Source organism: Polypterus senegalus, chromosome 9 (assembly GCF_016835505.1).
Source record: "Polypterus senegalus isolate Bchr_013 chromosome 9, ASM1683550v1, whole genome shotgun sequence".
NCBI classification, from domain to species: Eukaryota; Metazoa; Chordata; class Cladistia; order Polypteriformes; family Polypteridae; genus Polypterus; species Polypterus senegalus.
This window is the reverse complement of record NC_053162.1, coordinates 133,772,986-134,061,343: the sequence shown is the minus strand read 5'-3', so window position 1 is coordinate 134,061,343 and position 288,358 is coordinate 133,772,986. Positions and strand designations below refer to the sequence as shown.

The 288,358-nt window shown below is 37.8% G+C and overlaps 1 protein-coding gene across 1 annotated transcript; it reads right to left on the bottom strand.

The window, feature by feature from the left end:
• Positions 1 to 48,708: 48,708 nt before the first annotated feature.
• Positions 48,709 to 267,081, bottom strand: LOC120535830 (ubiquitin-associated and SH3 domain-containing protein B-like). Its single transcript, XM_039763934.1, has 14 exons — positions 266,547 to 267,081; positions 120,029 to 120,082; positions 117,105 to 117,291; positions 95,531 to 95,729; positions 93,526 to 93,695; positions 90,781 to 90,989; positions 86,172 to 86,304; positions 81,979 to 82,099; positions 80,717 to 80,839; positions 76,117 to 76,209; positions 70,152 to 70,296; positions 59,007 to 59,113; positions 54,743 to 54,852; positions 48,709 to 51,529 (listed from the first exon to the last, which is right to left on the bottom strand). Exons 1-14 carry the CDS (start codon positions 266,672 to 266,674, stop codon positions 51,392 to 51,394), a joined length of 1,917 nt encoding a protein of 638 aa, XP_039619868.1. The 5' UTR covers positions 266,675 to 267,081; the 3' UTR covers positions 48,709 to 51,391.
• Between the last annotated feature and the right edge of the window lie 21,277 nt (positions 267,082 to 288,358).

Genomic DNA, 288,358 nt, shown 5'->3' with positions numbered 1-288,358 from the left:
TCTAATCTGAAATTCCAAAACTAGACACTTTTTGAGCACCAACATGATGTCATCTATGTTGCCTCTAATTTTTATTTATTTAATTAATTAATTCATTCATTCATTCATTTTTTACAGCTGAGTGTAACAGGGTTAATCTGATTTTCTATGTTAAATTTGTACTTTGGGGTTTATTTGGTTTTTTTTTTATTTCCCCAAAATTGTTATAATATGTTTATATACTGTAGTATGTACATAATGTTAAGTTGGAATCAATCATTGGGAGAGCATGTGTTGCAGGCTCTCAATTGCGGTGTGTTTATGGGAACTCATGTCCTTATTTCAGGAGGTGCATATATGGCTTGCTAGAGGGTGTGCTTGGCTTGCGGGAGTAAATAAATTGGTCAAGGATTCTCAAAAACTATGGGCGTATGGTCTATTACTGTCTGCCACGGAAAGAAGAAAGGAGGAAGTAAAAAGGTTACATGAGCATATGTGAACAAGATATGTGCAGATTCAAAATGTATTTATTCATTATGAGTGGGAGGAGGGGTGTACTGTGAAACACAGAAAGCTACAAAACTACTGCACAGAAACAACAACTAAAGGCTGTTTCAGGGGTATGATTGACCCCTGTAAAGCACCATCAAGATAGGATACAGGACCAATGACCTGGTTCCCCGTAATGCAGCGAGTGCCACAATGCACCACCAGTCCTTTGACTACCAGAGATAGAGAAAGTGACACAATGTATTACAAATGCTGTATTGGGGAGCAAAACAATAACACAGTCCAAAAATGAAAATAGTATGATGCAAGTGGAAAATTCCACACTAGTGATCTCATTTATAAAACTTGGATTCACGTGAAAATATGCAAATGCCAAAAAAAAAATGAGAAATGCGTAAGAGAAAAAAAATCTGATTTATAAAATCTGGTATACACACATTTCTATGCAATTTACCTTTATAAATCACAATCATGTTGTAAATTTGCAAACGTGAAAACACCTCAAAACTCATCTTGGCATCACAGATGACTTGAGTGTTAATATCATATATCACTGACAAGAAATGAAAAAGTTCTTCAGTGCAACTACACTGCATTGGCCCTCTTAAAAGGGGGCTACAGTAGAGTCTGTACATCATATTCACCATATTTGTGGTTTAATGTGTTTGTGATATGAATTATTATATGCACAATTCGTTATTTAGCTGGTTTGGCTGCAGTATTATGTATATGCAAATATTCCCAAATCTGAAATATCCAAAATACTTCTGGTCCCAGGAATGATCGTGATCTTTTGAAGAGAGACAGAGAAACATTTTCACGTCCCGCGAGATGGTCAAGTTGGTCAACTTTTGGAAGCAAGTCACGGCCTGGACCAGGGGCCTCATGTATAAACAGTGCGTATGTACAGAAATGTTGCGTAAGAACTTTTCCACGTTCAAATCGCGATGTATAAAACCTACACTTGGTGTAAAGCCACGCACTTTTCCATGGTACCTTATACCTTGCCGTATGCAAGTTCTCCACTCAGTTTTGCAGATTGGCGGCCACCCAGTTACTCCTTATTTTCCTGACGTGGCTTTATAAATACACTGAAACTAACCGCATATTGTTTATTAGTGTAATGCATCTGATTGTAATTAACTTGTAACAATATAATGGTCCAGGGTATAGCCATAGTATTCCAAATACCATAACTGCTTTAGTGTTGTAACTCTCACTGCACCTTCTTCTTCTTTCAGCTGCTCCCATTAGGAGTTGCCACAGCAGATCATCTTTTTCGATATTACTCTCACTGCACCACTCGGAGTATTTATATCACTGTATCTGAGTGTGAATCACAGCAGCAGCTGATCGGAAAGAGAATTATCGGTATACAGCTTCAAGAACATGCTGTCTCAGCCATGGCAAAACGTTTCAAAGCCTTTCCTGTACGGACTCGCGGTTCAGAAACAGTTTCATCCCAAGAACTTTAAACGCACTCAATCAAGTGCTCCTTCTAGAACTGTTTGTAGTTATAAGTACAATTGCCTCACTGTAAACTTGCACTACAGTTATAATATTACACAACCTGAGCCACTTTATAAAGCACGTATTTACATATGATGACGATATAATTTTTAAGATGAAATACAGCAAAATATGTTTATTATATTATACAGCTAAAATTTTAACTTCATTTAAATAATCTATATTCTTCACTAGAACTGGCGTGAAGGATGGAATAATTAAACATGTACTACGAAGATATTTCAATGTTCCTTAAACATTTTGAAGAATCTGCGTTCTAAGCTTACAGATGGCTTAACAACCATAACAGAGCTGATTGTGTGGCGATCGGTTACTTGGAGAAAGAAAAGCAAGGACTGCAGGGGCGGCCACGCCAATATATATTGAATATAAAACAGAAAGAGAAAATAACAACACAGTTAAAAACGCAGTGGCAAATTTCGACAAAATTTAAATGCTTGTGTCATGAGCACGAGGCGGCTATGTAGTGTCCGCAACGGACGTGGCCATCCACCATGCATAAGATAATATATTGACATTGGACTTTCTCTATTGGACATAGAGCCGCCCATGAGTACTGCTGCAATAAATAATTTCATCAAAGGTGGCACACAATCACTGTGCCGTGAAACCCATGTTTCATAATAATGCTTTAACTATCATCATGAAAATAATATCATGTATACATCTCAGTATTTTAGTTATTCAGAGAGCTGTAATATCATGAATGTAATGGATTCTGTGTCTGGAAGAGAGCCAGTTTAAGAAGCACGTAGTGATTCACACACATAGAGCACATAGAAGATCACATACAAAACAAAGCATTTAACGTGCTATACTTTAATTACGATGTGATTTGAGAAACTGGTTAATTAAACGATTTTAAGCTGAAGTTTATGATGTTCTACTTTAATGACAAAATAAACTACGTGATTAAAGTGGGAATTTCAAGATTGAAGTTGACATTTTGTGCTTTTTCCCCACTGTGTGCCTTTTTTTTCCCTTTACCCTAATAAGTTTTCATATGACACTCAGACAGTGGGCTAAAACTCGCCTTTTCACGGCGACTTTGATATGTGACTTCATTTTTATTTCCGGCACTGTGTGACTTTGTAAACATGAGCTTTCAAGTTTCGCCAACACGCTATGTCACTCGATCAACTTCATTTTGTTGATTATACCACAGTTTAATTAAACAAATAGTATGTTTTTCCTTTGCCTCCACTTGGTATTCGCTGAAATTCTTATATTTTCCCCCGTGCATTTCCCATTGTCTTTTCACAGAAGGCTGAGCTTAAGGGCGATTTATATTCATTTGCATATTCAAAGAGGCGTAATTCTGGGAGGAGTTGTAGCGTTACATAAAGCGCATGCACGAGCGTTAGTTTTCATGCTGATCGGGATTTATATAGCGGAAGAACGTGGAAGTTGGACTACGCACATATTCCTGCATCTGGATTTTTCTGTGCGTAAGCACATTTCAGCTTTTATGCTTATGCCATGTTATAGTGCGAATTCTACGCACGGCGTTATACATGAGGCCCCAGGTCATCTAACCTCTCAGTTGTTAGAATGCTTTTGGCAGACACACTTCCTGTGCTCTCAGCTCTTAAAAGTTTTTTGTGCCAAGAGATTTAACCATGCTTGGGACCGGAAAAAGACAACGTAGAACGTCATAAAGAATTCAAAAGCGTTGGAACGATACACACGCAGAGCAGGTTAGAGATAAAGGAAGTAGGAAAATTTGAAAGTTTAAAAAAATGATAGTACAGATCTCATTAGCACAAACAAACGGAAAATATTACTTGGTGAAATAACGGAACAGCAAAAAGAGATTGAATAGTGTTTGAGGATGTCTGGGCGAGAAGAGAGACAAGGCAGTGAGACAAAAGGAGATCTGCTGTACAGGCTTTTCAATGTTCGAAGCACCTCATGAAATGCAGATCATGCAGCATGGCAGCAGCAGCAATCCAGCAGCTGATCGAGCAAAGAGGAGGATAAAAAAAAAAACTATATTTAGGTTAAAAAAAACAACTGTATTTGTTTCAAATTGTATCAAAGTTTAAGAGGGGTTTTGGAGGAGCGACTGCATCTTCTTGGGGTGCGTTCAGCCCCCCTCTTCACAACGGTGCATAGCGCTGGCAGGGGGGCAAAGCTCCCTAGTCTAGAAAAAGGAAATCTTAATACATCTCACCAGTTCTATCACTGTCATGTTGGTTAATCATTGAAATTGATTTTAAAATGCTATAAATAGTATAAAAATCTTGAAATATTCTTGTTCTTGTCTATATTTTGGAGTGCCTGTCCCCCTACATTCCCAGTCATAACCTTAAATCTTCTAGTAGCTGTTTGCGTATTATTCCAAGAGCTCAGTGTAAAAGAAGTAGTGAGGTGGCTTTTTGCTGTTATCCACCAGAAATCTGAAACATGTTACCAACTGAGATATGCCAGGCTAAAAATGTGGATCGTTATAAAAAATTCCCGAAAGCCCACTTTTTTAATAGCAGCATTTTAGTTTTACTTCTAACAGATTATGCACACATGTGCGCGTGTGTGACACTATCTATCTATCTATCTATCTATCTATCTATCTATCATTTTTCCAAAAGCAATTTATAAGGCATTTATTTTCATAAAAGTAATTAAAGATGTATGTGGAATTCCTATTTTTATTGGTAAGAGTTTTAATACATTATAATGAATCAGACAGAGCAACCACAAGTTGATAAAGGCAACTCTGAGAGGTCAGGCTAAAAAGATATAAAACATTTTTTTATATTTTAATATTATGAGATATACAAGTGTGAATTAAAAAGTACCAAGAAAATGTTAGGTTATTTTTATGTGAAACCCTATATTTCAACAAAATGTTTTTTTCACTAGTAGTAAGGTCAACATGTCCACTCTCCTCGTAAAAAGAAAAGCCATCTAAAGTTATTTATTTTATATAGGGTGAAAGTGTATCATGTATAACTTAATCACAAAGACTATTTTACAGCCAGACATGTGTAGCAGATGAAGAAAAATTAGTGTACCCATCTTCATCTACTAATGAACAAAGCACAAAACGGCACCGTGCTCTGATTTAAACCAAAAGGAAAGTGGCTTTCAATGAAAGCAGATTCATCATGGTCATCTTTACATGGTTTGCCACCTGGAAGAAAATATTTTTTTCAGAAATGTGGGCCAACATTAACAAAAGTTAATGGTATGATTATATTGTAATATATCACAATTATGATACCTAAATTTCAGAACTGAGCCGCTGAAGCTGATGAGGGTGCACAAAGTTTCACTTTCTAGCCAAACAAGACATGACAGTTTGCAATTGAGATGCAGAGTTATTGGGTTTTAAACATGACTAAGTTTGCTGATCAGGAAAGTAGTGTATCTCTGCAGAATCTAACACCTCCTGCCAGCAGAACCTTTACCAATGGAGTAATAAACAAACAGCTTCTAAAGTAAGCAGTATGGATAGGAACAAAAACCTCAAGTCATATTCTAGAAATGTATAAATATGACAGTTTTCTTTAACAATATACAATACTTTTAGAATATTTTATATTCTCAGTGACCCTTAAAACTAGAATTCCTGAAGCCTATGAAAAAACTCGTAATGCCGGCCCACATCAAATCCCTTCACACCTTTCCATCAGCAAGCAGCCTGCTGTCCCATCCTCCGCCTTGACAGAGCTCAGCTCGCACGAAAAAAGTTCTCCCAGCTCAAGCCGATGCTCCTTATCTGCCTGTGAGATTTGAAGTTTAATAGGATAAATAATACAGTATATTGTTATTTGGAATACATGCATTTCATATGTGTTCTGTGTCTACAAAGATTTGGGTAAGTGTAGAATGAAAGGAAATGCAAGAAATTCTGAACACATAATAATAATTCTTTGCATTTATATAGCACTTTTCTCACTACTCAAAGCACTCAGCAATTGCAGGTTAAGGATCTTGCTCAAGGGCCCAACAGAGCAGAGTCCCTTTTGGCATTTACGGGATTCAAACCGGCAACTTCTGATACCTAAAGTAGAAAATTTTTCCATGTTATACTAATAATGACGTGAAGTGTATGATGTGCGAAGACTTTAGTCCACATATCAAATAAACATGTGCACTTTTATTCAAGAATATAAACAAAAGAAAAAAAAAAGGCTTCAATTTACATTTGGTTGTCAATGAGTTAAAAACTCAAGCTGAAATGTCAAATGACAGGGAGTTTACATGTATTCTTGAATGGTACAGAGGTAAGAACTGCTGCCTTATAACCCAAAGGTACTGGGTTCAAGACTGGGCACTCTGCATTTTGAGTAGTGAGCTGCTATTATTATTATTATTTCTACAATATAATAAAAACATACATTTGATTTGAGTTTGTAACATCCGGTGTAAATTTTGGCTACTTGTAAAGGTTAGCGCTTTTTTTTTTATTATTCAGTTTTATGCTCTCAATGGCATTCACGTGGTATAAAGATCTTGCATCTCCCTGTCTGAGTTGATAGCATCTATCTCCATTCTTTTCACATAAGCAGCGCTGTGGCTGATACCTGGTCAGAACTATTTGTTGTACTGGCAATCAAAGATACGATGTAAGTAGTTATGCAGCAAGTTAAACACTCCTTCAACAAACACTCAAGGCAGTGGTTGTGTTCAATCAAACTGTAAAACTACAGCAATACCTATAACAATTTGTCAATTTAACATACATTCTTCTCTGTAAATGTCTTTAAATTTAATATAAAACAACTTTTTTATTACTTCATTATGAAATTATATACATTAAATCAGATTACAATACAGATTCTTTAGCGCAAAAACATCCGGCTGCGTCATACTCAAATGCATAAGAATAGACCTGAACAATCATATGTATACATATATATGTATTTTTTTTTCTATTCACACTAAACATTAACAAAACTGTAAAAGGAACAACACAAACTCAAAACAATGTATATACTAATAAAAGAAACATAATACATACAGATTTTTCCTTTACAATGGCAAATATACAATGGTTGGAAACAGATGTCTGCCCCTTGCGTCTCCATGTGCTGCTTGCTTCAAAATGGAGCCTTGATAACAATATAAAACAATACATAATGTAGACACTAAAGGTCCCCTAAGAACACAATTTAATGGAGGACAGAGCACTCACTTTCTTTTCCCGGGTACTTTCATTCCCATCACTCCTTTGCCCATATATTCAATGTCTCTCTTTATCACATGTCCATACCACATCAACGTACTTTCCTGTACTTTCTCAGATATCTCTTCCATTTTTGTTGTACATCTGTTTGTCTCATTTCATATTCTGTCCTTTTTTGCAGCTCCACACATCCATCTCTATATTCTCATTTCTATCACATCTAACGTCTTCTCCTTTCTCCTTTTATTGCATATTCCTCAGCTCCATACATCATTGCTGGTCTTAAAACCCTTACCTTTAATCTTCACCCTAATTCTTTGATCACACAGTACTCATGATACCTCCTTCTAATTGCTCCTCCCACATTGCATTCTACAGGTTATTTCTGCATTTGTTTTTCCATTTTGGGTTACCACTGATCTTAGATATTTAAATATATCCACTCTTTTCAATAGCTGTCTCTGCAGGCTAACATCTGAATCCTGATCATCATTAAAACTCTTCTTTCTTCTTATTGATCTTCAACCCACTATCTTCAAGAAGCCCTTATCCATGCATCTAGCCTCCTCTCCACTTCCTCTTTTCTGGTGCTACTCAACAAAATGTCATCAAGGAAAAGCATGCACCAGGGAGATTGGTCTCTTATCAAACAACTCAACACATCCATAACCAGATCAGAGAAGTGAGAACTTAAAGCAGATCCCTGGTGCAGACCTACTCTAACGGAGTTTTTGATTTTTAACCTGAGTCCTCACTTCCTCGTACATATCCTGCACAATCCTCACATACCTCTCTTGTACTCCTTTCTCTCTTATGCACCTGCAGAATGTTTGATATTGCACTCTATCATAAGCCTTCTCCAAATCAATAAACACCATATGCAACATTTCTGTTTTTCTCAATGCTTCTCTGTCAGATGTCTCAATGCAAAGACTGCGTCAGTTGTTCCTTTCCCTGGTGTAAAACCAAACTGCTTCTCCTCTATTGTTGTCTCTTCTCTGCACCTGCTCTCTATAACCCTTTCCAAATTGTTTGTGACATCAGTTTTAGCCCTCTATAGTTTTCACCATTCAGAGTATCATACTCTTATAAATGGGTACAATCACACCGTCCCTTCATTCCTTTGGTATTCTCTCCTGTTCATAGATCTCAACATTAGATCCCACAACACATCTATTCCCTCTTCCCATAAACTGTAAAAACTTTAAGAAGTGTGAGTACAAAATGCTCCCTCAGGTGTGTGGGTGAATTTTTAATATAATACAGAACCATAGTTAACTACTCTAAGTTCTACTGCTTCACTTACTTGAAGTGTCCCAAAATAGCTATCTGTGTGTCAGAGGGGGACATTTTTGTACACTGTGTCATTCCATTTCTCTCTTAGGAAAAGAAACATGCAAATATTACAATTAAAGCCAGCAGATGAACAGGCAATAGGCACCCATTGTTGGCAGTGGGGGTGAGAAGTTAAAATGCGGTCTGCAGATTGTAGATATTTGCTGGATTGCATAGGAGTCAACATTTTGAAGTTTATGGCTGGTTGAAATTTACAAACAATACCATGTGTGATAACAGAACTTCTGCTTCCTTGGAGGATCATGGATAATCCAGTTACTGATTGTGTCAGGATTGTTTGTGTAAGTATTTGCTGTCTTGCAAAGGAGTCGCCGCTTTGAAGTCTTGCCTTGGAGGATTTCTGGATTTACCTGATTTGGCAATTAACATTTTTGACAATATTGATTTCTAAACAGCAGATCCGTACTCATTCATGGTTGGTAACAATACATTTTGTTAACTCGTGTTTTCATTATTTGTTAAACCCAGGAAATTTAGCTGTGCCACTTGTTTAATCTGGTTGTCCAGGACTGATAATTGCAGGGACTGAAGGAGATTTAAGCCCTGGCCAGGAGAAGTCAAAAGAGGAGGGGAACAGTCCACAGAAAACGTTGCCAAGGCACTCGGACAGAGCACAGGGGCTCGCAGGCCGACAAGGGTACATGGCTGGCACGACGTGAGGCACAAGGACGGCAATACTTCCAGGGAGGAAGAGACAGCTCTACAAGGAGACGCCGGTTGTGGGTCCAGCAAAAGAGGGAAGCCGCATGAAAGGACCGAGCAAAGCTGGCAGACAAGAAATAAGGCGTGCCTAATTCACAGCAATGCAAGGAGCCCAGGGTGGGAAAAAAAGGAACAACGAAGAGACCCCGACAGGGATTCCACGATTTTGACAAAACTTCTCTTGGGAAACGAGTGTCCGGTGAACAGAGTGCATCCGTGGACAGTTGAACAATTAAGTGTTGGGGTAACACTGAGAACAAACTTGACTTTGCACCACTACAGGTTGTATCATCCAATTCTGTTTTTAATGGACTTTTAGAGTGTGGACTGTGTACTTTCTTTTCTAAAAAAGAAATTTTCTTCATGATACTGTTAGATTTGGTTTATGTTCATTTATCTTTTTAATGTACTTAGTATTGTCTGGTGTAATAGAAGTTACTGTTGCTTTTCCTGAAATTACTGTTGTGTCTTTCATTGTGTGTTTACTCACCACCCAATTTAAAGAAACCTGTGTGCTATTATTGGTTAATTTCAGGAGTTCCCAGTCTCTTGATAAAACTGGGTGGCGTAGTCGGATATTTAAATGGTGTCTAAGTTAGATTAACTGTAAGTGTGACCAGACACCTGTTACATGTGCAGCAATGGTTTCTAGATTTGTTGAATCTATTTATTCTTCTCAAAGACTAGGGGGCTTTGCCCCCTGCTCGCTTCGCTTGCCAACCCTCATGTATGTGGATTTCACTTTCCCAAAACAACAAATCTTTTAATTCTCATTGGTAAGAAACACTACATTTCCCTGATGGCAACAGGAATTAGCCGATCTACAAGTCTCCAACTTAAAGTCTAAATCCGAACAATATCTACATACTTCTGTCATATCACCTATGTCCATATATTCAATCTCTTTTCGCTGTTCCGTTATTTCACCGAGTAATAATTTCTGTTTGTTTGCACTAATGCGATCTTTAGTATAATTTTTTCGAGACTTTCAAATTTTAGTACTTTCTTTATCTCTAACCTGCTCTGCATTTGTATCACGCCAACATTTTTGAACCTGTTTACGATGTTCTACTTTGTCATCTACTCTTTGTCTTTTATTTCTGGGTTAAATCTTTTGGCTCGAAGTCTCGTCTCACGGGACATGAAATTATCTCTCTGAAAAAGTTTCATCTCGTCCCAGGATTTTTTCATATAATAGAGAGATATATGGCAGAGTAATGAAACAGCTCTGCATAACATAACAGTTATACAATGAAACCATAATTCCTGAAACACTGGTGCAAGGCAGGAAATATCTCTGGAGTATGTTAAATCAGTATCACTTTTCGTATGAAGAAAAAGAATTACATACACAGTGTAAAAAGACAAACAGGCACAAATAAAGCATGAAAACTTCACATGTAAAATGGGCAAGCATGGGACTTGAACCCAGCACACTAGATCAGTGAGACACCAGTGCTACCACTCCATCAAAATGCCGGCCTTGTTTCAATGTATTTTTTGTGGTAAAAAACGAACTTGAAAAATGTGCACGACTTTAAGGAAAACAGAGAGATAATTCAGTGTTTAAACCTGAAAAGTTGGTTTGAAAAATATTTTTTGGTTTATGAAATATTTCAATCAGTGAACCACATTATGCAGCCAAAACACTGTGTTGCTATCTTTTATTTTTCAGATTGTATTTGTAGGTACTTTTCAATATTTTATATTATTCGTATATATAAATACTTTGTGATGATTGTATTTAATTTTTATATTTTTTTTTCAACAGACTTAATAATCAGTTTTTTTTTTGGACCCTTCTGCATTATAGCTTAAGTTAACTTCTCTTTGTGGTTCAATTAGAATTTAGTTTCATATGACAGCACATTACATTATTGGTCATAAGTGTTTTTCTGGGAGAAATATATAAAGCCAATAGAGTCAAAACAAAATTAGAACAACAAAAGAGCCTGAAGCTGCACACAATCTTTTTTTTTTTTTAATTCTGTTATTGTCAGTTAAAAGTGTATTTTCTGGGTTACAGGTCACAGTGCCTCTTCTGGCGTGCAGCTGACTGGATTTTGGCCCCGACAGATTGTAATTTTTCAAAACATGTACAATCCATAAATATCACAGGAATGCATATGTAGGTCAAATGGATGAAATATTTGAGGACAGGTGCCTGGCATTCCCCAAGGAAGATTATGTAACTGAAGTCTGCCTTTGCAGTGGAGGAGGGGACTCCATATGCTGCAGACTATTTATAGCTATTGTGTGCTTGACTCTGTTGTATTATGCAGTACATTGCATAGGCTCACCCAAGGTACGTAGTTTGCTTTGAAGCCATATTTATGTAACTTTTCAGAATGCTGTTCATACCTTGTAGGCACACATCAATCTCCCTCACAAACAATACTTGTGAATATTGACTGTTAATAACACAGGTATAATATATAAGGGAAATCAAGCAACAAATACACAGTAGATTAACAGAAAAGGTGACATTTCTTTATGGAGAGTAATAAGGTAATTATCTTCAATTCCAAATGTGGACATCTGGGTTGGGTTGTTAAAAGAAGAAAAAGGAAGGTCCAGAAATGGAATGGGCAGGTCACATCTTTGTTCACTCCTCATCTGCTTTGCCCTTTCAGCAATTATCAGCTGGACCTGAAAAATGGAGGAATGCCAAATGATGAAAAAAATGTTTGTGCTCCTGCATTGTTGTCACAAGTCTCACTCTTTTACTATGGTTTTGTGGCCTAACTGGAAGTATGGGTTTCCAGTCTCAAACAGCATGAGAGCCCACAGAGAAGGTAGGGTTGAGACTGCAAAGAAGAGGTGTCATCAGGTCCTTATTCACGTTGGAGGATAACTCCCAGGACAGCTTAGTGAGGTGCAGTGAGAGAACATAGTGTGTCTATGAAAAGTGTTAACCCCTCTTAGAAGTTTTATTTACATTTTATTGTTATACTGTGAATAATTTAATTTGTACTTTATTACTGATCAACAGAAAAGACTCTTTAAGTGAAAAACAAGCTCTGCAAAGCTGTGTAAATTAACTATACATATAAAACACGGAATTAATGATCATATAAGTATTCACCCCCTTCAAGTCTGTATTTGGTAGATGCACCATTGGCAGCCATGACAGCCTCGAGTCTGTGTACACAGGTCTCTGTTAGCTTTGCTCATCTCCCCACTCCAGTTTTTCTCCAGTCCTCTTTGCAAAGCTGTTCAGGCTCTGTCAAGATCCCTGAGGTTCATGTGTGAACGGTCTTTTTCATGTCCAGCCACAAATTCACAGTTGCACTGAGATCTAGACCCTGAATCTGCTGCTCCAGAACATTAACTTTTTTATGTTTAACCCATTCCTCTGTAGCTTTGGCTTTATGCTTATTGTTGTTGTCTTGATGGAATACAAATCTGCTTCCAAAGTGCAGCTTTCTTGTAGACTGTATCAGGTTCATCTCCATGATTTCATTTATTTTGTTTCATTTATTTACCCTCTACACTCACAAGCCTTCCTGGGCCTGTTGCAGAGAAGCATTTCCAAAGCAGAATGCTGCTACCACAGTGCTTTGCAGTGGGGAAGGTGTGTTTTTGATAATGTGCAATGTTTGGTTTACACCAACTGACTTCAGACAGGTGATCTCCATTGAACTAATTAATGGACTTCTAAGCCCAATTGTCTATATTAGTGAGGATTTAGGTGTCATACTAAAGGGGAAAATACTTATGCAAGCAATTATTTGATACTTTGAATCAATTTAGACTGCTCTGTAGAGACATTTTCACTGTAATATTAAAAAGTGTCTAAAAACCCAAATGAAATTCATTCAGGTTCAGTTTTGGATAACAATAAAAGGTGAACACTTCCAGGAGTGATACTTTTTATAGGCACTTTATCTGTGTTGATTGTACTGTAGTTATGGTATAGATAATAAGTTAAAAAGGAGCTCTGCTTTGACAAAAGTTGGGAGCATTCAGCTCTTTCAGCCAACTGTATAAATGCAATAAAAGTAGATTTCTTGGATTGTTTATATTTGGAGAGTCCCCATTCAATTCCTGGGGCCAAGTTAGAATTCTATGGCTGTTATAATTTAATGGAAGTAATTTAGCCAAGAAGTCATCGTATGTACACGCCCCTTTAAAAATAAGCGTCAAGGGCAGGGAGTGCAAAATATTGGGAAATAGCTCTCTTGGGTGTGCTCCTGTCATTTCACGCATTCCCTAATCGTAGAACTTATTAGTTTAGTATATTTGGCTGGCCCAATAATGAGCTGATGATTTTGAAGCAAGAACCAGAAGAAAAGAGCTACAGGAAGTAAAAAAGAGAAATTTTAAAGGGAAAAACAGAGGCTTGGCTAAGTATATGGGTTTTGGAGATAGAAAACATTTGTTGGCACTTTTGTGACTTTGTATATTTCCTCTTTGCTTTATCCATACTTAGCATGCTTTGGGAAACTACGGAGATGTAATGCATTTTGACTGTTAGAGGCGGAAGGCAACAAGAAGTACTGATGACCCTCGAGCTGTACAAGTCAGAGCACTGGGGGAAAGCTCAGTTTATATATGTATTTAATTTCCCTGAGGTGATATTTAACTTATAAAGTAGAAGTTTACCATTCTCAGGTTCAAGTAGAATTATTCCTGAAGGTTTAAGAAAAGAGAAATTGTAACAGGTATAGATAAATGTATTCATATGTTTTGATGTTTCCAGTTTGTTCAATTATAAAAATGCTCCTGTAATTTTTATACCTTGGTGTTCGAAGCTACGCCTACAAATAACAGCAGTTGATATACTTTATAATTATATAGAAAGGTTGCATAATTTCCTTTTAAAATGTGTTTTATTTAAAAAATTTTATTAAATAAATCTATGAAATTAAAAAGTCCAAAATTGGTGCCCACATCTCCTAGTTGCCCACACTTGTCTCTAAGAAAGTACAATGCTTAATTGTTACCCAAAGGAATTAGCACCTTTGATTTCTCTTTTTTAATTGCTTAATTGTATGAAGCTTAAAATCACATTAGTCAAAAATACAATCAATACTCTTTTCAAAGCAATTACTATGTATTAAATCACCATTAATATTTAAAGGAATAATTCACCCAAAAATTAATGTTTTATGTGTTACTTACCACATGTTCTCTGTTTTACCTGCATTTTTATCAATCTTTAATTTAATATTGTTTTTTATCAGTATGCTGCAGCTGTAGTATGTGAATTTTCCCTTTGTTATAATTAATAAAATATATATCTATCCATCTATCTTTTGTAGAGATGGCCAAGAAAAAAAATGTAATTTCCTGTTTTCATCGATACAAGGTTTATGATACAGTGGACTTTAATGGGTGTCAGCATTAGCCAAACCTCAACAACAGCAAACAATATTAAATCATTAATGAAAGAAATCTCAGATTACTTGTGTTGCATAATCCAAATATCAGTTATCCAGTTGTATACTCACAATGTTCAAAACACATGTATTAATTAAATTAATACTTCCAGAAAATGGGAGTAGTGCAAAAAAGGTGAAGCTCTTTCAGGAAAATGTGAGCTTTTGAATTAAAGACAGGACTCTTGACCAATGAATGAGGTGGGTGGCGAGTCTTTAATCTATCAGGTCAAGACCATGTGTGAATTGAGAATATTTCAGATCTAGGTCTAGAATAATTCTTTGAAATTTACTGGATTTAGTTGTGTAAACAGAGCCATAAAATAAAGCGTGCAATCTTGTTTTTCAAAGTTAGCTGTTTGAAAAGCGATGGGAAATTAAATATGCACTGTGTAACTATTGTCCATTTAAACTAACAAAAAGCTACACACCTTGTATTTCACAGCTCCTTCTTTATTGTACATGATGGTAAATTAGGAGGATCTTTTGCAGTAGTAAAGAAGAATGGTGGCCTCTGATAGCAGTGAAATGGCAGAAAGTAGAGCCTATCTCTTGGAAACTGGGCTTTAAGAAGTTAAGATAGAACTTTATTTGTCCTCAGGGGGAAAATTTGGCTTTTTACAAAACTTCTTTAAACACATAAAAACAGATAGATAAATAAATAATATATGCACACACTATGATCTGACTAAAAACTTCGAAATTTAAAAAAAAGGAAAACTTTGGCAGGCATAGAGTGAGGCATTATGCACTCGTATTGCTGTTGGCATAAAGGAGCTCCAGTAGCTCTTCCTGCTGATTAATTTGTTGGCCGAACGTCCTCAGTATTAGTGTGTCAGAGAGATGATGTGCAGCATTGTTCATTATGGTACTCAGTTTCGTTTTAATTGACTCCTTTGTTACGACCTCCAGTGGGTCCAGAGTATGTTCAACTGAACTTGCCTTTTTAATTAGCTTGTTGATTTGGCGAGCCTCTCTTGAAGTGACGTTACCAGCCCAGCACACAGTACAGGGTGGTCCAGATCTAATTATGCAGATCCAGATCGTCTGGACGACTTTCATTTATGCGGGGACGATTCCAGTTCAGTGCAAAGACAATTCTTCATGTCATCAGTTCGCACACTTCTGGATGGTCCAGGATTTTTCAGGTGATTTTGTATGTAATAAACTTAAGTTATAGCGTAATAAAAATTGCATAATTAAATCTGGATCACCCTATAGTGTATGTCTTTGAAATCTTACTAATATTTTTTTACTCCATTTTTCAGTTCTCTACAAATAATGTAGAAAACATTTCTAATGTCTAGTAAAATATAAAGATTTCTTTACTATTCACAGGTAATGAGGACTGCAGGCATCAGGCAATTCTTATCAAAAAATGTAATGTCCCCAAGGCTAATTAGCCACAGTCATCTATCCTCCAATAACCCTAACTTAGCCACAGTCACCTATGGAGTGTTCCACAACACACTCACTGCACTAGACTATTGGTGGCTAAGTTTACTTTGGGCAAAGCCCCTGTATTTCACAGGGCACATTTGTATAGTGGGCACCACACTGACATGCTTTACAAGTACACAAATATACAATGTTTAACTCAGTTTTTCTTTATAAATCATTTGACTCACTCAAGGACACCGAATGGGGAATGAACAGGCAGTCCCAGTTTTAGGACCAAAAACTTTGATTTATTTTGGTATAGTCCAAAGTTGCACAAGACGTGCTGCAATGGGCTTTAACAGGCCCTGCCTTTTGACAGCCCCCCAGCCTTGACTCTCCAAGAAGACAAGGAAAAACTCCCAAAAAAAGCCCTTCTAGGGAAAAAATGGAAGAAACCTTGGGAAAGGCAGTTCAAAGAGAGACCCCTTTCCAGGTAGGTTGGGTGTGCACTGGGTGTCAAAATGAAGGGGTCAATACAATACACAGAACAGAACACAAGTAATCCAGAATACAATATAACAGTGCAATAGAAATATTACAAGTAAAGAGCAGAATTTAACAGTAGATTATATCACATAATATGATTTGGATTTGGATATAATGTCTTGAAAGAAACCCTTTCTACTTATCTTTAATGTGTATGTAAAAAGCTCTCAGAATTACATCATAGTAAGCCACAAGTGTTCTGTTTTAGTCCCAACCACGGACTCACTGTGTAATTTGGTGTCAGGGCTTCAGGTGTAGAAATTCAGAAAAAACAATTGTTCACTGTACTTTGTCCATTCTGAACTCACTTGAACTACTACAGGCTTTCAGGAAGCCAGAGTTTATACCTTTCTTATGATAGGTGTAAGTCACTTTAGAAAAAAAAAACTAGTAGAATAATATGTACTGTAAATTTGGCTATAATTTCACATACAATTTAAAACAATTGAAGCAGATTCACTTTTTTCCTTTATATAAATACAGTGATAGGTAAACTACTCCTAAATCTTGGCTCTTATACTTGGTAAATGTCTTTTCTAGCTGATGCAATATGGTTAATAGATAGGAGTGTCATTGTGGTCCAGTGATTACTGCTCCCAGCTCAACTCCAGAGTTTCTATTTCTTCTGGGTCGCTGTCTTTGTGTACTTTGTTATCCTTCTCGTGTCTTTGAAGGGTTTTCCTACACTTCCGTCCATCCATCCATCCACTCATTTTCCAACCCGTTGAATCCAAACACAGAGTCACAGGGGTCTGCTGGAGCCAATCCCAGCCAACACAGGGAGCAAGGCAGGAACCAATCCCAGGCAGGGCGCCAACCCACCGCAGCTTTTCCCATACTTTGGTTTTCTATATTTAAAAAACTTTCAAGTGACTGCTCTAATTTGGCCCGTGAGTGAATGTGTCTTACAATATACTGGCACCCTGTGCACAGTTGGTGCTGCCAGGACTGACACTAGCTCCTTTTCACTAGTAATAATTATAATAATAAATAGAAAAGGATGTTTAATGTTGAGTGGGAGATGGCAATGCAATGCAATGAGCAGCATAGATATTTCATAACTCCAATTTTCAAACATGTTTAATCCCATGTCAGAATCACAGAGGAGCAGACAAAAGGCAGCAATCAGCCCTGAGTGAAGTGTAGGACACTAACATCCACACCATAGTTACCAGTCTTTGGAATAATGGAGAAAATCAATGAAGACATAGGAAGAACATGCAGACTCCATATGGAAGGTGACCAGGCCATATTTATAAACCCAATCTGCTTGAGCTATATAGCAACAAAATTGACTACTAAGATACTCTTCCTTTGCCCATTGCTGCCAGGGTAGGCTTTGACTTCCGATGAATCAAAATTGGATTAAGCAGGTTTAAGAATATTATATCATATCATGTGTAACACCTCCTTCCATTCTCCCTGGTATGGCCAAGTTTTTTTGTTGTTGTTGGGTTTTTTTCTCTGTGAAGTGACTGAAATGACAAACTGATTCAAGCAGATTTGTACATCTGGCAGAACTGCATTAGCCAGTGCTAACAACATGTACTGTATGCTGGCCAGGGTTCTAAGCTACTTTCCACATTAATAAAAGTTTCTGAGTGTCCGTCTGTTTGCTATGTCTCTGTCCTTCCGAGATATGGCTCATCATAAACATTTGTAGTAATAAAATGTATTACGTTTGTCATTCCAACAGATGGTGTATCACAAACATTAAAAGTACTTTTATGAATCTCATACCAAATGATATGTATCACAGACATATGATTTGCATTTGTCATTCCAACAGATGGTGCATCACACCAGCATTTTATTACTACAAATGTTTTTTATGTGCCATGTCTCGGAAGGACAGAAAAACAAATGATAAATGCAATGCATTTTGCTACTACCTGCATTACAAAATATATTCCAATAGATGGTGCACTGCAAATGTTAGTGCTGAGATCTACATTAATTAATCCATCTTAGACAAATAGCACAGCTAGTCATATGATAACACTTTGACACATGGCTCACAGGAGCCAAAACAGTCAGTGTAATAGCTAATCATTTAATGATTTAACGAGCCAAAATGGCTTAGGAAAGAATTAGAAGTGCTGTGTGACTTCTTCTGATTATCAAGCATTTATGTGGATTCAGAATGACAAGATAGTGTTGTAAAAGATAATTCTGAAACAACAGAACAATTAGCCCATACTACTGACCTACACTTTGTCATCTGAAATGAATTTGCTTTGCATCCTCTTGCCAATTACAAGGTGTGAATCTTAGCACAAGTGGATAAACAAAATTAGTTCACCCTTTTATGCTCTGATTAATAATTAGGGGAATTACACAATAATTAACATAACTTCCCCACAGTCTTTACCTATATTATATTCATTTGCACATTATGTTTAGCTTTAGGGTTTAGCGAGCACAATGAAATTATGTTCAATTACATGCAAAACTCTTTCTACATTCTGTCATAAAACAATCTGGTTTACACAGACTATTTTACTGATGTTTCTTAGGATGACTGTATATCCTGAAATGCTGGAATTTGATTAAGTTTGAAAAACAAGAATGGAGAAGGAAAAGAAGAGGAAATGTCTATGCAATCTTCTTGCACTGATGCCCTAGAGCCATATAAATTTGATGATTATGTTATTACTTAATGGGGTGTGATTCAGATTTAAAGCAATTACTGCCAAATTAGACAGCACTGTAGCACATTCTGCAAATGTAAAAAGAAATAGCTCATAAACATGGTAGCATTCCAGTTTTCCACCAGTGCCAGCCCTGTTTCTTGAGTCACCCGCAATACCAAAATGCTGTAAACTGCAAAGCATTTAAAGTTAATGACTTGACAGTTGCAAAGATTATACTGTAAGTAGAGCATATTGTATAACCAACCTAATAATGCGACATCATTTGAATGCTGGCCTTGCTGTCAGTAAACTGGTAGCTGAATCTGCCTGCGAGGTGTAATGCCAAACCTGATAGATAACTGTAGGAGTTTGCCTTTCATTCTGCAGGCACTCTGGTTCCTCTGCCATATCACAAAGACATAAGTGTGGGTTAAATTAACTGTTTATGAGTAAGTGTGAATGTGTGTATGGGATGGACAGACAACCTATGGCTGGTTTCTTCCTCTCACCAAATGCTGCTCTTATAGTCTCCTGCTGCCTGCAGTCCTTATAAATTTCATTTAGTGGAAACAGAAAAGGAGTGGATAGAAAGAAATATTGATGGGATTCCTCTTTGAGCACTGTACTGAATGCTTAGATTGTCCATGTGTAACAGTTGTACTGTTTTTCATCATTTCTCTGCACCCACTGATTGTTTTATATGTGTAAAACTGTAAAATAGTCAATTGTTTGTGTCTGTTTAAAAAGAAATGAGATAAATTTTACTTTCAGTGGGAGCTTTGGCAGGAAAACAAACAAAAATGAATGCAAGACTTAAACGAAAAGGTGAGATTGTTCCAGGAAGAAAAGGTGTAACATCAGTTTGTGAGGAGATACAACAAAGACTGGTACATGGAGAGGAATAGACAGCCACCGATCGAAAATCCGACAACTGCCTCCATCAGACTGACAACACCAAGGATCCCAACGAAGTTCTTGGTTCAGTTTTTCTTTTTTTACTCTTGGGAGTAAGGATGTCAGTGGAGAGATGCATTAGACCTGAGAAATCCCTACCTGTAGAGCAATCATTTTTCTTTCTTTATTCGTTGGATTGTCATTATTATACTTAACCACAATCTTTTTGCCAATGTCCAGGTCTTTCTACAATTTCAATCCAAATTTTTGAGTTAAAAAAACAGACATCCCCAGGGTTGTGTATCCTCATAATGGTTCAGACAACACAAAGGAACATCTATTGGTCCTAAACTTACAGTTGTTCATCTACCTTTGCGCCCTGGAAGCATCTGTTAAGCCTTACACTAGAAAAGGTTGACTGAGAAATGGGGATGAACGGGAAAGGAAACATTAGCTAAAGCCAAAGTCAAAACCAGAGATCTCCCCTGTGGTTTATCTCAACCATCACACAAATCAAAGGGTAGCACTTTGAATATAGCAGAACTTTTATAGTGGCACTTTCAGCAACATGCTCCGTGTGAACTGAGAGCATTTTTTGATGACAGTGACTCAAAATGCCAGTGCCCATAAAAAACAAAATGGAGACAGAAACAACACCTGAAAACCATATTGTTCAAAAAATAAAAACAGAATTAAAATAAAAATATGATGCAGCAGCTCAGAAAAGTCAAAGTGGACACATCTATGAACAAAAAGAAGATGAAATAAATGCTCAGGAATTTTAAAACCACACAGAATCATAACAATATCTAACTAGCAGCATTCTCTTGTTAGTCAACACTTTGAAATATTTCGACTGGGTTAACTGATCAAGTTATACTCCGTCCCTGTTTCTGTTGGTACCCAACTTCTAGCCTTCCTGAGGAACCCTACATGACCATGAGCTCTCTTGGCTTGGCCCCAAGAGTTGTCCTTATAAGTGTGGAACAGATTAATTGCAGAGTCCCAAAAATTGTTGTGGTGCCAGCCAGTGCACCCTATGTAACTGCAATGTAACAAAAAAGAAATAAAAAAACAGAAAGGAAATGAACAGATGCACATAGGGACACCAGAACATAAAGTATCACCTATAGCATTTAAGTGATATGACTTGGAGCTCTGTCCTGATGAATGTTCGGGTCACATAAGTGAAGTGCCTCCTTTCGGGGATGACCGTTTTTATATGCTCCGGATGGGGTAGGACTTTTGGAGATGAATGGGACGTGGTCAGTCAGCCTCCTGGGGCATCTTCTGTAAACTGTGGAGGAAACATACAAGACAGCACCCCCCACAAGGGTGGTACCACATACCTGAACCGAGCCAGCAAGGTGGTCCTCAGACGTGCATGCATGACACCAGATTAACATCTCAACTCCCAGATAAAACCCTTCATCTGTACAGTTAATTATTATTCTGGACTTTTTCAAAACTTTATATTATTTTGCAAGTCAACACAATTGCAACTAGTGCAGAATACAGCTGCTAGAATCTTAACTAGGAAAAGAAAATCTGAGCACATCTCTCCAGTTTTGAGGTCACTACATTGGTTACCTGTGTCATTTAGAATTGACTTTTAAATCCTGCTTATAGTTTACTCAGCCTTAAATAATTTCGCTCCATCTTATATTTCGGAATGTCTTACACTGTACACTCCAAATCGTAACCTTAGATCTTCAAACGAGTGTCTCCTTAGAATTCCAAGAGCTAAACTTAAAAGAATTGGTGAGCAGCCATCTGCTGTTATGCACCTAAAATCTGGAATAGCTTCCCAATAGGAATTCTCCAGGCTAATACAGTGGAGCACTTTAAAACACTGCTGAAAACACATTACTTTAACATGGCTTTCTCATAGCTTCATCTTAATTTAATCCTGATGCTTTGCATATTCAGTTAATTATCATTATTATTCATGGTGGCTCCAAAATCCATACTAACTCTTACTCTTTCTTCTGTTCTTTATCTGGTTTTCTGGGGTGGCGACCTGTGTCACCACCACCTGATCAGAGCAACATTACATTGATGGATTAAAGGCCAGAAGTCCACATGACCATCAACATCAAGTTCTTCCATGTGAACCCTGAATACAGTGAGGACTGATTGAGGTCATTTATGTGAGGTATAATGCCTAGAAGGGGCTGGGTGGTCTCATGGCCTGGAACCCCTGCAGATTTTATTTTTTTCTACAGTCGTCTGGAATTTTGTTTTTGTTTTTTCTGTCCTCCCTGCCCATCGGACCTTACTTTTATTCTATGTTAATTAGTGTTCCCTTATTTTAATTCTTATTTATTTTGTCTTTTTTCTCTTTCTTCTTTATGCCCAGAGGGGACTGGGCAGTCTAATGGTCTGGAATCCCTACAGATTTTATTTTTTTCTCTAGCCGTCTGGAGTTTTTTTTTTGTTTTTTCTGTCCACCCTGGCCATTGGACCTTACTCTTATTCTATGTTAATTAATGTTGACTTATTTTATTTTCTTACTGTGTCTTTTATTTTTCTATTCTTCATTATGTAAAACACTTTGAGCTACTTTTTGCATTAAAATGTGCTATATAAATAAATGTTGTTGTTGTTTCTTTATCATGCAAAGCACTTTGAGTTGCATTATTTGTATGAAAATGTGCTATATAAATAAATGTTGTTGTTGTCTGTCATTTTACAACTTGAACAAAGGGGCATGTTGCAATGTAGGGTGTAGGTAGATTTGTTGTTTTTTGCTTCTAATACAATATTGATGCTTGATTATATATTTTCATTGTTATTGTGTGTGGTTTGTTCTGTAGCAGTGTTGGGCCAGTAGGGTAGTAGTGGTGGTCGTCCATTTTCACTTTCTTTTTGCCACTTTTCTAGGGGGATCAATTGGAAATTATTATACTGAATGTGTGCTGTTGCAATTACACAAATGAAAGTAGTATGCAGTGTACAAATGTTTCATACAATACCTTAAACAGAAATGTTTATTTCCAATTCTGAGGTGACATATATTTACCATACCATACCATACCATATTTATTTGTTGAGCGCTTAAAAACACAGCATTACAACTGACCAAAGCACTGTACAGTTACAACAAGCAGGACTAAAAGCAAAATATTAAAAATAAACATTAAGAGAGAATTAAAACAGAGATACTAAAAACAGGTCAAGGGACCAAATAAAATAGAGAAAATAGCAAAAGGCAAGTGGAAAATGAAACAGGTTAAGAATTAAAAGCCAATGTGAAGAAGTGCGTTTTTAGGCGAGATTTGAATGTGGCGACTGAAGCGGCTTGCCTAACCACTAAGGGCAGGGAGTTTCAGAGCCTGGGTGCACAGACGGAGAAAGCCCTTTCACCACGAGCTTTAAAACGTGCCTTGGGAACGGTTAGGAGCAGCTGATCTGCGGATCTAAGAACACAAGGGGGATTGTGACAATGGAGCAAGACACTCAAATAGGCGGGGGCTAGACCGTTTAATGCCTTATAGGTTAGGAGGAGAATCTTAAAATCGATTCTGAATCTAACCAGCAGCCAGTGAAGGGTTTTCAAAATTGGTGAAATGTGTTGGATTCTGCTACTTCCAGTTAGAAGCCTTGCAGCCGCATTTTGAGCCAGTTGGAGTCTAGAAAGCGTGGCTTTACTGATACCAAAAAGGCAGGAATTAGAGTAGTCAAGCCGGGACGTAATGAATGCATGAATTACTGATTCCAGGAGGTGGTTAGAAAGAATAGGCTTGAGTTTGGCGATTCGCCTTAGACGGAAAAAGCAGGATTTTACTGTGCTGTTGACTTGAGCATCCATTTTCAGGAGCGTATCCATTTTGATTCCAAGATTGGAGACAGGCGAAGTTACTGGAATGGGAAGAGAAACGAGGCCAAGGGGTGGAGCCTGTTTGCAGTCGGGACTAAAACAATGACCTCGGTTTTGAATCGTTCAGGTGAAGGAAGTTTACAGCCAGCCAGTCCTTAATGTCAGATAGGCAGTCGAGGAGAGGTTTGGTGGAGTCAGTTGGCTTGAGGGAGAAATAAATTTGGCAGTCGTCAGCATATAGGTGATATGAAATTGCATGCTTTCTAAAAATTGCACCTAAAGGCAGGATGTAGATTGAAAAAAGTAGTGGCCCTAAAATGGAACCCTGGGGGACCCCACATGGGAGTGGGACTGATTCAGATGAAAAATCGTCTAGCATGACTCTGAGAGTCCTGTTGCAGAAATATGACCTGAACCAGTCGAGGGCTAAGCCAGATACACCAGCCCAGGATTCGAGTCGGAGATCATGATGTCGTGGTCGATTGTGTCGAAAGCAGCAGATAAGTCGAGAAGAACCATAACCACGTGGAATCCTGAGTCCAATGCCAAAAGGACGTCATTTAGGACACGTAAATGTGCGGTTTCTGTGCTGTGTTGGGGCCTAAAGCCTGACTGAAAAAGATCCATTACCTGATGGTCCTGTAGGTGATGAGTTAATTGCTCATAAACTACTTTTTCTAGTATTTTTGACAAGAAAGGTAGTTTGGAGATTGGACGAAGATTGGAAAGAATGGCAGGGTCAAGATCAGGTTTTTTCACAATTGGATGTACAACTGCGTGTTTGAAAGCATGAGGAACTATAGCCGAGGATAGACTACTAGTTATGATCTTTAGGACATCATATCGAATCACAAATAGAAGTTCAAATCATGAAAAGCGCTCAAAAAGGTAGTCTAATCATGTAATGACTGAGATTCAGTTTCCCTAATAAAAAAGAAAATGCCAGCTGCAAACATATCATTCAGAAAAAAAAATCATACATGGTACACAATCAAAAAAATGTATTTTTGTGCTGACAAACAATATTTACTACCTGCACACTGTTCCCTGCAACATATCCACCTTTCTGTTTAAATTTGTGCATACAATTAATCCTCAGTGTACTGGATCAACAAAGCAAGTCAGATTGAGAGGGGAATGAATGGCTTTGCAGTGTTTTATTTTGCTGTTTGGACAGAAGTTTGCTTTTAGCAAATTCTATTGGAGGTTTTCATTCATTGATTTTAAAGACCTTGGTTTATTGTCTGCTATATGTATAAGTCTTGGATTCTGTGAGTTTTACCATATAAAGGTTATAGCATAATTTACCATCATGTTCTCCAGCCTTCATAATCCAATTCAAACTTGAAAGGGGCTCAGGAATATTATAGAAGCACTAGTGGCACCTGTTAACACAGAGCCAGTTTAGAACTGCAAACTGATCTAACATACATGTACCTGGGATATGTGAAGAAAACCATAGTACCTGAAGAAAACTCCATGTAGACATTGGGAGACTGTGCAAACTCCCCACCATCATGGAATTCAAACCCAGGGTAACTTCTGTACTGCCCCAATATAAATATTATATAATAACCACATTAGAGTGTGAATGTAGATAAATATATATAAGGGGCACCACTGTGACAATATGTGATGCAGTTCTGAGCCATCCCTGAACTCAATTTCAAGGAAGCTAAAATATATATAAAATGAAAAAGACTATTATACAAAAAATAAAACTGGCAGAATAGTTTAGAATAATGGAGACTAAAGGTACAACATACAATAAAGAGAAACAAAACTCTTGCATTTCACACTCCTATGGAGGTTTTGTGCACTAACTACAAAGTAAGGCAGCCTATCCAGATCCCTTACCTAATCAGTCCTTTGCCAGGTCTTCTCCTGCTCACTTTTTTCTCCATGGTCTCATCTCTCTTCCTTCTGGCAGGCATGTTGCTTCTGAGAAATGATCCTAACTGTGCATTTCCGCAGCGAGAGGTCAGGTGTAGCCGGGGTGGAAGTACGTCCAGGACTGATTCATTCAAAAATCAATTTAAAATTTCTGACTCTGCATTAGCATCAAAGCCTAAAATTAGAATTGCCACATCATATAATGGACTTGACGCGATGTCTACCAAGAAGAATCAGCAAAAGTTACTGATTACTTTTACTACATTGACACACAATTCTCAGTCGTTCTATTTGTGTCGATGTGCCACAATACAAATTGTTCTTCTTTCAGTTTCATTGTTGATTAGCTCTATCACATACTTTGCAGTTTTTTCCATTTTCTTAGTATTTATCTTATCATGCTGTAAAATCCATATAACATTGAACATTCATTAATTTTGCAAATTTAGAAATAGTATGCAGGTGCACAATAGGGTTGTTTTTTTCACAAATACAAGAGTTTGATAGAAAAAATGTAATGTAATCAGTTCATTTCAGATTTATTGTCACATGTACAAAGTACAGTAAAATTGACCAACAAGTACCACACCACCATCGTGTTGTGGCTTGAACGTCTCACTGTATGTCATCTAAAATATAACATGGCAAAATAAAACAGGTAACGATGAGTATAACTGACACTAAAATTTATTTTGATCGTAATTTTCCAATCACAAAACTCATTAAAAAGAGATTGCTTGGAGTTTTAAAGGATTTTTGGTAAGAAAGAAGGAACATTATTCTCATGATGAGACAAAAACATGTACTCTTAGACAAAAGCTGAAATCCAGTGAAGAGTGTGAAAATGTTATCCAAAGGGGATTAAAAAAAAAAAATGTTTAAATGTTGTGCACGGTACATGGGTCAAACCATCTTCTCGTCAGCTGCAGCGCTGGTTTCCAGTCAGATTGGAATTGTGGCTGCAGTGTTACAAGACTGCACAAGAGAAGAAACTACTGGTCAAACGTTTTGGCATCCTTTGTTTTTTTTTCAGTTTTTATTGAAATGCAACATTAATGTCTTAATGTTTCATGAAATCAAGGCACAGAACAAATAAACAATGGTGAATAAAAATATGTCAAGGAATCATTAAGTGTACAAATTTTTATTCACATTTTTGATTCATCAAGGTAGCTACCTTTTGCTGATGTAACAGCCCAACTGTGGTAACCCTTTTGATTCAGAATGCTAGTCAGTCTATGCAAGTCACCAGCTCTGCCTCCAGCAAAAGAACCCTAGACCATCACATTTCCTCCTCCATGTTTGACAGTTGGTGTCACACACTGAGACCCTGCGTGATGAACAGAAGATGTCCAATTTTGATTCATCAGTCCATAAGACTTATTCCAGTCTGCAGTATTCCACAGCTGGTATTTCAAGTCTCTATTTTGTCCTTTAAGAAATAGCTTTCTTACTGCCACTCACCCTGTCAAGCCTGCAGCACAAAGTCGCCTCTTCGCAATAGAAACTGAGACTTGCTTTTTTGACCACTGTGCCTGAAGCTTTTGTTCTGTAAGGTGCCTATCATGCATGTTGGTGAACCCCAGAAACTTGTCTTGTGATTTGGTTGTGACTTTGGTTCTGCCAGATCTCGTCCTATCAGAGTTTCTTTCAGTTTCCACTTGCCTTTGGATTGTGTAGGACACCACTGTACTCACTGACACTCTAAATGAAAGGACTATACTTCTAAGGATAATAATGCTCTGTCTCATTTCATTTGTTAATTGCCACTTTTTTGCAATTATCACAGAAATATTGTCCAAGTAGTACTTCAGAGGGTGTAGTTACACAGTCTCTTCCAACTCTACTTTAAGGCCAAGCTTATACTTCACGCGACGCGACACATGCTCCAGTGGTCGATACTGCTACACAAGCGTTATACTGTTCACACTTGAGCGCAAACTTTACATAAATCTGAAAGATTCCACCAGGTGGCAGTGTGAGATATAATCATAGAGAAAACGTTGTGAATAGCCTGAAACATCCATTAAATTCCAAGAACATCTTGCCTCAATATCTCTGAAAAGAATGTTTAATGATTACATCCATCAATCCAGGGATGTGCCCATTCCAGCTAGCATTGGGCATATGAGGCAGAAACAATTCTTAGTTGGGGCTTCAACTCATTGCAAGGTGAATACAAGCACGCACATACACCGGTGTCATTTTAGTGTCACCAAATCTGCATATCTGTTGAAAGCCAGCAGGAAAACATGCAAACTCCAGGCAGAGAATACCAGCGATATGACTCTCTGCAAGACAGCAGTGCTCCTGCTCTGCCACAGTGTCACCCCCATGTTTGTAATTATTTAAGAGTGTTCATTATTTAAACGAAATTAACAATTTATCTGTAAAATACTTTAATGCATTTCATCATGAAAGTGATATCAAGTATAAATCTAAGGATTCTAAATGTGCAGAGAGCTGGAATAACATAACTGTAATATGTTCTGTGTGGCGATTGCTGCTGTCAGGTCAGGAGGAAGCCCCAGAAGAACGTAGCGATTAACAGCTGGGTCAGTTTTAAGATGATGTTTACGATGGTTTACTTTAATGATAAAGTAAACTACGAGATTAAAGTGGACATTTTGAGATTAAAGCCAAAGTTTCCACTTTAATCACAAAATACACTTTTTCCACTGTGTCCTTAATTTTTTTGTCTGTGGCTCAAGTACTGCGCTGTACATTCTGTTGTGGAGATGCAAAAAAAAAAAAGACTGCACAGAAGATGGTATGTGAAACTTTTAAAATGTATCGTGTCATTACGATGGGGAATACAGTATGTGATGCTTGAATATAAAAGCACCACAAATGAATTTGTATGTCTGCATTTTGCTTCACTACATCAAACCATTCATCAAACACCGAAGCACGCACATCAATCCTGTAGGATCCTCAAAACGACTTTCAATCACGTGTAGACAGTAAACAGAGACTCTGACGTTACATTCCAACTTAATCACACTGCGCCCCGACTTTTTGCCGGAACTGCAACTCGCGCACGCCTCACGTTAATTTCTGAGGACCTGCTCAGAAGATGCGACAAAAGAACACTGGGAATGTGTGGCAACCATGGCAACCTTTTCTTCAGTTTTTGCTAGCCTAAACTTTAAATTTAAATTTCTGACTGTTTTTGCCATTTTAGGCCATTCATTGCATTTCAACGGATTATATTTGAAGAAAAACTAGAAAACCTGAGGTGTTCTAAAACATTTGACCAGTAATGGATATATACCATAATTAATGCCATTCTTCCTAGGTTAATTAAGTAAATTTCACTGGTCGCTAAATGGTATAGTTTTGCAGCTCTTTTTGTGAAATGAAAAAATATTAATTTTCACTCAGATTGCTGATATATCACTAATCCACAAAAAATAGTCCAGGCCCAGGCCCAGGCCCAGGTGGCCCCCTGTTTCCATGGTCTATGAGATTCCAACCACAGTAAGCTGCTGACTGAAAAGAGATTTTCTACCTTGGTCAGTAGCCCCCTATTGAGTATGTCCCACTGACTTCTTCCTGTATCAGTGATGGCCTTTGGAAACCACTCAGGCTGTGCTTACTATAGCCACCCCAGGTTTCCTTGAAACTCTAGTCTCCAATCTTAAGACACCCCCTAGGTTTCCTTCCCATTATAACATTAAGCATGAAGACTTGTATAACATAAACAGCTTGTCTGTTGCCACCTACTGGTCTGTGAACCTTTTGAATCAAGTCCTTCAACGAATTCACAGTCCTTAATTCACCAATATGAAATGGCCGTTTCAGACTTACTTAACCTGTCAACACTGTCAAATATTGTGACTGGGTTAGCTGACCAAAATATACTCCGTACCAACAACTGACCTTTCAGAGAAACCCAACATGATTATGTGGTATAGTGTCCCCTTCTAGCAATAGCTTGCTTCCCATTAGAGTTATCTTTGCCAGAATTACAGCTTGAATTCTTGTTCTGTTCTATACAAGGATGCTTGCAGTGCTGGTCCCACACTGGTGCCCTGTTGCTTTGTGTCAGCACAGATTAACACTGTTCAGAGTTGAAAAGACATCCAGCTGGAAGCATTTAATAATGCCACCTGGATTATTATTATTAATATCTAAATTGCTTGATTGGGGTATTTGACTTTTTTGGCACTTTTTATTTGTAGTTTTTGGGTTGTTGTTGTATTCTGCTACTCATTTCTTTGCTATTTTATATTTTGTTATCTGCGCAGCACTTTAAAGAGAGGTATATAAAACTGAATTAATATTAAATTGGATTAGGTCCTGTAGCCTTTTTTTGCACCGGAGAGCATACCAGATCTGAGATTAAATGGCCATGTAGGTACATTTGCACACTTAGAGAATGCAGATCAAGTGAAGAGGATGAGCTTAAAACTGAACTCAGCCAAACCTTCAGATGAGGCAGCCTACGCCTGAACACACACAGCTGCAGGATCAAAGCTGTGTGCAATGCGGTGCAGCACACTGAGACAATAGAAAGGCATTTCTAGTCAGAGAAAAGAGTGACACCTGTTGGGCCACAAAGGAATCTGCAGTAGTCCCCTTTACAGCAAAGTCTGTTATCCACTGTCTCATTTCAGACACTCCAAGCAGTGTGGCTACAAGGCGGAATAATCACTGATTTGGTGTAAACTGGACTGTTGCCTAGCAGTCTTTGATTGTCTGGGTTTCTAATAAAGTCCCTAAAAATGGATCCTAGAAAGAGACGGATCAGAAGTGTTAGTATGATTTTAGAATTGTATTATCCCAGATGAGAGCAGGAATGTGACCTTTATACATGAGACAATAATCAAAAAAAGTCAATTCCTAGAAATAGGGGTGGGAGCTACGCCTCACCAAGAGAATTGAGCTCCAGGAGAAGAGAGACATTTCCTGGAAGATTGTTTGTGCAAAGTATAATGAATATCAGCAAATCTGTGGAGCCACTCCTCGCCTTAACCCTTTAAGCCTTTGCCAGTCTTGAGCATCAGAGAAACAAAGGCAAGTAAAAAAGGAGAGACAGACAAAGAAAAGAAGAGGCCTAATTTGAGAAAATTACAAGGAAATTTCAAGCATGAAAAGACACCACCTGACTGTGAGCCGTTTGTATAGTTTATGCTGTCTGATTGATGTGGCTGCCTTTTTCACAAAAACTAAAGAAGGTCTGGCACTGCAGCTGTGGAGTGGCGCGGCTCAGAGTGGATTAGTGTGCAGAGAGGGACACCTGGTGGTAACCTGATTCCATTGCATCTGCAAGAACAGATAAAGTTTTTACTATAATAAAACTCTGCCTCCCTATTAACTTCTAATGGAAAATTACTCTCACAAACAGGGTACATGCATTAAATCCAAATGCTTTCTGCATAGGAACACTAAAAAAAATTGATACAGGGCCATATAAACTATCATAATCCTCACCTGACTACATGTTTTTACACCATAAAGCATCTGACTACAATATTATAGACTGTCACCAGACTGCACTGCAGCACTTCTCATCTGAGTGTACTGTAGCACACCAATGTACCTGCAGAGTAATGCAGTGCATTCTACCCACATGTGGACCATCTCACTGCATTGATGTACATCCCAAGATCTGCAACACAAGTCCTGTTGATCCCTTAGAACATGGGTGTCGAACTCCAGGCCTGGAGGGCCGCAGTGGCTGCAGGTTTGTATTCTAATCAGTGAGCAGTTTTCACTGCTAATCAACTCCTTTTTCCATTCATTTTAATGGCCCTGTTTTTAAGGGATTCAGTCCTCTGAATTGTTTCTTTTCTTCATTAAATGATAGCCAAACAGAAATAAGACATGAAACGAGCCAACAGATGACCAGCTAAATTGGGGATTCAAACGGCAACCAATTTCACTCCAACCAGTTTCTTAACGAGAAGCCAATTCTTGCTGTTAATTAAACCCGTTATTTAATTCCATTGTTTGTTGCTGCTCTCATCCTCCCACAGCAGACATTTGCAAAACTGTTGAGTTTCTGTTTTTTCTAAGAACACCGTCAAATTGGTTTGGTGACCTGAGAGATCAGCCTTACTGAGACCTTCAGCTTTCTTTATTATCAGATATCATGTGAGGTGAGCTGGTCATATGTCAGCTCGTTTTGTGTCTCATTATTGTTTGGCTGCTAATTAAGGAAAAAGAAACAAGTAAGGGGACTGAGTCGCGTTAATTAAAACTAAGGCAAAAGAAGTTAAGTTGCAGCAAAAACTGGTCACTAATGAAGAAGATGGTTAGAATGAAAACCTGCAGCCACTGCGGCCCTCGAGGACGGGAGTTCGACACCCTTGCCTTCGAATATCACACTGATAGATATAAATGTTTGATCATTGTCCTAGCAGAGAGAAAATACATGAATAAAAAATTATAGCAAATTTCTTTATTTGAACAAATTTAAACTAGGGGAATGCAAATAAAATCTTTGTAAACTTTATTAATAATTGTATTGTTTTTAGTAAGAAATTAAATATATGAATTATTTATATTTTCAAGACATATAATTTTTGATACAAAATGGATTCATTATTCAAGTGTGCTTCCATTACACTTAAAGGCTTATCCCTGATCTTTATTTAGTCTTATTGCAAGTCTGAATAAGATTAAACATTTTAGCATGTTAAACTGGATAGAAACTCTACTGGTGTAATCAGTGCGTAGCTGGTATAAAATAATGGAAGCCAGAACTAAGGAGTGGTTCCATACCCCATGGCCTAGGTGGCAGTGGATACCCCCAAGGATGCTTGGGAATTGCAGCCCTGTCAGAGTCCCAACATATCAATTGAGTGCACTGTCGGCGGAGCACCTCCCTACTTTTCTTATGGCCCGGAAGTGTTTCCCAGAGAATATGACACGGTACCAGAAAGACCTCTTGGTCTGACATAAAAGTGAGCCTGTTGCCACACAAGGTGGAGTCAGGAGGCAGAAGGCAATACTCACCAGGAGGAGAGATGGAGGAAGAATTGCGCTTTATTGTTCATTTATTTTATTTTGTGGCTTATGTCTGGAGAGGTGATGATTGGAAAGGTGCTTGGTATGAATAAACATCCCTTATTTTATTCTAATAACATAATATTCTACCTACCACCAAGATCCTGCTCCTAATTTACTGATTAAGGGGCTTGTATTGACAAACATTCTGCTCCCATTTCTCCCTTTATCAACTGTAGTTTCTGCACTTATGTTGTTCCAAGTGATTTAAAAACTGCTGCTGTAACCCCTGTCTTAAAAAAAATCTGGCTGAGATCTCTTACAGCTAAAGTTTTATCGCCCAATTTCTAATCTTCCATTTATGGCTAAGATCTTAGAAAAGGTTGTTTCTGCTCAACTCAATGAATTTTTAAACTTGCATAACCTGCTTGAGCCTTTTCATTCTGGATTCAGAGCCCTACATAGCACTGAAACTGTTTTACTTAAGATAGCCAATTACTGTACTTACTTATAACTGCAGATTCTGGGATGGCTGCTATTCAAGTTCTCCTTGACTTAAGCGCAACTTTTGATACAGTTAACCATGACATTTCACTGTCCAGACTTTCAGCTATTGGTATCTCTGGTGCTGCTCTTTCTTGGTTCACATCATATCTCTGTGATTTCCACTATTATGTCTTCATTAAGGAACACAAATCTGCCACTACTTCACTCACACAAAGCATCTCAAGGGTCAGTTCTAGGTCCAATTCTTTTTATCATCTATATGCTCCCATTAGGTAAGATTATTCGTTGGTATGGTCTAAGTTTCCACTGCTATGGCAATAACACACAGCTTTATTTAATTGTTGATGCAACTGCAACATCTTCACCTGTTGCGCTGATTGACTGCATTCGGAAAATCAATAAATCAATCCTCATAAAACGGAAATCGTATTAGTTGTACCAAATCTGTCCTCTCTACCCTTTGTGATCTAAAAATTGACGTTGATGGGATCCTGGTTGAACCCTCAGCATCAGTCCATAATTTGGGTGTCATCTTTGATCAGCTTCTTACTTTTCAACCACACATTAGCTCAATATTACAGACAGCTTTTCTTCATCTTCGCAACATTGCTCATCTGCATTCTTCACTCAGTGTGAAGGATACTGAAACACTCATTCATGCTTTCATCACTACCCGTCTGGACTATTGCAATGCATTGTTTTATGGCCTACCGACTAAATATACTGTATCAATAGATTACAATATGTTCAGAGTTCTGCTGCTCGTCTACTTACACACACTAAACAATCTGCTCACATCACTCCTGTCCTCTATGATTTGCATTGGTTACCAGTTTTTTCAAGAATCAAATATAAAATTATTTTTCTCACCTTTAAAGCCCTCCATGGTTTAGCCCCTCATTATCTGTCTGAGCTGCTAATTCCTTACACTCCTGCCTGTGCATTAAGATCATCGGACACTAACTGAGTAACTATACCTAAATACAGGTTAGTAACTATGGGTGGCAGAGCTTTGAGTGCGATGGCCCCTAAATTTGGAATGCTCTTCCTCTCAGCCTTCGCAAGGAAAAATCTATTATAAATTTCAAACTCCTGTTAAAAACACATCTTTTCAATGAGTATTATTCATTTTCTAGTATGTGATTTCTACTGTTTTGTTAATGTGTTTATTGAATTGTGAATTGTCCGTTAGTGTATGACAGGCGCTACATAAATAAAACTTATTATTTATTATTAACATGTGGTGTTTTACAGTGTCTGTGGATTGGGACTCTCTGGTACCCCCTTGTGGTTACAATTATCCTAAAGAGTTAAGAATCCTGCAGGATAGGAAGCAGTCACTTCATCATCTTCTATAGTATCAATAGATTTTTATTTGCCTGAAACCTTCACAGTTTCCCTCGATCAGTTCAGTCTGGCATGTGCACCTACTGTAAGTATTAGGAATGGGTTTGAATGATTGATAAATGGAAAATCAATAACTACTGTGCTCTTTATCCATACATTCATTTTTCAAACCTGCTTATCCAGAGTAAGGTTATTGAGCTGGTACAGCCAATCCCAACAAGGGCTGGGTGTAAGGCAGGAACAATCATTGGATGGGACATCAGAACATTGCAGGGTGGACACACACAAACACACAGAATGCTATTTCGCCTAACCTGCATGTCCTTGGATTGTGATAGAGAACCCATGTGGACACTGGGAGAACATGCAAACTCCAGGAGGTCAATTCTGGTCTCCTTACTGTGAGGTGGCAAGGATACCACTGTATTGTCTCCTGTTGAATATGTGATTTCTGTTTAATAAAATGAGGTTAATAATGGTGCCTTATAAAAGCAATGTCTTAGACGAAAGTAAAAATTTCCCCATGTGACAATAATAGCAGTGCTACTACTACTTGTATACAGTGACACAAAAAATATAAATAAATAATAGTAGTAGTATAATGTGTGCAGAAATACAGTGAAATATTTGTTTGTATGTCAGACAAATAAGCAACGTATCACTTTTCTCTGGTGCAATAATAAACTTTGTCAAACTTAATAGAAAACACGTCTACTACTACTACTACAAATGCTGAATTGATGTTTTTTGTTCTTTTATATCCTAGTAGTAGTTGTAGTAGTATAGTCATATTTACAGAGCACACTTACTTGAATGTTTCACCAGCACCAAACTTGTTGCCACTCTCTAGTGCCATGAAAAAGAAAGCATGTAAGTATAATATAACTGTAAATCAAATTGCACTGAAGGAATAACAGCTGTCCCTATCATTGTTAAAACAAACAATGATACAAAACAGAAGTCTGAATAAATCCAAAAAAATATCAAAGACATTTTCTGTACTTGTAACACTTGCTGCCCTAGCTACCAAAAGCATAGTCTTTAAACCATAGTGGTGTTTTTGAGACTCCCTGGCTTTGCTTTGAATCCTCCTGTGCTATAGGCTATTTGAACGGATGCTTAACTGCAATTTTTACATATTCAATGATTACGTGCTGTTAGAGACTGTCAGTACAACTCAGACAGGCTCTACTTAATATGAAGATAATTGATAGAAAAAAGGGTCTCAGTTATTTATACAATTAATATGTGTTATGTATAATGCAATATACTGTAGTAGAAGGTCCTTATATGATATGTTCACTAGTGTGGAGGTGATAAGTTTGAACCAGGAGAACCAAAGAAAATCTGGGGTGGAAAATAGGCCACCCCGTTTAGTGCAATTATCCAAAACATAGAACAGAAATAAGCGCATGTTGCCACAATTGGAAACATGTGTAATATATGTGGCCTTACAGTCTCAATGGCTTTTTCTAAACAATCAGCTCTCTTGAGAGGGTCTGCGTCAGGAAGCTCATGCATGCAGGACGAAGTTCCATCAACTGAGACTCCATTCTCCATGAGCCTTCAGCTTTATAACACCAAACCTTAAGGGGTGTGGCTCACATATTTGGGAGTGTGGCTGAGTTGCCTTTCATGGTGGACAGTTTCTCTGAGCTAGGGAAGAGAAAAGAGAAGATATGGTTAGCTTTGGTGTCACCAGCTATCCTGGGGAAGTATTGCATACCTTGTCCGAGTCTGGTAGGTGATTCTTAGGTGCCTAAGGGTGACACTAGGTGTAGGAGGCTGAGAGTGGTGAGTTCTGTTTACAAGGAAACCCATTGTTTCACATTGCAAAACAATTTGCAAAACAAATTAACTTTCACCTACAGCAAAAATTGTACCATTAACAAAAGAATAAATATATTTAGTTTTAGTTCCTGTTGGGAAGTAGATTCGTTGAAGTCATATGTGTAATACATACATCCGGAGTCAATCACACATTCATTTTGCTAAACTGGGTGGGAACAATTAGACGGTACATTGAGTGTTACATTTCTAAATCAATTTAACACCTTATAAAGGCCAAGGTCAAAATAGATTTTGATCTGCAAAGATCTGAGGTGCTCACTTTAAGTTGGTCCATCAGGCAGCAAGCTCCTGATAATATCAAACCATCTACAATTGAAAAATCTCCAAAAAAACCCTAATTGACATGTAAATGGGTGGTCTCCATAAAACCCTGTTGACATATTCATGAAAATGTGAACTGCAAAATATGCATTTGTAAATAGTGTGTCCTATTCCATCAAAAAGACACCTATTAAGATAGCTAATAACAAAGAGCCGCAGGAGATGCAGATTCCGTGCTCAAAACATCCAAATCAACAAATCTGCCTAATGACACCAGTAGATGCACAGATGAAGCTGCACAACATCCACCTTGTGACTGCACATCTTAAATGAATAACTTTTAAAAATTACTGTCTGAATATAAAATCAAACATGCCATGACAAAATAGCTGCAGAGTTTTAAAACGATGCATATCAATACTGTAGACTACAATACTTATCTAAACTCTATTTACTGTTGTTTTTTTCATATACTGATGCAGTAGTCAAAAAGCCAGAACGATATCGTAGTACTTTTCAAACATGTGGAGCCCAGTAGCTTGGTGGTCTGTCTCCACTGTTGCAGTGCTCATTGCAATGTTTAGACTAATTATTAAGCTTCAGTTACCTGAATGGATAACACCAATTTTAGTTTTTATTTTCTCAGTGTCAAGTCTTTTGTTCAATAACCTTTGCTCTCTTTCTTGAAACCCCGGCAGTGGTTTAAAATGCATGGACTGGACAAATTAGAGGCGGGTATTTTAGGAAGAGGCTGTGTGGTTGTAGCCTTTGCTGTTCTTTTTTTATCAGGTTGCTCCCAGATATGTATTCTAATTTGGGAATCGTATTTGGCTCTGCGAGACTAATCAGGAAGTGTTTTCATTTATTATTACAAGTATTTGCTTGTTTTTTGCACTTAAATAATATCGAGAGTGGTAAAAAAAAAATCAGTAACCCATTTCCTTTCACATCAAAAATATGAACGTGGTTCGCTCCGTAATGGGGCGAGTCATTCCTTGCAGTTAGCTCTCCTGTGAAGAAATCACAGCAGTGTGCATGATGGTGCGTTTTGGTGTGTCCTCCTGTGGAAAATATGCTGCCTGCCATAGTTTTAAAAAGCATAGTGCACTCATCTGTGGTGATGTGGTTTTACTGGTGTGTTAAGGATTACCTGTGTTATGCTGCAGAACAAGGAAGTGGGAGCAATATTTTTATTTACTATCCCAAAAATGACTTTATAACCTCCAAAAATCTCCCTTTAGTGGGTTTTGTGTTTCACAAATGTGAAATCACCTGCAAAATGAATTTTAGTGTCAGTCTGGCAAATATTTCACACCTTGGTTTAAAGTGTACCACACAAAATGATGGATCATAAGTTTATTTTATATATTTCCTGGATGTTTTTCTAATTTTGAGTCAAGACGTCAGTACAAAACTTGTGACCTGAACACAATTGGAACAAACAAAAAGTCAGACTGATTCAGATTTTGTTGAGAACTCTGCCCATTAATGTTACTAAGAATTTCTTCAGGAGCTAAACATTCCTAATGTCTACACCACAAAGAAGCCTCATCGACTGATACAACTAGTTCATGGTCTTTGCTGTATTTGATTTGATAAACCATCCCCTATAATATTCTTATTACCTGAGTGTTAGAAAAATACATAATGAATTCTACTAAATAATAAAGCTGATCTAGCCAGTTTTCAATTTAACTAACAGCAGTTAAGGTCAGTATTGGTAATAAATGGTACTTAAGCACCATCTAGCCAGTGCCTTCATTCATCTGGAGCTAGTTTTATGCCCACATCATAATTTTGCTCAGCTGATGTCAGTTGTAAGGATTAAAGGGTAGAAGAAGGCAATTTACAGTCAACAATTTTGGATGATCCACTGTGGCAACCCCGAATGGGAGCAGCCGAAAGAAGAAGAATTCAAACTGTAATGAACAATCAGGATGCTCTAAAACAAGAGTAGTTGTGAGGAAATGTTATGATTGAATAAAGGCTTGCTAAATTTCATCAGACCAAATAAAACAAAAAGCCTCTTAGTCTTTTTGGTTAAAGGTATGATTAAACATATTTTGGTTGGGTGTTCAGTTATAATTAGCAAACACAGTAAATCTTTGGGCTTGATGTGTGTGGTTCTGGCCATTCCAAAACAACATTTTTAGCTAGATCTATACTTACATCTTTCTTTGAAATAATATAAATTAAAAATGTGATTGATAATTTACTGATTTTGCTAAGCTTTACAAGTAGTATATGTTGCAGCTATTTAAAATGTACCGCACATGATTTTTTGTGCTGAGTTAAATCATGAGAAAAGGTGATAAATTCATTAGTGTACAGTAAGACATAAAACCCAAATACCTCTCAAAATATTTCATTAGCAAATAACTGAAACTGTATAGTACCATTTGCTTAATCATATGGCATCACAATGTACTCATCCTATACATGCATTGAAAGCAACATTTCATTCATCTTCTTCAAAAATCCTGATTAAATCATATGTACTATGCAAATCTGACTTTGTAAAAACAGTGTAATCATAGGCTTAATCAAGCAGGGAGAAGATTAACATGAGTGGATAATTATTTGTTACTGTAATCTTATTTAATTGCTATAACTAATTTGGAGATCTTTCTTTTTCCTTACCCACAATCAAAAATTCAACACTGTATTACTAGACAAGTGAGTCAAATGATGTGCCAAAATCACCTCCAATTTTCAGGCTTGGATAAAGAATGCAGTCTAACTTTAGGAAATTATACTTTAGGCAATGGATTAAGGAGCAACCAAGCTGTTTTTGTGGTGTCATTGCTAAATCAACTTAGCCAACAGGGTAACTTTACAGCTACATTAAAACAATGAGTCTAAATAATTCTTAAATCAGAACACATTCTATTAGATAATTTTTTTTGTCCAATCAGAATTAGGCTTACACAAGGAAAGCAACAGGTAGTCTAGTGCTACTTTCGGACCAGGTTTGTCTATAACTATAACAGTAATGTTCTTACTACTTCAGATCCTCAAGGTCATCTTTTTTATAATTCTTGAACTAATTAACCTAGCCCACCCCACCATTTTCCCATACACTATCACTTGTCCCAGTAGATGATTCCTGGAGTTAAGTACCTGCATAAAAACAAAGTCGGATCCACATACTTTCCTTCTGTTGAGAAGCCACCTTATACCATAAAGTCACAGCAGGCATCTGTCCACATATTCCAATCTGTGGTTTCTAGACAGTCCAACTGTATTTCAGATGACCATTGTCTTATTGTTTTTATAAAAGGTTGCAATCATTCACCACTTGGAAACACCAACCTTATGAATCATTTTTAGGAAACTGAACTTAAAGAATTAAGTAGATTCAATGTAAGATCCACATCACATTAGTCAGTTTGCAGAGAAAGAAGGAACTGTTTTAGTTTGCTTTCATTGTGACTTTCACTTCCATACACAAACAACTGAATGAAGCTCACAAAACAATAAAATTATCTTAAGTGTTCTAATGGACTCTCTAATAATCTTGCGTTGTTCATCGGGACCAAGTGGAGCTACCAAGGTGTGGGCAGCAGTGAAAGATCTATCCATTGGTAAGATTAATTTTCCTCAGCTTAAAGGAGAAGTTTGGTATTTTTAAAAGAGAAGTTATTTCTTCACAATATATACAGTATTAATTTGCCATATGAAATGTGTTCTACATTTAAGAATGTTTAATAAATTTAAAAAACAAATTTTGGTTAGGGAGGTTTGGTTAGTGAGTTCTGCCTTTCGGGTTGTTCAGTCAGCTAATGATGAATTATTCTGACTGGCTCGGAATTTATAGGCCTGGGACTAGAAGGGGTGGAGTCAGTTGCTCTCACTGGCATCTTGTCGGTGCTGTGGAGGAAAAATAAAAGGGCATGATTAGCGCCAGCTTCCCCCTCATTCCAGAGTGGTAGTGTATACTTTAGACGAGCCAAGAAGGTGATCTTCTGACGTGCATACATGACAATGTGCATCACTACTCATAATGGCACTCAGTTTTGTTTAAAGTCTCTCCTTTGCTAGTACCTCCAAGAGGTCCAGAGTGCATCCTATAATTGAGGATACGCTAATCAAAAGGCAACACATCACCACTCTTCAGTGCCATGACTTTGAAGCACACCAACTTTACTTCAAAACTTCTACCTACCTTACCTTTTCAGATTATAACACTTTCTAGCCTTAGGATCTATACGTTGATAAAGCAATTGGGATCACAAACCATAGCAGCACATGGCTTATGAATTACCACTGGCAACGATGACATTAATAAATACATAACACATGCCTTAAACTGTAATGCCAATAAAACATTTATTTGCAAACATCATTTCTATATTTCTGAAGCAGTAAATAATAATTACAGAGGAAATCAATTAATTGCAACAAAATAGAATACACATTCTTTAGAAACACAGTTTTTTTCAGTTTCTGTAAATGCATAAAAAATTAAACAATAATTTAAATACATAAAGCATCTTAAAGGAATATGACTTATTCAAGTAAGAGGCCTGCCTTGTCAGGTTCGACTGATTACATTTCTGTATTCCTTTTCGCTTCTGATCCCTACATGGAGAAAAATGCATTCCAGAACCCAAGGGAATTACCCACTCCATGCTGGCTAATGAACCTTGCCTATAAGGAACATACACTGGGTGCAATAGGCAGTGGAGGGACTGAGTAAAGGGCATTTTGTGGCCAACAAGGGCTGGTGGCAACAAAAGGAGATACATAAGTAAAAACGTATCACAACAGCACACCTTGCTCCTTGAGGCAATCTCAATAGTTGTAACATTCCTCCTACACGAGATTAGGATTATGTGAATTTTAAAATCTGACTTTCTGTGCACGAGCCAGTTTTATTATGTGCTTCCTTATATAAGAAGTTTATTTTTAAATAAATAAGCAAAGATTACATTTATGACACAGCTTTCTGTGAAGCTGTGAAGGGGTAACTGACACCAAATTATTGGGACCCCTTCTCACTAGTCTTGGATTTTTGCCATTACTGGCTTCATCGCTTTGAGGTATGGTATCATGCTGTGTAACAAGAGAATGACTTCAATCTTGACACATTGAGCCAAGATGATGATATTAGAACAGAGAAGCTTAGATGGCATGGATATTAGCTACTATCTGGGAAGGTTATAGGAATCAGGGTGCTGTGTTGGCATTGGCATAGGAACGATAAAGGTTTGGGAAGCTGCACTCTTATGGACTTGTGGAAGTAAAGACTGCTTCTGACATGTTAGGTTAAGAGAAACCAAGGCACACCAAATCAATACATTGTGTTTTAATAGTCAAACCAAAATAACTTTCTGAAGAGTCAACCCTCTGAAACACTGTCTTCTGTAAAATGATTTGTGATTGCTTTAACTTTTATAGTGTAAATATGTGTGAATGTTTCCTTAACTATACCATCATTTGCCCTGAGTAACACAAATTCAATTTAGAAAAGGGGCAGATTTTTGTTCAACAGGCCCCATACTTAAAAGGCTTTTGAAGCCCTGCATGAATCTCTCTTTTTTTTACTTCTAGAGGATATTGCAACAACCCAGTTTTAAAGCAATTTAAATTAATCAAAAAAGGTCAAAATAAAATGGTTTACATTCTTTTTTGGTGTAACAAAATTTTGGTTTTGAAAGGGTTGAATGACTGGTAAAACATGGCTTTTTTAGCTAGAAAATATGTTTCCATTGCAGCTCTCTGTTAGTTTTGCACCAATCCATCCAGTTTTAAACCTACCTAATCAAATTAAGGGGTGTGAAAAGTTCAAATTAGGGGCCATGAGAAGGTGAAATATTTTCCAGCAGCACAGACAGAACAACATTTCAACATACTCAAAAAAAAAAAAAATAAATAAAAACAAACGTAAGAGGAAAGGAGTTGAGGCATAAATAGGAACAAGCAAGTCGAAATTCTAAAATAAAAATAATCAATTTTAATATCGGTTAAAGATCTATAAGCACGTCATACGAAGTAAACTCTTTTTATTTATTATGAAAAATACCATATTATAACTGGGAAGCCTGTCAGTGCTCCCAGTATTGACTGAACATTGAAAGGGTTTTGTGGACGAGAGGATCGCTGTCTTGAACACTTTAATGTAGTTAACTATTACTCTTTCCTTCGGGGTATTTCAAGGAACAAAAAGAAAAATAGGGTTTTTTACTGGATATTCCACAGCTTTTTCACTGAAGATCTGCCCCAAGAAAAACATCCCTACCCCTTTAGCTCTGGAGTCAACCAAGGCAAATGGTCACGAGTATTGTAATTATGGTGCTTATTTTTGGTGCCGTTTGTAGAATGCACAGGTGATTTCAGTGGTAAATAAACCAAATCATTTGCCATTTAATTATATAAGATATACCTTCATCATGCATACATCATGCTATGCGTGCAAGCAGTCACCTATATGGCAGGGCCTCTGTCATGATGAACCCCGCCGAAAGCTAGACCACCCCACCAGTTCTCATCCTCTTCTGTGGAGATATCTCATTTGTGGGGTGCTTTGTACAAACAGCAAGTCAGCCTCTGATAAACTGGTACTGAATGAGCACAATGCCACCACGGTGCATAGCTTTTACCACCCCAAGATTTTGTACAAGTTGCTAGTTAGGCAATCTGCTACTGTTGGACTGAAACTCTAGTTTGTCTACTTTCATTTTAACAACTTCTCATTGTTTTATATACAGACATTACAAAGCATTATTGCAAAACAAATATGGCTCACCATAAGGTCAAGCCTTGGCTGAATCACATAAAGCTGAATGGTAAAGATGCAGCTAAGGCACAGGAAAAAAAAAAAAAAACTAAAGGTCTCTGTTAATAAAATGCTTGCAGTCCTTGTGTTACCTTGAAACACACACATTTTGGTGGTCTTATTTAATTATGGTTATTTCTTATTAATCTGAAATAACAAGTGGAACTATGAATTACATTCATATACATGGCAAGACAACCTGAGGCGATTATGTTTTGAATGGTGCACGGTGTTAAATCTGATACAGAAATTAAGAAAGCAGTTGTTAGCCATATCATCTTCTAAAAGAAGAACAAGAAAGTACAGCACTTCAAGGTCATTGAAAAAAATCAGCTTCATGCAGTCTACAGATATTGTCTATTGATCTTCAGTAGAGAGATCTGTTAATTTAATTCAGTGTATCATCTCAAATCATGGCTGTTTTAAATAGCAGTTTGGCACAACAATCGTCTAGCTTGAATCAGATTGTAATACTGCTACATGTTTTAGCACTGTGGTCCCCAAAATGGGTTGCTGGCCATCAATCTATTACACGTTTGTGAGAAGAACATCACCAAAGGCAGCACTCAATTAATGAGCAAACTGCTGTAATCACAAACGTTGAACAATATGTTCTAATGACTCTCTCACATGTTGCCAATTTGTTTAATCTTTTTGCTGGGATATGCAACAGTTAAAAGACTGAAATGACACCTGGCATTTCTAAAAACAACTTTCTTTGGACCAGGCTCTTTACACTACACCTATTGTCTAGCTTGTCTAGCATGACATTCTATTGCAAAATGCTGCTGCTTGCTTCGGCTCTGTGTTGCAGTGAACATGCTATGTAATGTAAATGGTGGTGTCACTTACCACTGCACCCAGTTAAGAGCGAAATGACATGTTGTGATTTTCACTCAAGTCATTCATTTGATCAAGATTAAACCTGGAATCAAAAGCAGCAGGTATAAATTTATAGCAAATTTAGAGACAGCAGAATATTACTTTATGACATTTCTTGAATTCACAGCTTTTCTGAGATGGCATTTGATGTTTTATGGAATCTAATCCTGTGTTTACAAGTAATATGGATGAGCGAATAAAAATAAAGCACAGCGTATCCCTTTTAGCTGTGATTCCTTCCATCAGCCTGTATCAAACAATTTTATAAAAATGTATCTGCTGAACAATTACAGTATACACCAATATGGTTCTAAAAGAAAGGACAGAAAGGGATGTCAAGTAAAGGTTGTACTCAAGTACAAAAAAACAAAAGAAGGTTAGGGGTACAACTTTTTGACATTCTTTTATTGTGGGAATAACGTTTACCTTTTTTCCTTTGCAGATGCATAATGAGGTAGCCCTTCCCTAACTCCAATAAATAACGTCTGTTGACTGTTCTGCTTCTGTGCATTCAGCATCTAGGTTAACTTAAACTTTAAAGTGAAACTTATCGTTATTATTAAAGTATATCTCTGTTGTCATACAGATGCTTGAGGAGCATCACACTGGCTCTATCAAGATGGGACAGTCAACCACTGGACGGGAAATGATTGCCAAGCATCTGTTCTCTCTTTCCTGCAGACCAAAGGATGAGCCCTGGGACAGACCAGAACTCCACGTATAGTACGACTGCAGGGGTCCTGCCTTTTCCTCCCTGGGAACTATTTAAACAACAAAGGGACTAGAAATTGTCACCTTTTGGACCACACTTGCAAAGCATAATGAACTCATAGAAGACATTTGAAACTGAGACTTGCAAAACATTCTTATTCCTGTTTTAACTTTCCGTTTGATCGCCTTTATAAAATGGGTTACTTGGTTGGTCCCTCACTCTTTACAATATTCTGTTTGTTTATTTATTTAAATAAATTAAATATATATTGATAATAATATTAATACAGCGTATCACAGTAGTGTCCTAGTTATGGCTCCCTGCACCTCTCAACTAGATAAACCAGTTTGGAAAATGGATGGATGACAGTGTATTACGAGTATTTTGGTGAACGTAAATAAACATTTTGAAATATTATATGAAGAATCGATTTATTCCAATGGATGAGGTCAGTGATGGCAAATATTTTTTATATATAGTGTTTGATACTGAAATGTACCAGATCTCAGAACTTTAAGTATGGTAGCTTTGTCCTCAGCAGTTAGCTGCTCCAGTCCTCCAACTATTGGACTTTCCACAGGCCTGAAACACAAGTAATAGAACCAGCTGAGGTGAAAGCCATGGGCATAATTTCTAATTCCTTCTTTTCTGCAGTAGATTTTGAATGAGAAGAATGGCACAGTGGTACTGCTACCTTACATCTAAAGCCTGGTCATTGCCAGTCTGCACTTTACAAATTCCTCTCTGGGTTTGCTCATATATTCTGGTTTCCTCCAAAAGAAGTGCAGATTAGGGCTATTGGTGGCTCTAAACTGAACTGGTATAGCTGATTGCATGGATAGGTGCCCTGTGTTGGGTTGGTGTCCAGTTGATTAAAGACTCCAGTTTCCGGATTTGTTTTAATTAAAAAGGAAGGTTCTGAAAATAGGTGAAATGATACTCTTGTTTTTAAAGAAGTATGCAAAAGGTGCTATATAAAATGACTAATATGTGTGATCCCTGGCCAACACCTCTATTTGACATTTTCAGCTACATATAAATGCAAATAATTTAAATTCCTTTTAAATGTCATTCATTTTATGGGTTAGTTTATGAAAAATGTGGAAACGACTACCTTAGTAATTTTCCACACAAGCTGTTAAAAAATTCACTGGCGGCAAGGGCAATAATTAAACAGAAATTGATACAATTCAGCCCTAAAGGTAGTCTCTCTCTCTCTCTAGATCTAAGATCCAATGGGAATTAGAAATAAAACATAAAATACAGAACTACCCACATTATTCTCAAACAGAGCTCACCAGAGGCATGCAAATCAGCAAACTTCAATAGTCACTAAAAAACTGGATAAGCATAAGGGGTACTGAAGCCTAAGAGAGACACATATAAAATCATCTGCAGATGATATCACTTTAGTTTGAGATCTGGGTTTGTTTATTTATTTTTAAGTGCAGAATTAGCATTAGCTCTTCATTTTACTATGCTTTACATTTTTTCCTCAATTAAGGCTTGTAGCACACAGAACCTTAATAAATTAGTAATGGAAGATATAAAATACTAATTAAAATATGAAACATCAAACAGACTCAGTAAGATCTTTTCCTCCATATGCTCTCCATGTGTGCAAAAAGGTTTTTTTTTAGTTAATATTTTGTCTAACTAGAGATACAGTATGGAGGGCTCATGGGAGAAAACAAAACTCCTGTTATTTAATGCCTCATGTGTGGATCTTATTTCATTCTCATCACAGAAGATATAGTACATAAATTATGAGAACAAGGTTTTTAATAGTTATGAGTACAGAACAGAACCAAATACTGTAATGTATTCTATTCTAAGCTATTAAACAATTATGTATATTTTTACACCTGGAGTACAAGCAGGTTTAGTGATTTGTTCAGGATTACATAGTGACTTAAATGTGGGAATTGAACTAGAAGCCTTTAGATTTTGAGGTCCAGTGCATTAGCCACTACACCTTATTGGTACTGAATAAAGGTTACCTAGAAGTAAGACGTAATTACTCAGCAGCTCACCTTAAAATCACTACATGACAGTTAGGCTATGACCACTGTAAAAATTGGGGTTTGTTTAAAACAGCTGTTTTTAACTCAAAGGTAAACTCCTCAAGTTGTCGACTTTCTTTAACTAGATGCATTGTCTCTACTCTTATTTTGTACAGTTTGGAAATTGAACTCATTGGGTATCTGTGATTTATAAAACATTTAGAATGATGAGCTGCTTTTTGCAAGTATAGAAAATGAATGAAACAAAGGGTTTTTGTTACCAGCACACAGGACACTGTTTATTTTAAGAATTCTGTTTCTCGTTAACATTTTGCTCCCTTAATCGATTCCAAATGTTTCTTTTAAAAATAAAAATACGTAAATTAAAGCAGGCATCAGTGCTAATGGTATTGCATCTTAAGTAGGGACTGTTAATTCAATTACATTTGCACCAGTTTATTAAAATATGCATTTAAAAATTAGTTAACAAAATATTAACACAAAAGCTTAACATAACTATTCCATTCTTTTGAACATATTATGCAAATCTTTGGTAAATTCCCCAGTAGAGCTACAGAAATAAATATTGTATGGTTTTGTATTTAACTATTAAAAACAAAAACAAGAAAATGACACGTTCTCTTAAGCTCATTCTCCAGTTAAAAGTGTTGTAGAGGGATAAAATGGCAGTCACCAGATTTCTACTGTGATGGGTGGTGCAGTTGACATGGGTCTGCAGGCAGAAATGGATGGCACTTACGAAGGGCAGAGCCCAACCAGGCACTCAGTGCCAGGAACAACATATGTCAACATGCCATGACAGAAGCAAATGAACCACCAGTGAGTTGCATTACCTGCTTGAGATTTAGAAGGTCTATAGACTAGAGCAGGGGGGAAATAAAGGGCACCCTTTGCCAACCTTTTCTACCTCTGAACATGGCCACTTTCACATCTATTTAAGAAAGTCTGTGCTTTGTACGAGTAGTCTTTCTGGAAGACACACATCATGAAATGCACGACTGTAAGCATTCTTCACGCTTATTCACACAAAAGGCAATATGGAAGTCTTGGGCATGACATAAGAATGTGCTGTAAATTAACTAATAAATGATGGAAACAACATGCATAAGAATATTAGAAAAAATTAGATAGTAAAACTTTAGGCTCGGATATACATACTTTACTCGACTGCATTAAATGAGCTGCATTTACACAACACTCTAAGCTGCATATCCCCTGATCTACAATATTCTGAGGACATATCCGGTACTGGTGCCATGTCCTACCTAACTGCGTGCGATGCAGTGTGTACTGACTACAACTTGATCATCTTCTGAGGTACAAACAGCCTTACCAAGTACATTACATTATTAGGACATGTGTTTTGCACTTTACTTTCTTTTCCCAAAACTCAGTTTTAGTGCAGAAGGTACCATTTCATTAATACAATGATATTTTCTAAAGATTACTGTTGTTACTATATGAATTCCATTACACTGCATATCGGAGGAACACATTTTTGAACATTTCTTATGTTTTCTTTTGGCTTAATAAAAATATTTTTAGAAGAGTTAACTAATAGTAAAATGACTACCAAACAAGTTAACTACAACACTTTTCCCATTTTTCAGCCAAAATTAAGACAGATTTCTCTGCAGTCACTCTGCTCGTTGTCATTTTGATAATACTTATGATAAAACCTGAAATGATATGCTCTTAACAGTAAAACAGATCGTCTTTTTCTCTGTCTTTCCCCTGTTTACTCAGAATTACAACACTCTTTTATAGATTAAACAGGAGTTCAACTGCATTCTCTGTCACGCAGCAGAATTACAGTAAGCAGAAGGAACTCACTGAGGGTTGAGATACTTCAAGGTACAAAAACACACTTGGTGGCAGTGAGCATTAGGAATTCTTTCATTACATGTTTTTTTGAACTTACTGCAGTTAAACTCAAGTGGGTTAAAGAGATCCTGAGGTAAACATAGTATTCAAATTTCTTAAAAAGACTTTATGAATAGCACCAAAGAGATCTGCAAATGTTAAATTAACACCTAGATGGGAAGTGGTAAGAAGACATACAGGATGATGTAACACTTCTTTGCCATGAGTCAGTAAGTCATTGAAAAAGGGTAATAGAATTTAAGAGATTGTATGTTGTGGAAAAAGTAACCTGTTTTATGAATGGAATCAGTTCTTTTAAATAGATGACTAGTTTAAACTTGAGAATATATTTCAGAAAAAAAGTCAAACCTTATATCTTTAGAACAGTTTTTGTAAATGAAAAAATTAATTATGCAACTGACATGAGATAAAGGAATATGAGAATACATGGCTAAATAATAACATATTTTGCGGCATACGAATGGAGGTGACTTTCAGAAAATACAGTTGGGCAGTATGGTGGCACATTGTTTAGTGGTGCAGCCACACAACTCCAGAATGCTGCATTCCCATACCAGTAAGTTTACTGCCTATTGGGGTGTCCTTACACCACAAACCTCCCACTGGCCCCAATACAACTAGTTAACATGGACTATCTCAGAGATCTCTTCACATATAAACAATTTTGAAGTGACTGGGAGCTCTAATAGAATGTCTTTCTATTCAAACTTTGTACCAGCCTTTCAATCAAGGCCATTAGGATGAGATCCACCTCCCACTGAATTGAAATGATCAATTTTTGAAAATAACTGAATGAATGAATGAAAAAGGGAAATAATTAAATGAGACAAGGATATTTAAGGCAAAAAAAAATAAAAAATTACAGTCATTTAAAGACATTAAGTTCACAATTTACAAAATACATATTAAACAGCCTGTTGAACCTACAGCACAAACATGTTTCAAACTAGTATACTGAAATTTAAATATACTGCCTAAAATGAAATACTCTTAGTGCATAAAGCCACTGCAGACAAAGCTAAGCTCAAGGCGTTACCCAGAATATTTCCTTGACAATATTAGAAGCCAACTATTAGATGAAGTATTCTGAAGTTAGTCCATGTGCAAAGAGGCCCTGCCTACACCACAATAAATTATAAATATGTCACAAGAGAATCATCTCACTCTCCAGTAAAAATATTCAAATGTCAAAAGTTAAAGGGAGGCAGGTTTGGCTGGATGGATGGTGACTGATGGGTGGAAGAGCTTATCTTTGGCCTCCCAAAGGGAAACTGGTATACTTGAAGTGCAGTGCCGCAGTGGTAGACATTTTTTTTTTTAGTATTGTCATCTCAGGTTATTCAACTTAGGATCCATAGATTGAATGATATATTTCTGAAAATATAAGGAGAAAGCCTACTATTTGGGTGCTGCTGTGCCTGGGAAACCACGGATGAAAGTGCGCTTCTCAAGTTTCACAAATCATATTTTCCATGGAAGTGCTGGAATTTTCTCCAGCATAATTTCGTACTCCCCAACCCACCCCACCCTCACCCAGCATTTAACATCAAAAAAATAAATTATTTCACAAATAGCTATACCTTCCTGCATAGAACAGCTTGCAGAGCTCTCAAAAGTAATTGCATTAGTCACAGATTCCAGTTTCTGCTAAATTTCAGAAAAACCAAGGTCCCTTTTGAGACATATCTTTGGGAACTGGCTAAACATTTGAACTTTTATACGCCATAAGTAACTAGCCAATATACAGGATCAGAGACATGTTTCTTCCAGGTGTTGTGAATATACTATTTAAGACATTGAATTCAATGTGACGTTGATTCCACACTAACATGCACCATAAACAGCTCATCACATTTGCTCTGCTTTTCTCCACCATACTGAGAAAACAATTTAGACCCCTTCTGTGTGTCACTTGATGCTCTCCAAGTCAAAGTATAGGCTGCTCAAGCAACCAAAGACTTGTACTGTTTCAGAGAAAAGCCAGACTCCTCCAACACTTGTACCCTGTCCTTCACCCCATGGCTTCACAACTTAGTGAATTAAAAAATGGTCAGAGACACAAAATGCTACAAATATCACAAAAAGCATTGGAGGAAGGTATGGTGAGGTAAGTGAAACCAAACACTTACAGGTTTTTCACAACTTTCCAAAGTGCAGTAATGCTCACTCCCTTTGTTTCACCGTGCAAAGGCAATTCTGTGGTGAGACTGAGCACATTCAACAGAAATCAAGAGGCATTGTGCCATGAAGCAGGATGGCACCCAATGCTTGGTTACTTAGAAACAGTTTTTTAGAGTCAAACTGTTTGAACACTAAAGACACAGAGAGATGATGTAATGTTGATTTGTTTGCCACATTGGCACAATGTGGTGACAAGAGGGCTAAAGCATTTGGAGAACTTGACTTTTACAGCTGAATCCTTGGGCAACCTTGCAATCAGTTGTCCAATAGGGTCTCTCTCCAGTTGAAGCAGTGATTTGGCCCATGGGTTAGGGGTAGAATGGGGGGGTCCACCAGCTGCCAAACTCCAGTATCACCAAGTTCATCACAAGCACAGAAACCCAGGTAAGGAATCTAAAAGAAATAAGGGTTAAGTTAGATAAATGTGATTTCCCCTTTATACTGCTAATAAAGCAATGAATAAAATACATAATTGCAGGACTGGATCTTTAGGATCTGCATTATCTCTGAAATTAAAAAACAACATGTTATGTATTATATACTACTCATTTAAATAATATTATATTGTAAGAAGTTTAAAACTGATATAGAATTCACATTAAAGTGATTTAGACGTACTGATGAGTGAGTCTTTAAATTTTGGGGAAAAAATTGAGATCCTGGGAGACATACATGTAAAGACATGGATGTGCCATCACACAGAAGGCACTAAAATATACTATGTGACCTGGGGTCTAAGGCTCCATCCTTACAATTCTAGAGTCTTACATTTGATCCCCAGTACTTTTAATCTATTAGTAGTTTACATATTGTCAAAAATGCCAAAACATGACTGGCGCCTCTTAACCAATTCAGCCCTGACATCCTATTACTAGTACATATATATGCAGCTGATTTTGTAAAGCACAGGTACATGTGCAGCCGTTGGAATCGGGCGTCCTACTATTAGTGCAGACTTAACAGAATGGCATACAGTCCACGAAACACGGAAGTGAAAATGGATGCTTCCGGACTGTGCGCACCACATAGTAAGTAGGTCCACTTTCAATTTTATTTCCTCAAGAAGATTGAAGTATTTGGCAGCTATTGTATAGTAATAGTGATCATTTTTTGTTTTGTTTTTTTTTTCATTTTTGAGCTTCCTAGACACCCCAAAGGTAGAATATCTCACAAAATAATTTTTCCCATAAAAAACAGAAAATCCAAGGCCAAAAGGGTTAATTTGCCTTGTGCGAGTCAGTGTGCTGCGATGGAAAGGGCATCCCATTCAGAAGTGGCTTGTGCGTTGCTCGAAACGCTTTCAGGACAAGTTCCAGCCCTCTATCACCCTGCATTGAAATAAGCCGATATTAAAAATGACTCAGTGAAATATTACTGAACCATAAACAAAGTACTCATTTCCATTTGTTTTTTTTTCCCCATTGTAAATAAACTAATTAAAGTACGGTTGGTAGATACAAATAAAAATATGACTTCTGGTTGGAATATTCCTTTAAATAGAGTTTGCATGATGACATTTTGCATCACAATGCAGTCCCATCATGTGACTGGCAACGAATGCCACTTCACTAAAGCCAATAACAAAAAAATACCTTAAAACAGTGCCATGATGAAGTCACTGGCATCACACTTACGTATTACAAACAGTGTCCATACCAAATACTGTACAAGTTCATAAATAATAAAAAAAGTGAAAACCAGAGGTTGATTAATGTAGATTACAACAGTTAAGATATCGGCTAGATGTCATCAGCACTGTGTAAAAAAGGTGTTACAGAAAAGGGACACTTGTTTTCAGATCCCATTAGCTTGATTGGAAGCATTTTGAAGAAGCTTGCTAGACAAATATACCTTATACCTTAGCATCATATGCCTCCTTGAGTTCATGCAGAACACTTGCAGTTCAGGCTTGTGTGGCTTATCTGCGCTGCAATCTACCAAGTGAAATTGTCTGCCAGACAAATGTCATTTAGGAGTATAGATTAGTGTGCTTTTTAAGTTTTCGACTGATGAGAAAAACAAAAAAGGATACCAGCAACATTCCAACCTGCTAATCAAGTGAAGCAATATGAAATAAAATGCAATGCTTATAGGATTGTCCAAAAACAATACCGGCAGAAAAGAAGGGGCAGCACCAATCAGTTGGTCCAACTTGAATCTGTACCATATTTCTGTGATTTTTTGCATATTTAGTTCTGAATATGAATGTAGATATAACAATGCATAGCTGTTATGTGGATGTGGTATAGCGGGTCCGCGGCTTCCAATAAAAAACCCGGGTTTAAAATCCGTATAGCCGTGTCGTTCTCCGTGGGCGACCGCGGGAGTTAATGAGGTGGTTGGGGCGAGTCGCACCTGCATGTGTGGGCGCGGTCGTTCTCGATTACCTCTTTGGCTTCCTGCGGCATGTAATTAAGACACAGGAGGGTATGTGTAAATATACGGGTCGACACCAAAGAGCGTGAAAAATGGAAGGATGGGGAGATAGTTAGAGGTGAAGAAAAAAAAGGGGTTAATTGACAAGAAAGAGCAGTCCGAGAAGGATGATCTGGCCACCTAGAAAGAGCAGACAGAGCGAGCTGGGGTCCCGCGAAAGGAACGTTTGTTAGTTGCGCTCTAGGGGCTAGTTTTCCCCACTGAATGTTTGAAAGTGCGGGGTGAGCAATGCAGGTATCCTCCCGAGGGATCCGAGGAGCGACTACGGGTGCACGAAGGATGAAGGGAGGAGAGCCGACCTCGTCGGTCTGGCAGTGAAGGAGGCGGCTGGAGGTGCGCGTTGCTGTTGATTCTCCGCCGGCTGCGGGAGTTATGTGTGAGCCGGGGAGAAAGGTGTGCTAGGATCGGGAACAGGGAGACTGCATTTTAACGTCTGCATTTTTAACCTCTGATTTTAATGGATGTACTTATTGTTGGTTTTTATCCCCACTGGACACTCGTGTTTTTTGGATTTATTTATTGAAACTGATGCACTGTACTTTTTGTTTGGACATTGATTATTGTTTTAATAAAAGCACTTATGCACTTTTTGGAAATATCCCCTGGCTTCATGCGAGATTTGTCCTCATTTATCAGCTCATCTCGGTGACATTGCCGACGGTGTTGGGTTCAAGGGCTCCCGTAAAGGCGGATGGGAGCGTGAAGAGAACCTGCATCGGTCACAGTGGAAGCTACTAAATTGTCTACGCATCTCTAGGCTTGCATATTAAATTAACAGGGATTACATTTTGATCTAAGTATACTACTATATTAGGTAGTTACAAGTATTGTTTATTATTGGCTATTGTGCTACTTCTCTTGTTTATCTGGAGGAACAATCCAGTCAGACTGACATGGGCAGACAACTGTTGAAGCAACTTTGGGATTCTGTCGCTGTAATGAAAGCACCACACTGTTCTGCCCTCTCAATACTGTCACACATGCAAATCTTTTAAATGTTTGTCTATGTATGCAAACATACACTATTACATTTTCAATAAAATGGAAGAAAAGCTGCGCACACGAACTGCGTGCATATCAGTTTGCATTTCCGAGACTTCCTTTTTAAAGTAATGATAGTAAATTCCTAAAGTACAGTCAAGGAGCTACTTTAACAAGACACAAACTGACCTTCCGAACAACTTGCACAAAGTCCTTGGAGTTCTGAGGGGGCAGACCTTGGAGCTGGCGAGTGCAGGCTTCTAGTGAGGAAGCATGTGCTACAATCAAAATATTACTACCTGAAAGATAAGGAAGAAAATACACTCAGAAATGAAGACAAGGAAAAGTCTCTAAAAATAAACACATCAGAAGTGTCCAATTAATTAAGATATCATTGAAAAAACACCCATGCCTAAAATTCTAGCAATTTATATAATGTTTAAGCAATTTCATTAAACAAACTGTCACACCTAGCCATAATGTATATGCAGCACTACAATTCTCGCCATTCTTACAAAGGAGAGACCCCTGGTGGCTAAAAATTGTACAATTAATATGTCTATAACACTAATAGCTTGGAGAAAACTGAAAATGCACTATAGCTGATAAAGCTGTGGGCCAAAAGTCACCCAGCCTGCAGTTACTAGGAACTGCTTAAAAGGGTTTGTTATGGAACCCCAAAAACAGTGTACAGTATGTGTTGCACATTTGCTGTAAGGGGTCTGCACTACATTGTGGTCTGGGCAGGTCATGCTTATGACTGCTTTTTTCCCCGCTTCACTTTTCTAATCCATTAAATGGTCAGACCATGTACTCCTAGACACTAAGCATGATCCAGTATTTTCTAATTTTTTACTGATGGGGATGCCCACCTTTGTAAGAATATTCCAACAGTGACTGGGCAGAAATTACATATGAATTAGGCCCAAATGCGTATTAGCATAGAAGCAGCAAATTTTTGCTGGAATCATTCAGGAGTGCTCCACTAATTTCTGATACCTATTTTGCACCCGAAACTTTCAGGATAGGCTCTGACCCCTGTCGTCCTGAACTGGATTAAGCAATAGATGTACGTAATGACCATTTAGGTCAGGAGAACTTATTAAGCAAATTAAATCTAGTTAATAATTTGAACATAAAGGTGAGTGGAGAAACCAGAAGGTAAGTAACTGTTTTGGAGAAACTGGCATTCATTACAAGACAGCAAGCAGAGTGGTGTAGTGGCTAAGGCACTGGGTAGTAAATTTCCTGTGTGGTTTAAGCAGTACCTTTACCTGCCTTTGCTCCAAATGTAAAAACTATACATGTAAACAGCTGTAATACATACTGGTGTTGTACGCCACCTTGAATAAAGGCATCAATCAAACATAAAATACTGTAATATAATAAAAAGTGACAGGAAGCTGTAACTTGTTTTGCAACAGCAGTCACAAGATAGGGCACTCATCTATGCTGGAGCAATTTAAAGCACAAATTCTTAATCTAAGGGTCCAAATCCTTAAATTTATAACAAAATATCTTACAAGCAGACTAAATAATGAGTTAAAAATGATGTTAAGTTAGAGCTAATTCAGCCTTCCTAAACTGATGGTAAAATCCCTTTTGTTTGCACTGTTTTAATGAGCAGTATTACAAGTTTTGAGCATTAACATCAGATGATATCATTCAAATGAAAACTGTCAATAATCTTGTATTTTAGAATCAATGTAGAAAACACACTGTATATTAAATTTAAAATCAGCAAGTTAAACTCTTGAAATGGAATAACACATTCCTCTTAATTACCCCATAAGAAAGTTCTCTGTCTTTGCACTGTGCAGTTTTTCCAGTAAGAGGACATTATCTATCCTTCTGCAAACATTTGTTTTTTTCTTGTAAACCTCCAAGAGGGGGACAGGGTGTGAAAAGGACTAAAATCAGACTAACCCCCCAGCAAAGGAATGAGACACAGGACTCCCACAACTGAAATCTTCATTCAGGAAGCATTTTACTATAACTGTCATTTTTACTAAAATATAGTTTTGAACTGTAGGTTTTTCATAAATGAAAATAAAAAAGGCACACAAAGGGGGAAAACATTCAGACAGAATCAGTAGGTTTACATTTCAAACAACAGAAAATGAAGCAAGTAAAAAGGGAGTGGTCTAAATTGTGATTGCATTCACTACACTTTTGGCACGCAGACTTAATCTGATAAACTGGAAGAACCCAAACTCTCCTCTTTTAAGTCAGTGGGAAACCGAATTGTTAAATTATTTGAAATTGGAAAAAATCAAATACTCAGTTAGAGGATCCATACAGACTTTTTTCAAAACATGGCAGGATCTAATCAGTAATATTTTAAAATAAGCTCATAAAGCACAGAGAATTTATTAATTTAGGTATGTTTACAAGCCTTAAATTTCACAGTTTGGCTTGCTCTCTCTCTCAGGGGTGAGGATCGATCTGTTCTTAACTCAATTTTTCTTTTTGTAAAAACTTGATTGCTCTGTATGGATTGCAATAAAATTAATAAAGTATAAAAAAAAAAAAAGAGAGTGGTCTAACTTTCAGCATGGGGACAGGAAGTCTGTCGCATTTGTATTCAAACGTTTTTGCTGAAACAATTGAGAAAAAAACCAACACAAACAAAAAACAACATTAAAGTATTCTCCGTGAATTTTATTAGGACTTGCTGTTCTACAATAAAAAAGAAAACAATGGCTGCTCATATAGACACTTCCAATTATACTGCAACACAAATAACAAAAGACAGGCCAGTTCTTATGGAGGCAAAGTAAAAAGGACTGCCTGCTCTGTATAGAGATTTACAAGTAGTGATGACTGTATCTTCATTCAATAAAATGGTCAAGAGATTTCTGGCTTTTAATTAAAAGAAACATGAAATGGTAAAGGAATTTTAATGCCCGTTCTGAGCTGTGCCATTCACACTTGCCAATTAAATTGTGAAATGTGATTTCTTTCGATCTTATTGAAGGATATTTGCTCAGACATATGTTGTGCTCACAATGGGCATTGTGGTTTGGCATTGCATTTGAATGCTTTATAGTATCTCTTAAAACCCAATTATACAATGTAATAGTGTGCAAAATTACTGAAAATGTAAGTTTTTAAAGCACATAATTAATATATTTTGTTAAATATTTTATAGTCTCAGCCCGATTTATGCGTGAGGTAACAAGCACTTTAGCCCAGGACCCTGTGAGCTACAGGGGTCCCAAAATTAATCAAGATGCATAAAATATTTTTGGTCTCTGTTTTTTAAATAAATATTCCTGTCCCTTGACTGGCCGATTGAGCCCTCTTTAAGCCCTTTACTGTAATACCTGAGATAACTAGTTCACCGCTAGTTGTATGCACACCATCGTTCTTGAGGATGGTGGCCATCGGAATCGCTTAAGAGAGACAGGATGTCATTCTATAGAGTGCATGAAAAAGAAAGCAATTTGTCATGTTTTAATGGTGACAGTTCTTTCGAAATGGCCAGTGACAGCATGATAGCATCTTGTTCTAATGCAAAGGAGACAGGCAGTTAGAAATGTGGCCCAGACGGGACATCACTCACAGAGATGGGTTGCTCCTGCTGAGTGCTTAAGGAACAGATACAAGAGATAGGAGCAGGACTTGTGGTGTTTCCAATGAATGTCACCAGCTCAGCCATAATAATGTCTCTTTTTCCTTTTCCTTTCCTTTCAGTTTAACTTCTAGTCTTCCGGTTTGTTTTCCTGTTCTTTCTTTGTCTCTCAACTAAGCCTCCTTTTATCCTTATAGGTGCAGATGCGTTTATTGCAAACCCTAGAGTGCTAACAGCGAAGACAGCTTGAGTGCAGGTACAGGCAATGACCCCATCAACACCCCAGGATCACTCATCTACTCTACCATGTGCACCTACACCCACCAGGAGCCCAAAGGCACTGTTTTTAATATAAATTTAATATAAATGTTTCTAATATACTGTTACAATCATATATAGCGTGATACAGTGGTACATTAGGACAAACTGCTATAAATAAATTGCTGAAACAGTCTGTAAAGCTTGAGATAATGCATGTATGCATTACATATCATCATTTATAATACAGAACAACATAACCTCATTTTGAGAGTCTTGCCATCTTTAATAATTTATTTTTAATAACATTGCTAACTTGCTTATAGACTGTTAATGCCTGCTTATAATTGATACCCGAACTAAAGGGTTACTGAGGCATTATATTGCTAACTGAAGTTCCAATTCAGGGTATTTTGCTATAACAATTTTCAAGTGAAAAACTTCCTTTCACAAATTTCTGGATTTTCACAAATGAACTGAAGCTTTAGATGTTTTCCATTCATTTAGCAAGACAAGGCTGTTATACTATATTAGCACTAAAAGACCTGCTTTTTAAGTACAGCCATGACATCTTGTTTGCGTTGAGGTCATTCGGCAAAGAGAAACCTTTCAGCTGCCTACCTTTGCTTTTGCAGTCTGACAGGATTTCCTTTGTCACCTGGTAACTCCTGCTGATGTAGGTCTCATAGGACTCAGAAACTCCTAGTTTGCTGATTGGTATATGAGGTCTGGAAAAGGAAGCCAAAGGTAAGTCTGTGATGTTAACAAATACACTATAATCTTACATTGTTGAACAAAACAAATACGATTTGATATTCTGTTGGATTTCCAGATAACAAAACATGATTAAAAAAAACTTTTTTCTTTGTGAGTACCTGCTGAGGCTGCTTATTTGCTCCTCACTTACCACACAAATGTCAGGCTGAAATTTTTCAGCACTCATTTCTTTTAAGTGGCCACATCTTTTTCCCAACAAGCATGAAAGCAAATTTCAAGAGAGAGCCAGATGTTTTTGCTTCCTCTTTCCCCAGTGTATCCAGACAGATGGATCAAGCAGGACCTTTACCAGACCGACTACTTCCCAAGTGTAAGAGCAAAACAGGCGGAGGTGGAAATGCTTCCTCTCTGAGAACAAAGCAAGATGTACCGACTCACAAAGGCTTACTGTATCTGTCCAGGGTCACTACACAATTTCCGACTTTCATCAATGAGCAGTAATGGAGTAAGCAAAACCCCTGTCCTTGTACATATTGGATTCTCATCTAAAATCTATATAAAAATGCAATTGAAAACAAATCTAAATAAACAATTGATCCTTACACCTAAGTGATACTAGAAAATAAAGACAAATGAAGACTACAGGGTGAATTCAGTGCTATTGTAAAAACTGGAAGCTGCTGTTTGTGTTCTTAGGTAATTCAGCATGCATACATTTTATAGAACTTGCAGGCAGGTCCATTTGAATATAGGCACCAAATTATGAAAAAGCAAATGAAAAACAAGTCATAGTTGAGTTTTGGGCATGCCTTTTTGTGCCATGTCTGTTTTCTAAATATTGTTAAGAAAACACTGCCACTGTAGTTCACTGCATCCTGATATTTTAATGGCCAGAGTAATGTCTATAATGAGCAATGCCAGTTCAATTTGCCAGTTATGCTGTACCACATATGTTTTGTATATGTTGACAGATACTTGCAAAGTAGTAGATTGTGTCTTCTCTGGGCATCACGAGATGGCATTACAGTTTAACAGATTATGGCACTTGAATGTCAGCCTTCTGACCCATAGTAAGCCAATTAAGGAAGGCAGCTACTGACAAATCTCATCTCTGAATATTTTTAAACATTACTTACACAGCAATATGTGGTATCTGCTAAGAAAAACAAAATATGCAATCACAGTCTTCCTAATTCCTGTCACTTGAATGTATTTCTAATGATAGACTAATGCCTATATTGTTTGAAGGTGCGTTGGATGTTAAAGAAGTTGTTACTTGCTCAATGATACTCTGTGCATCCACTGTTCACATTGCAATTTGAGATACGAGTTTACTGCTATATGAATTGGTAAAGGAAGTTTAATTTCTGTACTGAGATGTACCATTCATAATTGCCAATTAAACTGTGAAATTTGATTTCTTTCGATCTTATTGAAGGATATTTGCTTAGAGATATGTTGTGCTCACAATGGGCATCATGGTTTGGCATTGCAGTTGAATGCCTTATAGCATTCTAATATCTTAAAAACTCATTCCAAAGTTCAAATTAAGCATCTGGGTACTATAAAATCTTTTGAAGCATAATTACTCATCAATATCTGGAACTGCAGCGTTTCTCATATGTCTATATTGAGCTACGCCATTGAAACTTGCCAGCTCTCTAGTGTCATTGTTTGTTCTGTAAATGTTTTTGTACAATACAGTAATTACTCACTGAATCTCAGTATGTCTCGTGTGGGCACTACAAACTGGCACTGCAGTTTACTTCTTTATAGCTTTTTAATGACAGTCTAATCTCTAAAATGAGATGTGCCACTCAGACTACGGATAGGTTTTGCAATACTTGTTATGAAAATGTTATTGAACATTTAACAGTGATACACCCTGCCTGCTGTAGTCTGTATAAGTGTGTAATCCAACAAGGGAAGATTATGTTAGTCCTCTGTTCAAGTTTTGCTGCCAGTAAAGCCCTTGCACTTCATATTTCAAACCACCTCTGTACATGAAGCACTGTAAATCACAGAAAGTTGCATCACGTCTTTGAAAATCTTTGCTAGACTACATCAGCAAAATGTTTTAGGCAAGAATAATTTGTAATACTGAGAATTATACCACAGACAATGTAGACACACCCCACTATAAATCTGAAACACAAATTGCATGTACAGTATACAGTGACACAACTCTCAGTGCTTGAAACAAGCAGGACAGCACCTAAAAGAAGGAACAATTTCCTGGGCCAGAAGGAAAGAGAACAACAACTAGATGTAGCCATTTTGCTTGCTTTTTGTTATATACATTTTTGACCATGTTCAAATTGAAAGTCACACTATTTTTGGCTATAAAACATCAATGGATGGCTAGAGGAGTCTTTTTACTTCTACATTCTATTTTGGTAGCTTCTATCCCATATAACAATGATTAATAAAAGTAGTCCTACAATGCAAATCTGACTAACATGTTTCTGATTTAAGTGTTACAACAGGTATACTGTTCATTTCATCTATTTATTTGCAATAACATTTTTTTATCAAATAATAGTCAAGCTTTACTTAGACAGGGGTATATTAGGCATATAAGCATATGCAAGTTTATACACCGTGCATACATTTTCTACAGTACAGGAGGAGATCATTAAGTGAGTGGGATGAAATGTGTGATCAAAGTGAAACAAATCCTCAGTGACATTACCCAATGGCAAAACAGTGAAAAAGCAGGAGTGCTCTCAGCCTGCTGTAAAATGCTCTCTGGTTTTAATTTATTTATCTGTGCATCATTTTTTTTCTTTTGGAGAAATGACTGCTTAATATCATTTTTGCATGAAAAGTCAAACAATAAGTATATTTCAACATCCAAGAAAATTGGGCACAATAAATAAATGTCAGAAATTTCTCAGCAGGCAGTAACAGAAATTAATAATTCTCATACACCTCCCTTGGAGAGGTGAAACAGTAAATAAATACAACTAAAACAATTTCTTTTAGTGGGTGTTAATTCTAAATATTCTAAACTACACTTTAGATTGTCTAAATGCAAAATAATTTTAAGGCCCGGATGAACTTTTTTATACATTTTTTAAAATATTTTCTTCTGTTTAGAAAATATTGCAAAATTGAGCCATTTTCTAAATATTTGGGATCCTGTTTGCTTACTACTCTATCATTCATTAAAAAAGAAGCAGTGTGTATTGTAAATAACACTGGGATGTACAACACTGTAACTTCAATCCTCAATCTTCAGAATCCTCAATCTGAAGGCTAAAGTCATAAATAGTTTAGTCATCATAATTTATTAATGTCTGTGCTCACAAGCATACACTGCTATTACAAAATGCAGCTGTTCCTAAAATTATAACGGTAAATAAAATTAACCTTGACCCATCAATATTGCACAGCCCCCACTTGACTCAGCAATTAATCATGGGATTAATAAAATATCTATCTATCTATCTATCTATCAATGTTAAATAATTTACCATATCTTACACTTAGAGAAGAGGGAGAAGCTGTTTGTATTGCTTGTATTCTGTTTGACTGAATGCAACAAAGTCTTTCTCATTCTCCCGTTTTTCCTCATTGTTCTGGTGTCCCTTCCATTTTTACCAATTTAGAAAAGGACCTCAGATTGGATATGCCAGCAGCAATAATCCACACGTGTCAGACCTTCTTTGAATTCCATTAGAATCACAGATTTCTGCTCGTCTTGTGGTGTATTTTGGGGTTTTCACAGCCTTGATGGCCAGCCTAACATCTTTTCAAATGCAGGTCTATCAAACTCAGAGATTAACTCTAAAATATTCTACATATTCTCTGTAGTAACAATATCATTTGCATCTCAAAACCCTGAGGTTTTCTGTTTCTCGAAGCTTGAAAATCATTCTAAGTTTAACAGAAATACTCACATATTCCTTTAAATAAACTTAGGCTCAGACCTAAAATATTTTCATACATTAAACTATTATGCTGTAGCTCTGAAGCCTCATTTTGTATAAACAATATGAATACAGGTTTCTTTACCTTAATGTCACAATTGACAAGTTTGTTCTCTAAGAGTTTTTTGCTGTTGCTATTTACCCATTTGTTATTTATTTGCACAATCAACTGGAGATTTTGGAAATTCTAAAAAAATTAATTAACATGCGGTAAATGTACTAGTTGAGTTTCACAAGATCTCTGACTTAAGGTTAGCTAGGGTGAGGAAGTATGCTTTCTTGTTAATGCTTCCACATAAAACTGCTGTTTAAAGGACTTCCTTTGTACTGGAAGATTAGGTTACACAGGAGTCAGAATCCCATAATGCTTTACAGATTTACTGAAAATTACAAGATTTTATGTGAACTTGTTAAACAAGATCTTCCAGTTGCTCGTATAGTCATGTATGATTAGCAAGCAGCCATACCACATACGCTTCAGAACAGAACACCTGAAGCTAAGCATGTTCAGGCCCGGGCAGTACCTGAATGGAAGACTATCTAGGAAAAGCTTTGTTTACTGCTAGAAGAGGTGCATGTGAGGCCGGCGGGAGTGGGCGACGCTTGCCCTGTTGTCTGTTTGTGGATTCCAATGCCCCAGTGCAGTGACAGAGGTACTGTGCTGTATATATGGCACCATCTTTCGGATAAGACTTAAAACCAAGGTCCTGACTCTCTAAGGTCATTAAAGATCCCTGGGTATGCTTCAAAAAGGCTACGGTGTATCCTGATATCTTGGCTAAATTGCTCATCATGTCCTCATCCATTCTGGCTCCCTAATGATCCCTTGTCTCTAACTGGCTATCTCTTTCTATCACCTCTTCACCACTAATAGCTAATGTGTGGTGAGTGTACTGGTGCAATAATGGCTGCCATCGCATCATCTAGGTGGGTGCTACACATTGGTGGTGGTTGAAGAGTTTCCCCTCTGTCTAAGTGCTTTGAGTAGTGAGAAAGGTGCTATATAAATGTAATTTATTATCATTATTTATTAGATGGGGGAATCAATATGACTCAGATAAATAGCCAACCAAAATTCTTACATTTATTCCACTTTATCCCTATTTTTATTAATAAATGCTTCTCTGAAAGCAGTTACAGAAAAGGGAACAACCCTATTTGAAAAAAATTATTCCTTCAAAGACCTAAAGAAGAGGGAGGACAGGACTTAAGTAATTTCAGGATTTATTACTGGGTGGGGAGCTCTCACACTTTGAGACAATGGGGAAAAGGCATTATAGATATGAACTCATACTGACATTGTTTGTTGTATAAAAAAAAAGAAATCTCTTATTTTTTTAACTTATATATACCCTTTGCTGATAATCACAAACTTCCACAAACAAAGAAAAAAACACATTTCAGACCTCAACACCATTTTTACAAGACTACCATATAGTTTAAATATTCAAAATGTGGCTTGTATATGATGTTGAAATATTTAAATACATCTTTATCAAGAAATGCATCATTTGAGCTTAATTCTAACCATAACCTCTCACAAAACTCTTTGCTTATTACATGCAAGTCACGACTTTGCTAGAATCAGCATAACTAAGTTTCCTAACCAATCTTTCATTTTCACCTCTTGACACTTTCTAAGAAAGTGCTGCTGCTGCTGAAAAAAGAAACATGGCAAAGCTATAGCAGAGTTTTTGCTACAACAATCCCTCATATAGTTTTGGCTCATTACAACAAGATTCCCTGGCAGTGAATGTCAGCCAGCCTTACACTAAATACTTTATTCTCTTACCTTATGGTGCAAGACATGAGCTAAATCAATTCAGGATCGTGCACTGTCTGCATCTCTGTCAAGGTAAACAGTCAAAATGTAGTACAGTGCTGGTTTAAAATTCTCATCTACTTAAAGTGAACCACAGAGGTAATCAAATATTCTCCTCTTTTTCAGTTAATACTGGTTCTCATTCTATAAACTGGTTAATGTGATAACTACTACACAACTAGCCTCATATTGATGAAACAAGTGAATCCTACCCTATCAACTGTATAACAATGGGAAAAAATATTTTATACTACTTTAACTTAGAAAAAAAAATTCTGTCACTCAATGAAGAACAATTTAGAAATGTTATTAAAACTGTACTCAGCTGGCACAGTTTAAAGTAGTTATTGATCACATGTAATAACTTTAAACTTTCTATCCATTAAGTTTATGTAATTTGACGCCCTGCCCCGTGTATTATGTTTTAAATATTTTCTTTTCCCTTTTCATTTTATTTTTTCTTTTTTGGAAAAGTACAGGGAAGTTCACATTGAGTAATGCACTAGGTAGATGAAATATCAGTGATTTATTGTATTTAACTAGTGTCACACACGTACACATGGGAGGCAGCTAAAGGGTCTAAATGAGAGTAATTCCACACCAGACCAGGGGGTGGTAGAGTGCGCTGACCTTTCTTCTCGCTTTCCTGCAGACTGTTCACAGGAAATTCCACCTGGCTCTGATGACGTGACTTCCGGTCCTTCTAATGACATCACTTCTGCTTTGGGGGCCTTTTGATGACGTCACTTCCGGTCCTGAACCCACAGAGGAGGAACCTTCCAGTTCCGGGCCCATTTAATGGCGTCATTTCCAGGTCAGAGCCTATGGAGAAAGATCCTTCCGGATCTGGCCCCTGTTGACATCATATTCTGTTTTGGCCTTTAAAACCGCCATTTAACAAATAGTTGATCAGTTCTATTTTGGAGCACATCAATTTACCCTTTTGCAGCTAGGGAATATTATACGGGTGGCTGCCCTAAACTTTTGTATCACTCTTGCATCTGCTTTTTGTGACACTAGTTAAGTTTTAATTTACTGTAGTGCATTGTGTTTCTCCTGTGAAATGCAATAAATATAACAGCAACACTACAGTTTAGGTACTGCAAAAATGCATCTATTACTCATTTACCTTTATGTAATAAAACCTTAACGTACACTTCCTTGGGTCTTCATCAGGCATGTCAAACTCACTACTATTGGTGGGTCGCTTCGACTGCCATATGTGCGTCAGTGGGCCGCACTGTAACAAATACTATTATACTATTATACAAAGTTACTGTAGCTTTCTTTCCAATACTGTAAACTTTAAAAAATGTAACACTTAAAGTTTAAAGAAAAGCTATTTATTTCCATACAAGCTCCGTGCAACAGCGTACAATTACAATCTTAGTCTCTTAGCTAGGTCCTTATATTATTATGTTATATAAGAGTCTTACAGTGTGAGATCTATTTCTTTTATCCCGACACATGGCATTTCTTGTTAGTAGCCAGTTCGTCAATATCAGGCTTGAAATCTTGTGCAGCTGCAACTTTAATGAGGGATGAAAGGTGCTCGACAGGAAGCTTTTATTAACAAAAACAATTTCTCACAAAGGTAAGTGCTTCCGAACATAGACAGTACTCTCGATGCCAACTTACGAATCTGCACATACGAGGGTGGCAGGTAAGCATACAAGCCTGGCACACCAACTTTGTTGTATTTTGCCTTCAGAATAGAATCTGACTGCAGTTCAATCCATTCCATTTGGATATTCTCAGGTGCATTCTCAACATTGTAAGAGAACAGTGCAAAGTCCTGTTCGTGTGAACTGAAACCACAAAAACTCTCACTGAATTCATTGTGCTGTAATTCAAGTTGGAAAATAAATCCTCCAAAAATCTAATTTTACTTTACTAAGTTTACTTCAAAGATTATATTGTAAAATTAGCTGATATGCAAAAAGCCACCTGACCTACACTAATTTTACAAACTCAAAATCCCAAAAATATGTTAATAAACAACTCATCAACTTCTCGTGTCCACTTCAGATCTTTAGCTGTAGTCTGCACTGTTTGTTACAATACTAGCACAAAATTACATAAAACTAGAGCAAAAAAATGTGAAAATATGTGGGCTATTACTACTCGTGATGGTCAGTTCTACCCAGTGGCCAGTCTCAGCAGCCCAGCCATTAGTGTAGCCTGCGCAGGGGTGGCCCTGGGCAGAGAAAGAATCGGTGGCCCCTTTGCCCACCAATGTCAATATGCTATCTTATGCACGACGGATGGCCACTTCCGTTGCGGACACTGCATAGCCGCCTCGTGCTCATGACACGCTTCTATATGCGCGTGTCCGTAACTTGAAAACCAAGTGGCAGCCCATGATATTCTCATTACGGCAGTACATAATACTACATATAGCTTACTGCTCTGACTCGAGCGACATTAGTAAATACAGCGTACTAATAAAAAGAAACACAATGTTTTTCGGCACATTGCCGTCAGCTGTGTCATTATTTTCTCTTTCTGTTTTATATTCAATATATATTGGCGTGGCAGCCCCTGGGAGTTGACAGCTTGCACATGCCTAAGGCCTCCCCTGCTGCAGCCTAGCACTTCAGTTGTGACGTTGCGGCTCATTAACTTTGGTAAAGGTTTGTGGCTATACTAGCAGATGACGTTTCCAGTACCGTAATACCATGGGAAAACGCACCTTTGTCAGAAGTAAGAAAAGTCAATAAGTAACGCCAAAGATGCAGAATGATTCAATCACAAATGATAGTAATCATTTTGTACACGTTCAGTGCTAACTAGGATCTGTCATGCGAGCCGCACAGATTTCTGTTGCGGGCCGCGTGTTTGATATGCCTGGTCTTTATAACACTTACAGAGTGTTAAGTGTTTATTAATCTCTGCAATGTGACCTATGAATGAAACTTCACTTCAGAGTGGTCTGAGGTGGCTTAACTGAAACAAATTTCTCTTGATATTCCATTTTGGTATAAAACTTGTGAATCCTTCATATGAACAATGTTTACCATCATGTCAATGTACCAGACTGGACAGAGATGAATAACTTATCAACTGATGTTTTATAAGTATTATAAAGACCAACAGGAGTACTGTTTAAAGTCTTGTTACATAATAGTACATGAGTAATAAATGCATATTTACAGTACCTAAAGTGTTACCAAAATAACAAACATAATTAAACTGAAAACAACTGAATTGAATTGAAGAGAATTGAAGTAGTATTGTTTCTGCCTCAAAGAGGCTACATTTCAAACACAATTATTCTTCCGTTTCTCGGGACCAACATTGCTAGAAAACATTGTAAAAGTCAAGACACAAATATTGATACATTGAACCTATAGGAAATAGGGGGTTAGGTTCCTGTGACTACCAAAACCTGTAATCTTTCACTAGAGATCGCTCAAAACACACTTTCTGCATGGTATTTTTTATAACAACGTTATTTCTGATAATATGAACTTGTCATAACACAGTATCCATAATATAACCCATGAAATGCAGTACAAAAATAAACCTGCTAACATGCAAAACATGTTTTTCTTGCTAGTCATTCCCTAGAATTCTGTGACCTTATTTACTGTCATCTTAATAAAAAAAACTTTAGTCTCTGCTAGGGGAAGACGTAGAGACTGGCAAGGTCTTGACACTGTGTCCTTCATGGCTAGTGGATGGTACTGGAGATTGTTAATGGATACAACAGCTTGAAATAATCTATCAGCAACATCTGCTTTGTGTGATGCTTGAGATCCTTACGGGTCTCAGGGAATGGGAGCATAGCAGAGGCAAGCTGACTTTTTCTTTTCTTGAGGCTGCTGCGATGGATGATAGGATTAGCAACCTTGATGTCTCTGGCCAGTTGGTTGGAGCCTACAAAGGCTACAGACATTCAGGCACAAAGTTTATCTAACACCTTTACTTTCTCGCTAACTGCATCACTGAATTTACACACTTTGCTTTAGAGCTTGAACGACTTGCACTATGCTATGGGAGCAAAATTATAACAAAAACCTGTTTTTTTTTTAAGCAAAACAATGAAAATATGCAATTAATGCACAGGGATGTCTTTACTCAACTCTACAATGATTCTAGCCACCCCCATAAACTTATGTGCATCATATCTCTCATTTATTTCTCTACTTTGCATAGTCGAGAATCCCACGAATATGTGCGGTTGCTAACACAAAACTAAAAATGAGGTTACTAATAAAATCGTGCAAACACTTGAAGTCATGAAAGTTAAACGTGGGAATGCTGAGGACCAACTTTATAGTCTTGTTATTGTCTATGTGGAGTTTATAAATTCTCCTACTGTCTCTGTAGGTTTTTCCCAGGATACTCTGATTTCGTCCACTATCCAAAAGGCAGGCAGCATAAATTTATTGACTACTCTAAAACTGACCCTATATGAGTGATGGGCTAGTGTTCCATTTATGACATTAAGTTGAATGCTGTCAGAACAGACAGTGGCTGCCATCAACCCTAAAATGAATAGTTTCAGAAAATGAATGGATAGACAACATGAGGTATGCCTTAGCTACAAACACAATCCCATCTGCAAGATCAGGCTGTCATAACCAGTAAAATAGTCAATGAGATGTAAATGTTGAATTCCTAATTTTTGTGCCACTTTAGCGTGTTTTGAAAACGTGAAAGTGTTTGCTGATGGTTTCAGTATAATCTAGGCTTGTTCCCAATGAAAACTTACATATTAACATCATAAAACTGATGTTTTTATTATTAACACTATCTAAAAGAAAATGTTGCTGTACATTCCTTGTTTTTCGTGCCTTTAATAAACACTTACTGGATGTGCTTGTAAGCTGATACTAAATTATTCACGTTTGATAAAGTCACAAGGCCTCCACTGAAAATTGCATAAGTTACTTTTTCTGGTTTTCCATTTTGGCTCCTAAACCTTAAAGTAATCACTTTTTTGTCTTCATTTGATCATACTACTGTTCTTCCTTGAGATCTTCCAGTGTCTCTTCCTTGCTATTTGCATCGCCAGAGACTTTTCTTCTAGATACTAATCACACAGTACCAGTAGCCTCAGCACTTGTGTCACATGTACCAGTAGGTCATTACTGGGCTAGCAGACTCCATGTTCTCTCTGGAAGTAGCAAGGTTTAGCTCAAATTAAAATGATTAAACATTAAAAAGAAATAAGGATATCACCCAGTACTGTTCAAATGTAATAGAACACAGTCCATCTGATGCTTCAAATTTTATGTTGAATTGCAAATAATGAGTTGATAGATTATTTAGAGCGTTGGAATTCCTTACCTGTATGTTGTGTCCACACTCAGATTGGCTGCAGCTAAATCTGCCAAGGGAATCCAGGCTGGTAAAGTGCTACCTGATACCCATTTAGTCCATTCAAATAGTCCAGGCTCTACTCGAATTTTCAGTTTATTTTCTTGTTGCATTCCTAAAACAAGACACAATTTGTGCTAAAATTAATGCAATACATTTCTCTAAATCAAAAATTGAAAAAAATATGAATTCATACATTTTTTAATGTGATTAATACTATTAATGCTCTCAGTGGGGTCCAGAGCATAACCTGACAGCAACTGAGCTGCTGTGGCAGCGAACAACCACAGAAGGGTTATAAATCCGTCAAAGGCTGGGAAGGGCTAAAACATGTCTTCTTGTATAGTTAAGTGAAGTTAAATAGCAACATTAAGGATTATTAAATCTATGGAAATTAGATAACCAGACTCAGAAATGAGCAGACATTTAATAGGGAATATTAAAGATTGAGCCTGTTATTTTAGAAGAATTTGTCTTTTGTTATGGTTTGCCACAGACATCTGTGACGGTCCTTCAACAACTATTAGGTGGGGCATACAGGGCAAACCCAGTTAAACACCTGCGCAGAGCCCTTGGGAGGAAAGCCCATTTAGACACAGGGAGAATGTTCCAAATCGCACATTGATAATGAGCATGCTGGGATTCTAAAGGCAAAAAATGTGCCAAATTTAGTGTAGCTGGTAAATCACATTGCGTCTGAGGGTATTGAAATTATACAAATAAGGGTGACTGCATATCTCCCTCACAACTTTTCATCGTGGTTCCAAAGTAAATTTCTGGAGTTAGTCTAGTGACTGAGCAAGCACTTACTGAGTTCAGCTGCAATCAAGGCCTGTCTTTGTTATGTTTCCAAATGAGCTCGTAATGATCACACAAATGTACTAGTTCCAAAGTTAGATTGGCTTCTGTTTGTACAGTCCAGATCGGTGGCTGTAATTCTATTGTTCTTCAATGATTTGGGTGATTTACCATATATAATCACATAGAAGTCGGGTGATGAAACCCGAAAAATCGATCATAAAATCAGACCCGGACTTATATGCCCATTCAAAAATGTGACATTTTTTTTTACATTTTCTTGCCTCCTCCAATCTCACATCAGTTTCTCAGACACATCGAATTTTGTTGCAGCAGCACAGTTAACAATTCTTTTGCTACTTCAACGACATTTAATTTAAAAACAGCATCATATTTTCGTATGATCGAACGCTCCATCATAGATAAGGGATGCTCTTACGATAAAAGCGTATGAGGGTGTGAGATACAAAAAACACAAATAAGTGCAAACTTCAGAATAGTTCAGGTATTACTGTGTGGTCATATAGGCACAATACATAGAAAAAAAATGCAGTGAGCTCCATGGTTACTATCTCAGGTGGGCGTTAGCATATTATAATCTCTTGGACTAATGGTGTGGGTTTTCCGTTTTTGACTTATATGACCGACATTATAAAATACCAGAAATGATATGGTAAAATCAAGTCCCAACTTGTCCGCAAGTATATACGGTACATGCGATGTACTCTCAGTTGAGTACTTACTGAATGTCAACTCTCATACTTGCAGCACAATAGCCCACTTCTACAACCAGGTTGATTTTGTTATAGCGATTGACATTATGTGCAAAACACTATGACCTTGTCACAACTGACAGTCACAGATGTACAATCTGGCTATACATGACTTTTATTAATATTACAAGTAAATGAAGGTTCCAACCTAAAATTGTTGGGAAGTCGTACAGTGTGATGTCTGGTAGAATTGTACAGCAGCAGAATAAACAAATGCACCACAGTTATTGTAAAGCAAGTAAATCAGAACCTTGACCGGGCAGAACCAGGAAAAGAAAAAGACACATTAGGGGTGAAAATGAATATGAGAATTATTAAAAACTACCAAGAAATTAGTCTTGAGATTCAAATCTAATATTTACTACATCAGTAATTTAGCTTTGATCTAAAACAACTTACAAATCTCAGCAGTACATCGGTTTTCCATGACTCTATAGAGTTGGAGTATTAGCAGTTCAAATGACCTGCTTGGGGTTGCTTAGTAAGTCAGCCTTGTTGTTGACTATATCATGCTGTTGGCAGCAGCGCAGATTCATAATATACTGAGTATGTCACTGTGGTCTGTGTTTTTAATAAGTTTTGCATCTACATAAACAGCCTGCTTATGAAACATTATTCTTTCACAAACAATATATTTTTTTTATTTTTACTTATGATTATATTACAGTGCTCATTTTCCTTTTTCGTTATGCATTGACTTTCTTTGTTTTGTTCTTGTGCTGGTCTGTTTCCTGCTTGTTCACAGTGCTGCCAGGACAGACTCCAGCCCCCAAAACTGTGAGCTGGATTAAGCAGGTGCAGAAACTTGTTTTATGGTATCGTATATTTATTATGAATTGCCACTAACCAGATAATATTTTAACCAGCCACCATGTCATGCTGGCTTGAATGGTTGCACAAGACTTCAAGTGTGAACTGACAAACACATAAAAACAGGTATGGAAACTTTACACTGTTTATTCTGAAGTTAGGTAATCATCAGTAAAAACTGTAAATATGGAGGGTTGTTCACTCACTTGATAAAAATGACAGCTGGTCACTGTTGGAGTGTGCCAGTACATACAGCAATGGACCTGCATCTTATCTAGAATTGGTTCCTGTCTTGCACCCAATGTTTCTAGGATAGGCCATAGTTCCCTTTCGACCATAAATTAAACTAAGCAGTCTTGATAATGGATGAATGTAATAATCATAGCATAGCCTAATATTCTTAAACCTTTTTAGGCCTAAAGTGCTGGTTGCAAGGCAGGAAACAGCCCACGAGCATGACACAGGTGTTTAGCAAAAGACTTTTCTCACAGAAACAAATACTAGGTCAATTTACAGTTACCAGCCTAGATGTCTTTGGTGCTGTGGGAGGGAAACCACAACCCATAAAGACCCAGGAAGAATCTGCAAACTCATCATGGACAGTTGCTGGGCAAGGGATTAGAACCCAAGATGCTAGATCCATGGGAAGCAGCATTTGCCCATGTTAGCACCAGACTTCATAAAAAAGTGGCATAGTAAATTAGTATTTCTATCACATAGCTTTAAGGACCTGGGAGAAAAATCAATCCTGGCCCTTATCTTTGTACATCTTAAAAATTATCTTTGTACATCTTAAAATTATCTCGTATGTCAAAGATGTGGTGTCCCTAAATAAGTCCACTTTAGGTGTGTGGACATATGTGTTGACTAGTTGTTGCATTTTGTTCTGCTCTGGCTTGCTGTTCCTCTCATGAATAAAGCACATTCACAAAATGGACAGATGAATGAAAATGATAAGTTAAGAAAAGAACTGCTAGAAGGAAAGTTATTACTGAGCTTTACATTACTAAAGCAGTCACTAAGTATCAGTTCTCAGAAAAAAGCAGAAGTCAGAATTTGTTGAAAGAATCCTGGCATCAGGAAGTCACAGATAAATTTACATATTGGGCTAAAATTCTGCACTCAGGTAATGTAGAAATAAGGGCTGAAGTATTTATTCCTCTTACCCTGGATTAAATAGTAATTCATTACTTAAAAACTTTGGGAAATGAAAGTGTTTCTGCATTACAGGCTGAGGTAATGTGATATGGAGTACAGCTGTATGGACAAGTGGAAGTGGCTGTTTTAGACAGGTTTAAACTGTAAATGTGTCTTCACTGTCAACAAGCCTGACTCTGTACAAACTGTACTTGCTGCATGGCTAAGCACAACATTTCAAGTGAGTGAGAGAAAGAGGAATTAATGTACAGGAGAATTTGGACTGAGATGTTTGAACACAAGTCAAGGCACACTGAAGCACTGAAGATAAGGAAGGCAGCTAGGAAGTTGCGGCAGAGAAATGAAGAGTGTTATAACTCGCTACAACTACTAACACTATAAAAATCACAGAAATAATAAAATGAAAAGGGGGAATGAGCATGAACTCAGGCTTGTACCCAGACATAATACAAAGGAAAATGCTGTTGCTAAAGTTTTATATAAATTATTACAATAATTCATTGCAGTCATGATCTACATTAGTATATACTGTACTCTTAAGTTGAACTGATATTTGAAGTTTTTCTTGTTCCTAACAATACATCAAAGTTTTTCTAGCAGGGTCATTCATCTTCAACCAATGTGCTTTAAAATCCGTCTTGCAGATTACAAAACAGGAAGAGCATGAAAAAGCATTCAAAATCTCCAATTTTCTGATTCATAGTAACATGGGCAAAAATTTTCATTATTAAAAACCTAATACCATGTGCCTTCAGACGTTTCTGATGTCAGATGTTAAATGTACAACCAATTCATTGAAGGTAAATGACTTTCCTGATATTGCTCCAGGAACAACAGAAACCCAATACATTAGATTGCCTTTTACTATATATGTCAAGTATGTTCCTCTCATGTCTGTGAACAGTACTTGGCATTTTAAATTTATCATCATCATCATCATGTTTTGCAATTATATTCATTACCTCCACAATGCAGTGATAAATTATTGTTTACTATAAGTGGACTTTTAATGGCAGGTACCATCATAACTTCCTTTATCAGCAAATGTAACAAGTTCCACATATAATTTATTTGATCTGTTACAAAGATAACATCACTGCCTTTCAGAAATGAACATTCAGCCCCCTTGATCTGGGAAGGTCAGTTATGATACACAGAACACTGAAGTCTTCTTGATCCTCACCTAGGGTCAATTTTAATCCTTCTTCACTTGTTATATTCATTATGGATTGCTTTTAGTAAATTCCAAGTCCTGTACTTAAGCCAATGAACAGCAAGCAAAAGATGGCACTGGCCAACCTCCACTGTAGAAATACTGGCACAAGAACACATTTTATAACTGTTGTAAAATCTCACAAATATCATAATCAGTACGGTATTGTAAACATTTCGTACCTATCCCCGGGAAGTAAATGAGAAACACTTTTAAAGTGTACATATTCAGTGGAGAGAGGAGTGCTGCTGCCTGATAAGGTCAGTGTCTAAGCATCTATGTTCCTCTTTTACTAAGCAAAATTGCTATTGTGATAACATATCATTAGTAAGGAAATGTAACTTTTTCCATGACAGTCTTGTCCCAATTTAAATGGTCTTTTAGCAGGTGAATAAGCAAATTTTACCTTTTTCTGCATCCTAATGTTAGACAGAGCCAATGTATGAACATGTACTGGGCATGATTATAAAGTAATGCCTAGCTGCCCTATATAAAAGCATTTTTCCTATGGTGTAGCATTCTTACTAAAGTCTGATGTGGGTGCTGGTTAAACAGATTGAGTCTGAGTGAAATCTTAGAGAACAGAGACTATGTTGCTTGCAAAGATAAACCACAGCATGTACAGCGTAATTATTAGTTAAAAAATGTATCCAACATACTTTTTACATTTTACAATTTGGAAAGCATCCTGAAGAATTTTAACAAGACATTTTGCTTTCATTTCCAAGCAACTTGGAAAACAGTGAAAAATCAATGTCCATTTTAATGTGCATAATTTGTATTGTGAACCCTTATGGGTTCATCCGTAACACCTTTTCTCCTAGATCGTAATTTTTTCAAGTTAGAGATAGGACACAACCATGTGTTGTTTTCTTTACTTTTCTCCTTAACATTGTCTTACTGCAAAATATTTTGTGAATCAGCAATATGTACCGTACAAATCTGTGTTTTCTTTTTTTTTGTTACATGCCAGCTGATTGTGACAGCAAACAGTTCACATTGCATTCATTGCATTTTGTACCTGTACAACTGTGCGTGACAAATAAACTCTTAAATCTTGAAACTTATACAAACACAAAATGCAATGTGGATTTTTTCAACTAAGCATAATAATTTGATACTGTAAATGTTCTAGAAGATGCAAGCACTGAAATAAGAAACAGTCTGCAAAAATTCTACTTACCCTTTAGTATATTATGAGCAGTCTGCACACAGCGCAATGAGGGGGAACTGTAGATAAAGTCAACAGCAGTGTTGCTCTCCAACAAAGCCTCACCTAAGGAAAGCAGGAAAATTTTGAAAATAAAAGGATGCTTACAGTTGCTAGAATGCCAAAAATCTAAATTTACTTTTACTTTATTTTACCTGCAACATATTCTTCTTAAAATGTTTCTACAGCATAGTGGCAATAAGCAGCTAAAGTACAATGGTCAGATATCATTCTGAAATTACTCAGGTATTGTTCTTAAACTACCATTTGTACAAACCGGATTCCAAAAAAGTTGGGACACTAAACAAATTGTGAATAAAAACTGAATGCAATGATGTGGAGATGGCAAATGTCAATATTTTATTTGTAATAGAACGTAGATGACAGATCAAACGTTTAATCCGAGTAAATGTATCATTTTAAAGGAAAAATATGTTGATTCAAAATTTAACGGTGTCAACAAATCCTAAAAAAGTTGGGACAAGTAGCAATAAGAGGCTGGAAAAAGTAAATTTGAGCATAATGAAGAGCTGGAAGACCAATAAACACTAATTAGGTCAATTGGCAACATGATTGGGTATAAAAAGAGCTTCTCAAGAGTGGCAGTGTCTCTCGGAAGCCAAGATGGGTAGAGGATCACCAATTCCCACAATGTTGCGCAGAAAGATAGTGGAGCAATATCAGAAAGGTGTTACACAGCGAAAAATTGCAAAGACTTTGCATCTATCATCATCAACTGTGCATAAAATCATCCGAAGATTCAGAGAATCTGGAACAATCTCTGTGCGTAAGGGTCAAGGCTGTAAAACCATACTGGATGCCCGTGATCTCCGGGCCCTTAAACAACACTGCACCACAAACAGGAATGCTACTGTAAAGGAAATCACAGAATGGGCTCAGAAATACTTCCAGAAACCATTGTCAGTGAGCACAATCCACCGTGCCATCGGCTGTTGCCAGCTGAAGCTCTACAGTGCAAAGAAGAAGCCATTTCTAAGCAAGATCCACAAGCTCAGGCGTTGTCACTGGGCCAGGGATCATTTAAAATGAAGTGTGGCAAAATGGAAGACTGTTCTGTGGTCAGACGAGTCACGATTTGAAGTTCTTTTTGGAAATCTGGGACGCCATGTTATCCGGACCAAAGAGGACAAGGACAACCCAAGTTCTTATCAACGCTCAGTTCAGAAGCCTGCATCTCTGATGGTATGGGGTTGCATGAGTGCGTGTGGCATGGGCAGCTTGCATGTCTGGAAAGGCACCATCAATGCAGAAAAATATATTCAGGTTCTAGAACAACATATGCTCCCATCCAGACGTCATCTCTTTCAGGGAAGACCCTGCATTTTTCAACAAGATAATGCCAGACCACATTCTGCATCAATCACAACATCATGGCTGCGTAGGAGAAGGATCCGGGTACTGAAATGGCCAGTCTGCAGTCCAGATCTTTCACCTATAGAGAACATTTGGCGCATCATAAAGAGGAAGGTGCGACAAAGAAGGCCCAAGATGATTGAACAGTTAGAGGCCTGTATTAGACAAGAATGGGAGAGCATTCCTATTTCTAGACTTGAGAAACTGGTCTCCTCGGTCCCCAGACGTCTGTTAAGTGTTGTAAGAAGGGGAAATGCCACACAGTGGTGAAAATGGCCTTGTCCCAACTTTTTTGGGATTTGTTGACACCATGAAATTCTGAATCAACATATTTTTCCCTTAAAATGATACATTTTCTCAGTTTAAACTTTTGTTCCGTGATTTATGTTCTATTCTGAATAAAATATTAGAAGTTGGCACCTCGACATCATTGCATTCAGTTTTTATTCACGATTTGTATAGTGTCCCAACTTTTTTGGAATCCGGTTTGTATTATTTTGCTTGGCAACATCTAACATGTCAGTTACATGATAAAAAAACACTATTACTTCTAATAATACCTATATGTTTCTCTAAATTGTAGCATCTTAGTGAATTACAAACTTTTTGCAACATGTTCAGATACATCTGGATAGTTTTTCATGTTTTAGCAAAGAGCAGAACACTGAGTATAGTGGCAGAAATTCAGAAAATTAGTCCAAGAAACATAAAACTGTCATCAAGACAGCTATTTACTTAATAAGACAATGTGAAAAAAGTAATTTCTTGTGCTTCTCCTGCTCATAAATACAGAACACCAAGTTTACCACCACTAGAAAACAAACCACAAAAATCATCCTTTTTATTCTTTTATTTTTAAAGTTTCTGAAGAAAATAAAAAAAGTTTGGAGTTTCCAACCATAAGACTGCATTGTAAAGTCTATGTAGCCCAGTTCCTGGCTGGCAGAGCTTATGCTACCTAAGAATGTGATCTTGCTACTCCTGCTACTGTACATACAGCGCAAAACAGGCCATCCACCTGTTGGATATTTTTAACTGCCTATTTGATAGTTGTAATGTTTCTTCTAAAAATATGAAGCAAAGAAACTGAAAACTTACCACAAAGGATTGTTTTTTGTATTTTTGCATTCAAATCATGCATCTAATCTAAAATGTGACTTACTATGTAAAAAACGGAAACACTGCCCATTTTAAAAGTACACAAGTGAATAATTAGGAATTTCTTATTAAAAGTGAGTGACAAAAAAAAAAGAAAAGTTGAAGAGTTTAATCCTCAACTAACAACATAGTAGTCAATTTTGACTAGTCTTAAAACAGGGAAAGGGGAAACTCTTGCATATTTCTGTGTAACTTAATTCCTGCTTAAAAACAAAGTCATTCAGTAATGCAGAGGTCAAAAGAGAAGTGTTTGCTGAGGCTGCTTACTTGCTGTTGGAAGATTTCAAAACTAAAGATGAAATCTGACCTGTTGTCACTGACTTCCAGGTGTAAAGTAAGATGACAATGTGAAGCTATGGATAAAGACTGAGGATCGACTACAAAAAAGAAAAAGGTGCACATCGTTTTTTTCCTTACAATCTGTTTAATTAACCAATGGATTCATTTTATCATACAGACAATGTGAAAGTTTTCCAAATATTATTTAATGCTAATGCATAATTTACTAACAGGCATTGCACAGAAAGATTTAAAAAATAAAAGACATAATGGAGTATATCCTCATCTGTCTGTGTAACCTGATAATAAGTGTGATGATAGAGATAATAGAGAAATACATTAATACAAATTTAGAACTGCAAATATGCAGAATCATTAATTTTAAAAAGCTGCAATTTTGTAAAAACTGCCATAATTTCTTTAAATTAATATGAAATGTTTTAAATTATATTGTAAGTATTCAATAGATGGTGCTAAATTTAGATTTATGGATTAATGAACTCAAGAATCCTTGACATTTTTTTTCTTTGCCAAGGTGGTAGGAGGGCTGAAGTTCATGCCCAAAAACATTGTGCATAAGATAGGAACCAAACGTGGACTGAACACTAATCCATTCCATGGGACACTCGAGCACACACACACACAAACAAGTTCATAATGAAATGCTGTTCTAAATTATGCACTAGTGTTACTTGCAATGTAGAGTACAAATGATTACATATGCACATTTATGAAGGTTTTGAGTTTAGCAGCCATACTACATAAACTTCAGAACAGGTAATCCACCTCAAGCTACCCATGTTTAGGCCAAGCCTGTACTTGGATGGGAGACTATCTAGGAAAAATGTGGGTTGCTGCTGGAAGAGATGTTGGTAAAGCTAGCAGAGACCCCTTAATCATTGTCTGCCTCTAACTGACTATCTCTCTCATCCTTTCGCCACCTAATAGGTAGTGTGTGATGAGTTTACTAGCATAAAATGGCTACCATTGAATGCTACACATTGCTGATGGTTGAAGAGGGTCCTCACTCTAAGTAAAGTGCTTCAAGTAGTGAGAAAAGAGCTATATAGTGTCTTCTTTTTTCCTTTTAAAAGATTCGAATTATATGTGGGACACTAGTGTACTGATTGCATTGGGTGACAGAAGCTTTGAATGGATTTGGTATCAGGAGATGTTGGCAAGTCAAAAATTTTAAACTGGGCAAATGTTTTCATAACCAGAAATGTAATAACAATAATGAATGAATACAGAAATCTTTTGAGAGAATCCACAATTTTGGACAACCAAGAAGTGCAAGGCTTAACTTTTGTACTCCCAACCCCATGATGCCAAGCGAAGCACCTAGCAATGGTATAGCAATCAACAACAAATAACTCTGAAAATGACCGTGCTCATAAGTAAAACAGCATGCCATCACTGAAAACATACTAAGTACAAAAACGAATGTGACCATGACATACATTGACCTCTAAAACCCCTAAAACAAAGTGTTAATAATTTTTGGAGATGATAGAGAAACTATGAAGAAAACATAAGATAAAGCTTGATCATAACAAGTAGCAATAAGTTATACAGTGATCACAGCACTTATACTTATCATTCCAATGCACACATCCCACAACAATAAACTCATACAACGATAAGAAGTTGTGCTGATTTAATCAATTGAAATAGAATTGCATTCCGTAATTTAAACATTAAAGAGCATTAATGTATTGCCACCTGTTACAGTGGAAACATCTAACCTACTTTCATCACTTACCTACTAGCCTGGCTTGCGTTGACCCAAAGACTGTGATGGGTGCATCTCTGTCATAATCCCGGAATCCACCACTCCGCTGAGGTAAACTGGCAGGCATGTTTAAATTCGTACGGACATATCTACCTGGAGAATATATAAACCTACAGTTCAGCCACATAAACGGACAATGTTGAATGTGAGGTAGAAGCAGCAAATGAAGAATTGTAGGGTGTCATTTACAGTTGCTAGCTCCCTTTATTATGAAGCTGCCAAGTCTCACTCAGATGTGGTAGAGCATGCTAATTGACAAAGGCTGATTTTGGTCTCCTTCAAACATAATTTTTTCAGATGTCACAGGATGTCTAAGCCTGTCATGTTATCTAGGAATGATCAGAGCTTAATTAATAAACTTGAAACAGTCAATATGAATAAAAGTATTCCAATTTGATATCTTTGTTAAAAGTATAATGTAAGAAAAACACATGTGAACATTAGAGGTGAAAAAGATAAAAAGCAAATTAGTTGGTAGACTACCCCCATCCCGAAAAAAAATGGTGTGAATGTTGTAGGTGAGGATATTGAATAGGTAATTAGTATGCCCTATCAGTAATATTTGATGTGTTTCAAACTTAGTTTTGTTAAACTTGCTTGTATGGAATAGTATTTGATTTTAATAATACTTTATCAGCTGAGACAGCAAAACTGTAGTAGGAAATCAGCAGTGGACATGCTTCCCAGTCAAAACGAAATCAACCTAGCCGGGTTTTTATACTGAAAAGAAAACTGGAAGAGTGACTTTCCAGTCATACGTAACCCGGCAGATCAGCTCAGGTATACAGATGCAAACAGGGGAGCTTCCAACTAACTGTGCACATACACTGGCACATAGCCATGTAAACACATTCTTAATGCATCTCGACCTGACCAGAAATGTCAGCAAATTCAGATGGGTTCTGGGCCCAAAAACACCCAAGAAACCAAATCACAGACTTACCAAGATAGGGAGATGCGAACTTCCTACATCCAGCATTTTTGCTTTTTTAAATGGAGAAAATCAAATGGTTGGGTGGTCCTGCTTCATGAGAAAGCTGTCATATTTCAGGTGAATAACTGACTGCCATTGAGTTTTACTGATGCTGTGTGAGTGCAGGTACACCAAATGGAGAATCTGTTAATTTTTGTACTTCAGGAAGACACTGTCTTGCCTATGCACTAGTATGGAACTGTCAACATAATTACATACTGTATTGTCTTCAGAATGATTAATGGGGCATAGTTCTCACCTTTCACATCGAAACACTGTGAAAGCCAGTGCTTTCCAAATACAACATCCATCCTCTCACCATGTCGGCACACAAATAGGCAGCGCTTTGGAATTTGTGTGTGTGGGTTTAGCCGCAGTACCTGTAAAATGAGCATTCATGTAAAGCAATTACCCAACAGAAGGATGCTGAAACATGAAAAACCAACAGATAGAGCCATGAACTGAAAACATACCTCTGGACAGAAAAGTATCTCTTACCAATTATATATACCAGATTCTTTCATAAATAGAGACTTAAATTTATTTTCATGCAGAAAAGATGATGTGCCCCCTAGACCTCTCTCACCTTTTCTATTACAGATAACAAATCAAATGGATTTTCTGCTAACTAGACTAATTAAAATTTTTGAAAATATTTTTTACTTAATTATTAAAAAAGCAAATATGGCTAGCCTGCACACAAATAACGCTGGACAATGACAATGCTTCCTGAAGACTTTCTGGGTGTATCTTATGAGGTTTGGGTTGCTGGTTTTTCCTTGCATGTACTGGTTTCATTGCACTCACCTATTTTTGTGATTTCCTCCCATGAGTATACATTTACAATACCACCACTACAACTGGAAATCTATGGTGATCTCAAAGTAGTGACGCTGCTATTGGGAATTGCAGCTCAGATATACCAAGTACTACTGTTTCATTTGTGAACGGGAGAGCCGTGCTCATTACAGTAAAAAAAGCAACGGGCTGCTCTGTAAGCATCTGGTTCCAAGGCAGAAAAATGTGGCACAAAAGCCACTTGCCTACCTAGCAAAGATCTTTTTTGCCTCCTCTTCATATAAAAATTGGAAAGATGAAAAAACAAGGAAGGTGGAGGAATTCAGTATTTGAGACGGATGTTACCACAAATAACTGATGCCAAGATAAAGGAAAATATTTTTTATGGCCCACAAATCAGACACATCATCAATGACAAATGGTTTGATGATCTTCTAGTGGTGCCAGAGCAAATCACATGGAAGGCATTCTAGGATGCTGTTGAGAATTTTCTTGTCAACCACAGAGCATGAAACTATATCCATCTGGTTGACAACATTAGAAAAATCAGCAATATTGGAAAGCTGTGATGAGAACAAACTATTCAACCCAACAAGCTCATCCATCCTATTCACCCAGGCTGCCCAAAATAAAACCAAGCTAAGATCTGAAGGTCCCCAAAGTTCTGCTCTCCACCAGACTACTTGGTAATTTATTCCATGCGTCGATAGTTCTTTGCGTGAAGAAAAACTTTCTAACATTTGTATGAAATTTCCAATTGTGTCCCTGTGTTCTTATTGCAGAATTTACTTTAAAGTGACAACTAAAGTCCGCCACTACTACTCTGATGCCTTTTCAATAACTTGTATTGGGTATTTGTTTTCTCATCAGGCAAACTGACCTCCCTCAAAATTTGAATGAATAAATGAATCAGTAACTGATTTGGCATAAAATGTTTCTCTGTTCTTAAACAGACAATAAGAAAAAATCCACAAAGATTTTTGAATGACAGTTACATAAATGTTAGAGGTTGGTACAGTACATTGACTTCTAAATTCAAAATGAACTTTACTGACAAATTCTTTGAAGTATAATTGTATATGTTCTAAAATTCAACAAAATCAGCTGAGTGAGAGCCAAGTTGTTTCAAAAAGACAGATAAAAGAACAGACAGATATATAATAACAATAGATTTTTCATAAAGGTTCATGTAGTTATACATAGAATGTCACAAACATTTCCACTGACCAGTTCCTGGGTAGAGGAGGAATGGTTAAACAGCCGTGAACTGTTCAGCTATCATGTTCAAAAATGTTGTTTTTTTCTTTTAGTAACATGATGGAGTGTCTATGGACACAATAGTCTCTTCTCTTCTGAATGTGATATGTTCAGCAATAAAAACTAATGGGATAAAACAATATACAGACTGTATATATACTGGGTGCATGTGCAACATGTCTGTCTGTTAGCAAGTGCTGCAATAGACTGATAGCTCATTCGTGGCTGGTTCCTGCCTTTAGCCAGGTGTAACAGGGATAGGCTCTGCTCAATGGATTTAGAGGTTTCTGAAAGAGAGTTTATTGAAGGACTTCTGATACCATCATAAGGTGATACTTTGATTACTGGTATTGTCTTACAGCTCCAGAAGACTGCACTGAAATCCTAGCTCAGTCACTGTTTGTGCAAAGAATGCCTGTCCTTTCTCTGCCCACATACTGCAGGTTTCTGCAGGCACAACTATTTTTCCTACATCCTAAAAATATGTATGGGAGGGTAATTGGTGACGCTAAACTAGCCCTAGCGTGTGTGTGGGTGTTGGATGGATTGGTGTCCAGGGTTGTCTCCTGTCTTTGCCTCCAGCTGCTGAGATAATCTTTACTTCCTCAATAACTTGTACTAGAATACATCCGTATTATAATAAAATGAATGTCTTTCCAGGACTGAAAAATAGCTGGAAAGTTAAGGTTGCAGGATATATTATGATTTCTGTATATTTTTGGCAGGTTCATCTGTGAGTTATAATCCAATTATGAGGAATCCAATTTAAAGAAACATTCATTTGCTCAACTGTCTGTCACCCCAAATCGTAATTATTACAAAGTGGCTGGTCACAGCCTTGCCAAGGGTGACCTCATTAGTGTAATTCCTCTGTCATAATGGTTGTATTACCTGCATGACACAAATGAAGGAAGGATCCTCTTTTATGTCAAGCAAAAGTATAATATACAACTGGAAAACAGCGGGGAGGCTAGTGGTTAGATTTAAAAATAAGGCCACAGAGGTGTAATTAAAGTGGAATGGGGGAGCACAAAATCGAGCAATATCAATTGGGGTCATCTAGGAACAGTACAGAATGTGATGACACTCACTTTGGGGTATTTTTGCAACCTAACATCAGCAAAATCAAGGAACTAATTATTGAGTTTTTCTGCACCAAGGAACATCTACAACTGGCCACTATTCAGGGAGTTAATGTAGAGGTAGCTACAAATACTTGGGGGCCCACATCAGTGACAACCTGGACAGGACTAATACCACTGAGAAACTATATAAGGAAAGGCAGAGCACACTCGTTTTTTTTAGGAAAAATGAATTCCTTTAATATGAGTAATGACACCCTTTAAATGTTCTATAATTCTGTGATAGCCAGTATGCTGTGGTGTGCTGGGTTAGTAACATCATTTCAAGAGAGCTCCACCAGTAACCCACAAGCTAATTAAGAAGGCAGGGTCAGTTATGGGATGCATTGTCGACTCAATGAAAGTAATAGAGAATGAAGGCAAATTTGATAACTATTATGAGCAATGCTGCACATCCTCCCTGTGACACTAGCATTGAGCACTTTTAGCCAACAAATTATCTAACAAAAGTGTGTCAAGAAACGCTTCTGGGGCTATTTCAGTATGTATAGACAATATGCCTTTATAATGTCAATTGTGAATGTGCTCTTATCTTTAGCCAAATCAGACGTTTTCTTCTTTTTTGTAACTGTTGTATTTGAGGTAGGTAGTTCTTTAATGTTATAATATTTCTTGAGCTTCTGTTGAAAGTTAAAAGTCCCCTTTGGGAGAAATAACGTAATAGATATATATTTATGGGAGTTTTAATATGATTCTGTCAACTAGTGGACAGAGTTAGGACAAAAACCTGAAACAACAGTAATATGAAATCGTGAGAAGGTAGAAAGGCAAGTGAAATTTACTGGTAGGTGGACAAGTCAACTTGTTTAACCATGATGCAACAACTTAGTGAGTGATTCTTAACAAATATTGCATGAATGATGTCTTACAACAATCAAAATGGGAAATGTAGACCAACATTAATACTACTTAATTACAGCATGCATGAATCAACACCAAATGGATGTTCCTGCCCACAACTTTGGGTAAGATGTTGCAAATTCGGGTTTAGTCACTTGATCACAAACTAGTAACCAAGGAAACAAATATAACAAAAGAGCTACATTCCTTGATTTTCTCAATCCACTTGTCTTTAAAATGTAGTTATAAATTATTTGGTATGCACAAAAGTCCTTTGACTTCATTAACAGAACTTAAATAATGTAACATTAGGATATTTCTCAAGTGTCCTTGAATGGGTAGCACAGAAAGTGCTTGCAACTCCTTAGTGCTCCATTAGATGGCACCCCAGGCTAGTTCAGAAGCTCATGCGTACCTGCATTGGCTGACAGATCACACTGAGACTGGGAGACTCTGCTGGGCCATGTTCTTCTAGTAGCTTGCCATCCAAGACCCTGTCACTCATGCCAAATCCTATTGGTGAACCTAGATTGAGGAATGAATAAGACCTGGACAAGGAAGTAAAAAAAGAGATGGTAAAGACAACTGGGCAACAGTGCTAAAGTAAGTTGTGCACCCACACTGTAGGCTAGCATATGATCCAGGCCTGGGACAGAAAACGAATTTACAGCCCCTTAAAAGGTAGGCAGGAAGACAGCTGTGCTAGAGACCTGGTCGTTTTAAGGAAACTATTGGGGGTGAAGGTACAAGGAACCCAGGTTAACTGGGAGAAGGTTAGCTGTTCTCTATATTGATATTAGGGAGACTGGGTGAAACCAACTAGAAAGGGTTTGAGCCTTCCCTAGCTCAGAGCATAAGAGGCAGTGTGAAGCAATGGTTGATATTTTTACTTTATTACTGCAGTGTGTGGACACTGAAAATAGGACAGAATGGGAGCATTTGTTGATATGGTCATAGCTTCCTGATACTTCAAAGTTCTCACATTACTGTAGGTCTCTGGTGATACACAGCATGTATAATTGGCTACACGGTGTTTCCCCCCAAACACAGGACAGAAAAGACCTCAGGCTCAAAGCCTAATTGAAGACTTTACAGTATATTGGACCTTTGCTTTTCAGTACCAGCTGTATGTAGAAGAAATTACCAAATTCTAATGAATCCCATTAAACAGTAAGGACAGAATGAGATGCAAGACTTCTGAGTGCACTAGTGGCACTGTGGTGCAGTAAGGAACAAGCTTGCCCCCTTTCATTCCGACCATACTCACTTGCCATAAGTCACATAACCTACTAGTACTCCATTTCTAAAAAGTAAATGTCACAAATTTCATTGTATTGTGGTCTGATCTGATAAGACACCTGTGGTAAAAGTGTTTGCCAAACACAATAAATAATCATTTACATTATATCTCTACAGAAACATGTGGTATGTCTTATCAATGGAGGTACAATAGAAATGGATGGCACAGTACAAGAGCAGCACACAGAAACACCCTCAGAAAGAGAGGAACATCTGCATTTACAGGGATGATACATTTTATTATTTCAGTGCAGAACAAATAACACTGCCAGGGGCCTATAATTCCTATTTGTATGCTAGATGCCCTGGAAGGGATGTACACAGGGGTCTTGGGAGTTTGAAATGTGGCCTAGGCAGAGGCATGTATTGTTCCCCCTGGATAACATATTCTTTTTCTATAAGGAGGGCCAGACAGTTATAATGAATGCCTTTCCCTCCATACAGAATAAAAGACCTCTACACCAACATTTGGTTTCAAGTAGGGAGAGCAAGGAGCAGTTAGGTAGAAAGGCAGCAAAAGAGCTGTGAAGGCGACCTGGCCCACTTAAGGGAACTGATGAGTGAAGGAGTTAGGGGCTGCTACAGGGAAAACGTGGGACAGGATTTAAAGTAACTTCAAGCTGAGAGTTTACCTAATTGTGGAGTTGGGAAATGGGGAAAACAGGAATAAGAAGCTAGCGGTCAAGAGCTGTCAGTAGTGTTTGGGGAGGGGATCAATGGGGTTCTGAGGAATTAATGGGAGGGTCTGGGCAGCAAACTTTAAGGTAAGCAAGTGGGTAAGTCACAAATACCTGGCACAACATGACTTGAACCCATGTGAAGCTGGTCCAGGGGTTAAATAAGATTTGCTTTAATTTTATTACTTTTGTGGTCCTTTACTTAATAAATATTCATTAATATGTACACTGGTCTCCTAGGTGTCATTCTGGGTTAGGGTCACTATAGAGATGTGGCACAAGTGTCAGAGATCAATTTTTCACCTCAAATATTGATCTTTATTTCATAAGGCATAATTCAAGACAATACATATCTCAAAGTAATTTACAGGCCTATTTTTATATAAATGTCTACAATTAATGTGCATGCAGGTTAAGTGACATGATGTTGGCCACACAGCATGTCAGTGCTGACTCCTGAACCTGCAGATTTTTAACTTTCATTTAATACTAGATCATTCTGTGTTAAAACAATAACAAAACACTGGTTGCATTTTCTGCCTTTATTACCTAATTTCATGGTGCACAACCCAGACCATACTGCATTTATAAAATAATGAGAAAAGGGTCACTCATAATAATATATATTAATATATCAGACAAGGAACTGAGTTCTATCTTTCATAACATTTACTCTTCATCAGCCTGAGCTAAGCAGGGTACAATTCATTTGGTGTATAAATTGTAGAACACAAACCACTTATCTAAAATTTAAGAGTGACAGAATTTTAACTATGAACGGGGTCATCAACCATTGGTCTCGCTGGGGCTTCTAAGCCATTTTGTGGAAAATATTTGCTGATCCTCCTCTAATCTGCCTTTCTTCTCATGTTTTCTTATACATAAGAAACCATTTTATGATGAGCTTGTTGTTCACATGGAGGAGGGGGTATTAAAGTTTGATAATTCAATAGATCTTCATTTTCTGTAATGTTGTAATAATTTGTGTTTTACTTATTATCACACAGTCTTTAAGTTTAATACAATTCACAAAAACATAATACAGTATTTATATTGCCCTTCCAAGGAGTATCGTCCCAAAGTGATTCACACAACATTTGGTTCTTACTGGAAGAATTTCACCCGAAACTTAAATATCAGTTGACTTTTTGAGCCTGATTGCATGAAAAAATCATCAATATTTAATATTCTCAGAAAATCCATATACACACTGTGCTAAGCACTATAATTGTGGATCTGTCCTGAGGTTGGAGGGGATTTCCCAGCACTGAATACTTGCAAATATGAGATCATATATTATGTTGACTCGTAAGCCAACAGACCAAGAATTCTGGAGATAATGATTTACAGAAAAGTGCAAACAGGAGAGATTACCGTGATCAGTAGCATGACAGTACCAGAAAAGACAAAATAGGATGCAAAAAATAAATAACCTAAACCTAAATAAATACTTTTGGTTAAAACTATACTACTGTATCTAGTAATGAACATTTCTATACTCTATGCTTACAAACAGAGGATATTTCTATTCTCAATCAGCTTATTTCAGTGTGCACCCCTAGATTAATGGTTCTCAAACTTTTTTTTTTTCTCATAACCCAATTTTGTCTTTTTTGTGTCATCAATACCCAGAATTGCTTGGAGAATCGACAAACTAATGCTGTTTGCTTTAAATTCCCACAGAAACCCATCTAAAAACACGGCACAAAGCATATGTCATCCTCTTCCATTTAGTACTACTGTGAATTACAACTCTACACAACTCAAAATAGGACAACACATGACCCCAAATGGGTCACAACCCATAATTTAAGAATGTATGCCTTAGATGATCAAAGACAACAGTGGAAGCTCGACAAGAATCACACATAATGAAAAAAATTTTATCATCTATAAGATACATTTTTTCATTAATTTACAGAAAGCATAGTGTAATTCAGTTAAAAAAAAAACGATACATTCACACTGTACATTTAGTACATTACTAAATCTATTGAAAATATTTCAGGAAAAAGAAACAAATTGTGAAGCATGTCACCAAGTGCCAAGATTTACTGGATCGTAAGTTTTGAGAAAAATCTGCACTCAAATCACACTGAGAAAAAACAGCACATTAGTCACTTTTGTATTGACAACTACTCCTAATCCTCTAGTATCATTATTTTGACTGTTCCACAGAAGTGTGGATGGTCTATTGGTTATGGGATCCTTACAGGTTATCCTTTTCTCCCTGTCCATTTGACTGCAACAAATATTTTTAATTGACACTGAAAGTTGCTGGTATAACTATTTTTTCTTAGGTAATTAGTCTATTGCTACTTGTAAATAACTTTGAGCTACATTTCCATATTAAAATGAGTTATATAATGAATGTTGCTGTTGTAACATGGGACAAAATTATGCCATGAAAAATTTATTATTACTCTCTACATTGCTTGCTGGTTGTCTCACTCTGCTCAGCTGGTTGAATCCGAACCCATTCTAAATTGCTTAATAGTAGGATATATTTTTTTTAGCTAAAGTTAGAAAAAAGTCAGATTTTGGTTATCATTGCTGCCCTGTCTATCATTCCGAAGGTGGACTCAATGTGGAAACCTCTTTGTATTTCACCAAAGACATTGTGATTTTGCATATTACCTGAGTGCTCGAAAAGGGCTAGATGATCAGTTGGAAAATGGCAGTCTTTTGCTGTTCTCTAATATTGGACTAATTTTTATATATTCATACTTTTTCAATCATATATTAATATTTTGTTAAGGGTGCCACAATATAATGCAGTTCCATGGCCACTGCTGCATGTCATTCAGTGATATATTTGTTAAGCAGGAGGTGTATGTGAATACTTGGCATTAGCTCAATCCTTTTCAATGTGGGAAATGGATTATGCGAAGGATGCATGTTTTCGCCTCTTCTGTTTGTGATTTCATACAAATAAAATAAATATGCAGCTAATTTATGGAGAGTATGACATTTGGGATCTTACACCTGTATCTCTAGAATATTTAAGTAATGTCACACAGGTCTAAAGATAAGACAACCATTTCTTACCCGTGAAAAACCCAGGTATCACACTCATCTGCCCGAAGGATATAGTTCTCTGGTAAGAGGCCCGAGCAGCCAGTAGTCAGTGAGGTACCATAGATCCAGCCCTCACTGGTGGTGGTCTGCTCCATTGGTGACATGAAGATAAAGTCTCCTGGCACCAGCTCTAGCTCATCTTCATTTTGAGGTGTGTAAGGGTACATCACTCTTAAAGTCTATAAGACAGAATGAGAATGATTTGGAGCAATTGGTAAGTGAAATAATAGCAGCTTATGGATTCTCTGCTTTATTCTGCAGCAGATTTACTGCTTTTTAAGCAGTTATTATGAAAATTGCATATGAACTAGTTCATAGTGTGAAATTAGCAAAGCTGAAAAAAAAATAAAAAAGTGTACATCATGAAATCTAAACTTGATTATGAAAGACATTAAAGACAAGGCTTCAAAACATAACACAGCATTATATAAAATTCCTATCCCCAATTAATTCAATGTAGGGTCTCAGGAGAAGCTTAAAAACAGATTACAGATATTTTAGACGTAGTCAACGGAGCCGGCTTGTGATCACCCATTTAGTTACCTTCTTATGTCACAGTCTGCCAAGCAATGCATTTTGATTTTACGCATTCCCAAGTGCTCAAGGTACCAAATAATATGTTTACTCTGGCTTCTGCCTGTGACTTCAAAAACTCAATCTCATTTGGAAAGAAAAGTTTTTTTTTGCTCTAAACAGGTTAAAGTGCTTGCTCTATTAACTATGCTAAATCATGGGTGATTTGTACTGCTTATATGGCATTATATCCAGCCATATAAGTAATGGAGGGTGTTGTGTTCCCTAGGCAAAGATGACACATTCACTCAGAAGGGCAAACGTTTAGATGAATTGTGATATGTAAACATGGAATGCAATAGTAAGGTTTAGGAACATTTATTCATGTGCACAGATATTCCATAAATCATTCCTAGGAACTTAGTAAGTAACTGTATGTTCATATTTAGTATTATGAATTTTTTTCATTTCACCAGTGCCTTCAATATCATCCAGCCATCCCTGTTAAGGGGTAAACTCAGTGATATGCAAGTGGATCACCCTATGGTACCTTGGATAATGGACTATCTGTAGAGCAGATCACAGTTTGTGAGACTCAAGGACTGTGTTTCTGATACAGATATGAGCAACACTGGAGCACCATAAGGAGCAGTCTTGTCTCCTTTTCTCTTCACTCTGTATGTCTAAAACTATAAATATAACACCAACTCATGTTACTTGTAGAAATTCCCAGGTGATTCTGCCCTGTTGGGGTGTATCTCTAAGGGGGATGAGACAAGAGTATTGGAGAACTTTGTTTCTTGGTGCAAAGAGAACTTTCTGCATCTTAACATAGGGAAAAACAAAGAAATGGTTATAGACTTTCACTGCACCAAAGAGACTGTATGTCCGGTCACTATTCAGGGAGTACATGTAGAGGTGGTGCACTGCTACAAGCACTTGGGGGGTTCAAATTCAATGAGAGGTTGGACTGGTCTCATAAAACAGATGACCTATAAAGGAAAGAACAGAGCAGAGTCTTTTGTTCTTAGGAGACTGTGTTCCTTTAATGTGGGTAGTGACATTCTTCATATCTTCTATAACTCTGTGATAGCCAAAGTGATTTTCTACACTGTGGTGTGCTGGTCTGGTAATATCACTTAAAGAGGGACCCACAGATTTCACAAGCTAATTAAAAGGGCAGGCTCAGTTATGGGACACACTCTGGACCCCTTGAAGTAGTAGCAAAGGAGAGAATTAAAACAAAACTGAGTGCCATTATGAACAATGTTACACATCCTCTCCATGACACACTATCACTGAAGACTTTCTGCCAACGAATCATTCAGCAGAAGAGTGTCAGGAAATACTATGGGGGCTACTTTATATCCCTGCATAATGCATCACTATGGATGTGACTGCCAAGTGAGAAGTTTTCTTTCTTTTTAAATTTTCTTCCTTTATAGTTATTCTGATGTGTGTTCAGACCATAGTGTGTGCATGTACATATATATATATATACACATATATATATACACATATATATATATATACACATATATATACATATACATATATATATATATATATATATATATATATACATATATATATATATATATATACATATATATATATATATATATATATATATATATATATATATATATATATATATATATATATATATATATATATATATATGCATCTATTTATGTATTTATGAATTTAAAGAGCTTCTATAAAAGGCCAAATTCTCCCCTTGGGGACAAACATTCTTTTGTCTCTATCTTTCACACATTTTTATAAATGATGTCATAAAGCATCAAGTGGATGGATTCTTATAACAAAATTAGTGCTGTCGTAAGTAAGTGGGGTAAAACCTACATATAACTGAACAAGCTACAAAACTGTGGACTACAATCTACATAACTGAGGACTACAAAAAAGAGGACTTTAATAACTGAGAAGCAATAATTGATAGACAATGGAATATACAGTACAAGGAGAGCTCAGTTCAAGATAAAATAGTGGACAGGTGAAATCCTCTAGGTATAATCATATCCAGTTTACTGTAGCAGCACCTTGAGCAGACATGATGAAGACTTTTGACTTCAGGCAACTAAATATTGTTAAAGTTAGATAGCAGGTAGCCAAATTTTGTATTGAGGGAGGGGATGGAGGATTTTGTTGGAGGTTTAAAGCAAATAACATTGATACTACCTCATGATTCGCAAAACGGATGTCCCTAGAGAAAAGAGCAGCCACCCAATCACAGCCCAACTTGATATCAATAGTTTTGGCCAGTTTCTCCAGTGTACCCAGATGGTTAGCTTGGAAGTGGTATGCCAGGGTGACATGGAGTTGTTTCTTATGTGGTTCCACATGGACATCTGAAAATAAAAAACAGGTAGTTAGAAGACTTGGGGGAAGACAAAACCAAATAAACCATGAAAATCAACTAACTGCTGTATCAGAAATGGGTGTTGCAGAGACAGCAGAAGATTCTCAATTGGTGTAGACAGAAATGGCCCAATGGACTTTTTTTTATTTTTTCCTTGTTTAAATGATTTTCATTATATATTGTTTTAGCTTTTCTGATTTTAAACTTGTTTTTTCAGTATATTCATCATTTCAGCTATTAATGTAACTTCTAGTTTCTATTATGTGGGAGACACTTCTACAGCCTCATGTCACACTAAAACGGCATCATTACAAAGCCTTCAAACATCGCACGCCTCATCTGAGTGGTCACGGGAGTTCCCATCCCTCCCTATCCATGTTCTATTTCTGTTCCTCTACGCTGATTCTTACTGTGCCAATTTACAGCCAACAAATAACCTAAAAAGTATTAATGTGGGATTTGGGAGAAAACTGGACTGCTTGGAGAAAAAAAAAAATCTATGCAGGAATTGACAGAATAAGCAAAGTCTACACAGATGGTGCCTAAATTTGAAAAAGCATTCTGGATCAGGTCCTGTCTATGTCCTCTGTTTGGAAATAAACCAGTGATCATGGCTGTATTATAAAAAAAAAAGGATTGCAGCTATCTCTAAGCTTCAAAACCTTGTTAAAAAAGCAGACATACTGTACTTGTAAGCTAATTTTAACAAGGTACAGCTCTTGATTTCCATCATGCTACACAAATTGTGTTTACTAGTGAGGATAAGGAGTGAATATGACTGTGACTATAAAACAAAACCAAGATCTGGCATAGTTTGTGCTTTGTTACTATTTAGTATGCTTTGTAAAGCATGGTAAAAGAACATTTTTTCAGTAATTGCCAGGGACATGGCCCCCACATATATAATGGAAATTACATTCTTGGATATAGCAATTTCACTTGCAAAGTGTACTTGTTCTATAAAGGAACTAATACTGAAGAACATTCACGTGGGTTGTATGATTATTTCAAGTACAAACGTTCCCTGTTTTTATGCTAATCTTTTATCCATTACCTGTGGTTAATTATTCCACCACCTGATTTTTGTTTCATTTTTAGTACCAAAAAAATACAACCATCAAAAAACAAGTTTTGCTCAAAATAGTAGTAACTATTATTGTTATATAAATGGCACAGTAGTACTGTGGTTAGTGTTGCTAGCTTTGAGCTACAGAGACCTGGGTTTGAAACCAGACACAAATACACATATAAAAGTGACTAAATATTGCAGTCTGTAATTTCCATTGTATGTGCTCCCAATGTTTACATAGTGATTCTATGGCTAATCTGTTTTCCTCCAATATCTTAAAAATATGCATGTTGAGCTTACTGATTGTTCCAAAAGTATGTGCATGAATGTGCTCTTTCATAGATGGATGCTATGCCTGTTGTTGATTCTTGCCTATGAGTCCTATTAGAGCAGGCTTCATTCTCCACTGCACTGATTTGAATTACATGGAATTGAAAATGGATGGATGACATGTAATTCCATTACTTCAAAAACACTGTTACAATTTTGTCAGTTGCTCTGATATTTCACAGAAATATGGAAGCTCAACATATGCTTCCTTAATGCAAGAAAATAACATTTGCATGTTTGCAGAAACTCTGGTATGGCACCTAACTATTATCCATCAATACGATGGTCAATGTAGGACCACATTCACAAATTAAGACTGCTGATGAGAATAACAGAAATACACAATCCTGCAAGTAAATTCTGCAATTGAAACCTGTTTCCAAACAATGCAGTGAAATCATGTCCCTGTCCCATCATGCACCTACCTGCTTTGCAGGCAGCTTCTGAGGCAAAGTCAGCAGCAAACTTTTTGAGCTCCTCAGCACACTGCTCCTCAACAAAGAGCCCAATAAAGTTGGAGGACGTATAAAGTTCCAGAGGCAGAGGGACAGGGAACTTGCTGCGCCACTTGATTACGACACTGTGCAGGGCATCACATAGGGCATCCACTTTGCCGTCGGCACACTGCAGAACAAAAACATACTTTCAAGGATCTGTTTCAAACCATAACCTCAAACAGCAGCCAATCTAAACAATTCTTGGAGGCCACATGAGGATAATCAGTGACTGCTTTTATTTGAACTTGTTTAATACAAGTGATTGATTCTACCTAGTCTGCAAATTCAGATATATATTGTAGTATTTTAGTTATTATTCAGAAAATTGATAAATCTTTTATTATTGCCACATCTGTTAGTACAAAAAGGGTATCTCAATCAAATACTCATTATTAAATGAGGTCTATTCTGTTTTATTTACCTTTTTATTGTCTCCCTGTTTATGCTACCCCATCAAGATTTTTTCAATTGTCTCTTTCAAACTTACCAATTAAAGTGACCATTTAAAAACGGAGATCCTTGGTCATCTTTTTAGATTTGCTTTTTGCAGAATAAAAAGTTTCCCATCCATGCATGCCACAGTACAGCACTAAATGGTGCTGTATACAGTAGATTACATAAGATGCACACATGCATAAATACACATTGGTATTCCTTGTTGTCTGCATTAGCAGAATTACATAAGAGAAAATATTTCTTCATGTGCTGTTGTGTAGGTTAAATATAAAGACAGAAACAATAAAACTGTCACACATTAGAAACATAAAAGGGAAAAAACAGATGAAGGTTTGAACATAACACGGTCAATTCATGGTGTGCCGTTCTCACTCTGCAGGCTCACCCTATGCAGGAAGTCACACAGCCAGATTAATTTTTAATTTAACAGAACTGGTTTTGCACTTAGTGATATAAAGGTAATTCAAACTAGTCGCTGGCTGGATATGAACTAATGAATGTGCCCTGTAATGTCAATGCTGCCAGGATAGTTCACTGCTGCCTTTGATCCTGTAGGGGAAAAAGTAAGTTCAGGAATTGGATTGATGGCTGCAGAATTATGTCTGACTTTTTGCACTAAGAAATGTTCTATGCTAAACAACAAATGGATAATAATGTCATTATTGATTATAATGTTTTCAATATTGTTTTGTTGAGCACTTTGTAATAATGAAATAATTTTGATGGTGCTAACTAAGAAAGATTCTATTAAAAGAAAAAGATTAAAAACATCAATTTTCATGAGGATCTGAAGGATATATTGCAAGGGCAACCATAAAATCAAGGAACACTCATTAAGACCAATAAAACTAAAACTTAAGCAGTATATTTGGTTGATATTAAACATAAATATTAGCAAACAATCCCCAAATAATATTTAATTACTTGATTCTTCAATTTGATTTCTTTTTTTTTTTTTTAATAATGATCATGTCAGTTAGTGATATTATGTACCGATAAACTGATAAATTCCAAGACTGTTAGGTTGAGTGGAACAGGCTATTACCTGAGATTTATATCACTGTTACTTGAATAGCAGTTGTACTTGCCACTCATTTTATGCAAACTTATTAATAACTGACACTTCATTCTTACATTAAAGAACCTTAGTTCAGTGAACATGCATCATGAATGCCCAGAAAAACATGCATCTAACATTTTGTCCTCAGTAAAGCTTTCACATTTCTTATTATACTAAATGACTTTTGCACTCCGCCAACTACTGCTTGTAATGTTACTGCTATAAAAATGGGTTGTTGAATACTGAGAATAGGCTCAGTGCATTTTTTAACAAGTCCTGTGAGTCATTTAAGACATGCAAAATTTGTCAAAAACAACTGAAGACTGTAGGCATTCTATGCCATTTTGCAGGGATTACCATTCAGTTATTGACCAGGCTAATAAAATATCCACATACACATAGTAAGAGAAAGCTGCTTCCCCTTTTACATATAAATCTCGAAACATTGCCAGGTTAAATTTTGCAGCAGCATTGGATCAACTTTCCTAACATTATGAGTCAAATTCACTCATAGCTTTTCCTGGTAAATTATTTGTGAATAAATCTGTGTGTGTTAAATGGGCTGGGCAGACAGAAAAGATAACCTCCACACTTATTTAACTAAATCACCAGGCTCTTATAGCATTTAACATTTAACACTGGCTTGCTAATGTTGCATTTATCCATGCTGATCAAGTAAGTCAAATAACACAAAGAATCTGCACACTGCCATTAGTGCTTCTCTTACTAGCTGTAGCAACAAGAGCCTTAACTAGAAAACAATCTTAGCATATCATGCTGGTATCATTACATGGCTGCTTGTGTCCTTTATGATTAATTTTAAAGTACTTTTAATTGTATACTAGCTGTCCCCTGCGGCCCTGCCCGCATTGTAGTGAAACAGGAGAAATTTAAAAAATCAATACAAAAAATTTAAAAAATTTAATAATTTGTATTGAGAAGAATTTATATTGACAGCTTTCATATTCGAGGGCCTCTTGAAATACAATATTTTTGGTTTTGCTATCAGGGTCGAGAATGTAGCTGTGATCTCGTTGCCAAAAATGTAAAAAGTTGTCAAGGTATCTCTGGCCAAGCGGAAGGTATATACGCTCCAATGTCAAACATTGGAACTGTATCTGATCGTGTTTAGATCTGATGGGACAGAGCGCCCCCCGCGTGGGGAGAAGAGCTTGAGGCTGTGATATCTGTGCCAATGAGCTGATACACTCTAAAACACACGTGGCTGTGATCTCTCTCTCAAAAACATCAAACGTTACTCTTTAACAACCTGTAGATGATAAGCTCTGCTGAACAAACAGGGATCGCTAGCTAAGCGGAGGCAAGGCACACTCCAACGTGTTGTGAGAGGTACAGCGACTCGAATGAAGGCTGGTACGTGAGTAAGGATGCCACCGCCCCGGTCCCTACTCCTGAAGTGCTGCCTCCCCCTTTCCTCGGCCCACAGCCTGTCTCTCCGATTTGCATGAATAAATCGGTGCCGCAACTGAACTATAATACTTTAACACAATGAGAGAAGTTGCAAAATCAACCAGAATGTTCAAGCAAATTTAGAAAAAAACCTGATCTAAATAAGTTAAGTAGTTCTCTCGTGAAAAGTAGACAGACATACAGACAGACAGACTGATTTTATATACAGTATATTGAGATAAGACCCTGAACAATTTAGCATTTTCCTAAATGTTGGAGTGTCTGTTATCATTACCTTCTTAATATTAATCTTAGATCCTCTAATATCTGTTTGCTCAATTTTCCCGGAGAGAAGCATAACAGAAAAGGTGGAATACTTTACCATTAAATGTACACAAAGCTTGTACAGCTGAACACTTCACAAATGCTATAAAAGCCCATCTATTTTTCGACTTTTTCATAATTCTTTCTTCCCTTCACCGTTCAGGAGTAGTGACTGGCTTTTATCATACAGTGCAACGTATTTGTTGCATTTTACAGAGTAGTTATTAATCATTACTTTGAACAAAGTGCTGTAATCAATGATTGTTGATATATTGACTGTATATTTATTTTTATTAGAATGTCCGAAAGTGGCTATGTGGTTTTTTTGACCAAGAGCTTTATTTTCTCCAGTTTCCTTACTGGTTGGAAATTTTCCTCATGTCCGTTCTGACCATCTGGAAATAGTACTTTATCATATCTACAGTTAAAAAAAAAAAAAATTGTAAATAATTGTTCTCTCGCTTTTCACTTACTATTGTAAAGCCATATAAAACTTTTTTGTAGTTTGATTCAGCTGCAAAGTACTGCTTCTTCTAATAGTTAAAAGAATATCCACTCTTCCTGTCATTTTTAACTCTAATAAAATCCTTAGATAAAAGCATTAAAATGCAAATAAGCTTTAGTTCTGAATAAAGATAGCAGAAAAAGTGATGATTAAGAATTGTACACAATTTACATAGCCGTTGACACATTTATGTATGTAATTGTTGGAGGGTGGCATCACCTTCACTACAGTAGCCTGATGCAGGTCCTTCAGCAGAAACATTCAAATTACTGCAAAGAGAGGGATGTGACTCTGGAAAGGAAACCTCTCCAAATGAATCAATAATATGTTGACACACTGGATAAATGATTAATTCCCATAAGTAAAGCTAGCAGACTAGTGCACAACTTCAGAAAGTAAAATCAACTGAAAATCATAAACCTGTGGAAACTTAGTTAATTTTTTTATTGCGCTCAAAAGTCATTTAAGTTTAAAAAAGTCATTTTAGTTTTTTGTCATCCCTGCACAGGCATGAAAAGCTAAGATGAGTAATACAACTGGTCACTACACTTTTATCATTGTGATCATTGTGACAAAATTAATGAATCAGACAATAATGCAAAACAGCACAGCCTTATCTCAGAAGTAATGGGAAAGGGAATCAGCAGAAGACCTGCAGGAGTGAAACACAGGGAAATAAAAGGTCTGAATTAGGCGAGAGCATAGTGCTCATTACAAAGAGCAGCATACTAAAGGACTCTGGTGGAAATTAAGGGGAATTGCATTTAAGACAAATAAACTACAGAGTCGTGTGACTGAAGCAGAAATCTAGACCAGTTTCAAAAAGATTTGAATGAGATATAGAAGGACTGAATGGTCTCCTCTTGTTTGGTAGACTTCTTATATTCTCGCATGATTCATAACAGTAGAACCATGGGGGTGTTGTTTAGGAGGCCCACCAGAGAGCACATTGCTACTGATGTTTGCAGCAGATTATCTGACCATAGGATAGGATGGGGTTTAAATGATGGTCACTGCTAGAGTCAAATCAAGTCAAGAATTGAGAGGAAAGTTAAGGTAAATGTTAAACATGAAGCTGTTGGGGTTACACTAAATAAAAAGTGGTTATGTTTGGCAGAAGTTACAGTGGCATTTTACTGGCATGTTTATTCAACATATAACAAGTTGACACAGAAGATCTTGTTTTGCTTTTATTTATTTGTGTTTAAACCCTTTTTTTGTTTTGCAAAATAATACAATCACTTTCCATATGTTGCTTGATTTCTGTTAATATTCAAGGTGACTGGTCATTAAATAGTGCACAGATACTGCTCCTAAAAATCAAAAGCAGTCATTTAAGATAGTTTAAGGGTCTAGTGATGAGGGTCTAGTCTGGCGGGGTACCAAGAATTGCACACTGGCAAATCTGAAGGGACTAAACATCTCAGATGGGGTCAGTGCACCTGGGAATTCACCAGGTCCTCTGTACTGTTAATAATAAAAGGTAGATCTGCTCTGCACTGCCTAGCCTGCTGCCCATTAAATGAGGGGGCTCAGCACTCTGTGTGCTCATTTTGATGAAATGCTGAAAAGCATTCTGAGAAGAATTTGTACTTTTTCTAAACATTTCATGCTAGTTTTTTCCAACAAGTCTAAGTTTCCCCCAATTGTAAAAGATACTTTTAAGCTGATTGGCGTCTCTAAATTTCCAGGAACAGAGAAGATTTACATCATACACCAAAGCACCAAAGCCACAAGAAACAACAACAAAAAAAATCTTTCCTGCATAGGGTTATCTAAATTGGTATCTCTCGTATCCGAAGTTATGAGAATCATGCTCTTTTTCAGTTTTGTAAGCCTACCACTCACCTCTCAATTCTAACCTGCCTGACTGTTTACAAAGTTACTCCAAAAATGCTGAATTTATTATAAGCGGCAGCTTTCTGGTAGCCCTTGCTGTCAGCTCACTCATAAATGCTGGTAGAGTTTACTCCACTCTGCCTGTTAGTGTTAGGTCTAAACAGCATGCCCAGCATGTCTTTGCCTAGCAAAAACAGAAGCCTATGCTTTTCTTACATTTTTGGCAGTATCCAAAGGCTTGGGAAAAACACCTGAAAGACAATGAAAACTAACTGTCAAGAAATCAAATCAGGGAAGAAAAGCAGTTGATCTATCTATCTATGGAATGGGAAAAGTAATTATGAATCAATCTGTAATGTTTTTAACTAATTTAAAACAGGCCAATAAACATATTTAGAATTACTGCCTCACTACTCCTGCAGCCTAAATAAAGGTCCTGTCAGGGTTACTGTGTGGAGTTGACTGGAAATTCTAACATGCTTCAAGATGGACTGGCACCCTTCAGGGTTGCTCCTTGCCTTGTGTTTGATGCTACCAGAACTGTCTCAGCTGTCTACGATCCTAAAATTTGATCAAGCAGATTCAGAAAATGCTTGAATTGGCGCAATACTTTACATACTATCAAGAATTAGATGAAAACCACACAACACATCCACACACCTCACGGTATGACAACAGAAACTCTCTGATGACAGGAAATCTTGGTTTCACTTCAACATGAAATGCAAACAAAGACTGGAGATAAATGCACTCATTGTTTTACACCTCTTATGAAAAAAATGAATAAAATGAAAAATATGTATACCTCTTTTCTCTTCAGAGTCATAATGAAGAATGTTAAAGACCTGCATTGGCCATGAAATTTGCACTGTAATAATCATAATATGGAATCTACAAGCAGTCTACATAGGATCCTTTTCATGGAACCTCTTGCTTAAATAACACTGCAGAACAATTGAGAAAAAGTAAAAAAGTGCAAACATTTGCTAAGTAAAAAAAGAGCAAACATTTGCTTTTTGTACATTGTGATTAAAAAATATGATTAAAGAAAACACCTTGCACTTCAGAGTGGCCAATTAATAATAATAATAATTATTATTATTATTATTATTATTATTATAAGAGTTCCTTAACTTGCTTCACCAGTGTAGAGTTATAGGATGCAAAGTCACAAGCTGAGCTGGACTCCTTTTCAACTGCTTACTGACTTTATTTTGCACCTTTTTTCCGCTTCGTAGGTGTTTTGATATATGTCAAATTTATTTTTATTGTTCAAAAATGTATTACAAATACTACTATAAAATAGTATAATTATTTCACAGTTTATTTTATTGCCATTTTTGCTCTTATTGATCAATTCCATTTTAATTAGTGTGATACTATTGAAGTACACAGGACATGATATCACTGACCCACCAATATAAATGTCACCCTGTGCATTACGAGGTCATCTGAGCTTGTGAATAAACCTCTACATTTTCGAAAGTGATTTTTAATTTAGGATCTTCAGTTAAAAAGAATTAGGGCTTTGATTTACAATAATGATTACAATAATGATTTTTGGTTTTGATAAAAGTTTTAAGACTGATTTTTGGTTTAGACTTTAGCTTGAATAATGAGAACACCAGGCCAACTGCATCGAATCCTCTCAGACGGAGCCTGGAAACAATGAGGAATGATTTAAGCACATTTATCTTAGGTAGAAAGTCCAGTGGGTAGTAGGTGGCCTTTTGACCTTGGAACCCCTGCAGATTTTGTTTGTTTTTCTCAGCTTAACTGGAGAGGGGTTTTTCTGTTTGTTTTTTCTGTCCTCCTGGTCATCTGACTCTACCACGAGACTCATCTTTAGAGACTTAAAATATGATATTGCATATAAGGATGCTACTCTTCTACTAATTATATATCTATGTTTTATAAGATTGTATGGATTTATTTATTTTTATGTTATCTTTTTCTTTGTTACATATTCATTATTATCTGAGGTGGGCTGGCGCCCTGCCCGGGTTTTGTTTCCTGCCTTGCGCCCTGTGTTGGCTGGGATTGGCTCCAGCAGACCCCCATGACCCTGTAGTTTGGATTTAGCGGTTGGATAATGGATTTGATATTCATTATTATTTTTACCTAATCTTATTTGAAGTTTCTTTAACTATTTCTTTGACATTGTGTAATGAACTTTGAGCTACATTCTTTGTATGAAAATGTGCTATAGAAATAAATGTTGTTGTTGTACTTGTTATCTTTTGGTCACTTACCATTAACAGGGTGCTAGTTCATCAAAAGGTGAAGAACAGACCCCCACTCCCTCATACATAGCCAATTACATAAATTACATAAAAACACCTAGCATTAAATCCCCTCAATCCAAGGCAGGATTCCAGTTCAGTTCGGAAAACCAATGGAACCAATGTTGGACAAGGCACTAGTCCATGGAAGGCCAGAAACACACACTCCTTCATACTGAATGACATTTTCCCAGACACCCCATCCCAGATATCTTTTTAGGAATGTTATTCATGATAGTGAAATTCAAAACATGGTACTGTGTGTCCTGAAAAATTGAGTTCTCACCTTTATACCATTTGCATAAACTAGATTAAAAGAAAGAGTGGATATTGTAGTCTAGGGTTTCTTATTTATGCCATCTTATACAAGAAAGTCAAATGGCTCTTATACACAGCTTGTGTGCTGGTAAATGGAGTCCTGTCCACTTTTCTTTAATGTCCAGCTTACTAGGGTCACAATCTGTACATAACTGTTCTTTTATTAATCCTATACCACCTTACAACTGTCATGGACACTAAGTGGACTGAGAATGCCCCGAGGAAGCAAGTTAGAGAATTCAACTAGGAGATTAGAAAAAGAGCTGGAAAAATCTTAGTCAAGGAATATGCTGAGTAGGTGAACCAGGAGATAAAGTTCAAACTTTGTCAAAACCAAAAGCGAACACCAAAGTTGTAATTATGAGATACACTGCCAAAACAGTAAAAACTTATTTTAACTGCCCTTATCTATCCCCGGAAGAACAGAATTATTTTATACTGAACCCTAGAGCATGGATACAGAGTATAGTTATGATGTCAAAACATTAAAATAGCAAAAATAAACAGACAATGGTGGGAGAAAATCAAAATGTAAATCATAAAGCAAGCAGATGTTAGGAAAACAAGAAAGGATGAAACTAATTCAATTGTCAAAACCCAAAAAACTAACCAAACTCATAGCCAAAGTTTCCAAATTTTCCATTCCCGTAACTAATTCTAGTTAACATTGTTTTTGAAAATGCTCAGATAGCAGGTGCAGTGAACTGCCATTATATGTAAGTGTTATGTAATATGGTGTATAACTGTAAACAACATGGCTGCAGCCATGCTGTAATTGCTAAAAAAAACTGCAGCTCTCACAAAGAAAAATCGTTCCAAAATAGCTTCACTGTGATGTCAACAGCATAATGATAAAAATTATAAACCATGATAAAAATGCTTTGAATAAGTTGCAGGAATACTGTGCACCTCCACCTTATGTACAGGTGGTGTGATGATGTCAGACAATGTCTATGTAAGAACAGGTAAACATTTTGGGTAGTTAGGTGGGAATGGTCAATAATGACCCATACAGTAGGCCACATTAAGTCTAGGTGTGCCTATGACCTGAGGCAATCTTACACACATATTAATGTAAACATTAAATTTAAAAATACACGCTTCAAGGAATGTTTTATTAATAAAATGTTTTACTATAAAACTAGTAAAAGCAATGCTCAAACACCAGTAAGAGAGTAATTTTAAAGCAAAGGGATTTTGCTATGACATTGTTCTGGTCATGAACATAAAGCTGCTCGCTTCTAAACAAACCGTTAATATAAACTGAGATGCTGGACGTCTCAACAATTAAATAATTACAAAGATCTTTATCTGTTAATGCATTTCTCTGCTTGCTTTTACAAATTTTAACATGTGAGAAGACCTGCTTTCAGGTATACAGTATGTGCTAACAAATAATGATGCCATGTGCACTGCTGACTTGGAAAGCCTTGGAAACAAATTCCAAGTCATGTAGAAATCTGTAGAAATCGAGCAAATAAACCTTGGTAAACTTACTTTTACATTTACTATCGTTCTAGGGTTAAGAACTTCTAGCTGTAAGATATTTGGAATATTTGCCCACATTGACAGTAAAAGAAGATTAAAAAAATTCAGAGGTTAGCATCAGTACGCTTTGTGCCCAAGGAACCAAGTTATCCATTTATTATTATGTGAATTTCCCCTTGGGATTAATAAAGTATCTATCTAGCTATCCAAACTATTCTATAACATTTCAGTAATTATTAACCCTTCTGACGCTCATCTTTCTTATCATAAAATAGGTCATTACAGCAATTGACGAGAAGAATTCATAATTAATTACAGAAATACGGTATTTGAGGGTTCCTCTAAAGTGCCTCTTTCGCTTGCATGATTTGGCTCAAAAACTAATCAGCACATTGTTATTTCATAACAGGCTTAGGTTTTGAGTTTGGTATTTTTGTGCCCAGCCATTTTAGCTGTAGACCATCCTCAAGAAACTGTGACACACAGACACACACCCATCACCAAGATATCAATGTTTTCAGTATCAGGGTACCCTAAAATTTCAAGATCCGTCAAAAACAGGATATCGAAATTTTTGACAAATCTAAAGCTTTTGCTCCTCCATCAATCCAGGTTGTGTTGTCAATGCCAATGGGTTGTTTACTTTTATAGTGTTTGCTACATATGTATTCTTTAAACCACTGATGATTTTGGAAATTACTATAGCTGGATTACATGTTATCAATACAGAGTACTGTAATTAATTGTTAAAATTCTGCCAGAGAAAAAAAAAAAATCCCTGGTAAATTGAATTGTACATAAATAAGTTGCATGTCATTGTAGTCAGCTGGTTAAACATCTACTGGCAGAAACCTATGCTGTCTGACATGTGTCACTGCTGAGGCCACAAGAGCAAATATAAAATGGTAGTGTCCAAGATAAACCACTCTTTCAAAATGCCATAAGAATGACACCAATAAACACATCCACAGGACCCCAAACTCTCAACTGTGTTTTTTACTTTATTAAGACACTATACATTGTCAGGGATGCCAGGGGCCATGACCCGGCCGGGACGCCAGGAGGGACCGGAAGAGGGTTACACGTGGGGTTTGCCTTCCGGTTGCTTTGGGGCCACGGGTCAAGGGCATGGAAGCCCTTCCCTGTAGGGAGCCCGTGGTCACCGCCAGGAGGCCCCAATGCCTTGGGACTTGTTTCCCCAGCACTCCCGCCACACCAGGAAGTGCTGGGGAAGATTTATGACGGCGCCCGGAGAGCAGCCGGGAGGACAGCCGGCACTTCCGCCACACTTGGGCGTGGCCAGAAGATTGCCGGGAACACCTGGGGCTCATCCGGTCCTCCATAAAGGGCCGCCTCCATTCATTCGGGCTGGAGTCGGGTGGAAGGAGGACGGCAGTGGAGAGTGGAGGCGGCCCAAGAAAGGCATTGTGGCCAGGACTTTGGATTTGGGGTTTGTGCACGTGATTAGGGTCTGTGTGACCATTGGACTGGGTCTTTGTGACCATAATTAGTTGTAAATATTGTATTAAATAAACGTGTGGTGATTTTAAACAACATGTCCGCCTGTCTGTGCCCGGTGCCGCTCACATCTGTGTCGGCAGGACGCCTGTTTCAAGGCGGAGACCTGTATATAACAAATTTGTTGTGGACGGCCCGCGCAGCAGGGGACCCACCCACGCATCGGGGCTTTAAAGGAACCCCACGGACCGCCAGGGGTCCGCAGGAATATTCCCTGATTCTGCAGCGGTCTCCATAACGGCATGGCGCCAAGAAAGGCCACGCCGAGGAGGTGTCCTCGGTTTGACGAGTCCGGGAGGTGAGTTCCCTGCCTAGCGCAGCCGCCCATGGGGCCGGGCGTGTTTTCTTTATTGCAGACAGACTTCCCGGATTTGGCAGGCATGCTGGTCTGCGGGCCCGGCAGCACAGCGGCAAGGTCGCTGCAAAAGGTAACAACAAGGCTGCCGGCAAGCACGCCGCCGCCGCAGAAGGGGAGCCAAGATGGCGGACCAGAAGTCCCTCCCCTGACAGGCACGCCATTGGACGGTGTGTCTTGTGTGCCCGCCGATGACTGCAGAGAGGCGGACCAAGGAATGTCCATCACGGGCAGGGGAGACCCGATTGGGCCGGAGGAAAGGCCCACAGGAAGTGGCCGGCGCCGGAGGCTGACAGACAGGTATGTCTTTGCCGGCTGCTCTGGCGGAGCTGGAGGCGCCCTTCAGCCCGTGGAGCAGCGTGTCTTACAGATGCTACGCGTTCTCCGGCTGACTGGAAAGGCGCCGCGGCGCTGCAAACGCTTCGACGACAACGGACGGGCGCGACGCTGGAATCTCCAGCCGGAGAGGTACGGCGGAGACGGTGAGTATTACAGCATGCGGGATGAAAAGGCTGTGACTTGAGGCGCCGCTGGCTGTCAGTCGGCTGCGGTCTTGCGCCGCACTATAGGGACGCATGAGACGGAAAGAGGCGCTTTCCATATCATGGCGTCCCAGAGTGAACGGAGGAATAAGAGGCTGGGTGATTCCTCCGATATGTTGCGGACGCAGACGGAAAGGGGCTCGTGTTGTTAATACGGAGTCGCATATCGCCAAGGCGCCCAAAGAAGGGAGATTGCGGCTGGGTGCCGCCTCCAATACAGTGAGACGCGTTGCTGGGTGCACGCAGACGGCTGGCCGCCTCTGAGGGAGCAGAGGGAAAGGCCGGGCGGTGAGAGAGCAATCCACTATCGAGAGGGACACGGAAGCCGCGGAGAGGGTGCCGATCAGGCAAGTGCCGGGTGCCGTTGAGGGGAACGCTGCCCGTGCGGCACGAAGCTGGGTGCTTTGGCATGTAGGGACGGACCCCGGCGAAGTTGAAGGAACCCTTCGGATGGAAAGCCCTCTGATGTCGGGCCGCCTGCAGAATATCTCTGCCGGTGCGCAGGTGCGCCACAGCTGGAGGAGCCAACGGGGAACCATAGGTCCCGGAGGGGGTGCCTACCGAGGAGGCCCCGGGTGCCGGTAAAGGGGAGCACAACCTTGCGAGGCGCAGGGATGTGCTATCCTCGAGTGGGACCCGCTTGGGCTCTGCTGCCCTCGGGACGGGTCGCTCTTACCCACGAAAGTGGTCTTTGCTGGCTGTGGGGCACTGTCAGGGATGCCAGGGGCCATGACCCGCGGGACGCCAGGAGGGCAAAAGTATGTGAACCTCTAGGATTAGCAGTTAGTTTGAAGGTGAAATTGCCGGGAACAGTCAGGTGTTTTCAATCAATGAAAGGATGACAATCAGGTGTGAACGTGTGGTGATTTTAAACAACATGTCCGCCTGTCTGTGCCCGGGTGCCGCACCCTGTGTTATTTAAAGATTTTCACAGTCCTAAAAGGATCTATCAAAGTCTGCTCTTCACAACACATGTTTGTGGAAGTGTATCTATCAAAGTCTGCTCTTCACAACACATGTTTGTGGAAGTGTATCATGGCACGAACAAAGGAGATTTCTGAGGACCTCAGAAAAAGAGTTGTTGATGCTCATCAGGCTGGAAACGTTTACAAAACCATCTCTAATTAGTTTGGACTCCACCAATCCACAGTCAGACAGATTGTGTACAAATGGAGGAAATTCAAGACCATTGTTACCCTCCTCAGGAGTGGTCGACCAACAAAGATCACTCCAAGAGCAAGGAGTCACAAAGGACCCCAGGGTAACTTCTAAGCAACTGAAGGCATCTCTCACATTGGCTAATGTTCATGTTCATGAGTCCACCATCATGTTCAGGAGAACACTGAACAACAACGGTGTGCATGGCAGGGTTGCAAGGAGAAAGCCACTGCTCTCCAAAAAAAAAAAATGCTGCTCGTCTACAGTTTGCTAAAGATCACATGGACAAACCAGAAGGCTATTGGAAGAATGTTTTATGGACGGATGAGACCAAAATAGAACTTTTGGTTTAAATGAAAAGCATTATGTTTGGAAAAAGAAAAACACTGCATCCCAGCATAAGAACCTTATCCCATCTGTGAAACATGGTGGTGGTAATATCATGGTTTGGGTCTGTTTTGCTGCATCTGGGCCAGGACAGCTTCCCTTCACTGATGCAACAACGAATTCTGAATTATATCAGTGAATTCTAAAGGAAAATGTCAGGACATCTGTCCATGAACTGAATCTCAAGAGAAGGTGGGTCATGCAGCAAGACAACGGCCCTAAGCACACAAGTCGTTCTACCAAAGAATGGTTAAAGAAGAATAAAGTTAATGTTTTGGAATGGCCAAGTCAAAGTCCTGAACTTAATCCAATCAAAATGTCGTGGAAGGACCTGAAGTAAGCAGTTCATGTGAGGAAACCCACCGACATCCCAGAGTTGAAGCTGTTCTGTACAGAGGAATGGGCTAAAATTCCTCCAAGCTGGTGTGCAGGAATGATCAAAAGTTACCGGAAACGTTTAGTTGCAGTTATTGCTGCAAAGGGGGTTTACACCAGATACTGAAAGCAAAGGTTCACATACTTTTGACACTCACAAATATGTAATATTCAATCATTTTCCTTAATAAATAAATGACCAAGTATAATATTTTTGTCTCATTTGTTTAACTGGTTTCTCTTTATCTACTTTTAGGACTTGAGTGAAAATCTGAAGATGTTTTAGGCCATATTTATGCAGAAATATAGAAAATTCTAAAGGGTTCACAAACTTTCAAGCACCACTGTACATTAAAGGTTTCAATGCAGCTGCTCTGTCACATATTAATTTCTACTTGAAACTGATCTTCTTATGCAGAATTGTACATTTAGCTTTGCCGACAAGCATGAGATGTGTGTGTTAATATTAGTGCAAAACAGTGCATTAATTTTCAAGCTGACTCATTAGTATTTTTCAATTTTTAGTTTAGAAGCTATAGTCAATTTTCGAAAAGGAATCACAAGTCCACGATTCAGGAGCTCCGCTAAACAATACAGTTATTAATGACTGGGTTCTGATGTGAATGGTGATGAATGAGTAGCTCCACTGCATGACCTGTCATTTACTCTCTTGTCTCTTTTTTGAAAATGTGTAATATAAGCTTCAATATGCTGTAATTAAAGGTCTATGGAGCTCTAAATCGATTACTTGAAAGCCAGATAAATTACACCCTTACTTTCTGAGACCGATATTAGTAGAAGGAGGAGAGTAATGTGAGGAATGTGGATTTGAATTTGGAAGCAGCAATCACCACATTGTCCCTGCTGTAACTGTGCTATCTACAAATTGTGTACAGAACTTCAATCATCCATATACTGCATGTACCTATGCAGTGCTGGAATAAAAAGGATGTTTTCAAATCTTGTATTTTAACACAATTACAACACAGCTCTTCATCAACCATCCTTTTTTTTGTTTTTTCTGTCCCCCCTGGCCATTGGACCTTACTTATTCTATGTTAATTAATGCTGACTTATTTTGTTTTCTTATTGTGTCTTTTATTTTTCTATTCTTTATTATGTAAAGCACTTTGAGCTACTGTGTGTATGAAAATGTGCTATATAAATAAATGTTGTTGTCTCTAAATGTGTAGCACATTTGGATTTTGGAATTTTATTGCATTCCTTCTGGCAGATTCTCTCAGTCTCCTTTAAAGTTCAGGGGAAGTGTATATAAATGGCAATGTTCATATCTCTCCACAAATGGGTATTGGCAGTGGTTTCCAAACTTTTTTTTAAGGTATGACCCACTTTTGGGTGAGAATTTTGTTTGTGACCTACACCGTACTACTGTACTCAACCCCATTCATAAACAAACAGCAGCTGAGTGGAAGTTAAATAGTTATGAAATAATTGAAATACTGATGCCATCTGTTACTCAATAGTACAATTTGCCTTTGTTCTTCGTGTTTCCTGGACCTTCCACCATATTTGAAAAAGTGTGTGCAAATTTTTTATTTTTTTTTAAATCACTGCATCATTACTCTACGGCAATAGAGCCTTCTGGAAATTTCAGTTTGGCTTTACTTATTTATATAAGCAGCAAAGCATGATGAGGCATCATTTCCAAGTTATGCGCTATAGTAGTGTGTGACAAGTACAATATCGAATATTCAACAATAAGTAAAAGTTCTGTCCATTTTGTTAAAGAGGGATACATTTAAAAAATCACTGGAACCTTCTATGTCTGGCAGTGACAAGAATAAAAAGAAAAACAGATTTTACAATGATGAATAGCTCAAATATGGTTTTACTGTTGTTTCCAATAAACCCTAGTATGTAGTTTGTCAAGTGTTGTCAAAAGAAAGTATGAAACCGTCAAAGCTACTTCAACATTTAAATACCAAACATCCAGTCAAAAAAGACAAAACCTGTGGAATTATTGGAAAGAAAGTTAAACTATCTCCACAAGGAGAAAGCCATTTTACCTTGGCAATCACTACTAATGAAAAAGCATTACTAGCAAATTATCGAGCTGCATTTCACATTGCAAAAGCCAGTAAGCACCATACAATTGCCAAAACTCTGATTTTACCAACAGCTGTTGATATGGTGTAAATAATGTTTGGTGAAAAAGGGGCTCACAAGGTCAAAAACACACATCCCTCAAATAATACGATCCAAAAAAGAATAAGCGATATGGCAGAAGATATTGAAACACAAGTTCTTGAAAATATTAAGAAGTGCAAGTACTTCCCATTACAGATTGAAAAATCCATAGATATTTCCAACTCTAGGAGCAGTGTAGGACACAGTATGACACAATCTGGTTTGTACCTTTTGTCATCGTAAGTGGCAGTCCTCCCAGGCAGACGTCGCCATAGGCGTGTCAGCTACACAAACGTGTTCAGCACCATTATCAGCTGGGATCTCGGCAGATGCCGTTGCATCTTTGCCATTGTTTGCTCATCGCTACTTATGCGCATACTGGGATTAGACGTCAAGTCATTTGAGTATAACAGCAAGTTTTTTTCGACGTTTATACTGATTATCACCCAAGTTGACATCCATCTTCAACCCTTCCTGCCAACAAAGGTCGACATCCAAATTAAAACAGTTAACTTTTTAACCTTTAAGTTGTTTTCTGTTTAATTTAGAAATCCTATTGCAATACTCCCAGCTCTTCATTTCCCTCACACTTTGGGAACCACCGGACTATGGAGTTTAAGTCTGAGTTTTGAATGGACCACTCAAGGACAGCCAGAGAGTTGTCCTGAAGCCACAAAAGCTTTGTCTTGACTGTATGCTTCAAGTCATCATGAACCAGTGCCCCAGCATGAGGGCACATGCACTCTGGAGCAGATTTTCTTTAAGAACCTCTGTATATTTAGCTGTATTCATCCTTCCCTCAATTCTGACCAGTCTCCCTGTCCTTGCCACTGAGAAGCACCCATATAGTGTTAGAGAGGTGATGAGCAGTGCCTGGTCTTTGCTAGACTTAATGCTTGGAATTGCAGAGACCAGACCAGAAAATCTCTTTCTCCATGCTGTCAGAGTCCTTTATATGGCATCTGGCAAACGACTAGCAAGCTGTTATATGTGCCTGATTAAAGCTGGTGAGATATGGTTGTTCTTCTGACAGGTCCTGTCATCTCAGCAAAAAACATCTGAAGCTCTGGGTTTTTTGTCACTTCCCTGACCCAGACCCATCTTGCTGGTTACTCAGTTTGGCCGGATAGCCAATTCTAAGGGGGGTCCTGGTGCTTCCAAACTTCTTCCATTTCACAATTATTGAGAGGACTGTGCTCTTGGAAACACTCAAAGCTTAAGAAATGGTTGTAAACCCTTGCCCCGACTTATAACTCAAAACTAGTTTCTTGTGGATATCTACGGAGAGTTCCTTGAGTTCATTGCTTGTTTTTTGAACTAGCATGAACTGTGAATTGTGGGACTGTATATACATAGGTGTGTGCCTTTCTTATTAATGTCCAGTCAATTCAGTTTGCCACAGATGGACTCAAATCAAGCTCTAGACACATCAAGGATAACAAAAGCAAACAGGAGACAACTGACCTTAACAAAGGGTCTGAATCCTTATATAAACGAAAGATTTCAGTTTTTCAATTTTAATAAATTGTCAATCCTTTCTGGAAACCTTGCCATTATAGGATATTGAATGTAAACTGATGGTCTAAAATGGCAAATTAATTCAATTCATTTAAAATTAAATCTACAACACAATAAAAATATGCAGAAAGTGAAGGGGTCTGAATACTTTCTGAATCCATTGAATATTTTCTGCTTATGTTGCCTGGGTGTATTTCCAGGTTTTTCAATTAATTATTGGCACATAATTGCTCTAGTCTGAGTGAGTGTATAGCGGGGCCTGTGATGGGCTCAGCAGCAAGAGTGGAAGCACCTCTTGAAAAGGCAAGAGTCTAGAATGGTGTCTAAAGCAGATTAATGTATATTTGTTTCATTCATCAGGAAATGTTCTTTCACTGTGGTGTAGTCTCCTCATGCTCCAATGATTCTCAATGATTTCCTATGTTTCTAATAAGTGGAATGCCTTATTCTGTGGTGGGCTGGTGCCCTGCCCGGGGTTTGTTTCCTGCCTTGCGCCCTGTGTTGGCTGGGATTAGCTCCAGCACAGCCCCGTGACCCTGTAGTTAGGATATAGCGGGTTGGATAATGGATGGATGAATGCCTTATTTTTTGGAATATTCAGATATTGGGTGAATTGCATACCAACTGAATGGTCCAAATGTCTATCCAATGCAAAACATATCAAAAAGAAAATATTTAACACTAGGAAAATACCCGCGATTCGCAGCGGAGAAGTTCTGTCTTAAAATTTTTATTAACAAGAAAATTAAACCTTTTTTAAACTGAGGGAAAATATATCAATAATTATTTGTTAAGGATCTCTTTGTATACCACATTTTGAGTTCGGCCCTCCGGTTGTAATATGACCAAGCTGTGCGCTGAGCTTACTCTTGAGCATGCAACGTACAGTAGGCCATGTGAACAGTAATCTTGTCTCAAATCTCACAGGTTGGATTGCTGCTGTCATAATCGGTTTCAGTTTCATGGTTTGTTTCAATTACGACAGTATTTGCAGGACTTGTGTTGAAGCGACATTCAGCATCTGTCAAGCGTTGTAAGCACACAACCGGTTTCATCGATAACTTCACATCCAGCTTTTGAGAGTTTAAACATCCATAAACATCAAAGTATCCACTACTGAAATCGCCACCTGTGAATCTAAGATGTTTAAGAGGCATTGGCAGTTGTCGAAAGTTGTAAAATATTTGGCCATTTCGGTTCACTTGACAGTGACAACCGAACAATTCAGCAGCAGCCATCAACTCACATGCAGAACCATAGGTGAAGGGAATAAGCATTTCACTCTTTTAGTGGTCCTGTGTAGTATAATTATCTCCTGTACCATCATCAGTCCACACCTTGAATCTGCCCCAGTCATTCAATAAATAAGACACAATGTTCCTCCAGATATCAAGAGTGAGCCTGATATGGCCGTGCAATATGTAACACAGAGAATGAAAAAGGCAGGTTCCATCTCCAGGCATGTAAACCACTCAGTAAGTGACAGTTCTTTGATCGATGGTGATCACCTCGATAGACATGTTAATGAGGGTACGGTTGGAATGATAAAGGAAATGGGTACCTGAACAATGTAAAGTAGGTCTAAAATACCCACACAATAACTATAATCGTAATAAACAAACAATAAAACAGTGGAGAAGCCTTGGATTAAATAAAAAGGCTGTAGTTATCAGCTGGGAGACGTGTATCGCGTGGCAAAGCAAGGAAGGGAATGTAGAGACCGGAGCGACGGACGGCCTTATATAGATAATAGATACAGATAATACGAGTGGATGGCTGACAAGTCTCTTGATTAATATAGTGTATTTTATGGGCATCTTTTTTTAATTCTAAAGTGTTTGAAATCAGACTTTGTGTTAGCAGAGCCTTTTGCTGATTTACTCTTTATAAGAAATTTATAATTTTATTTTGGCGCATTTTAACAGGGAAATCAGAAAAGCAAAAACATAATTATGTTCACTGAGCATTTCAAACGGATTTCAGACTTACTCAACATCTTAAGGGAAACAAAGTACACACAGAAAGATTGTTTAAAATGTCAGGTTTAAGCTAAGTAAATTATTTCAGTTGATTATCTCTGTTCTCCTGAAGTGAAAATTTGTTTTGTTTAAGTCAACAATATTGAACATAATAAGCAATTTAGCTCATATATACAATGTAGACAAGCCAATCATCATTGTCTACCATAGGCACTGCATCACCAGGTGCCCCCAGTTTAGTACATAATTTTAAGCACAGAAAAAATGAAAAGCACAGATTAGGTTCCTATATATCAGCCACACAAGCCAATTTATGAAGGAACTGACTGGAAAAACAAAAGTCACTCCCAGTTAGACTTCAAGCAGACCAAAACGATCAACCAGTGTGTAGTGGCTCATCAAGAAGAAACAGCTGCACCATATTTTTTTCTGTATGAATGTCTCTGAGCTGACTTCACAGGAAGTCCTCTTTTTAGCTGTGAACTGTGTCCGCGCCTGAGCTAGCTGCAGTAGAAACTATTTTAAGGCTTGGCACCTGACATCAAGCAGCTCACTCAGTGGGGTTTTCTCACAGTAATGATTCAGGCCTTTCAATTGGGCCTTCCTGAACTACACAATTTAATTTTTTTTTTCTAATGTTGCTCAATCCAGTGTGGCACTGATGTTAATACTGCTGCCTACCAGCTCCTGGAACCTGGCTCAAATCCCAGCCAAGCAATCAGCTGTTTAGAGTTTTTAAATACTCCTTACATCTTCATGCCCTTTCCTGTCTATACTCTAGTTTTTCCCCACACGATGAAGATGTGCATGCAACTTGGCGTATCTAAATGCAGTTTGTAATTGTGGGCTATCAGTGGATTGGTGTCCCATTAAATGTTGGCTCCTGTCTTGTAGCTGATTCAACTGAGGTTAGGCTTTGGCTGTCCAAGACACTTATGGAAAAATGTGTTGAGCAAATGTATTCATGAACACTCTATTAGCTTCAAGATTACATGAATACCATAAAAGCAACTGACATGGAACTATAAGTGGTAAGAGGTATAGTGGCTAAAGCTCTGGACTGTAGACCACAAGTTGGTCAGATCAGTGCCCACTATCAACAAACAGTTTAACCTTTAAATGGTTATAGTGGTTACTGTACTGTATATTTAACAATAGTTCAGAAAAAAAATGCATGTGCTTTGCATGTTTTGAGTATATGACCAGATAACTGACATGCGGAGCATGTGACATAATAACATAATATTTTTTCCTTTTTCTATGGATGTTTTTTACATTGTTTGCTGTTGTACAGTGTTGGTCACCATCAGCTTGTATTATACTTTTTTATCTCCATTCTGCATGAAAACCTGAATTTAAACATTTCTCTCTACCTACATTATGAAGTACATGAGATAAGTAAGATATCAAAAATATAATTTTTTGGGCAGAGTATTCCTTTAACTGGTTAGATTCTTTTAAAAAAAATGTAACATTCATATCTGTGAATGCAGATGCCAGGTGGGTGGGTAGGCAGGCAGAAAATGCATTAAACAAGCTAATAAAGAGAACAAATGACTATTTGGCCCATTGAGATCATTTCTTGGCTAACAGCAGAGTATTACACTAATCACAAATTAGGTTTTCTTGAATTTCTCAAGACTCTGTCCCAGATTCTCCTAGCCTCTCAGCAATGCTATTTGTATGTGATTGTTGTACTGGGTCACAGATCACCCAGCAAGGAATTGCATGCAGCTTCTTAAGGCAACGCATTGAACCACAACAGTAACACTCTACATTCCACCCGACCCCACTCCACCCTTGTGCCGTCCCTGAGCCACTCGTGATTCTGTTCACTCACCATAAAGAACTGGCACAGTGTAATGTGTGGGAAAATATTGTGTGCCTTGTTTTTACCACAGGAGATCCGTGACTGCTGCCAAAATTCAGAGAGCTTATGTGCAAGGGGGCCTGTTGGGCGCAGATACAAGACATATTCCCGGGGAAGGGGGTCATCCAGGAATGGGTCATCAACATGGGCAAACAACCTAATAGGAGAGAGTTAAGAAAGAGAATTGATGGCCATTTTTACATGTAAATATTGACACACAAATATAGACAACTTGAGGAAATTTAGATATCTGTCCCCATTCTTCCTTTCTGTCTTTGGAGTTCAGTCTCAAAATGCATCTTTTTCTCGCTAACATTTGCATTCAGTGAAGCAGCCTCACACTGCATCCAACACACATCAAGTCTGTATAACCTAAGGGCACTATAGATATGTATACTAGCTGAAATAACTGGAATTGCCCAGGTATATTTGTAGAATGGGTTAAAGAAAGAAAGCAAAGGTTTATATGTGACCCTGTTATTGCTAGCTGTCCCATCCATCATCCACACTGCTTCTTTATCAATGTATCTACTCTTATAAGCCGAGAATGTGTTCTTTTTGGGTCCGATTGAATTTCAGAATTGTGGTTAGCTCTTTTGCTGTTATGTCTGTCTCATCCTTTTAGTTCAAGGTGGAGAGTTTGTAGTGCTTAAAGTACGAAGAAAAACTGACAAAGTCAATGTTAAAATTGTGTTGTGTGGCTCTTCTACTCTCCATTAATCCTTACCCAACAATCCCCTGCACAATCACATGCTATTCCTTTTTATACTACAGAAGATAGAAGCAGCACCTGGGATTCAATTTGGGAAGGGATTATCAGCCATTTTTCATCCATTTGAGCTTAGGGTCAGGATACAATCTGAAGCAAAGCCACAAGTGGCAAGGCATGCTGCCAAAATTTAGACACATAGAGATTAGAAAGTGAGTGGAAGAATGTTTTGAATCTTGACAAATGGTGTTTTGGACCAGAATCTAGTAGACAAGTCAGCTTGCTATTTAGACAGGGACAAAGCCCTGCACAGTATGATCTATGGGAGCAATAAGTATTTTGCTTTTATTAGTATGATTGGACACTTTATGTCACTTTTAAAATCAGTCATTGCGTATGACCTTTTAGCACAATCTTTTCATACAGATGTGGCCAAAGTCATACCATGAGTGGATAACTGTGACTAATTTTCATTTATAGTTAATTTCATGCTGATCAGAAAACATAATTAATCTTATTCAATCTGCACTATTACATAGATGGATGCACTGATTTTTTTTTTTCAATTAGTGAGATTTGTTCAGTCATTTTCAACAAGTCAATGAATTCATTCAAGCTTTGCTACAACAAATAACCAGCATCACATGCTTAAATACAGAAAGGTTCTGTGCAAAGTCAGCAATTGAGTAAATGATACAAATATAAACACATGGAGTACATTTAATATTATCCTTTTATATTTTTTTTATCATCTTGCAATGGACTGGCATGAATTTCTGTGGCTTATCAGATTTGTCTGTGCTAGGTTTGAGCTTCTATTTTTTTTTGACATTTTTGTTTTTATCATATACCGCCACAGTGTTATCCGAGTTTGGTTTATGTTTTATCTTTTTTTATGTCATTGTCCCCTTTCATTCACCCCAGTCATAGTCAATTAAGGCTTTCAGGAGTTTCTTTAATTAGATCAGCAATTACCTGAAAGCCCTCTTTAAGACACTAATTGTCAGAACTAACGTGCTGTGGCATTGGCAGCTCTTGTTGTTTTGGCTCCCCTGTTGTTCTTCCCTTTGTGTGATTTGTAGCCTTTTAATAATTTAAGTTTGACCTAAACTTTTGAATTTAATTTTAGATTTGATAATTTGATTAATTAATTTTGTTTACAGTTTAGGTAAGTACGTTCCTGTAGTTTCCTTTATTTTGAGATCTTTCTTACTGTTACTTAAAATTTTGGAAATGTTGTACTTTGGAATTTTTATTTTTGTATTTTTTAAATTTTGTGTCTTGCATGTTTTATTTGCCATTTTATATTTTTTATTTTGGTTTACTCATTAAAATAATTCATATATTATACTTTTGTTTGGGAATGGTGTTTTCACAGTTTTGGAAAGATCACAAAAGTCTAGCATTTAACTAAGGTAAAGAATCCATGTTAGACTGCTGTCTTGCCTGCGGTGGGTTGGCACCCTGCCCAGGATTGGTTCCTGCCTTGTGCCCTGTGTTGGCTGGGATTGGCTCCAGCAGACCCCTGTGACCCAGAGTTTGGATTCAGCGGGTTGGAAAATGGATGGATGGACAGCTGTCTTGCTTTTATTTTGACTGCTCTTCTTTCAATACATCTCATTTCTTAAACTCTTCTGCTGCCAAGTTTAAGGTTCATTCTAACACTTTAGGCTAACATCACAGAAATTTATAATATTTAAAGGTTATGGTATTAATGGAAGAAATTTATCTTGTATCCTTGTTGAATGTTTTATGATCAGATACATGATACAAGCACTAAGTGTATGAAAAATCAAAACAATTAATGTTAGAGGACATGATGCAGCAACAAAGTCCAAATTACATTAATTTTATTTCAACTTAAGCTAAAGCCACATTCAAGGCTGACACGTGATAGTCATCAATGGACTATATAACATTTGGCATGCTGTTAATTACATAAATGATTATTAATGAAAACGGAGTAATTAACCAGAATTTGTACTGTAACAGAGTGATTGTTAAATGTAATATTTGAACTTGAAACTTACTTAAGTCGTTGGGTCGCAATTATCTGCCTTTTTTCTCACAAGCACTTACAGATCAGTCTGACTATTGCGCACACACACACACACACACACACACACACACACACACACACACACACAACAAGCAAAGCACCATAAATGCAATATATAAAGCATACCAGTCACATGCTGCTTGGACACTTCTTCCTCCTGTTGAGACCAGGGCCTTCTGACTAAAAGAAAAAAGACATATTTGTTTTACCTGATGAATTTTCTACAAGAATATTCCTTCCAAAACCAATGAAAATCATTAAAAACAAAGTGCAACCTTGCCACACTCACAACGGTAGTTCAACTTTCATTTTAACTGCTTTAGGAAAAAATGGAGCCACGGCCCCACTTGAATGCAGCCAATAGATGTGACAGCAAATGTGACATTAGCTGCATCAGATACCCTAGGAATCAAGCGATCTTCAAATTGAAAATGAACTGCAGCTGTCTTGGCAGCAAGTGGGAGACCTCATATCTACCTGCAATCTCTAGAGTTATGTCAAATGAATTGGAAGAAATTACCCTAATAATTTACCACAAATAGCTTTGTTCACCCCTTCTATAAAATAGAAATGGCTAACAGGGGAACTAATTACATGAGAGACTATACTGGTCCCAAAAGTGGCACAGAGTGTGGAATTAAAAGCGGAAGGAAGGAAGAAGTATTTACATTCCACTCCCTTTGACAGAAAATAAAAATATAATTTAAACCTGAGGTCCAAGCCCAATACCCAGCCTCCACCTTCTGAATAACAAATGGTTTGATCAATAGTAGCAAAACCACAAAGTGGTTCAGTTCTTTTGGAGGCAACCCATGACCCAGAACACATTACTGTCCTCAAGAGAGCACCCCCCACAAGTGAGCATGGACTCGGAATAAGACACTATTAAGATCTACTTAACGTATGTTCTATAGTAGACTAAAAATCTGTAATACTTGTAACACTTATAGGCTAAGAAACACAGCAGCAGCAAAATGTTTTATCTGCTGTAGTGGACAGGGATAGGTCACATATTTGTCTATCAACCTGTGATGGCCTGGTGTCCTGTCCAGGGTTGTTCTTGCTATGCTCTTTATTATTGCTGGGACAAGCTCCATCTTAACTGCGACTCTTCTCAGGATAATGTATTAGAAGATGAATGGATAGATTTGCCTATAAAATTGATGTTTTAGGTACTGGGATGCGAGTTGAACCATTAAAAATAACTGGAAATGTTATAGTCACAGCTACATATTTGTATTACATCACAAGTCAGTTATCATACCTTGCAATATAAAGTTACAACATGAAGTAGGCCCTGTCCACACTACTATGTTCTCATTTAAAAACACTTTTTAACCTTCATTCGCATTACACCAGCGTATTGAACCCTTGAAAATAAATACTTTTGAAAATGTTCTTCAGAGCCAGATACATTCAAAATGCAGGCGCAAACTAAGTTTTTGAAAATGAAGACTCCCTCAGACTCTCCCTGGTTTATCCTTATGACGCGTCTGTTCCTTGATTGGATCCTGCTCATTACACCATCTCACTCCCCGATTGGTTACCCTTCATGCATTGCATACTTGTATGCATCTAAATTGCATTTTGTGAGATTTTTAGAAGTTGTGATCTAGCAGCTAGTCACACTGCATGATAGATGTCAGTCGTATGCTGTATGTGCTCAAGCTACATAAACATGTCTGGAATGATTGACATGTCACAATGTGGATGCTCAAACAATACAACATGTGTAGAATTCAGACTCACTATGTTTGCTGCACAACGAATTTAAGGAAATTTGAAAGTGACATCAGAAAACTGGCTTTTGAGACTGCTAATATTACAAGACAGAACTATAATTTCAGACATGACAAGAATTATTACGATCATGTGATATCCCAAACGTAAGATGCAATCTGGCATCACATCCACTCTCATACTGCATATAAAACGACTCCAAAAAAAAAATCAATCATCAACAGCAAAATGGGCTTAAAATCATGCCAAAATTGTACAGCGTCTGTCTGGTTAACGGCATCTATACTGTGCCCCTACCCTGTGTAGGAAGACAATTACGTTGTACATCATTTGCATTTTTGATCAGTTTAGTATGAATGAAAATGCTTTCATACATGATGTGAAAATGGTAGCGTGGATGGAGATTGCTTTTGTTTAAATGAAAATCTAGTAGCATAGATGTAGCCGTAAATCTCACTTAAATTAACACATTTTAAAATTTCAAATTATTAAAAAGTACAAAGTATTTTAACGACAGGAAACACTACTTTTTTGTTTATCAAATTATTGTAATTGTGGAAAAATAAGCATTTTGTTATTTTTAAACAAGATAGAAAATGTATGCATGACATAATGCTCAAGTGCGTTTGGGGATTGGGCTACCCATTCTGAAAGCTGGAGCATTTTTAATTTATTAAGTCACTACATCAAAGAGAAATATTTGTTTACTAAATCTTTTACCACTGGTGTGTTTGTGTGAAATGTGATAGAGATTTGCTCACATTGTCATGCTGATGTAAAGACTACTATGAACATGGTTGCCAAAAGGAGAGCCACGTTTTGCATAGTCCTGGCCACACTTGATCTGCCTTACTGAACCTATTTCTAAATTTTTTTAATGCTCCAGGCTTTCCTGCATTATCTGGAATGGGAATTGTACCTTCTGAAGGCCCCATAATCGTTACATCTCTGGGCCCTAATTCTGACCAGATATGTTCACCTATTTTTTGCTATTTAATTCTTTCTCTCAAACGTCCACCAGACCATTATGCTCCTCTCATTTAGTTAATAAATTTTATTACAATAAATGGAAATCTAAAGTCTGCATGAAAGCATTATATGTTTTTCATTTAGCACATCCAGCCTAAAGACCATATTGGACATATTTAATTCATACAGCTTACAGAAGGGGCCGAGTTAAAGAAAGAAATAGCTGACACAGACAAACCGCAGGGAACTTATAGCTCTGCCTCCGCTTCACTGAGTTGCTCATGGGCTCTGTCTGAAACCACCAAACTGGTCCCATTGACCGCAGGGGAACACTGATAGTCACAGCACCCTCCTTCCTTCCTGTAATTACTGCCCTTCACAGGGAGGCCCCAAACCTCATCAGACAGCTCTGAGCAAGACCTCCCATTACTCTGCTAGCTCTCCAATGTGCAGTCACTGGCGTACTCGGTCAGTGTTTTGCTTTCCTGAAAGTGGCCCACAGCAGAACAATTCACTTCATATCTAATCTGCATGAGTGACATTTGTCACCAGACACTCCTCCCCTCCGCCCACTCCACTTCCTTAAATGTTAGCCCTGTTTTGTTTTCTTTGAGATGTCATATATAGTTTAACTAATCTTTTGCCTTTTTTGAATGCCACAAACTCTATTGCTAAAATATATGCCTGTAACCATAACATGTTATCTTCTAAGAAACAGGGCTATGGCCAAAGCACATCGTCCACTCCACATTCAGAAGGTCAGCAACAACTAGCCTCATTATGTTTCCTTCAGCTTTATCATTACATATTCAAAGCAGGACTTTGTTATCTGGAAATCTTTATTTTATATAATGCTGTTCATTGAAAACATTGTTAAGAAGAACTTTCTATAGTCGTTGAGATGCACACAAAAAAGCATTGAGCCTTCATTGAGAAAATAAAAAACTGCTTAAATTACAGTATAAAGCAAAGACATCCACAGCTGCAATTCTCTGATTCATTTTTCAGTGCAGGGCTAGAGGGAACCAGTTAATCCTGGCAGTGAAACAGGGCCCAACACTAGTTTTTACAATTTAGTTAGTTGACATTGTCCAAAGATGGCAAATCATAGTGGCTCCAGACCAGTTCATTATGGGCAAGTATGTGTGAGTGTGCCTATTGAGATGAGACCAAGTTCTACAGGGTCCCCTGTATCTCTGAGATACAAAATGCAGGGCAAAGAAATAGATGGACAAATACTTATATGTTCCTTAAACTGCAAAGTAAATCATGCTGTACATTGCTCTGTGAAAGTCACTATATACAATACAGAATGACTAAAAATTGTTTTCTTTTAACCATAGCACATTACACTTCTTCCTTCATTTTGGCGAATAATCTACAAAAGATGTATGTGTTTAAATAAGGGATCACTCAGACCTTAACCCTATGGAGAGTACATAAAGAAGTGGAAATCATGGACTGTGGATGAGGTAACAGTTAGGGAAAGGAAAAAAAACTATTTCTGCGCAGCCTTGGCTAGCAAAGTAGTCAGACTGAATCTAAGACCTGTGATGTGACACACATTATAGGACTTGCTATTTCTGACCTGAAATATTGAGAACTTTGCCACGCTAACTATTAGCAGGCTATTTGGTGCTGATGATCTGTATATCTGAATGGCACATTTATCAAAGGCAGTTTATGTAATCTGGATGCTTTGCAATACTTTACACATCTTTGGATTTAAAACTTAAACACTAAGTGGCTTCCTCAGGATAACAAACCGTCTTGGAGGTTTTAAATGAAGCAGCAGTCCTGAGGTTTAAAGTCCAAAGTCATTGCCACTGCACAAAGCCCTCCTCTTAATGTACTGGTTTTGCATTCCCAGTCAGCTAAGGGGAAAGTGGTAAGATGGGCACCCTGATTGGCACTGTAGTTTAAATATATCCTTGTTCCTCTCTTTGAATGTTTGGCTTGTCAAAGTCAGCTGAAGTAGAGATGATTAAAATGGTAATTCATGAAAAAGCCTTATTTTAATTGAGTGTTTAAGAAGTGTTGAGCACTGTTTAACCAAGGAGAATGGGCCTGAATCCTATCAAAGTGACAGTCTTTACTGAGTTTGCACATCATCCCGATGTCCAAATAAGTTTTCATCTGTATACTGTGGTATTTCTTCTACATCTCAAAGCCAGACACATTAAGTTAATTAACTCTAAATTTGCTGTGTATGTTGGGGTGTGTGTGTGTGTATTTGTTTTTTGCAAGCTTAGTTATAGCTGTACTAATGCTTTACGAACAGGCCTTGCACCCAAAACGTCCCAAAGATGTATCAGGCTAACTGGTGACTTGAAACTAGTCTAGTGTGAAAGTCTGTGCATGGGTCTGTGATATTCAGTGATATCTGACCAAATTGTTGTTGACTTTATAGAGCAGTTAATTATTCCACAGTCTCTGGACATTCACATGTGTTATGTGGCCATCTTGGCACTGAGAAAATCAGAAAACACATTTTAAAACATTTTTATTGGGTAAATGTGGCTAAATATATGGAATAATTTTGCAAGTCCTGTCCTGATTGTCAAACTGCTTTGGCACATTTCCCTCACATACTACCCTCAAACTAACGTCAATGGCAGTTTTAGAAGTAGATTTTACTTCGTGAGATTTTGAGAGATTTTTACAGATCAGGGTATGCCTTTAACTTCAAGACTCATTATGGAATTCTTTAAAAGTCTTGTCATAAATACATTAAGCACCACTGTTTAGCATCCATAGACAAATGGGTTAACTGAAAGTTTTAATAAACTGTTAAAGCAAATCATTAGTCTTGTTGCTCATGAAGACCCAACTTCCTGCGATATAGTATTTCCATTTTTCATGTATAAAGTGACAGAATCGCCACCGCCACAGGCATCTACGGGTTTCAGCCTATTTGCTCTGCTTTTTGGTTGTCCTATTGGGTGTTGGATAATTTAAAAGAAGAGTGGTTGGACAATCAAACTGAAGGATTGAAAGTGTAAATTTGCATATCAATTCATTTCTTTACCAGAAAAAAAAAATTCTACACTGTCCTCTACTGCGAGGGTGCATCTGTAATGTGAGCAACAATGCAGAAGCATGAGCGATATCGAGCTCCACCAACAATCTACGGAACAGAAAACTCAGCCGGGTGGTAAACCTGATATAGAGTGAAGTGTGGAGCTTTGTAGGTTTCTGCTAGCTTGAGACATGCTACTTTGTACCTGCAGTTGGCTAAATTGCTACATGTCTGAAAGTGTATTTACTCTGTAAACAATATCTATCTATCTCGATTTATCTATATATATATATATATATATCTATATATATATATATATATATATATATCTATATATATCTATATATATATATATATATATATATATATATATATATCTATATCTATATCTATATCTATATCTATATCTATATCTATATATATATATATATACACACAGTATTATATATAAACTGCTCAAAAATTAAAGGAACACTTTGAAAACACATCAGATCTCAATGGGAAAAAGAAATCCTCCTGGATATCTATACTGATATAGACTGGGTAATGTGTTAGGAACGAAAGGATGCCACATCGCTTGATGGAAATGAAAATGATCAACCTACAGAGCCCTGAATTCAAAGACGCCCCAAAAATCAGAGTGAAAAAATTATGATGCAGGCTAGTCCATTTTGCCAAAATTTAATTGCAGCAACTCAAAATTGTACGCAGCACTTTGTATGGCCCCTGTGTTCTTGTATACATGCCTGACAACATCGGTGCATGCTTCTAATGAGATGACAGATGGTGTTGTGGGGATCTCCTCCAAGATCTGGACCAGGGCATCACTGAGCTCCTGGACAGTCTGAGGTGCAACCTGGTGGCATTGGATGGACCAAAACATAATGTCCCAGAGGTGTTCTATTGGATTTAGGTCAGGAAAGTGTGGTGGCCAGTCAATGGTATCAATTCCTTCATCCTCCAGGAACTGCCTGCATACTCTCACCACATGAGGCCAGGAATTGTCGTGCACCAGGAGCCACTGTACCAGCATAGGGTCTGACAATGGGTCCAAGGATTTCATCCTGATACCTAATGGCAGCCAAGGTGCCTTTGTCAAGCCTGTAGCGGTCTGTGTGACCCTCCATGGATATGCCTCCCCAGACAATCATTAACCCACCACCAAACTGCTCATGCTGAATGATGTTACAGGCAGCATAATGTTCTCCATGGCTTCTCCAGACCCTTTCACTTCTTTCACGTGCTCAGGGTGAACCTGCTCTCATCTGTAAAAAGCACAGGGCACCAGTGGTGCATCTGCCAATTCTGGTATACTTTGGCGAATGCCAATCGAGCTGCATGCTGCTGGGCAGTGAGCTCAGGGCCCATTAGAGGACAAGGGGCCCTTGGGTCACCCTCATGAAGTCTTTCTGGTTGTTTGGTCAGAGACATTCACACCAGTGGCCTGCTGAAGGTCATTTTGTAGGGCTCTGGCAGTGCTCATCCTGTTCCTCCTTGCCCAAAGGAGCAGATACTGGTCCTGCTGATGGGTTATGGACCTTCTATGGCCCTCTCCAGCTCTCCTAGAGTAACTGCTTGTCTCCTAGAATCTCCTCCATGCCCTTGAGACTGTGCAGGGAGACACAGCAAACCTTCTGGCAATGACACGTATTAATGTGCCATCCTGGAGAAGTTGGACTACCTGTGGAACCTCTGTAGGGTCCAGGTATCGCCTCATGCTACCAGTAGTGACACTGACTGTAGCCAAATGCAAAACTAGTGAAGAAACAGTCAGAAAAGATGAGGAGGGAAAAATGTCAGTGGCCTCCACCTGTTAAACCATTCCTGTTTTGGGGGTCATCTCATTGTTGCCCCTCTAGTGCATCTGTTGTTAATTTCATTAACACCACAGCAGCTGAAACTGATTAACAACCCCCTCTGCTACTTAACTGACCAGATTAATATCCCATAAGTTTCATTGACTTTATGCTATACTCTGATTAAAAAGTGTTCCTTTAATTCTTTTGAGCAGTATATATATTCACACATGCGCATTTGTGGACCTCCTCACAGGCTCAGGTAAAGTTATGCGTTAATCTGCCACAAGGGGAGAGGGTAATGTCACTGATCTTCTGTTCTTGTTCTCTCCCTGCAGCCCCAAGAAACCGCCCATTGAGGACACTTAACCCCGCCGCAACTCATTTCCTTTCACTTATACAAATTTTGTTGAACCATAAGGTGTATTGTGGTTGTTTTGATAGTATGGAGTCTGCTTTGTCCATTATGTTGTCCTTGCGACAATAATCCTAAAGAGGTTTTAGGATCAGAAACAGTACTTGCTACATTCCTAAACAGTGTTTGAAGTTTGCATATCTTCATCAGCAGAAAATGCAGAAACATAAAATATCAATTGTTAGATAATGGCAAGGGAAAAGATCCTACGTAATGAGTTTTCCTAGACAGCACACAAATGAAGCAATGCGTATGATACTGCAATTGTGTGCATCTTTATGCAGAAAACATGAAGATTACATTTTTAAGAAACTCACTGTAGAACTCAGTGATGTGAATAAGAGCCTTAAAATAAAATTAATTACATGCTGTGTTGAAAATGTAGGCAAACACATAAGTGTGAATGACTCTTTAGGGAGCATTATTTATTGCTCATCTTCCCAAAAAACGCTTTTGTGAGTTTTGTCATTTGTGATTGCAAAATCATATGCAAAACAAATTCTAGAAACAATTTTGTGAATTTGTATGTCAAATGAAAAATGGATGCTTTGATCATCATTACATAGACAGGTATAATAATATAAGAATACTAATACTCTTATGATGGGATGCAAATCAGTGCCAAGCCTTGTTTTTCTACTGCCCTACTGGGTTCAGAATAGGCAGTTGTGTGCCCACTTGTGCTGCTTTCAATGTGACAGCTCCACTTAACTATTTGATATTCATGGAATCAGTATATTGATTTCTCATTGTTGTTATCTGGACCCAGCCTAGAAACTGCTAAGTTTACATTCACTTTTAGATCCTCGGTCATGCAGTGATGCTGAAAAAGCATATATGCTGAGGGACTGGAATGCACAAAAAGAAGTGCTTGATTGCACAGTTGAGGTTGGTTAGCTGGCATCACATAATAAATCCCATCATTTGCTTCTCCTTGTTTTAATCTCTGAGATGGTGTAATTTAATTTAGTTTTTTGCATATGTGTTGAGGGCAATGTGGCAATATGCATTAGGTCATTAATGCTGAATGTTTTTCACCAGCAGCCATGATTAAGAGCTGCATCAGATGATGAACAGCTAATTTATTTTGACTGAGAACTGCTCCTCAGAAATTGAAAAATAAGCAGATATATTTTAGGGCTTAGAAGAAAAAAGGTTTGTTCTTTTGAATATATTATATGTGTTAACATTTTCACTCTGTTTTATCTTATTAGGTGGATGCAGTAAATAGAAACATCTAGAAATGAATCATCCATTCGTGAACCCATTTTTCATGATTGTTTTTACCTATTCTGGGTTGTGAAGAGATAAAAATGCAACATGCTATTTTTAATACTTATAACATTATTTTTATGCTTGTCACATTGAAATGTGCTTTACAAATGAATCAACAAAAATGTCACAAAAGATAAAGCTAATATGTTGCCAGCTTTATCATTTTTTCTATTTCTTTTTTTTTTTACATATCTATTAAAAACATTACAGGTCAGCAAAACCTCAGTGTGAATGTTGTCAGAAAGGAAGTACTCAGTCAGGAGAGTAAATGAGAAATAGTGAAATAAATAAAATGACAAATGAGTTAACAACTTTTTGAATCCACATTTTTGTAGTAGAAAGCATTCAAAACATACACATATTTGGGATATAAGAAGAAACTGTAGCAGTTATGGAAACAGGATTTCAAAACATATCTTACTATGACCGATTAAAAACATTTGACAAATGCACACTACAGATGGTAAAACAAAGTCATCTATTTACTTTTTTTTTTAGAAGGAAAAACATCAGAAGTTATCAAGAGGAAAATTCTCTGCTGTTTTTAAAACATGATAAGAGTGTCTTTGATCTTCAGTGAAAACTCCAGAGAAAAACCAGATTCGAAGTTTGGTGTTTCTGTAGAGTGTATTCATAGATACTGGGTCTATATGAACGTTTTGGTGTGCTCATATTGATGATTTCACTATATAATATACACTGTGTTTGAACTGATTAACCAAATCCAATGAAGATTGTGTCAATTATTGCCTTGCATATTCCACTCTGTATTTTGAACTGATCTATAAAACTACTGTAAGTCATGTTATGGTGTTTGTGCATATTCATATACCTGCATTTAAAACAAATATCAAAATTAATTTTAGGAAATTATCTCATAGCATCTGCTAAACTATTTGTGGTTACAAGTGAACAAGCATCACACTCATACAACAGAAGGAGTCTTCTTATAAATGTTGCAGTATTGTTGGTATTCTTAGAATGCTGTTCCATGTGCCTCCATTTAGGGATTATTAAAGTCAAAACTATGTTGGTATGGGTAAAGTGCTTCTTCAACAAGGATTCCTGGAAGACGGTATTAGGCAACTTCACAGAATTATTTTTTCCCCCAAAGAGCGACAGATGAAGATAGCAAAATGCCAAAGTAATTAGCAAGCCTAATATGAGAAGCGATGAAGTGGCTTTCTCTTCGTTCACTGCAAACTCAATTGACCTGCCAGATGTTTCGTAGCTATCATTCCTATTGTTATTACTTTTACACACACACACTTATTTCAGCATACACACGGCTCAATTTAATAGATACTTTATTGATCCCCATGGGGAAAATTTGCATACTCCAGCAGCAGCATACTGATAAAAACCAATAATAAAGAGTGATAAAAATGCAGGTATAACAGACAGTAACTTTGTATAATGTTAACGTTTACCCCCAGGGTGAAACTGAAGAGTTGCATAGTGTGTGGGAGGAACGACCTCCTCAGTCTGTCAGTGGAGCAGGACAGTGACAGCAGTCTGTTGCTGAAGCTGCTCCTCTGTCTGGAGATAATACTGTTCAGTGGATGCATTGGATTCTTCGTGACTGACATGAGCCTGCTCCGCACCCGTCGCTCTGCCACAGATGTCAAACTGTCCAGCTCCATGTCTACAATAGAGCCTGCCTTCCTCAAGTTTGTCCAGGCGTGAGGCGTCCTTCTTCTTTATGTTGCCTCCCCAGCACACCACTGAGTAGAAGAGGGCGCTTGCCACAACCGTCTGATAGTACATGTGCAGCATCTTATTGCAGATGTTGAAGGACGCCAGCCTTCCAGGAAAGTATAGTTGGCTCTGTCCTTTCTTGCACAGAGCATCAGTATAATATAATATAATAACACAGTTCTTATATTGTATATTTAAGTAGTGTAACTGGTATTACATGAATACTGTTAAAACATTCTAATGCAATTCTCGACTACCAGCTGTTTCATATATTTTAATATACATAAACAACAATGCAAAACCTTTGGCTCACTTCCAATCAGAATACCTTTGATGGAACTGCAAATACAGAAAAAATAATTGCAGTCATAAATAATCTCATCATAGTGGAATTGCCAGAGCTTTAAATGTGAGTGGCACAAGCTACATAGAGTTATCACAAGGTAGGCACAAAATGATTACAGTGGCTTTCTGCTTATGTGAGAAAATGGCTGGCAGTTTAGCCTATAAATTTAAAATCCACCCCTCACCCCACCGTGACTTTGAAAAAATTAGAAGATGCGAGATGGTGGCAATGAAGGAAAAAGAATAATGACCTAATTTTGCTGTAGACCTTACGGTATTGCTAATTAGCATCCCCTAAGAACCACAGCACTTCACTGATAGCAAAGTTATCTAATTCTAGCTTTCCTAAATTGCAGCTAATTAAAATAATATAGGGCCAACAAAATTTATAAAACAGACAGTCCACCTCCACCAAGAAAACTCATAGAAAAATTGTAATCAACTTATTAAAATGGGTTGAGCAAGAACACAAAAGTGTAATTTAAAAAAAATCTGGTATATCCAGCACATGAAATACCCTACAAAAAGCTGTGCTTTTAGTTGTGAAATAGTGCAGGGTGATATGTATTTATGGGAGATAGAATGAAAGGATCATATCTTTTTAAAAAATGTATATTTTGCTTAATCAAATGTCACAAAATCTATTGATATGAATGAGCTCATAATCATAAGGTTTCTGGTATTTTACAATTATACTAAGAGTGCAAACAGGCCAAATGTTTAATTTTTGAGTTACAAAGCCCACACATTCACATGAAGACAAACACACATACTGCACATAAGTAGACACCATAATAAAAGTGGTCAAATTGTGTTCATAGATGGCCAAAATATGTACATCTATTGACAATCACCACATCCAAAATAAATGCTGGGAGGTTATCTTATTTAATTCCTTTTGACAACCAGAAGCAAAACAGGAGTTTGTTGGTGCAAGAAACAAAAACCTTGGCAGAATAGCAAAAAATAGCCTGTAAGCTGCTGTCAATCAGGTCTATTGAACTATATATATATACTATATAAAATACACACACACATACATACGGACAAGTAGTGTGTTAGAGAAGTAATGAAAAAGAAAAGGAAACATTTTGAAAATAACGTAACATGATTGTCAATATAATTGTTTTGTCACTGTAGTGAGTGATGAGTGTTGCTGTCATATATATATATATATATATATATATATATATATATATATATATATATATATATATATATATATATATAGAGAGAGAGATATATATACACACACACACATATAAACATATATATACATATCCATACATATATACACGCACACACACACATACATACAGTACATATATATATATACATACACTTTTTAATCAGAGTATAGCATAAAGTCAATGAAACTTATGGGATATTAATCTGGTCAGTTAAGTAGCAGAGGGGGTTGTTAATCAGTTTCAGCTGCTGTGGTGTTAATGAAATTAACAACAAATGCACTAGAGGGGCAACAATGAGATGACCCCCAAAACAGGAATGGTTTAACAGGTGGAGGCCACTGACATTTTTCCCTCCTCATCTTTTCTGACTGTTTCTTCACTAGTTTTGCATTTGGCTACAGTCAGTGTCACTACTGGTAGCATGAGGCAATACCTGGACCCTACAGAGGTTGCACAGGTAGTCCAACTTCTCCAGGATGGCACATCAATACGTGTCATTGCCAGAAGGTTTGCTGTGTCTCCCTGCACAGTCTCAAGGGCATGGAGGAGATTCTAGGAGACAAGCAGTTACTCTAGAAGAGCTGGAGAGGGCCATAGAAGGTCCATAACCCATCAGCAGGACCAGTATCTGCTCCTTTGGGCAACGAGGAACAGGATGAGCATCCTGACATTTCTGGCTTGTTGTTTCGACACTGCTTTGACTTTTCAATATTTCAGACCTTTACTTTGTCCTTTGACAAGGAAATGTACTTCTCCTGTTTCTCCTATATAAGTGTCTAGGCCTTTTCGAAAACGTAGGCCTTGTATATTGTGGACTTTTTTTTTTTTTAATTTTATTAATTTTATTGCAATCCATTCAAAGCAATCAAGTTTTTACAAAAAGAAAAGTTGAGTTAAGAACAGATCAATCCCCACCCCTGAGAGAAAGAGAGAGCAAGCCAAACGGCGTAAGATTTAAGGCTTGTAAAAACATACCTAAATAAATAAGTTCTCTGTGTTTCATGAACTTATTTTAAAATACTACTGATTAGATCCTGCCATGTTTTGAAAAAAGTCTGTACAGATCCTCTAACTGAGTGATTTTTTCCAATTTCAAATAATATAACACATCAGTTTCCCACTGATTTAAAAGAGGAGAGTTTGGGTTCTTCCAGTTTATCAGAATAAGTCTGCGTTCCAAAAGTATAGTGAATGCAATCACAATTTGTTTGTCTTTCTCCACTTTAAGCCCCTCTGGAAGAACCCAAAACACAGCTGTTAAAGGGTTAGGAGGGATTGTGAGTCCAAGGCTGTCTGAGAGGTAATTAAAAATTTTTATCCAGAATAATGTTAATTTGGAGCAGGCCCAGAACATGTGACCCAGTGAAGCTGGGACTTGGTTGCAGCGTTTGCAGGTTGGATCATGCCCTGGAAACAATTTGGAGAGTTTTAGTCGAGACAGCTGTGCTCGATATATAATTTTGAGTTGTATAATTGTATGCTTTGCGCATATGGAGCTCGAGCTCTCTGCATTGCAACTTTCCACTCCTTTTCTGATATATTAATTGAGAGATCTTTTTCCCAGTGTCCTCTTGGATCTTTGAAAGGGAGGGATTGTAAAATTATTTTATATATTGTAGAGATGGAGTCTAAGTCCTTGATATTGTGGACTTTTTAAATTATTTTTGACTTTTAGTATTTTTGGTATTTTTTCAAACCCTGGCATATATGACTGGATTCTTCAATTTTTATGTGTACTTTTCTAAAGTGATGAATGTCTTTTGGGTACCTTGTTTGGGGTTTCTAATCTTATGAAAATCTACAGTTAGTTATTCACCTAAAGGCATTATTAAAAAGGTTAATTATTTTTTATGTTATCTTTTAACACCATTTTATATGGGTAAAGGGCACCGGTGCCTTGTGGATTTTGTGTCGCTCGTTACCTAGGCAATATTTCCACAATTCACTGGGATGGCAAGATCATGACGTCAATGACGTAACTATATAAAGATTGCTCTTTTTACTTATAATTTGTCTGAGATTATGAACTTGTTGGCAATTCTTTTTTTTTTGACTCAAAAGACCGCTTTCTTTATGATGACCAACTCTAATTTCAGTTTTGATCTTTTTTGTTCTGATTAAAGATAAAATTTGCTTCTAGTTAATGAACCGAGTTTCTCCGAATACATTTTCTCTTTTGGTCATTTTCAAATATCTTGCTGTCTATTTCAGGCAATACACTTTAACTAATTTGGCCCTTTCTTCTTTTGTATAACTTGGCCCTATATTTTACATGCTGTAATGAGCACTGAGATGGAAATACCAAAGCATGCACAAAATGGGAGTTAAGCCTGATAACAAATGCATTTATTTAGGAACAAATTATTTACAGTCATGCTTCTAGCAGAATCACCTTCCCACTGTTAAAGCCATGGGAGAGGCCTCTTAAAAATGACAATTACTTAAACCAGCCAGGGCTACTCCATTCTTGCAATATTCCCAAACATTATCCAGCAATGTATGCCATGTCCCTATCTGTCCTCACTTTACTATCTGTGAGACTGCATTTATAGTGCCCTAGGAGTCTCCACTTGCTTTCTCAAGCGTTCCCGGACTTGTAAGGTGCAATGAAAAACTTCCAGAGGTTCCAGGAATGCAGAGCTTAGCAAACCTGTGAAGATTTTGCTGTTAATCACCAGTCTAGCACCACCTATCAAGTGTGATATGTTGGATATTGCAAAATCAAGATTATTTTGTATACCATGGTTTCCCTTTTCCCTTTTTTTGCCTGCATTAAGAAATCATGACAGGTGTTAAGGGTGTGGTTTGTGTGGGTACTTTTTGCCTACCAGATATATTAGGACTGACTGTGACCCAAAATCTTTGCACGTATAAATAAATAGCTTCTGAAATATCTGGAATTTTAAAACTTAAAGCAGACCTACAGTAGAATAAACAAAGCTTCAGAGCAAAAATGATTTTTACATTTGGAACTTAAAGTTGCCATGGTAAAAGCCTTCTTATTTTTCCAACAGAACAGTGAAAATGCAAGCTTATTCGTCTTCTAGGCTTTTATCTGTACATGATCTATTAATTAAGACTTAACAGTATATGATACAGATTCACAAAGACAACTATGATGTAGATAGAGAAGTGCTGTACTTAGTAGTCAATAATTACAGGGGGGAAGATTTTGTAATCCAGTTTTTCACAGCATTTACAATTATTGCTCAGCACTCCTATCATTTTTAACATAATAGATGCATAAAACTGAACATTACTGGTAAATATAAAACAAAGCTCATCATTAATAATGAAAGATGATAAAGTAAAAGCTAAGCATTCCACATAATACCTTAGACCACATCTGAATTTCACGTAAATATCAAGAAAGTGCATCTGAAAATCCAGAAGTCCCAGTTTTCTTTCTACTACAGATAAAAAAATCTCCTTTTAAACACAGAGAAACCAATTACCTTGAAGCAAAAATACAACATACTGTGTACAGATGGTCATGTAAAAGAGATATCAAAAATATCAAAGTATTGTGATGAAAACACTACCTGAGACATATGTCTGGAGTTATGACAAGTCTAAAAGAACAATTCTAACTTAAAAGTGAACTGCTCTTGCTAGCTTACACTGAAACTACAGTTCATTTACAGCTCATTTGGAAATGCCATCTGACAGGAATAAAATCTAAGCAGAAGTGAATGTTTTCAATGATAAGGAACACTAAAAAACAATGTTACCATAAAGATATTATAAACAGCTCATTAATCAAAAATGGTGTAGTACATGACCTCTCATTAAAAGGCTGCAAAGTTTAAGCATATGTAATGATGCTAATATTAATCAAAATATTTACAGAGAGGCCTATAGCTTCTTGTCAAGAATGACAAAAATAAATGCAAATTGTTTTACTAATTTTAAAAAGGTGTAGTAAGTTGAAGTGCCCATCAACCTATTTTTTCTGATTTTTTATAAGGTACAGGATGACAGACAGATGACATTACCAGGCACAAAGCAGAACCCAGCACTAGACACGTTGCCAGTTCATTTAAGTAACCCACCCATGTTCACTAAACCACCCCAATTTAGATATATACCACGCTAGTGAATAACATGGACATACGAAAGAAATCTACTGTGGCCATAGGAAACTCACTCTAATGGAAGAATTGTACAAATTGCATACAGAAAAGTACTGCAACCAAGAATCACAATCTGGCCCAAAAGTTTTCAGGTACCATTATGACAATCTATCAAACATAAAAACAATATAAGGATGATTAAAAAATACAATCTATGATGCAGCAAATGTTACCACCCTGATTTATGCTCATGGATAGTTTTAGGCTGTTGTGGTACAGCAGTGTTTTGACCTAAGATATTGAATTTATGTGAAACAAGTCAACCTAAGAATTAATATTATATCATGGTTAGTTAGTGCTCAAAATACTGGAAGACATCAACCTTTTAGGAATTTAATTAAACACACGCATCACAGTAAACAAATAAATATATATATATCTACATCTAATCAAAATGTGTAAATATTTGTATGAACAGTAAAAGAGTCAACACCATAAGACATAAACTAAAAATGTTTCACAATGTGTCCCTGAATGAAGGAGGCTCAAAATCAAAAGTACCAGTCAGTATGTGGTGTGGCCACCAGCTGCTTGAAGTACTGCAGTGCATCTCCTCCTCATGGACTGGACCAGATTTGTCAGTTCTGGCTGTGAGATGTTACCCCACTCTTCCACCAAGGCACCTGCAAGTTCCTGGACATTTCTGGGGGGAATGGCCCTAGCCCACACCCTGCGATCCAACAGGTCCCAGACGTGCTCAATGGGATTGAGATCCGGGCTCTTCCACTGCGAGGATGATCAGCTGTCCTTCCTGTCTCCCTGTGGCGCTGTCTTAGGCGTCTCACAGTGCGGACATGGCAATTTATTGCCCTAGCCACATCAGCAGTCCACATGCCTCCCTGCAGCATGCCTAATGCACGTTCACGCAGATAAGCAGGGACCCTGGGCATCTTTCTTTGGGTGTTTTTCACAGTCGGTAGACAAGTCTCTTTAGTGTCCTGCGTTTTTAGAACTGTGACCTTAAATGCCTACTTTCTGTAAGCTGTTAAGGTCTTAACGACCATTCCACAGGTGCATGTTAATTAATTGATTACGGTTAATTGAACATGCATGGAAAACATTGTTTAAACCCTTTACAATGAAGATCTGTAAAGTTATTTGGATTTTTAAAACATTATTGATGAAATACACAGTCCTGAAAAAGGGACGTTTCTTTTTTTTGCAGTGGGTTTGCTTTTATCAGTAGGGGCTGTTCATCTAGTTTAAAAAGATGGACGCATAAATGGTAGAAACAGAAGTACATACTGCAAGGAAACCTGTTTCAGTCTACTAAAAACGGATGTACAAAGGTATATTTTTCAGTAGGAGAATAATAACAAACACAAGGTCAAAGTGACCTTAAAATGGCACAGAGATCACAAAGTGGCCCAGGGAAGTCCTAAACTCAATCCAATGAAAGAAAAGTGGCACTGTTTGAAAACCACAGTACAGTACACAGACTCATCTGCCTATTCTTCAGAACATGGAGTAAATCTGTCTGGAAGAACAAACCAAAATCACTCCTGAAACGCGGCTACAAAAGCAGTCTACATTGAGACTCCAAACTGTTACTGCTGCAAAAAATATTAAAAAGTGTGAACTGAATACTTAACGCGATATAGTCCCTTTTTTCTTCTTAAGATCACTTTCTAATATAAAACAATATCACATAAAAATAACCAAACAAAGCTAAGTCTCTATTCTTTGAAAATATCAAAGAAAACAAAACTGCACCATTTTCATTCAATAAAATAATACAGGGTGGTCCAGATCTAATCATGCAACTTTTAATGCAATGCAGGAAAACAATACAAGACAAAAGAATTGTTTGAAATATCTTGTAATAAACTAAAATGGACTTACACTGAATTAATTCAATGATTTTCCATGTAATGTCCCTTGTCCTCCAATTTTTTTGTGAATTCTCAAAGTAATAAACTTAAGTTATAGCATAATGAAAATTGCATAATTAGATCTGGACCACCATATAGAATTGGTTAAGGGGCTAAATACTTTGCAACCCACTCTATATAATATATAACCCACATATAATACACATCTTGAGTAGTTTTGAATCACAAGCCAAGCTCCACTGCAATTGTCAATGTCTATAAATTCTAATTAATCTTGCTAAAAATGTAACTAAAAGCTTTATTTCCACATTACTGTATTATTAGTAAAAACTTGTGGTAGGAAATTTCTAACGTGCTTCACTTGCCAGCTGTGGAATTTCAACAGTTCTTGCCCTCCCACAGTTAGTTAATTCTTAACTAAAAGCAGGATCCCATCATATAATATTCACTATAGTGAGATCTGACAAAAAAAATCTACAGCTACTGATTATCTTGTTTAAACCAGCTAACTGGTCACCTTTGACCTCTAAATACAAATGATCTCAGACAAGCCAACATTTCTCTTTTGAAATGAAAAGAGAGAAAAAAAGAGCAATTGTTCAAACTCCAACATCCTATCCAAACAAAGAATTGCATTACCCGGAAATCTGATAAACAGATTAGTGCACACCACAGTGGTTCAAAGCATGAAAAGCTAAATGTCAGATTGTTGAGGGGAGACAAGGTGGGTGGGGGGAGGAGGGGAATACTTTAAGTGTGCTTCAAATTTTTTTGTTTACCTTTGTCTAAATACTGATAAAAGCACCAAGTTTAACTTGCTTTGAAATTTTGCCCTTGCAACATCAGGCATCTTTATTTACCATACCACCTTGAGGACCACTCTGTAATCACTTTATTTAGTTTAGTTTATCCATAAACTGCCTCAAACCTTTTTACTTACTAGTCAGTTAATGTGTGTTTTGTAAAGTATATTTCATAGTGAGTGCTGACTTAAAGCTCACAGCTAGAAATTAAAGTTGAGTAGAGTCGTATTCCCTTTGAGCAATAACGTATTTTAATATGCATCTAATTCCTTTTAAATCTGATCTGTAAAATGTCAAAAAAAGCAAAATGCAAAATTATGTGATTGTGACTACTAAAAACAATAAAACAGACTGATTTCTGCTGTTGGATTTAACCCTTTTACAGTGAACACTATGAAAAAGTAACTGTCCACAGTTGATGCCTGCCTTGTACCGAATGTTGCTGATTTACACTACAGCTTCTCACAGCCCTCAACTGTAAAGAGTAGGTGTAAGAATGCTATTGTTATGTAATGATTTGGGCAATACTGAACTTACAGTGAAACATTAAGTTCCATTTCACAAAATAATTTATGACACAAATGTTGTTGTTCCATTGACACAGGAAGAAAGGTTTTTAGTCTGGAAGTGTTTCCGCACTAGTTTTGGATGTACCATTTAGTGTTTACATAAGTTCTGTACTAAAAATGAAAATCTGAAATAAATTTCCTTCCAAGTATAGAGATCTTTTGAGCTGTGGGAAGTGTGTTGTAGTTGCTCTGGTGGTGTGATATCCACTTATGATGACAAGCTTAGCCACCAAAATCCTAAACAAATAATAATCAATAGGTCGTTCAGTATGCTTGGAGAATGCATACCCTCATCTACAGTAATCAAGAAACAGTAAAGGGTAGTTGTGGGGTAACTATAAGCTTCAAGTTCCTATGTAGAGAGTTTTGCAGTAGAAAAAACACAGTAAAAGAAAAATTGCAAAAAATGTACTGCACGTCACTGTTTTCCTCTCCATTGATGTGAATGTGAGCCACAAAAAAAAAATTGATTTTACGAGTATTCAGTGGATTACTTGTGTTATGGAGGAAAGGAAAAAATGCAAGTAAATGGAGTATTCTGCACTCAGTTTCTCCAACTCTTTAAGTCGATCACCAGTGGCCGCATTGCCAGGCAAATGGATTCTAGCAGGGGTGAAGTGCTTGTAAGTATCTGAACTCGTCAGCTGTGCCACCCTCTTTTCCATGCTCTGCACCATAATAAACTGTTGTATTGCACAGGGAGAAAAAGGCTGCAGATGGGACGAAAATATATGTGCTAATGCGAGGGTTTTGCTCATGGACAAATACAATTTGTTTTGCAAATTTGTTTGGGAAGATAAATTCAAGTTTCCTGTTTCATGCAACTCATTTCACTTATCATTATTCATAACAGTCTTATAAATCGATGCATAAATTTTGTTTTTATTGAAAGATAAAACATTACTATTGATTTCTGCTAGGGCCTGAAGTCTCTTCAAAAATTCATAAGGGGACGCTACATTTTTCATAGCCATTACGAATTAGTTCCCTGAGACAAGTTGCTTTTCTTCCCAAAATTTGCCAAGAAGGGTTCCAGTATAACAGCCCTGCTCAGTTTTCTTTTTAAAAATATGTACTGTATGTTGTGAACAAAAATGCTTCAGGGTAACAAAGGATGAATTGGGATGCCAATTAATTTTTAACTAGAAGCAATGAGGCTTAAAAAAAAAAAAACTCTGCTGGCGTAATATACTGTATACTGCTCAATAAATTAAAGGAACACTTTTTAATCAGAGTATAGCATCAAGTCAATGAAACTCCTGGGCTATTGATCTTGTCAGTTAAGTAGCAGAGGGGGTTGTTAATCAGTTTCAGCTGCTTTGGTGTTAATGAAATTAACAACAGGTGCACTAGAGGATCAAAAATGAGAGAACCCCCAAAACATAATGGTTTAACAGGTGGAGGCCACTGACATTTTTCCCTCCTCATCTTTTCTAACTATTTTCCACTAGTTTTGCATTTGTCTACGGTCAGTGTCACTACTGGTAGCATGAGACGATACCTGGACCCTACAGAGGTTGCACAGGTAGTCCAACTTCTCCAGGATGGCACATCAATACATGTCATTGCCAGAAGGTTTGCTGTGTCTCCCAGCACAGTCTCAACGGCATGGAAGAGATTCCAGGAGACAGGCAGTTACTCTAGGAGAGCTGGACAGGGCCGTAGAAGGTCCTTAACCCATCAGCAGGACCGGTATCTGCTCCTTTGGGCAAGGAGGAACAGGATGAGCACTGCCAGAGCCCTACAAAATGACCTCCAGCAGGCCACTGGTGTGAATGTCTCTGACCGAACAATCAGAAACAGACTTCATGAGGATAGTCTGAGGGCCAGACATCCTCTAGTGGACCCTGTGCTCACTGCCCAGCACCGTGGAGCTCGATTGGAATTTGCCGTAGAATACCAGAACTGGTAGGTCCACCACTGGCGCCCTGTGCTTTTCACAGATCAGAGAAGGTTCACCCCGAGCACATGTGACAAACATGAAAGGGTCTGGAGAAGCCATGGAGAACATTATGCTGCCTGTAACATAACGTTCAGCATGAGCAGTTTGGTGGTGGGTCAGTGATGGTCTGGGGAGGCATATCCATAGAGGGACGCACAGACCTCTACAGGCTAGACAACGCCACCTTGACTGCCATTAGGCCATTTCCTTCAGAAGATGTGGCATCCTTTTGTTCATGATTTTTTTTGTCCTATTAAGATCTGATGTGTTTTCAAACTGTTCCTTTAATTTATGAGCAGCTTATAATTTGTCTTAGTTGACAAAATATTTACTTTCTCTCTGTCCTTTCATATATAAAAAGGAATCTATCCCCAAAACTTACTGGGTTATCAGGCTGCCAATGTAAGGAAAAGGGCACATTATATAGCAGACTGAGGAAAACAGTAAAGTGTATATACTATAAGGCTTTAAAGTTTCTGTGTTCAGTTTCTGGTTGACTGCATGCAATCTTCTTTTTTGGTTTAATTGTACTTAATTACATGCATGTTAGAGAAATTTGCAATTCTTAATTAGCCCAGTAATTTAAGTGTGGGTGTGTACATGAACATGCTCTACAATGGACTAGAATCTCATCAAGCCTTTGATGTCAACTTGTGTCCAAGTCCATCATCCAAACAGCTATATCAAATTCAGGGGCAAAGGAAGAGAGGATCACTAGGTACATTCAGACACAAGGCAGGGACCATCCCTAAGCAGAACTCCAGCTTTATTACTGCTATTACTGCTGTCATCCAACTTAACAAAAGGAGAAATGTTTGTGTTTCTTTGAGTCCGTGTGGCTGCTATGTGTTATCCAACAAATGCCACATCACACATAATTAGCTCTGCTTTTACAAATCCCATAACAAATGGAAAACAGTATAACAGATGTGCCACCTGTGAGAATGCCAAATGCAATACATTTTAAAACTACATGCATTAGAAAATATATTGCAATAGATGGTACACTGAGACCATTTATGCTGAGGTCTATGTTGATTACCCATGTTAGACAGGTAGCACAGCTAGTTACTGTTATAAAATATTTAGGTTTCATTTTTTTCATGTGACATAGTATGGTATCTGCTCCTTTGGGCAAGGAGGAACAGGATGAGCACTGCCAGAGCCCTACAGAATGATATTCAGCAGGCCACTGGTGTGAATGTCTCTGACCTAACAATCAGAAACAGACTTCATGAGGATGGCCTGAGGGCCAGACATCCTCTAGTGGGCCTATGAATAATGAGATATCAGGAGAGCAACAAGTTCATATATTAATAAATTATATATTAATTATATATTAATAAAAAATATTACTTTCTATTATTAATAGCATTTTTAAATATTCTTTTATTTCTTCTTCTTTTCCTCAAGAAACAGCTCTTGGGTCAGCTAAAGACCAGTGAGTTATGTATGTTGCATCATGACATATCTTGACTTGTGTAAGTTATTATCCTAAAATATGAATTGCTGAAAAAGGACAGAAATACAACAATTTTAAAGATACAGTGACTGCATTTCTGGCAGAGAAACATGTGCATCTGTCTAGAAAAGATTACTGGAAAAGGCAGTGCAGAGTCTAGACAGTTCCTTGAGGCTGTTGATTTAACAAAAACTCATCCGCCAGCTAGAATGGCTCCGCACAACAAGTTAATCGAGGCTCATCTAGAGCAAACTCTGCAACACAGAGATCTCTGATACCAAAAATGTAAAAGAAAGAAAAAAAAAATGTCATTTTTATTTATACAGAGACATGAAAAAATCATAATCTAAGAAAGTCAAAGGAGATAAATGTTGAACGGCATATGCCACATCGTAGTAATAATTATAAATTGAAAACCAGAGACTGTGATGAGAAAGATGAATAACTCATATGGCCAAAAATATTTCATGCGCATAGAATGAGCATATCTCTTGGCTGCAGAGAGACATTGAAGCACCACTCTAATCAGCCTGACAAAGTGACGCTGAGTTAATGCAAGGTCAAGAGATGAGGCTAGTACAGGGGAAAATGGGTGGCTGTCATCTACAAGTGTTTCTCTGCTGATTGAGAAGAAAAGAGCCAGAGGTGCTGGTGTGCAGCAGGACATTAACTAAGGGTGGTCCAGATCTGTAGTGTGTGCTGTAGCTTAAGTTCAATCACTTAAGGGTTACTATTAATGAAATGATTGCTCAAATGGTGCTTTCAAAGAAAGTCACCACTAAGACAAACACTAGCTGAATTTGAAATATGCCAGAAAATGAATCAATTCAATTGAGCAACTTAAAGTATTTGTAAGTCCATGGGGCCCACAATTACAAATTCTATATGAGATAAAGGCTAACTAATCGTTTGGATAGAGGAGTCACAAATCCACTTCATTTCTTGTTCTCTTTCCTGCGTTAAAAATGTATAACTCATCTTCATATGATCCCTTCTAAAACCAATCTTTTTTTTTTACCTGATCTAGACACTAGACACTAGTCCTCTTCTACTAGTTTTCTCTTCTCCATTTTTCTTTCTTTCTCTCTTTCTACATGTTTCTCTTTCTGCCTCATTTTTTTCTTATGTGCTGGCCTCTTCCTTTCCTATCAGCTCAGTAAAATGGGATCCAGGGACCTTGTTCCAAGTACTAGGCTGTGGGTGTACACTTTGAAGACAGCTGCAGAATGGAAAAGCTTAATTAAAACAGAAGCTCCCTGGCACTTTCCAGCTGCACAGCCAGCATGTTTTCCCTCTGATATTTAAACTTCCGTGCTTTCAAAATAAGGTCTTCTTCAACAGAAAATTCAAAGACACAGTGGATTACTCTGGGAATGGGAGATGAACTATTTTTAGTGCAGCTTTACTTGCTAAAGCAGTTAAAATGTTCATTTTCTGCTATCTTTTCACGTTGATCTTTTTAGCATTAAAGTATCATTTATATTCTCTGCATTAATATTTACTTTATACAGTAGATTAATTCCTAGTCAGTTCTTGAATGGTGTTTCTGATCACCATGAAAGGCGCTAAATAAGATTTGTATAATTATTTATTTTGTGACAGATCGATGCACTAAGAGAACTTTCAGACTTTTGACGAATGAATGTTCAGAGAGACACTCACAGTAATAACTCTGTTAACAGGTTTTAAAATTATATAAAATAACTGAAACCTGAGCACAAGGCGCATTAAAAGACCGCAATTAGATCACACAATCAGAGCACAGCGCATGAAGCAATCCTGCCTTTTATTTTTGTAAAACTGTATGTTTCTATAAGGCTTACAAGCATCCAGGTACTGCAAGTCAAGCCGATTGGACAGTTTATATTTTCAGAGCTCACCAACGGCTCCTCGTGTCCTTTGCTGCACTCCAAGCAGACCTCCCCATGGTAAAATGAAGCTGCCTTCCTGCCTGGAGGAAGCAGATCACTTCCACTCCGTGCATCCGCAACTTAACGCAGGAGAGAGAGAGAGAGAGAGAGAGAGAGAGAGAGGAGTCTGGGCGGAAGAGGGACCGGGGTAGGGGGTTGTTATAGCTGGAAGAGTTTTAAACAAAGCCCTTTTATTAGGTACAGGAAGTGAAACTCTGGGTGCTGGGGTACAGCAAACATAAAACGTATCTCAGCTGGGTATCCCTCTATTCATGAACGATCTTAATTGCGAAAGATCTACCACAGATATGTGAAATGCAAAAACAAAACAAAACTCTCCTGCCTAATATTCACTACTGCTAAAGAACATTTTTCCCTCTTCAAATCACAGAGAACCTACATGAACTCCCAATGTGACAGCACTTCGTTTGGTTGGTTGACCTGTATAAATGTATATACAGGCTGAAATACCACTTACAGTTTACGTGTTTTTCACCACTCAGTTTTCTATACATTCGTCACATAGACGTTTATAAGCAAATAAAGCATCGGAAAATAAAAGTGCACATGATCATCTGTTATAATACTAATTCATTTGGAGCATTCAGCAATTTTATATCACACGCGTGCAATCGCCAAATGTTTCTCCTCTTTTTTTGATCAGTAGATCCGATGATCGACAGCGAGCCGAAGCATGGTATCACTTCCCATTTCCGGTCTCCTGACCCTGCCTCTTTCTCCACACCGACCTCTTAATCGGCTCCATCGCCATTTGCAGACATTCTATTGCTAGACTTGCGTCTAAAAAGACGTCTCAATTAAAAGAATGTTAATTGTTTTGGTGTTTTTGCTTTTTCCAATTATACAGGGTTTGTCAACGGGTGCTCCAAATCTTTATGCTGTCTCTGTTGTTTTATTACACTGCAAAAAGGAAAATGTGTACAATAACTTCTAAAAGTTTGAAAATCAAGTCAAGTGGCTTTATTGTAATTCCACACATACATAGCATTGCTGCCTACAGTGGCACAAAATAACGTTTCCCAGGACTGCAGTGCAACACATACATAAGTACATGACAAATGAAGAACTATAGTAGAAACAAACAAATAAACCTACTAATAAACAAAAAAAAAATGGTTCTACAATATTAGGTTAAGATTTAAAACATTCTTGAAAATAGAAACCTCCTTGAATAATATTTAAAGGTGTAATGCAGTGTTTATAGGAAGGCACCAAGCAGTAGCTTGCAGATAGGGTAAACAATGAAAACTGGCAAGATGGCTTTTGTTCCCACCTAGAGTTGATTCAGAAAATATTCAGACCCTTTCACTTTCTGTACACTTTATTAAAGTTGTAGATTTCATTTTAAATGGACACGTTTGTCATTTTTACCCATCAATCTGCATTCAATACCCATAAGATAATTGAAAATATGGTTTCAGAAAGGTTTGCACATTTATTAAAAATCAAATACTGAAATCTCTCATTGAGCAAGCATTCAGACCCTTAATTCAACTCTGGCAAAAATTATAGCTTCAGGTCTTCTAGTGTAAATTACTACAAGCTTTGTACACCTGGATATGATACGTTATCCAATTCTTCCCGGTAAATGCTCTCAAGCTCCATTAGATTGGATAAGAAGTATCTGCAAACTGCCATTTTCAGGTCTCCCCACACATCTTGTATGGTTTGGGTTTGGTTGGAACACTCAAGCACAATCAGAGAATTGTCTTAAAGCCACTTTAAAGCTGTCTTGGCTGTACTCTTCAGGTCATGTTTGAGCTTAAGGGTGAACCATCACCCCAAGTCTGAAGTCACGTGCTGGAGCAGGTTTTCTTCAAGGACCTCTTTATATTTGGCTGCATTAATCCTTCCCTGAATTCTGATCAGTGTTCTTGTCCCTGCCACTGATAAGAACCTCCATAGCATGATGCTGCCACCACTATTCTTCACCATAGTTAGTGCTGCGCAGTGCCTAGAGTTCACTAGACATAGCGCTAGGAGTTCTTGCCCAAAGAATTAAATTTTTGTCTCATCAGACCAGAGAATCTTTTTCTTCATGCTCTCAGAGTCCTATAAATACCATTTGGCAAATTCCAAGTGGGCTGTCATATGCCTTTCACTAAAGAGTGTTCTGTATAGCCAAAATACCATTGACTGGTTGATGGAGTACTTGCTATTCTGACAGGTTCAATACTTTGTAAATAATGAACAAAAAGACACGTCCTGCACCCTGAATCAATTAACAATTTCTATATAAAGTGGAACCTTGGATTGCGAGTAACTTGTTTTGCGAGTGTTTTGCAAGACGAGCTAAAATTTTTAATAAATTTTGACTTGATAAACGAGCGATGTCTTGCAATACGAGTAGTACGTATATATGCTTTGTCTGCCAAATGCCATGTGATCACAACTGAGCTGATGGTTCTTCTCTCTCTCTCGCTGTGGGATTGTGGGTAATAGTCTCCCATTCTCCATCGGAGTCGGCGTGCTTCACTCATATAGTCAACAACTGTACGAGTGCATACTGTTTACTATAGCGTGGTGACCACGTGTGTGTGTTATAACGTGTGAGTCCCTATCTTGCACCCCAAAACACGAATCTGAGTCTCAGTATTTTTAGCGACAACAGCTTTATTCAGCTTGAAACAGGTACAGCATGGTTATTTAGCGGGATCTGCCACTAACTATACACAGACACAGCAGTCAGACAGGGTCGGGGCCAAGTAATACTGTGCCCTGCGCATTTATAATGTTCCTGTATTACCCATCAATGGCAGGTGCTTATAGCATGTCCGCAGTCCTTTTGGATTCGCTTTTACGGCGAACTGCTACAGCACTTGGAGCCTGCGGTTGCTTGGGACACTCTTCAGCCTTCCCTTTGGGTGGAATCCCAAAAGAGTTTAGAAACTAACCCACACCAGCCATGATTCTTTTTAAAGGTAAAGTGCAGGTTAATTTGTTTTATGTATTTTTACTTTATATTTTGTATTAATCATTTTTATATGAATAGTTTTGGGATGTGGAACAAATCATCTGAGTTTCCATTACTTCTTATGGGGAAATTCGCTTTGATATACGAGTGCTTTGGATTGCGAGCACGTTTTCAGAACGTAATTTGCTTGCAAACCAAGGTTCCACTGTATATAAAATGCAAAGTTGACTGACTAACTCATTCACTCATCAATAAAAATGCTATTTCCCATTTAGTTAAAAAGGCTGAAATTTGGCAGGACTGTACATCTAGGGCAGTAGATATCTGCTAAGAAAAGGACATTTCAATATTTCGGTATTTAGGGGTAAAACAATCCCTACAATAGGAAAAATGTATATCCCAAAATGTAATAACTGCCTTAATTGATTTGTTTATTTTTTATAATTCAAATGAATACAGTTTACTGTAAAATTATGTTTTCTAATGACCATCAACAAAAGCCAAGGTTAGTCAATGGAGAAGCAAGAATTGATCTATCACACAACTATTTTACTTGTGGGCAATTATATCTAGCATATTCAACAGTAAGGAGCTGTTGTGAGTTAATAATACTAATCCCTGGTAAGAAACAAATAACAAATATTGAATTACTAAAAAGTACTCAGTTGGATACATTGTACTTCCGATATATCCAATTAGCCAATGGCACTATAGCTGAGTCCCATTGTCTTTTGTCTTTGAAATTTTCTGGACAAAACTGGGTAACACATTTTCTTGAACAAGAATGAAGTTTTTGTTTCAGACCTGTCATTCACTTTTAACCAACAAGCTTTAAAGATGACCTAGAACATCAAAGAGAAGACACTAAGCGCTTAAAGGCATATGATTGTACATTTTATAATAAAGGATTAAACAATGTTTTTAATTAATGAGTTATTGTGGTTTTAAGTTAAAGTTGTGGTTTATGTCTAACCATTGAGTTTTTTTGTAAATGAGGAAGGAAGGGTATAGTTTCTACAAATGAGAGATAATGTGTTCTTGTTTGTGCACATCCTGATTTATGATGTTAGGGGTCAGTTAAAGCAAGTTAGTTGAAGGTGAATGATTTTTTTTTTAGAGAAGAACAAGTTTAGTGCAGTTCCAGGAACAACAGAACTGTGATAACATCAGTTTCACTATTTAATGATTAAACCCACCTTTACTTTCATACTTATAACAGTCTTGTTCAATAAAATGTATATACAATAATAGATTTATTATAAAAATCCTATTAAGTGGTCACCCACATTGAAAAGTGGACCCTGTATCTCCCGAAAACATAAGGCCGACAAGAGTATAATTTTTAGCCTAATACCTTTAAAATAGTCGAGTTTCTTGCTCTATGGTAGCAGGAAACTCTACATTTCTTGGTAAATCATGTTAAAAGTTGCATGCCCATTTATTGTTATAGGCATCAGTTGCCACAAAGCTGTTTTCATCTCTGCTGCCACATCTGTGGTGACAAATGGAAAGACAGAGTGGGTATGTACTGTAGTTATATGTAAATACATTATACTGTATTCTCATTCTATAGGAGATGAGGGAAATTTGAGCTTTGCACTGAGAAATTTCAGGCAAACTCCATTCTAATTGTATTTCCTAATGGAAGACCTTGGCAATAAATTTGATACACACAATTTGGCAAATTGTGACATAACCCTGACTTTGTATCTTATTAAATTAGGCAAAATAAATTTTTAAAAGTCAGCCGATCAAGAAATTGAATTTTGTCACAGAACACTGTACAGTATTTAAGTCAAATCTCACAATGTTTTTCTTGTTGTTACTTTTCACAAAACAATAAGAGGAAACCTTAAATAGTTAGCTTGAATTTGTCTGTCACATTTCTTCCCCAATGTGTTTCCCACATTTCTGACAACATGAAATGCATATACACAGATTGAGGAGGGAACAAAAACCAAAAATATTATCTCCAAAAAATCCCATAGTGCAATACCACAGCTATACTGTCTAGCCCAGGGCTTTTCAAACTCATGGAGCTGTAGGTTTTTACATCTAAAACTAGTGCCACAATCAGCGAGTCATTTTACCTCTAATTGACTTTTACATTTTGAGACTTGCTATAGCTTTAAATTCTTGACTCTCTTTTTTGCTATTTTCTATGTAGTTTCCTAGTTTAATTGTATCCTAATAATTACAATTAACAATGAGCTGATCAGACACCAAGACAAAAAACAATGAATGCTGAAATGCTGCAACTACTTCAGCATCAGACCCATTAACATGATCATTAGTAAATAATGGAATAAATAACAAGAACACTTGGAAAAGCAGAATGAACATCATGATAATCTTAAAAACCAAGTAAAAAATTCCACTAAAAGTATCACAATACATAATCAAAATTTAGTTCTATAACATCTATATTTACTCCAAAAACATAGAAAATGTGAAATAACAGCTCACTTAATTAGGCTAGAGAGTCCAACTAAAAATAGATGCGGATTGGAACAAAAATCTGCGGCTACATGCAATCCCCAGAAGCAATGTACAAAACAATTTGCCTAAAATTAAATTTGCAGCAAAACTCGAGTGTTTTGCTTAGCAAAAAAATTCACAAAATAGTGTTAAGCTTCAAGTCAAATTCGTGCCACTCACAAGATGAAAGCCATTTGTGAACAAGAGCCATACATAGAATAGATTTACTATTGTGGTATGGGTTACATGCGTTATTCACCTGCAGAAAAGAATACAAATAAACACGGAAGAATGAATAAGGCCTTATTATTCAACCCCGACCCCCCTCAAAAAAAAAGTTTAAACCCTAAAGCAACTCTTTATTCAGTTTTGCATTTTGACTTATGAAGAACTGTAATGTCAGCTTAGTGAAACTGTATGTAAGTCAAAACTCATCAGTAGTCCTCCAGATCATCTGCAGCTTACAATTTCTCATCATTGAGGCAGCATAAGACCATGCATATGATAAAATCAGAAAGCTTTGAAAATGAAAAAGTGTGTCTGAAATGTTTGCTAATTGCTTTTCACTATGCTTTGCCCTGAATTCCGACTCTGTGTGCACTTTCTACTACTAGGCTTTTGCTAGTTGTTTAACCACCATTATTTTTTGTGTCAAATGATCAGAAAGTTATTAAATAACAAATTGATATTCTGAATAAGGGTGTCTGATAGTAAAATGTAAGGCTACAAAGCCCCCCTGGGGGAAAAGTAATCTCACTATCAGGTCTAATGGTGCAAACTGTGAAGGTAACTTGGCACTTTGTGAAAGTCAAAGGTTGGCAGGTTGAAATGGTGCGGTGAGAATTTAATTTTTTAATGCTTGGATTTCCTGGACCTTCCTCATCAGTTTCTGATGTGGACTATGGAACATCCACAATGTGGAGGAGATGAGAGCTGGTTAAAAAAAAAAAGGATAGACAAATTTCTTTAGAAGGCATGCTGCTAGACAAGCTGCATGTTGAAAACATACTTTCTCTTATATTTTTCTTTTTTTATATAACAGAGCTTTCATTTGCAATAAATAGATCCAATCATTTCACAAAGTAGCTGCAGTCCCATAAATGAAGGTGTTTAATTTGAATCAGCAACTTCTGTCTTGGTTTGTTAGCAACTAATTCCAGTTTTTAAATCAGGCATTGATTGTGTCTGAATCCCTCTAGGTCTTCTAATGAGATTCCATGTGTTTTTCCTCCAGGTAATCTGGCTATTTTCCCACGTCTGAAAATCAGGTGTATTAGGTTAACTGGGGACAATAAATTGGTGTACAGTAACTAAGTGTGGGTGTTTGAGAAAGAGTGACCTGTAATGGACTGTTTCCTACCTTGTCCTTGAAGATACCAGAACAGTCTCCAATTCTACCACCTATGGCAATATTGATTTAAAAAACTCGGTAAGATAATTGACGGCTATGTAATAGGGTTCAAAGGGACAGTTAGCAACCTCGTTAAATTCACTACCTCACAAACTTTGGTCTTACATTCATCCCTAAAAGCAAGCTTCTCAGTCAGTCAAGATAAAAGTAGGATTCTGCCTAATTTTTAGCTGGTTCATTCCATTATTTTATAACAGTCACCCTCCAAATAGTGACGAGGTTCACTTAAGGAAGTGTTAACAATTTAAATTACTCTTCTCCCTTTGATATTCTGAAAGTTTAACAAAAGTACTCCAAGGGAAAGAAGACAGCTATAAAAAATATAAAGTTTTCTCCTAAGGGAAGAGTTATAAGCCCATCTGACTGATCAGATTAAACTTCGCTGCTTGACCAGGGAGGTGTAAATCACACAATCTTCAACCAAGTGTAATGATTTCAATAGGCAACTGGGAACAATATGACCTATCTGTGCGTTGCATACGTTGAAAAAATGGTAAATGTAACCCGTTTCCAGCAACCTTAGAAGATTATTTACACAGATTAAGAAAAGTGCTGTCTAATCTTGAAAATTCAAATATAGGATAATGATTCACTGATTAAGGCACCTGTCTTCCAGGACTAGCTTATTTGCTTATTAGTGTAAAGCCTCCACACCTCACCAAGAAACGGTCTTCCTCATCCAGTCACACTCATCAGACTTAACAAACATGAAATGTATCTCAAGTGGCACCACTTGAAAATGCACCTATTTACAAAGTATCTTAGATGTTCTACCTCTGCTGTCCTGCTGGATATCAGCAGCTGTACTGAATGAATGAACCTTTAAGCATGAACATTTTGATTTTATGTGAATTCCAATTTTTCATCTGCTGTTTCAACAAACTTAATACATGTTGCCTATTTTGAATTTTGTTCTCTACGTCTTGTGTATTTTGTACTTTCCAATCACTCATTGTATTTTGGTCACCTTTTGGTCACATCTGACAATAACACTAACAGAGCAGATTCCTGCTTAATTTCTACTATCATACATGTCTGTCATCTGCCTTAGCATGGTGTCTCTCTTCCTTTTTGAGTAGGATGGCCAAATGCTCCATAGAGGACATCTAGACATGTCCCAGTTGGCTATTTGAAGTCTATTAAGTGATTCATAAACTCGTCTCATCAAGAAGCACTTCCCTGTCTTTCTAAAACTACTGGATTAGTTCAAATTAGAAATTCAGTAAATCATGGGGCTCAGGGTTATGGAGGCCCTGGAGCCTTGTGTGTCTATGTGTGAGTTTATATGAAGGAGTGAACTGTTACTGGGGGTACAAAAGAAAAGTAATAAAAAATCCGATCTACAAACACAGCTGCTTTTCAGAAGCACAGCCCTAGTCTTCAGAATGTTGTAGTGCCTGTGGTGTAATGGCACTGAAATTGTCTTGTCTTGGTTTACTTTTCATGACACAAAGGCTTAATACCACAATGTAGCCATTTTCAAAGAAAATGGAAATCATGCATTGGAGTGTGAATTTTAGGGGAGGAGATTTTGAATTATTTATTTTTTAGTTCCCAATTAAATTACTCTGGAACTGAGAGGTATGAGCTATAAGGAAAGGTTAAAGGAATTTAACCTTTTTTTTTTTAAGCAAATACAGATTAAGAGGTGACATGACTGAAGTGTTTAAAATTATGAAAGGAATTATTACAGTGCATTACAGGCTGTTATTTTAAAATTAATTCAACAAGAATACAGAAACATATTTTGCAAAGTTAAGGATAAATTCAGCACAAATGTTAAAGGTTTTTCTTTGCACAAATAACCATAGACACATGGAATAAATTACCAAGTAGTGTGGTGGAGAGTAGGACTTTAGAGACCTTCAAAGCTTGATGTGATGTTATTTTGGACAAATTAGGTGAATAGGATTGGCAAGTTTTGTTGGACTGAATGGACTGTTCTTGTTAACAGTTTTTCTAATTTTTTAATAATTACTTTAAATGTGTTATCACAGCAATGCACTGGCAGCTTGGCCACAGTTGTTTTCCATCTCGTGCTCAGTGGTGATGGGATAAGTGCCAGCTTTCCATGACCATGAACTGGGTCAAGCAGGTTTTAACATGTATGCATGCATTTAATTTCACAATGTGTAGAGATCTGAAGGGGTATCCAGCTGATGAGAGGTTGCCAGCAGCAAGAGTACCAACAGATTGACTCAAAGAAGCAAAGGTAATTAACAATACCACTCTGACAAAAAGAGAGAATCAAACTAGAACTAGGAGAGGTCTTGCACATACTAGTGTGGTAAGACAGCTAAGCTATGCATTGGTGCTAGGTGCCCTGTAAGGAAAGAAATGAAATGCAGCCCCAGGAACCCAAAGATCTGTGACCCTCTTTTAAGAGATGCAGCAAATTTCTTGGAATGTGATTTGGCAGCATATGTCTACCATCTGGGGGTGTAGGGTACCGGTTGCCCATTTAAGAGGATAGGCAATAAGTTGATATTCACCCACCCAGCCACACACAACTAAGAATGGGTAGTGCAAATTCCTTATTCAGCACAGAGAAGATGTGTTTTTTCAAAGAATGGGTAACAGAGAAGCTGCTTGATAGATATGCCCATTTAAAGGCAACTGAAGGCTCAAAAGTGTAGGGACACCATGAGTCAGAATAGCAAGCAAGTAAGAATAACCAACTCAGTACTCAATATATCAGTGTGATTAGTGTTTTAACTGGCCTTGCAGGCACACATGCTCTATTTTACATAGTGCACATTTACATAGAGATTCATCTATAAAAAGGCCTGGTGCAGGGGGAGTCATATAGCTAAGCCCCTGAAATATTATGTTGAGCTCCCCCACCCATGCCATTGGCTATACTGTTACTTGATGGATTTTAGTGAATTTATCATACTACACCCTCCCCCTGGCTATACATAAAATACCTTATATTAGTTTACTTAGACTCTAGGGTGTGGTCTATGGCCGGCTTGTCATCCCGGCCAATACCCCTAGGCCCCCAGGTGGAGCTCTCCCTGCAGCATGGAGGTGCCCCGAATACCAGCAGGGAATCATGGACAATGGAGTTTTCCTTTACAGCCCTGCTGGATACCACAGGGGCCAACAGAGGACGCTGCAGGGAGGCCCAGAGAGTCGTATGTGCCCTATAACCCAGAAGTATGTCATTGGCAAAGCGACAGGGGATATGACGTAGTTCTGGGATGAAGAAGAGGACTTTTTATCTGACCAGGAAGTGATAGGAAGTCACATGGACTGAAGGATTGGAAACACTTCCGGGTCAGGGACTATAAAAGGACGATGGGAAATCCCAGACGTCGAGCTGAGCTGGGTGGAAGGGTGGCAACGCGTCTGGGAGTAGTGGAGGATTATATTATTGCGATTATTTGTATGAGTATTGTGGAGAGGAGGGTGCTTTGTGTCTGTTATTAATAATAAAGTCAACTTATTGGACTTATACCTGGTGTCTGGTGTATAGTCTGAGGGTTCAAGAGGACGATGGCGACCCCTATCTGTCACAAGGGATACAATATAGTAGAATGATTTTAAGCAGGCAGGCAGAGATATCACAGAAGTAGAACAAGTTTCTTTTTAAACATAATCAATTACATATGGACAGTCTGAAGGAAAAACCCATGATCAGGCACAAGATTCTTTCATATAACAGTTTTTTAGTCAGAATTATTCAAAATGTTCCAGCTACAGCAACTCTCAAATATGGATGTGTCTATTGCTAATAGATAATTATATATAACAATTTTTGTAACCAACATTTGAATAAGGAGATGAAACAACAGCCGCTGCTGGCTGTCTACCACAATGATTTACTATCTGCTTTCCATCCAGGCTTAAGACAACCAGACACAGCTGAAAAGCCAAGACTCCAATAACAGATAAGACACACGTCAAGTCCTTGTTTTCACTGTTAGACCCAAGACTCTTGTTGACGGTGATGAGGTGCAGCTTTCCTGTGACATGATCTGTCATTTTTCTTTTTATTTTTTTATATGATTCCTTGGTCACCAAAAACATTTTAAACATTGTTTTGGGTATTTTCTTTGCATTTATAATAATGTTAATTATGAAATTGTTCTTCCACAGTGCCATGTTGTTTTTCTCATGAGCACCAAAATTTTGAGATCCTTTCTGTTTATGATTGCCATGCTATTGCTAGGTAACGTCAACTACAAGTGTGAGACACGTGACATCATCAGGTTGAAGTTCTAAAGGTCAGCATCATACGCTTCCTGGTTGGCCAAGTTTGTGGATACAACACTTCGTGTGATTAACAACTGATTGCCAATTACAGACTTTTCTGTATTTTGACCAATATCCTTTGGTTTGCGTTTTGGCTCTGCGTGCAATGCACTTTACTGATTTTTGACTCAGCTGCATCCCTTAACCAAGATTTTGGTTTCAGTTTCTGAGCTTGTCTCTTTGATTCTTGTTTTACTGGTTTTCACCTTGGTCAGTCTATATTATCAACTCCAGTGCCCGCCAACTACAGATGCCAAAGGTAGCCTGTAGGTAGAGGTAAACCTAGGTATCTTATGCCTACAGAAAAATGAAGCAATGAAACACAGCTAAGTAATCACAGACACCTGTGACTCCAGTTGTCCAAAACATTACAGTGGCCTGGAATGCAGAAAAAGTGTTGTCATTTCTATATGGTGCAAATACCTGTAAATGAAAATCTGCAATGTGCACTTTAATCACGTCTGAATTGTTTTGATTTTTTTAAATTTTAAACTGTACAGCAGATGGGTAAGTCAAGGAAAAATGTGTCTTTGTCACAAACATTATGGGGAGCACTGTACTGTATATTATCAACTCCTATCTCCAGATTCTGTTCTCATTTCATACTACTGCCAGTGCACTCATGAGAGTCTCCACAGCTGCTTGTGTCTGCAAAGCTAAACCTGCAGTAAAAGTTTAATGTTTGAGGATTTGACCTTGGGTAGATGAATATGAAAAAATATAAAACATTTTCTTGGGGGAGTGGGTGTGCCTGAAAAACACAGCTGCAAAGGGGAATTCTAGTCTGGTGTTCCTGTAGTAAATGTAGACTCATTCTTGACACAGAAAGTAGCCGATGATGAAGTTTAAAAATTGCCTTGTGGCTAAAAGCAGACTGCGTCTAAAGTCAGGAGGATATGTTTGGGCTAAAGGTCACTGGTGTGGAGGGTACAGGCCAGGGTCTTCAAGTAGATAAACTGAAACAGAAGAAAACAATACTAGGTGGCACTTGTTGAGTTGGAAAAGTGGATGACCTGCGTGCAAGGCCTATGTAGACAGGGTCAGAGAGGCTGTACATATTATTGTATAATTGTTTACAGTAGTACAGTTACTTGTGTGATTTCCTTTCCTCACTTGTGTGTTTTATCAAGTAAACACAATAGTTCTGGTACACCCTTAGGGTGGTAGGTTTCAGAGCAAACCTCTAAATCCTATCCCCCACATAACAGTAAAATCTCATATATGTCCTCATTCTGGATGTGAAGGGTCACTTTGACAGTGAGGAATTGTTACGCTAGGTTGAATTCAGAATATACAGACTAAGCAGTCATTCAAATGTTGCTGAGAATAAGAACATGGTCTCCTAGTTTTCCAAATTAGTAAAAGCTTAACCTCTGCCTCACTACTTTTTACATGCAAGGCAAAACAATGAGTCTCCAAAGCCTCTATATCGTGTCACACTATTTTTGAACATTCTTAAGCCTTCAACTTGGTTCAAAAAAGTAGACACACCTGCTTGCCACAGATGCAGCAATACATCATATGAGAGGGGACAGCACCCAAAGCTTGTGTTTGATAATGTTATAAACATGATTAATGATGAGTCAAAGGTGATTTAATACCACTGACAAACAAAATGGTAAAAAAAAAGCTCAGCACAGTGAGTGGGCAGAGATACTTTGTTGAAAGAAAGTTTAAACCATGGCCAATTATGACAGTCAATTGGAATCAGAACCCAAAACAGACTCATCACACACTGGACCTGCAACAATAGTTATGGGACAGAAATATATTTCTGATTTGCTTAAATAAATATGAGGTTGGGAATGTTATGTTACTGCAATTCATCCATTACTTATTGATTAAAGAGGTTGAAGCCTATCCCAGGAACATAATGGGCAAAGAAGGAAACCACTCAGAATTGAATATCACAGGGCACATTCAGAATAGTTTTTAATAATTTGTTTTGTATATATGATGCTTCAAAGCATTTTTGCTTTGTTATGCTGTAGGGAACGTATGCACTGTATAGTAATAATGCAGCTTACATGTTTACATGTGTCGTCTTGGCGACAAAACTGAATCATGTAGCAAACTAAACATTTTGTTTGATGATTTTTAAAAATGTGGGACTTCTCTCTTATTAAACAAAAGGTGGATGGATCATCTTGCTTGGTATTTGTTAATGGTACTGAATTCAGGCTGTGACAAGTTTATACAAAACATAACACTAAACACTTGCTGGCTTGAGTGAGTGTAGATGTGTGCATGTATGTGCTCAGTGATATGGTGCTCCATCCAGCTCTGTCAAGATGCTGATTGGATGATGTTTGGCTCCATTACTGAATTTCACAATTGGATAACTGGGTTTAATGCCTCTCTTTCAGGGATCAATTTGTTTGATACATCCTACATACAGTACATTGATCTATTCTTTTTCCTCCTTCACCCAGGAAACAATGGAATCACACTGCCGACCTCCTCTGCTCTGCTCTGTTGACAAGCCAATCAAATTACACACATTTAATAATGCTTAGCTGCCTTTGAATTACACATCATGTTATGTAGCATGCCAATTTCAAGGGTACCTTGCATGTCGATCTCTTTAAATACTATGGCTAAGATTAAGATTGTGTGTCAAGACAATTAAAATTGTGGGTGAGTTATCTTTTTCAGGAGTAATGACAACTATTGAGTAGGTGTGTGTTGCAGTAGATGTGTTGTGAAGTAGGAATGTCATGTTGTGCTGCAGACCACAGCCAGACCCTTTTCAAAGTTTGTGCTGTGTAAATTATGTGACATAACCATGCAATCAGATGGGCTGTTCAGCAAAGCATCTGAATGACAAAGATATGTAGCAAGACATTTCTCCTAAAAGAGACTGGCATGGAAGAAAAGCAGTTGCCTTCTAATCCCAACTCTTCCACCTTTAATTAAGTCCAGCGCACAGAAAGTCATCATAACTTAAGGGAAGACCAAGGAAGAAGATAGTGCACCAGTATTTCAATGCAGATCATTTTATTTTTTTTTCCATTCTTTCCCATTGAGAGGTTGCTAAACAGGATCACCCCAGTACCCCAATTGTTTCTAACACATTTTATTCTTGCATTTTGTTTAACAGTGGGCAGTGAAGATATATCTACATGTGCATGATATGTGTGATTCGAAACATTTAAAGCCTAAGTATATTTCTGCAAATCATGCTTATTACATATTAATTAATAGGGCTGGCACCAGAATGTTAATGTTGAATTACATCAAAGGCCTAATAAATGTACAACCTCAGTACTGTTTATGTGCATACTCGCACGTAAATAATTAGAATTTTATTTGGATATTTTCCTCTCTTGGATTGTTCCACTGTTCACACCTTGTGCAGCACACTTGTAGTGGGGTTTAGATCTCCTCAACCTTATTTTTTTAAATAAAGTTTAAATAAAATCTGTTTAATAAACTTTAGTTAAGCATTCTAAAAATACTTTATGTAGATATTGGAGTCCTGGGACACATTCGGAGGTCCTAGTGAGCAAACAGCTCTGGTCAGCTTTGGGACAATTTAAGCACTGGTAGTAGGTCTCAAACAGAATGAATCTACTCAGCCCAAGCTGATGGAGTTTTCCTGATTGCTTTTCATACCCTATGCAGGATGCAGATTTGGGGGGCTCAGTGGGGACATGCAGTCTTCCGAGTAAGGAAAACCTAGTTGCAGTAATATTGAGAATAAGCTGGTTTAAGAAAGGATTCCAACTTCTTTTCAACCCACCATTTTGTACTGGACAGGTGCCCTTAGAACAGGCACAACCACATTTTTCCTACTTTCAATTAACTCATCTGTTCCCAGTACAATATTCTCTATGCTTGATATGAGGCGACCCTTGCCAAATTCCTCTTGGTTTCTGTCTATATTGCATTTTTATTTTGACTTGCATCACTATTCAAAGTATGTATTCAACTTGTGGGATTTCCAGTTTTCTGCCATACTGTATCTAATCTGCTATGTACAGTGGCTTGAGATAGTGCCTGCTGGGAATGGTGCTATACACACAGGATAAAAATGCTTAACTGATTGATTGACTGATTGGTCAAACTAAAGAGGTCAGGCAAACCGACAGCCTTCAATTTCTTTCTACATCTTTATTAACTATCAGTAAGCTATAATGTACTACTGGGTCCCTGAGGCCGACAACCCCTGACCACTGAAGCTGCTTGCAGTTCCAGACGTCACAGGGTGAGCAGAATATTCAGGCTGTCCCCTGTGGGAGCTCCACATCCCCACCTCCCACACATTTTCATTCGCGTGACCCACAGCTGGCCTGCAGACACCCACGTGATATGCGGCTGAGCTCTGCTGAGGTCCTGTTTGAGACCACAAAATTCTCTGCTCCTAGCATTCACTGATATTTTTCTCATATATTTCTCATGCAGTACAAATGGGTGCTGATCCACCACAAACAAACCAGCGAACCATCAGCCACTGCAACAAAAACCTAGATTGTACAAAATAACAAATGTATTCAGGAGATTTCACAAGACCAGACATTTATGACCTGTAATTGTGTCCTTACTTAGACCACTGTGACATATTGGATATTATTATATTATAGGGCTTTACAGAAGTTAAACATCTGACACAAAAAGCACATTTTTCTAAAGTGCTTTCGTTGAAGACAAACACTGGTAACATATTTTATATCTAGTGTAAAGTATCACTGGTTGGTGTCCCTGCCTCACAACTTCAGAGTCCTGTTTTTGAATTTCAGTCCTGGTACTACCTGTGTGGAGTCTGCGTGTTCTTTTTGTGTCTGTCATCTTCTTCTAGGTACTAGAAAGACATGCATGTCAAGCTTATTAATAACTCAGAATTAGCCAATTTAAAGTAAGTGTGGAACTGTTGGGGTGTGTCTTGTGCTACACATGAATTCCATTCAGGTTGGTTGCTCTCTTGCAGACAGCCCTGAATAGGCTAGGCCTGAGCTCCCTTGATCCTAAAGTTGATAAGTGAGAGGAATATGAGCCGATTGTTAAACAGAATCACTAAGGTTTTGTGCAATAGGAAGACTGTCTCAGACAAGACATCTGATGTGTTTCAGAGAGAGGGAATCATCTTGTAGTCTTATGTTGTTAACTGATCTCCAAAGTGCTTCCTGATGTACATCATTTTTAAAGATGTTATGTTTAAAAAATAAAGATTAATCATAAATAACCCAATATTTTAGGAAAAGACAAAAATAAATGTGTTCAAAAAAGGGATGTTGCAGCTGCCTTACAACACTAGTAACCAGAGTTTGAAACTCAGCCCGATTGTTGCCTATTTCCACTTGGGATTAAAAAAGTATCTATCTATCTACATGGAGTTTGAACATTCTCCCCTTGTCTACATTGGCTCAGGTATATGGGGTTTCTTGCCACACTCCAAAGATGGGCCTGTTAAGTTAATTGACAAATTTGGATGTCTCTGGTGTAATGAAGAGTTGTTTTCTGCCTTGTACCTAATTTTTCTGATATAGACTACTGGTCTTTATTGCCCTGAATAGGATTAAGTGAATTTGAAAATGGATGGAAATGAGTAAATGTGATTTGAGGGGGTCAATCTACCATCTCCACTCCACTAAAACACTATGGAGAAACCCATCTCTACTATAGCCTGTCAAAAGATTCTCCTCACCACACTTCTTCATGATGTTCTTAAACACTTGCGATGAGCTTACTACAGATTCCAGCAGAACCACACAAATTGACCATCCTTTACACCTTTCATTCTGTTTGCTTTCAGTGTCACATGAAAATACAATAGTGCTTTTTTCAATCTACAACATCCAGAAAGCAGTCAATCATCAGGCATTAGAATTCAATTCCAGTTTAAGAGAAACATGAGGATGAAAAAGTTTGATATCAAATTATCAGACCAATTGTTTTGTTCAATCAGCACAATCTTGCACAAGAAAATAACTCAAAAACGAAATGCTACCATAGTCCGCCCACGCTCATTAGTTTTTAGTGCAAACATGTACCACCAGATGTTAGTTAAGGATAGGACAGGCCAGGCCTGTCAAATTAACCTTAGCGTTTACAAGTGTTAGTCATCAGTCACCATTCAGTAATTAACACAACACGACAAAGCCCAAAAGAAACACCACAATAACCCAAGCCCATTACAGTCTTGAGCACAACATGTGGCTTAGCAGTTTGAGTAGCTGGATAAGGGTGACCAAAGGTCGTATTTGTTCACATTTCTCTATTTAGCTCGCTGCCTTTGGTCAAAATGTTTAAATCTAAAGATACTGTAAAGCACTTTGGGAAGATGTTTGCTGATAAAAGAACTACATAAACATTCAAGACTGACTGTTACATTCTTTCAGGATTTCTTTTGTCTGAAGTACGTCAAGCAGAAAACTTGTGTGTTATAATGTATGAAAATGTGTATGCATCTGCGTCTCTGCTAGTCTAGCCTACCAGCAGTGAGTGATCATCATGCAACTGCGAGAGAAAACTGCAGCCACGCTGCTTCCTGTTCAGCTGATACACAGATGGCAGGGCGACAGGGTGTGTGGGTGACCTCTAAATTTCCTATGGAGGAACCTTCATCAGAACTGGAAAAAATATAAAAATAAAATGTTACAAGTGAGCTCTGCACCAGCCTGGGGCTTTAAGCTGTAGTGCATATTTCAACTACGAAGAAACAGACACACTATAAAGAGAATGCAGACCTGCACCCCACTACTGCAGACACATTCTGCAATTTCTTCCTGTTCATAAACCTGCCAGCCAGACAACACCATCACACACTCACACTGCATGATCAGAGTCAGTCTATATATAGTGTCACACGTATGCACTTGAGAGGCAGCTGAAGGGCCTGAACAAAAGTAATTCCACACCAGACCGGGGGTGGCGGAGTGCACTAACTCTTTTTCTCACTTTCCTGCAGACCGTTCACGGGAAATTCTGCCTGATGATGTCACTTCCAGTTCTGGCCCCTGTGATGATGTTTCTTCTGGTTCTGGGCCCCTCCGATGATATCACTTCCGTTTTTGAATCCAAGGACGAAGACCCTACCAGTTCTGGCCCTTTTGATGACGTCACATCCAGGTCCGACCTTATGGCGGAGGACGCTTCTGGCTCCCCCTAGATGACCTTGTTTCCTGTTACGACCTTTAAAGCCACCATCTTAACCTCCATACCATCAGTTCCATTTTGAACTCAAACCTATGCACATCAGTGGCATACCCTATACCCTTTTTCAGCCAAGGAACAATATATGGATAGCTGCCCCAAACCTTTTTTCGACTTTTTGTGTCTACTTATTGTGACAAAAGAAATCTCTTACCACTATATGGGACAGTGACATCTCATCCGAACAAATTCAAATAATGCCAGGGCGCATCTTTATACTATCCAACGGACCTTAAATGCCAGCCTTCTCTAGCCAACAAACATCCCTGAAAATTGTAGCATTTGAGATTGTGTGTCTATATCATGCAGCCAGCTGGATTATTGGTAAGAGGTAAGTAGTGGAGAAACACATTGCACAGCCACTTATATAATAATTAATGCCACCGATCTTTTATTTCAACTACAGTAATCCCTCGCTATATCGCACTTCGACTTTCACGGCTTCACTCCATCGCGAATTTTAAATGTAAGCATATCTAAATATATATCACAGATTTTTTGCTGGTTCGTGGATTTCTGCGGACAATGGGTCTTTTAATTTATGGTACATGCTTCCTTAGTTTGTTTGCCCAGTTGATTTCATACAAGGGACGCTATTGACGGATGGCTGAGAAGCTACCCAATCAGAGCACGTATTGCGTATTATATAAGACTCCTCAATGATATACAATATGCTTCCTGCGCGGTGCTTCGCACACTTAAAAGCTCTAACAGCACGTATTGATTTTTGAGTTTTTGCTTTTCTCCGTCTCTCTCACTCTCTCTGACATTCTGTGCTCCTGACGGAGGGGGTGTGAGCAGAGAGGCTGTTTGCCTAGAGGATACGGACGCTCCTCTAAAAAATGCTGAAAGACTACCTTCACAAAGCGCCCTTCCTTGCGGCCGCTTTATCGTGGTGCTTGCATACTTAAAAGCCCTTTTGATTTTTGATTGTTTGCTTTTCTCTCTCTCTGTCTCTCTTTCTCTGACATTCTTTGCTCCTGACGCGCAATCCTTTGAAGAGGAAGATATGTTTGCATTCTTTTAATTGTGAGAAAGAACTGTCATATCGGTCTTGTCATGGAGTACAGTTTAAACGTTTGACTAAAGGGTGTTATTTCATGTCTAGAGGGCTCTAATAATGTTAAAAAACATATTTAGAAGGTTGTAAACAGGTTTTCTATGCTCTAACTGCAAAAATATTAGATTTATAAATAAAGAATCCTACTTCGTGGAAATTCATTTATTGCGGTAGAGTCTGGAACGGATTAACAGTGATAAACGAGGGTTTACTGTATAACTGTGCAGAGAATATTTATAAACAGTGTGGGAGAGTTTCTAAGGGCTTAAAATATATAAAAATAACCATACAAACATATGGTTTCTACTTCGCGGATTTTCACCTATCTGGTTCTGGAACACAACCCCCGCGATTGAGGAGGGATTACTGTACTTCCTTTGTACCATTTGGCACAGCAACTTTGGAACCAGGGTTATGTCCATTCTCTTCAAAATACAGACATTTTTCGACCACAAATTCAAGTCTCGACAATTCTATTATACATCCTACATCACAACTACAGACTTCAGCTATCAATTAATGTATCTGTCCATTGATTTGTGCATTGGTCGGTACATCCATCATTCATCTATCCACCCACTGCAAGAGAAAAATTTTTGATTACTGGTTCTTCTTGATTCTCGGGTCAGTTCATTGATAATGCAAAGGTTCTAAGGACTCCAGAAAGTAGATACGAAATTTATTTAGATGTTATTTTTTTCCATTTGTAATCATGGATAAGCCAACTATTCTTTTTTTAGCCAAAGCTTTTATAGATATGAATATTCAAAGCATCTTTAGCATTTAGATGATAATGTGCAATTTTTTAGGAAAGCAGATTTATTTAAAAAGGTACAATAAATGATCTAAACAGGAATAATTAATATATTAATGGTGCTTAGACTCAAGGTCAGAGATTGCTTCTAACAAAAGTGTCTGAATACTTGGACCAGACTGACAAAACTTAGCATAAAACACCTTTGAAGTACTGGCAATCTTATGGCATCCTTTCAAAAATATTTGCTTCCTTAAGACAGTTACAAATATCTTGTCAGACTAAAAGTCCAAGATGCTCAAAGTTTATGATAAGATTTTCTCAAACACCACCCATTGATCTATCCGTCCATTCAATTTATGCAGAACAGCCTTAGGAACTCCAGATTCATGAGTTAGTTTTATGTTGTCTGCATGAAGACATAAGCAGCTCTGTACTTTGCTGAAAATGGCTCCTATCTATTTGGGTTAGCAAATCTAGCTTAAATCTTTAATTGTTGTTTACCAGCTCATATACAGTATTTTAGATTTACTTTTAAATGACTTTACTGGTCTACTAACACAAAAATACATCATCAAGATATAACATAGCTCCAACCAAACAATCTTAGGACTAAGGACTTAGTCTGCAACTCAAAAGTGCCCATATGTAAGCTTACAATAATAAATTATTTGCCCATATACTGTATGATCGACATCAACAAGTAATCAAGTGCATTGCAGTACTAAAGGGTACTAAACACCTTAGAGACCTAATACCAAGTCTTCAAAACTGTCAAAGGCATTGATGCATTGAGGCAGCGGAATTCTTCGAGTGAAAGACTAGATAGATAGATAGATAGATAGATAGATAGATAGATAGATAGATAGATAGATAGATAGATAGATAGATAGATAGATAGATAGATAGATAGATAGATAGATAGATAGATAGATAGATAGATAGATAGATAGATAGATACTTTATTAATCCCAAGGGGAAATTCACATAATCCAGCAGCAGTATCTCCCCCGGGTGGAATTGAAGAGTCGCATAGTGTAGGGTAGGAACGATCTCCTCAGTCTGTCAGTAAGTCATATAATGAGGGCATGGAACATGGAAACCAGGAAACACTTTTTCACAAAAAGATCTGTGAGAATCTAACAAACTACTATATCATGTAGTCAAAGCAGGGATTCTGATGACTTTTTAAAAACATCTGGATGATCTACTGGAATAATCAAATGAGCATGATGAACTCAATGTTTTCTTCTCACTAGGTCTTTCTCTAGAAGTATCCATTGCACTCAACTGGGAGCCAATCTAACAGCCATTCCAGACCAAAAGGCTTCAGTTCATGTTTTCAATGCAAATCCTATGCCTTAATTAAGCCCCCTTAATGGCTACTCATTTACTGTACAGATTAAAGGACAAACCTTTTACACTATTGATACTCACATTCAACTACACAGACATGATTATTATGGTTGACTCTCAGGCCCTATTCTTAGGTGGTCTACTTCATGTTTACCAAAATGCCACGAGGGAACAGGGAGCAAAATGTATTTGATCTGAGTAAAAATATATGTAAATCATGCACATAATATTACAGTCATTACCCCTAAAGCCCTTTTTGAAACACTAACTAGCACCATGACAATTTTTGTTATAAATGAAAAATCTCACTCCAGGAAGTGTGCTGTGTCATCTTAAAGATTACAGTACATTACAACGCTCAGCTTCTTGAAATGATACAGATATGCATTGCTACGCACAAAATGGCCACTGAACCTAAAAGAACCACAAACTTTTGGCACAACAAAATATAAGCAAAACAAGTACAATTAAAGAATTAAATAAAAGTTAAGAAAGTTGCAAAAACAGGAAAAGGTTAACATCCACTGCACTTACCAAATCAGTTCCAATACATACAGAAGTCTGAACACACTAATCTCTCCCCTTGAACGTGGTGTCTGTCAGTAGACCAGTTATCTTTATTAATTTATACTGTATTTTGCCATTCATGTAATTAGAAACATTCATGTTCATAACTTTCATTCATGAAGACTAAGATACAACTAAATGATACTTATATATGTCCTTATTTAACAGTGAGATAAAAATAGTGAATGGGTGAAAATTAGAGTATTTCTCCTATTCAAAAGAAATAAGATTTTTTTTAAAGAGGATGTTAATTCTGCAGATATACAACACAATCTAACATGATTAAAAACATTTTAGCTTAATTCAAAGTCATGCCGGGCCAGAGCCTTACAAGGCAGCACTAGACACGGTGCAGGGAACAGCCTTGAACAGGACGCCAGTCCGTTTAAGGATCCAAACACATACACAACTCACACAGGAGCCATTTCAAAACTGACCATTAACTTAACCAGCATGTGGTTAGTCCCAAAGGAGATAAAATGGAGTATCTGGAAGAAAATCCACACAGACAAAAGAAGAGCATGCAAACTACACATGGATAATTAACTTAACACAGGATTCATGGGACTGAAATCCAAGATGCCAGATACTGCACTACTTTGAAGTCCTAGGTCAAAACATACAGTACAACTCTTAATTTTAAAAATCTTGAATTTTAGGATGTCAAAATTCAAGAATAATTTGAACTACTTCAGTAGTTACATTTCAATACTTTCTCCAACGTTTGCAAACTCCCTGTGGTTTCTTTAATGTGCAGGATACCGTACATGTAGTCCATTCATTTCTATCATGCAGAGCTCACTCTTGCAATCAGGCTCTTTAAATCAATCACTTACTACTCTACAGTTAACTGAAAACACAGCAAAAGGGGGCAAAAGTAGAAACAAGAGGAATGAATTAAATAATTTACAGTAAATTAGTCTTCGTAAATTGCTAAGAGGTCTTACAGTTAAGTTTACAGCCAATTTTAAAAATCCTCGTTTTGGCATATAAAGGGAGGATACTGGCTTCCTGCAGCTTCCCTTTATCTTATAGAATTTAGTAATGTCTATAAACCATAGAATATACTGCAGTCTCAAGTTGCAGGTCTTCCTTAAAATGTTCTGAAACAACTGTAGAAAACATGACCTTCAGCTTTAGAGTCTTCAAACCCTGGAGTGATGTACTTACTAAAGTAAGAGTAGCACTGTCACATTCGGCATTTAAATCAAAACTGAAGACTCATTATTTTATCTTCTCAGAGCTGCAACTGACATGGTTCAATTGCTTTTTAGGTGATTATATTAAAGTAAACATCCTGACTGAATAAATGTTACTTGTTTTTTCACATGCTCTTTTCCTACTTTGTGTCTTGCATTGGAACAACAAGTTATCCATCCTGATCTTAGAACAGGGCCTTGATGCATGTTTTTCTCTTCAAGGGATAGACTTAAGCTATATAGACAAGAGTATAGGGGTCAGGTGGAGAACTGTAGTTCTTGGAGTAAAGAGAATTGTTTGCAACTTAACATCAGCAAAACCAAGGAACTTTCACCACCAAAGAGGCTCTATTATGGGTCACTATTCAGAAAGTGAATATGGAGATGGCGCACTGCTACAAGTATTCTAGGGTCAGAGAGTGCAATGTAGGCTCTTTTTTATGAGACTGCACTCCTTTAATATGGGTATTGACATCCTTTACATGTTCTATAATTCTGTGATAGCCAATGTGATTTTTCAATGCAGTACAGTGGTGGGCTGGTAACTTCAGGACAGGCTCATTCAATAAACAAGCTAATTAAGAAAGCAGGCTCAGTTATGAGACTTACTCTCAAATCAACTGGAGGTAGCAGTGAAGAAGAGGAGAATGAAGACAAAACTGATGGTCATTATGAAATATGCTGCACATCCTCTCCATGATACACTTACATTAAGTATTTATAGCCAACAAATGTATCCATCATAAATATATCAAGAAACATTGCTGGTGCCCCTTCATACCTACAGCAACTTTATAATGAGTTACCATTATACCTCCTCCACCAAAATGACAGTAAGCACTATGTCGTACATAAGGTAGAGTTCCAAACCCAGATTTGTTCATCAGACTGCCAGGGAGTGAAGCATGATTCATCTATCAAGAGGACATGTTCTGGCTGCTCCAGAGTCCAATGGTATCACACTTTACACCACTCAAGAGACACTTTGAATTGTGCATAGTGATCTTAGGGGTTGTGTAGGGCTGTTCAGCCAGAAAAGCTTAATCCATGAAGTTTCCAATCCAGAGTTCTTGTGCTGATGATGCTTCCAGAAGCAGTTTGAAACTCAGTTATGAGTGATGCAATTGAGGATAGGCAATTCACACTGAATTGCTTGGCTGAACTGTTGTTGCTCCTAAATTCTTCCACTTCACAATAATGACATTTACAGTACAGTTGATCTAGCAAAAAAGAAACTTCATATACTGACCTGTGACAAAGGGACATCCTATGTTAGTGCCACGTTTAAAGTCCTTGAGCTCTTAAGTATGACCCATTCTACTGCCAATGTTTTCCAATGACATTTGCATGGCTATGTGCTTACTTTTATGCACCTATTAACAATGATAGTGGCAAAAACATATGTACTCAATAATTTGGAGGAGTGCCCATATACTTTTGGCCATATAGTTTAAATTTCCACCTTGTGACATATAAAGTATTATCTATCTTTCTGGTATTGTCGAATTTTGTGTGTGCTGTGCTGCATTACTGATGCTTCAAGAGACCATAATTAAACAAAGTATATTACTAAACATGGTGCTTCTTGTTCAGCAACATGTGTTATTTTTCTGAATGTATGAATCTGTATGTTGTTTAAAATATAGTAAATATGTTACTAGCATATGATAATATACCACACTGGGCTTATAAGGGTCCTGCACTGAACTAAAATAAATTTAGATTTGCCCAATTAATGCCTTCCCTCAAATGAAATACAATATCCGCACAGAGTTCATAACATCCATCCTTGTGAAACATTGTACTGAAAAATAAGACTACTCATCTAATATTAAATATACAGAACACTATTACTGAGTCTAGTCCCAAAATATACACAGTTTATTAAATTCAGCCAGCAGACAGGTTTGTATTCCCATTGAATTACTGTACATCTTGGCACTGCTGTCACATCACAACAGCTGCAGAAATTAGTTTAGATAAAAATTATACCGTATGTATACCTACAAAAAAGAGGTGCCAGTACTTGAAGATGGTTTCAATTCTAAGTCCCCTAATTGCTTTTTTATCCTGAATACATTCTTCATCACAGCAGAGGAATCTATTTTCACACTTCTAATGGCAATAATGCGTACGGTTTCTCGCCTAGTTCATTTTTATGGTGAAAACATCTGTTTGGCCTACCCCTTCTACACAGTACAGGAACTTTGGCTAAAGTGCTGTGGTCTTCTGTAATGAGATGGAGAGTTTCTGAACCCCGATAGGAGTGTATCCATTATTACTCATACCTAGGATGTCTGCATAAAACATTAAGCTTCTCCACTTCAAACTGATAAATAATTATTTCAGTGGCATTGAATTCTGTAAAGGGAAGACTAATTATTTCAAACTCTCGATACCACATATGAGATAGCACAGTAGGACTCACACTTTTACCCTCAGCCAGCAAACTAGGAGTTGTAAAACTTACTATGAACCTACAACTAGGCAAGTTAGTATTATGGGCAATAATTTGGCAGCACTATTTGTAAAAGAGGTTGGAGAGTAAGTGGATTTTGTTGAATCAATGGATAAGAGATCTTTTCCCTATCCAGACTTGCTCCTTAGACATTTATTGCATCAATTGTTGATTTTTTTTTCAACCCTCTGTGTGCATACACAGCTGCCTCCTTTAGGGGCATGGTGTGGTATTGTGTTATTATATAGTAAATAATAATGAATCAGACTGAGTAGACCCCGCTCCAAATTGCAGAGATCTTGCTGTGAAGAGGGTCAGAAGTTTTAAATTTCTTTTAGTCCACTTTCACTTATGGGCACAACACATCATTGGCATCATCAGGTAGGCATATTAAACCTTAAAATCCTGAGATGCTTAAGGGAAGACTAGAACTATCCATCTATGCTTGCCAGTTTCTACAGACATCCTGGTACAGGCTCTCTCAGCTTGTGACCATATAACATAACAGAAAGTGATAAAGGTGGCACTGAATATAACACAGCTGCCCTCCCTTCTCTTCAAACCTTATATACAACAAATACTGTTTCACAAAGAATAACAATGTTGTTAAAGGCCCTAGTCATACTACAAGAACACCTTTCTCCCTCCTCCCTTTTGGTAAATGGTACAGGACTTTTAGTACTTGCACCTGTAGATTCAGATCCAGTTCTAATCCAGGGATCATAACTTTTATTCAACAGACAATGTTAATGAAAATATATTTTATTGGATATTTTTGTTGTATTCTATTTTTGGGATGGTATTTTATGGCTTTCTTTAGTATTTTATCACTGTTACTGGTCTTAGTGAGACAGGCAAGGAAAAAGTTCATTCCCATATGCACACAACAATACATTTGAAGTTATTTTAACTTAAATTGTAAAGAAATAATTATTAGAAGACCCCTTTGCCAAAAGAGATAGTTGAAGGTCATTTATGAATGATACAGAGTAACCAGATTCTTCACAAAGTTTTACAAAATAGCACAAGAGTCAATTTGCACAACTCTGACATACCAGCACATCACATCAGCCTGACTCACAAGTTAAACTACACGGTCTTACTCATCAGAAACATCAGCAAAACAATCCCCAATGTAATTTTCTGGAAATTGAGAAGATCTACTTTATGATTTCATGTGTAAAGCGGTCCTAATGCAAAAAAACAAAAATGATGAAAATATCGACAATATTCTACATCAGTTTGTAAATGAATCTACTGTATAAAAACTAAGCCTAATAACAGAGGCTTCTGAGATGTAAGCACATGATTTTTTTATGGAAATTTTTTTTTTAAAAGTTAGATATTAGCTGGTATATCTATCTAGTAATGCAGTAAGTGGTTAGTGATGCTGTGTCACAGAAAAGCTTTTAAGTTTCAAATCCCACACTTTGCCATTGTCTGTGTCTTAATGGTTTTCCTACAGGTACTACAGATTTTTTCACACATCCCCAATATAAGTGAAGGTTAAATTAGCTGTTTGTATAGAAAGATGCACACATACAGTATATAAATATATAATGTACACATACAAATTTGATGCATTGAATAACTGTTCATATGCACAGGCATCACTATATGTACATTGTGCCAGAGACCACTTATGTCACAATGAACTGAAAATAAAATAATGCCAGACTAATAAAAATAATAAATTAATGGTTTTATTACTGTAATAAGAAAGTATGTGTTTAAAATCTAGGGTATAATTTCACAAATCCCAGAAAGCCTACAGAATATGGGAGGCAAGTTGCTTGAATTTCTGATGCACAGTCTCAACCCTTACCTTACTCCTGCACTTCCTTTGGCCGACTGCACATCTCCATTCTGGGATCTATGATATTAAACACAATCTAAAAATGATTTTAAAACTACATCTCCCTAGGATTCCTGTTTAGGGATTCTCTGGAATTGTTTTTAATGGTCAGAGTGGCCACACCACTCACTAGTGATGTTACCCCTTTCCAGACAGCATGGCAGCCATTAAGAATGTTGGATCCTTTAAATAAGAATTAAGTCACATAAATGTTGGGACACCTGCTGCCCACCAGAGGGAATTCTGATAGGATGGCCCCGGGTCTCTCAGAGAGCACCACTGCCTATGGAATTAGTTCCAATGATTGCCCCAAAAACAGCTGCAGATGGAGTTTAAAACTGTGCCTTACTAATGTCCTCTTGAGAAAAGTACCTAAGTGGTAGGAGGAAGAGATGTCAGAACAGAATGCATGTGAAAGGGAGTTAAGACGAAGAATAAATACTTTATTGTACTTTGACTTAGGCAAGGATGTAATCCAAAACATCTAAAAGATGTTCAGGGTGTCCAAATGTAGATGTACAGTATGTTTGTTCTCCTGTCTGTTATTGGGTGATTTTGGTTTCCTCCTTTATTCAACACTTCCCTGTATAAACAGCAGATATTTACTAAACAAATTATTTTAAAATATTTTGACCTCATTGCTGTCATTTGGATTAGGAGGGTTGCTATGGGAAGTCCCTTCGCATGACAGTGTATACATTTATTCTAATCCTTGCAAATTTCTGGGTGGAGTAACCTCTGTCTGAAACTCAACAGATGCACAAAGTACAATTGGTTTCTTCCACAACTTAAAAATATTTTTTTTTTCATAAAATAAAATTGAAATAAACATTAAATTGACACTCTGTGAGTGTTTGGGTTTGTGCCCTGCAATGTACTGATGCCCTGTCTAAGGTTAGTTCCTGACTTGTGCTCAATGTTGCTGTGTTCTTCCACAACCCATAACTAGGTAATTGGGTATAGAAAATGAATAAACGAACGAACCAACGAACAAACAAACATTATACAGGCTGTAATATTTTTCCAGTATTTTTTTTAACATTCTGGCAGTGCAGTGTTTTGCGTTCTTCTCCTTCAGCCAGAGGCATGAATAATTTTTCGCTTTCACCTCCCTAATCCAAGTTCAGCTGCTTGACATTTCCTTGATCAACATGATGTTCTCCTTTCATACTTTTCTTTCTCTTTGCATTATGCTTTTCAATAAAAAAAAAAGATTTTAGACAAAACAACTTGGCAGTAAAAATCAAATATCTTTTGGGAGACTGCCTTGCTTTCCTGCTGGCTGTTTTTAGTCTTCACATACAGGTGTCTAATAGTTACACTAAGTGCATTCACTTTTTCAAATGTAAAAAAGATCAAAACAAAGAACCTGAACTAAAACATTTTACTGTACAGCTTTTCTCATATTTACAATCTAAGTTGATTATGTAAGTTTTACTGCTCTACAATGGTTCAAATGTTTGACTTCTAATCTATTTCCACTACACCAGTTCACACAGGTAGATTTACTGCATGCAATTCTACCCAACAGAAAATAAAGAAAATTACTTCTGGCTTTTCTCCAGAAGTTAAAAATTATTAGACATTTATATATCTCCACACACTGCCATTATAATGGAAAAATAATATTCAAATGTCACTAGCTATTACTATGTTCCACAATGCTTTCATAGTACAGTAAATGAATACTGCACATTTGGGCTTAAGAGGAACAAATTGTAATGGCAGCTCTCCATTCTTCTTCTGAGAAAATGGCTTCTGCTGGCATCCTTATGGAGCAAACAGGCCTTTTTCCCCAAACATAATCGATCACCTGGGCACCTATACTTCTCTCAACCTATATGTGTCAATTAATGGAATAATTAACTTAAAACAGCCCTGTATCTTCTAACCACAACTGACCACCCTGTTGACCCCTTTAAATAAACATGCTCCAACTTCAATTCACCAAATTGTTTTGATCACCTAAACTCTCTAGATACTGCCTACTTTCCCATACTGAACACTGTATGACAATGAAAAGATTTAATCTCATAATCCCCCCACTTTCCAGAATACTTTACAGTATTACCACTCTGATTCTCAGGCCACCATGACTATTCATCACAATGAAAAGAAAAGATCACCCTGAATTCTATAATCCTTATGATTTTCAGATCACCAGCCAGGACCCATCACCAAGAATCCCATAATCCTAAATTACTTCAAATTACTAACTAACTTGAATTCCACATCACCATGAATATTTAGCACTGCAGATATAATTCTAGAATTCCTGTGCACTATCGCTCATCATTATTCCCAGACTCCTCACTTTATGAGTATCCAATAATCTTCAGGGTCTTTAGATGTTACTGACCACCCTAAATTCCATACTTCTTAATCCTAAGTCACTTAACAGGTACAACTACTCTGTCTGCCACCCTGCTCCCAGGCGTTTGGAAATGGACAGACCAACTTGGCTAGTTGTCCCCAATTTTATTTGACTTTCCAATCTATGGACTGACTCTTGTGACACTTTACTACTCGCCTTGTTTAACTTCCTCTGGTATCTGTCACTAAGATTTCTATTCTAATGTCGAATGAACAAATAAAAGACATACAAAGGCGAGGAACAAAAGACTGAAAGCAAAAACTCAGAGAAAGAGATAAAACTGGAAAAAAAAATTAACAGTACAGTAGTAAATATAAAGGAGCAGCACAACACTCAGTTGTAATGTCAGTCAAGATTCATTTTCTAGACTTTGCAAATTAGGTTAACTCTTTTGCTAACCATATCTTAAAAATAAGTTTCCTTCTCCATCAGATATGAAGCCTAACAATTCATACATTGGCATCTGCTTCTGATTCATTTTGATTCTAGATCCAAACAAAACTTTGTGCTAGAAGGGCGAGAGGTTGCCACTGTTTTCCTCATAGTTTCAACATGAATGGCCATCTGAATGTAATTAAAAAGCAGTACTTCATTATGGATGTGTAGATGGTTAACCTAAAATAACCACAGCCTGTCACTCCTGAAGAAGAGACAAACTAATTTAAAAGAACTCAGAATATTAAGAAAAAATGGTAAAAATGAATTGGCAGTGATAAAGATCATATATTATATAACATTCATGTAGATATGACTAGCTATCCATCAAAAACTGCATCCTACCTAATATATGTTTCTACCAAAACAGGCTTTCTTTTATTGTATCAAAAAGGATAAGAACAAAAGAAAATGATGTCAGGATGGGTGAATGGATGGAAATGCTCATTTGGGAACTTTTTTGTCCACTGTCAATGTATTTAAATACACTGAAGTATTTCAATGGGGACAACAAGCTAAACAAGCTGACTGATGTCAACTGATACAATAATCTTTAATAAACTGAACACTATGAGAAGATAATTACCATTTTCCTCCGGATGCTGCCCTTAACCTCAAGATATGTGACTCAGAGATGGGTGCTAAAGTATATGTTTTAAGAGCAGCCTCCCATGACAAACACATATCAGCCACAAAAATGTGATACTAAAGAATTAAGACATTCCACATGAAAGCACAGATTCAAGTACATTTCATAAATTAGCAGGTATATATGTCCATAATACAACCTATCGTTAAAATCATTTTCTGTCATTTTACTAACCTTGTATAACTCAGTATCTCAGGAGCTCAAGTCTATCCAGACAGCACTGGGCATTAAACAGGAATCGATACAGGCTGTACGTTCACTGCACAGAACACACACACACACGTCCAAAAACAGTCATTTAAAGTTGCCAGTTGACCTAAACTGTATGCCTGCAACACCCAAAGAAAACCCTAAACAGACACAAAGAATGGGCTGGGATTCAAACCCAGCTCATGCAGATGTGTGGCAACAGTGATAACCACCATGCCAGCATAAAGACATTCATTTTTAAAAAGGGTACAGAAAACATAATGATATTTAAGGTGCATTTTGCAAACAATTACATAACACTTCTGTCTTCTGATCAGATCAGGAGTTCAAATTTTAAGCAATTATTCAAACTAAGGTTATTTCATATAAAAGCTTTGCCCTACCATCAACTTCTTAACAAAGCATCTGATGATATTACATTAGAAGTAGACAGGAGGTTCACAAATCAGACATGAAGAACCCTCAAAGTGGTTTTTTTTTTTTAATTTTCCTGTAAGTGAAGTGATGGCTAATTTAATTAAATTTTCCATTCTTTTTTTCTTCATTTAAAATAGTAAGCCAGCACTGTTTTGTTTTTAACAACAAATTTGTGTAAGTTTTTTGTTTTTATATCTAGGAAAGGGTAAATGATCCTGAAATTACTTATTAAATAAAGTTTGGTTGAACTTCTTTATAAATAAAAAATGTATATGTTTCGGCAGTCCAGAATAAACTTTTGCTTACAGTAACTATTTTGTGCTGTTCTACAGGGATTTATTCCTATAATTCAAAAAAACATAAAATATTGTGTTGTTTTACAAACGTACTGCATTATTCTGGAATAATTATTGTTTTATTCTTAAAACAGTTAAATTATTTCTCAATAAAGACAAAGCCTGTTCGGTTCAGTAATAACACTGTACAGGTGTGTACTCCTTTTGTCTACCAACAGCTAATAAGAACAAGTATATAATCAAATGACAAGAAATGAACATTTAATCCTTCACAGCAAAACTTAACAGCATATGATGAACTAAACATATTTTCTTACTGAAAAGTATTACTAACAGATAGTCATTCATACTTAAGAACACTCATCCATGCCAATCAATCCACAAATGCATGGGGAACACATCCAAACCCTTACCAGACACTGGTACTGTGAGTCAGGAATGACAGTGTTGCACTAACACTCTGCCAGCGTTAAAAGCAGAGCTGGTGAATCCATTAGGCGAAACAGGCACCTGTCCTGGCCCCATAATCTGAGGGGCACCATCTATGAAAGTTAGGGGGTGTGCACTCAGGACATCGAGGGGGACTCAACCCAGTCGTCAAACTCTGACAATCCTGAGTGGACGTTGTTTCCTGCTGGATGCCATTTATGAAAGTAAAAGGGTGCACTGCCATACAACAAGGGAGCATATATACAAAGGAACACACCTTTGTACTACCGAGGGGGAATGTGTAGTGGGCACAGAGGGGGACTAGCACAGATCATTGAAGTCTAATAACACTGCCTACCCTCTATGGACAATGGGGGCACCATCTGTCCACCCCACCTAGGGCTCCAAATGGCCTTGTTAAAACATTAGGACTAAACTTGTTGAACATTAACATGATTAAAACCTAATGCATACCTATACATTTTATTTAGTTATCACTTCCACTTCCAGTAACCTCCATTTCAATAGCTGTCACTGACCAAATCACATGAATGCATGCCGCTAACATCAGCAAAATTTTACTTTTTCCTTCCGCCGCTAATGCACAAGTGATGCGAGCACATCAGCAAAACGAATACTCCTAAGAGAGAGATGCCCAGAATAGTTCCTTTCAATTACCTGACATCTCTACATTTCAATTTTTTTCTGACGATTTCAATAGTTTCTAGGACCCTGGCTTTTTACAGCAGGGAGATTACCTAGCCAGTATCATACACACACACATACAGTACATATATATATATATATATATATATACACAAACACACACAGGTAACGCTTGTGGTTGGTCAGCAAGTCGGCTAACATCCGCCAAGGTGCCCTCTTTCAGTTGCGAGAAGCAGATCATAGAATGGTTGAAATAGTTTTACTGTCAAATAATGCAAAGAGTACGTGACACGTGTTTCGCCCTAATTCTGGATGTTAGCCGACTTGCTGACCCACCACAAGCATTACCTGGTAGGTAACCATCCATACAATTAGATTGTGATTCAGACAACGAATGCATTGAATGTAATTACCCCGATCTACATACTGTCAAATAAATGAACCACACGCTGTGGCGCAACATAAGATACTTCACCTCTGACGTTGACGTTCCGAGGTTCGATTCCCAAGAGGGGATGCAGTGAGTGTGTACGCCTGATGAGCCCAGAATTAGGGCGAACTCTTTTATTATTTCATTATTTGACAGCAAAACTATTTCAACATTATATATATATATATATATATATATATATATATATATATATAGTGTGTGTGTGTGTGTATATACTGTATATACACACACACACACACATATATATATAAATACATACATATATATATACATATACATATATATATATATATATATATATATATATATATATATATATATATATATATATATATATATATATATATATATATATATATATATATATATATATATATATATATATACACACACACACACACATATATTGTGGCACACGGCTAGGGGTGGTACCCAGCCAGGATACCCAGGAGGACCGGAGGAGGGCTTGCGTCTCCTCCAGAACATGAGGGGGAAACCGCCCTGGTTGCTTTGAGGGCCACGGGTGCAAAGCTTTGAAGCTCAACCTTGTAGGGGCCCGTGGTCACCGCCAGGGGGCGCCCCAATGCCTGGAAAGCCCTGGACCTCAGCACTTCCGTCACACCAGGAAGCGCTGGGGGGGAAAAAGGAGCAGGGACACCCGGAGTGCTTCCGGGGATACAGCCTGCACTTCCGCCACACTAGGGCATGTCGGTAGAAGATTGCCGGAGCACACCTGGAGCATATCCAGGAGTACATAAAAGGGGCCGCTTCCCTTCATTCAGGGCTGGAGTCGGGTGGAAGAGGACGAGGTCTGGGAGATGAAAGAGGCGGCCTGAAGACATAAAAACGGACTATGGTTTTGGCCTGGACTGGGGTGATTGGTGCTGCGGCCCTGGGTTGGTGCACTTTTATAAATGGACTTTGATATGATGTCCGTCTGTCTGTGTCCAGGCTGCTTCCCACAACATATATATATATACACACATATATTCTCTCTCTCTCTATATATATATATATATATAACACACATCATTTTCTCCTGTATTGGTTTTTCTACTGTATATAACTGTATACTAACTTTTTTGGTGTTTTTCCATGACTGATTACAATACTGGGCTTCTGTCCTGTCATACAGAATTGTACAATGTAGATTACAAAAATAAATTAAACAATGAAAGTAAAAGAAATCTGTATTTAATGAATTATAGGATAGATCAAAACAAAAAAGAAAAATTGATAAATGATTAAATAGGTCATTCAAAATGAAGTTTAGTTTGGTCATCAAATAAGCAACACAGGAGCGCCACAGGGGACTATACTTTCTCCGGTCCTGTTCAGCCTATATACATCAGACTTCCAATATGACTCGGAGTCCTGCCACATGCAAAAGTTCGCTGATGACACTGCTGTTGTGGGCTGCATCAGGAGTGGGCAGGAGGAAGAGTACAGAAAGCTAATCAAAGACTTTGTTAAATGGTGCAACTCAAGCCACTTACACCTTAACACCAGCAAGACCAAGGAGCTGGTGGTGGATTTTAGGAGGCCCAGGCCCCTCATGGACCCTGTGATCATCAGAGGTGACTGTGTGCAGAGGGTGCAGACCTTTAAATATCTGGGAGTGCAGCTGGATGACAAATTGGACTGGACTGCCAATACTGATGCTCTGTGTAAGAAAGGTCAGAGCCGACTATACTTTCTTAGAAGGTTGGCGTCCTTCAACATCTGCAATAAGATGCTGCAGATGTTCTACCAGACAGTTGTGGCAAGTGCCCTCTTCTATGCGGTGGTGTGCTGGGGAGGCAGCATAAAGATGAAAGACGCCTCACGCCTGGACAAACTTGTTAAGAAGGCAGGCTCTATTGTAGGAGTAAAGTTGGACAGGTTAACATTTGTGGCAGAGCGTCGGGCATTATGCAAACTCCTGTCAATCATGAAGAATCCACTGCATCCACTGAACAGTGTTGTTTCCAGGCAGAGGAGTAGCTTCAGTGACAGACTTTTGTCACTGTCCTGCTCCACTGACAGACTGAGGAGATCGTTCCTCCCCCACACTATGCGACTCTTCAATTCTACCTGGGGGAGTAAATGCTCAAAAATTACTCAAAGTTATTTTATAACTTATAATTTATAATTTATTTTAAAGTTATATCTGCTTTTACATGCATTTTTATTACTATTTAATTTAATATTGTTTTTTGTATTAGTATACTGCTGCTGGATTATGTGAATTTCCCCTTGGGATTAATAAAGTATCTATCTATTCTACAATGTTTTTTTATCTTGCACAACTACAAAATACGAGCTTTCATGCTAAATACAATTTTAAAAGAAAGAAACAAACAAACAAACAAACAAACAAACAAACAAACAAACAAACAAAGAAAGAAAGAAAGAAAGAAAGAAAGAAAGAAAGAAAGAAAGAAAGAAAGAAAGAAAGAAAGAAAGAATTCACTGTGCACGTTGATTTGAAAGAGAAAGCTAGGAATTTGCGGTGTGTTGAGGCGATAGACTCTGCCCAGCTAGACGGGCCGCCGGATTCCCCGGGCGAGAAGTGGCGCAGCGCTCCCCTGTTTGCTAGCGGTGGTCTGTCAGCCCCTCTTCGCTTCGCTATGGCTGCTTATCTGTTGGTGTGCCGCCCTGCCTAGGCCCCTGCAGCCCCCTCATGCAGATAACCAGGCAGTTATCATAAACTAAAGGTCAACATGACTTCCTGCCGCAATGAACTTTCTCAGCGTAGCGGGTCTGCGCGGGTTTTGGATGTGTTGGGAGCGAGAGTGCGCGTGCACGCGTCCAGAAGAGCCGCACCAACTGCGCTCTTGTTGAACAATTGCACAAAGCCCCTATTGACTGAAGAGTGTATGAGTTTATTGAAGAGCCCAGCTCCCTTGTTGTCGGAAACTCATAGGCAAACAGACGCACGCCAGAAAGCCTGACGGTGACGATCCTCATTATCCAGAGAACGTCAACTTACCATGTGATGCACAAGAGCGACAGTGTCTGCGGTTCCCCTGAGGCAGCAACTGTTCTGAAGTCGATGACTAAAGCACGCGGGCTTCAGTTTTTCTAGGCTGAACTGATACAAAAGTCTGGAGCTGAGCAACAGACGGTCCAGCCTGGCGAAATGCGCGATGTCACACAAAAAGGTGGACGCAATCAGCATTAACTTGTCTTATTGTGTAATAAGAGTAACAGAACATATAACCTTGATGTGGTATGGTAATGAGGGAGGGGAGTGGTGATTGGTTTCTAGAGGGTGGTAATTGTATCCCCAGTTACTTCTATTTTGACCTACTGTATTTGTGATATTTCTGGAATGCCAACATTTGACATGAACTTTATTTTTTTAAGGAAAAGCTGGGCTGCAAGTTCTGTTGTTTCATCTGGTCTCTCTTATTTGCACAGTGCATTTTTTCTTTGCTCTTCATGTCAGATTCCTCTTTCTTTCCTTTCCTTTTCTTTTTTGTCCAAAGTCCCCATAATAGTTTGTCAATGCCACAGTTGTATGTTTACTGAAAATCAATTTGTTCACCCATCCATCTATCTCAGTTCTGAAACATTTTGTCCATTCTAGAGGTTTTGGGGTTCAGAGCCTATCTCTGAAGAAGCCAAAGTGGAGAGGACACCAGTATAGTGCAGGGCACATTTGTGCAGACACCCACACATCTACACACACTGAGAATTTAGTGTTGCCATTTAAACTACAATGTATGTGAAAACCTTCAGAAAACTCTCAAAAGCGTGGAATTTTTCATTTGGCGCTGCTGGGACAGTCTCAAACTCCTTAAAAACCTATATTGGACTAAGAGGGTTCACCAAAGAGATGAATGAACAAGTGGATGTGGCTTAGCTGTAAGTAACAGTGACCCTGGTAAGGTTGCCACCTAATCTATGGCCTATTTCTTCCAATTCTATCTTTTAAATCAAAGCACTTAAAAAATAAAAAAATACAAATTATACAAGGACTGTTTTTTCCCTTCATAAAATGCATTAAGAATGAATCAAAAGAGCTATAGTACAGGATCTAGCAAAATATTGCATTTTTTGTTTACCAGTCCATTGGATAAATTAGAACAAGAAATCTTCCAAAAATGTAATAACACACACCTCCACCAACCAATGATGACTTGTATTAGCCCAAGGGCATCTGATTTTGCTTGTGCCAACAACCTCTGATCAGACATAGATTTATGTGGGGGATGTAGTGGATTTCAGCTGCCTGTGAAGGCAAACTTGACCCAATAAAAAAACCAATTTCTGTGAAACTGTCATGCATATTAACTTGTGCAAATGCCTCTTTCAGCTTGCAAGGCTGTGTGAAGGCTGTGCGAACTCTTCAGAGAAAACCATGTGCCTCTGGCTATTAGACAGGAAAAGTATTACAGCTGAGAACATCGGTGTTCTGACAAAAACGCAAGGCACTGAGAGTGCCACAGGGCTTCACTACCAGCTGAAAAAGCAGGAGGATGTACTTCTTGCATTTGATTTTACTTACGACTCACCTAGATGATCCCTGTGTTATTTTGTTTGTTGCCAGTTACGCCCTCAATAAGCAGCCATCGGCAATTATAAGAGAAAGAGTTCTGGGTGAAGCAGGGGAGTGAAGTACCTTCTCAAATGAATCTGATATTGAAAGGCAATAAAGAGGATGTAACATTGGTCACATGAGCAGCTAACTGAAGATGTGAAGAAAAAAAAAAAACAATTGTCCTCCATTCGCACATTAGTGTACTTTCTGCTTCTTTTCTAAGGCTTCTATATAAATTGCAGATTTCATGTCCCTATGTCATCCCATGTCTCTGCTAATCTGCTAGCTGCTAATCCTTTCATCCACTAATCTTTTATCCACTCTTTTCCATTTAATTCTTTCTTCTAGTCCTCCTTTATCCAGTCTTTTATAATCCTCAAATCTCCTTTTCCACTCTTCCTTCACGGAGATATCCATTCTCACTTAGCCTTACATTCCACTCCAGCCTTATGAACTTTGCGCACAGCTGCTCACAAAGAATTTCATTAGTTTAATCTGAGAAATTAAACCTTAGGTAGGTCTTTGTTCATTTCTTTTGTACATTCTGTCCCTTCCTTGACTTGAGACTGTCAGCGTTAGCTGTGCTTCACTGTGTCTACAGACACTTCTGAAGCCAAATGCATTCATCTCCTTGTCTTGGGACTCCAGGGACCATCTTAAAATCAAAGGGGCACAAGAAGTGGCATCCGGACACAGTCTAAATGTCAAGGTGGAGACACGTTTCGTTGCCACAACGCCTCCACTATGCTGTCGCATCAAAAGAAAAAACGTAGGCGTTTATTTGTAAAACCAAAGTACTACAAACAGCAAAAAGAACAGAAGTCCTATCTTGCAAATGCTCAGTTGAGCTTGATGGGAAGGGTCAGAGACATTTCTTCCCTAAGGCAACTTGTGCCAGTGAGGCTCCCATTCGCCTCCATTGTCAATCAATATGCATTAGACTTGCATGTATTTCTGTCTTTTTCCTAATCATCTACTTATTACCTTAACTCTTCAGAGTCGGCAACTACTGTACTTCTCCATCTGGCAAGTCGGAATATCTTGACTGTTTTATTAAGTAACATCTAAATTATTGAAGTTTTGCATCTGTGATCATGCTGCCAAAGAATTAACAGATCCCCTCTGATGCAGTGTCTTATCCATTAACTCCTCAGCTAGGTGCTCTGCATAGGCATCTTGTAAGCAATAATAATCTTTCAGTGTTGTCTGCTAAAAAATTACAAAATGTATATATACTGTATGTCATTTTTATGCATTGTCAAAGAAGGAAAGGGTTGGCTGGCATCCCGGCCAGAATGGATAATTCCTTGATAAGGAAACGGTGGAAGGAGACCACCACCGGGGACCATGTGCTCCCCTAGTCCAACAGGTGGCAGCAGCTCTCTTGTTGGTCTCCCATATACTCACCAACAGGGCTTCATGGGAATTGGAGTTCCAACGGGCAGCCCTGCTGGGTCTAGTGGGAGCCACCAGAGGGAGCTGTTGGGAAAGAGGTTTCCTCCTTTCCTGACCCAAAAGTGCTTCCTGTATGTAATGTGGTGGCACCAGAAGTGCTCCACTCCTCCATACTTGGTGAGTAAGAGTTGGTTAGAGGAGGACAATGCTAACTGAGGAGGAGTGGAGAAGAGGGAAGAGACAGAGAAGAAAACGTTTGCTTGCAATTGTGCTTGTGTAACCTTTGAAAAACCCTGTGATAGGTATTTGTACACAATAAATCATTTGTTTGAACCAGGGACTTGTGCAGTTTCCCTTGTAGTAAGGGTTTGGGGTGCTGCAATGCCCCCTACTGGTCACAATATATAAAATACTATATAAAATATATATACAACTGTAATTTTTCATGAATCGCTTCCACACTTCTGGCACTGCCAATATGGTATAAATATATATGATTTCTTTGAATTGTGATTTGGAAATTATACAGTGACATATTACAAAAGCTAAAATCAAATAAACCAGACCAAGCAACATTGAACCTATTTCTCAAATAAGCTATTGAATATTTATACAGTAATCCCTCCTCGATCGCGGGGGTTGCGTTCCAGACACCCCCGCGATAGGTGAAAATCCACGAAGTAGAAACCATATGTTTGTATGGTTATTTTTATATATTTTAAGCCCTTATAAACTCTCCCAAACTGTTTATAAATATTCCCCGCACAGTTATACAGCATAAACCCTTTGTATTCTCTTAGTTATTAGGTAAGATTCATTGAAATTATGTATGTAAACACACTGTTTATATACAGTAAAACCTAAATATTATTTTAAAGATATTGAGTGTCTCCGATATCACATATGTTACAGCTATTATGATAGACAGGCCACCAGCAATAAATACATACAATGCAAGAAAAACTGTATACAGTAAATGTGTGTACAGTGACACTAAAGGTACGTACTGTACATGTACTAAGTACTGTAAGTGGAAAATTAATTATGGTTACTCACCAACAATGACACAATGACTTGTCCGATAACGATGAGTTTAGTTTTACTGCACAACAAAGGAGAGCGTTACAGCTCTTCTAAAGAAGGCTGTTCAGGCGACTGTGTAGCACCGCCATTGTTCTTCTTCAATCCAAATCCCTAAAGCAGATTTCATCCAGACTACTGCCTTATTACATCCACTTACAACTCATTTTGCACCCCGGTTAAAAGGACACTGCGGCCGTAGATCTTATATTCCTTTCCTACTTTTTAAATAAAAAGAATCATAGCCTCATTGATGCTGTAATGGCGTCCTACAGCAGTGTAGCTTTTCCCTTCCTTCAACATATCCAAAACGTTTACCTTTTCAGCAATCGTTAACATCTTCCGTTGGTGCTTGGGTACGGCCCCTGAAGCAGTAGCAGGAGCAGATCGTTTTGGAGCCATAATGAAGGGCTTGACTATGCACAAAGATAAACACAAAAGAGCACAAAAGTTAACTCTTTACACAGCGAAACACATTGATGCTGAATGAGCAAGACGAGACTTCCTGGTTAACGCCGCAGAATCGAATTCAGCACTCCGTCGCTGAGCCATTCAGCACACAGGAACTTAACTGCGTGCTGATTGGTTACCTTCTCAGCCATCCGCCAATAGCGTCCCTTGTATGAAATCAACTGGGCAAACTAACTGAGGAAGCATGTACAAGAAGTAAAAAGACCCATTGTCCACAGAACCCGCAAAGCAGCGAAAAGTCTGCGTTATATATTTAGATATGCTTACATATAAAATCCGCGATAGAGTGAAGCCGCGAAAGTCGAAGCGCGATATAGCAAGGGATTACTGTACTAGCATATGGCGTATTTTTTGGCAGTCACTATATTTTCTTATATTTTTGTAGGTGTGCTGTATATTTTTATATGTTTGTAGGCCACTATATATATATATATATATATATATATATATATATATATATATATATATATATATATATATATATATATATATATATATATATATATATGCAATACAGTACAGTTCTAGGACAATTCCTCAAGACTGAAGCTTAGTGAATGTTGTTTATTTGTAAAAAGTTGACTGGACTGGCCCAGGCAAGTACAGGCTGCTTAGTTTAATTTGTATCAAAGGTAAATTGAAGAAAACAGCAATGAAAGAAAAGACAGGGAACCAGATATCCAGTATAGATGTGTTAGTCAAAGGTCAGCACATGTTTAGGCATAAGAGATTTTGTTTTACGCCTGCACTGTAATGCATTGAAGCATGTAATACTATTTATGTTAATTTTCAAAAAGTTCTAGGAAATGTAATCAAAGTGAGGTTTATCATTAAACTACTACAGACAGGAAATTAGGGAGTGGCTTGAACAAGTGGACAAAATTGGTTTAACCTCAGAAAACAACAATTATATTGCAAGGCTTTTTCTAAATTAAAGCAGAGTCTGGCAACAATTGGTGCAAAGGCTGCTGCTCTTTTTAATTTACTTATAATGTAGGCGTTCATTTGTGGTACTCTGGTTTCACAAATGAACGCCTACATTTTTCTTAAATAAAAATTCAAGAAACAAATTGTTATATTTTTAAATGACAGGCCCTAGAATCAGCAAAGTATCTGAAAATTGATCTAGACGGGATTCAGGCTTTGGTGGATATTTGGTAAATGCCATTTAATATAAGTATCTGTAAAGTTCAATACATAGTAGACAAAACAATTACTGTAAACAAAGGAAGGTGTAAAGTTCAGTAGTTGGTACAGTAATTTGTGCTGCTGCCTCAGAACTTTAGAGAACTGTGTTTAAATTCAGACCAGGGTTATACCTGCATAGAGTCTGCATGTTCTCCCCATGTCTGAATGTGTCTCTGTACACTGTAATAGACTTTCACATCTTATCTTATAGGACTTTTTCCCACAATGTGACCAGTCCTGCTGGGACAGACATTGATCGTCTGTGATACTAAACTGAGTAAGAAAAAAAGGTGGATGGAGGAGATGGAGCTAGAAAGTAAACCTTCTGAAAAAGAGATTACTACTCAAATTATCATTGTCCACAGCCAGACAGTGTACAGATGTAATAAAACGTCTAATAGGCTGTTCGCACCTTAGTGAAAAGATGATGTTTAAGAAGTACAATATACCCCTGAGGTAACATATGGAAGACTGTGTGCAAATTTGGTTGCCATATTGGAAGTAAATAGTTACACTATAGAAACTCCACAAAAAGACAGCCAGGCTAACTCTAAGACTACATCAAGTGAAACTGAATCTTTTCAGCCTGGTCGCCATATTAGACATAAATAGCTACACTACAGAAAATCCAGAGAAGGACAGCTAGACTGACTGTAGGTCTACAGCAAGTGAAATGTAATGTTTTCAGTCTAAAAGAATACAGATTACTTTTCCTGAACCCACTTATTTATAATGCTGAGTTATGGGTGGAATAAAGAAATGATTAACCCAAAACACAAAATGTCATTGTTTTCCTATAAGAATGCCTAGGGGTTACAGAAAACTGTACTTTTCAATTAGATTATTTAGTTATATGAGGATTTACTGATTTAATATTAAACTTAATGGATGTTTTTAACAGAAATGCTAAATCTTTACACAGCAAGCTAGTCATACAAATAAAGTATATTGTGGATACTTTTGGACTTAAAAATGTTTAATAAATTATAAGAGATAAATGGCAGATAGACTGCAATGCCTTTATTGTTTGATGCTGCTTTTCACTCACTAAGTTGTTATCAAAAAAAACAAGGGCCTTTGAATAATGATAATATTGGTTTACTAATTTACCTGTGTTGTGTAACTTTCTATTTTTTATTATTTTTACTTATTATTTTTGTATTTTATTTATTATTATATATTTTTCCTTTGTAACTGTAATTTTCTTCTTTAACTTCTTGTAAGGCACTTTGAGCTACACATTTTGCTTGAAAATGTGCTGTAGAAATAAATGTTGTTGCTGTTACTAAGCATATCAGTCTTCAGCTAGCAAGTAGTTATATTATGTTAATATCTTAACCAAATGTCCTGATTATTTTTTTTAAACTTACCAAAGTTTCTGCTTTCACTGCATGATTCAGTAGTTTGTTTGTTCCTTATTTTCAAGATCCTTTGAATGAAGAAGTACTTACCTTTAATTCCACCTTGAATGTGTTTTCCTTATTGTTCTTCCATATTTTTGGTTATGTGTTTTCCCATTTAATGGAAAGAATCTATTTCATTAAAAAAATTTGAGAAATATGAAGACTGGGATTAGGTCTTCATATAGCATTGTCTGTTTAAAAACAAAGCTGTTTTTAATTCCCTTAGCCTATTATAGTAGAGAATGCTTTTTAGTTTGTTAATGCACTTAGTTGCTCTCCTTAGCACAGCTTCTGGTGCTGACGTGTCTGTTTTTGCAGAGTGATGACCCGAACTAAACACAAAATATCTTGCCAGGATATAGTAGAGTTCCAGCATGACATATTTTGATTTATGTTCAAGAGCTTTTATAATATCTTCTAAAATTTTATTTACTGTTTTATTGCATCTGCAAACTGCCCATATTATGTCAATGTTATGTAAAAGTAAATAATGAAATCCTTTTTCAGAGACTGCTTCCCGTAATTCAGAGCTATCCATCTTGTACTTACAATTAATGTTTTTGTCGGTTTGTAATGTAACACTTTCTATCAATTTACAGTAAACTGTATTTTGCAAATGCTTTCCTAGTTTTGAAGACGGCCTAGGCCTTTTTAAATTGTTTCACAATCTCTCCACTCTGGTGTCGTTTATGAATTTTCCTAGTTACTGACTGCTGTATATCAGAAAGTTGAGATCTCATCATGTACCAATGCACATTTACCTTTCAGTCTTTCTGGAACTCTGCAAAATAATCAAAGCTGCAGACCTAACTGCTTGCTGTGACATTAATACAAGGACTGCCAAATGCAGCTCTTTCATCTCTTTTTATCTCCATTATATCTTCTGTTTAGTGACCTCAAATTTAATCGAACTCAGGTGTAAATGTAAATGTAGTGTTTGCTGCAGCAGAATGCTCACACATTAGGCATACAGTTTTGTGTATCCATTTAGCCTAATTAGAGTCTTGACATTTTGCAATAATGCTAAGTACAATACACACTGCAACATATATGCAGTTGGACTGAGTGGTTAAGGTGCTAGAAGTTACATGTCTTATGGAAGGTCTCAGTACTCAAAGCAGATGTTCAGAAGAAGCAAAATGACTCCCATGCACCATCTCAATTAAGGGTAGCAAACCAATCAGATTTTAAACCTTTTATTCTGGCTAGCATCAAGGGGAAGTTGGAGTTTAAGCCTGAGAAATTTCTTGGAAAAATATCAATCATTTCTTATTTTACAGTTCCTTTTATTCTGATCACTCATACACTTATCTTACAGACTGAGAGGAAACACTGGAAGACGGCATAACTACCCTGTGAGAAAATCAATAAATTGTTTTATAGGTTTATGGGGTCATTATTGGCACAGGTACAGGATACAGTGAAATTTTTGAGTGTGGTTATCAGCATGAATACTCATACAGTGCCTTTGAAGTCCAAAAGAAACCTGCAAAGCAATTTATAATAATACAATTTGAGAAAAGTTAAATGGGGTACATAGAAACCCACGAAGTAGAGAGTTTAGGCTATAGGCTTACAAATAGGCCATGACTGCTTTTAGGTAACTACAGAGGAGAGCATGGCACAGTCACCAATATACAATGAACTGACTTGACATTGTAGGTTAAAATCATTATGCTGCATCAGATGGAGTCTTTACACCCCTCTTTTACATCCACAGTTAAATATCAACTGGGCATCCAGTCATTCCCAGACATGGAAGATCACCAGGGGATATAAACTGTTTGTGGCGATGGTTAAAGATGCACTCCATACTGCAACTCTCACAACTGACATGTGAAAATTTGCAGCGGACAGTAAGCCAGTCAATGATCAACAGTGTCAGAATATAGGAAACGATGTTGTCTAGCAAAGATTTTGAGGTATAAACCTTGCAAAATGTAAGCAAAGGTGTAAACTATAAATGATCATATAAACATAAAAGCAAAGGTTCAAAAACTAACAGCATCAGATGACATAGATAAGTTATTTTGATCCACCCAAGTGCTTCTAAAACAAATGCAGAAAATAGTACAGTGAAGTACTAAGATGATGACTTTTATATTGTCACGTCTACCTTGTGCTACCTGTGAAACCACACCTGTAACAATGGGCGATCACATCATAACTATAAGAACTAAATAGTGATGTAGGGAAATTAAAATAAAAATGAAAGACAATGCCTAGAAGATAAATGTAAGAAAAACTACATTGTCCATCACGAAAAAACCTCAACACTATTAATTGAAGTGGAGAGAAAAACTGATTTAAAGAGAAATACATTTTAAAATGTCCTGTATCATAATGCAAAGAACATGTGTGGAGTGATAAGAGGAGGCGTAAATATTAAAACTAAATCATTCCCAAAAATTCAAGCGGTGCTGGAGCAGTTGCTGTTGCCTGGCAACAGTAAACAAGAGGCAATAGGCATGGAGTAAGACATGACAGGGATTGGGTGTGCAGTGATGAGACCTAAGGAACAGGACAGTGGAACAATGTAGATAGATCTCGCAAAAGGTCTAGGCAAAAACCTTTCTGTTTTTTTGATCACAAAATAATTTCAATATTACAATCAAAGCTGGAGGAATAGAAGGTGACAACCTATATAGTGGGCAGTAGAACTGTAATCTTGCAGTTTTCACAGAAAAAAAAAGACAATTTATCTTTTATTCCAATATAACTCCCTTCCTCCGCTCCCATCCACCACCCAAAGCAATAAAAATGAAAAGAAGTCTTGTTAGGACACTTTCTAAAAGTTCACTTATAATTTTTTACATTTAGCAAGGAAAAGTCTGTTGTCCCCTATAATTAGGTATCCCAAACTTGTAGCTAAAGGACATTTTTTCTCTTATTGGATGGCCACTCCCTCAGCATCATTCTTTAGTGAACCTTGTATTTATAATTAAATAGCTACTAGTTTTTAATCCTAGATCTACACGCCTGTGCTTTGTGATATTTATTCACAAAGCATCACATTCTCCCATCATCTGGAACATTTTTTGTTCATCCATTCTTCCATTGGATGCAGTGTGGGGGAATTGTTCTGAAAAGTTATCTCTCTGTCTGTAGAAATTAAAAAAAAAAATAAGAGGTTGCCATGAGAACTGCTTAATGCATCCCTCTCCCCCCTTTGTTTTCAGCACCCCCATACTACTTGGTCACAGACTAATAAAAAGAGAGAATGGGAGAATCAAGGTGCTGCAGGTCTGATTGTAGGCGTGCAGCAGCAACCCTGCTTGGAGCTGGGAACAAAGAACCATTTGAGCACAAGCCTGACTTTTCTCCATTTGCATTTTTTCCTCCCTACGCACTCATGAATCAGCACTTTATGCAGATGTGTGGCAAGTCACACTGTCCATTTACCTTCCGCCAAAAACACCACCCAGCTTGTCTTGATTTGTAGAAACTTGACTGCTTATAAAGACAAATTATCCAACGCAGTCTGGTAAATAGACTGGAGCAAATTTTCAAAGTAAAAGAACTTGTAGAAAGGAGCTTTCCCAAAAAAAAAAAAAAGGAAAGGCTCTTGTACCATATGCAGTATTAAAACCAAAATCATACAGTATGCATATACAAGAAATACTCATGCATTTATCAGTATGCATGGTTATCGAGTAGTTCTATGAACTTTAGATAAATACTGACCCAGTACAGTTTGTGATAAGTCTTAATCCTGATGTAGAATTTACCAGATCAATGAAGGGAGAAAAAGGACAGTGGGTAGTTGCTGAAATCTTAATAACACTCTTTGCTTTTTTAATGAAGCATAATGTATATGTCCTGGACAGAAGGGCACGGTGAACCAGTAATATTCTATCCCAACACTGCCACTCTTTGTAGTGATAGTGTTCCTAATCCGAATAGGTACCATACCAGAATAAACATTAACACTCCATTGTGTACCTATAGAAGGCGATGAACAAAGATGGAGTGACCTGGGCTTTCCACAGACATCTAAGAAAGTAAATGTGATAATAAGTCTTCTTAATGATAGCCAAGATATGTTTTGCCCGTGATGGTGATTCCAATCATTTTAAAGCTGCTGACGCTCTCCAGAGTAACAAATGGGAGAGCGGTCTACCTTCTGCTTCCAGTAGTCTGTGATCATACATGTGACCTTGTTCTTAAAGAAGTCAGTCTATGTGACCAATGTCATTACTAAGGGAGTCACAATGTATAACTTTGTTCTTGTTTAGAGAGTCATTATACAGTTATGATAAATATACCCCATGAAATTCTTTTTTTTAACATATAGGACATATCAAAATTTGATCTTCACTTAAACAGTACTTTCTACCAGTCTGACATTGACTGGGCAAAAGTTTTTCCCATTTCTCCATGTCAAATTCTTTCAACTATGTGATGTTAGGGTGTATTGCATGCACAGCACATTTCAAATTCCCCCACAGCATCTTGATGGGATTCAGATCCATTTCAAAACTCTCCATTTCTTTCTTTTCAGGCATTCCTTAGTGGATTTGTTTATGGTCCTTGTCAAGGTCCACTTTTGATTTATCTTCATTCTTCTGACAGATGATCTCACATTATCCTCAAGTACCCTCAGGTAGAATAAAGAATTTATAGTCGATTATATGATGGTGAACTGCACAGGCCCTGATGCAGCAAAGCAGCTCCAAACCACAAAATGTTTACCATCATGCTTTATAGTTGGTACCAACTACTTCTCGTCAAATGCTGTGTTTGTTTTTTGACAAACATATCTTATAGTATTATAGGCAAATAAGTCTGTCTTTGTCTCGCCTGTCCAGAGCACATTGTTTCAGAAGTCTTGCCCTGATGTTGGTTTCTGGACAACAAAAGTACCTTCCATGTAGATCTAATTTGTGCAGCCTCTTTTTAATGGTAGACTCATGCACTTTGACATCAACAGTAGCAGGAGCTACCTGTAAGTCCTGTCATGAAATTCTGGAGTTCGTAGACACTTCTTTCAGCATCTTGCTTTCAGCTTTCAAGGTTAAACTTGAGGAGGTAGCCTGGTCTGGACAAGCAGGCAGTTGTTTGAAATTTTCCCCACTTGCAGATGATCTTCCAAACAGCGGAATGGCCGATTTCCCATTGTTTGAAAATCTTTTAAAATTCCTTCCCAGATGCATAGACGACATCTATATACCTTCTTTCTGAAGGCCTGAGAGAGCGCTTGTGATCTAGGTATGGTGATAACATGCATTTCAACCACAAACAGTAAACCAAACTAAATGTCTAAAGTTTAAAATAAAATGGGCTCCTCCAAGATCCTAATGATATTCTAATTAGTTGCACCTTATCTGGTGCATCACATTCTAATTTTAGATATTTGAGGTAGAAATAAATGCTGGGATGTACTTACTGTTTCCAAATCCAACATTTGCATTTGTGTTTATTTAAGTTATACATTTAACTGCAAAATGTAAAAGTGACATGATGTTTATTATATCACCTTTAGCTATTGATAATGTTTAAATGAAGATAAAATTTTCATATGTCCATAAATGTTAAAAAAAGAAAAAATATATAATTTGATATATACTTACTTTTTCACAAATAAGTGCATATGACAGTGTCAAGACTGAGAGAGTGACCACCTTATCCTGATTAAGGAAGTAACTAACTACATGCAAGCTTGTTGAGATTGTCATGATTAAGGGAGTAACATCATGTAACCTTATTATTGGTAAGGAAGCAGTGATGGTGGGTGGAGGCCACATCATTTTGAAGATAAAGAGGATATCACATTATAATGGATGCATAAAAGTTAAAACATTTTGCCATCTTACAGTTTCAACTTTTTAACATATAGAAGGCAGTGACCTACTGCTAATTTTAAGCTTTCTAACATTCCATCAGTTTGTTCAGTATGCGTTTAGTTTTTTATATTTTTCTAAAAAGAGTGCAGAGGGAAAAAGTATACTATTTAAAAAAAATTGTGGGGGATACTGTATATATCTTACTTGGATGACAGTGGAACTTCCATCCCAACTGTGGCCTTGCTTTAATTCAGGCAGCCAAAAGAAGAAGAAGATTGGTAGAGTCACTGAATTTTACCCAATCATCACAGATACTGTAAAATATGATAGATAGTCTTTATTCGTTATGAGCAATACACCATTACCCAAGATCTCTTTGCTATGGTCGCAACAGCCATACTGGGACCACATTCTCACAAATTAGGAAATATAGGGTGTGACTTTATTATCCCCATTCAGTATCTGAATAGGAGTGTCTGCTTTGACATGATTTGCAGAAAATCTGATTAACAGCCTCATTATGAGAGAGGTTAGTACAATAGTCAGGTGACTATTGTCACACAAATGTAAATCACAAAGGTACACAAGCTGCATATGTTGCCCAGAGAGGTTGGTCAGTTTTCACATGCCCCCTCCTAATGCCATTGCACTCTTTCTCTGCTCAGAAGCTGCACCTACAGTACATTATTGCCCACATAGACACTCCCTTTACATTTTTTCCTGGGTCACCTTCTGAAGTTCTGCCAGCTCCTTTATACTCTGTATGTGACTGGAGTTCTTGGCTCTAATATACAAAAATATTAAACATCCTCCACTACACTAATTGTGCCCTTTGGCATGCATAATATTACATCTGAGGTATGGTTGCTGTGAGATTGCCAAACAGCTGCACAAACATTCAGGTATATGGAATGAGAAAAGAAGAGAAAGAGATGTTTGGACAGGCCAAACTTCAGAGTCATGTAGACAGACTGAAGGCATGGAAGACTGAGTCTGTACGATATGATAGCAAGGACAAACAGTCTTTGAAATTTAAAAAATAGGTTTGACTCTCAACTTGTTACCTGACCTGAAACTTTTATTTTAAACTTGGATATAAAAATTGGGTGTAGGCAGGAAAGGGACACAGAGAATACTGACTCAGTGAAGAGTGAAGAAATCAACTGAATTGATTCTAATGGAATCAAATATGATTTGAATTCTTGCCTGATCATATGCTCCCTGTGTCTGCCTGTGATTCTCGCTGGATAATCAAGTGTTTCTCCTGCATCCCCAAGACATGTGTGGAAGGTTAAATGATGATTCTATACAGGGCGCTCAGTGCTGGACTGGATTGTTTGCTACCTTGCACCCAATGGAGCCAGAATAGGCTAAAACCTCCCGACTAAAGTGGGATTAAGAGGGTTCAAGAGATTAGTAAATAGGTGGAAACAGTTTTGAGTCAAGTAAGTGCACAATGTAGACAATCATCCTTTGATAAACAAAGTCTGAGCTAATGAACTGATGTCTAATAAAGAATAGCTCCCTCAATTACTGACAACTTTGTAGGGGTTTTGGTTATCATTCCCATTATAGCAATAATTCTACAAACATATAAACTCAGCAAAAAAAGAAACATCCCTTTTTCAGGACTGTGTATTTCAACAATAATGTTTTAAAAATCCAAATAACTTTACAGATCTTCATTGTAAAGGGTTTAAACAATGTTTTCCATGCATGTTCAATTAACCATAATCAATTAATTAACATGCACCTGTGGAATGGTCGTTAAGACCTTAACAGCTTACAGAAAGTAGGCATTTAAGGTCACAGTTCTAAAAACGCAGGACACTAAAGAGACTTGTCTACCGACTGTGAAAAACACCCAAAGAAAGATGCCCAGGGTCCCTGCTCATCTGCGTGAACGTGCATTGGGCATGCTGCAGGGAGGCATGAGGACTGCTGATGTGGCTAGGGCAATAAATTGCCATGTTCGCACTGTGAGACGCCTAAGACAGCGCTACAGGGAGACAGGAAGGACAGCTGATCATCCTCGCAGTGGAAGACCACGTGTAACAACACCTGCACAGGATCGGTACATCCGAATATCACACCTGCGTGACAGGTACAGGATGGTCACAACAACTGCCCGAGTCACACCAGGAACACACAATCCCTCCATCAGTGCTCAGACTGTCCGCAATAGGCTGAGAGAGGCTGGACTGAATGCTTGTAGGCCTGTTGTAAGGCAGGTCCTTACCAGACATCACCAGCAACAACGCCGCCTATGGGCACAAACCCACCTTCGCTGGACCAGACAGGAGTGGCAAAAAGTGCTCTTCACTAATGAGTCACGGTTTTGTCTCACCAGGGGTGATGGACAGATTCGTGTTTATCGTCGATATCGTTCGTTATCGAATGCGCGTTACACCGAGGCCTGTACCCTGGAGCGGGATCGATTTGGATCGATAGCTAGGGCCATTCCCCCCAGAAATGTCCAGAAACTTGCAGGTGCCTTGGTGGAAGAGTGGGGTAACATCTCACAGCAAGAACTGACAAATCTTGTCCAGTCCATGGGGAGGAGATGCACTGCAGTACTTCAAGCAGCTGGTGGCCACACCAGATACTGACTGGTACTTTTGATTTTGAGCCTCCCTTCATTCAGGGACACATTGTGAAACATTTTTAGTTTATGTCTTATGGTGTTGACTCTTTTAGTGTTCATACAAATATTTACACATTAAGCTTACTGAAAGTAAAAACAGTTGAAAGTCAGAGGACGTTTCTTTTTTTGCTGAGTATATTTTGTTAAAAGGAACTCCTACAGAGAAAAGTAAAGCGCTGTTCATGTTCTTGTTCTGGATGAATTTTAAATGGGCCAGGCATGTTCCAAATTAAAGTATCAGGGAGGGGATGAGATCCATCACACTATCCATATAACAAGCTTAAAAAGGGGTTGTGACATGCTTATCATGTGATTCCTTGTGTGGTGGGTGTGGCACTGCGTTATCAGCGCATGCTCCCAACCTTATTATGGAACTATTAATGAATAATTAAAATTCACTTTATTAGACATGTCTATCTAGTACTTTTTAGGATAAACTATTTCCCTCCAGAATTGTCCAAGACATGGATTCAGCCACCTTCTGGAAACATTCCTTGGGGATTTTGGTCCATACTTGATGCAATAGCATTTCCTGTAACTTTTTCCCCAATAGCATCTACATACCTTACTTAGCAAAACCCTCTGTCTGCTCCAGCCACAATTCCCTGTGACATCTGCTATAGGAGGTCTGCAATCAGACTCTTCTTGATAATTCAGCCACATTTTCATGAAATGAACCTTCTATTCCACCTTATGTCAAAGTTGTTCTATTGAATTGAATTTTGGAGTCTGTTTAGGCCATTCTGTTAAACATCAGTCATTGTCATATTTGTGGAACCTTGTAGAAAATGATGCACGTGTTGCAACTCTGTAACAAGGCATATTATCTTGCTGGAAGTATCCATTTCAAAATGGGTAGTCTTGGCCATATAGGGGATCCATGTGGTAAGCAACAATACTTAGGTATGCTTTGGAATTCAAATGATGCTCATTTGTTATTAGAAGGTCTAATGGGTGCCAAGGAAACTTTCCCCACAGCAGTACACAAATACCATGACCTGTACCATGGACATAAGGTAGAGTAGATCAATGGATCTAAGCTGTTTATGCCAAGCTGCATGTCACAGAAAGAAACAAGATTCAGACCAGGCAATATTTTTCCATGCTTTACTTGTCCAGTGTTGCTGGTTGCATAGAAACTGTAGCTTCATCTTCCTACTTTTAGTTGACAGCAATAAAACCTAAAAAAAATCACCCTGACAAAAGGAGGACACATGAACTAAATAGAAACAGGTAGACAGCCTGAATTCAAACAAAGCTCCTTGGAGGTTATGAGGGAGCAGAGCTTACCACTGTGCCACTGTGTTGCCCAATTTTCTGAGCCTGCTTTATCCAATTCAGTCCACTGCAAAGCCCACTCATGCATACTGTACCCGAGCCAGTTTGGATTTAACATCAGATCTTTGGGGATGTGGGAGGAAAACTGAAGTAGAAGAAAGCCAACACAGACGTGGACCTTGCATGAACAACAGCCAGGCACAAGATTTGCATCTAGGACCCTGATTTGGTGTTCCAGTAGCACATCACTTGGTCTGACAGGTATATTATACTATATTATATATATATATATTATATATATTATATATATATTATATCTTGTCACACACGTGCGCATGGGAAGCAGCTAAAGGGCTTGAGTGAAGGCAGTTCTGAAGGCAGTTCTGAGGCATGCCGGGATGAGGCAGAGTGCACTGACTCTTTCTCCCTTTCCTGTAGATCATTCCCGGGAGATTACACCTGGCTCTCTTGACGTCACTTCTGGGACCGAGCCAATGGAAGTAGACCTTACCAGCTCCGGCCCGTCTGATGTCACGTCCGGACGTTACCCAATGATGGAAGAACACGTGCCCGATCCTTATGACCTCACTTCCTGTCTTCCCCTTTAAAAGCCTTCCCCTTTTCCCTTTGTCTTGTTTTGGACTCGTTTGTATGCACTTCTGTGCTGTGTATTTCCATAAAAGAACCATATATATATGGAAAATAAGCTGGTAGCTAATTTAGCTATTTTTAATTTTCATAAGGAAATAGTAAACATCACACATTGTAAATACTGAATCTTAAATGAGATTAATTCCGTGAGCCAGGAAACCAAAAGGGTTTCAGAAACCACAGCCAAGATACCAAAAAGAGAACATGATAAAAGCAAAGTTTCCACAGTAAAACATAAAGCTTAAACTCATCTCTAAGTCTGCATCAATCCAAAGCTGGGCCCAAGTCACCAAACGTCAGTCCTCCCCTATCTTAGTTCTGAATCTTTGACTTGGATGTTAACTTTTGGGCTGACGATTTGCACTCCTCTGTACCGTCTCACTTTCCAGACAGTGAGTGTCTAGACTTAATGCTCATAGAAGATGCCATGACTACTTATAATAGAATTTTTAAAATATATAAATAAAATATTTGATGAAGCAGGCCAATGCCATTTGTGAAGACTGAGTAATTTAGCTTTGCGGATTCATTTTTAACAGTCACTTATTGTGATTTCACATTGGCCCAGTACTGCTCATTTGTTTGCTTGTGACTTTGCACAACTCTCACTATAGCAAGCTGAGAAGGAAGTTAGCTTATTAGCAGTCTTGTGATGAGATGAGTCTATCATTTGTAATCTGCTTAAATACACGTTTTTGCTATCAGTGAGAATGCCTTAACATCCAGGTTTCCATGGAAATTTTGTGTGCTTCAGGAAGCGGCTTGCAAAACCATAAAGAATGATTTCTGCTTGTGAAGAAAGGAAAACTAATGTGCTACACCATCCAACAGGAGAGTCCAGCCTTAAAGGCTAGTGCATCTAAACGCTTACAGTGACCAGAGACACACGCCTGGGGTGCAATGAAGAAAAAGGAACTCCAATTTCTGCATATTACTAAGTTAATGTGATAGTTTGACATAATGCCTAAAATGGGTTTGATACTCGCCGTTGCAGTTTAGAGGGAAAAAAAGAAGAATTTAGGCAATAAAAGCCTTGTGTATGCTCATTAATTGCTTTGAAAATCTGCTTGATATCCCAGACATACCAGCCTCCCCTAGTCACTTTCAAATAAAGAACCAGGGTTTTAGCAAATAACTTTCCCAAATATTCAATGGGATCCACACATCTTTATATATAATACACTACAGTGGGTGTCCATTTGTCTGTCCAGGATTTCAAATCACCTGTAGCTTGTAAACCGTTTGAACTATTGACCTGAAATTTGGTACACATACTGTACAGTATACTACATGATGTCTACTATCTGTTTTTGGGGTGATGATTGATCTCCAAGGTTATTCCTCTTTTTATTTTTATTTTATTTTATTGTAGAATCAACTCTCGGCAGCAGTCAGCAGGGTGGCCATATGGCACATGCGTACAGGCGCCGTTCTCATCCCTACTACCTTCACCGTCACTTCCCCTACCTCTTCATATCTTAAATCATTCTTTAGGCAGATTGAAGACTTCAGTGAAAAATTAAAGAAAACATACGAAGTAATTGCAACACAAACAAATAACTTAATCAGTTTTAACGCAAAAAGATGCCAACGAAAGAAGAGAAGAAGCAGGCCGCTTATGGCTCAGGAAGCAGCAAGCATATCGACCTCTGAGCAAACAAATGCTAAACGTACAGAGAAAGAGGATGAAAACTATGAATGCTCAAGTCAAGTGTATTCACTGCACTGTGCCACTAATGGTTTACAAAATATTTACTGTTCCTTCTTTACGTTCATGAGACTTCTTTGTTACACTTCACTTAATAGTGTTTTTTTATTACATTCTAAATGTAATACTTGTTTATCATCTTCAGTCAGTATCTTTAGACTGATATTATATAAATGCATTTTCTTTTCATTCCTTATTTTAATTAATAATTCAAATTCCTTACAATAAAACTGTTGTTAATTCTTGGACTGTAATTAGTACTTTATTTTTTTTTCTCATATCATGCTTAAACCCTGAGCTGTTAGTTTCAGCACTTTTATAATATTGTCATACATTACTGCATTTAAAAATTCTAAAACTTGTTTAACAACCTAGATGCAGAGAAGCTCGCTTTTTCATATTCAATCACATTTTTTGTAAAATTTTCAAATAGTTAACCTTGGAAAACAAACACATCTTCAGCACTTGTTTGTTTGCTTGCCACTTTCTTCAATAATTTATTGCTTGAGCCTTCAGGGATTAGTACACTTGCACGGATTTAAGAATTTTCTAGATAACGTGTTGTGATATTTTATGTGCTTAGTATAATTATATGGAGACTTTTATTACAGAAAGTTTGACTATTTTGATCCCTTTCACTTCCTCTGTCGAATTTTGGAATCATGTCTTAAACTACATCAGGTTCAGCTCCATGTCTTTTTTGCTAATGATTCAAGTTCAACAAAAATATAATAAAAGGTGAAAAAATTATACGATATTTGATGAGTGATTTTCATTGTAATATATATAGTGTAAGTAAAAATCAAGACTTACCTCTCCATTGAAATGTACAGTAGATACTGCCACTTGCAAGAGGTACTTGCGTGTGCACACAAATCAATTCTGCTCTCTAAGCTAATATTACAACTGAGAGGTTTAAAACATACCAGCAACTGCACGCTAATACGTACAGTATACACAAAGTCTAGTGTGGTGAAAATCAAAATTTAAATTATAAAAACTAGTTTTGTTTTATCTTTCATTTTCTCATTTTTGTTTAATTCTAGTTTTCAGACTTTTTAAAATTTTTATTTTAGTTAACAAAATGATTACTTTTTTGTTAACAACATATATAGTTTTAATTTCAGTTAACACGAAAAAGACCGCCATTAAGCACATTTTTTTTGCATCTTGCTATATTGTCCAAGTTTTAAAAATGATGGGATTTTTTTTTCCATTTCTGCATATTTTTGTCTTCTCACACACACATAATTTCTCAGCTTATAAATTGTTTTCACTGGCATTCCTTCACCAGATTTTAGAAGCTTCATAATTCTCTGGTTTAAGCATCAGTTGGGTGATAAACTGCATTATAAGAGATTCCTGAAGAAACATCAGTCAAATGAAACCCAGCAATATTTCCTCCTTCAGATATACATCAGGAACGTGGTACTCCCCGATTTTAGATATTCTTTCTTTGTCTGCATGCATCTTCACCGATTACTTTGGTTACCTCCTATTTCCTTTAAGCGTACAAGCTGGGTTAAATGAAGACTATAAATTGGTCCCCAATGTCTGTGGGTGTTGCTGTTGAGGGTTTTCTGCCTTTCACCCTTTGTTGTTAGTAGTGGCTCTTGCTTCTCTCAACCCTGTAATTGCAATGTTAGGGTCAGAAAGCAGATAAATGGAAACTTGGAGCTTCTCGTGCTAAATCATTTCCTTTTACTTTAGAGTCACATCTTCATTTAATGCTTGTGACAAGTAAAAAAAAAACTGTCACACACAGTTAAACAGGTCCTGCTCTGCCATCAACTGATTGATCTTCTACCATACTGTGAACGGCTACATACATTGCTTTGTGACAGTGTCCATTATAAAACATCCAATCTTCTATTTTGTGAACCCACTTCTCTGAAAAATGGCTCTCTCAGAATCATCAGCAGAAGGCACACTTTTGTATGCACCCTCCCTCATTCACTTCAATCACCAGTTAACCCAACATACAGCATGACCCACCAGAATAGCTTTGGTGTGCCTTGACATATGTTTTGCAAGTGTATGGAACCTGAGGAAGAATGCCACAATATATTTCCATGAGAATGAGTATTTTAACAATAGAAAAAAGCTTCCTTGTGCAACACTTTCAGATCTTCCATAAGTACACAACAGGGTTACAATCTAGTGACTGGGACAGCCATAGCATTTGGTTAAGGTCATTATCTTGCTGTTTGAACCAATCATTGACTATTTGTCCTCTTCTTCTAACATCAGAAAGAGAGTACTTCATTATGGGAGGAATTTGATTTGTATATTGTATATTGCATCGTACCATCTAAGGGGAGCAGTGCAAAAAAAAATTTTCCCCAAAATCATCATAAAAGAGCCACCACATTTTTTCACTCTGAGAATCAAGTACTTTGACTTTTATGGGCTTGATAAAATGCCCTTACAGGCAGTTGTGCCCGGCAAATGGTCCAGGTACTTCTAGCCCACAAGTGCTGGGAATGCAAAATGTAATTACCTTTCAGTCCAAAGTTTCCAACTATCCGGCTGCTTTCTTGTCTTCCAATGACCCTCTCTTGCCTCATATTTTGTAACTCCTGGAGCACTAATCTATTTCTTTCAGTCTTGTCAGGCAGGCAGTATTTGCTCTGGACAAAAATGCTGCACAGTTAACTTTAGTAGCTTGCTGCAAGAATCAACAGATCATCCCTAATCCAACATTGCAAAATGCCAAGTTTTGGTATAATCTCAACTTTAATCTCTGGTCTTTAGTTGGTGCTTTCTCTCTGGTTTTGCTAAGTCATCCTCTATATCAACTTGCAGGTATCCTCTTTTACAAGGCTGGGTTGAAGTGGGAGCCGAGGAGGGTAGATAGGGGTTATTATTATTACTGCTTGTTAATACTATTACCCTTGCTACAATTGGCATCTGACACAGTGGCACAGTGGTAGCACCGCAGTCTAGCGGTAAGGAGACCAGGGTTCGCATCCAGGGTCCTTCCTGTGTGGAGTTTGCATATTCTCTCCATGTCTGCGTGGGTTTCCTCCTGGTGCTCCAGTTTCCTCCCACAGTTCAAAGAAATGAAGGTTAGCTGGACTGGCAATCCTAAATTGACCCTTTTGTGTGGTTGGCGTGTGTGTGTTCATCCTGAGATGGAGCGGCACCCTGTCCAGGGCTTGTTCCTGCCTTGTGCCCCATGTCAGCTGGGATAGGCTCCACCAATGCCCATAACCTCATTCAACTGTATCACAGACAATTGCTATTTCATTTTACTATAGCTTTTTTTTACTGTGTTTGTCTGTTTTATGTTGTTTGTCTGTTGAGAAAATTAGACCTGAAAAAATATTTGGGCCTTCTGATATCTTTTGATACACTTAACCCAAGAGTTCCCAAACTTTTTTCGGCCACAGACCCCTTTATCAAAAACTTTTAAAACCAGCGACCCCCTAGTCATTTACTTTACTTACTCAAATTAATAAATTTGTACAGTACTCCATATTAAATATTTCACTAGATATGAAACTTTTAATTTTAATCACTTGTAATTAATGATTGAAAAAGATAAAAGGACTACGGGATATGGCATTATCCTGTGCAACATTTAATATCGAAACCTGCATTAACGAAAATTAAAGCAAAAAAATATGAGCAGAGTTTTTTGTTTTTTTTTACATTTTTCACATTTATGAAATAAATATGTAAATTCAAAATAAGTACAGATAGTCCAAGCTGTACTGTCTGCATTTCTTTTTTGGTTCAGTCATATTATTATCTGAAGAAATAAAAACTTTTATTAACAAACAATTTTGACAGCCCCTGTGATAAAAAAAAACAAACAATAAAGTACGTATTTACTTGAAACAGAAGATTTTTGTTCAGACTCGAATAAATAAACTGTGTCCTCTGATTTTCTTTTTCGTAGTACTGCTCCTCAATAATTAATTCTATTTAAAGTTCAAATCACAAATAAGTATATGTCACATCAAACGAACCAATTTATAGTGTTTTATGAAAGCATGACTGTACAAGACTGATAGATTCTGGCAATATCAAATATCCGTCGTCTCGTGTCACCACGAGCAAGTGCGGACATGCAACGGTTTTTCATCTCCGCACTTGCTTTGATACATTCGATATGACAATGCACAGACATGTTTGTGCTACATGTATTTTCATGCATTCTTACGTGTGACTTTTTTAATGACACATTTTACCTTTTCGTTTGCAAGTTTGGTATGTAATGTGTTTTTATCAAAAAAGTGTTTTTTTGAATTATTTTACTTCTTAATTAGTTACCTATTGGAATCATAGATATTTTGAAGTAACAAACAAATAGCAGTAGTAAGGGAGTCTATTTTTGCTGTCATCGACCCCCAAATTTTTTTATTGAAACTATCAACCCCTAGAAAGTTTAAATCGACCGCAGGGGGTCAATATCAACCACTTTGGGAACTCTTGACTTAACCTCTTTTTAAGCCTGAGGTGAAGAATGACTCCTTAACCAGATAATTTTTCCACTGTTCAGTAATGCACCATACATGTGTTGCTTACATCACTGTACGTAGAAATGTATAATTTTAGGTATAATAAGGGGTTAGGTATCAGAAATCTATCATTAGGTTATTCTCTGGGTTATTCTTGAAGGATTGTCCTCTTGCTCCTGTTTAACCACTGATGTTTGCTGTCAAATGACTAGAGATGTTTCTCTGTGTTTCCTTGGATTTTGCATTAGTCCATGGGATCCCAAGTGTTTGGGCTTATTAGCACAGCTTCCCTTATGTGGCACACGTTCACATATGTGCCCACTTATCTCATATGAAGACAATATGGTCATGAAGAAACCTAGCACACACCTTTGACATATATTGGAAGAAGCAAGATGACTAGAGAACATGCACCTACAGTAGATGTAGAGAGAATACCTCGGACCATGGAGCTAGAACAGACATTGCCAGAGTTGGAGAACCCATTTAAGAAGTTCCTTTTACCTTCAAGAGGTTTAGCCACCTAACTGAACATCCCCACCCATCCACTAATTTGAGCAATCATCAATGAATTGATATTCAGCTAATTACGAGTTTAGACAGCCAAAACATATACAATGCATGTCATGTACCTTCAGCTCAGCCCAGAAACCAACATTTCTGGTGTAAGAATCCTTATCTGCAGTTTTAAAAGCCTGAAGTGCGGCTCTGTTCCATGGGGATCAGGGCTGGGTTGGCCTTTCTTTATAATTAAAATTGACTGATTTAGATACAAATTAAACAAACATGTTGTTCAGTTCAATTCAGTTATCAGTATTGGATAATTGCCAAACAGCCTAGAGTCAGCAGAATCACAATAGACAGATCTGGACAAAATTGGCAAATGAATTTTAATAGGTGCTAAGAGTCAATATTTTCACATGTACAGTATAGAGTACAGTGCAATTCTCGCTTGCGTGTACTAATCAACATGCAACATGATCAGCAAGTATAACAACCTAAAAATCTTATCTCAAAACTTCTGACTTCATTACCTCATGACTTCTGTCTTCCTTAACTCGTATATACATATTTATTACAACAACTTTGACTTTAATAGATTATTCAGCAAAAAATGATCATTTCTATTATTCTAAAATAGGGATATTCACGGATACACACTCCTAAATATGGCTAAACAAACTCAACATTTAGATTTACTGTAAATTTTAGAGTCACCACTTTAGTATAAAATTTAAAGATAACACATTTGCACAAGGGGATGTCTAGAGCTAGAAATTATACCTTATAAAAAAGACCTTGGAGTCCTAGTGGACTCATCAGGTCTACAACCAAACCAAAAAAAAAACAATACGATGATGGGCTGCAAGTCAAGACCAGTTCATCTTAACTGTGTAACACATCAGTGAGGATACCACATATACTTCTTGACTACATATCATGCAAAGGATATACAGTAGCTCTGGAAAAAGAAAACAGAAACAGAGGACGGCCTAATGAGTTTAGTCTTTTACATTTTACAGAAAAAAATTAACATAGAACATGAAAGAGGGAGGACAATACTATGATACAGTGTTTAGAGATGTAGCCTCAAAGCTCCACAGCTCCCACTTTAAACACCACCGCAACCCACTACAAACATAAGTAATAGCAACTCACGGCCAACCGGTGGAAGCCTGTGGACCACTTTTGTTGAGAAACACTGGTCTCCATGTTCTTCTTGTGTCTGCAAGGGTTTTTTCTAATGTTCTGCATGTTAAACTGATTGGCAACTCTAAACTGGCACAGTAAGAAGAGTGTGGGTGCAGAAAATGAGTGTGCAATGTGATAGATTAGTATCTCTTGTAGAGTTATTTTCTGGACTAAATGGGAATAATGAATGATTTATTACAAGGAGAAACAGTGATTTTCAAGATCAACAGCCATTTTATTATGTGCTTACTATACCTTTGTATAAATTTTTACAGATATTTTTTTTCCTCATAATTTGTCAGGCTCCCAGTCTCTTGCATATCATTATGAACCAATACCTGCACAGAGGTATTCCCAAGCCTATGCACTGGTGGGTGGCATCACAACCGTCATTCTTCTGATAGACAGGAAACATTTAAGTGACTTTTCTGTCTTTACAAATGTTATTTTTCTTTATTTTTTGCATATCTTGCTTTGATTATGTGTTTACTTTGAATCTTTGTTTTCTTTTCTTTATTTTTGCATCGCACACTAGTATTTTTACAGTGCTGATTTGATGTATTTCCCTAGGAGGACAACGTAGACTAACATGGATACAGCAAGCCATAAAGTGTGGCCTCTACAATAACACCAAAGTTTTTGTTTCTTTTGTCCCCGGTAATGACTAAAGTTTTATAGTGTTAAGAGCAAATGGAAACTGTGCATCAAAATGGACAAATATAGATAAATAGACCAGGAAATGAAGCGGCCTGAAATAATATAAAAATCACAAAGGGGTCAGAAAAAAAAAAAGATACACTGATTATCAAAACCAAAACACAAATTTGAGAAAACAAACCAAAAGTCCTGTCTGCCTAAAGATTGTTTCCCTGAATGCCTTCAGCACATAGTCATTTGTTTTGTATTTGTCCAAATACCCGGACACTAGCATTTCTGAGCCATGATCTTAGTTTCCGCATTAGTGATCTCACAAATAGCAATACCACTGAAACACAAGTCCAGCAACAAGCATCATTGCTACTAAGAGTACTAAACCTGTAACAATCTCAAACAGGCATTTCAATGACTTCACCGACTGTTCCATCAAAAGATTAAAATTGGCAGGCAGCTTGACAGCAGAATGGACAAGAAAATGAATAGCAAAATAGAAAGCAAAGGGAGTTAAAATTAAAGTGAGTCTGAACCACAACAAACACCAAATATAAATGTTCTGAATTAAGCTCTGTTGAAACGCTTTAGAGAATATCCATCAACATATAATGAACATGATCACAGAGATCAAGTCATGCGGTAAGACTTCTATGACCATGTTCCATGGAAACAGCCTGTGACATTAAAGCAACAACTCTTGAAAATGTTGTTGCCCACTAAAAACCAAGATGGTATTCACGTAATTCTAAAAACATAACAAATAAAATTAAGAAGGTGTAAATGCCCTAAAGGATGGACTACCACCATAAGTGGCATGATTCTCGGCATGGACGGAAGGCCATAATGGATGGATACCATACTGTATATGGAGACATAACCCGGCTGGGATGGTGCTTGATCATTAACCTAGTCAGCTTGAAAGACTAATGGATGGACTGGGAAAGGTTATCTGTCAAAAGCAGTTCCTTAGATTGCAATACTCCTATGGCATGGCCCCAGTTAGGACCCCTTAGGAAATCATGGGATTTGTAGTTCTGAGGGACAGTCCTGTCAGGGTCTTTGAGTATCACCAAAGGGCGCTGCAGGAAGAGGAACTCCCTGTTTCATGGGACTTCCATGTGACCCATTCAATGCTATAATACTGAATGTACTTCCAGGTCTAACATAAAAGATGCCGTTTGACCTCATCCAGGCAAGTTGGAACAGAGTGGAAGAAGGAAAAAGCTCGCCTGAAGAAGATGAAGGAGAAAGAAAAACAGAAGAACAAGTGTGTTTTATTTGTGATGTTCAAAATCTTCAGGTATTTGTGAAAATAAACTTTTTTTATTGCACTGGGCCTTGTGTCGTGGTGGTTGTTTCTAGGGCTTGAGGTGCTGCAATTTCCCCTTCTGGTCACACAAGGTTTAAAAGAAAAATATAATTGGAAAACAAATATATATATATTCTAATTCTCTATACAGTAGTTAAAACCAAAGGAATTATCAGACATCATATAGAAATCTAAAAAGCCAAGCAAAAATGTATAAATTACCAGCTAATTACCAGCTTAAGCATGGCCCCTTACAGACAGTCAAACCTTAAACTGATACGATGTTATGTCTCCTGAATATGACTTGACAGACTATGCTGGGTTGGGCGGTTTGTTTCTATCAAAGCCAACCATATTTTCTAAAGGGCACAGTTTAACTAGATGGGTGTCGAAGAGTGTGCAGAAGCACTGCAGGTCAACTGAAACAGGCCAACATCTTCATGATTTCCTGTTCCTGATGTAAGATCTTAACTAGTCAACTGATCTAAGTACCTCTGGATACATTATCCACTTCAATTGCTTAGCTAGTGTTAGGGAAAATGCAAGTCTGTGTTCAAGTTTGCCTTTCCTGTTCTTTCTGTACCAATTGTTTCCAGCACATTTACAATGCAAAGGATGAGATTATATAACATTCTAACGTTTAAACTGCAGTATTACATATTAGCTGTGCTATCTGTCTAAGATGATATTTCAGTTTGATGATTTGCTCTGTGGTGAACTGCCAGTAGCAATTCTCAAACCCACAATCTCTGGCTCAGAGACGTGTACTTTGCACCATAAACTAAATTGAGAGCTTTTTTAGTCAGCCATGAACAGTCCATCTTGGACTATTGTGAACAGTGCACATCCCTGATAATGTTAGCTGCTCTCTCTCTCTGTCTCACCCCACCTTCTCTCTGCAGCTTCACCACTAAACTTCACCCATCCACAGTGCAAATCCTACCCTCTTTGTCAATTGTTTCTATTCAAAGATTTGCTGTGTGGTGAACTGTCAGCAGCAAATTGCAAAAGCCCTGATCAGAGGTGAGCCCTTTGCAGAATGAGCTAAACTGAGAGGTCCTTTAGTCAAGCACCCATCTCTGACTACTGTGAGCAGTCTGCCCCCATCTTCTCTGTGCAGTGCTGCCACTATAAATGGGTCGAAATCTAAGCAAACAACATAAACCTCAGCATAAACACTTGCAGTGTGCCATCTATTGGAATGTCAGTCAGTCAGTCAGCCATTTTCCTACCCGCTATATCCTAACACAGGGTCATGGGGGTCTGCTGGAGCCAATCCCTGCCAACATACGGTGCAAGGCAGGAACAAACCCTGGGCAGGGTGCCAGCCCACTGCAGGGCACACACACACCAAGCACACACACTAGGGACAATTTAGAATCACCAATGCACCTAACATGTCTTTGGACTGTGGGAGGAAACACACGCAAACACGGGGAGAACATGCAAACTCCACGCAGGAAGGACCCAAGAAGTGAACTCAGGTCTTCTATTGGAATGTACTTTTTAATAATGTAGTAATAACATGCGTTGCATTTTTCATTTCAACAGATGGCGTATCACAAACATTAGCATTGCTTTTACAAACCCCATGCCAGAGACACGGCAACGAGATTGACACACAGACACTTGTCCTTTTACAAAAGGTGAATGAGAAGTTCCTATTCAATTTTCCAAAGAGTTTTCAATCTTTTTTGGGATCTTTAGATTTAGAAAGATATAGGGTGTGTTATGGATTACATTATTTATCTGTATGCAGATTGGTGCATACTAACATATTTCTTGACTATTTCATGTAACTTATCCTGACTTTCCAAACTGAACGTTCTCCTATATTTGTCAGTCTGCATAAAGAATTCAGCTATTACTATGCAGGTTCCATTTGGTCCAATGCTATAATAAAGAACATCAGAATGGATGAATAGTATCTCAAGTTAAATAAAGAGAAAACTGAAATCTTAGTGATTGGCAATAATGGATACAATGAGGCTATTAGAAATAAACTGGATACATTAGGATTAAAAGTCAAGATGGAGGTAAAAAGCTTAGGGGTAATTGTTGACTGTAATCTGAATTTTAAATCGCATATTTATCAGATCACTAGGGCAGCATTTTTTCACCTAAGAAACACAAGTAAAGTTAGACCTCTTATATCACTGAAAGATGATGAGAAATTAGTTCACGCATTTGTTTTCAATCGACTAGATTACTGTAACGCACTCCTCTCAGGACTACCCAAAAAAGACATAAATCATTTGCAACGAGTGCAGAATGCAGCTGCTAGAATCCTAACTAGGAAAAGAAAATCCGAACACATTTCTCCAGTTTTGATGTCACTACACTGGTTACCTGTGTCATTCAGGATTGACTTTAAAATTCTGCTTATGGTTTATAAAGCTTTGAATAATCTCGCCCCATCTTATATATCGGAATGTCTGACACGTTATATTCCAAATCGTAACCTCAGATCCTCAAATGAGTGTCTCCTTAGAATTCCAAGAACAAAACTTAAAAGAAGTGGTGAGGCGGCCTTCTGCTGCTATGCACCTAAAATCTGGAATAGCCTGCCAATAGGAATTCGCCAGGCAAATACAGTAGAGCACTTTAAAAAACTGCTGAAAACACATTACTTTAACATGGCCTTCTCATAACTTCATTTTAACTTAATCCTGATACTCTGTATGTTCAATTCATCATAATAACTATTCATGGTGGCTCTAAAATCCGTACTGACCCCTACTCTCTTTTCTGTTTCTTTTCCCGGTTTCTTTGTAGTGGTGGCCTACGCCACCTCCACCTACCCAAAGCTTCATGAAGCTCCAACAATGATGGATGGATTAAAAGGCAGAAGTCTACGTGACCATCATCATCAAGTCCTTCCGTGAGAACTCTAAATCCAAAGAGGACTGTTTCATTTATGTTAGGTAGAATGCCCAGAGGGGACTGGGCGGTCTCATGGTCTGGAATCCCTACAGATTTTATTTTTTTCTCCAGTCATCTGGAGTTTTTTTTTGTTTTTTCTGTCCCCCCTGGCCATTGGACCTTACTCTTATTCTATGTTAATTAATATTGACTTATTTTATTTTCTTATTGTGTCTTTTATTTTTCTATTCTTTATTATGTAAAGCACTTTGAGCTACGGTTTGTATGAAAATGTGCTATATAAATAAAAGTTGTTGTTGTTGTTGTTGACATCCACATTGGCTCATAGCAATGGTGATCTTGGCTGTTATTTAAGAGCATTTAAAGAGAATTGCCAATTCATTTGGTGTGCCCATTGCCTTGCATTCACAGAACTGCTTTTTAACCTTTAAAGAGAGTTATGTTGCTATAAAAAGGCTATAGCAAGTAACTCCCTAAACCCTATTGCGTATGATATTGCACTATAATCTTGTTAACCCTATAAAGTGCCTTGTGATGCTATTGGCACAATCAGAAAATAAAGATTAATTGATTGGTTCATTCAGCCTCTAATGAACCAAACCCTGCATGTGAAAAATCCATTCTTTAAACAGCAGTAGTCCACATGTTAGAGAAAAAGGCTTCCACTCCACTCCATTCTTCAAAAACCTGTCTTCTGAGAAGAGAGCAGTTCCAATAATAATTATTAAAACTAATCTAATTAGATGCATAATAGGACTAGCACCTTTTCTTTTTGCACGTGACCATAATGGAAACCTCCAACCTTTTGAGCCCTAATCTAGTAGCTGTTGGAAACCCTGGCTCACTAACTTTCCTATAACAGTTGCACTATGATAGCTGTCAGCGACGTTTATGTTTTAACACTTAAATGCACACGTTTTGATTTGAGTGAGCAGAGAAAAAACTTTGATGTTTCTTCATAGACAGGAAGGTGTCTCATACCAATAATAACACAATGTACAAAAAGAAAGGTTTTACATAACACTGCCAAATCACTTAACTAAACAGAATGTTTTATCTTCTTATTGTTGTTACATACTAGATGACAGTTAAGTCACTCTTCACCTCACAAATATTGTCAGGGCATGCAGACATGAACAGGAAAATCTTTGAGAAAGTGACGGAAAAACTAAGACAAAGGTTAGATTTGAATAGTACCATGGCAGGTCCTTTATTTAGGTGCCAAAAGCTTTACAGAAACAAACTTATATTTTGCTCCAGCTCAACTGCTTTTTTCTTTTTTCCTTTTTAACTGTAAGCTCACAAGTCTTGCTTCAATATACTGTATGCCAAGATCTAGCAGATTATTGCAATGCCGTTGCCCTCCACAAGCTACACTGTCTCTAGCCACTTGTCCCACTTTGTTAATAATTTGATACAGATAAAGGATTCTACGCTCACTTTTCATTTTCGTTAACTGATTTTGCTGTGCTTTCTTTTGTAGCCACTGTCCTGCTCAGCAGGTCCATTCCAGCTGGAATTTCAAATCTGTTAAGATACGCCTTTCACAAATAGTAAAAAAGAGGGGGATAAAGACATAGTGTCGGCAATACATCCGTTCTAATTAGCATGGAAAAGCTGAATCATGTATTAGAAATGATGCTTCAGACCCAAATGGAAAAGCCAAATTAGTCACCCCACCTTATGTGCTGAAATTATGACAGATTATGAATGATCAAGGGGGGCTTCAAGCCCCCACTTCCGCCCTATATTAATAAGGGAAAAATCACACATTTAAATGAAAGAAAAAAAGGATGATTTTAAATTCGCCTTATGAGAAGTGTGGGTGTTTGCATAAGTATGCCCTGAAATAAGAAAGCTGCTCCGTCCGCAGTCACTTTCTGCCTTACTCCTAATGCTGATGGGATAGGCAGTGGCCCTGCCCTTATCTGGGGTGTCATCTCCAACTAGAGGACCTGGGGAACAAATGTATAACCTGACCCAATGATTGATTGAAAAAAATCTGAAAAAATTTGAAAATTGCAAACAACCTTGTCCGGGGCCATATTTTGATGAAGTAAAAGATGCGTTGTACACATTACTTATGCAAAAAAATTATTGTGAAAAAACCTCAATGCAGTTTTTACTTATTTTTAAATAATATGAGGAATATTTGGCAAAATATCAATCTATCCAGTCATGTGTTTTCAGCAGTGTATAATCTGAAAGCAAGTGCCCTTGTATAATGAAGCAAGTTGATTAAAGATTGTATCTTTCATTCATCGGTTATAGATATCCTTCTATATAAAAGCGGTCGGGATTGTCTTTCCGTCCCGTGAGTGCTACGCAGGCGCGGAGTTTCACACAGTTTTTGCAATGCACGATGGGATTTGTAGTTTTGTTTTTCCAGGTAAAAGATGATTTTCTACTCCAGACTGTGCGATATCTTCTTCTTCTTTCTTACTATATAAAAGCGGTCGGGATTGTCCTTCCGTCCCGTGAGTGGAAAGCGTAGTGGTATTCCGCTTATCACAGACTTACTACTTGCAGCTTGCGGTACAAAGCGACATGATGTGAGCAGAGTTCTGGTGCCCCCATTGTTCCCTTGCTTTTGTGCACGATGCTTGAAAAAATAGACAACATTATGTCTCTGGAAATAATTATTGTTGATGGAGTACAAATGCCTCACCGCGTAGTAAATATCAGGGGGGTTCAAAAGGGTGACCTCAATATAGAAAAAAAGTTTAAATTTCATCACAAAAATAACAGAAACTACGAGTATTAAAGTAATACCGCTCAAATGCAATATAACCAAATGAATGAGTTTGTATAAAATATCAAATTGATCTACATATTGAATTGCCTTCAGAAGTGGTCAACTTAAAAGTCAGTTGCCTTAAAAGGCGGGCCAGCCTAGTATAGCACGTTTATGGTGAACACTACATAGACTGTGGCTCAGTGGCGCAGTGGTAGCACTGCTGCCTCACAGTAAGGAGACCAGGGTTTGTGTCCCAGGTCCTTCGTGCAGGGAGTCTGCATGTTCTCCCTGTGTCTTTGTAGGTTTCCTCTGGATGCTCCAGTTTCCCCCTGCTATCCAAAAGACATCCAGGTTAGATTGATTGGCAACACTGAATTAGCCCTAATGCGTGTGTGCCCTTTTGATACACTGGCACCCTATCCAAGGTTTATTCCTACCTTGTGCCCTGTGCTAGCTGGGATAGGCTCCAGCAACCACTGTGACCCTAGTCTGGATTAAGCGATTTAGAAAATGACTAACTATAGAATACAATACAATTTTACATACGGATGCTAAACCAGGCAGTGCAGTGACATTGTTGTCTCATGGATTCAGCACCTTGGACTTGAATCATGTGCTCAGATATGGTCCATGTGGAATTTCAATATTCTCCAGGGTTAGACATGTGGATTGGGTTAACTGGCAAATTTAATTTGGCCCTTTTATTCTTGAGTGGGTCCTACAATGGACTGGAACCCTGTCTTCTTGGAATTTCCATGCCTTGCACTCTGTGATGCTGGGACAGGCTCTGACCCAATGCAATCCTGAATAGGATTGAGTATATTTCAGAATGAGATGCTTTATTATAGCACTAACCGATTGATGGAATATATATAGATGAACTAGATAGAAAACCGTTAGAAGGTGGGATGCAAGCTTAATTCAGAAAGCTATAAAGCTATGTTAAGTCACTCAGCAGTGGCTGCTCAACATTTTAACTGTGTCATATACTACAGTAAATCTCAATGTAGAGGTCTGAAGGTGATTTTCACCTATATCCTTCATGTTCTCCAAACCAGACTGACTCTAATTTGCCTTCTTTGCCTTCTAATTTGCAATCTTTTGCTTCAATCCTTGAGAACATTTAGTTTCCAATATTCCAAAAAACAAATCTCCCTAAAAACTGAAAAAACACAATTAGGAATTTGAAATTATTGCAGTGAAGCTACCTACTACAGAAAAAAAGTCAATAAAAGCAAATGAGAGTAAATGTCACTAACATTTTAAAAACTATTTTTTTAGCTATAAACATTAAGTCTAAACTTGATATAATTTGGGACACTTTAGGTGAAATAGGACAGATGGGCTGTGATGGGCTGCCCTGGTCTGAACAGCCTGATCTCATTGAACATTTCTTTTGTTCAAAGGCAGAGGTAAATATTTTATTATCAATAGCTACACAGTATCACTCAACATCATTAGCTGCAATGTCTGGCTCTTCCTTTATCTACACTCTCTGTTGTTTTCTTCTGGCAGGCACAGCACTGCACCGCTGTGTGTGGGCGATCCTGAACACCAAAGCAGTGATGGCAGCTCCATAGAGGCTGAAGGTGCATGTACATTTACATTACTTTTACTTATTTGCCTGGTGTCTTTATCCAAGGTGACTTACAACCGGTTTCTTTTGGTTTTCCAATTGGAGCACAGGCAGGTCAAGTGACTTGCTCAGGCTCACACAGTGTCCGCAGTGGGATTTGAACCCACAACCTCAGGGTTTAAAGTTCAAAGCCTTGACCACTAACGTCACACTGCCTCACCAGCTTCATCACTGTGTCGTAAAGAAAGACGTAAAATTTTATCAACATCTCTGAAATAGTTCACTTACATCAAGTATTTTTAAACATTATTTTTGCCTCTTTTTTTTTAACAAATGAAAAAAGAAATTCTATGGGCAGTTGGAAACAGTGATGTCAAAATAATTCTTTAAAACTAAAGGGCGGAGGTAACCCTTCTAACAAATCTAGAAAATGTACCGTGTTTAATACTGTAACATGGCATGAGTTGCATACAATATGAACTAAATACAAGAGCCCCTGCATGACACTCTTAGCTAAGACTGAGCAGTACAAGGCTGCGGTTCCTTTTTTTTTAAACTTGTTGCTGTTTTGTGGGGATAAACAGTTTATTTATTTTGTATTGAAATGTATCCTGTATTTTTCATAATGTTATGATTGTCAAGACATCTAAAAAAAAAACTCAGGCCAAGACATTTCACCTTTAAGATCTTAAAGCAATACTTTTTTTTTTTTTTAATGTTATTTACCTCATGACTGACAAAACTTTTTAATCTTATGTTTTTATGCGGGTGGCACGATGGTGCAGTGGTAGCGCTGCTGCCTCGCTGTTAGGAGACCTGGGTTCGCTTCCCGGGTCCTCCCTGCATGGAGTTTGCATGTTCTTCGCCGTGTCTGCGTGGGTTTCCTCCCACAGTACAAAGACATGCAGGTCAGGTGCCTTGGAGATCCTATATTGCCCTTTAGCACATACTTGGTGTGTGTGTGTGTGTACCCTGCGGTGGGCTGGGATATAGCTGGTTGGACAAAGACTGACTGACTCTTTTTATGCAGAATGGAGCTAACAAAATGTATGCTTTAATGGAAGCAGTGGTTACCAATGCTGGACAACAGCAATTTGTTTTGGAATTGAAGACCTGAATCCCCCAATACTTTCACCAAGATTCCTGTCTTCAATTCAAAACTGTGACCCCATGTGAAATGGCTTCCAGGTTGTAGGCTACTTTCACTTTTAGTAGAGAATTTGATTTGACATTATTTTAACAAAAAAATGCATGCATTTTGCATCATGGGAGTATAAGATTTCATGAGTGGACATGGACTCAACACAAGTAGCATGACACTGTTTCATGGAGGTTTTTTCATGGTTTGCTATTGTCCAGTGTTGGTCACTATCTGCTTCCATTAAAACATAAACTTTATTTGCTTTATTCTGCATGAAAACAAGAGATTACAATTTTTTTCGGCCATCACTACAAACCATGTGGGTCAAATAACACTTAAAAAAAAAGGTAATTTTTGGGTGGAGTATAAACTCCAGCCCCCCACAACCCTGAAGTGGACATAGCAAGTTCAGAAAACTGATAAATGGATTGAAGTGTAAAAGACATGTGAAAAAATCTACCTAAAGGAGAATCAAAATTAAAAAAAAAAAACGCAGCAGTGTGAACTTCAATCAATCAATCAATCAACATTTATTTATATAGCACATATTCATACAAAAAAATGTAGCTCAAAGTGCTTTACAAAATGAATAGAAAAATAGAAGACACAATAAAAAATAAACATAAGTCAACATTAATTAACATAGAATAAGTAAGGTCCGATGGCTAGGGTGGACAGAAAAAACAAAAAAAAACTCCAAAAGCTGGAGAAAAAAAATAAAATCTGTAGGGGTTCCAGACCACGAGACCACCCAGTCCTCTCTGGGCAATCTACCTAACATAAGTCAAACAGTCCTCTTTGTATTTAGGGTTTTCATGGAAGGACTTGATGATGATGGTCATGTAGACTTCTGGCTTTCAGTCCATCAATGGTGGTTCAAAGCCTGGGCCTGCTAGCACTGCTGAATAATCTAAGTACAGGACAATGCAATCCGAAAAATCAAAATGCATTAAAGGACAGGAATATCAACTGTCAAATATGGATTACTGAAGGTGAAAGTAAAAGTAATTGGATACAGGTTTTCCTTTAAAGGGCCATTGCCCTGTTTTATACACAATGACACTGAGTAGCCACCAGTGAAGTAGCAGATCTAGAAGGTTAAAGGGGAGTAGATCTTCAAACATGGATTCTTTTGTCCCTTTACTTATTAACTGTAGACCCTTTGGCACGTGAATTCCCTGGTAAAAATGTTTCCTTCAGTGAGGATAAACTACATTGAAGCAGTTTATCTGCTGAACCACTCACACTCCTTGCAAGTTTTTTTCATTCCTCATTAGTCTCTCTCTTTGGGGAAGCCACTTTGTTTGTTGTAAACCCCAGAGGATTCTTTCTTTACTGTAATGAGGGCTCACGCCAAGTCGTATCTTTCTCTCTGCACTACAGTAAAAATGCCAGTAGACACGCTCTCCTGGCTAAGGTAGCAATGTCACATTTTTCCACTGATTTGTAAACTCTGTCCTTGATACAAAACTGTAACCTTGTATTCTCCACCATAAAGTAGACTTGTGAGCCAAGATAAAGGAGACTGCTGTTAATGAAGAGATGGGCTGTGACGTCATTGCAGTGAACTCTGTTACAAACACATTTTGTGTACCTTGATTGTCAAGCATTTATTCATTTATTAAGAATTCAATTTAATCCAATTTAGGGTCATGGGGGTTGTCCTGGTAGCACTAGTCAAACACAAGACAGAGTTATGGACATGGCGCTAGTTCATTGCAGGGCTCACTCATACACACACACACACACACACACACACATACACACATACACACATACACACACATCCCAACACCCCAATACTCATACAAGGCCAATTCAGAGTCTTAACCAAACATGCCTATCTTTGCTGACATTGGAGGAAAAACACATGCAGATATGGGAAGAATGGACAAAACTTAGGTACACTGGATCAAAGAAGCAGTTCTGTGCCACCTACTTTCTTGTCAATATCAGCTTATAGTTTCAGTAGGTACTGGAGTGTAGTGGCTAAAATACTGGACTTTAAATCATAATGATGCTGTTTCAGTTCTAACCACAAGCTGATCTGCCTGCGCTTGTAGAAAATATACCATATATACTCACAGATAAGTTCTCCTGCATATACGGTGGGACTTGATTATGCTGTAAAATCATTTTATAATGTTGGTCGTATAAGTCAAATGTGGAAAACTCACGCTATTGGTCCAAGAGATTATGATATGTTAACACCCACCTGAAAGACTAACTACGGAGCACACTGCCTATTTTTTCTATGTGGGTGTAGCAATGCGCTGTATCAGCGTGTGCTTCTAATATCTCTCTCTCTCTCGTGCTCAAACTATTCCGAAGTAACATTTACACTGATTTGTGTTTTTTGTATCTCACACCCTCTTCCACCTTTATCATAACAGCATTCCTTATCTTCGATCAGAAGAAAATATGAAGCTGGTTTTAAATTAAATGTTGTTGAAGTAGCGAAAGAAATTAGTAACTGCGCTGCTGCAAAAAAATTTGATGCGTCTGAGAAACTGATGCATGATTTGAGGAGGCAAGAAGATGTAAAAAAAATAAATAAATAAATTAAGTGTCACATTTTTGAATGGGGATATAAGTCAGGTTTTCAAAACCCCAAAAATCAATCATAAAATCAGACCCCGACTTATACGTGAGCATAGATGGTAAATAGTTTGTCATGAACCTGGGCTTAGGCATCCTGTGTTAAAGTATTGAAGTGTTTGGGGCAATTTACCTTTGTTTAGTTTTTATCGTTGTTTTGTGTGTTCTGTTTGTCAGTGGTGTCATGCATCTGTGATCAAGGATCATCTTCAGGGCTCGACTGACATAAGTGATACCACTCCAGGCCAATAAAGAGCATTATTACTAATGGTGTCTTCTCTTCCTCCCTTCCTTCATACAGGAGACAGGGGTTGAGCACCCTCCCAATCGTGATGCCCGGAGCAGTTTTGCCCCTTGCAGTCAGGATGCCATATAAAGGGACAGCCCCAGAATGTGGCATCTCACTCACAACCAGGGCTCGATAATGTACAAGCTCCTGTACAAAATCTGAGATCGAAATACAAGAGCAAAAAAAACTCTGTGTGGTTTGATTTTCTGGTCAGTGTCTATTTTTTTGCCTTTGTGCATCCTTTTGCTTTTTCCTCTGGCTATATTTAAACAGTGCTATTGGGTAGGTATCTCAACAATTTTAGCTGCTTCACTCTGGTTTCGTACCACCAATCTCAATGGTGTTTTCTGAACAAGTTTGCATGGCCCTGGCCAAAAAGTTTACAGCCACAATGCTTGTTGCCGTTCACATGACAACAAAGGACTTAGGTGCAATTTAAACAAGGTACTATTAGGACCTTGGCAACATATTTGAGCCTTGCGATTCTGGTTTGGTGATCATTTCAATCTGACCATCTCGTGAATCAGACCCCTGTCTGTTGCTACTTTCATTCCCTGCTCTGTTTCTTTTTTTTCTGCTCAATTTTTATTTGGACACCTTCCTGAATGCCAGGTGTTCAAAACACAATTGTACTGTATCCAGCTATTGTAAGTCATCTTGGACAAAAGCCGCAGGCAACCATGCAATATTAATAAATTATCTACAAGTAACAGCTATGAACCAAATCTATATTGTTCCTTTTTAGGTAGCTGAAAGTATAAAGATGTTTATAGGTCTAAATGGTCATTACTATCAATTGTACAGAGTAATAATGTCATAAATGTACTAATATTTTGAAAAGCCACTTCACTGCAATCTAAAAATTAGACACTTCTGTGTGAATTAAAAAAAAAACACACAGTAGGTTTACTGTGATTTGCAGAAGATTAGGACAAAGGAGTGTTAGACAATGAATTCATTTGAGACCTAGGACGAGAAAGACAAATGTACAACCTAAAACAAAGATGACACACTCAAGGATATCTGTAAACTGAGGTTCATAGCACTTTGACACTGCATTTATCCCTCTGTTGCTGTATTTAATGTAAATATTGTATCAATATGCTTTAATTTGCATTATAACACACGGTTTACTATGATTTCACTCTGCTTTACCCCTGGACCGGATGAAATTCAGACAGACAGACAGATTATCTATGTGCAGAAGATATTGAAAACACAAATACAATGTTAGGTTATGAAATATTGTGTGCAGTTCTGGCCAACAGGCAGCAAGAAAGACATAGCAGTGCTCAAACTGTGCAGAGGAAAGCACCGGGTGAATCCCTGGACTTATTTAAAGAGTTGTGGGAGCCTGGAACAAGCTACCGGCAGATGCATTCCTTGTCAATCTTTTAAGAAGTATCTGAATAAGATATGGAACAGCTTATCTATTAGCTAAATACACAAGCGTGATGGACTGAAGGGCATTCTCTCATTTGTCACATTTCTACAGTTCTATATTCTACTGCTTCTTTTTATAAAATCTACAAATCTGCCATTCTTTTTAAATCTGTCCCTCTTAGAATCAGAACCTAAAATTTATTCCTGAACTTGTTTAATTGAATATTTACAGTAGGTCAGTGCAAGCCACGTTTTAAAGAGATTTGTTCCACAGAAATACTGTACCCTCTGTTGAGTGAGACACTTTGTCTTATAAGCTGTCAAATAAACAGAGCACAATTTCATAAAAAAAGGTTAATCTCCTTTACTGCACAACATTGGCACTTTAAGGTCAAACTGTCCAATAATCTCTGGTAGATCAAGAGAAACATTGCAAGCAGGAAATTAAATCTAAATGTACAGTTAGTTGTACAGCTAAAATCTTCTCAGAAGTGCCTTTTAGCTTCCTCTAAGCTAATAAAATGACTTTTGACAATAATAAACTTATAAATCTATATAAAACGTAAAATACAGCAGCGCCGAGGGCAAAAGAAAAACTCAAATTGGCGCTGTCATTATATCACCATCATAACAAAAAAAATATTGCAGTGTTAAGACGATGTACAAATACATAAAGAATATAAAATTGGAACCTAAAAGGTCCAAAATCAAGAAAAGAATGCTAGAAAAATGAAGTATAACAAATCTCAGTGCTAAAAGAAAATACACAGTGGAAAATTGAACAATGCAAGCATTAACAGTAAATAAAGATTTTAATCACATTAATACTCGTATGTGCTTCCATTAAGTCGCATAGTGTGAAGTGGATTCCATACACATGTTTCTTCACTCGGCTGTTGAGTTAAATGAACTTTAATGACATTTGGTAACAGGAGCCAAGTGCTACTTCCATTGCTGAGATGTTTCTATTCATACAATAAAACCCTAACACACTGTGACTGCAGTCTGAATCTTGTATTTTAACGAGCTTGATTACTGAATAAGAATGCAATAAATAAGCAGGGTCACAATCATAAGGAAAACCAAGTTGGGAATGTCCGTTCCAAGGCCATTCTGAAGGTTAATGGGACTGCAGTGTGCAGTAAACTTAATTAATAGGTAGTATGTCATGGTGATTTGTGATTTCAGTGGTTATGCAGTTATATTTGAGATTTTTTTTCTATGTCTTCATATTGAACCACCCTGGTTTGTTACACAAAATATAACCATATTTAAGTATTTTAGATTATACTAGCAGCATGCGACAATGAGCTGCAGAACAAACTATTTTGACACGTAGCCATAATAGTCCTGTCTCACTCTGTACACCTATAATACCAGGTCATATCACTTGCAGAAATTCTCAGATGATTCTGCTCATATGGGGTGTATCAATAAGGGAGGTGAGACAGAGTCTAGGAGTCAGGGGGAGAACTTTGTTTCTTGTGGCACAGTGCATTTTCTGCATCATAGGAAAAAATAAAGGAACTGTTATTGACTTTCTCCACACCAAACAGCCTCTATGTCCTGTCACTATTCAATGAGTGGCTATAGAGGTGGTCCACTCTTACAAGTACTTGGTGGTCCACATTAATGCCAGATTGGAATGGTCTCTGAACACAGAAGAAATAAATAAGAAAGAGCAGAGCAGGCTCTTTTCCTTAGGAGACCATGTTCCTTTCATGTAGACATCAAGAGACATCTTCTCCATCTCTGTGATGGCCAGTGTAATGTTCCAAGCTGTGGTGTGCTGGGCTGGTAACATCCCTTCAGGAAAGACCCACCGAACCTAACAATCTAATTAAAAGGGAAAGCTTAGTTATAGGATACACTTTGGACCCCCCAGAAGGTTGTAGCAAAGGGTAAAATTAAAACTAAACTGAGCGCCAATATGAACAATGCTACACATCCTCCCTCTGACACACGAACACTGAGGACTTTCAGCCAATGGATTATTCAGCAGAAGGGTTTCAAGAGATGCTAACAGGGCTCCTTTATACCAACAGAAATATGCCTTTATAATGCCTCACCGTGACTGTGAGTGCCAAGTCAGAAGCTCCATCCATCCATCCATCCATCCATTATCCAACCCGCTATATCCTAACTACAGGGTCACAGAGGTCTGCTGAAGCCAATCCCAGCCAACACAGGGCGCAAGGCAGGAAGCAAATCCTGGGCAGGGCGCCAGCCCACCCCAGTGCGCACACTCATACACTAGGGACAATTTAGGATCACCAATGCACCTAACCTGCATGTCTTTGGACTGTGGGAGGAAACTCACGCAGACACGGGAAGAACATGCAAACTCCACGCAGGGAGGACCCGGGAAGCGAACCCAGGTCTCCTAACTGTGAGGCAGCAGCGCTACCCACTGCACCACCATGCCGCCCAAGTCAGAAGTTTTCTTTCTTTCTTTTTAATTTTCTTCTTTGTTCAGATCAAAGTTCATATCTATCTATTTGTCTCTGTAAAAAGCCCAATTATCCTCTGGGGAAAAATATCTACAATGAAATTAGAAATAAGACTACACCTGAAGATTTAGACATTATCAGAATTTTTGGTTACATAGGGAAAGAATGGGAAGAAGGAGCATGAATGGATCTGTATCACATATTGGGCAGTATTGTACATGACATGCTATATGAATAAAATGCCAAACAAAAAGGATACAATATCCTCCTGCTGTTATCTATTGTATCCTCTTGAGTGTACCTCTTAGTACTGACTTGTTAGAAGTCATAAAGCCATCAAAGCCTTTGGATTTTTCTTCATACCAAGCCATCTGGATGCAGCTGAAGTGCCAAAACTCCCAGCTAAAGACAAGCAGTTTGCCTTTTGTTCCAGAAACACTGCTTTGGCAAAGATGGTAATGATATGCTGCGTTAACCTACAACTGCCTGTATGAATGCTCTCTAATGTCCAGATGTTTTGTCCTTCTCTGTGTGTTTTTTGGGCTTGTATTAGCCTTGAGATAAAAGAACTTTTTAGGGAATGTTTACCCCTTTAAAATACAGGCACAGTGTATTAATAAGGAACTTTGGGGTTACTTCTTTTGATGTGATGGAGATATAATTACAACTTAAATGTGAACAACTAAAGTTCAGACTGGAAAATATATGCAATCTACACTTTTGATAAAATAACTGATTTTTTTTTTTTTGAAGATAATGAGAAAGCAATTTTTCATTACAGTTGACGGATGGGGTGGGTGCGGGGGGATATCAGATAAGCATATGTTGACTAACATTTTCCTGTCTTTGAAGATAACTTTTCATGTTAACTGAATCATACTTAAAATACCAGTTTTTGAGGCTGAACAGACGTTAATACTATACACTCGGGTGGAAAACAGTGGGTTAGATCTTTTTTTCTTCATGATCTTTTAATTCTTTTTTACAGCAATGTGTATAAAAAATCTATAGCTTGTTTTGTAATATATTAATGTAAATATTAATTATTATTATTATAATAACAGTGGAGTTATTCGTACAAAGGAGATGTTCAGTCATTTACTGTATTCCCCAAAGCAGTGAAGAAAACTCAATAAGGAAATGTGTAAAGAAAATTAAAGTAGTTATGTACTTGGTTAGTACAGTAATTTGTTTGAAAAAGTAATTTCAGGTTATAAAAAGCAAAAGTGGGATGGCTGCATTTCAGCACTGTGGAGAGCTCTGGTGTAGGTGCTTTTTCTGGCACACATACCTACTGTACATAGTATACATGCACACACAGATGTTTTGCAAAATTGCCAGTGGTACCCAACCTCCTCCAGATGAACTCTTCTACTGAAAAATAGAAAAACTTTCTTTTGGCAATCACATCCCCTCTGTCCAATGTCCTGGGCAATATATTCAATGGTGCTTTATAAATAACTTCAAATCAGTATTACAGCCTTTCATCGCCACGTAACATGGCTAATAGTAACATCGTAAATGATTTAAACCCCATCATTTCATTTTGAAAGACTACAGGCGACTTAGGACTTCTCACGTTTGTCATTTTGACTGCGAACAGATATCTCATGCACATCAGGTCTCTCTTTGGAACACCCATTGTAGCTTTGTGAACTGAAAACATTTTCAGTAACATAACATAACATTCTCGCACTATGTGATCCAAGCCAGGTTATATTTAATAGAAGTAAAAACTGCATTGAGAGAGTCTCATTTTTGTAATTGTGTCTAGAGTCTAAAGTCACTTTAGTCACTCTACAAATTCTTGTGTATGTCTTGCTGTTCACAGCTAATGCGGCTCATTGCTGCTACACAATGTTCTTGACGCTCCATAACATTAAATGTGTCTGAAGTTAATTATAGCAATAAAAGTATGGCTGTCTTATGTCATTGCTATTGCCATCTACTTTCTTATATTTTCAGTAGTCTTTCCGTCATCATTCCAGTACAAGCAGCTGTTATAACTATAAAATGATATACTGTATATCTAATCTAAAAACTGGATGGTGTCTGAAAAGTGCAAGTGTGGACCATGAGGTTGCGCAAGTAGCACTTGAATTCTCGGTTAAAGTTGTGATGCCCCTGTCCAGGGCAACCCATAATGACCACAAAAGAAAAATCCATATGAGAGTAAAGCATTATCATATTCACAGAGACTTTAAATGGAAATCAACTGCAATGTGACAGCCTTCATCAAGAAGAAATTAATTAATAATTTGCAAATAGCTGTTTCTATTTTGCAATAGCAGAAACTCAACAGTTTTTTAAAGCAGGAGTGAGCATATTATTATATCACTTAGATGTTCTTAGGTTCAGTCCAGAAAGCCCCCGGTCCCTGCAGGTTTACATTGCAAACAAATTTCTTCTTTTAGTTGGACTCCAGTGTTATTTAAGCAACAGTCTGTAATTTGTAACAATCTTGAAATTACAAATTGGTTATGCTATTTTTTTTTTACTACATAAAGCAGAACTTTAGATGCATAACATTTCCTTTTTTGTTTTTTTTTTTTAGAATTTTTCTCTTTTTAATTTTCTGGTAATTAATAACATTACTTACAAATAGGCACACAAGTGGAAGACACTAAAATAGCTGCCTTTTAGCTGTCAGTGTCGCTTGCTCTGGTGCCCACTATGCTTGTCAGTTACTGTCAGTGTTCAGGTAAAATTAAGCAAGTCAAGTTCACAGAAATATTGAATTTAAAAGAATATTCAGATATACATCAAAAGATAAGGCAATAAATACATATTTCTTAACCTTTTATAAAAGGAAATCTAACACGAATGCACATTTCAGAATGGAAAAGAAGCAAAGAAGTAAAGAAGACAGTTAAAGATTTTTAAAAATAAGATGACTCACTGATTGTCAAATGATTGGGACACAAACCTGCAGCCACGGGTGGGGGGGGACCAGGACTGAACTTGAGTGCAACTGATACACATCACTCTTACAGATAAAACCCTTTTTAAACTTAAAGCTGGTCACGGACATTAAAAAAAAAAGAAGCCAGGAGAACTCACCCTGCCTCCTGCGTGCACTTCTCTTACAGACAATAAGTTGCCCAAGAACTTCAACACAAGGATTAGTGGGAAATCTGCATGACATGTATTCATTAGCTGAGAGTGACAGGAACGCTTTTTACTATGCAGGTGAGAATAAGCCTTAAATATTTGTCTTCCCTTACTGTTTCATTCCAAGAATGTCAAAATAAGACTGGATAAGAAAGAGGGGAGAAGGAGCTGCTGAATGCAGACAAAGGCATTTTAAAATTGTCAGACTTTCTGCACTGTAATACAGATGAGTGTGAAGATAATCAAAGCCAAAAGTAAAAAGACATTGAGGAAACGAACACACAGGCAAACTGTCATTGTAATCAGGATTAGCTGGGATGCCAATGGTTTCTGAGGTGATTTGTGATTTTTTTTTTTCTTAACAAAGCAATAAATAAGCAGGGTGGCACAGCAATTTGTTTTGACGTATCACATTTCCAAAGCTCTGATCATTAATCGCAGCTCTGTCACTTTTTATGTGGAGCAGTGGTGTGCAAAACAATTCTTGCAAGTGATTTGATTTATTTCGTTCAGTTCACCAAAATGATTCAAAGTTCTGAATCGCTGATTCGTTCACTTCAAAAACAACAAGCTATATTCTTGTTTAAAATCTAGAATATTATAACAGTGTAACAACTTGTAACCATCAAACAATATAAGCAACACAGAAAGCAAGCAACAGATTAATTAATTCACATATAATAATAATACTGCAATAATAATACTCTTTATTGAATTTTGACAATAAGTAAAATTTCAACAATAAATAGACAAAACAAGCATACAAACAGAACCTTACAATAGTGCACACATCACAATAAAACTGTGAAAACATTGAAGTGTGACTAAATAAAATTGACTTCAGTTTTGGAATAATCTCAAATAATTTATTATTTATATGTCGTCATTTCTGATGCAGCCTCACATACATACATCATCTGTGAAATGAACTGAGATTGAATGGACTGTGAGTCTTTTGTCTGCAGTTCATTCCTCTGTTCAGTACATAAACCGATTCCTTCAGTGAACTAGTTCAGTGTACTGTACTGGAGTGAATTTGAGTCTCAATGTCTGAAGTTTGTGAACAAACTTGCAATGGTACTCCACATCAGTAGAGGTTCATGCAGTCACTCAGTGTACTGAGACAGTCATAGTCACTCAGTCAAAGTAAACTGATCAATAGGATGTGCTTGAAGTCATCTACCACATCAGTCATTGGCTAGTTGTCATCGTGACCGTTTTGCTTTAACAGTTTACTGATAGGCTGATTTCCCAAAGACAGCAGCCATTTAAATGAAATTACGATCATAGCTCTGGACTGTCACGGAATGCAATATAAAGCGTAGCACACACTGCGCGTGCTTCAAAATGATTTGTTCCTTAATGTCATTGTACCAGTATGTTTGTTCTTTGTTCACTACTCTGTTCGTTCATTGCACATCACTAATGTGGAGTTTGTATGTTCTCCCCATGTTCACATGGGATTTCACCCAGGTACAATGGTTTCATCCCACTTTCCAAACGCGTAAGTGTTACGCTGATTTACAATTTTTAACCTTGCCCTGTGTAGATATTGATATGCCCTTTAATCAACTGGTGGTCCATCAAGAGATGGTTCCATCTTATTCTGGAAGGAGATAAAGAATGAATGACTGAACTGAGCAACTTATCACTGTAAAACTTTCATGCAGTACCTATAACAAGTATTTACCCCTTGAAAGAATTCATATTTTATTGTTATACGATATGGAATCACAGTGGATTTAACATATGTTTTTGAAATTGAACAAGCCTTGCGCCCTGGCTGGGATTGGCTCCAGCAGATCCCCCGTGACCCTGTAGTTAGGATATAACGGGTTGGATAATGGATGGATGGACACTGATCAACAGAAAATGTCTGTTAAAAGTGACAACAAATCTCTGCAAAGTGGTGTAAATTAAGTTACAAATATAAAACACAAATTTATTCAATCACATAAGTTTTAATCCCCTTTACGTCAATATTTAACAGATGCACCTTCGCAGACTGTGTGCACAGGTCTCTCTCGTCAGCTTTGCACATCTGGACACTACAATTTTCTCCAGTCTTGTTTACAAAACTGCTCAAGCTCTGCCAGGTTGCATGGTGTGTTTTGGATAATGTGCTTATTCCAAAAAAAAGCTTGTTGTTGGTCTCATCAGATCAGACCCTAGATCCTTCTTCCAGTTGACTCTAGGTGTCACGTGTGTTTTTTCTCTTTGCCACTTTCCCATAAAGTTACAACTGGTGAAGAACCCGAGCACCAGATGTATGCCCAATCTCTCCAGTCTTAGCCTCAGTAGCTTGTAACTCCTTCCGAGTCTCTTGGTGGCCTCACTAGTCCTCTTCTTGCATGATTGCTCAGTTTTATTGAAGGTCTGCTCTAGGCACATTTGCAGTTGTGCCATACTCTTTCCATTTCTTCATACTTGATTTATAGTAACTGGACTCCAAGGGATATTCAGTGACTTGTTTTTTTTTCCTGTATTTTTCAGTTTTCAGTTGCTTGGGATGTTCCTTTATCTTCATTGTGTTGGTTTAACCACACAAAAAAAAGAATAACCTCAGGTTGTGCCTTCCAGATAACGGGCATTTAGACTACAATGAGTTGAAACCATCTGACTACAGACATGGTGATCTCCACAAAACTTATTCTGTGACTTCTAAAACCAATTGGCTGCTCCACTGAGGATTTAGGTGTGGCACGTTAAAGGAGGTGAAATCTTATGTGATCAATGATTTTGTGTTTTATGTTTGTAATTATTCTAGATCACCTTGCAGAGAACTGATCTCATTTTGACATTAAAAGAGTCTTTTTCTGTTGATCAGTGTCAAAACGGTCAAACTAAATATTGTATAATAATAAAATGTAAAAATTTCCAAGGCTTGAATATTTTTAATAGGCACTATATCCTATGCAACTTGATTTCTAAGATGGCATTCATTTTAAAGCAGATATTTGAAAAATTGTAAATATAGAGTATATTTTTATTCACCTCATTAAGAACAGCATAAGACAGCAATTGAAATGAATTTGAGTGTTACTGTCTATAAGGAATGCTTTTTTTCTTTATTAATTTACAATGACACTATAATAAAGGGAAAAATGTACGGAAAAAATATATCTGAAAATAGTATAATGAAAATTCAGTCAGCCTGCCATCATTTCAGTATTCACTGTGAAATTCCAAACAATTCAATTCGGCAACAACAGATATGGATATTGGGACAAACTGTGCATTTCACTTTATGATCACACCCCTGCAAGGAGTTTGTAAAAAGGTATTTTTCTCAAAAGCCTGAAGCTCCAAATGAAATGACTTCTTGAGACTCCAGTATGACGCATGTGGCACTTAAAAGGCACTTAACTGAAATCCCTGGATCTGGTGCATGTGCAGTTCATTCTGGGAAGACCTGGTGTCATGTCTGGCTATCATGAAAAGTATCACTTTTGCACTTTGGAAACTTAAGGTGAGGCAATTATAAGCTGTGGAATATTTAATTTTACAAATGCAAAATGAAACGTAAAAGATAAATGTGAACAGGGACTATACTGACTCTAATCCTGGGTTACTGCTACGCATATTGATTTTTTACCCACACTTGGGAAGCTACATTCATGATTTTCTGTCTCTGTCAGTGGATGCAAGTGTCATGATGGTTTTGTCTACTGTATGCATCTTCCAAATCAAGATAGGGTGGCCATGGACTATTACTGCCATATTGCTTCATTTCACTTGTAAGCAGAAGAAGAGAGAATAACTAATTAGGAAAAGCAATGCCAATTTCATTAGAAATAAACCTGACAAATTGCTTGTGTTATAGTAATGAGGTATAAAGTCTCTGAGTGTACACGGCTGCAGTGTGATCAGGAAAGTTTTGTATCCATGACAACAGATGCGTGAGCTGCAATGTCTATGCCCATTTATTGTGAAGGTCCCGAAGCAAGGGTACAGTAACCACACTAATATAACACTGGTTAGGGATAGGGAAGCTCAAACTGGTAACTAGAAAGATCCTCTGCATACAGTGGGTGTGAATAGGAAATACCAGGCTACCACACTCCAGGTAAGTGCCAAGGCAACTAGAATGCAACACTTCAGCATGAAAACAAGGTTTCAGAGGACTTGAAGGAAGCAGATTAAATAATTTCAGCCCAACAAGTTGTAGCAATGGGGGCACCACATGGGATAGGTGGGATTCTGCTTGCCATTACAGAAGACCGGAAGTCAAGAGGCAATCATTGGTTCCTTGGATGTCTATAGTATTTTGAGGAGCTGCCAAGCATGAGATTTTATAGGGTACCAAATGTAATTTCAATTGTTTGTCCCGGAAGTAACCCCTGGAAGGAGCCAGAGATTAAAATTAAGATTTTAGACGAGTCAACAGCTAAACTGACAGGATGATTGGGAGTCCAGACTGTTGACAGGAGAAATTTGGAGGTGGTGAGTAGGCTCGGATGAAAATGTATGCTAGAGAATTAATTGGGGCTCTCAGTATTTATTTTCTCTGTCTTTATTTGTATACTTCATGTTCCCCCTATACTCATTTCTCCTTGTATTTGGGTTAAATATAAAGATACATTTTTATATTCTTGGAGGTCTTTTGACATTGCGCTCCACATTGGAAAATTATAAAAAAGTTGTGTTTGGGAGGCAACACCATTCCAAGGCACTAAATATATACAATTATCAGCAAACATGAAGCACAGATAGGTTAAGTGCCTCTCTCTGATCTATACAAAGAGTTGGAGATGCGGATTCTACCAGCAACCTTGTGGTTAAAAAGTCCAACAACTGAGTCACCTGGTGTTCTACCCGAGTTGAAAAATTTGGCAGGCCATAAAGGTGAAGAAATGGACCAGAAGATGAAACCATAAGCTCAGAACAGGGATGAGGTGAAAACCCAAAAGCAAATAATCCTGCAAACATAATGAAATATGCAAATTAATTATTCCAAAATCGTTAACCAAAGCAAGCACTCTGATTTACACTAACAAACATGTTCGGCTGCAAGCAGTGCGTCAACACCTTATATGCTAGTGCACCCACCATGACTTCTGGAAGCAACAATAGTCATTACTATCAACAAAATGGCAGCACCATTTAATAAAAACAAGAGGCAAAATGGCGGCACAGTAAACATACAATATATAATATGAAAATTAATTGATATGTTCAGAGCTAAACAAAAACCAAAAACAATTGCAAGATTCAAGTTAAGCACATTCCTAAACTTTAAAATAACAAATGACCACCTACTACTGGAAGAGAGGCTCAGAAAAATTTGTATGTCTGAGAAGTGGTGGTTTTGAAAAAAAATCAATCTAATTCCAACAATTTTGACAAGGATGACATCAAAACCCTACAGCCAACATTATGAAAAGAGGCTAAACATGTATCTCTAGATGCATTTCTTTACAGTTGGGCACAAGAGATATAGATTTTTACCAGAGTTGGCCAAAAACAGGCTGGTGCCTTGCTATATCAAGGGCAAATATTTTGGTAATGCTGTCTTATTAGTATGGCTTTTGTTCAGAAAACACATCTGACTAGTAACTATACACACACACACATACTAATTTCAAAGCAAATTTACATTGCCTGTTATCCAAAAATATAACAGTCAATACAGGACATCAAGATCAAATCATCCATTTTATCTCATCATCTGAAACCACTTCTCCTGGTGATGCTCAATGAAATTATCCCTCGATCCCTGCCTTTCTTGCCTCCACTTCCGGTATATCACATCGCAAGCAGGTCATCTACCAAGTTGTAGGTGAAAAATAAAAGCAAGAAAAAAGTGTATCAAAGCAACCCAGCATAGCAACCCAAGGAAAATACTAAAGGAACACTGAGCTAAACATCCAAATGGATGGAAAAAAAATTCAGAAGAACTAAGGCATGGCTTTAGAATGTCACACAGAAGGAGTGTCAGACTCACATCCTGGAAGGCTACAGTGGTTGCAGGTTTTAATTCCAATGACTTTCTTCATTAGTTACAAATTACCACTGCTAATAGACCAGAACTCGTGAGCCTGATTTTTAACAATCAGTGTATTTAAAGGACCTTTTTTCTTGATTAGCAATGAAACAATAATAATATGATAAGCAAACCCACAGATGCCAAGCTAACCTGGGGGGCTCCAACTCAGTTATTGGACAGCCACCACGATCTCTTCAGCCACATTCCTATAAAATGACCAATTTTTGTTATTTAAATATGTTATTTATTTTTATAGCATTCTACTACATACACTTTCAAAACTGTTGATTTTATTTATCATGAGCACCATGGGGACCAGAGCAGATTAGTATTGTTCTGCCCATTTTCTCATCATCCTCTTTAATAAAACCCCTGTGTGCATCCAGGTATCCGTGTGTGTGTGTCTTCTGGTGAAGTGCGCATGCGCGTGGCATGTTCAGTCTCTCCCTCTGCAGAGAGAGAGAGAGAGAGAGAGACACACACAGGCACGTGCGCGAGAGAAGCACACATACACACACACACACAGGCGCGCGAGACACACACAGGCGCGCGAGAGAGAGACACACACACATACAGTAGGTGTACGAGAGAGACACACACACACACAGGTGCACGAGACACACACACACGCACGTGCATTGTTGCAATGTTACTTTTCTTAGTTGTTTATTAAATTACGGATTTTTCAAATGTTCATTTTTTTCCCTGTGCTTAAAACTCATTACAAAAAGTGTTTTTACGGAGCGGTTCATAGCGCTATAGTGCGAACTCTTGCAGTGTTAGTTTTCTCTGTTGTTCAAGGTTTTCTCAGTGTTATTCAATGTTTTTACATTTAGTTTACTATTACGCTGTGCATTCTATGGTATGATTAACTATATTTGTGCTTAAAAACTTAAGAAAATATATATTTACATACAGTTTGTACAGTCTGGAATGAATTAATTGTATTTACATACAATCCTATGGGGGAAATTACTTCGGTTCACGACCAAATCGGGTTTCGACCAGAGTTTTGGAACAAATTATGGTCGTGAACCGAGGTTCTACTGTATTACTGTCAGAGAAAATTACAGGCATTTTACGGAAATACAAACCAGTATTACTGCGAGAGAAAATTAAAGGCACACAATACAGTGATGCATATTGCAACCACATACAAGGTCCCTCGCCATTTAATATAGACTGTTCCTACTAATGTTTATGCACTACTGTTCTAGCGCCCGTTATTGTAACGACTTAATGTCTAGTTCTTAAATATTTTACTGAAAAAAGTGAAAAATGAACTCTTGGCACAATTGAGATCAAGTTAGCTGGTCTTCTGTTGGCTCGTTTTGCATCTCTTTATTATTTAGCTACTGGCTCAAGAAAAAAAGAAATCATTTAAAGGGTCAGCTTTCGGACTTGTCAAAGGTAAGCACTATCACTCCAGGACACTAGGGGGTGTGACTGCTAATCACCTTGTTTATTTACCCACCCACGGCCCAGTGAAGCTGACAATGAGGGCAGCTAACTCTGCCCTTTCCGGTTCAGGAGTTGTAAAAACAGACCTCATTTGGTGGCGTCTCATTTGGAAAACGAGCATCCCAAAAGATCGAAGTCTGAATCACAAGCCTGACAAGTTTCAAGCAAGCAAAGTTATATCAGCCAATGGCTAGACCTATTTCTGCTAATTTCTGCACCATCAAGTACTTATTTGGTTTCGCCCTTTCTTGAGTAAAAGCGGTGGCCTAGTTGACGCCACAGCATTTCATGTGAGTTACTCTCCTTTTGACCAGTCCACAACACTAACTAAAAGTACTGAATAGTAAAAAGAAAGTCAATTAAAATTAAGACAAAAGCAGTATGTTGCATTAGCTGCAGCCATTATTTACAAATTCTGAAATAGGCAGGAACCGAAACTCATAGCCTTCCTAACACTGGAATTTGACACATCACTTTGGGAATTGAATTAAGTTCTCTACAGTGTATTTTGAAAGGTCTGTGGAAGCTTTTCAAAGAATTCAGATTAACAAGTTGGTTTTTAAATGAAGGTCTACATGGTGTGATGAAAGCCTGTAAAACAAAAAATAATGATGTCTCATGTAGGACTCCAAGTCTTTCATGATGGCATAATGAGAACATGGAGGTAGGAAGAGCCGAGATCACCAAACAAATGTCTGCATTCAGAAGGACAGTCTCCAAGGAGGAAACAAAAGCCTCAGACAACAGGATACCTCTGCTAGCATTTGAACGAAAAGAGAAAGCAGCTGAGCCAAGGCTGGACAATTTGGTCTTGCAGAAAGGTCAGTTCGAGCTCAAGTACACAGAAGCAGTACTGTTTTCGTTTCCTTTGACCTTAGGTCCTCCCCATTTAGTCTCTGTGTTTGACGATCCTCAGCAAAATGTGCAGGGAGGCTGTCGTACTGGTGCCCTTTTCAGACCTTCTCTGGCAGTCGTGTACACACAGCCAATATTACATGCCACAGTGAGCGTGCCTAACAGGAAAGGGCATTGCTGCTACAGAGGCCTGAAAACAAGCTACTTGTCTAAATAATTCCTCTCGTACTATGTCACCCAGCAACACTCGCCACCCTCCCACCCCTAATATCAAATGCTTTCATTCCCATCGTCTGCAGTCCCTGCCTTGCTAAATGCCAGTGTTTACTCTTTTTCTTGGTCTATGTTTTCTTCCAAGAACATGATAAAGAATTTTCATTTATCATCCTTGAGTAGAAATGAACATCTGTTGCACAATATAGTTCTCTCAGGCCACTTTGACACCAAGAAGGCCAATAGAGTTTAAAGGGTATGGAGAGGAGCATTCTGTTCACAGCAGAAGGCATGAACCATTAAAAAGTGGTATGCAAGTTTGGGAACCTTTGCATTCATCAATGAATCGTCATATCATACAGCTCCATTCACAGAGCCCAACATCTTAAGGTACTTAAAAAGCTAATGACAAACTATCCATCCATCCATCCATTATCCAACCCGCTATATCCTAACTACAGGGTCATGGAGGTCTGCTGGAGCCAATCCCAGCCGACACAGGGCCCAAGGTAGGAAACAAACCCCAGGCAGTGCACCAGCCCACTGCAGCTAATGACAAACTAACAAGATAAAAAATAATCATTGAAAACAGGATAAATTACAAAAGGGAAGAAACGAATGTATAAAGGCCTGCAAAAATAAAGATGAATTGATGACATCTATTTGATATCCATCCATCCATCCATCCATCCTCTTCCGCTTATCCGAGGTCAGGTCGCGGGGGCAGCAGCTTAAGCGAGAGGCCCAGACTTCCCTCTCCCGGCCACTTCTTCCAGCTCTTCCGGGAGAATCCCAAGGCGTTCCCAGGCCAGCCGGGAGACATAGTCCCTCCAGCGTGTCCTGGGTCTTCCCCGGGGCCTCCTCCCGGTTGGACGTGCCCGGAACACCTCACCAGGGAGGCGTCCAGGAGGCATCCTGATCAGATGCCCTAGCCACCTCATCTGACTCCTCTCGATGCGGAGGAGCAGTGGCTCTACTCTGAGCCCCTCCCGGATGACTGAGCTTCTCACCCTATCTTTAAGGGAAAGCCCAGACACCCTGCGGAGGAAACTCATTTCAGCCACTTGTATTCGCGAGACAAAGAGCGGTTCAACAAACCTCCAATGAAGAGCAAAAACTTTGGATGACGTTTTCCCTTGCCCGGACGCGGGTCACCGGGGCCCCCCTCTGGAGCCAGGCCTGGAGGTGGGGCTCGATGGCGAGCGCCTGGTGGCCGGGCCTGCACCCATGGGGCTCGGCTGGGCACAGCCCAAAGAGGTAACGTGGGTCCTCCTCCCCATGGGCTCACCACCTATGGGAGGGGCCAAGGAGGTTGGGTGCATTGTGAGTTGGGTGGTGGCCGAAGGCGGGGACCTTGGCGGTCTGATCCTCGGCTACAGAAACTGGCTCATCTATTTGATAAGTCAGCAAATTCAAGATTAGTATAATTTTTGCAGAAAAGTCGAACCATATTTTTACAGAGGTGGCTGGTTAAAATACAGAAGAGAAAAGATGAGTTCATCCATTGATGAAGTTTCACAGACCGAGAGCTCCAGGGGAAGGTCGGGAGTCAAGTAATGAGTCTCAAGGATGGTGAAAGGTCCAACATCACAGTATCTCAGATGTCTGGCAGGTTGATTTGCAATAAACATTCTGGGTTCACTTCAATCTTTAACCACAGAGGAACACAGGAACATAGGAATTACAGTTGCAATTCATTCCTATATGTAGACATAACACTTTACCAGTCACAGAGGTTCACCAATAAGGTGTAGCTTTCCAGGATCATCAATGGAAAGCAGGTTCCAGTTTATCTTACTCACTTGTGCCAAAGTTAGAAAGCACATAACTAAACTATATTTGGCCAACTTTGCTTTAAAAGAAAGTTGTTGATATGTGAGCCTAATGGGATCTTGGACACCATATTGTCAGCCATGGGCATCATCAGCTCTCTGGAGCATCACTAGTTTATAACTAAGGTCTGCTCTGCAGGGCTGAGACACAGACAAATTTGTTTCACAATCTGATTCCTGGCCCAGACATCCCATTTGGCACCCGCCAGGGCCAACTGAATCCGCCTCAGTTTCCTGACACCTCCATCAGTCCCCACAGCACTCTGGGGCTCACAACTGACCCCTGCTCTGATCTGCTTACCAGGGTTGATCTTTCCCTAGAGTGTTGTTCATCTTGGTTAACCACGAAAAATCTCAGACCACCTCGCTTCACAACCTGAATCAGCTGCAGGTTAGTGACATGGACAATAACAAAACACAAAACTAGAGACAGATCAGTCATGGAGGATAAGGAGAGAGCAATTGTCTGTGGCCTCCACGTGAAAAACCATTCCTATTTTGGGGGTTATCTTGCTGTTGCCTCTCCAGTGTACCTGCTGTCACTTTCATTTGCACCAAAGCAGAAGAAGTTGACTCAAAATCACATATATTTCCTAACTGGACAGACTGCTGTCCCTGAAGCTTAATTGACTTGGTGTTAGACTGTGATGATTAAGTGTTCCCTTCATTTTTTGAGCAGTATATTTCAACTTATTTAACATGATCAAAATGAAAGTTATTTTTCATACATGGGTGCAAATTTGCTGGGTGTTTTTTCCCCTCATATATAACAACATTTTGGGTATTATTTCTCAAATATGAGAACTGGATAATGTGGTCTTAAAATGTTAAGTCACAAAATGTCAGGAGGTATACTCTCTTTTTCTGCATTGTATACACTTCTCTTTTAAGTATTTCTATGTAAGATGCACAAGACAGGAACTTGGTTAAGACTGGTCGAGTTTACACAGACCTCCTTTTTAAATTCTTTTAATGTAAACCTTCTTTGTCTCACACAAGAACAGTCTTGATAGATATGCACAACATGTTATGTGTACGACATGGAAGTCAGTGAAGTGGATGACACAACCATTAGATTTTAGTATTTATGACTAAACAAGGGGGTGGAGAATCTCAAATTACATCTCCATACTGAGGTGTTTGACTTATAATGCAAGGAAGGTGGTTATGTATTTAAAAAAGAAAGATGTTGCAAGATACATATTTCTTAAAGACTGAGGGTACACAGTGATGGGGCCAATATACAGTGGGCGTACAGAATGATAAATATAAAATGTAAATGAAATGACATTGCTACATAAGTAACTGGAGAGAGATGATAAAAAAGACAAGTCAGTGGAGAATATTGCTTAGGCAAAAAAAAAAAAAGTGTATTCTGGTCAGGGTGCCATGTGAGTCACAGCCTATGAAAACTTTCGACAACAAGTCCTCCTACTGCAAACAACAGACTAAGAGAAAGGGAGAATGTGAACTCCAATGAATAAAGTGATACATTGCTTTGGGAGCCAATTCAAATATTCAGTAAATTCAGGAAAACTGTTTTATGCCTGTGCATGAAAACAAACACTGATTGGTAGTTCTGATTTTAAAAACATACCTAATTGTCTAATTAAACAAGAAGTTCAGTTTAAGAACAACAGATTGAAAGAAAACTGGCAGCTGCAAATCTCCTCAATTCAACACTACTCTTCACAGCATTTTGAAGACAAAGATCTCTCAAGATGTCCCAGCTTTTCTGCAGTGTGTCCAAAAGGTAGACAATATATGTTATGACAATATATATTAGAAAATTTATCTCATTGTAATTGGCCAGGCTAACGAGAGAGGAAAGAAATAATTTTTCAAACAGTCTAGCCATCTTGCTGGAAATCAATATAGCTGGCCTATTCAAATGGCAGCCTGCAGGCCACCTGTGGCCCAGAAGCAACCTCCGAGTGGCCCAGCCTGTTTTCCCACCCGAAATGCAAAGAAATACACATTTGCAAGCTTTCAGAAATTCCTACATAAATTCCTAGAGTAGTACAGACCATGAATACAGTGCCTTGTTGAGGGTCTAGAAGTGGTGGTAGTAGTCCATGATACAGTGATTTGTTTTTTTGGTTTTTTTTGTTATGACAGAACACATTGTTAAATTGTACCGACACCCCAGCTGTGACAGCTGGTCATGGCATCGACTACATATTAAATGATTCTGTAGTCAATTGTGTGTTGAGTCTTATTTGTATTTTAGATTCACCAAGTGAGAGCAAACGTAGGTTTTCACAAATTGTTACTCCAGTGAAATTCTCATTATTAACAAGCACTGTTTCCACACTTCTCTTCCTACGATTGGCTGGCTCTCCACTCACAAACTTCGATCCTGCAGATTCATGGCGGTTATAAGGACAACGATCAGCCATTGACACTCAAAGCAAACATCGAATTAGAAAGACTGCATTTGATGAAAACATGCACAAAATTTAGAATTTTCTTTCAAAATCAATCATATTAAGCAAAAATTGCTTTGCGGAACTACAAAACAAACTTTTTTAAAATGTACAGCTTATGATTAACCTGCTGTTAATATTCTTCAATTTTGGACATTCTCTGTTTGTAATTTTAAAAACTCAAGCACAATATGATGCAGCACAGTAATGGAAGTGCACCTGTCTCGCAATAAGGGGGGTCATAGGTTCCTCACTGTTGGGGGTTTGCAAATTGCTTTGAATAGTAAGTAAAGCGTTATATAAATGTCAAGAATTATTATTGTTACCAGTAACGGCGCACTGCACGAGAACATGTAGTGAATACACTTGACCTGATCATTCCTAGTTTTCATCCTCTTTCTCTGTATGTTTAGCATTCATTTGCTCAGAGGTTGAAGCGCTTGCTGCTTCCTGAGCAGCTCTTCTGTTCTCTACCCTAACAGCCCACTTCTTCTCTTCTTTTCATGTTAAAACTTTAAGTCAGTGTTTCTGTTGCAATTACTTAGTATGTTTTCATTAAATTTTCACTTAAACTGGCACTTAAGTCTTCAATCTTCCTCAAGAATGATTTAAGATATGAAGAGTTAGGGGAAGTGACGGTGAAGATGGTAGTGATGAGAATGGCGCCCGTACGCATCCGCCGCAAGGCTGCCCTGCTGGCCGCTGCCGAGAGTTGATTCTACAATAAAATAAAGTAAAAAGTGGAATAACCTCCACCATGACAGTGGACAGTAGACGTCACGTAGTATATCTGTTCAAAATTTCAGATCAATAGGTCAAACGGGTTGCGAGCTACAGGTAATTTAAAATCCTGGACAGACAAATGAAGAGCCTTGACAGTTTGTCAGTTTAAAATTTTAATCATTATGTTTTTTTACCAAATAAACAACATATAGCGCTAGGATTCTCCGCCACTATAAACCTTCACAATACCTCACAGTTGATCCAGACACAACATATGCGAACTGCCACTCTTTTGTTTACAAAAAAGACACTGCTGATCAAACAAATGTTATTGCCAATACTGTGCACCATTTTGTTTTTATGCACTTTGTGATGTGCCTAAATCAGATATGACCAAAATGTTTATTTTTTATTTCAAAAGAGTAAAAAGAGTACTGCTACTACTCTACTTTACTTGTTTTTCAATACATTCATTTGTTTTGGTTTAAAAGTTTTTATTACCTGCTGCTTACCGGCCACCAAAAACGTCTGGCCCAGCTAAACTTCTTGGCTTGAAAATCTGGTCTAGCTGAATAGCCCTGCTAAACAGACTCACTGAAATGAACGAAAGCTATTAAAAAATATCAGCTTCCTTTCCAGTTAGCCTGACTCAATGAAAAACACCTGGGCTAATTGCAATGGGGTGTATTCCAGTTTGACTACAGCATATATATGTACAGTAATCAGTAGTTTCCATTACCCAAAAGTGCTCAGGGAAGCCAAAGATTATTTTATATAGACCTTTAACACATATTTGTTGTAAAACATTGCACGATAGGAAAATCCCTAAAGACTAGAAGCTAGCTAACTTTGTCATTTGATATAAAATAGTTCTCAGGTTATAATTAGTATATATAAACATATTTCAAAGGTATATTTATGGAAGCAATACAGGACAGGACTACTAATGAACAGTCAACACAGGTTAGACCAGGGAAATTACGTTTCACTAATATGCTAACATTTCATGAGGAAGAACAAAAGTGCTGAATCAGAGTAGTGTACACAATCGTGTATTTTCTGAATTTCAGTACTTTTCATGAGGCACTACATGAGAGGCTAGTGATCAAGTAAAAAGAAACATGAATTTAAGGTGCAGTGTGCAGATGGGTGAAAACACAAACTGCAAGAAATGTTGCCCAAAACTTGGCAATGTTAAAAGTGAGCTCTTTCAAGGATGAGTGATAATGGTAGCCATACTTTTTAATTTAAAATAAATAATATAGGTAAACATGTAACTAAGAAGCGGGTTAAATCATCAGCTCATGCTATAATCAGTGAAGAAAGACAAGACAGAATTCACAGTAGGGCAGATAACATTTATAAACAAGAGGAGAATTGTATCTATTGGAAGTAAAAATGTTAATTTTCCACAGGGTATTCCCCACACATTAGTCTCTTGGTTTCTCTAGTTGGGACCACATCCTGCTTATATATGAAACATAATTTTTTGTGGCCAGGGACCTTTAAGAAATATGACAAACCAAACCGAAAGTACCCAATTTGTGCCCAAAGGACCTTCAAATTTTGTGATGTTTCTCATAGTTCAGTCAGTTCCATCTGGCTCTAAACTCAATGAAAGTCTGGACAAAACGTCAGTCTTTCCTGTCCTCTTTACTGCGCTGTATTGTCCGGTTTTGAATGCCCTTTGCACATCTATCACCCTCCTTTTTCAGTCGGCTTGGAAATGATCAAACAGCAGCATTACAATTTGATTGTTAATGGGTATAAAATGGGGGGACTTTTGTAAAATAATGCTTTTTGTTCATATTCAAAGTAACACTATTTTTTACTGCAGTTCTATTGAACATGATGGGCATTTATGCTGTGACTTACATTTTCACTGCTTCTCAAAAATACTGTGTGCAGTTTTGATTTCTGTATTACAAAAATCCTATAGTAGCACTAAAGAAAGTCCTGTGAAGAATAACTAGACTTTAGGATTGTGGGATATGAGCCAACTCATTTACTGGGAGCTCTAGAATTATCGGACGGAAAGATTCTTTTATCAGAATGAACGATCCATCATAGACTCTGTTATAGAATGTTCTGGAGGAGGTGGGCAACTACAGTAGTTGACTGACGTCTCCAGGATTGTAGCTGTGTCTCACTTCGTCATTAATTTTCTCTCTTTCAACTGACCATACAGCCCAGAGGTTTGGTTTCTCCATGGATGCTGCTGATTGGAGCTTTTGTTAATTATTTAAATGGACAGATCGTATTAGTTTCCATTTCTACTAAACCATTAATTGGATATGTTTTAATAAATCTGTATCTTTATGTGCACTAATGCTGTATTTGATCATTTTTTAAATCAATACTTGCATTTTACCTGAGAAACAGTCACAGTGCACAGCGCCCCACTCAGTGAAGAGCACTATATGAAAATAAACAGAACTGGAATGAATACGAGTTAAGGAGACAGACTGGAAGATCAGATTTTTAAGCTCTTTAAGCAAATGCAGTTTCAGAGGCCACATGACAGAAATTATTAAAGGGTGGGTGCGACTCGGTCATTTAAAATGAGATTTTCAAAAACAGCATAGAGACACAAATGCAGACAGGATAATGGACAATTTCTCATAAGCATTACAAGTTATTTCTTCACAAGGATATAGATGGAATATTTCAACAAACAGTTTATTAGGCAGTAATACTTTAGGGACTTCCAAACCATGACTCTGTAATATTTTGCAAAGTTAGATGAATAAGAATTGACAGTGTTGGTTTGGTTGAATATTCTTACAACACAGAAAGGTAACTGGATATGAATTACAAGTAATAATTATTCAAATCCAGGAAATTAATGATGATGCAGCAACTACATTAGACAGAGATGTTTACCAGGTTTCCAACTACTCAAAATGAGGTAAATACTATTTTCAAAAATACAGTCATTTCAATAGTCTTTGTCAGTTGCACAGTAGACAGTAAGGATGTGAGCATCAAGGGAAACACATTCAGCCCCCAAAAGGACTGGAAGCTTTGCTTCATAACTTATGTAGTATACACATGCAGGTACACAATTGGGAAATTAACTTTGTTCTCTGTCTCCATAGCCCACTAAAGTGATGAGCTTGAAGTTAAGCGATTTAATCCCTCCACTCCCTGTTGGCCAATATCGGTGTTTAACCCAATTATATTTATAGCCAAATGAGACCTTAAAAATGTAAATGGAGACCTTCCTTGTCACTGTCACCATTGTGCATAAATCCAAAAACAAAAATTAAACAAATGAGACTTACAAATCAGTTCAGGATGAACCAGTTTCAGCTTTCATGCATTCAAAACATCCAGCAAAATGATCTGAATTCCCCCTTGGTGATGTAAAACCAGCAGGCAGGCCATGTTAATGTTCTTAAGGCCAGCTTCTTCACCACTATATTATCATGTCCGCCTTAATCCATTATGTATCATATCACAAGTTCCGAAAAACCATTAAAAAAAAAACACATAAACTTGTATATATTTATAATATAGTGAGAAGTGTGACAATACAAATGTTCAAGCGACATTGGGAAACGTATTGGGAATTATTTAAAACACAACAATTAGGCAGGAGTACCACTAAAAAGAACAAGACAGGTGTCTAGTGAAGAAGACATATTATACAAAGCAGTCATGAAGAACATTAACAGTGTCAGTGTGAAACACTGGAATAACTCATCATAGTAGGTTTATAACCTTCAAATTAGATGTGTATGTTAGTAAAACTTTGCTTACTATCTCATCAGATTATATCAAGTTGCAGTAGTGGGTCTGTCTGGCTGACCATCATAGTCATTTGTTGTAATATCCACAATTAATTAAGGCACTTACATATTTTCATTTGGGAACACAAAATGCTTTCATTCTTATATGCTTCTTGAATATTTTACAAACTTTTGTACAAATCATATTTTTTTTTAAAAGGAGAAAAATCACAGATCCACTGTCCTTGATACAAATCCCGTACTCCTAATCTTTGTGGGGCTTCCTCCTTTACTCCTACTTTGTTCACAAACATCCCCAAAGGCACTCAAGTTAGGTTAAATCTTCTTTTTCTTTCAGCTGCTCCCATTACAGGTTGACACAGTAGATCATCTTTTTCCATATCTTCATGTCCTCTGCATCTTGTTCTGTTACACCCACCACCTTCATGTCTTCTCTCACCACATCCATAAACCTTCTCTTAGGCCTTTCTCTTTTCCTCTTACCTGGCAGCTCTATCCTTAGAATCCTTTTCTCAATAAACTCAGCATCTCTCCTCTGCACATGTCCAAACCTATGCAATCTCGCTTCTCTATGACTTTGTCTCCAACCGTTCAACCTGAGCCGACCCTCTAATGTACTCATTTCTAATCCTATCCATCCTCATCACACTCAATGCAAATTTCAGCATCTTTAACTCTGCCACCTCCAGCTCTGTCTCCTATTTTTTGGTCAGTGCCACCATCTCCAACCCATATAACATAGCTGGTCTCACTACTGTCCTGTAGACCTGCCCTTTCACTCTTGCTGATACCCATCTGTCACACATTACTCCTGTCACTCTTCTCCACCCATTCTACCCTACCTGCATTCTCTTTTTCACCTCTCTTCCACAATTCCCGTTACTCAGTACTGTTGATCCCAAGTATTTAAACTCATCCACCTTCGTCAACTCTACTACCTGCATCCTCACCTTTTCACTAACCTCACATGAAACTGGGCACAAGTGTGAGTGTAAGTGGCTCCTGCAATAGACTACCACCCTTCCGGGACTGTTTCCTGCCTAGAACATAATCCTCTTGCAATAAGCCCCCATGGCCAAGAATTGGATTAAGGGAGTTTGAGAATGTTATGTTATGTATATGTCATAGTTGATCAGGAAAATGCACTTAAGTGAAATTAGTCCAGGTGTCAAGGAAGCTTGGCTAATCAAAAAATACCAGCTTCCAGTCTGGTTAGCCTGGGTCATTGCAAGATACCAGCAGTGCAACAGATTTTCCAATTTGTCTATAATATACAGTATATAATAAATAATATATGTCCTTATCAGGCTATTCTCAGGGGGCTCAATTCAACGTATTACAGGAAGGTGGGAGCCTGTTCCTAGTAGCCTAATGTCCCTGTCAGCTCTTTCAATAGGACTGAGGAGGCTAATCATGCCTTTCACCTACATTATTTTACCCCTCCCAGCCTCCACAGGTCGCCTGGTCTCTAACATTTTTGTCAGTCTGTGAATAACCTTAACTTAGTAACATCAATATGTTACAATGATTAATTCAGTTTCTTAAAATCTTGTATTTTAATGATAGCTGGGAATCAATAAAATTTACACAGACAGAAAGGAGTACTTGGCATTCACTCATAGTTTGAAGTCCAAAGAATGACAGGCTACCAGAAAGGGGAAGAGAAGGACTATCAACCCTAAAAATGAGGATTGTGTACAAGAAAAGTCAAAATGTTGGATGACAGTTCTCTTACTTGATCAACATGGTCTTTGAAGAATATAAATCGGGTTCCGGACCCTTTTTGCTGTGATCTCAGTTGCAGATGTCTTTACTATATATACTTACTGCATCTGTATACTATACGTACAGTATGTGTGTTTGCTATTACCAAGAACAACAGTTAAGATGGATGGTTTATATTACCAATTTATATTCATTCTAATTATTTGAGTGATACTACTAATCACTAATAATAATGTAATCAAACTGAGGCTATTACTCAAATTTCACTCTTACCATTTGTTCAAAATAAACTATTTAATACAAGTAAATTATTTATGTGATTAAATTATGTGGATTCAGAATATCCCTCGCCATTATAACACGATGGTACACAATTTATACTTGAAGTTAACTGATTCTTGGCATAACAGAAACTATACATTATGTGTAACCTGGTTGAGAAAGCCATGGCACAGGTATAACACATCATAGGCTAAGTGGCCATATCTGAAATTTCCTTTAGCAAAATGGTAGAGATGGCAGCTTTGATTATGTCGATCTGTGTTCACATCCCGTAGGGGGGACAGCTGGGGAAACAGCGTGGAAGGGAACATACTACTTTAGTGATTTCTTGCTGGTGAAAATATGAGACGACCAAAAACCAAGAAGTCATGATGTGCCTGGACAGACTCACAAGGTTCCACCACATAACTCCAAGAAGCAGTTCACCCACGTTGCCACTGTAATCTAGTCTGGAGTTCAAACCCTGAAACATCATGGCTGTTCTTGTTGATGTTTAATTCTTTTCAGGACTTCTTAGTAAAAAAATCTCTTACTACCATTTTGTATGTGGAAGTGACATGTAGTACCAGTGAAGAAGATATGGTTACTGCACATAACACATTTTTATTAAGTTTCTCTACCCGATTTTTGTAATTAGAACATATTGCAGAGCCATTCATATAAATTCTTCACTCTCATATTCTGTTGGATGGGTTTTGGAGTCTCATAGCAAGAACTCCCTTAGCCCAAGTGACCCAGCAGGGGCATTTGAATGACCGCAAAAATCACTTCAATACTGTTTCTTTGCTGAAATGCACAGCACTCCCTTCTTTGTTCTAATTGCTACAAAGCACACAGTTTTCTTTTGAATTAACTTTTTTTTAAATACGAATTTTTTAAAATTTACATCCTGAGCCAATTTTACTGCAATTAATATATTTTCTGCATTTATTTTGATGAAAATATTATAAAGAAACTGTAACCCTGCAAAAAAAAAAAGGAAAAGTTAAATGCAAAGGAAAAATTGGATGTTTGGCAGGTTGCTAGCAGACCTCGCCTTGACATTAGGACAGTGCTTTTTAATTTGCTCCCAAATGAATAAAAACCTGAAGGCAGATTATACAGCAGTCACCGCTTTTAGACCCTGTAATGTATTGCTGCAATTGCTGTTAAAAATAAAATATATATATATATATTTTTTTTTCTGCACAGCACCTAATTTGACAGCTAAAGTAATTTAAAAGCAAAATTCATCCAATTATATAGACATACATCAATTTTCTCTTTTCGCTTTTTTCCTGATGACAATGTGGAGGACCTTGGACCTATGCTGGAACACAGATAACTCATTGTCACACTAAAGATATTTTAGCATCTCCTATCAACCTTACAGGATGTTTGAGGACTACAACAGAAAATTGGAATCCTTTGAGGATCCCTAGGTAGGAATATGGAGAAAGCACAAGGAGACTCCACAAGACAAGACACCAACTTCCTTGAAGGCAGACATGCCAGCTTGTCACCATAGTCACAGGCATAATGGAAATGTGTGTGTGTGTTTGTTGTGAAAATGTGAAATACGTTGTCTTTTGTTAAGTCGTCTGTACAAAGCTGTTTCTGGTCTGCTGAAAGATAAATATATCAATCAATCCATTATCCAACCCACTATATCCTAACCACAGGGTCTGGGGGGTCTGCTGGAGCCAATCCCAGCCAGCACAGGGTGCAAGGCAGGAACAAATCCCGGGCAGGGCGCCAGTCCACCGCAGGGCGCACGCACACACACACACACATACACACACACACACACACACACAGGACAATTTGGGATCGCCAATGCGCCCAAACTGCATCTCTTTGGACTGTGAGAGGAAACCCACCCAAAACACGGGGAGAACATGCAAACTCCACACAGAGAGGACCCGGGACGCGAACCCAGGACACCTTACTAAGAGGCAGCAACACTAGCACTGCGCCACCATGATAAATATATACAGTAAATATATAAATGACATCCAAATTTACTCTACCATTTGCACCAAATAAATTATATTTTTTTTTACTTAGAAACTATTAATATGTGTAAAGTACCTGTTCAAAATGAGAGGCACTATAAGAACTAAAATTATTTAATTTATTATCAGTACTAATTACTCTACCTGGTATTTGTATAATATGATTCTACAGGCAATATAATTAGTCAGTCAGTCAATATCCAACCCCCTATATCCTAACACAGTTTCACGGGGGTCTGCTGGAGCCAATCCCAGCCAGCACAGGGCACAAGGCAGGAGCAAATCCCGGGCAGGGCGCCAGACAGGAATACACACAAACCAAGTACACACACCAGGGATCATTTTGGATCGCCAATGCACCTAACCTGCATATTTTTGGTCTGTAGGAGGAAACCGGAGCACCTGGAGGAAACCAATCCAGACACGGGGAGAACATGCAAACGGCACGCAAGGAGGACCCGGGAAGAAAACCCAGGTCTCTTTATTGCAAGGGAGCAGCGCTACCACTGAGCCACTGTGCCGCCCGTAATATAATCTGATTTCTGAAGTAACTTCTACTACAAAAGTACACTGAACTCGAATCCTGCTTAACTCAATTTAGGATCTCAACAGAAAGTAAGAACCCAACTTAGACAGGCCACCCAATCTGCCATGGGGCCCACTTACGCTTACATGAGGTCATCTAATCAGTCGTGTAAATCTTTGGGATATAAATGAAAAACAGAATGGCCTGAGAAAAGCAACACACAGACACAGAGAGAGCCATATATATGCAAACTCCACACAGAAAACAAAAAGGCAAACACTTAATGTTCTTAAGGCCAGCATCATTGCCATGTATAATCCTGTCCTCCTTATTCAATCATGTATCACATCACAAATTACCAAAGTATCACAAAAAACATACACATATTTGTAGTCAAAACTGAACTGACCTTTGTATACTGAAAATTACCATGTTGTCCTATTTTTATTTAATTATAGAATATTCATACTTTTTTCATTACTCAATTTTGCCAGTTTCAATTGCATTATAGTTAAGTGTAAGTTCATCACAGCAGTCTCACCCACAAAGCAAGAACTAACTCTAGATGAGACACCAATCAACCACAGGGCATATTTACTCATACCAGGTACCATTGAACCTAATTTGCACCTCCTTTTTTCCTGCAAAAAAAACAAAAAACACGAGGAGAATGTGAAAACGGCTCAAAGACTGTGACTTGCCTAACTGATATTTGTAAAGAATAGGAGGCAATTTCACAGAAAGAGGCACTATATACACTGGGACCCTAGGGCAGTGGCACACATGCAATCAGTGTAACAAATTGTTTCTCCTATGTACTGTTTGAAAAGTGCTTTGTATATATAATAAAATAAGTCACTACAATATATACATGTTAAATACCCATCCATTTATCCATCTGTCCGCTCTAAATTATTTTTTCTCACATTGTTTTCATTTATAAAGCAGTTCATGAATGTGTTCACAAAAAAGGCCCTATATACTCTATGGCTAAGTAGACAACGCTCTTTTTATTGGTCATATCACAGATGTGATAGTCTAGCCTTTTATCACAGGGGTTCTCAGACCTGACCCTGGAGAGCTACTGCTGCTGCTTTCTCTATAATTGGATTCCAGGTTTAATTGAACACTTTGTTATTTCCTTGTTGTTACTTCCTTGTCTCTAAATTTACAGTTCTAATTTTGAAACGCCCAATAAACAGCGAGTGTGACTTTGCTAAGGAATTCAGCAAGGATCCATGCTGAAGTCAAAGGATCTGAACAACCTTCTGGTTATTAAAAACGGCTGCTTGGCGAGCACACCTTTGAGAGTGGATGTGAATCAGCAGCTCCTCTTTAGGATAGTTTGTCATTTGCACCAGGATTTTCTGTTTGTCAAGAGTCATTAGTAAAGGTAACAGTTCAGCGAAGAGTGCTAAGAAAGTGATCCTTTAACATAAAGTAAACAATAAAAAGAAAAAAAAATAGAAAGGAATCTTATGACTAGAGACCACAACGCTCGAGTAATCGTTCATGCTGAACAAAGTAAATACGCTCCATGTTGCAATGCTCTGGATTAGAAAGTTAGGAAAATGGATGGATTGATAGATATTTTAATTTATTGTATATGACTAATACTTAAGACTTGCATTCTGTACTTGTAGAATGGATAACAAAGCTACTATGATAATTCAGTTAGTGAAACACAGAAATTATAAAATACTAATGGAATACTTATTAACTGTAGTGAACTCCTTCCTACATACAGCAATTGTGTTGGAGTAAGTCAGACATGTAAACTAATCAAGAACAATGCAGAATAGATAGGGACAGCAATGGTTCTGATTTTGTAACAGATATTCATAATGTAATCAGTATAAATAACAAAATAGAATGACAGCATTGGAAAATTTGGTGGAAACTAAAGGTAGTTATGCCTCTACATAATGAAATAAATACATCATAAATGTATATCTTAATACATAAGAAATAGTGTGAATATTTTACATTTTTTAAATCAAAGTGTAACAATATTTTTCTAAGATAATTATATATTACTTTAAAATTGTTATTTTTTTGCATCACTTACTCCACAAAGTGGTAATAATTATTCCTCTGCATATCATTTTTATATGAAATATAAAAAATAAGATCAAGATAACAAGAATACAGGCAAGAAAAAAAATATGATGCCACTGATTTACCATTTTCTGAGATGTTTCTAGGATTAAATTAATTCTCCAATGAGGCTGGATTTCTGTGGATGTTCAGGCCATGAGTTTGGTCCATTACTGAAAAACGCTTTTTTTAAATTTGTTGGGAAATAGTCAAGAAATTCTTGTCACTCAGTCAAGCAGTGTGTCAATTAGGAACATCTCTCTCTATATTATATTATCATAATATCCACACATACACACACACATACTTGGGGGCTTTGCCCCTGCTCGCTTCGCTCGCCAACCCCCAGCCTGCACTATGTAATAGCCTCTTTGCGGTTCTGCCGCTCACATATGGAGATGTGGATGTTCAGTTTAAACAGTTTTTTTAATTTCATGGGAATTCCTACATATGCATCAGTGCAACTTATAATTTCCTGTGGTTGAATTTCATTTCTTTCTCTCTATTAAATAATACAACTTTTTCGAATGTTTGGCTCTGAGATTTGTTAATTGTCTTTGCAATAGCTATTCTAACGGAAAACTGTAAACGTTTTAATACGAATGGCATATCAAGATCTCCTTTGTTTTCTAATGTTATTCGTGTTTGGACGTATAGATTTGTATCCATTATTGGCTGTAGAATTTCTAATACGTCCGATCGTTTAATCACAAATATAAACCTGACTGAATTGTGGTTTCATTGAAATTAAACTTGTAGTAGCTCTAATTGTTGCAGGACCACAGATTCTTATGGTCATATAATCGTAAAAATATACGTTTTGAGAATTGAACAATATGAATGTGAACAGATTACTGTAGATTTGGATATTTTGCCTGTAGTGTCTGTGGACTTCACGTTCACCAAATAGCAAATCTTTTAACTTCTCACGGATACACCTCTTCACTGGGAAGAAACACTACTTTTCCCTGATGGCAACACAAATTAGACGATCTACAAGTCTCCGACTTAAACTTTAAAGCCGAACAATATCAACATACTTCTGTCATATTACCTTTTTCCATATATTCCATCTCTTTTTGCTGTTCCATTATTTCACCAAGTAATAATTTCCATTTGTTTGTGCTAATGCGATGTTTACTATGAGAATCTCTCAGTTAGGCACCACCGTGAGTGGCAGCCTTTCCAGCAGCTCCGTGTACGACTTTATATTTCTAACTTTTTCTCTATCACTTTAATCAATCCTACCACTTTCCTTTATGTGGATTCATTTCCTGGACACTTTTTACTACTCTGTGAATTTCCCCTTGGGGATTAATAAAGGATCTATCTATCTACTATGAGTTTTTTGAGACTTTCTTATTTTAGTACTTTCATTATCTCTAACCTGCTCTGCATGTGTATCATGTCAACGTTTCTGAATCTGTTTATGATGTTCTACTTTGTCTTGTACTCTTTGTCTTTTATTTCTGGCCCCAGGTGAGGTTAAACCTCTTGGCACAAAGTCTCCTCTCGCGGGACTTGAAATTATCACTCTGAAAAAGTCTCATCTCATCCCAGGATTTTGATATACTGTATATCTCAAAAAAGGAATGGACCACTTTTTAATCAGAGTATAGCATCAAGTTAATGAAACTTCTGGGATATTGATCTGGTCAGTTAAGTAGCAGAGGGGGTTGTTGACAAGTTTCAGCTGCTTTGGTGTTTATGAAATTAACAACAGGTGCATTAGAGGGGCAACAATGAGATGACCCCCAAAACAGGAATGGTTTAACAGGTGGAGGCCACTGACATTTTTGCCTCCCCATCTTTTCTGACTGTTTTTTCCACTAGTTTTGCATTTTGCTACAGTCAATGTCACTATTGGTAGCATGAGGCAATGCTTGGACCCTACAGAGGTTGCATAAGTAGTCCAACTTCTCCAGGATGGCACATCAATATGTGTCATTGCCAGAAAGTTTGCTGTGTCTCCCAACACAGTCACAAGGACATAGAAGAGATACCAAGGGACAGGCAGTTACTCTAGGAGAGCTAGACAGGGTCATAGAAAGTCCTTAACCCATCAGTAGGACTGGTATCTGCTCCTTTGGGCAAGGAGCAACAGTATGAGCACTGCCAGAGCCCTACAAAATGACCTCCAGCAGGCCACTGGTGTGAATGTCTCTGACCAAACAATCAGAAACAGACTTCATGAGGGTCACCTGAGGGTCCGACATCCTCTAGTGGGCCCTGTGCTCACTGCCCGGCACCATGGAGCACGATTCGCATTTGCCATACAATACCAGAATTGGTAGATCCACCACTGGCACCCTGCGTCACCCTTTCGTTCCTAACAAATTACCCAGTCCATATCAGTATGGATAACCAACATGATTTTTTTTTCCCCATTGAGATATGATGTGTTTTCAAAATGTTCCTTTAATTTTTTTGAGCATATATATTTCTCAGTACTGCTAGATAAACTCCTTCTCCCCAAGACCTTATGATGGAAAAAGCTGAAAAAATATAACTACAACCTTCTGTAAGCAGAAAAAAAGCTGATGGCTGGCACAAACTGGCAGCAAAGAAATCAGATGTAATGGTACTGAAAGAAATGGATTGTCTTTCACTAAAGTACAACTGTTACAGTATACAGCGAATCATAAGAGTGTATGAGTTAACAATGGCTCAGCAGGAGTGGTCACATCTCCAGCTGGACAGCTAAGCATAGCGATTTAAAAAAATAAATTTGCTCATACACACACACACACATCCGGAACTGCAACTTCTCGCACTGCCCCTTTTAGAAACATTCCATGTGACCTTTCTAGCAGGATGTAAGCATCTATCTGCAGAGGAAGTGAGGCCATGACCTTTGAGGTGACCATATTAAAAGAGGTCACTTTGAATTGGATGGTAGCAGCACTGTGGGCCTGTCATATACAAACTGTTTATCATTCATTGCTTTTCTTTTTAAAGTTTTTCTCCCCCCTTCAGTGCAGTTGTGTTCCTCCCAGCTGCCAATTAATCAGTTGTTAATACATATTTTATTCATTTACTCATTAGTCCATTGGATTTTGGCATCACATTAGGTGTGGGGGTAGTGGCCTGGGGCAAGTTCCCCAGCACTCTTTTTCCCAAAATGAATCCATCTTGGCTTCTTTCCTAATATTCTATAAAGGGAAGGAGGAGGTTTGGAGTCATCCAATACAAATATTGAGAAAAGGACGTTTTCTAGGAGATGGCTAATATCCCGCAACAAATAAAAGATGAGCAAACACTGCTGTCTAAATAAAGGATTTTTGTGGAAGAAATCATACAATCAGGTGATGCCCTTGCCATCTGAACAGGGGTTTATGAATGAAAAAATTGCCTGTAAAATAATCAAAGTGCAAAATGCATATTGTTAAGGAGAAACACTGAGCAGGAACATTGACAGCTGAGGTCATAGGAAGACATCTTGGAAAGGTTGCTGGAGCTAGTTCTGCCGCATTTAGTATATACAGCCTGCTTGGACCATCATCCAGACAGTTGTATACACCTTGGCAGTAGATGGCACAGTACTGCAGCTGTAGACCACAGGCTCTGGTCGTGAATCATGCTGAGAATGAGGAAGCAACTTGAATTTAACTTCCAACCAAAAATTCCTACTTCTCTTTTGAATTTCAAACAGCAGATCTTCTGTGCAGCTGAATTTACTTCGTTATCAGGTTAACACAAACATGGCAATAGTCATGTATTATACTAGTGAGAGAAGATCCATTATGTCCAACTATAATTTACACTGGGTAATGTGTTAGGAGTTTAGAGTAAGTTGTAAAACTAACCCTAGATGTTCTTGGTTTTTCTGTTCCTTCTCTGGATCACCTAAGCAAAAGAACAGTATGAAGAACCACATCCTGCTGCTGCATGTGCCTAGAATCAGGGGATGAAAGAAGGAAAAGTACAGTCTATGGGTTGTCCACTGAATATCAGTGAACTGACAAGATGACCAAAATCAGCTAGTTATTTAAGACCTCAGCCTATACTTCAGAGTCCCACTAACTATACTAGAGTTTATCGCAGGCATTTTCCTGTGAGGTTTCATGATCTGAGTGCACAACTCAACCTTAGGTAAGCAGATTTTTGTTTTCTACTCAAACAAATTATTAATGATGTCAATGGAGAGTGTCATGTAACAACACCGCTAATACAATTACTACTACTAATGCTATGAAGGTAATTCAATGAAGAACAGAAACGGATTTTGTCTTTGGACTCTCAGTCCGTTTTAGTGTACAGGCAGTGGTTGACAATTCCTTGTGATAAAGTCAGTTCCACATCAGAATAATGAAGACGTCTCTCTGTTCAGGCTAGAGAGAGAGAGAGAGAGTTGAGTGGTAGGTCTGCGTCAAGATGGCATTCCAAGGTTCTGCTACATGTGAATATTGTTTAGCCAACCTTATTATGGGACTGTTTACCAACCCATCTATTTTATGAACCAGAGTATTTATTATAGGGTCACAGGGGGCTATAGCTTATCCATAAACTGTAGTATCGGGTGCAAGCCAAGACAGATTTCCTGATTGGACTCCAGCTCATCATAAGAGGTACCTGTTCAAGTCAGCATAGATTTGCAGAACTCAGACATTAGCATGCACTCCACTTGAGTAATGAGCCTACTGACAAAATAACAATCAGCATCGTGCGATTTGTAGCTGATTGCTATCCAACAATTAGATAAAGATCAACAGCATTTCTTTAAACCAATATTAGTACAGACATGTCAATGGAAATACAGGAAGGAAAAGCTATATTTGCCTGTGTAGGCTGCGGCATGTGCAGTTTTAGTTGTATAAAATAAGAATTCACAAATTTAGAAAGCATTTCAACTATTAAAAGTAATTTCTGGTTTGGGGACTTCAATCAATATGGAAAATATTGAGATGCACTAATTTTTCTGGGTACTTTTCTGTCCATTGGTGAATAAGACTAAAAAAAAAAGATAATTTTAAATTTTTTTCTCTTTTTACTATAAGAGAATGTCAGTTCGTTAGGCTGTATGACGTTAGTGATCCTGCACTCACTCTCCAGGATAGGCCAGTAACACATGAAAAGAAGTCGCCTCTGGAGCCACTTTGAAACCGAACGTCATAACACAAAACAAAATATGCAAAGATAAACAATTCAAAGGGAAAGCAGGATGAGAAACAGACACGTTGGTCTGCGAAGTCAGAAATAACACATCATGACACCCTGTGAATATACATGTGGAAAATGTACATATTACACGGGATGGTGAATGTTGGTTAATTGTTGTTCTCAAATCATATTTACAAATCAACTAAAATGGACAGGTTCCATATATCCACTACTTCTGGAATAGGTTCCAGCATTCCATGAACCTCTCATGGTGAGGAATAATTTTAAAAATTGATGGAAAAATATATTAGTTGATTCATAAATGTTTAATAATGGTTGAGGCACCCACAAGCACAACAGCGAGACAACAGGAATTAACAGTTGAAAGTAAACTAATTTTTATTTTTTTTGCTGGCTACGTACCAGGACATACTTCCTGAAATGAGAATTTTTTACTTTATACTTACATATGTAATACATAGGACCTGCCAATTAATTTTGCTATATTTGGCTGCCTTCATGAAATAGATTCAACAAACAAATAAATAAAATTTTCTGTTTTTACTAATTTATTTAATTACTCATGAAGGACCCATGTATGACTTAGTTCCTTTGTAGAGTAAGCCAAATTTCAGGTTGGAAACATTTAACTATTCTCTGCAGTGGCTACCATGTTTTTTAATTTTTGGCATGCTGAGCTCTCAGCCATTTAATTGCATTTGCTGGTTTGAACAAGTAATGCTGAAGGGGGTCCGTTTTTTCTTTTTTTTTTTCCTTTTGAACATTTCAAATCATCAACAAAGCACATAATGGAACAAAAAATGAAAATGTTCCATTTGATTAGCAAATAAAAAACTAAACAGGACATGTAAAAAGTAGACAACAAAAATTTGTGCTAAACCCGCTGATCAGGATCAGTCCAATGTGGTAGCACTTGACTGATATAAGATCACTGTGTTAATGCTCACAATTAATGATGAGGAAAACTAGTAAGTTTCAATTCACCAACACTTTTGTAAAACTGAAAGAGAAATTTGCTTCACAGGTGATTTCTAAATTGCAAAACGTGAAACTCAATAAAGAGTTTTGGGGTCAGAAAACAAGGAATACTACTCCCAAAATCCTCATTCACACTTCCAGGTTTACCTGCATTCTTATTTTTTCTGGCTGTGTAAAACATGTAACTGGAACCACACCAATAAAATCTATTTCATTTCATACCTCTTCGTCACATCACCACAGAGAAGTGAAGCACGTTTTTCAAAAATGTGACACATGTTCCACATGAAGACGCCATCATACAAATTACTGTGTTTTCTTCACAGGAGTGGTCAGTACACAGAAAATTGCCACTGCCAAACACCCCTCTAGCCCCACTTTAACCCTGCAACTGCCAAATTATCCAAAATCCACTATCCAAATTAAGGATATACATAAACACTTCTGACAATTTCTTTTCTCATTACAAATCTTTATTTAAATACTAAAGGACAGTCAGATGCATTGAAATTAATTCATGAAAACAGTTCCAGTCAGGAACTAAATGTTTTTCTTTTTGTGTGAATCGTGGGAATTGTGAAAAAAAACTGTGTTTTGATTCCAGCACAATTCTTTTTTTTTGTGAAGCAAATCAAATTTTGCACAAACTGTTTAGCAAACCTGTACTCAGCGTTCGGATTATGTTACATAATTGACACCTCCATGATCAAGATCAAATATTCCTTCTTGTAAGGTAGTGCAAATATGTATCAGCTAGATATAGTTAATTTAACTTAATCCTGTTAGATCACAATACATATACTGATTAGTTTGATTAAATGATTATTTTTATAAATTAGTACAACAGCATTTGACCCAGGTATGATCCTGATGTACACAATTATGACCGGGAATAAATATTCCATCTCATAGATGCTGTACAAATCTGATGTGGTAGCATCCATGAGTGTTAGTTCTTGTAATCCACATTTAATGTTCCTTCTTATAAGATCTGGAAGGTAACTTTGTGCCACTTTCATCAGCAGGCTTAATTCTGCACAGCGCAAACAAATCACAAGAATTTGACAGGCCATGCTAACACCATCAGGCTCACGGAGGGCAGGGTACACATTCAGGTTTTCTGCTTGTAACTAATCCCTGTCCTACGTCACCCTTAGATAGCCACTAAATCCTGTATTCACATTCTACAAGGTATGATTTCTTTGAAAGATGGTGAGCTAGGTTACCAATAAGTGATTTCGAAAAGCTGCACAAAATTTAGCAGGTGAAAATTTTACAAAACATGACTTTTAAATCCTATGTTATTTTACCAGCAGAGCTCACAATGAGCAGAAGATGCTACCAGGAATTCTGTTAAAGTCTGAACAATGGTGATACTACTGAGTATTTTCACCACTTTCTTAAATAGCATTCACCATGTCCACCTGTCATAATAGGAGGTCTTCCAGCTGGAGCAACAAACCTTTAAGTTTTGCCGAATTCCTCTTTTTATACTGTTTAAGATAGTTTAGCCAGGATGGAGCTGAAAATACTGGGCCATAAGCCCAGATACCATCTGTGATCAAAATTGTATTAAATCAGTAATAAAATACTGAATGTGTGAAGTGCACATTGGAGATCAACAAAGAAAGACAATAGGTAAGTTAAATATTAATATTTTATTCACATGAACTCAACAAATTGTATAGAAGTGTACTCAAAGATAAATACTGACAAAAATGTACTTTCTCTGGAATTTGCCATGGGCTGCAATTTTGTATTTTGCTTTACCTGTGCCAGTTGACTTTATTCATTTTTTTCCATATTAGTAAATAATGATATTAAAAGGTTTTAAAATCCCAGTTTGGAGGAAAAAAAAAGAAGTCTATAGATGAATTTATAAATATATACATATACTTCTATGTGTTAATACGGATGTACTGTATATCAGCATTTCTTAAAAATTTGTTTTGCTGTGAGGCACTCTTGTTTTTTCAAGCGTCTTTGGGACCCATTCCTTGAGGGATGCCCAGACGATCATCAGCACGATGATCCCTTGGAGAATTGAGGACGATCATCAGAGTAGTGTTGACGATTGCTTAATCAACCTACGACCACCCACTTCGCTAACCTTCAGAGACACAGTACCATTAAATAGTAACTCACGACCCATCAGCGACAAACCTGTGACCCATAATTTAAGCAACCCTACTGTATATTGTTTTACTTTATTTTAACAAATTTAGGCCAATGGTTACAGTGTTTTTAGATTGTAAATTTAATTAAACTATATACAATTGAACTGAATTGTACATCCAATGCCTGGCCTAGATTGCCTTAAACTGAATCCACTCCTTAATTGTAAATCATCTATTCTGCTCTAAGGAAGACAATAGCAAGACCAGGAGAACTCTAACATATAGGTTAGTTGTACTGGGAGATGAAAGGTTTAATTAAGGAATTAACCAAAGAAATACTCAGGAGACAGGCTGAAAGTCGTCACCAAATGAGAAACAAAAAGTGCCAAATATACAAAAGTCAAAGTCTCAAAAATAAAAGCAACAGTTTTTTAGCTGAAACTAGTACCAGAATCCCAAACCATAGTCTTTACACAGCACATTGCTTGTTCTGAATTCATCCTAAACCTTGGACAGGAGTTGCTGCATGCCAGTACCTTTAATAGGCAGAGCATGATGATGTCATATATAATATGACTTTTTGCTCATCTGGCAAGGAGTGCTGCTGCTCCAAATGATATGCCACAGCCATCAGAAAGCAACATAAACAGTGGCTAAAATGTAAAAATAGTGATGTAAAAAAAAAAAAAAAACAAAATCAACAAACGATTATTAATACTCTTTAAACATAACCCCAATATTTTTGGCTTTTGCAAATGTAATTTTTAATCAGGTAAAATGAGAATTATGATACCATCTTGCTAAGATCGTCAAAAGGAATTACATTTCTTTTACATTTATTTGCTTAGCAGACACTTTTATCCTAAGTGACATACAAAAGAGCTCAATGTAATCGAATAAGTGTCAGTCTTGAGGAATATTTGAGAACATTAGTCACAAGTGAAGAGCTCAGAAGAAAATACAAAAGAGTTAAAATTCTTAGGTTGTGAAAAAGCCTAAAAGCTTATAATTTAAGTGTCTTCAAACACTTCTTAAACAAATTAAGGGACTGTAACCTTTGAATGATGGTGGACAGCTCATTCTACCAGTTAAAAGCTACACATGGATTGAGATTTGATACGATGCAGAGGTGGCACCACCAGACACCATTCCTCAGCATACCGGAGTGGTTGAGAATAATCACAAGACCTCACAAGTGTCTCCATATCTTATATATAAACGTCTATGCGTGGAAGTGTGTGTGTGAGTCTGCCCGGCCCGGAAGTGCAAGGCTACTACAACATGAAGCCCAGAGAGCCAGCAAGGTGGCCCCAAGTTAATGAGTCGGAAGAAGAAAGCGACTCTGTTGCCAAAGTAAAACCACCGAGAAAAGAGAGAAACTCTTAAGCAGTCGAGGTGAGCACATCGGCAAAACAGTATCCCTTTTACTTTTTCTCATGCCGCTAATACACAAGCGATGCAAGTACGTCAGCACAACGAAACCTCCTAGGAGAGAGATGCCCAGAGTAGTTCCTTTCAATTACCTGACATCTGTACATTTCAATTTTTTTTCTGACAATTTCAATAGTTTCTAGGACCCCGGGCTTACGCGGCTAGTATATTATATATATATATACACTAGCTGTGATAGATAGATATAGATATATATATACAGAAACAAGTGCTGACCCATTGACTACTCTGTAGGCACACTGTAAGCATGATGCTTTTGAATTTAATATGTCACGGTACAGGAATCCATTGCAATGATCTGAAAAAAGAAGTGACTTGTGCCCACCTCGGCTGAATGAAAACCAGACATGTTGCTTAATATTGAATCATCTGCAGCAGCTTGGTGACACATGCCAGTACTCCTGCAGACAGTTGCAGTAGAAATGGAAAAGTCTTAATGAATAAGTGGCCATTAAGAAAGAAAATTGCTCATATCAGTAAGCTTAGTAAAAATGCCTTTTTTTTCCGCAGGCATATTATGTCTTTGCTTTTATGAGTGAACCTAAGTCAACCATTCATGAGCAACGTCTTACACCCCTCATCCTTTATAATCTACTGTTGGGCATCTTTAGGACCAGTCTGAATTTAACACAAGCCGTCCATGGTAGCACTAACTGTAGATCCTTTTCAGTAGATACCGTTAAATGTTACAGGATAGCGTGATGAAGGTAGAACGCACATGGGTCAAATTTTGGGCTATTCAGCCTAGAACTCCCTGTTTAGGTAGAAATAATAATGAAAAAACACCGGCCATTAATTAAATAGGAGTAATTCTCCAGCCATGTCTCTCCTTCTCCCGAGATGTCTTAAGTCCAAAAAGACACCCACTTTTATTGGGCAGCTGGTTAAATACACTCAACACCAAGAGTGGTGGGGCTTGGGGCCCATGAGGGTGGGGTCAAACCCTGCCCTGTTGCAGCCCTACGGAGCCGTGGGCAAAAAGACAAGGCTGTGAGCGACAGCGCCCCGTCTCACCCCTGGGTAGTAATGCTACCTTCTCAAATCCCCCTATGTGCATGAGTGCAACAACAGCCTCTGGTAAGCAGGTATTTTAATGTGTTCATTTCAAATAAATTGTGGATTTCTTTTGTTTTAGTTAATCTTACTGTTTCATCTTTTTTGTGTCACTGAATGTCCAACCTGTGGATATGACAAATTACTTAGGCAAAAGAAAACAACTGAGCTGTGTCATTTCCATTCACACTCTACAGCAGATCTTCCAAATGAACTGCCAGTCAGTTTAGAGCGGCTTAAACCATAGCGTGATGCCACCACACCAGGCTGGATACAATGCAGTCCCAGTGGCTATGCTAATAACAGAAGACCTCTTCCCACTCATTTTCGCACCAGATAAAGCAAACTTTGAGCTGTGACTTCCTAATATGTAGATTTAAATCATGGTGGAGGAACAGAGTGGACCACATGGGGACCTCTTCAAATTAAGTTACATCATAACAGCTATTCCGAAACACTGAACATTCATTTTGTTGTACGTTATCTGTCACATTAAAATAAGTAATATGGAACATTATAACACATGAAATTTTTTTACTGAATATTTTAAAAGACAAAGATCGATATCCTGTAAAGCAACATTTATGATTCTCCAGCGGGATTCTTTTATATGAAAATATAAATTCATAATGCAAAGCAAATTTTAATTATCACATTTACAAGAAATGCTTATTTTTAGGATGCCCCATAAGTAACATATCATGAATGTGACTGTAAAATTCATCACCACAATAAAACATGTTAGATCTTTTAAAAATTAATTTAAAAAAAAACACAAGCAGCACACCGGCCAGAATAATTTGACTTCTTCTGCCTCAAAGCAACACAAACACTAAAATCACCAACGATAACTCCAGATCTGCAGAAAAGCCTCAAGGAAGAGCTGATACATGCTCATTAACAGGAAATCTCTTACCTTCTGCAACATTTGTTTTCTTAAATCTATTAAATTCATAGATGACCAGAAAAAAAATTAAAACAAACCATCATGGCTGTCAGCCAAGCCGAATCAAGGTTGCCAGGAAAATCTGCTAAATTACAAACTGGACCTTCAAAATTTTCTGTACGTTTCTTAACATACAGGTAGCTTTTTAACCTCTCTTATTTAAGCTATGAACAGTGTTATTATCTTTTATACTGTATGTGTTCATTCTGGTTTTTTTTTTTCTGTCTATCTTGTTCTCTGTCTATCTGTTAAAACAGACTCCATTTTATAACCACCAGTTTCAAAAGCATAAAACCACTTTGGAGACCTGCTAACCTATATCGATACCTAATAGTGGATCTTTGATGGGACTTTTTGAATTGAAAAAAAATGAAACTCCTATAAAAATGGATTTCACTCATTTAGTTTTCTAGCAGTTAAATCTTCATTTTCTAAAACCCTTCTGTTAAAAAGTGCAAAAAACTACTTTAGACTTGAATATTGCTGCACCGTTGAAGTACTGGATACAGCTTTTTATTTAAAAAATATAAATGGTCTACCAGAATACAAAGCGATACAGAAGAAAGTAGGGTGAAATGGCACCTTTAATTGGCTAACTAAATAGATTACAAATGCAAGCTTTCGAGGCAGCTAAGGCCCCTTCATCACCTTGCCCGAAGAAGGGGCCTTAGCAGCCTCGAAAGCTTGCATTTGTAATCTATTTAGTTAGCCAATTAAAGGTGCCATTTCACCCTACTTTCTCCTGTATCAATCTATGGCTAACACGGTACAACACTCTACTGCTAAGAATACAAAGCGTTCTCACTTCATTTAAGAATATTAAAATACAGCTGGGTCAGATTAATTAAAGCACATTTTTACCAGACAAAAAAATATGAATATTCTGCAGAGCAGCATATTCTCAGTCTGAAAGGATCAGACCTTAAAAACCTGTTTAACCCACTTAATGGCAAGGAGAGTGCTGAGCCTCCAGCACCAGGGGGCACAACTCTGGTGACAAGCTGGACAGGACGCCAGACCAGCATGGCCCACTCAGGCTCACAGGAGACAATTTAGAATAACAGGGTAATGAAATATTAATAACACCACAAAAATTATTTGATTATTCTCATTTTCTATTTGAACGCATATGAATGAGTAAATACATAACATTCTGAATTATTTTATTACGTCTGTGCATAGTTCAAAGCTACTGCGTTCCTAAAGATTTTGTTAAAATGTTCTGAAATAAAAAATACGCAAAAGAAAAAAATAAATAGCAGTGTTAGTTAAGCAGTTGAGCTTATCTTAAAAATTAAATAAACAGCACTTAAAAGTTTTAGTTGACCTTGTCTTAGACTATTAAATGAAGAAGTGTCCTGTCCTGTGATGGTCCTGCTTAGCGCTTCCCCGCGACCCCGTTCTGGCAACGAGTGTCTTGAGGGATATAGAATGAACAGAACAGCAAGAGGACGAAACAAATAAGATCTGTCAGAATCACGTAACTTTGACTTAAAAGATAACGGAATAAATTCATAGAATTGCTTAAAATTACCCACCAATTCGTCGGCAAACACTTAGATCATTACGCTTTATGCCACGTACTTTACTGTCAATAAGACATTTTATGACAGTTTTAGGTCACATTATAATAAGTTCGTGGATTTTTAAAGATACTACATATTGCATTTTAACATCCTGTAAAACTAAACTTAAGCCCGGATAGATCGAATTCAGGGTCGTGCGTGGGTGTGAATGGGTTTCAACGTGTAATGTTGAGCACTCGCTTAAAAGAGCAAAATTGTTAAGCAAAATCAAAGATGTTCGGTAGTGTGTGGTGTTTTCTATAATCAGGACTGATAAGAGATGTGAACAATCATCTACCAAAGGTGTCTGTTATTAATTTTCCTAATAATTAAGATCTTTAGACCACCCACCTAATAGTCTAAAGCATACTTAAGGTAACTCCGCGACCTTGCTCAGCACAAGGAGATTTGAAAGTGAGTGAATGAATGAATATTGATGTTGACTTGACAATTTGCTTATGCTCTATCAACGGCGCTTCACTTTGCCCATCACTCAGCCTTTGGCCGCTATTAAATTTGACCCGCTGCATGAAGGTAACGGCATCCTTGCTCGTTTTACGCTGTTATCAGGCATGTCTTCGTGAACTTGCAGCGCTAAGGCCGTTTTAAATAAAATTACAAAAAACTAATGAAGGACGATGCGATCGATTCAAAGCAGCGCCGGCGGTTATTGCAGAAAGACTGGGCCAGCGGGCTCGGGGGTATCACGGGTGCACCACAGCAGCATAATCCGGTAAGAAGGCAGGCGCACGACAGATTTCATCCTATCAAATCAGGTAACTCAAATTCCACCGAACAAGTCTGGTAAATTACATTAACACGGAACTATGGGGGACTGAAGAGAGGCACATCAACTTAGGTGCTTAAAATGATGCGAACTTAAAAAATAATTACGGATTTTAAAACGACATTAGTGGATAAAATCAAAATTAGACGTCAACGCGTTTTAATAAGTGATCAGTCTACATGTATATTTTATATAGCGCCCTTAACAGCATTACAGTATACCAAACTGGCAGAACTATAATAAAAATATGACGTTGCCATAAGTATAAGCAAGAACATTCAAGGCATCGCCCAGGAGGAGTAATGGAAAACATGCGTTTTAAAAATGGTATTGGAAATAACGATGCAAGTAAAATAAAAGCGAGTAACACAGTACGCACGTAATGTGTGAGTGTAGAATGAGGTGTTATAAACGCGATGTTTTACTCATCCATCCATTTTGCTAAGCAGCTTTTCCCAAATTATAATCAGCGGGTGCCGGAGCATATCCGGAGAGCATCGAGTCAAGAGAGGAACCAAACGCGGACTGCGCGCCAGTTCACAGCGCAAGGCTTAACTTGTTTCTCGTCAAGTATGGAGTGGCCAGTCAACATCACACGTTCTGTTCGGTAGTTGGAGGTCCCGGGAAAAAATCTATTTGGACAGGGAAGGGGATTCAAATTCAGTCTTCACGGTGCCACCATTGTGCCCACATGATGTACTTCGCAAATGTACAGCAAGAATGTGACAGGAGATAAGGCAATGTGGGGTATACATCGAAATAGAGTAGTATAGCCGTTATAAATGAAAATGAATTAATTTGTTAACTATACAAAATTCCATGGAAGGACTTTAAAATTGCAATATAAGTGAGTGGATGTCTAAGTGTGTTATTTTTTAAAAATTATGTTGGAAACTTTAAACTGACCAGCTGTGACCGAGATTGACCCGCGACATCCCGTCCAATGATCGTCCCTATCTTGTGCCCGGAAAAAGTTCTACGCCAAGCACAGAAAGCCGTATCAGAAAGCGAATGGATGGGAGGATGGATGGTGCAGTAAAACGTTATCCGCATGAATGTACCGTGGAAATGTGTCATGACCTCACAAAACTCACAAACAAAAATAATAATAAAATAAAACACCACATTCGTCGATAGGTTCAAATGTAATACATAATTGGTAAGGGTTGAGCCTTTAAAACATATCTCTTTACGTGCGCGTCAGAAGAGATCTGTACAAATACAAGTAAAGCATACTTGTTATGGCAGAAGCATCAGGGGGACTCTGGTGTCCATCCGGAGAACAACTCTCAATGGAGTGAGGGAGGGTGGATGTCCCACCATCGATGCGAATTAACAGCAGAATACGGAAGGTCAAAGTCTTGAGTAGCAACATTGAACTGAAAAGGTGTAGGCGCGCTGTGGATTTAACGTCTTAAAGCACATTTCAAGGAAATGGAGCCCGTCATGAAAGTTCGGGCAATGTTTTGCTACATCATGCAATGTTCCCTTCGGGTCTTGCGTGGGTGCCGCGTGGAGACCGTTATGTAGATGCAGGGCGAACTGAGTGACAGGCAAGACTCGTGACAGGCACCGCAACTGCTGCTTTTGCCCCCTCGCTGCAGGGATCGCAGTCGCGCTGGTGGGGCTCCCGAGGCCTCCCAAATGCAGGCACTGATGCAAACAGCAGCCCATCCCCAGAGGCGGGAGTAGCCCCGCAGTCAGCCAGCATGTCGTGCCACCCCGTGCCCCTGTTCCCCACCCCCAAACACGGGCGCACGTCGCTCGAGGAACAGAATGACTACACAATGTCAGGATCGACAGACAAGCGAGAGGATCAGAAAACAGTACTCACGCCCTGGACCTGGGGAAGCCCATTGACAGCAGCACATCGAGAGACGATCCGTGCTTGATAGTCCCTAGTCGGTTCTGCTTGTTCCTCCTGGGAGTCACTTTGGAGTAGAGCTCGTCCTTCGCAGCCATGTTCACTGTTCCATGAGCTCCGCGGACCGCTACACAAGACACAGGCTGCGCGCAAACATAGAAAATCGCGCAGTCTTTCCTCTTTTTCTCTCTCTCTCTCTCTCTCTCGCTCGCTCTCTCCCTCTCTCTCTCTCCCTCTTCTCTCTCTCCTCCCTCACTTGCGCTGCCTTTTAAAAATGCGTCCGCACTCCTGAGAAATGCAGATCAGTCTGCTTCACGATTTCCTGGTCTGGAACCACAAAGTCATCAGAGAAGGAAGTGTAATTTTTTCCCTTAGCCAGCTAGAACAATTTCCACAATATGCAAACAAATGAAGGAAAGGAAAGAAGAAAAAGCCCAGGACCACGTACAGTAGTCAGTCTTTGATAATAACAGCCCATGCACTGGCACTTCCTTTCTCAATCTGGAATCGCAATGACTAATTTATGAATGGATCATGAGGGAGCAGGACTGGCTGTCAGCAGGTTTACATTACCTTGTAACGAGCCCCGCCCCCTCTCTTAAAGGAGCCCGCGACCGTTTTTTAGCGCTCGTACTCGTGCGCGCGGACCCTGGCTGAGTGTGCGCGTGCGTGTGCAGCGTAATTATATAAACTGTTTCAAGATGTCCCAAGTCAACCGGCAGGACGGCTAACTTAACAGAAAGTGGCCACTTTGCTGACGCTAAAGCTATCTAGAAGTGGTCCACCTGCAGGCCGTACCTAAGGACCACAGCCGCTGTTTCAATTCTCTGAAAGTTTGATTAACTGTAATTTTTGTTCGACAGCTAAATATCCTAAAACCTGGGGTATCTCGGTAGCAAGACTGCAGCGATCAGCCATCACTGTTAATGCTTGAGACACTGAATAGTGGCGGTCATTCCCATTTGTACAGGAGTTTGCAGTGGAGGTTTGTTATTGCTCTTTCCACACTATTTATGCACATAATTGTAAAGCTTCTTTAATCCCAAGAAAATCCATCCATCCATTATCCAACCCGCTACAGGGTCTACAGGGGGTCTGCTGGAGCCAATCCCAGCCAACACAGGACGTAAGGCAGGAAACAAACCCCGGGCAGGGCGCCAGCCCACCACAGTCCCAAGAAAATCACATACAATAAATCATTCCAATCCTAAAAAAAGGCATACATGTATTGGAACTTTTGTAACAGATTGGTTCAAAGCCATCTATTGAGGTCTGCCTTCCAATTCCAGAACAATGCAAACAGAATTCTAATCAAAATAAAGGAAAGAATCTTCTCAGATCAGTCCAGCCATTGCCTCTTTACATTTCCTGCCAATAAAGTACATCCAACCATTTTTTCTAATGCCATTTAATTCAAGTTTGGCATCACAGAGATCTGGTACATACCCCTGTTGCATAAGGTGCTATGAAGAAGGCAACCTTTAAAGAGGTGCATGTCCATCACCAGACAGGCTGTCACAAGTTCCATATGTATATAGAAAGGGCTGATTTAGAGTCACCAATTAAGCAGTGCCTCTATCTTTGGGATGGGTGAACAGAACTTGGTGGAACCCCACACAGAAACAGAGTAACCATACAAACATCAAACCAACTGAGAATATGCCAGAATGTCAACCCTATGTTTTATACATTTTCAAACTAGAGTGGTGCTGAGGTGTCACCCGTTGCACACCGGCACTCAGGTCCTAATCTGGGATTCTGAGGTGGTCGTTGTGTGGTGGGTAGAATCAGCACTAAATCAATGTATGAATTTATAAGTCTGCCTTTAATGTATTTAAAAAATACAAGTAGCGCTACTTTGTGGTACAGTAGTTGTCTTTCTACTGATCCTTCTAATCCTTCTACTGACCTAGTCCTTCACAGCACCAGGATACTGAGTTCAACTCCAAGTTTGATCACTGTCTGTATGAAGTTTGTATGTTCTCTTTGTGTCTAGATAGATATCTTTAAGTTTTTTAAGCTTTCCCCCTACATCCCAAAGAGCTGTAACAGTGTTTTATAGTAACAAAGCAGAAAGACTTGGTTTCTGTAATTGAGTATGTTTTGAGAATATTTCCATTTTATTTCAGTATAATTTTTTTCTGCTTTTACTTTCATTATAATACATTGTCAAGCACAAATGGCTACTTGCGCTATCATCCAATCTTTTATTTGGTTGTTCTACAGTAAGTACACCTCACCAGATCATAAACTAGTTGGAAAAGGTCAAGAAAACTGAAAGTCCATTTTTTTGAAAGTGAAACTAAAAGTGAAAAAGTTTAAGTAAAGCACTTTGATAAATATTATTGGGTTTTGAAGATTACTATCATTAAAATAATTCTCTAAGTTTCCACATAGTTTGGTGTTAAATGAACAAAAATAAGGGAGAGTGCAGTGGTAGCATGGCCATCTCACAACAAGAAGACCAGCATTCAAGTCCTAGCTGCTCCCTGCTTTGTGCTTGCATTTATCCCCATATTGGCATGGATATGCTATTGTTTCCTGCCCAGTTCCAAAGTCATGTAGGTTAGGTGGACTGGTAATGCTTAACTGGCTCCGAATGTGTTTGTGTGTTCACCCTGTAATGGGGTGGTATCCTGTCCATGGATTTTTTCCAGCCTTGCATTTGATACTTGCTGGGATGGGCACCAGCTTCTCCATGACCCTCTTCCGGGTATGTGGATTTTGAAAATAAATGGATATAAAATAGGGGGCGATCCAACATTTATGTGTACTTAAGTACGTTTAATATCAAATACTTTAAAATGCCTACTTGAGTAGTTTTTGCATGGGAAAATTTTATTTCTACTTGAGCATTTTTCCAGCCAAGTGTGGCTGTTGAGTATTTAATACAGTACTGAGTGCAGGTTAGGGTAAGTAGCAACTCTAAACTGATCTAATGTAAGTCATGGACTGGCAGTTTGTTCATAGCTAGTTCAAGGCTTCAATGAAACTGAACAGATGGGTGGACAGAGACTCTGGTATGGCCACACTCTTTATCTGATTCCATAACCTGGGTGTCTGTGCATTTTCTGCTTTTATTCCTCATTAATGGGGCATTTTACTCAAATCTTTTATGTGCACTAGAAACATCTTTAGATGCTTCTGAAACACATTTAATTCTTTTCATTATTCCTTATTGTATTGCCATTTCTTACAAGTTTTAATTTTTATGTGAGTCTACCTATGCCAATGCTTAGGTGCAAAAGACGAGCACAGAGTACAAGGCATTTACCACTCAGGACAGAGTGCACACAATAAGTGAAATATATTATCTGGAACTGTAATATCATTATTATATTGTTGTAAAATGTGAAATCTTAATGTATATATATTTATTTGTTTTTCTAATAATTAACATGAGCAAGCCTTAGCTCCTCAAATTTTTCATAATTAATTCTTGATAAAAGTGAGTTATTGACATATTTTTTAATATTCAACCAGTTTGCAAGGACATCTTTAGTCATCAGTCCATAGAAGTCACACACTGTTGTTAGGCTTATCACTTGAAACGCTGGAAGGTCCTAAAATAGGTTAGCACAGCAGCCAATTGAAACAACTACTTAAAGGCATTATTTAATCAAAGCTGTGCTTAAGTCATTGAAAATAACCAGTTAAGGGAGGGAAACCAGAAAATGTCCAAATCAGTACGAATGTCCTGAAACATAGTAAATTCAGTTATAACAAATAGAAAAGATATGGCCCGACTCAGAATCTTTTGTAGAACAGGGCATTTCTAGCTCATGGAGGCAACTAATCAGCCTATGACAACTCCAGAGCAACTGTGGTCTTTCACATCAGGAATGTGGAAACTGAAAACACAAAAATTAATTTCTCAAGTACAGATCAACCATGGGCTCCAAAAGAGAAAGATAAAGCTAAAGCCATTGTTAAAGAAACTTTCATCATGTCTCAGGCAGTGTCTACCATAAGAGCAGTGACTGACTCTGAGTGCAACTGGGAAAGGACTTTATGGGTCATTAAAAAAATAAACAAATAAAGTGACCCTTTAAGCCTCAGGGCTCCTGACTATATTTGTAGTCATGTATCATTATTCCAAATGTACAGCTTGGTGGTGGCAGCATCTGAGACATCAGAGATACTGGGAGCATTTGAATCATCTGATGGAAGCATTTTGTTATCAGATTAGATGGTTCAGCACAGACCTATGAAGTCCTGAGATTAACACTTAGAGATTAAGAGGTGACATTATGTAGAATGCTCAGGAAGGAGTGGGTGGCCAGTTGGCCAAGGTCTTGAGTTTGTCTGTTATAACTGATTTTGAACCTATAGAGGTTTTTTTCACCAGAGGTGCTATTGAATGCAGTTTTTATTTCCTTGTCTTTGTTATCATCTGTTTCAACAATTAATTCATGGACAGATGTTAGCGAGCTTCATTTTTGTGAATCCATTTTTGTGTTATGCATTTTTCTGAAGTTTTCTCATGTGAAGAAGTTAACTTCCCAGTAGTAACAGAGACTTCTAAGGAGGTACTGAGTAATTTGGAAATTGTAGAGGGAGAAGTACACTTACATTAAATAGGCAGAAATTCAACTGATGACCAAGACCAGATAACATGTATCCCGAGTGCTAGGGAGTTTAGTGAGTACATATAGAAAGCCATGACACAAATGTTTCAAAAGTCACTATACACTGGTAAAATTTCTAAAAATGTGAAAACAGCAGCTATTATCCCATTGTATGAAACAATCAGGAAGATCCATTTAACTATAGACCAGTAAATGTAACTTGCCTTACAGGTAAATTAATGGAAGGAATTATTAGAGAAAAGACAACACATGGCAAGAACAGGAGTGTTAGTGAGCAGTTAGCATGGGTTCAGACAATTAGACTGAGTTTTACTAATATGGTTGGAATACTGTGAGGAAGTGATCAGAGAGGGTGATATGATATTATTTGCCTTGACTTTCAAAAACACTTAATAAGGTCCCAAATGAGAGGCTGTGCCTCAAACTAAAAGAAGTGGGAATTTAAGGTATAGTGTGTATGATGGGTACAGAGTTGGCTTAAACACAGGAAGCAGAGTTTTATGGTGTGAGGAACTTCATCAGAATTAGGTGATGGTAAAAGTCATGCCCCACAGCGCTAGGACCGATGCTATTTTTAAATAACAAAAATATAAATAACATTCCTGTTAAGTTTGCAGATGATACCAAACTAGGTGGTAGGGCAGATAATGTAGAATCATCTAAACTGAAAAAGAGGGGCTTAGACAGCATATAGGCTTGGGCAGATTTGTGGCAGGTGAAATTTAATGGAAGTAAGCATGAGGTATTACAAGTAGGAAGTACAAATGTTAGATTTGAATACAATGTGGGGGTCTAAAACATGAAAGTACCTGTTAGGAGAAGGACTTGGGAGCCATAGTGGACTCATCCCTGTCTACATCCAGACACTGTACAGAAGCCATTAAGAAAGCTAACAGAATTAGGTTATGTAGCCTGACGTAAAGACTACTAGTGAAAAGAGGATATGGAGTACTGCATGCAGTTTTGCACTCTAAGCTATAAGAAAGACATTAGCAGTACTAGAAAAGTCCAGAGATGAGCTACTAGGCTGATTCCAGGACTAAGAGGTATCAACTACGCGGAGAGACTGAAGGAGTTGAACCTTTTCAGTTTAAGCAAATAGAGATTAAAAGTTGACATTATTTAAGTTTCTAAGTTATAAAGGAATTAGTACAATGGAGCCAGTCCATTACTTTAAAATGAGTTCTACAAGAATATGGGGCATGGTTGGAAGCTTGTTAAGGACAGATTTTGTATAAAAATTAAAAAGCATTTCTTTACAGAGGCACATGGAATAAAATACCAAATAATATGGTGGATAGTAGAACTTTAGCGACATTCAAGTCTAGACTTTATTTTGAAAAAAATAGGTGGATAGGATTGGTGAGCTCGCCTTTTCTCATCAAAACGTTTCTTATTTTGTTGAAACCTCTTTTTTTCCTGTCTGTTAAGACAAATCTGTGTCTTTATGTGTAATCATTTTGTAACTGGTAATTTGCAAAGTTTGTAATTGTATCTACATGTGAACTTGTCACAGTGCTCAAGGCCTGTACTCACTGAACAGCGCTATACAAAAATAGACTGGAATAGAATTGAATTCTTTGGGAATGTGTCTTTGTTTCTGGGCCTCAAGGCCTTGTGAAAGTAGAAGGTGAAGCAGGGGCAGCAAACCTGGAAGGAAAATCTGCTGGTTTTTTTTACAAGTGACCAGGCATAAAAGTAATCTCACAAGAGGACAACAACCTCAAACACAAAGTCAAAGACACAAGAGTGCGAATTAAAAAGAACAGGGCTCAGGAGGTAGTGTGGTGCAGTGGTTAAGGCTTTGGACTTCAAAACCTGAGGCTGTGGGTTTAAATCCTGCTAATGACACTGTGATCTGCCTGTATTTCAATTGGAAAATCAAAAGAAATGTAACCAATTGTATCATAAATGTTGTAAGTCACCTTGAATAAAGGCATCAGCCAAATAAGTTAATGTAAATGACCCAACCAAGGCCCAGACCTCAACACCATCAAGGAGAACAAACAAAACTAGGATTTTTCTGCATACACATTGTGTTCAGTTCATGATCTTGTGACTATACATTCTCAATTAGTTATACCACATTTGTAAGAGTGTAAAGCGCAATAGACTCAAGAAAGGAAATACGCCTCATAAGAATAAAGTGAATTGAAGCCTTGCACTGGATAGATGTGCTAGAAAATGTGTTCATGAATGAAATAAAATAAATGTTGTTGTTGAGTAAAGGGGTGCAAAATCCACAAAGAAATGTTTTGCGCCATCCTGGTCATTCCTGTTTAATCAAACTGAATAAAAATAAACAAAAAATGTCCACACAGATGCAACAGAAAAGTTCAAAATGAAAAGAGGAGTTGTCAGGCTTTGCAATTCCACTGTTTTTGGTCACAAGGTAGGAGCTTAGTCCTGAGATGCATTCTGTTCAGAATGGAAAGCCTCCTTCTGGTGGCTGTGGGATTTATACAGTGGGTGCAGGTCCAGAAGGGGCGGAGTCAATTGCTCTCACTGGGTGTCTTCTCAGTACTGCAGAGAGAATAGAAGAAGTGAAGGTTAGCACCCCCTCTCGACCCGGGGTGGTAGTACATGCCTCAGATGATCCTTAGAGCGATCCACAGACGCACATGCATGCCAATATAAACATTGCTAAGGGTGTCAGAGTGGTTAGCAGAGCTGCCTCATGGCTCCCAAGTCTTTGATTCAAATCCCAGCATGGTTTCTGTCTGTGCAGAATTTGCACTTCCTTTCTGTATTTATGTAGGATTTTTTTTTCAAGATATGATTAGCCAGGTATGAAATTGTGAATGTGTCCTGTTATGGACTGGAACCCCACCCAGGTCATTTCCCGATGCTATCAGTGCAGACTACAGCCACCAGACCTTAGAATGCTCAATGCAAGTACTGAAAATCTGTTAATCAGTTCAGCAATTCAGTTTACAGAAGCTTGAGAAGTCTTGAAGGAACTGGGCACAACTGTAGCACCCAGATGTGAAAAGCTGCCAGCAGACTTACTGCTCAAGACATCTTTACTCTGTGTCAGGTGAAGTGAAAACAAAAAATGCTTTTCTGTGCATTCGGAAAACTGATAAGTGGATGAATATCTGAAAGCTAGCAGCAGTGGTAAGTAACTCCTTTAATAGTTCAAGGACAAGTTCACAGAAAAGTGACATATTTCACACACCCTTCAGAGTAACAGCACATTCTGGCTTGACTACACATCTTTAAAATGGTTTCCCTTTCATTTATTTCTCTGCACAATGTGATTGCTGAATTTCCAGATCGGTTTGCACTGCTATTGTTAATTCATGAAACGTTTTGTGGCTTTCACAGTGGTGACTTTCTTTCTTGACCTAAAAGAGAGGCAACAGTGTCGGTCCATCTTATATACATAAAGAGAAAAATAAAATTTGGCCAATCAGTTTCTCATTTTTACACTCTTTCTTACTCTAAGAAAATGGCCATCATAAAGAAATCAAGGAGACTGGCCCATCAGATACAGTGTAGGAACAAATGCCATTGTAATGCGTGTTCAAGTGTTTTGCTAGCTTACCGTGTAGCCTTGAGACAGTCACTTAGCATGTTTAAACTCTATGTCTGCCTGACTTAAGTGTGGCAACAGACGTTGAAAGTGCTTCAATCAATCTTAGCTCTGCAAAGCACTTTCACAAACCAAATTACAGAGCAATTTCCACTACAATACAAGACAAAATGCATTGGGTTAAGATCCAACAGACTTGAAAGTTAGGAGAGGTAAACAAAATGGAGATAATGAAGTGCTGCAACTTAAACTATGATGGTTCTGAAATGTAATAGAAAAGCAAGACTGAGTGTGAGGGAGACTGGGAGCAGCAAATGTGAATGAATGTTCACCATGTGTGTCACACAAGCGACCTGATTACCTGTCACATTCTGCATGTAGGCTGATGGAAATCCTTCACAAGTCATGTAATACCACGGAGTGTAGTGAAAAACATGTATTAGGACATCTCTGAAGGCCCCCGCTTACTGCTCTGCAATGAAATAAAGATGTCCAAATTAATAGTTAAAAGCAGCCAACTTAAAGGAAGTAAATATTGGCTTTCATTTACATTTTTCTTATCATGTGCAAAAGCAAAGCAATGTTTGACTCACTGGCATTTAGCCTGAGGGTTTGGTAGAAAATGTCACTTTTCTGAGTAGCAGCAGTGCAGTATCTCATAACTCGGTTTGTCACCACACAGAGTGTGTGTTAATGTCTTACGGCGTCCTTGCAGCATTACAGATTTATGTCAACATACACACTCACCCAAGCAGGCGTCAGACATGTGCTGCCAACAGTATGTGCATTATCGCATAATCAGAGAGAGACACTTAATTAGCTCATTTCTTGCTCAGTATTAACAAGCTGCCTGGCTGACAACACATGTCAGGGCAGAAAAAGTATTAATCCGGGTGACCACCTTGGACAGGTCCAGAAGGCTTTGCACTTTAAAGAGGTGTCCACACTCATGGACCGAAGAGTTCCAGTATAGGTAATCAGTCACCAGGCAACATTAAGCCTTACATTTATAAATTAGACTCCAGGCATAATTTCTCTTTGGATAAGAGTCCAGGTACTATGGCAGTAGTCAAGGGTGCCTGACTGTTTAAATGACATTAGGCTCAGGAATACAGAGACCAAAATTTTTGTCTAGTGTTTTGATTTTTGGTAGCCAGTAGTTTTAACCAGTGCCTGAAGTACTCTCTGGTTTTATTGACTTCTTGGTCCTGCTAATTGAGATGGGAAGGGAGATAATGTGCTTCCATTGGGGTTTTAACCGTAATGATATTCATACATTACATCCATATTGGATTGGCCTTTGGAGTTATGTTCGGGATGATATTCATACATTAGATCAAACAATGGGGTCTCAGCAGGAGAAGCCAGTATGTAACCATTTACTGCTGGTTCACAACTACTTACTGTGTACTGACCCACTTCAAGCCCTGGTCCTAACTGTTTTGGATTTGACCTTCATATATGCTCTCAACTACTCTTTTCGGTTTAGGCCTTTTCATCCTGTGATCCACTCTCCATTTGACCATTTGGACAAGACGTTATTTAATTCCTGGTCACTGTAGGTATCATGCAGTCTGCTCCAGAGAAACCTGAGCAAAAGAGATTTCAATGCATAAAGGAACTTTACTACAACTGAAAAGTCCTTTGACCTTTGCTGTGTATACCATTTTTATTTTCAAATGCTCCATTGCGATTTGATCATTTAAAAAAAAATGAATTACTGATTCTAATCTTATTCTCTGAAATATTTGATAGGCACTTGTAAGATTTTTTTTACCTTGCAGGATCAACTTTTTTCATTTATTTTCTGGTTTAACATCATTTAATTGTTTTACAATCTTCCACACTGCCATGTGTTTTTTATTGGGCATCACCATTTTTGCATTTGTTTATTGATCAATAGCAGGTTGTTGTTATCAGGCAGATGACCGAGAGTGTGGCAGCATGTAATGCCACCTTTGTGAAGGTATTTAAGTTGGTGTTGCACTTCCTGATAGTCTAAGTGTCAATTCAAAACAAAATCTAGTGTGCATATAAAGAGATTGAGTTTTCCTGGTTATCGATTCTTTGGTTTTGAAACTATGATTCTGGTTTAGCATCTTGGTGCAGTTATTTTGGTAACAGGTACTTTTGTCATGAATCTTGGCCAATATATCAACTATGCTTTCTGTACGGATCACATTATTAAAGCTCTGCCTTGAATTTTCTATGGTAGAACACTCTGTGGGTGTCACATGTCTTCCATTAAGCTGCTGTACTTCGATGTGTGTGGTTAGTTAGCTTAATACAGTAGTTCAGTCCAGTGAATCTTTCAACAGAAAAGGACATTTGGTTTCAGGCCCCTTGGTGCACAGCAGCAAGAAGAAGCAATGTCAGACACAGCATTGGAAGTTGATAAGACTAAGAGCAACTGAGGAATGGAATAAGGAGAAGGAGGATAGTGATAAGCAGAACAGAACCACAGCAGGAGATATGAAGTTTGCTTGTGGGTGCTCTGAAGTCTAATTATGAACCAAACAACTTTATGTAAGGGGAATCTATAAACAAATGGATTTTTTAAACCTATATTATAAGAGAAGTATATAATTAATTTTATTAGACAGCAGTTCCTCAGTTAAAAGACAATAGCACATGTAATATAAAGCTGAGAAGTAAAAGACTGTGATATAAAGAAGAATACTGAAATTATGTGGCCATCAGGGAACTGTAAGGTAATAAAAGAGATTCAAAATAAAGATTACTAAGACAGGGATACAATTGCCTATTGAAATAATTCAATCCAGATAATTCAGGTGTTATTTATCCTAAGAGCCAACCACCTTAATGTAGGAAATGTAGAAGAAATGGACATGTAGCAAGGGTGTATACAGCAATAAAATGTAGAAAATGTGGAGATCTGTGACGCCATCAGAGAATGTAAACAGTAGGAAACCTAAGTGTGGAAACGTTGCATGAATTTAAAGACTTTTTGTTAAATGTACATAAAGCAAGGCAAGTAATAAATGAAACAGAACAGGAAAAATGATAGTGTTCCTATTAAATAAAGAGAGATGAAACACTTAATAAACTGAAAATAAAGAATGGTGAAGACAGGAAAAATATATGAATTCATAAATATAAGGACACACAGAAGATTAGTAAAATGTCAATGTAGAGAATCTCATGGAATGTCAGTATTTTGACTCGGTATTAAGGACTTACTGAGTAACAAGTCCAGAAAGGCTTTGGTCAGGGAGTTTACTCTATGATCACTCTAAAAGAGCTTTAGAAGTCCTCTGTTTAGATGGGAGATAGAGTGACTAGGCAGAAGCCACTCTTGTATAGTGAAGTGGTGGCTCTGAGGCTAGGGATCTGTACTGGCAATTGGAAGGTGGCCGGTTCGAAACCCGATAATGCCAAAAAAAAAAGGAGCAAGGCCCCTTAACCAGCATTTGCTGAGTCCTTTGAGTAGTGAGAAAAGTGCTATATGTACAGTATAGAGTACACCTTATGAGAAGGATTTAGGAGTAATAGTAGACTCTAAGCTATCAACTTCCTGACAGTGTTCAGAAGCCATTAAGTAAGCTAACAGAATGTTAGGATATACAGTATAGCACAATGTGTGGAGTACAAGTCCAAGGAGGTTATGCTCAACCTTTATAATGCACTGGTGAGGCCTCATCTTGAGTACTGTGTGCAGTTTTGGTCTCCAGGCTACAAAAAGGACATGGCAGCACTAGAAAAGGTCCAGAGAAGAGCAACTAGGCTGATTCCAGTGCTACAGGGGTTGAATTATGAGGACAGATTAAAAGAGCTGAGCCTTTTCAGTTTAAGCAAAAGAAGATTAAGAGGTGACATGATTGAAGTTCTTAAAATTATGAAGGGAATTAATACAGTGGATCGAGACTGGTATTTTAAAATGAGTTCATCAAGAACACGGGGACACAGTTGGAAACTTGTTAAGAGTAAATTTCGCACAAACATTAGGAAGTTTTCCTTTACACAAAGAATGATAGACACTTGGAATAAGCTACCAAGTAGTGTGGTAGACAGTAAGACTTTAGGGACTTTCAAAACTCAACTTGATGTTTTCTTGGAAGAAATAAGTGGATAAGACTGGCAAGCTTTGTTGGGCTGAATGGCCTGTTCTTGTCTAGAGTGTTCTAAATGCAAAGCATTATTATTATTATTATTATTATTACTTTTGAGTTAAAGGCATATGGTGGCATTTAAAGGACTCTGAGAAAATTAGGAAAAATTCTCAGGTCTGATGGGACAAAAATTGAACTCCAAATACTACGTCTGGCGAAGACCAGGAACTGCTTATCACCTGCCTAATACCAACCCTAAGATGAAGCATGGTGGTGACAACATCATGCAATTGGAATGCTTCTCAGTGTCAGAGACAGGGAGACTAGTTAGAATTGGGGAAAGCATATGTCAGGGAGTAACATTTTTGTACAATGTGTGGTTTTCTTTTTCTCTTAGGCAAAAAACAGGAAAATAATAAATATAAAAGACAATGGAAAAGGGGCAATAGGCATCCTTTGTTGAGAAAGGGGTTTTAAGTGAAAAGGCAAATTTCCCGAATAATTCTACAGGTAGATGCAGGTTATTGTTGATGTCTGTCTACTGGATGTAGATATTTATCTGTCTTGCCAAAGAGTCACCTGCTTTGAAGATTAAACTGCTTTGTATCTCATCAACATACAAGACTGTGATACAGGACTACTTGCTTCCTTTGAAAATGAACATGTTTTGGGGACATTTGTTTCTAATCAGCATTTAGCATTCTTTTTTTAACCAATGAAACTGTGTTTACAGTTTACAATATTGATTAGCAAGGGAAATTGATATGTACCATTGTTTAATCAATTGTCATGTTGATCTAGGCAGAGACTGAAGCAGTTATATACTTCTGGGCAGTGGGTGGTGTTTGGGATGGTGTGAAGAGAGAGAGAAGAGCAGAAGGGATGGAGTGAGTCCAGAAGATGGTGTGATGGGGCAGAAAGGTGTAGGAGAGAGCTAGTCCACAGAGAACGCTATCAAGATCACTTGCGCTAAGCATAAGCAGGTAGAAGAGGGTACGTGGCTGACAAGTCACAAGGCATGTGAACGGTGACACCTACCACCAGGGTGGGAGAGACAGTTTCATGGAGATACCGAGTCCAACGAGAGAGGAAAGACTCACAAGAGGACCAAGCAAAGCTGGTGGACAAGAAGCAAGAGTTCTGTTGGAAAACAAGCATCTGATGAGTATTTCAGTTAGACAGTTGGAAGACTAAGCATTGTATTAACACAGCGTGCAACTCGGACTTTGCAGCACCTAAGGTTGTATCCTCTACTGTTATGTTTTTAACAGATTTTAAAGCGTAGACTGAGTATTTTTCTTTTGAAAAGATTTTTGCTCCTGATATTTTTAGATTCTTATCTACTTTTATCTTCTTGGTGTATTTTATATTATCTTGTGTAACACAGGTTACTGTTGTTTCTCTTGGAATTGCTGCCGTGTTTCTTATTATGTGTTTACTCACCGCCCAATTTAAAGAAACCTATGTGCTATCATCTTTAAATTTCAAGAGTTCCCAATCTCTTAATAAAACTGGGTGGTGTAGTCAAATATTTTAATTGTGTTTTGGTCAGATTACCTATAAGTGTGACCAGACACCTGTCACACATGAATGCAGCTAAACACAGAGAGGAACTTGAAGAAAACCAGCTCCAGAGTGCACGTGACCCCAGTCTTGGCTGACGTTCCACCTTTCAGCATGACAATTGTCTGACTGTCCTTGAGTGACCCAGACTTAGATTCCATACAATATAACATCTGGGGCCTGAAGATAGCAGTTTACAGACACTTCCATTAAATTGTGCAGGGCTTGGGAGGGCCTACTATGAAGAATGGGATAAACTGTCCAAATCCAGCCATATAAAGCATGCAGAGACTTACCTAAGAAGACTTAAATCTATACTTGCAGCCAAAGGGTCTCCAACAAAGTACTGAACCAAGGGTCTGAATACTTCTATGAATAAGAGATTTCAGTTTTTTATTTTTAATAAAATTGCAAACATTTCAGAAAACATGTTTTCACTGTGTCATTATGGGTTATTGAGTGAATAGTGATGGGCAAAAATGGCAAATCATTTCATTTAAAAATTAAACTTACAACACAATAAAGTGTCTAGAAATTGAAAAGGTCTGAATATTTTGTGAATCCACTATAAATACAGTATAAGCCCCCATACGTTAAAAAACGAAAAGAAAAAAAAGAAAAAGGGGAAAGCAGGATGTGGTTATAACTGGTGAAAGATAGCACAATGTCAAAAATAGCAGTTTGCTGTAATGTGTCAAACAGAAAAAATAAAAAATAGGTAGAAATCAAATGAAAAAGAAAGAAGATTCACACATGCAGGTGCCAAAAGTAGGGAAAGATTAAATTCACAAGAGAAAAAAAGTAAAATGGATGTAAATAGGATTGCTCAGTAGAAAGGAAATAAGGAAAAATATAGACATTTCAAATGAATGACATGGAATTCAAAATTGCCACCAGACATGTGAAAAGGATTTGAGATTAGGAGAAGGCATGGATTTATTTTTTTGCCAGTTATTTAGTAAGTTAAAATACATGATACAGGTATTAACTAACAAGCTTAGGTTTACTAGAAAGTGTTATTCAGGTTTAGGATAAGGGTGCAGCCGTTCCCTCAGCAGTAAATAAAAACTGAAATGCAGAAGTAGGAATTTTGATAAGTATAATCAGGGATTGCAGCTAAAAAAGAGAAGCTGAAAAAATCTAAGGCTGATGTATGCTGTTAAAGGTGAAATTAAAAGTAATAAAGTTGTGATAGACAGGTTTGCAGAAAAGCTTCAGGGCGTGTTTAAAATATGAAGTAATATTAATGAAATTAATAAAATATTAATGGACGGTTTTAAAAGTCTTTAAAAAGAGTAAATGGTATGTATGAATAACCTGCAGATAACAAATAGATAAATTGAAAAGGTGATGACCCAGTTCCGTTTTATTGAGGACCATTATGGTGGATTATGTTCTAGCACATCTCAGGCAGCCATTTGCATTCTAGTCTTTCTTTCTTTCTTTCTTTCTTTCTTTCTTTCTTTCTTTCTTTCTTTCTTTCTAATGAGAGTATCCATTCCTTTATTCCCCCCACCTCACCAGACAATTTGAGCTGTGATGAAGGAACCCATTTTAAAGTTGCATTTCTGAACAGGGTCTGGGCCTGGTGTCTTCTTTCAGGTCAAAGACTATAGAGAAAATATTTGTCTAGTTACTATTCTGTCTTCTGGCTCTGGCATTTTTACTTAAAATTGAAAGGGTATAACCTTTAAAAAAGTATTTCTTTCACACTATTATATTGTAATAGCTGAATCTTAAAGGGAGAAAGACAAAGACAAAATGGATATGTGGAAAAGGTTCAGAGGGAAAATGTGTGATTATTAATTATGCAACTGCACACATGCTCTGTGATATCCAGTACTGGCTTCTACCTTGAGCCTAAATTCAAAAAGTTTTGCCACCAGACCCTTAACATGACAAAGTTGTTTGGGATAGCAATGAGCAAAATGTTTCATATGAAATTGAATTTGTAGTGAAACTCAGGGTTTCGCTTCACAAAAAAGTTAGCAAAATAAATTGTTTCACTTCCAGTAAAATTCACGCCATTCATGCAAGACAAAAGGCATTTAGTTCCAGTCTGGAACCATTTTCATGCATTAATTCTGCATGTGTCTGCATGTCAGTTAGTATTTAAATAAAGATCTCTAGTGAAGAAAAAAATGTACTGGATGTATGCATATGCATATGCAAGTATTCTCAGGTCCAACATAAAAGGAAGCCGTCTGACTACAAAGTCAGAGCTGGGTGGACGGGAGGTGACATTCGCTGGAGGGAGGTGGATGGACAGACAGAAGACAGCAGGAGAAAGAAAGAAAGAAGAAGAAGCCTGTTGTGAGGTACAGTACACCCCCGCAAAGTTGTGGTTCAGAGTTCGCGGCCTCAGTCGTTCGCAGATTTTTCCTTAGAACCTAACTAATAATAATTTTTTATGGCTTTTTTCATGGCAATACTGTACTGCAGAGAGAACAGGAAGCAACCATTGAGGAAAACATGGCTTGGGATGGTGAAAGTAGCCAATCCGAGTGCGTTATTCATTTCTCCTTGCTGCTGATTGGCTGCTGCCCTGTGACACATCTCTGGCAGATGCAGCCCCGCATTCCCACGTAATAACAGTTTACCATGTGTAGCTATCTCAAGTGTTTCACTGAGTGTTCTAGTGTTTTTTTGTTTTGTTCTTCTTAAAGCCCTAAGATGCCACCCAAATGCCTTGCAGCTTCTAAGGCTTCTAGCAATGAACTGAAGTGCCAGAAGAAGTTTAAGACACTCCAGGAGAAGGTTGAACTAATGGATTTGCTTTGGGAACTAAAGAGTTGTGCCGTAGTAGCCACCCAAGGAGCTGTAAATCCCCTGCTTTGTTGTGCATTCATTATCTTCATTACATACCTTCATCATACTGCACAACTAATTCATCATCATCATCATCTTCAATCAATATCATTCATTATTGGTGAGTACCCATACATTTTACTGTATTTTTATTAAATTGAATTAAATGATTAAATAGTTACCCTACTTATACCAAAGAAAACGTGCTTGCATGAATTACAGAACATATAGATGTAACATCGATATTTTACATAGCACTGTGGGAGACATAGCAGTACAGTACTGTACAGTATACGGGTTTACCTTTTCATTTTTTTTAGGGTAATGTATTAAGCTGAATTTGAAATAAAATAAAAGTGTTTTGTGGCATATTTAGGCTTTAAACTATAAAAATAGGCATTTATAGGCATTTTTTGACCACATCCAAAATTCACAGTTTTTCACAATTCGCAGGTGCTCTAGGAACGTAACCCCCGCGAATTTCAGGGGTCGTCTGTATCTTATAATAAATGCCTCTAATATTGAACCCATGACTGTCTGTGTGCCAGTTGTTTGCAGGGTTTGGGGCACAGGGTCACCTCCTATCTGTCACAATGTAAATCTGTTACAATTATGTATGGATGAACAAAGAAGTAAAGTAAAAGTAGAAGAGCAGATGAAGTGTGTACTGGAGAAGGGAAAAAATAAAAAAGTATTTAGGGTATAAAAAGGTGCCAAAAAAGATAATGTACTGTTACATTTGATTCTAATATTTGAGAAATATTAAAAAAATGTCTATATGATTTTATATGGGTAAACAACAATGTCAGTGAAAACAGGGAGTATAACTATCACAACAAATGCAGAATTGGAGTCCCATGACACAACTGTGTCGAAAAATAATTTTAGGCAGAATTGATGAACAAAATCAAGTTTATTACATAACAGGAAGAAATGTACTGTGGAACTCTAATGTTAATTATTGGAAGGTAAGTAAAAATATTATATCTTTTGTTAAATTAGCTCATGTATATATTGAGGGTGATGGAAATAATAAACCATTTAGTAAGAAAAATGGAATTAGTGCAAAGATTCCTAATTTCAGTAGAGCGATCCTGGGTGTCCTTTTTCAGTACTTTTCTGTCTTGAAACTGAGGCAACTAGGATAACAAGAGAAAAAAAGCTGTAAGGACCAAACAGGCATAGCACAAAACTGTACTAAATGAAGAATTGGCAGGTGGTACATTTGAAGTAAATATGAAGTAAGGCACAAGAACTAATAAAGGATGTCTAAGATATGGAATATTTACAACTGACATAGGGAATGAAGTGTGGATAATCACTACTGCAATAATCAGCATCTGTTGGTTTGGCAAGGAATAAACTGATCAAATGTAAAAATGATTTTACTGCTTGTTACAATAATTAGTAGGCTGGTGACTTATAAGCAAAAAACTGGAACTATGGAAGTCTTTCAAACCACCACCTAGAACAGCAGCATAAGGTAACCAAACACATGCAAGGATGGCATCTCTAAACATGAGGACACAAAGGTTTTGTTTTAATAAAAACAGCATTACAGACAAATGACTTTGTATTACATACTTCACAATTTATTCAAATAAACTACACATAAGGCATGGTAAGACTTCATTTTTCAGGTTAGGAGTGGACACAGAAAATAAAATAGCACATTCCAAACTATGTACTGTAAAACAATGCTAATCAATACAAATGGACAGATTTAGAAAAATATTATTGATTACTAGATTTAATGCATCATTGTCTTTGCCTCAGAAACTGTAGGCAGCTTCATATACAAGGTGTCATTTGGAATAACAATGATAACTCTAGTGCATTTGCACTTCATAGTTTCATAAACTGTGGCATTATCATTTAAAATTAGATGATTGAGTTTGCTAAGTTACAAACATCCATTCACAATGTGATTTTATGTGTATAAGAAATATTAAAAGCAAGAAAAAATAGATTTTTCATTGAGTATCTCTAGGAAGCTCGCTATTTATTTCCCTGTAGGCAAAAATCAATATACAGTAGGTTGAGGACATTACATAGGGCTTAATGCTTAATAAATTATTAACTATTCTCTGAAAGTATTGTTAAAATGGTAGCCTGAAAAAAAGTCAGACAAATAATATGTAAATGCAAAGATTACAGCTATAATACACTAGTTCTCAGAAACAAAGGCTCCTTTCAGCATTCAGTTTGAGGAAAAATAAAGTAAATTATCTATTTTTTTGTGTAAGTATATATACTTCATGTCTGTGCATTGTGTGGGAAATTGCTGATATTCATCATCACAAGAATTTTAAAAATATACTTTCCTTGACGCTGGAAGAAAGAGAAAACTTGGAGAACTAGATATTGCGCCCTGATCTTCTAAAGTGATTGCTATGTTATGCTCAAAGTCAATTCAAGTCAAACTTTATTTATAAAGCACATTTAAAACAGCCAGAGCTAAAATAAACAATGAAAACATATATACATAACAAAACCGCAATCATGACAAAGTGTACGTAAAAATTATACTCCACCTTGGCACCACTAAGAGCATCTGGCTAGCAGACCACAGTGGTCTCGTTGACGTGTAAATGTGAAAGAGTTCAAAAAAAGTAAGAGGGAGCCCTAGAGCATTAGATTATGGACTCACATACCTATGTCACCAATACATTGAGCAAAATGTATTGTGTTTTAATCCAGTCTGTTAGGATGACTACAGTATTGACTGAAAACACTATATTCAGTCCTAGTATAACTAAAATTAAATTCTAAATTACCTTTAGTGCCTTAGATTCTGTACTGATACAGTCAAGGAATCATTATTTTGATCTCATAGCATTGTATTTTTTCCAAGATATATCCAATGATTCATACGTTAAGTTCAAAGAACCAGACATATTGTTAAAATACCCACATGACAGCTACTCCAAGTTCAAAGCATTAGATTTCAGGATGATCTGTTAAAATGACTGTTGTATTACGGTTAGTGAAGTGAATTTTGCCATGATAAACCCATATGATAGCTATATTGTGTTCAGAGCACCAAAACCATCTCTAATGAATCTAAGTGATGACTAAATTGAGTCCGCAGCATTGCATTCTTCCCTAATATGCCCTGAGGGACCACAGTGTTGACCTCAAAACCCTAGATTCCATCCATTGAGCTAAAATGAATATTATATTGAACTCTAAACAGTATATTCTGTTTTGATACACTGAATGGAGCATTACATTGATTTAAGAACCTTGGTATAGTTCTCTCCTGATATGCGTAAGGGACAAAAATACTGACTTCAGGTACTACATTTCTTCCAGCCTGGTCAATTAAAGCTTAAAGGAGTAAATTCCACCCCACTCTGTTACACAGACCACATTTTAAACATAGTACCACACTGCATTCTTTAAAGATCTGAATTCCCTGAATAGGCCTTACTCCAGGTAACCTAACCCTAAACTCATGCCCCAAAATGGGGCACAGGCTTTTCAATAATAAAAGTTCAAACTGACCACAATAAGGATTAGAGCCAAACCGTAAACCTCTGGCTCAAGACAAATCAAATAATTTAAAAATACATTTACATTTAAAAATGGATTATGATTATTCAAAAATATTGTAAGTAAAGGCAGGAGTAAAAATAGTTTTTGTCTAAAACCTAAATGCAAAAAATACAATAATCTCTAAATAAAAACAGTAACTTTAAACAAGAGCAGTGGTCAAAATCCAGGAAATCCAAAAATCAATAAGAATTAATTAAACAAAGGTATCACAAACAGAGAAGTGCCAAAGCTACCATGAGAACTGACACGTTTATTTATATACTCTAAGCTGCATCATCAGGTGGCACTGCCTCCTAGGGCTCCACATACAGAAGGCAGGACAGATAACACAGAAAACCAATACACAGACATTTAACACAATACAAAATGAAAAAATAATGAATAAACATCACAATATTACATAAGCACAATATAAAGAGAACAAGACCAAAAACAGAATCCATAAGAGAAAAATAGCATTTGAAAACTAGCAAAAAGATTAAACAAAGAATAAACTTTAGCCAGAGTATTAACTCAGGCTGAACCATGACATTCAATGAACTGTTATACTGATCTCAGAACACTACAGTCTGTCTTGTGTAAAAGATGCACAAAGACAGTTGTAAAGGTTTGGGGTACTCGGTGCAATCATCTCCATTTATTGCAGTTTTTTTTTTTTGGTGTAGTTGGTGTGTGAGCACATTGCTGGAATTGGTTTTTGACATTTGACATATATGAACAGGTAAAAGCTGCTCTCTATTCATAAGACAACAGAAGAATAATGTTGAGGATGCTTTGTAGGAATGGGTAGTTGGGTGTAGCCAGGAGTGAAAAGATAAGTGGAGTCCTTTGGTTTAGGTTTATTGCCACGTGTACAGTGTACAGTCAGATTCTTAATAGCATGTCTAATCAACGTGTAATGTGTTACCACTCTCCAGCACTATAATCAGTGAGTATAGGCATGCAGCCAAGGCTTATTTGTATGTCCCTGATAGATAGATAGATAGATAGATAGTTAGATAGATAGATAGATAGATAGATAGATAGATAGATAGATAGATAGATAGATAGATAGATAGATAGATAGATAGATAGATAGATAGATAGATAGATAGATAGATAGATAGATAGAACTTTATTTGTTCCCATGGGGAAATTCGGCTTTTTACAGAAGCTCTTTAAATAATAAATATACAAATAAATTAAAAATAAAGAAGTTCTGACTTGGCTGTCACAGTTACAGTGAAGCACTATGTAGTTGTATCACTGTTGGTATAAATGTTTCTGCTGAATAATTCATTGGATAAAAATACTCAGTGTTAGTCTGCCAGAGTGAGTATGTGTAGCATTGTTCATAATTACACTAAGTTTTGTTTAATTCTATGTGTTGCTACCACCTCCATGGAGTTCAGAGTTTGTCCTATAACTGAGCCTGCCCTTTTAGTTAGCCTATTGATTCAGTGGACATCTCTTGAAGTAATGTTACCAGCCCAACAAACCACAGCATTGAAAATTGCACTGGCCATCAAAGAGTTATAGAAAATTTGATGGATGTCACATCCCACATTAAAAGAACACAGTCTCATAAGGAAGAAGAGCCTTTCCTATATAAATCCTGTCATTGATGTGGACCCCCAAGTATATGTAGGAATGCGTCACTGCGAAAGTCAATAACCAGTT

Excerpts from the sequence above, each read along its gene's own strand:
- LOC120535830 (XM_039763934.1), bottom strand. The coding sequence starts at position 266,674 with ATGGCTGCGAAGGACGAGCTCTACTCCAAAGTGACTCCCAGGAGGAAC. Across the intron at positions 86,305-90,780 it reads GATACCTGGGTTTTTCACGG|GTCTTATTCATTCCTCAATC; the intron begins GTAAGAAATGGT and ends TTCCTTGTCCAG. Across the intron at positions 76,210-80,716 it reads AACGCAAGCCAGGCTAGTAG|GTGAGGCTTTGTTGGAGAGC; the intron begins GTAAGTGATGAA and ends TGCTTTCCTTAG.